This window comes from Martes martes (genome assembly GCF_963455335.1).
Source record: "Martes martes genome assembly, chromosome: 10".
Taxonomy (NCBI): domain Eukaryota; kingdom Metazoa; phylum Chordata; class Mammalia; order Carnivora; family Mustelidae; genus Martes; species Martes martes.
In genome coordinates this window covers 114,004,189-114,292,546 of record NC_137898.1, presented here as the reverse complement: position 1 = coordinate 114,292,546, position 288,358 = coordinate 114,004,189, and the positions used below count along the sequence as shown (strand labels likewise).

The 288,358-nt window shown below is 45.6% G+C and overlaps 2 protein-coding genes across 2 annotated transcripts; one reads left to right on the top strand and one right to left on the bottom strand.

Annotated features, from left to right (window-relative positions):
• Nucleotides 1-58,502: 58,502 nt before the first annotated feature.
• On the bottom strand, nucleotides 58,503-285,495 carry PDGFD (platelet derived growth factor D). Its single transcript, XM_080816075.1, has 7 exons — nucleotides 285,217-285,495; nucleotides 137,606-137,792; nucleotides 127,384-127,564; nucleotides 87,716-87,778; nucleotides 85,041-85,239; nucleotides 70,299-70,513; nucleotides 58,503-61,131 (listed from the first exon to the last, which is right to left on the bottom strand). The coding sequence occupies exons 1-7, from the start codon at nucleotides 285,338-285,340 to the stop codon at nucleotides 61,006-61,008; spliced, it is 1,095 nt and encodes a 364-aa protein (XP_080672201.1). The 5' UTR covers nucleotides 285,341-285,495; the 3' UTR covers nucleotides 58,503-61,005.
• Nucleotides 171,424-172,644, top strand: DDI1 (DNA damage inducible 1 homolog 1; the record flags this gene model as incomplete). Its single annotated transcript, XM_080817856.1, has 1 exon — nucleotides 171,424-172,644. One exon carries the CDS (start codon nucleotides 171,424-171,426, stop codon nucleotides 172,642-172,644), a length of 1,221 nt encoding a protein of 406 aa, XP_080673982.1.
• Nucleotides 285,496-288,358: the final 2,863 nt, after the last annotated feature.

Sequence of the window (288,358 nt, the reverse complement as noted above, 5' to 3'; positions counted from 1 at the left end):
CCCAGGGGAGCCAGAGGCCGGAGCCGGCTGCCAAGCACCAGCTGTGTCCTAGCCTCTGGGGAGGAGGACCGTGGGGTCAAGAGGCTGGGGCGTCCAGCTCTGGCACAGGGGAAGGAGGAGAGAGCAGCCGGGGCGCCACCTGTCTCAGGGAGGCGTTTAGTAAGCAAGGCCAGGGTTGCCGGGAGGAAGGAACAGGAGCACTCTCCCAAGAATGCAGATGTGACTCTGTCCCCTGCAGCCCAGGGACAGCAGCTGTGCAGAGCAGAGGCAAGGGGCTCCCAGCCGGCTGGTGCCCAGGGGCCCCGGAGGCAGGGAGGAAAGAGCACGTGGGGCTTGGCGCTAAGTTCAAGTTCGCACATGTCAGCCCTAGAAGGAGACCACCTATGGCACAAGAAGATTCTGCCCGTGCGTGTTTTGTGGTCCTGGACTGGAAGGACTGTGAAGAAATCTGGATGCTACGTTGAGGAAAATACGAGGAAAAACGAATAAAGAAACAGTCATAGCTTGGCAGCCAAGTTCGGGTGACGTTACTGTTTGAGGAGGACTAGCTCACCCTTCAACATCTAACCTGAATTCCCTCCCTCCCTCCCTCCCTTCCTTCCTCCTTGCTTCTTGCCTTTTCTTTCTCTCTCCAGGGTTCTTGAAGGACTCTGTCAAATGGAATTGTCCTAAATGTCGCTTCAGGTGTCAGAAGCCCAGCGAGGACGACACCGGCATTGGAAACTAGGCCCCTGTGATTTCCAAGCCCACGTTTTCTCCGTGCCCCTCACAGCTCTCTCCGCACCTGAGATCTCGATACTCAGGTCAGCACTTTCCTGACTTGACCATAAACAAATAAATGAGCCCGTCAACCTCCCTTTCGGCACTCCCCCACTCCACCCCTACTTTGCAGTCCTCTCTCCTCGGAGCTTCTTCCCTTTCCACGCTCTGTCCCCTGTTCTCCTCCATCATAAAATCAGCTGCGAGGCCGCTCCTTGCTGTAGAACCCGCAGCCATCTGGAGGGGGCTGCCTCGGAGCTCTCAGGACACTGCTCTACTGTTGCCCATTACTGTTTCGACACTATTCTGATGCACACAGTCTCTGCAGACCCCGCGTTGGCACGGCCGTGAACTCCAGCATCCTAGAGAGGAGAGCTTGAATGACCTAAGAGGCCGAGCCAAGAGTCTGCTTATTGCTGGAGGCTGTGTCCCCAGTCCTACAAGTTTAGGTCCACAAGATCCCATGAACACTACACAGAAGTCAGCACACACAAGCCATTACTTTGTCATAGATGTACGCTCACTTGCTGCCAGTAGCCAAGGGCAGGAATGGGAAAGATCAGCTCTTGGCAGGGCTCACCTGACCCTGTGGCAGAATTCGGTGTTCCTTTGCTGGGTTTCCCCGGCGAGATAATCTTTTGAAGGACTAGGGCTGTGAGAACAATAACCTCATCTATCCCCTGAATTTTTCACAGTTTATTTCTGCAAATGACAGATTCATAGGGGAGAAAAAAAGTCTTTTATTTGCGTTTAAGATGCCAGAACAGTCTAATATTAAAGATGATTTTTAGTCACGTCAGGAGCTCTTAACCTGGGGTCCACAGGTGGAGTTTAATTTTGGTGGAGCCCACCAAAATTAAAAGAAAGCTATTGTAGTTAGTACAGATGTACACTTTTGGTTTGGGGAGAAAAAACACATAAAAATTATATGAACTAAAAGAAGGAAGAAGGCTTAAAAATGCAAGGCTGTGGTAAATGGAAACACGTGTGGACTGTGAAAACAGTGATAATGTGTACTTTGCAGAGAAAAACTAACTTAAGTCTTGGGCAGCAATGGAGTCTAAGCGGGGAGCAGGTTGGAGAAGCTTAGACAATCTCAGGTCCTCTTAGTGTTGTGGAGGAGGATTAAAATGATGATTAATTTTAGACCTTGTAGAGTTAAAAGGGCACCTAAATACTTTAAGATAAACACGAAAAGAAGAGAGAGAGGATGTTTAATATTCAAGCTCGAAGTAATCAAGGGGGAAAGCAAACAACTCCGTCAATCCAAAGGAAGCAAGAAAGGATAAAGCTAAAAACAGAAAAGGCAGTTTAATGAGCACCAGTAAGATGACATCTCCAAATTCAAACAATTCAATAATCACAATCAGTAAGAGGGAATGACTCTCCAGTTTCAAAGACACAAAGTCTCACTATGCACACTTTTTCAAAAGCACATCTAAGTCAGAACACAGAACTGTTGAAAAAATGGTAAGAGATACATCAGAAAAATACTAAACAAACACTTGCTGGTCACGACTTAAGGCCAAAATAATTACTGGCAAACAAAAGATGAGCACATGTTGATACAAAGTGCAATTTGCCAGGAAGATAAAATGATTCTAATGTTAGAGTACCCTCCAAAGTATATAAAGTAAAATCTGATAGGCTACCATAAAAATTTGGTAAATCCACTCTCATAGATGGGAAATGTCTACATGTCTTTCTCAGTTATCAATACGTGAGGCAGACCGAGATGCAACAATGTTGCAGATAGCATAAAAAACACAAGTAACACAACTGATCTAATGAACATATAAGGGTCATCTTATCTGGTTTTTAGCTCATTCTTTCAGATGCACAAGGAATATTTGCCTCAACTTATCACATACTTAGCCAAAATAATCTTCAAATATTTCAATCAGTATCAACTACTACATTTTCTCACTTCAAGACATTAATTTAGTTATCAATGATAAAAGGAGAACTAAGAAAATCCCATACCGTTTAAAGTCTACAAGAGCTCCCTTTTCTACATAACTACACCAACATTTGTTATCGCTTATCCTTTTGGTGATGACCATTCTAACAGGTGTGACTGAGGTGACATCTCATGGTGGTCTTGATGTCTGTTTCCCTAATGACTGGTGTTGTGGAGGATCTTTTCATGTACCTTTTGGCCTTTTGTATATCTTCTTTGGAGAAATGTCTATTCATATCTCTGACCAGTTTTTAATTGGGTTATGATTTTGCTATTGAGTTGTATAGGTTCTCTATATATTTTGAATACTAACCTCTTAGCAGACATATGGCTTGCAAATATTTTTCTCATTCACTTCACTGATGGTCTTTTGCTGTGCAAAAGCTTTTTAGTTTGATAGTCCCACTTGTTTGTTTTTTATTTTGTTGCTCGTACTTTAGGTGTCATATCCAAAATTTCATTACCAAGACCCATTTCAAGGGGCTTTATTCCTCTATTCTTTTCTAGTATTTTCATAGTTTCAGGTCTTACATTTAAATTAATCTGTTTTGAGTTAGTTTTGTGAGTGGTGTGAGGTAGGGGTCTGGTTTCATTCCTTTACATACAGATATCCAGTTAATCTCGCACCATTTATTGAAGAGACTTTTCTCTACTAAGTATTTATTCTTGGCTCTCTTATCAAACATTAGTTGACTGTATATGCTTGGGTTAATTTCTGGGCTCCCAAACCTGTTCCCTGGTCTGTTTGTCTGTTTCATGCCCAAAACATTCTGGTTTGATGACTATAGCTTTATAGCTTAGCTTGAAATCAGAAATTATGATACCTTCTGCTTTGTTCTTCTTTCTCAGGATTGCTTTGGCTATTTGGGACCTTATGTGTTCCATGTATATTTTAGGTGGTTCTTTTTTTTTCCTTTCTTCCATAAAAAATGCTCTTGGAATCTTGTTAGGGACAGCATTTATCTGTAGATGTGGTAGTATCAACATTTTAACAGCATTAATTCTCCCAATTCAAGCTGAAAAGCAAACTTCTAAATATCCCCTAAAGCCAAGAATAAATTATAATGAAACATAGAAAATACTTGGAACTAAATGATAATGAGAATTAAGTATAAGATGTGTGGGTGACATTTAGAGTCACAGAAAACTTCAGTTGTCCCGTGAATCGTGAATATTAAAGATCTCTTTAATATTTAAAAGAGCATAATTTAAAAGCCAACTGTACATAGAAAACCAGATGCAGTTGCACAGAAAATTCTATCGAATGTGTGTCAAAAGGTTGACACCAACTGTGCAGAAACAATGTCAGTAAAGAGAAAAAAGAAGGAACTTCTAGGGAGGCTATTTTTAAACTTGATAGCTCTTGCAGATAAGAAGATAATCAAAAAATGAAAAATTTCAGAATAATGCCATCCACAAACATATATGTGAAAATCTGAAACGAAACATTTGGAGACTTATTTCAGGCTTTTATAAGAAAATAAACATTAGGACTGAAGTATATCAATTTGAGAAAGACAATACATCTTTTATGATCTTTAGGTTTCATGACTTCCATCATTCGTGTGTGTGTGTGTGTGTGTGTGTGTGTGTGTTTAGAATTCAGCTCTCAGTATTTCATTGTTATTTGAGATTAATGTATTTTTTTCTGGATTCTTTAAAGATTTTGTCCTTGTCTTTGGAGTTTAGCATATTTACTATGAGAAGTCAGAGTGGAATTAGTTGTTATCTATCTTGTGTAGGGTCTTCAGAGCATCTCCATTTGGCATGCTGGTTTTGCAAGTGTTTTGGGAAATCTTTGGCTATTATCTCTTCAAATATTACTTCTTCCCTATTCTCTTCCTCTCCTCCTTCTGGGTCTCCAATTCACACATATTACATGTTTCACTATGTTATACATGCCTTGTATGCTTTTTTTTTTTGGAATTGGGTTTGGTATGTGTGTGCCTCAGTGTGAATACTTTCTACTGGAAGGGAATGCTTGGAAGCATATTCCTGGCTGCACCTGGTTTTTGCCCCATGTGTCTTTCCTGTTTGTTAATTTTTGTTGTTGTTGTTTTTTGCTATAATATACCATATCATGAACACAACAGCCTCTAAGGTTTGTAAGAACTGCTAGTGAATCACCAAACATGAGGGAGGTCTTGGGGACCCCCAACACACACAGCTTTATAAAAGCAATAAAATTAGCAAATCAAAGAATAAAACAAAGATGTGTGATTTCTCTAGGCAGAAAATCATAAAACTTTAAAGAAAAACATTGAACAATATGTAATAAGCCTAAAGATACTTTACCTTCATGGATAAGAAGATTCAGTCTTAAAAATGTCAAATTTTGAAGAGTTATCAATAAGATGACTCAAAATTTTACAGGAAAGAGCAGAGAGTTGGGGGAAATCGGAGGGGGAGACACACCATGAGAGACTGTGGACTCTGAGAAAAAAACTGAGAGTTTTGGAGGGAAGGGGAAGGAGTTTGGTAGGGGAATGGGTGAGCCTGGTGGTGGGTATTAAGGAGGGCATGGATTGCATGGAGCACTGGGTGTGGTGCATAAACAATGAATTTTGGAACACTGAAAATAAAACAAAATAAAATTAAATTAAATTTTAAAAAAGAAAGAGGAAAGAGCTGAGAATATCCAAACAGATGAACACTTTGGGAGAATACGGCACCTCAAATATCAGAAGTTATAAACTTATGTCAATTCAAACAGCAAAGTATTGGATACAAGGTACCCAAATTGATCAATGAAGTGAGAAGAGAAAACTCATGTATCTGGAAGTTGTTCATTCTCACCTGATTAATAACTTAAATATCAAAGTCAAAACTTCAAAACTTTTAAAGGAAACATTGGAGAATATTTTTCTGGGCTACGTGGAGAAGGGTTTCCACTTAAGAGCCTGAAACCATAATTCATTAAGGAAAGTACTCATAGATCAACTTCACAAAAATAAAGTCCTTGTGTTCATCAGAAGATATCACAGAAGTGAGAATGGGAGCCACAGTGCCACACAACTCATCAATAAAGGACTCATACTTATAATGTACAACTAACTACTAGAGCCACCAGAAATTAGTAAGAGGATCACACCAAAACGGTGACACAGAAGGCTCCCGGCATTCCCTCTTCCCATGGATACACAGAATGTGTGGTTACGCACGGGTCAATTTCTTCTGACAGAAATCCAGAAATTACTTGAATGACCCCTACATATCAGACAACTGGGAAAGTACCCACACTGAAGTGGACAGGAAAGACCAGAACGCACACCCACCCTGAACCCCACCACAGAACTGTGTTAAAATTGAAAGGGGACTCCCAAGACCTGAAATCATAAAAATTCTAGAAGAAAACGTAAGGGATAAGCTCACTGACATTGATCCTGGCAATGACAGAACAGATCAAGGTAACAAATGATGTTTTCTTCCTATTGGTGCCTGGTGAGTAGGTACGTGTTTGCTTCAATGTTACTCTTTAAACTGGACATATGTTTATATATACTTTTTTTAGTAGGACATATTTCAAAATAAGTGAAGGAAAGTATTCTCATAACAACTTAGAAGATTAAATGTGGCTGATTTCTACAATAACAACCAAGTCTCCAAAGAACTATATTATGAATTAAGGAAATTTCTATATCTCTTTGTCTTATTTATTTCATACCATTAAGATATTCTGACTTATTTCTTGAGGTTTTGTTTTCAATTTCTCTTTCTCAAATTCACCAGTCTTTTCATTGTCTGTTACTTGAAATTATGATCTAAGATGGATTCAGCTTAAAAATTACTATTCTTCCAAATAGAAACAGATGTGCAGATTGTCTTCCAAATTACTGTCAGGATGTTTTCAGTAATCTTTTCATTAATTCTGAAGCTAAAATTATTTAAATGCCTTAAGCCAAAGGCATTTACTTGGCAAAATCTTTCAGAGCCAAAGATAGCTTCATCAATGAGAATCACAAGGGTCCCAAGGCTCAACGACATAGCTAATGAAGTCTGTTGGATATCACCGTGCTTCATGATGAGATAATGGGTGGTCCCTAAGCCCTGGTTCCAAACTTCCTCTTACAGGACAGGATTTGCTCCCTTGGAAAAGAAGATTTGTGGTATAATGGTAAAGTTATGTGGATACAATTATTTTTTATTTTAAGACTACTGAGTAGAACACATACGTAGCAGACTCAGAGGCTTTCCCTCATCACTGAATAAGGTGAGAAAAGTTTCCTTCATGGGATATCGGCAACGAGATCTCATTACGATGTTTCTCAAAAAATCAGGGGAAGGAAGGTACTGGAAGAGGTTTCTTTATTGTCGTTATAATTCTGTTTATTTAGTTGACAGAGAGAGAGAGAGAGAGCGAGAGCGCAAGCAGGGGGAGCAGCAGGTATAGGGAGAGACAGAGGGAGAAGCAGGCTCCCCGCTGATCAGGGAGCCTGATGCAGGAATCGATTCCAGGACCCTGGGATCATGACCTGAGCTGAAGACAGACGTTAACTGGCTGAGCCACCCAGGTGCCCCATGTCTCCAGAGTGGTCACAGGGAGGGTCAGCTGCTCACCAGGAACACCTGCTTTCATGACACGGATTCCAATTCTGGCTCATTTGGATGCTCGTTGGAAATCGATGCCTAGATTACAGGGCCACAGAGCAGCTATAATCACTACCACTCTTTAAGTGTTTTGTAAGGCGAGTGTTTAGATGCTTGTGTTTTCCTGAATGACTGTCCTGTTCCCTGTAATAGTTACTCAGCAAAATCCTCAGGGGACCATACTATCTGAGCAGCGGGCTGTCCAGGGGGCCACGTGGCAACATACCGGAGATACCAAGTGCCACAAAATAAACACGACACGTCCGCCAGGAGATTTCACTTCACCCAGAACCTTGGAGGTAAACATTTAGGTGATTTAATCTAGTATGAAATTCAAAGCGTGTTTACAGTAAAACAAAGAAACATTATGTGAGAGTAGTCACACTTTGCATGCTTTTTTAAAGATTAAAGTCCAGGCCTAAAGTGATTTTCTCATTTGTTTCCAGTCCTTTTGGAGATGCAGGCTCCCAGACCCCTTCTCTCTCTCCTGTGCAGATGCACTACCTTCTGCCACCTTGATGGGGAAACTTGGAGACATATCCCCCTAGGTTATTCCAGGATTAGAAGGCCCCAGATCTTCGAGGATGAACCTGCCTTTGCAGGTAAAGGGACAAGAGTGTTGATCCTCCTGGGGGACTAACTTGCTGCTTAAAAGAAACTTCCCTTTTCCTACATTAGGGATCATTTCAGTTCCAAAGTTCTGTATACCTGGGCTGATGAATTTTTAGCAGGAGGTGAGAGAAGCTTCTTACCTGAGTGGTGGGCATGGAGAGAAGGAAGACATCCAGACCTTCCAGCTCTCCTTAGCCAGGGAGTCATTCTCCCAAGAGGAAGCTGATCTTTATGGTAGAACAAATAACCCACGAAATATTCTGTGGGGAGAGAGGTGGTCTGCCTCAGTACAGTGGAGGTAAGCAAAGACTATATTCAAAAGAACCCACAAGGCAGGGAGTGGCGAGATGTGGCCAGTCATTGGTCAGGGGACAGATGACAAAAACGAGTGAAGATGGTGGCTGGAGGTCAACTGAGGGAGAAGACGGTTGTCCCTCAGGATGGGCACCGGCAAGAACCATCACCTACTCATTCAAACAAATTAGGACAAACCCAATGGTTCGGGGCAAAATTTGAAATAGTAGTGCCTATGTCTCAAGTTCCTCATTTCTAAAATGAGAAAATGCCTCCTGCGGGGGTCAGGTGGGTTAAAGAGATACTCCAAGTCATCGGGGCAGCGTCTGGTATAAAGCAGACGCCCCGTAGTGGAAACCACTGCTCTTACTGAGACTTGCTCATTGGAGACCCAAGCTGACTTGTATGTTGCAAAATCGACCCAAGAGCTTAAGGATCTGGCTAGAAAAAATGTGAAAATGGTCAACAAGACAGCAGCTATGAGCCACCCGGAGGACTCCGTGACACCAAACCAGTAGGGACTGCCACCTGCCCAGTCTTGCATGGCCCAGTCCCTAGACACCAAAGGATGGTTTCCACCTTTCTCCTTCCCAACTACTCAGTCCTCAGCGTCTCCCAGCCTTGACCTCCACTGAACCTCACTGATGTGGATGTCCTTCACTAAAATTCCCAGAGATCTGAGAATGGCTGATCTACAACGAAGTCTCCCTTTTATTGAGGATCCGTGTCTATGGAACCGCCCACCCTGGCACGCTCCTTCTTGCTGAGAAGGGCTGTCACATTTGTAAGGGCTCCCGTCTGAGAATCCACATTTAAGTTGCAGTCTGCGTCTATGAATCCACATTTAAGCCCAGGGGCTGGTCCTCAGGCTGCTCTTGTGATATTTCCCCCCGCCCACAAGGATGGTCTTGAAAGCCCAGGCTGGTGGACACCGTGTTCTTACACCAGCGCTTCTCAAACTTGCCTGGGGAGAATTCCCTGGATCTAGTCCCAGCGAGGACGGGGACTCAGCAGGTCTGAGAACGTACGGTCTGAGGAGCTCGCGGGGGCTATTAACGCCACCGGTCCGCAGAGCCCACGTCCACGGTCATGGCCCAGGCCAGGAGAAGGCAGGATGGGCCGTGTTCCAGGCTCACTGGATGCTTCCTGAGGTCTTGAACTGATGTCGTCTGTGAGCAGCTCAGAAACGCTCCCACACCTCCTACACTGGCCCCCAAGAAGGTCTGACCTAGCTATAGCTTTTAGTGCATTTTCAAAGACCAAAAAGGCCCAGCTCCCTCATGCTGCAGGGGTCCGCAGATGCACACAGGGTCAGCGAAACTGGTGAGCGTGTGGGTTCTGCTAACTGGTAAGCTCTGTCTTTCCACCTGTTTGCAGGGAAATGCCATGCGTAGTTCATGGGAGCACCTGGAACCGTGTGTCTGTGATTACACAAGAAGAAAGTCAACTCCGAAGAGAATTCTGGTTGTTAGCTACGGAAGAGTTTAGCTGATTCACTTCATTCTTCATCTCTTTTATCTTTAAGCAAAGCCGGCCCAGCCAACCACTAAAGGGCTCTGGGAGACTCGGCTCCCAGCAGGGCAAGAAGACAAGTCTTTTCCTCTTCACGAAAATGCCCTTTCTTTCAAAGGTATTTATTGGAGATCTCTCTTCACTATTTTCCCATCCGCCCTCAAGTTATTTTCCAACAGAGTGTACATATATTTTAATCAGCAGCATCTCAAGAGGAAAACCATCTTCTAATTAATGGTTCAAGCCATCGTGCAAAGTACAACAACAGCCTCATAGTCACAGCTTCGTGCTGACTGTGTGACTGCTGCCTGCGCCGTGTTTATGTGAAAGCCGCCTTCTGATCACGCCTGGATCATCAGCCTCCCCTTCCAACACGGAGAGCACCTGCCAGGAGGGGCCGGGCAGACCCCTGAGCTTGCAGAACGCCCCGCTGCCTGGGCAACAAGGAGGTTGTGCCAACGGGGGGCTCTTCTACAAGCTGCAGTTTAAGACCATGACAGGCTGCATTTTATAACGCTTCGGGGAGATGTAACCAATTAAAGCCAAATTGTGTTGCGTCCAAGAGATCCTACGAGACGCAGTGCTCGCACCGTCTCTGTTCTTCGCCCCTCTTTGAGCCTGATGCCTGAGAAACCACCTCTGGCTTGTATAGGACACGAAATGCAGAAAGAATATCGCCGCATAAAACATCAGAGGGGAACACCACTTCCTTGAAGCCTAAAGCAAAAGGAGAAGTCACTCGTCCTGATAACTGCCTGCATTTCGAGTTCTGAGGTTTCGTACAGGATGGAAGTTGGGGCATTTTGATTTCTGAAAACATCGCATGAAAATATTATTTATTTTGGTTGCCAGTTTCTGAATGCCCCACCCCCTAAATTTTGTGCCCACGCTGGGTACCTCCCCTTCATCTTGGCTGTGTCATTAGAGGGGAGATCATCTATTTAACTTGCAAGAAAGCTTATAAAGGCTGAGCTAATGACTCTTCCTATGGAACAAAAAGAAAAAACGGTGAGGGGTTTTCATGAGTTGGGAATCAAAGCTAATAGGTGCGGATGCTTTGCTGATTCTTGGAGCTGCGGTGAGCAGAGGAAGTGCTTTGAACTCATTCTCAAAAGGCTCTTCTGTGTCGAGCCTTAAAACCGTCTTATAAACGGAAAGCCTTTGTTGTGACCTGAGTGTATGAGATCTTAGTTTATTTGGTTTTCCCTCATCTTCGCACATCTTCTCTACAGTGATTTGTCACTTTTTTCAAAGTTGAACTTTGAAGGCGCCTGACGGAAAGGCTGAGCACCATGTGTGGTAGTTAGGCGTCCCTCCCATGGGGGAGCCCAGAGCATCGCTGTGGACTCACTTTCCCACCAAAGTCCCCAGTCGCTGGGACACGGGACAGGCTCACCTGTGCATTCACGTGTCCGTCCCCTCTCCCGTCCAGTGGCAGGAGGAGTATGGGACGGACACCCTTATCTTACTGGGCTGTTTCCCACACGTGAAATCGCTTTGTAACCCAGCCAGTGTCGTGTTCGGTGTCATGGGTTGAGCAGGAGCTTGCCCGAGTGTACACAGAAGCCACTCCCCCAGACTGACCCCTCAGGGGACACGGCCACGAAGGAGGCACAGTGTGACTGTGCGGACCGTCGTGGACCTCGCCCCCTCCACGCTGAGTCAGGGGAGCGCAGGGTGGAGCAGAGCCAGCCTGTGCCTGGCATCCGTCAGGCCACCACGCCTCCCCCAGGCCCTCCCCGCGGGGTGACCGCGAGGCCTCCTCTTGGCACCTCGCCCCCGGCCCCCAGCCCTGCTCGTCGCTGCTTCTCACCCTCGCAGCCAGAAGGACGACATTTAAATGTGGGTCCAACTGCATCGTCGCTCCGTTCAGAGCCACCGGGCTTTACCCTCTCGCTCAGCATGAAAGCCGCCGCCGTTCTCACCGTGGCCCCCGCGCCCCTCAGAACCCTGTCTCGCTGCTCCTCCACGTGCCTTTTCCCTCGTCATCCGTTTGTTTCCTGCACTCCTGCCACCCCGGTCTCCTCACCACCCCGTCCCCGCCCTCCCCTTCCGCAAATGACTTCAGTTCTCAGGGCCTCGACATTCCGGTCTCTAAAATGGGCACAACAATAGCCAGCGCGTGGGAAGATTTCTGCTAGGATTAAATCCGTTCCAGAGCCTGTCGAACGTTCAATATTACATTATCGTGGTCATACTTTTCATGGCCTCCATCTGACTTTCCCAAATCGCTGATGATTTCACTCCTGCCGCAACAATCATCTTACACAGGGGCCCCGACGTTGCAGCTTCTTCCTACAAGGCATCTGCCAGACCCTCGCTGCAGAGACTTAAAACTCAGAATGTCAAATCCTCCCGGGTTCCCTGAGCCCCTGCTGCTAGGTCTTAGGCGCTTGTGGTCTGCCCTGAATTTTCTTCCTTATTCATTGTTTGGGGGAAAGTGGTTTTCTATTTCTCAATTTTGTCTGAGCTTTTCCCTTCACTTCGGTGTAATGTCATTTTCCATCTTGCCTTCATACCCCAGCTCGTGCCCACAACGGGACCCCGCCCTCCACTCTGTCTTCCAATTCTGTTTGCAATTTCCACTCTGCCTTCTCTGTTCTCCCGTGTGGGAGCAAGGGCACATTTACTTAACCTCTCTAGCAATCTTGTGTTTGGATGGGGAAAGATTGGGTTTCTGGCAGTTCTAAATATAGAGCAATTCCTTGAAGGAATGCATGATGGGACCAGATCGTAATTCAATACAAGGAACTTGGCTACAAGGTGAAGATGTTGTCACAAGGAAAACACTCACCCACTCACCTGGTCTAAGGTGCTGGGTCGGAAGGAGTCCAGCAGCGCGCCGACTCGATTTTAAGCTTCAAGCCGCAGATCCAGCAGTGTTTTGTATTCTTGGCCTGGGAGGGAGATTGGAGATTAGGTACGAACTTAGTAATAAAGCCAATAAAGCAAGTCAATAAAGCCTCTCCAGGGGTGGGGGAGGGGTTCGGGGAAGGTAGTGTGAGGGCAGGCAGGACGCGGTGGGAGCTCCAAGCCGGTGCCCTCATGCACACTCTTCATCTTTTAAAAAGGAAGGACAGAGAGAGATGAATTCCACTTGCATTTTGTGAAAGACTTTAGCTTAATAATTTTAATACTCAAGGCTGAGTTTGATTCTTCAAAAGCACAATTGAATGGCAGATCGCATCCACAGAGCCTCGTACCTATAAGAAACCAAATGGTTCAGCATGAAATACTTCCACAGGGCATCAGCATCGAAACTGTAAGGACAGACACAGCAATGCCGAGGGAAGAACGTGGCTTGGGGGTATCTCACAGACTCAAATACAGCGAGGGGGACATTTGTAGTGTTTGAGGAAGCAATCTTTCTGCTTTGGTCCATTGAGTCAAGCTTCTGTTTTCTGGTTCTAACAGTGGATGTATTGATGCTGTCGAGGGTTGCTATGGGAATTAAATGAGATAAAAAGGGGACGTCTTTACTACAATGTTCGGCATGTGGATGAGTGCCTGTATTTACTTTCTCCAACGTCTAACAAGTTACCGTAAGTTTCGTGGTTTTAAATAACAGACATTTATAATCTCACAGTCCTGTCTGTCCCAAGTCCAAGCACCATGGGCTGATTCCTCGCCTGCCTTCCCTCCAGAGGCTTGACTAGGGAAGGATTCCTTTCCGGCTCACTCAGATTCTCCACAAGGTTCGATTCCCCGCTAGCTTCAGCTGGGGCTCACTCCCACCCACGAGGAGTCCCCTTCAGAGTCAAAGTCCACGACAGAGAACCCCCTCACACTCAATGTCGCTTACACTTTTGATACCTGTGATTTCAGAAAGGGCTTGCCCGATGAGGTCAGGACCACCGGAATAATCTTCATTTTGGTTCGCTCAGAGGCCGCGGATGAGTAAGTGGGCACGGGAGTGTCAGCCCCTCCCATTCACAGGCCTGCCCACTCTCAAGGGAAAGGGATCATCCAGGCACGTATGGGGCCAGGAATCAGGGCGCCTTCTTAGAATTCTGCCAATTAAACAATTGCTGTTGTATTTTGCTAAGAGGCATAAATAAAGTAGATTGTGTTGGTTGGGAAAATACTAGTTGGTAAGGATTCCATGTTGTATGGTGAGGCATTCCACACGCTTCATGGGTTAGAGCTCCTGGAAACATTAAGGGACGAGGGCTTCTTAACCGTCCAGAGGGTGACTTAACCAATGACCCGGCAACCCTATGTGAAATCATGTCTGGCTTCAAATCCATGGAGGGCAGGAGAGGAGAGAGCATTCAGTCTACAGCAGAGTTATGGGATGACCCGGAGGGAAGGACAGAGTGTGTCCCCCAACGGGGAGACCAAGTGTTCCATCACTCCTTCCCACCCTGCGACTCCACACCTCACGGGGCCACATACCTGCTGGGTCAGTTTTCTCCTCAGGACCCATGAAGACACCCAGCCGTGACCATGAGAAAAAGAGCCGGAGTCAGGAGTCTTCCATTAAGACCCGTTATGTAAGGGTGGGGGGGCCCCCATAGTTTCTGGGGGCAGTTACAGAAAGAAGGGCCACAATGCAAATCCCTCACGGTCCTCTCCCCTCCCACCCCCTCAAGTCCCACTTGGTGGCGCAAGGACCAGGACTGAGCAGGACTTGGCTAATTTGCTCTCACATGTCCTTGTTGTCCTAAGCCCTCCCAGGCTTGGATGGAACTCACCGCTCAGGAGATTAAGTTTCCAAACTGAAATGCTTGACCCACTTGAAATCTATTTGTGGAACTTAGTGTTATTTTCATCATTGGACCATGAAAAATAAATTCCACAAATAGAGTCCCAAAACCCTCACCCATGATGAAATAGCTTAAATTTCTCAAAAGGTCCAAGAGTCCAAAGCAGCTGGGAGATGTGGCATTACCTTAGTCTACTTCTATATATTTTTTTCTTCCTCTTCTTTGTATCTGGGATTTATGACTTGAGCAAGAGGGATTGTTGCTCTGATTACTGTCCGTTTCCCTGGCTAAGGTGGTTTTCTCCCCAGAAATCTTGAACACATTTTTTTTTAAGTTGAAAGCAAAGAGAAATCATGATAGCTTCATCTACTATCACGTCGACAATGAAACAATAATAGTCTACCAGCTAGTAGAATAAGAAGACACTGGGCACAACGAGTAAATCCTTATGTTCTTGACTCTCATAAAGCACATGGTTTGTCTCCTACCATTGAAAATTCAAATATGTGGTCCTGAACTTCAAGAAGGATTTACAACTTGTTGATCTACTTATGGAGCTAAAAGAGTATTCTACCAAAGACTGTCCCTGCTGTTAAGCAACTCATTGAGGAGTTAAGGGAGACAGAAAATTAACATGAACATGACTATCACTAAGAACTTGTGAGCAATGAAGAGGAGGTTCTGAATAAAGGACCCCAATGAAGAAAATCTCCGAGTGTGCCTCAGACTCATGACTGACTGGAAGTTCTCTGGGAATCCACAGCCACTGGGTTAAGGGGCCAAAAGAAAAAATAATATTAGCAAAATAGCTATAGCCTCTAGATTTTTTTTTAAAACCAAGATCCTATCACTGAATAGAAGGATGGCAGAGAGAAGAATTGAGGAGTCACTGATGCACAGACACGCTGTGAGGCACTTCCAGATACCGTGTCATTAATGTCTCACAGCAATCCTGGGTTATAGATAATCTCCCAGAGCCTCACATTTTTTAATAGATGTACTTATTTTTTAGAGGTGGGAAGGGCAGAGGGAAAGAGAGAGAGAGAGAGAGAGAGAGAAAGAATCCCAAGCAGATTCCCTGTTGAGCACAGAGCCCAACACCGCGCTCCTTCCCACAACCCCGAGATCATGACCTGAGTTGAAATTGAGAGTCAGATGCTTAACCAACTGAACCACCCAGGCACCCTGAGCTTCAAAATTTTTAAGTGACTTGTTGCACAATTACTCTTGCGGTGTAAGAATTTGTGCCAAAATGTAGGAGTTTAAAACAACTTTTTTCCCTCTCTTTCTCAAGATATGTTGGTCAGGAATTTGGAATATGCTTGGCCGGGCAGTTCTCACTTAGCCTCTTGGGTGGTGGAAACCGGTTGTCATGGGGCTTCCATCCTTGAAAGGCTAGTCTGGGCTGGGCGCCAGGATGGCTCACTCGCAGGACTGGCAGATGCTGCTAGGTGTCAGCTGGGGACGGAGAGGGGACTGTTGACCAGAACACCCACAGAGAGCCTCTCCAGGAAGTGTGGTGCTCTCAGGATGACCAGACTTCTTACAGGATTTCCGGCCTCCCCCATACCCATGTTCCACAGGAGTGAGTAGGAGCTGCATGACCCTTTGTGGCCAGCTTCAGGAGTCACACGGCACCACTTCTGCCATACTTTATTGGCTGGAACAATCAGAAGCCCACCAGGATACCAAAGAAGAGGACATAAACTTCACCTTTTAATAAAAACAATGTCAGGGTTATGTATTTAAATGATAATACTTGGCTCAAAAACAGCCAGTAAGATGCTACTCAAGTGTATTGTAAACAACAAAACCTGTGATTGCAACTCAGGGTATACATAGTGAGGGGGTCATTTTATTTGCAAATGAGAGAAGCTTGGTTCATATTTGACACATTGCATGGAATGATTCAGAGAACCAGTGTTTGCCACACATGCACGTCTCTTCAATCCATATGACAGATCCTATTTGACAGAATCCTATTTGAGTCACATGGTTAGAACAGCTATAACTACAGAATTCGGAGGGAGATGAGATGGGGCGGGGAAATAGTGGGAAATGTGCACTATTGAGGAATCAAGAGAGTTTGCAAGGATTGGTGAGCTCCCAACTTCTTGCCGAGAACCGAGAACTCCTTGGTGAAACTTCTGTAAACCTCACATAGAAAGAAATCAGCCTTGAGCTCTCAACAAACCTGTGTTGTCCAGAGAGTCCATAGAAAGGTAAATTAAAGGCTTTTTGATTTAGCTGATAAATTAATGAGCCAGAGTGAGAGTCACCATGCCTTCATTAATATGTTGATGATCAAGTATTTTCACTTGGTTCGGTCATTTATTCACACAAGGGCCAAGGCTGATAGGGCAAGTTTTATCTTCACTTTGGAGAAGAGACAGAGACCCAGGAATTTTCAGTGACTCAATCCGAATTACCCAGGGAATAAAAAGTAGAGCTAGGACTCAAACTCAGGCTTCTCTGGATCTAGTACCTTCTCCTCCTCACCACAGATTCTCCTGATAAAAACTTCAGGCTCCTTGATGGTGTGATCAATAGGCAAGGTCTTCTCTACTGGAGGGTCCAACCTCTCCACTACTGAATCTTGGAGTAGCTGCCAATTGGAGCATTTTGGTTTCTACCACCTAAATGAAACAGGCCATCTTCATGTTGACTATAGGAACCTACATGTATCAAATAAATAACATGCATTAGCTTCAACTTCTCTATTTTTGATTTCTTAAGGAATCTCCACACTGTTTTCCAAAGTGGCTGCACCAACTTGCGTTCCCACCAACAGTGTAAGAGGGTTCCCCTTTCTCCACATCCTCTCCAACACTTGTTGTTTACTGTCTTATTAATTTTGGCCATTCGAACTGGTGCAAGATGGTATCTCAATGTGGTTTTGATTTGAATCTCCCTGATGGCTAATGATGATGAACATTTTTTCTTGTGTCTGTTAGCCATTTGTATGTCTCCTTTGGAGAAGTGTCTGTTCCTGTCTTCTGCCCATTTTTTGACATGATTTTCTGTTTTGTGTGTGCTGAGTTTGAAGAGTTCTTTATAGATCTTGGATATCAGCCCTTTGTCTGTAGTGTCCTTTGAGAATATCTTCTCACATTCCGTGGGTTGCCTCTTTGTTTTGTTGACTATTTCCTTTGCTGTGCAGAAGCTTTGATCTTGATGAAGTCCCAAAAGTTCATTTTTGCTTTTGTTTCCTTTGCCTTTGGAGACAAATCTTGAAAGAAGTTGCTGTGGCCAATGTCAAAGAGGTTACTGTCTGTTTTTCTATAGGATTTTGACAGATTCCTGGCTCACATTGAGGGTTTGTTTTTTTTTTTTATCCATTTCGAGTTTATCTTTGTGTATGATATAAGAGAACAGTCAAGTTTCATTCTTCTATACATAGCTGACTACTCTTTGCCCAGTTCCCAGGAACACCAGATTTGGTCAGGCGGGTTTCATGGCAGGTTGAGGAACTGGAGTCAGACAGACCTCAGGAGTTATCTGTAGATCCCCAAGTCAGATGTGGTTGGCTCAGGGTTGTTTCACATGTCCTCGGGTCCTTGGCTCAAACCAAGAGGTCCTCAAAACTTTCTATGCTCAAAATGAAAAACGAGCTCCAAACATTTGCTTGTGAAAACAGAGTGAAAAGAACATACACCCACATTTGCTTCCATTGGTTATATCTCATTTGCCTTTTGAAAGACTTCTTAAGAATCAAATGATTGAAACTTGACTGGTGGCAACTTTGAGAGCAACGTAACAATCCCTGAGAATTTCTTGAACTAAAGGGATATATTTTTTTAATCTTAACCCATGAATCCCTGAGAGTCTTGATTTGATCAGCATAAGCCAGAACCGATCATCTACCAAACTATGAAACTCACAGGATTTCTTCCATGTCCTAGATCTCCTTTTCTACACCCACGTTCCTTCTTCTTTTCTTCTCCTCTTATCGCAGGCCCATCCTCCACCAGGAAGAGACTTTGCACTAGACACATGCCCAGAAATGACGAGGAGGATGACGAGGACTGTGCCTTCCATTTATTCGGTCCCAATCATTTACACGTTATTTACTCAGTGCTGATTAGGAGTCAAGTCCAGCTTTAAGCCATTTTGTGTAATCCTGTCTGCCCTATGAGACTGACACTCAGTCTTCCCATCTTACAGATGATAAAACTGACATTTCCAGAGGCCCCACAGCTCATGTGGGGAAGGAGGAGACTCAGTCTCCTATTCCTGTGACTTCTGAGTCCATTTCCTTTATTATTCCAGTTAACGTCACAATGGGTGGCTAAATCAATCTAGGGTCTGTCCTTGAGGTATTTTCATGTCTCAAGAGGACAGGCAGTAGAAAGTCCTGCTTCAGGGAAATTTAGGAATTACAACTGGTGTGGCTCTTACCATAAGTAATAGGCCAATACCAAAATACTTTCAAGTTTCTGGAAAAGGGCTTCCCAGAATCCCCCAAACCACACCATGTAGAGAAATGGTCTGTGCTTCTGTGACTTCGATGAGCATGAGGAGTCCCAAATGATAGCACCTAGCTCCCGGCTTTCATTCCTCATCTGCAAAATGAGGGAGTGAGTCCAGGTCACCCCTAGGGGCTGTTCCAGCCCTGACACACCATTTGTGAGGGATTGATTACATAGAGTGGGTATGGTGAGCTTACCTGAGGGCTACTTGGTCACCCTGAAGTCCTAGTTTCCTCTCCTCTCAGAGCTCCAGTTTCTTGGGCCTTATGTAAGTCTCCATGAGGTGAAACATGCTGTAAAACACAGTGAAGGCAATTCTTCAGTGAATGTCATTGCAAATTACAGCCCTGAAACCAATTCATCTCTCAACCTCCTTTCCCAGGAATTGGTAGTAAAGACATAATGTTGTTTCCAGCCCCTTTCATCTTTAAAGCTCTCACGAAAACATTGAATTAATCTTCAAAATGTCACGAAGGGAGGCACAATCCTGGTGCTGTCCCTCCTCTTGCATTCTCTCCATTTTTCCTTGTCAGTCACATTGTGAGAGTGGCGTCAGAGAAGACCTGCAAGCAAGGTCGTTTGCTTTAAATCACATCTGGTGGTTGATTCTCACAAACATTCTCGCCAGGCACTCACCCAGTGTGGGGGATAATTTGGGAGTGTCTTCCAAGCCCAAGCCCAAGGACTGTCCATCTGTCTATACGTTTTATCCAACCAGTGAGAACCCCAAGTAGCAAGGGGAGTGCACCCAACTGATGACGCTTCATCCAACTGATGTTGAATGGACCCTGCTTCAACACCTGCAGCTAGCCGGGCAATCAGATGACCCTCCTCCACGGCCAAAGTGGCAATGAAGCTACTACAGTCTCAGCCTGGACTGTTTTCATGGGTGGAGTGGATAATGTTGGAAGTGAGAGTACATCTACCTTCCCAGTGAGCCAACCTGCAAAACTAGAAAGATGAGGCAGATGTGCAGCAGGGAACGGAGTCGGGACATGGAGAGTACGTCCTGGGTCTCCAACACTTTTCGTTCCCTGGCTCCATTCCTTGACTGCCTCTTTGCCTGGTGTCTAGAGACCTACTATCTTCACTAATATCTGCAGCCTGTGCTTGAACAACCCGAGTCACATATGACTCCCTGGACGTTTCTCCAACACCTCTCCTAACTCCCCATTCTTCTGGACATCCTGGGATCCAGAGAAGGACTTGGGAGTCAGAGATGTTTTCCCTTCCCCCACCTGGGGGTGGTGGTGGTAGTGGAAAATGAGATAATGTGGAGAAGATCTAAGTCGTTATCTTCATTTTTATTGACTTCTTTTGAATTCATTTCTTTTTGACAGCACATGGTTTCCTGCCTCCTTTCCAGCAGGACCATCACAGACTTATATCCATTCTCTGAGGGGCTATAATAGAAAACATAACAACAACAAAAGCCCACTGCCTAAATGACTTGCAGGTAGTCATATAAGTAGAAAGAACAGAAATTTTAAAATAACAACAATGCTAATATTTTCTTTTTTATTTTTTTATTTTTTTTAAGATTTTACTTATTTATTTGACACAGAGAGAGAGATCACAAGTAGGCAGAGAGACAGGCAGAGAGAGAGGGGAAGCAGGCTCCCCGCTGAGCAGAGAGCCCGATGCGGGACTCGATCCCAGAACCCTGAGATCATGACCCGAGCCAAAGGCAGAGGCTTAACCCACTGAGCCACCCAGGTGCCCCTAATATTTTCTTTTTTAAAGAAAGATTTCATTGACAGAGAGAGAGAGAGCACGCATGCACGAGTGTGAGGGGGGAGGGGCAGACGGAGAAGAAGAAGCACACTCTCCACTGAGCAAGGAGCCCAACATGAGGCTTGATCCTACAACCCCCAGATCACGACCTGAGCCAAAGGCAGATGAGTAACTGAATGAGCCACCCAGGGGCCCTGCTAATAATTTCCCATGTTTCCTAATTTGTGTTTTGACCCTTCTACTTAATTTAATCGATCCTTTAAGTTGTTAGTTTGTGCCAAGTCATGTCATAAAATCATGGACTGTCAGACTGAATCAAAAGAAGAATATCATTTAAAGTATATGACCCTGCAATTGCACTACTGGGTATTTATCCCCAAAGATACAGATGCAGTGAAAAGAAGGGCCATCTGTACCCCAATGTTCACAGCAGCAATGTCCACAATCGCCAAACCATGGAAAGAGATGAGATGCCCTTCAATGGACAAATGGATAAAGAAGATATGGTCCATATACAGAATGGAATATTACTCAGCCAGCAGAAAGGATGAATACCCAACTTTTGCATCAACATGGACTGGAGGAGATTATGTTAAGTGAAATAAGTAAAACAGAGAAAGACAATTATCATAAGGTTCACTTATTTGTCGAACATAAAGAATAGCATGGAAGACATTAGGAGAAGGAAGGGGAAGATGAAGGGGGGGGTTGGAGGGGAAGACGAACCATGGACTCTGGGAATCAAACTGAGGATTTTAGAGGGGAGAGGGCTAGGGGGATGGTTTAGCCCAGTGGTGCGTATTAAGGAGGGCACGTACTGCATGGAGCACTGGGTATTATATGCAAACAATGAATCTTGGAACCCTACCTCAAAAACTAATGATGTACTATACGGTGACTAACGTGACATAATAAAAAATTATTAAAAATAAATAAAATAAATAAAAATAAATAAAAAAATAAAGTGTACACAACCGTAAATAGCCCCTTCCTGGGTCCCCTTCCTGATGAGACTGGGAGGTGCTATCAATAAAGCCAGCAGAATGGGGTTTCAGTTGGGAACAATGGCAGCTTAATGGAGTCAGGAAATTTAGTTCTCAACCCATAGCTAGCTTTCAAGATGTTCTTTGGCCTGGCCTGACCTAAAGTGGATCATACCCTCCATGTCCAGTCCCACCCATCTTGGAGGGGGGCCGAGGAGGCCGGGTCTGGCTGTATCACTATGGGAAAGCTCCGGATAGCAGTCCAGGGAAGGGTGTCAAGAAAACAGGGGAAGGGTGCAGGGGATCGCTACAGAACAGTGATCCGTGAAGCCAAATTGAAATTCAAGCTCTGTCAGGGTTATACCTGCCCTAGAACATGGGGGTGGGCATCAGAGTCCCACCATCCCCAGTGTCTAAAATAGGTCATCTTGTCCCAGGAAGCAGAGAGCTGAGTGCCCCCCCAACCCCGTGTGAGTTACAACATGCTCCTTAAAAATACAAAGGGTAAGAGATTCATCTTCAATACTCCTTCCCCTCAGAATACACTCATTAGCTGACCTTGGCACTGTGACATCTCAACCACTCACTCAGTGATCAAAGGTATTTCCTTTAAAGGAGCTCCTACTATGGGTCCTGCTGGCTTATTATTTTGTGGCTTATTCTTCATAGTGGTTCTGAATGCGACCCCTACATCAGCAGGAACCCCATTATCTGGAACCAGTTAGAAGCACCTTGTTGGGTGTCCCCCCTCGGATCTGCTGAATCAGAAATTCTGGGCTGGTTTGGGGTTGAGCAATCTGTATTTCCACAAGCCCGACAGGTGATTCCGCTGGCGGGTATGGACGGTGAACCCTTGCGTGCTCCGGAGTCCAGACACTCCAGACAGGAGGTTTAGTTCGCCTCATCCCTGGAAATGAGATTCTTCCCGTTCAGCCGTACAACCATGAGCTCTACTGGAGCTAATGGCAAAAGGTAAGACCAATAAATCAATTCTGTCTTTATTTAAAATTTGGATATTTTGTCCATCGTAAATTTTGGCCATTCCTTTTGAGAATATCTGTCCTTATTCCTGAGGGCTGTGGTGATCCCTTCAATTTTGTGGCTGGAAGGAATGCAGACCCTGGTCCTGCCCTTTGAGAAGCCATTCAGTCAGCGTAAGGCCATTGTGGTCCTGAGAGACAGCAGGACAGAGGTTCTGGAAGTGGGTGTGGAGGGCTCACATGTCCTCCCCTCAGGAACGGAAGTGGGCGCTTGAAAACAGCGGCCAGCCCTCAGCTGTGGGCAGTCGGGATGGGACTATTGTTAAATTGCACGGTCAGAAGATCTTTTTTCAATTTCAGGGATCGAAACAATACTTTCTGGAGTGGTCCTACGATGTCTCTTCTCATGAGCGTGTTTCAACCAGAGGTGACGACTCATTTATTTGTTTCTGAGCAAACCCATGTTAATCAGGATGAACTAGCTTGATTTAACACTACTGCCATATGTACCCAGAGTTACATTCCCTCTTCTCCTCCTGTCACGGCAGATTCATCACTGAACTGTGACAAGAGAGAGGTAATTCTCTCTGCAGGTCTGGAGCTCAGGCCACCTGTGGTTTTGTCTACAAAAGGGCAGAGAGTGGAGGAAAAGGCCTGACGCTGGAGAGCCCTCTACAACAACCACCTGCTTCCCCGTCTCCCTTCTTGTCGTTCCTTTTTCATTTAAACTGCAAGAACAGAAAGGGGAATCCAAAAGCTGTGCATATAAGAATTATGATTTAATTAAATGAAATCGGTAAGTCCCCATAAGTTTTTATTTTGGAAGAGATACAAGTTCCTTGTCGTTCGCAGGCTCTGAGGACGCTCGCTGAACAACGAACGCTAATCCAAACTCTAGCTCCAGAGAGACGCCCTCCTCTATCCACCCAGCTCTCCATCTGTGTAGTGTCTGCGGGGAGGGCCCTGCTGAGGCGGTCACTGGGCTAGGACAAGACACGTGAAGGGTCTGCATGCTCTGGACAAGCGGAGGGCAGGAGCACCACCCGGGTCTTGCCATATATGCTGCTGGAGGCCATGTAGTAGGGGTAGGGAAAGTACAAGACAGTGGCCTCGCAGAACCAAGACGGAAACATCTCCATCCTGCAGTATCCCGTCTCCCTTTATTGACGTGGCACTCGCCGCAGAGCTGAAATGCCCAGAGTCCTGCGCCATCACCACACAGCAGGTAACGCACAACAGATTTGGAGATGAAAAGCAACAGATAGATTGGTATCGCGGTCCCCGCTTTGGTGACTCACCATCCTGCCCACATGCTACACACGTTCCGCACAGCGTTTAAACAACTCTGTTTTTCCACCCTCGTACGATACAGTTACCCTGACAAGGGAAAATTCTCAGCCTTTCCCCAAAAGTCAGCAAGTGCACAGCCCCCAAACTCATTCATATCTAGCTGCATTAATGACTCCCAAATTTCATCACATTCTCACTGAATATTTTGTTAATGAGTACATTTCAAAATTAACACAGAACTACCTGTATATAAAATTCAAAAAATGGGCAAAGGAGAAAGAAAATTATTAATCTATATGAGTGAACACTTATAACAAGCAAATTAAAAAAATATGCAAGGCTCCTATAGACCTTGTTCCTGTAACTGATTACAAGACTCTAGTGGATATTCAATCATCATTTTTATTTCTCACTATGATTTCTGTATTTCTCCCATCCTCAGCCAGAATCTCAGCTGATTTGGATTATTTACCAGATGGAATGTCCCAAACATGAATCCCCAAAGGGCCTAGGTTATCAACTGGCTTATCTCTTTATGATGTTGTCATTTTCATTAACTTTTTCTATTGGGTATCGAAGTACCAAGAGACACTCCAGAGAGTCCACTGGATTGAAAACAAAATCCTCCTTGGCCTCACTGTGCTACAGCGATCCAGTTTCCCCGTGGTATTGAAGATCAGTGATGCCAACAAATACAGGAACTCTTCTACCTGTTTGTTCGAGAGCATAAGGAGCCCGAAATGGTCAGGTAGAAGTCTCATCTTCCAGTTCAGGGGATACACCACTGTTCCTTTGGTGGGAGCATTCCCCTGTGAAGTACTAAGACATCCAAACTCACAGAGCTCCAAGTTTCTCAGTTGGTAAACAGAAATTCTGTGAATGGGTTAGTAGGCATCACGGTGAGAAGAGCCATCCACATTCCTTGATTCCTGAAATTAATACTCTTAGAGCAGAACTGACAGCCCTGATGCAGGACCGTAAAGTTATACTGGTTACCCTGCCAAGTAAAAGCCAAGCTTGTTACGTGTTCCTTCCCTGTTGGTGTGGAAATGAAGGCATTGGTGCGGCCATTGGCTTCATACCAAGCAGCAGAGTTCTGGTTGCTTCGTTCCAGTAGAGGTGACACATATGAGACAGCAGCAGGGACTGGAGTCACCATCTGAGTATGCTTGCTATAGCCTCTGGCCATTCTCCAAGAGCCATCTGACTTCATCATAGGCCTCATGGAGAGTTAAATGGGAATGTGATAGATAGCATCACCCCGTATATTTTCAAATTTTGATGGTGACGTGAGTCTGCAGTTTTTCTAGAGATGGGGTTATAGTATGTCCTAGATCTGTCCTAGATCTGATCCACAGTCTTGATCAGGAGAGGACATTCCAGGGACTTTCACTTAGTCATTGTGGCCATGATGACAGCCCATGGCCAGAGAGTTAGTTTGGGGCAAACTAAGCCCACTGTGAGTCAGATTGGAAGTAAGGCACTATTCTTTCATTGGTTCCAGCCCCCACTTTGACTGTGGAGTCATAGTGGCATCAATTAACATCATTTAGGAATGATGACTTCATACTCCCTTAAAGATCATTGCATTAGACCCTCTCACTTTCATCAATGCCTACAGGATTCTTTTTGCAGTCGGTGTTTGTAACAATGGCACAGTGTCCTTCCTCAACTTACTTGGCCTCTCTGGGTCTGTGAACTGACTAAGGTCTGGAAACCCACGAAGGGGCCACAATTCTTCACTGTGATGACTCAAGGCAAGGTTTTAGCTCCAGATCTAGAATTTAGAAAGATACTAGAGGGTTACCAATCTATTTCATTCCTAGAGCCACTATGATCAATTTGCGTCCTGTAGGCTATCCTTCTAAAGCATTTTGGTTGCTGGTACTTTTACGCTATGCTCTGTGGTAAATATTTCTATTTTATCTGCGTAGCTAAGTGCTGCGCTTGGTCGAACATGCTTAGAATTCGCTCCTGCTCATCTTCCCCAGAGTTTACAATTCTTTTAGTGTACAAGCTATTTTCTCTTGGGTTATAGTACGTGCTAGCCCCTTAGCACATGGTGAGATCTGATCCTGGGTTTAGCAGCAACAGAGTACGTTCGTGGTGTGTCTGGAGAGAAATGAGAATCCAATTCCAAGGCTTGCCCGAGGGGAGTTTTCACAGGGCTTCCAAGCACGGATAGGCTATTCTCCTTGGACAATGGAGAAAAAGCGAACTCTTTTGGTTCAGGGAGGCTCAGAATGACATGGGGATTCAACATCCGCTTTATTGGGGTCCAACCGATTGTTTCCATTTGAAGTTCCATGGTTGTGTTCTTTCCTAACTAATGTCCTAAATGTCACATGAGAAGCTTGATGAGACTGTGAATTGAAGTATCACTGTAATTCAGCAACCCGCGCAAGTAAATGCTGTACTTTATTTCCAGCAATATCAGCCCCACGGCTGTGAGAGAAAGGAGATCCTTTCGAGGCTGTCATGGAAGCTCTCAGCCACTTAAACGGGAAGTTAGAGGGACTGAGTGTGTCATTTTCTTTTTGTAAACGCTCAAGTGCATCGAAAAAAATCAATCCCAAATCACAGTCCTTGCAGTCATCGTCTCGCCTGTAAGAGTCAAGAGCAGCAACCCACTTGGGCTCCCAAAGCACTCACTTCACTTGGTCCTTCATCAAAATCAAACACAGGTTATTGCGTGATTAATTACAAGGCCGCCCTGTGCCAAGGGTTACTCGCATCCTGTGCCCCGCTGTCAAGGAGCTTAGCACTTCAGCCGAAGGACATGACCAAACCGCTTCCCAAACCCCATCTCAGGGGCATGACCGCCTCCCTCAATCCTTTAACAGTCAGGCTCCAGTCTGGAGAGAGAAAACACACCAGGAAAGTTTTTTCTTACATTTTATTTTTTTAAAATTTTATTTACTTATTTATTTGAGAGAGAGAGTGCAAGACAAAGCCTGAGCAGAAGGAGGGACAGAAGGAGAGGGAGAAGCAGAAGGAGGGACGGACGGAGAGGGGGAAGCAGGCTCCCCACTGAGCAGGGAGCCCAACGCGGGGCTCCATCCCAGGACCCCGGGACCATGACCTGAGCCAAAGGCAGACGCTTAACGAACTGAGCCATCCATTCGCCCCACACAAGTAAGTTTAATATCAAACATCATTATAACAGAGGAGTGACCCTAAAGAATTTTCCAGGGCCTGGAAACAATATCTCAAGAAGGAACAAACTTGGAAGAGTGGCCCCTGCACAAAGCTGGGATTTAGACCTTGTTGGAGGCACATTTTCAGTCCTCTGGATGGAAAAGAAATTTCCCTGGGTTGTCCCAGTACCAGGCAAGCGGGAGACATCCCTCCGGGGTATGTCTGGATGATGCTGGCAAGGAGCCCACAGAAAGAGTCAAGGGTGGGGGACCGCTCACCAGCAGGGCAACACGAGGGCTACATGGGGCCATCCTCAGAGAGGGGAGCAGCCGTCCAGGGTTGGGGCTGGGGCTGCAAACACACAGGGGGCTAGAGAGGAGGGCCACCAGATTGTCCTCACTCCTATGGCGGTGACCGTGTGACAGGAGCAAGAAAGAAACCAAAGAGCAGCCTCCAGTACGGGAAGGAGAGGCTCCTCCTCCGGAAACACCTTCCCACCCCGAGGGCTCTCTGCTAGGAAAGGCGAATCCACTCTTCCTGCAGATGGGCAATGCCTGACAACGGTCTCCTGCCATCATCGCCACCGTCCGAGAAGCAGGCGAGGAATGGAGGGTTTAGGGCCGAGAGGCAACCCACTGATCACTGGGGCCCCTTTCTGGCTTGAACTTGACTTTTCGTACGTCCCTTGTTTCCCTGCTGCCCTTCTCCTCTCCTCTGGGGCCTGAGTCCAGCCGCACCTGACACACGATCACAGCTCCAGGTTCTGAGTCCAAGAACCCCACCGCCTGCGAGGGTAAGTTCCAGGGCAGAGGGAGGGAGGGGGCCCAACACACCACTCACATTCTTCTGTATGGACTCTCTTGCCATGATGCTAAGACTCGATCCAGTGGTAAAAATGCAATCTTAAGTCTCTCCCTTCCTCCTGTCCTGTCCCATATCACAGATCACGCAGTTCCAAAAACCTGAAGACACCTTCCCGGTTGCTTCTGATCGGCAGCAGCCACAACCGGACCTCAGTCCAAAAATACTCTTGTATTTCCTGGCTCCCCGAAGGTCTGGGGGAGGGTCATTAGCCGAACCAGAGGGACTCCCCAGTACTGGTTGTCTGTTCACGCGGCTCCCAGAGGCCAGGGGAAAGCAGGGAGAGGCAGGTGGGGGTTGCTGGCTCAGAATCTGCAGGTGAACCTCCCTAACCCAAAACCCTGATTAAACCTTACAGGAAATGCTTGCCAAGGTCATCGCTGAGAAGAGCTCGCAGAAGATTTCGGTGGCAAGTCTTTTCCGTTACACCGTGCTCACTTTCAGCAACAAAGAAACATTTTCCAATTTCAGGGGCCATAAGCGGTAAGGTTTTCTAGAGATGGAAACCATGGTCTTGGCCTGCAGCCGCGAGCCCCTGCTCTCTCTCCAGGAGGGACTCCCAGAGCAGTTTCCGGCCCGTGCTTCTTACAGTGGACAGCGTCCAATGAGCGGCTGTGGCAGGTGCACCAGGGCGACCAGTGAGGGGTAAGGACGGAGCCGTGGAGCTCCTGTTTCAAGGAACTCGTGCCACTTACACCAGTCAGGGTTCTCGGCTGCAGTCTCAGAAGGGGTCTGGTGGTCTGAAGCCAGAAAGGCGGGTGTCGGGAGGGTCGTGGGGACTCCGAGAGCTGAGAGGAGACTAGAAGCTCTGAAAACACAGTGGGGACCCACTGGGGGCGCTGGAGGTTGGCAAGCGGACACCAGGCGAGGATCAGGGGCAGACAGTCACTAGCTGATCTGCTGCTGAGGCGGTGACCTCCAGCCGGCTGGGAAGCCCCGTGTCATGGTCACGGAGAGCGAGTCCGACAGGCTGAACTGAAGACACACAACTGTCACCGCCTCAGGGGAGGCAGAGAGTGAAGGACTCCGGTGCCTTTGGAGAGAAGGGATTGTTCACTCCCGAAGGGCACAAAGGAGGGATCACTAAGAAATTCGGGTGTTGATAGGAACTGGGGGTTGGGTGCTAGGCAAGGACAGACGCAAGTCCCTCAAACCGTTCTTGCCCGTTGTACCCCCTTTCAGGTGCCTGGGGAATAAGTCAGATATGGGATCGAGGCCAAATAGTTTCAAATCCCTCGTACCTTCATTCAGTCCACTATCTACTCAGCGATCCAGCAGTCAGCATGGACAAAGCGTCACATTAGGGCCTGGATTCCGTGAAGGCCCCCAACGCCCATCACACGCCCACCTGTCCTTCTCTCTAGTTCCTCTCCTTCCTGCTCCGAGACTCTCAGACCCCAAACTCCTCAGTTACCTGCTCTCTCGTGGCTGTCATGAACACCTCCTTCTCCCCCAGCACGGTCCCCTGGGCCCCTTCCCTGCCGTCCGGCCTGGTCATCTGGTGTCGGTCCAAACTGCTGTTCCAGGACAGACAGGAAGGGAAAGGAGCAAAACCGGACACAGCGCCAGGACTGCTATAGAGTTCTGGCAGGACATGGCCTGAAATACAGTTTCCGGGTATTTCTGGATTTCAGGGACCTGTGTCTGCCCCGGCCGCGCGCAAGCATCAGGACTAACTGAAAGCGGGCGAGGCGCACGGCTGTGTCTCTTCCCAGCGGCCTCAGCCACTTCCCTGCTTTGTGAAACACAGTGAAGCGTAATGCACACCTGTAAACACTCACATGCACGCACACGCATGTACATGCGTGCTTCCACGGGCGGCACAGCTGTAGTGGGGTACAGGGAGGCACCTGTGGTCGACCCCCAGCTCCCCGCTCGCTTGTCATGCAACCATGTGCAAGATGCTCACCTTCCTTACGTGCATTTCTACAGCTCTCAAGTGAGAATAATAGCAGTTCCTATTTCATGGGGCTGTTGCAAGAATTAGAAGAAAGAACACGTGCGAGGCTCTTAGTTACTGCTCTGCATGTAACAAACAGTAATAAACAGTAGCTCTTGCCATATACATACATATACACCTGTATCCTTGAACTAGTAGCTCTGTAACCTTGAACAATCCCCTTAACCTCTCTGATCTGCCTCCACTATTTGACATTAATAACCACCTCCCAGCTCTGTTGTCAGGATTACAGAAAAAAGAGCAGCTAACATTTACTGAAGCCTTATGACTCGGTCTGAAAGCCCTCCCCGCGATGTAAAGTGCTATGAGGAAGAAGACGGTGCATGCAGCTGCTGGCTAGAGGGTTTTCAACAGAAGAATGAGATTCACATTCATTTCACAATCACCTCTGATTAAAATGCCACTTGGGAAGCACAGACCTTTCATTCTGAAGTGATCCATGTTCCAAACAAAAGGTTAGAAAGCAAGTCACCACTCTGACTTTGCAATCAAAGCTAAGATCAAGCTGTCAGGCTGTGTTTATGAGGAAGAGAGGGAGCGATGACGGTACTCTGAATTGAAGTTCACCTTGTTCCGGGAAACTTCTCTATGTGACGCTGGAAACCAACACTGTGAAGTCTGTAGCACAGCTGAACCACCCCTCTCTGGGGGAGGGGGCACAGAGCCACCCAGGGACAATGCAAGGGCACAGAAGGGGCCATGGAGAATCGTCTAGCAGCCAGGACCCAAACAGTTATGAGGTATGGTGACACTGCAGGTCCCTGAGCTGGGCTCTGGAGTCATGGGGGGGGTGGGGGTCGACAGAAGGAAACATCACACACAGGGACGGTTCACAAAAATCTACAGATGAGAAGGGAGGTTAAGGGAGCTTGACACTAACGGTGAGGGACCAACAGGCTTCACATGAGAGCTCGCAGAAATCCAGGGGGATGGCGTGCATTTGCAGAAAAAGCCACCTTCCCCTTTGAACACACAGGTGTTAGAGAATGGTGTTGGAGAGGAGACACAGGTCTGGCAAGCCGAGGTCTTTTTCCTCTCTATCCTGGGGAACAGGTCAGGAGCTGGGAGCAGCAGTCTTCCCACTGTTCACTCCAGGAATAAGGCCAGTGCCCTGACTAACTTGCGACTCTTCCTCTCCAGTGAGGAAGGTAAATAACTTATCATCTTAACTTGAAGGTAAAGAGAGGTGGTGGCATGGGAGTCAGGCACATTAACCAGGGCTATCCAGGGAAACAGGGCCCATAGGGAGGAGGGGGAGGGAGGGGGGAAGGAGAAAGAAAGGAATTAGCTCATGCCATTATGGGTGCCAGCAAGTATGAAGTCCATTTCCAGCAAGCTGGAACTTCAGATAAGAGTTGCTATCACAGTTTTGTCTGAAATCTGCAGGATGGGCCTATAGCCTGGAGACGCAGGTAGGATTTTTATGTTGAAATGCTGAGTCAAAATTCCTTCTTTGGGGAAGCTCAGTCTTGGACTTGCAAGCCTTCAACTGATTAGATGAGGCCCACCCACACCATGGAAGGCAATCTGCTTTACTTAATGTCAGCTGATTACAAATGTTAGTCACACCTACAGATACCTTCACAGCAACATCTAGACTAGGATTTGACCAAACAATTGGACATCATGGCCTAACCAAGTGGACATGTAAAATTAACCATCATAGCAGGAAACAATAGTGACTAATTTTGTATGGGGTAGTTACAAAAACTCATAGAGTGGTTTATATATAAGATTTAGTCTTTAAGAAGTAGTAGAAATTTGTTCTCTAAGAAAACAAGGAAATCAAAAAATCACTGTCAGAAGGAGACACAGACCCACAGAGGCATGACAAGGAGAGTATGGTCTAGGAAGAAGCAATTTCTCAAGGTGGCGGGACAGTGAGGTCCATACAGGGCAGAGGAAAAGGAGGCTGGAGAGCCGGTCTCCAGGCCCTATTGTGAGTGACCTCCAAGGGACATGTTCATCAGGCCGAATTTGTTTGACAAATAACAGGAAAAAAAAAATTTAAAATGGGTATGAAAACACCAGGGTAAAAATGTAAGTTCTAGAATAATGGTTCTTAAACCTGAGTGAAAACAAGAACCACTTAACAGTTGATGAAAATGCCAATTCTCAGGACGTTCACCTAGATTGTACCAGTCAGTGGGCCCTGTTTGAGGTCTAGCTGTCGAGTGTTTTCAACGAGCATCCAATGATTCCCCTGCAGGTATGTTGAAGACCACACTCGAGAAGCACGGCTCTAGAAAGAGAGCTCCGGCAGCAGGGGTGAAATGGGCAGAGGGGGCAAGACCGCCACTGGGCTCAGCCAGTGGTTATTCCCGGGCATGACATCTGCTCACAAACCTCGGTCCTTCAAGGTTGGGGGAGCAGGGCGGTCTCTGGGGACAAAAAACCTCACGGGCTCACAGGTCATCTCTGTCCTCACTTGGGTATCATTTAATGATATATCCATGCTGTCAAGTCGTGTTTCACCTGCGTTGCTGTCTTATGGGACAGTCAGTAAAACCCACCCTTGAATTTTAGAATTCACCCCCTCAGACCTAAGTCCTTGGAAGAACAAGGATGGACACAAACCCACAGGGCTGGAAGGAGGCTGACACAGAACGGGTTAGGGAATGGGTAGAACCGGATGCCTCGGTTCTCTTGTTACGGAAAGAGTTTGCTCCCAGATTCCTTGGCTCCTGATAAAAGGCAATGTCTGATGCTCTCTTTTCACTTACTCACCCGAAATGACCAGATGTTTCTGAATCCCAGGACAGAATAAGACTTGGTCTCTGGTAGCAACTCCCAGCCCACACAAATACCAGTAATTCATGTAATGAATGGATTTGTCTTCCTGTCTCTACCCTATAAAGGTTCCTGCCTTTCCTTTAAAACTAATCTGGTCTAAGTAAAAATTGAAAGTCTCGGACTCACCATCAAAGTTGGTCTTGCTTACAAAAAAAAAAAGAAAAAAAAAAAAGGTACAAGACATGGGTTCTGGGTTCATGACGTTAATGACTCCAGTAGGAAAAAGACACACACCACAGTAAGTATGAACCCAACATTGTTTTAGAATTGTCATATTGGATGATGATTACACTGCCCAAAGGTAGCAGAACCAGGAAGTAAAAAATAAAATAAATAAAAATAAAATAAAATAACAAAACAGAGTTTGTCTTGATGCCAGTGTCCCTAAGTGGAGCCCCAGGGACAACTTTACCGACCAAGCCTTGCCCTTCTCGCTCATTCCTACCACAGAGCTGTGGTTTGATGATGGACCCTCCTTTGTCCTCCTTGTGCGTGCAGCTGTGCCCGGAGCTATGTCCACTTACTCAGGGCCCTGAGTCACAGCCCAGCTCCCTCCAGCTCCTTACCCTACAGGCTGGACTCTGCTCCAGACCAAGGGTCATCAGGGTCTCCATGCTGTGATGTCTCCCAGTGTGTCCACTGCCCACCTGTAGTCGTGTGTCACTACATCTCTGCATGGTGACTTTGGCCTGGGTGAAGCCATTTGCTCATTTTGTTCCTTAGGCCATTATAATTTGCATTTCTGGTCAGCTCACTCCATAGCCCTGTTCGTCTCAGAATAAGGGCTGCCTTATCCCGGCTTTGTCCCCTTCAAGACAATGGAGGAGGAACTCCCAAGCCTCAGTGAGATGTGGCCTTACGTGAATGATCAAAATGCTATGCTCACTTCAAGGATATTAGGGTTTAAGGTTCCATTTAAGTAGACTCACCATTCAAATCTACATAACGTTTCAGGAAACACCTGGAAGATAATCCAGACGTGTACACTGACTTTCTGGGAAGACCAGTCTGCGCTCGCTCTTTTCCTGCCTTAGAAGGAGGGCGTCGAGGCGGAGGAGCGAGATGGCGGAGAAGCAGGAGACCGAAATACCGTCGGGGCCCAGGACCGAAATACCGTCGGGGCCCAGGACCGAAATACCGTCGGGGCCCAGGACCGAAATACCGTCGGGGCCCAGGACCGAAATACCGTCGGGGCCCAGGAGCTCAGCTAAAAGTTACCAAACCATCGCAAACACCTACCCGCTCAACAGGAGATCGAAGAGGAGGAGAGCAGTAATTCTAGGAACAGAAAAGCGGCCACTTTCCGGAAGGTGGGACGTGCGGAGACGCGAATCCGAAGCCCCGGGAAGAGAGACCGCGGGGGAGGGGCGGCTCCCGGCAAGCGGCCGAGCGGCGGGGCACAAACCGGAATTTTAGAGTCCGCTCCACCGAGGGGCGGCGCCGCAGAGGCTAAGCGGGGTCGGAGCCCTCGCGGGGACAGCCTGGTCTCAGGACCCGCGGGGTCACAGAAAGACCGGGGGTGCCTGAGTGCGGCAGAGCTGCCAGAGGTTGGAGCAGGGAAGCCGCTGCAGATGGAGCCGAGGAGTGAGCTCTCCGCTCCGGGTTACCTTAACCTGTGATCCGGGGCATAGTCAGGGTTGGAGACGCCAAATGGGGCCGCGCGCCAGAGACAGACGCTCCGTCACAGGCCGGGTGAGCTCGGAGCGCAGCCAGAGACCAGGGAGACAGGAGGGACTGACGGCTTTTCCCCGAGGGCGCACTGAGGAGTGGGGCCTGAGCTCTCGGCTCCCCCGGCCGGAGCCTGGCGGCCGCCATCTTCACTCCCGTCCTCCAAAGCGGTACGGAAAGCGCTCAGGGAACAAAAGCTCCGAGCGCGAACCGCGCAGATGACTTAGCCCGGCCCCTGGCAAGGGCGGTGCGATTCCGCCTCGGGCAAGGACATGTGAGAATCACGGCAACAGGCCCCTCCCCCAGATCAGCAACAACATCCCCCAAGACCAAGCTCACCCATGAAGGAGAACGGCGGACTCCAGAGGAGGGAAAGCAACACACAGAATTCACGGCTTTCCCCCGTGATCCTTTAGTCCTGCAAAGTTAAATTACTTTAAATTTTTTTTTCTTATTCTAATTATTTAACTTTTCCTCTTTTAACATTTTTAACTAGTTTATCTTAACAATACCTTTCTAAAAAAATCTTTTTAAACCTTCATTATTATAGTCATATTTTATCCTTCATTGTATTTAACCTTATTTTTTGTATACACATAGGGGTTTTTTTTTTCCCCTTAAAACTGGGATACAATTTCTTCTAATAGATTAAAATATACCCTAAATCTTGGGCATGGCTTTGTTCTAGCTTCCAGCCTGATCACATTCTTTCCTCTTTTTTTTTTCTTTTTTCAACCAACTTCTTATCAATTCCTTTTTTAGAATGTTTTTTTTTCACTATTTTATTTTTTATTTTTTTTAATTAAATTTTTTATTTATTTTCAGCGTAACAGTATTCATTGTTTTTTCACCACACCCAGTGCTCCATGCAATTCGTACCCTCCCTAATACCCACCACCTGGTTCCCCCACCCTCCCACCCCACCCCTTCAAAACCCTCAGGTTGTTTTTCAGAGTCCATAGTCTCTCATGGTTCACCTCCCCTTTCAATTTCCCTCAACTCCCTTCTCCTCTCCATCTACCCTTGTCCTCTATATTATTTGTTATGCTCCACCAATAAGTGAAACCATATGATACTTGACTTTCTCTGTTTGACTTATTTCACTCAGCATCATCTCTTCCAGTCCTGTCCATGTTGCTACAAAAGTTGGGTATTCGTCCTTTCTGATGGAGGCATAATACTCCATAGTGTATATGGACCACATCTTCCTTATCCATTCGTCCGTTGAAGGGCATCTTGGTTCTTTCCACAGTTTGGCGACCGTGGCCATTGCTGCTATAAACATTGGGGTACAGATGGCCCTTCTTTTCACTACATCTGTATCTTTGGGGTAAATACCCAGCAGTGCAATTGCAGGGTCATAGGGAAGATCTATTTTTAATTTCCTGAGGAATCTCCACACTGTTCTCCAAAGTGGCTGCACCAGCTTGCATTCCCACCAACAGTGTAAGAGGGTTCCCCTTTCTCCACATCCTCTCCAACACACGTTGTTTCCTGTCTTGCTAATTTTGGCCATTCTAACTGGTGTAAGGTGGTATCTCAATGTGGTTTTGATTTGAATCTCCCTGATGGCTAGTGATGATGAACATTTTTTCATGTGTCTGGTAGCCATTTGTATGTCTTCATTGGAGAAGTGTCTGTTTAGAATGTTTTTTAATTTTCATCTTTACAGTCACATTCCACCCCTTCATCGTGTTTACCCTTTTTTGGTGTATACATAACTTTTTCTTTCTTTAAATTTTTGGGAGGCGGTTTCTTCTAGCAGACCAAAATACACCCAAAATCTAGCGTCTGGTTGGCAGTTGTTCCTTGAGCATCCGACTCTTTGTGTTTAAGACCCCAGAGATGGGGTTGGCGGGAGGATGTGGGTATCAAAACCCTGCTCTGAACTCTTATGTCACATGCGTGAACACAGTCTGTGAACTCCAGAGAACTCCTCAAATGGTGACGTCACAATCGCTTCACATGTAACCTCAACACATCAAGAATGGCCAACCAGTCCTTGATAACAGACCCTACTCATTACCTCTCTGTGAGAAAACTGTCGCTTTCCAGGAAGTTGTAGACAGGATGTGGAATAAGGAGACATTGTTCATGAGCGCCGGGACCTCTTGAGTAGGAAGCTACTGCAGGAATACTAAGTTTCATTTTTACTTTCCAGTGTGCACAGGGGGGACACCTTCACACTGTCACCCTCAGGCAGGGAAGAAGCCACCATTTTATTAGCACCTATGACACTGACACAGACTCATTCTCCAGAGAAGTTCCTGCATTGTGATGGACCATCAGTGCCAGCTACGGGGCTGTTGGCATCCACCTATGCTGACGTGGAAAGTCCCTCTTGGTTCCCAGAAGGCAGAGCAACTGTCACCAAAGGTCACAAAACCATTGTAGTTGCTTTTCCACTCTGAGCTGCCTTCTGGCTCCTCTCCTGGCCTGTTTAGGAGAAGGAACAATGGAGTCCAAATTCCATAGGGTGACAGGGTCCAACAAAAGGTCGTCATTTTTTAAAGACTATAAAGGAGGTTAATTTGATCTTAGAAAATGGGAAATTATGCTATTTCGAGTATCTCCTGCATCTGCCATGGAATCCACCAAAAGCCCGATGGGGTCCTTTCCGCTCGCCCTGAGTTCTGACAATAGTGACTCTCATCCCAGCGGAGCACTTACCGTCAGCGGGGGCTCATCTGCGTACTTCCTTTACTCAGCCCAGCAGACTGCCCGTTTCTGTCAGCTCGTCTCCTCTCAGAATGTCTCTCCCATGTATCCCAATTTTTCCTTTCCTTCCAGCAAAACGATCATCTAGAATTACGCTAGGTTATTAGAGTAATTTGGCTGAAGACTCAACACCTCCTTTAAGACTCCCGCCCTCCCCTGCACTCTCTGAACTCACCACGGCAGCCCCGCTCTGTGCCAGGCGTCTGTCCCACCCCACCCCCACACGTATGTCTCTATTTAATTGAGAAAAATTCTAAGGCTCAGAAAGGGCAATTGTGTGGAAAAAGCCACACACCCAGTATTTGGCAGGTCTGAATCTGACCCTGGATCTGAGTCTCCTGTTTTCCGTTCCACCAGACTGTGGTCCCTCCACTCGACTTCTCTACCGACCTGCTCCAACTAGGTGCTAGACCTTTCCCAGCAAACTCAAAAATCTCCAGTTGCCGGGATCTGGTCGCCATTTATAGAACCTGCTGCCAAAGCATCCCAGGAAGCTTGTTTCCCTTTCCTCCTCCTTAGAAACCCTTCACGGGGAAAGGCAGACTGCACACTCATGTTGGACAGCTCACCCATTTGGCCAATTCTGGACCCTTTCCTCAGACGAATGCCTTACTTCGAAGTGGTTTTTCCGAGTTCTACGTACTCAATTCATATTCATCCCTGAAGGTCACACTTCCTCCCACATCTTTCCATGACTTCCCTGACCCCTAATGACTTTTTCTTACTCTGAACTCTGGAAACACGATCTGCACAGATGGCTGGATTCAGGAATCAGTTTATAAAAACCTGACCTCACTGCAGATCCCTCTTGGGGGGCATCTTGTCGACCGAGCCTCACTGCCCAGCAGGCATCTCTGTCTGGATGGCTTCAGGTTAGTTGACATAATGTGGACTAATGACTTCCTAAACTCCACTTCCTGCACTTGCTACAATGTTTCTTTTCTCGTGATACATCTGATTTCCATGAGGCTCACTCACACTGAGTCTCTTGGAAGACTCCCCCCTGCCTCAACTTCCAATTCGTCCTTACATCTGATTTTTTTCCATGATGCTTCTGTCTACTTGCTCCTTCTGTCTTTTCCCAAAGCTGCCATCTTAATTTAGTTTCTTTTTATCTAACCTAGATGCAGCCACCAGCCTCTAACACTCTCCTTGTTTTAATCTGTTCAGTGTATCCCAGTCAGACTAGTGTCCCTCTAGGATGCCTTGTTCTATTTGCAGTCCTTTATGCATGGCTGGGCTCTTCATTTGAGATCATCTGGTTCACCAGTTTGAACATGCGTGCAAGTCTTATTTGATACTGCTGGATCGTAAATTACATAAGAACTTTTGCTTCTTTTGTATAAATGGCTCATGCTTCATGGAAACGTGCCTGTTGGGTGAACACCGTTCTCATCATTTCACTCCCCATCGTGAAGTCCTACAGCACACTCATTGCCCATTTTGGCATCGTATTTCTACTTGCTCGGTTTCACTGTTCAAACTGAAGATCAATTCTGTTTTAATGTTCATCAGACGTGCTTTGCCAACCCCTTTGGTATTATTTCCTAGCATAATTTCACAGCTCTAAATAAGTGAGTCTTTATACTCCTACTGACCCTAGCCCTCTATCCCCTGTGGGATCCTGCATTTTCCTCTTACCTGGACGTCTGAATTCCTAATCGCTATGGACTGAGTATTTATATCCTCTTAGTATTCCTTAAGATGCAATCCTCAGTGTGATGGTCTTGGAGGAGGAGGTTTTGGGAGGAGATTAGATCATGAGGGCTGAGCCCTTATGAATGGGAAGACAGTACTTATAAAAGAGACCCCAGAGAGAGCCCCTGCCTTTTTGGCCATGTGAGGACACGGCAGGAAGATGGCCATTTAGGAGGGAGTGAGTGCTCATCAGATGCCCGAATCTGACGGTGCCGTGATCTTGGACTTCTGGCTTCCAGAACTGTGAGACGTCCATTTTTGTTGTTGATGAGCCACCCAATTTTTGGTGTTTCTGTTATGGCTGCCCAAATCGGTTAAGACACTGATGCTCCCACCGGTGGTTCCGGCAGCAGCTGTGTGCACATCGTGCACAATGCGGCAAAGATGATCGCAAACCATCACGGAAAACGACAAAGAGCCCAAAGCGACAGAATGTTCGAGGAATGCTTCCCGATGACTCAGGTAGCCCACACCGATACCGGGCTCATGAATCGAACCCTCACACCAGGCAGAGCAGAGTCACAGTTTACCCAGGGATGAGGTCCTAGAGCGAGCACGTAAGGTGGAAACTACGCAGAGCATTTCTTAGGAAATGCCAGACTCATGCACGATCCCTTGCTAAGCTGGTCATGATCATTTGCCCCATTTTTTTGTTTAAGTGGGAACTAGATGAAGTTGTTGGCTTGAGTTGAGGGCACATGTTATAGGAAAAAAGCTGTAACTTTAGATAGTTCAGCTCAGCCAAATGCACACATTATAAAAGGCTCATGAGAAATGATACTGGCCTTGGGAAGAGCAGATCTGTTTCTTGCAGATGTAAATTCATTGTCCTGACGACGGCAAGCTCTGCCAACGTATTACACTGCACAGACACGTGGTCGCTCTTTTTCCTTCCTCCCACTTTCCCACCTTTGGACCATCAGGCACCTGCCGCAGAGACCCCACGTGGCCACACCTGCAGAGCCCTGACGAGCACCCGGGCCAAGCCAGGTGGGAATATCTCCTGTGTGGTCTCGGGGTGATGGGGACATTTGCACTCACTTTTTTCATTCCAAAGACAGGAAACAGAACGGAACCCTCACCTAGGATGACCCCATGGGGGAGTGCTTGCTAAGGAGAGAGTGGTTTATGGAAGTGCTGCCTGTGACAAAGCTCTTTAATAATACTAGTTTTATGGGTCTTAGGAAAAGCACATCACCCTCATGTGAGTGATAAAAACCCACAGAATCTTTAAATTGCCTAACTCTGAGCAGTATTCATGTAGAGATCATACCCTTAAATTTTCATTTAGCTAGAAAAAATATAGGTTCTTGTCATATCTATATAGTCTGTCCCAAATTTATGAAAGGAAGAGTCCCCAGATTTACTTGTAAGTCACTTCTTTGGAATTCGGAACTATTTCCCCATAGGAATGGTGGAGCTCACGGTACTTCGGGGCCTCGGCCAGCCCATAATGGCCTTTTTAACCCATGATGAAGGTGAAACCAGGCAAATGACGAGCCCTGAGCCTTGAGGAGCTCTCCAGCCGGCCTTCGCTCTCTTGGGCCAGCACTTGGCACCAACCCCTGAGCCCCAAGGACAAGATTAGACGCTGGCAGAAGGGCCCTCTCGTCCGACCTGGAGGCTGCAGCAGAACAGGCTCAGGAGCCCCCGTGGGCTGAAACCACCGCTGGGGAGGACCCGGGGCGAAGAAAGGGGGCTCCTCTTGGACATAACCGGTGCTCACGTTTTCACGACAGACAGGACTCTCCCCTCCCTTCTCCTCTCCTGTCTTCCCAAGTTATTTGCTTCTCTTGAAAGACAAGCGACTTGGAAATCTTGCCTTTCTACTTGAGAGACCTTAGTTACCTGTTTGGTGCTTCTGCATCCTCTTGTGCCTGTAATAAATCACATTCGGCTGCTGCAGACTAGCCTTTTAACACCCAGCAGCTAATGCTGCCACGGCGGTGCGCTACCTGCTGCGTCGTGCGGGAACTGACAAAGCTGGGCATTTCCGCAGGCGGGCAGCCGCGCTGGGGTAGTATTTCTCGATGTTGAGCGCGGTAGGTACGAAACCAATGTACTGGCAGCAAACGGAGTCACTTGCAAAGTAAAAGACGCCTATGGCCTCACTCTCGCTGGGGACCACCCTGCTGACCTCGCTAATGGTGAGCAGCCTCTCCAGAACAGCCTGCCCCGGTCAGAACACAGGCTGTCTGCTGCTCCTCTGCTGCGGGCCTGGGTGGGCCCGAACTCTCCATCTTCCTGAGGTGGCCGATCACGGAGCTCGCTGGTGAGACGCGGGTCCTGACCCCATAACTTTGTCTCATTCCCTGTCAACAGAAGCTCATCTCGGCCGCTGGAGCTGCTTCATCTACGCGCTAAGTGCAGCCGCGGGGAACTTTCAGCCCAGCCTCTTTGTCTCACAGGCCGACCAAAGCTCTTACATAAACAACCCCTCAGTTTCTGTGTGTCCCAGCTCAGCGGGTCCTGGAAGCTAAATCGTTTCCCTTCTTGCCTTACGTCTGTTGCTCAGAATTCTAAGTTTGGCTTTCTTAGTTTAGTTAGTTCTCCGGGATCTCAGAGGTGGGGCCATTTGAGGAACCACAGGAAAAGCCTTAGGAAAGGATGAACCAGTGTAGCTGGTGAACCAGCCTCCTTTACCGTCTTCAACTTTTCCAGTAGATAATTGAGAGTCTCATGTGACACACAGATGACAGGGCAATGACAGGTGGTGCCGTATCACAGCCTTCCCGCTCATGGGAAAGAGCGCTCTGACCCCACCGCTACTTAAGGCGAGACCCCGAGCAAAGACTTGACGTCACTCAACGTCAATTTCATTGTTAGAAACAGAAATGACGAAGCCTGTTTCAACGCTCTTGGTGCTGTTTCCCGGACCAAGTTAAAGAAGAGGTAATAACATATCTTAGGGAACATATGGCATATGAAGCAGCCACGAGGAATCAAAAGTTGTTCATCACCGTCACTACAAACCCGTTCCGGAGCCTTTTAGCTGCTTTGAAGACAAGCGCCATGCTGACCCCCATGGGCACCAGCTACTTTCCCAAAGGAGGCTCTGACCTTTTGGAAACCATTACCTCTGTGTTAATCTGTTGTGTTCCCCATGTACTGGCCTGTGCCCTGCCTTGCCAGCAGTTATCCGCTCTCGGCTTTGTTTGTAAGCTTCTAATTCCACTTATTTTTCTCTTACTGTATGTTGACTTCAATTGGTAAATATTTTTGAGCACCTCCTATGTGTGTCAGACGCCCCCTCACTAGTCCTTCGGAGTTCAAAGATCACCAAGGAGCCTGGGAAAGGGACAAGGCCCCAGAGCCTTTCCAGAGGAGCTGAATGGAGGAAGGAGACCTCACAGGGGATGCGGTGGGGTCGTTTCTGAGCTGTGGAGATGCATATGCTCCTGGGGAGAACAGAGATTTCTTAAATGGAATGGTGCAGCTTTATAGAATGTGGCAACATATAGAACTGGTTGATAGGTTGGAAGTAGACTTCTAAGACTCGTGAATGCCAGATTAGAATTTAAATTCATTTTATCATGCCATGGGAAACCATTCAATATTTTTAATGAGAAACATTGATGTAATTTGAAAAGAAAAGGTCTCCTGATGGCAAAGTACAGGGGAAATTGTAGCATAGGGGACTAATTAAGAGATGAACAAGACCAGTGGTTTTCACACTAGAATTTCCTAAGGAGCTTTAAAAATGCAGATGTAAGGGCCCTCCCCTCTCCAAGCAGAATTTCTGGGAGAAGTCCGGTATTTTTCAGAGCTGCTTAGGGAATGCTCATGGAGAGCCCGGGCTGAGAGTCTGGGGTATAGCAACGAAATTATAGAAGCTTTAAGGGCAGTCTTGTTTGTTAAACATTTTAAAAGTCTGACTTTGGCAAATAATAAGAGGACATGGTAATTGAATTGACTGACGGGTGGATACTTCGGGTCCTGAGTAGAATTTGTCTCATGGGGGCTGACGTAAAGTCTTGGCTGGGCTCCGTTCACAGGAGTAAGTGACCCTGACAGCAGTTTTTCCCAGGCGAAGGGAGACTTCCTGTGTCCAAACCCCGTGCCAGCCACGGTCGCGCACCGTGGACGTCGTCCTTCCATGTTCTTGTTGTGTGCATTTGGTACTCTTGGGCACAGGACTCGTTAGCACTACTTAAACGCCTTTTAAAGTCATGTCTGTTTTGAAATATCTCCTCTAGTAACATAAAATACTCATCAGCCTATCTCCAGATGGTTCTGTGGTTCTGACACTTCCAATCCTTCACACCTTCTCCCTCTAGGAACGAGTGAGGCTGTTGCACTCACGGCCTTGACCTCTGGCCCGGGTTCTGGATCCCCCCCTCCCTGGTCACCATTTTCCCTTCCATGGGGGAATGGATGTCCCCTTCCCTGGGGTGGTCCTGATCGAGAACAGCAGACATCATGCATGTTCCCCTTAAGGACAGGGTTCTCAAAATCTGGGGTGCGCTCTAGAAACTCTTTAGGCACAGGAAATCGAGGTGTTAGTGAAGTGTGCCTTTTCTCTGTGGACGCCCCTTAGTCTTGAACTCTCTGTACAGCTTCTGTGGCCTCGTTCTACGGCTGCTTCCTCACAGGCCCCGAGTTCACGTGGAGTTCCCAACCGTTCCGAACATCCACATTCACCATCTGCCCCTGGAGGGTCCCCCCATGGGAACTGGACACATTTGCAGGGAGACTGTGGTCTTCCTCTACCCAAAGCAGTAACCCCAAGGAGTTCTTGTGGGGAGCTGCTGTGCAACCCAGCTTTGAATAATGAAACGCTCCCGAGCCTCTCCATGTTCACGAAGGAAACCAGCCTGTGTGGTGCCACGCGGTCTCGTGGCCCGGGTGGTACCCCCTGTGCTAGGCTGCTGTGCTCTGGCACGCCTATGAGCACCTGCAGTCCACACAGCAAGCGCCACCTTCCCGTCACCCACTCCCTGCGGCGCACACGCCCCGTGTGTGCACCTGTTGCCCCGACCAACCACAGGTCTCTCCTGGTTCCCCACGGATGCCTCACTCACGCACCTGCCGCCCCAACCACAGGCCTCTCCCGGTTCCCCACAGACGCCCCACGCGCACACAGACTGCCAGGACCACCAGCAGGCCTCTCGATGGTCCCCGCGGACACGCCACGTGTGCACTGGCCAGGTTCCCGGAGGATGCCCCCTGCGCACACAGACTGCCCTGACTGCCCGCAGGTCTCTCCGGGTTCCCCACGGCCAAGGGGAGAAGGAAAATTCGGTGATGCCCCCATCCCAGATGTATTTCTCCATGAACACAGCAGCCTCTGGGACGAGGCTACCATGTGTGTCTGAAACACGACACCGTAGTCACAGACAGCGGAGACTTCGTGAACACACTGCGTAAAACATGGTCCCTCCATTTCTTACCTAAATTCCTGCCACTGATCCCTGGGAAACCGGATGCCCTTTGAGACACGGCCACCTCCCTAGGAAGGGGACCCCAGATGCGACTTGGGCTGCAGAGCTTGTCGCTCTGGGTTTGTGTTGAACAGCCCGTGACGGGGGTGCCCCCTTCTCCTGGGCTCGCCCCACCTCGTGGGAGCGTGGGATGCGGGAGAGACCCGCGGCCACTCCAGCTCCAGAGCTCTGCAGAGGTGGCTCCGGGGGGGCTGCCTGAGCTGGAGGTGGCCCTACAGCACCTGGAGAAGAAGCTGCTGGAAGTTCTGACTGTGGTGACTTAATATGCTACGGGTCTTCAGGTCCCAGGCTTTCGAGAAAACTCGGGTGGAATACAGATCGCTGACACCACACTTAATCTCTTGCGATTTTTCGACACTGCTTTCAAAGCGAAGACTTTCCACTTCCCAGGAGTGCGAAGCTGCTGAGTGTGACGCCGCGTGTTCCCCTTTGCATGTGGTCCCAGCGCGACTCCCGCCGCAGCTCCTCCGTCGGCTCTTTCAGGCAGAAAAGGCGGAGGGGGGCGCCCGTGTGTTTCCAGTTTGGGGCAGATTACATCTCCGATATGCAAACAAGACAAAGAGCACGTTTTCCCTCTGCCCTAAGCGGAGTGTGACTTCAAATGACAAAGTGAGAGCTTGGACGAAGCAGAAAGGCCCATGGGTCTGCTCATCACGGCACTGAAGAGACCTTTGAGTGCTCGGACGCTGGGTCCTTCCAAACAGCCTCTTACGTCATTTCAGCTGCACGTACCATAGACCTGGAGTGTTGGATCCTGGAAGGGACTTCACGGGTCTCATCTAGGCCTTTCCGGGTGACGATCGTCATCGCTGCCCGGTCACTCAGCCGGTGACGGCCTCCGGTGATGGCTGACCTGTGGCTCAGTGACCAGAAGTCCTTTTGACCATTCTACCACCGCCATCTGTTTAAAACCTCATGTAGCTGCGTCTACCCAAATCCGGCCTGTACTTCTCCTGATCTTGATGCTTCCTCTAAGGGGAAGCAGCCGAGGCCGAACGGGTAGGGCTCCCCGAAGGCTGTGTGGAAAGCTGGCGGCACACTGCGGACACAAACCTGGGTTCGGATTGGAAACTCAGAGCTCACTCTGCACCCTGCCCGCTGGCATGAGCACTGCCCGGACAGGGGTGCGACAGGGACCTCGCAAGGGAAAAAAGGAGAGATCTCTGCTTTCAGAGACTTTATGCCCAGCAGCACACTCACACTCACACACTGCTCTGAGGCAATGACAGGGTATTAGCACAGCGGAAATGAGCCGATGTATTTCTGGAATCCTCTAACTTCCCCGTAAGGAAGGGAAATTCTGCATTTGTTTTCTGACACACATCTAGACAAAGCATCCACTTAGCAAAATACAATCCTAGCAGCGCAAGTGCCAAGAAAGACTTCAGGACGTTGAAGCGATTGCTTAACTCATCTGGTTTACTGGACACCTTTTCTGCGCCACACGCGGTCTCAGGTGCCAGGAAGTTCAAGGTAAGAAAGACAGGATATGTCGGGGCTCGAGGGCCCAGGGCAGAGCAGGGGAGGGTCCTGCGGATGGAGAGATACTGCAGTGAAAGGTCACTGTGGGAATCAGAGGTTTGGAGGGTTGGTCTGACTCTGCCCATGACAGCTCGGTTCAGGAGGTGGTAGGGGGACAAGGAAAGCCTTGTGAGGTGGCCTTCAGGGGGCCTTGGAAGGCTGCGGCGGCTCACAGAGAAGGGGAAGGTGCCGGAGCTGGACTTCCGGCAGAGTAAGCGGCACGAGGCGTGCTCACAGCCCGCGATGCGGTCTGAACGCGACTGTTCTAAACCCAGTGGGACACGTTCTGCGGGTAAGGAAGAGAGACCAGAGGAAAAGCCCTTTTCAAAGGTCCGGGAAGCCTACGCTCAGTGCTTAAGAGCACAGGCTCCCGAACCAGACCCCCTCAGTTACGTTCTGGCTTGGAGCCTTTCTAGCTTTGGCTCCTAAAATTTTTTCTCTTACTTTTCTCATCTTTAAAGTGTGCACAGAAGAAGATGACTTTTTAAGAGTTAAGCGAATGAACGAAGTACCTAGCAGAGTCCTAGCATCGTCTCAACGCGTGTTACGGCGGTTCTTGCCTGGATCCCAGGGAGAGTTCCCAGCTTCGGTGCCTCTGTTCAGAAGGGAGGTCTCTTCCCTCGGACCCCTGAAGGGGAAGGCGCTGATGGAGAGATCACGGCTCGGTTGAGCTCCCTGTGGGGGAATGGGAGGAACCTTTCTTGTCCCTGGAGGTGGTGATGTCAAGCCTGGGGTGGGGTTGGAGGGGGTGAAATGTGTTCTTCCCCTCCCCTGCTCCTGTCTTAGCTCACCTCGCTGCTCCTACCAACATCGATTTACATAACATCTCAGATGTGTGGGCAGCCCGGCGCCCCCGGAAGGATTTTTGGTAAATGACAAGTGTCCTCAGCTCGTCTCTGCTGGAGGAGGTGACAAGGACCTCCCCGTGCTCTGGGTCCTTTCCAGCCCCTCACGAGTTTTTGTTCGGTTTGGTCTGTGGTCTTCTTATCCCAGCTCCTGCTGATTTCGGTCCATAAAGAGCCAGATGCTTTCTGTCAGTTTGTCAGAGCCCTGGATTACTCCTTGGCTGGAGAACAAAATTGTAGTCATTGGTGGCCACCTCAAGCCTACCCCGTGTCCCCCCCACCCTGGACCAGCACAGAGCTCCTCACACAGAGCCCCCCCCCCCATTCAGTCCCCCTTCCTCAGGGCTCCTTCTCTCCTTCCTTCCCAGCATCACCATCCAGGGTACCGACCCACACTGTCCCCTGACCAAAAGTACATTCTACAAAAATGATTCTGACCATAACCTCCCTGTATCTCATCATTTACATTAGATGGAGCTATTTATCCTTAATTTTTTTGAAGATTTATTTGTTTTAGAGAGAGAGAGAGAGAGAGCATGAGCAGGAGGGGCAGAGGGAGAGACAGAATCCCAAGCAGACTCCCCACTGAGCGCAGAGCCTGACATGAGGCTCGATCTCATGCCCCTGAGACAGTGACTTGAGCTGAAATGCTGGATGCTGAGACACCCAAGTGCCCCTACTTGTCCTCAATTCTTAAGTTTTCCTTTAGCCCATCTCTAAAGAAAAAAAAAAAAGAGTACAGATTATTTTCTGAAGGAAATAAAATTTACTGTTTATCTATGATAATGTCCTTCTCTGGGCAGGACACCGGACACCTGACCACCCACTTCCCTCGCTGTGTTGCCAGCCCCCCCACACCGTTGGTCCCTGGCCGGTGGCTCTTCTCAGAGGACTTCTCTCGGGACCATTAGCCCCCACAGATCTGATGCTTGGTCTCAGCCATCTGTGGAAACAATTCTAAATCCATATCTGATGTTTGGAGGATTGAATATTTAAGCCATGTTTATAAGAGATTGGTTGACTCCGGAAATAACACAACAGCTTCCACCGGTGACGCAGACGTGCACGGTAATCCCGCGGGGTTTGTCCGGAGAGAGCCTCGCTGGTGCTTACGGCAAGCTGGCTGGCCTGTTTCCTTGCACATGCTAAGTACTATCGCACAGGAAAACTCAACTGTTGGTGCAAAACGGGTTTTGAAGGAACGACTCTGAAACAGGGATGATATCACATAACTGGTAAGAAAAATGATTATTAAAATAATTTTAAAAACCCTTAAGCCTGTCGGTTCTCGAGAGAGAACCATGTTTATGAGACAAATAAAGACAAATAAAGAACCCCAGAGTTCAGTGTTTCTCTTGCTTTCCCTACAGGCGACTGAACATTTCCCTGAATCCCCTCCCCAAGCAGGGGATGAGCCTCACCTCGGCCTGTGAAGTCAGAAATCACACACGCACCCACTTAAAAGAAAACCAAAGAACCACAGCACAAAAGCCCCCCAGATCCCCATGACCTGGCTTTTTAGACTTACCTGCTTGTTATCGGATGTTTCGGAAGGTGGGGTGGTCATTCGTGCGGACGTCGTGAGAGCCTGGACTGGCCCAGTGAGGAAAGGGAAGGTGGGGTAGGAGAAAGATCTGACAGAGCCGTGATTTCTAAAGCATGGTCCCATGACCTGCGACGTCAGCAGCACCTGGGAACCGGTTAAAGGGCTGGCGATCGGCCTTCCGGGCTGATCAGTGGAATCCCAGCTCTGGGGCAGGGCCCATCGTGCTGGTTTAGCAGGGCCTCCGGGTGATTCCGATGCTTGCTGACACGGGAGGCCCAGCCTTCAGCTCGATTTCCAGCATGTGGGCTTGTCTTGATGTTGGGAGAGCAGGGCTGTGAGTGTCTGGTTCAGTGGTTGGCACCTTGGCCCACCGATAGCAGGAGACCTCATCACCCTTGGCCTCCTATGACTGAAGATCTTAAAGAGGACTAGATTCCTTTGTGGATATCGTGTGCCTTTTAAGTTTGCTTATTCATTTTTCGCCAGGACTCTTCTGTCTTCGAATCTGGCTCACCCACATTAGGGCAATTCAGGGAGTCTGTATTTCCAAAGAAACTAATGACCAAGCTAAGAGTAGGGCGTGGGGGAAGGACGGGTGGTGCACAGGAGCTCGGGACCTCGGGAGGGAAGTGCTACCGCCTTTGAGACCCTGAGGGCGGGAGCACAGGAGGATGTTACGGGTGGTCTGATGGCGCTGTGCCAGGACGGGTGGTCGCTGTGTAAGGCAGACCTTGTCCGATCCCCACGTCCTCCACGTGCCCCTAACGGAACGTCGTGTGTTGACTCTGCTTCAATCATGAGTAAGCAAGTAAACAGAGGAACCCGCCCCCGGCGCTTCAGGAGGGCGGAACAAAGGAACGTACTACTTGCTGGCGGCAGTCGCTTACTTTTATGGAATTTTCTTTCCCTTTCTTCTTGTGCTCCTCACTCTAATTCACCAGGGTACACCGAATTATCTTTACTTTGAAGAATATTTGTTAGTAAGATAACGGTTTTGAATCTAATTGGAAACAAGTGAAACCATTTACTACTGTAACCTCCTGCACAGCTAAAAATATTTCAAGTGTAGTGAAAAGAAGGGCCATCTGTATCCCGATGTTCATAGCAGCAATGGCCACGGTCGCCCAACTGTGGAAAGAACCAAGATGCCCTTCAACGGATGAATGGATAAGAAAGATGTGGTCCATATACACTATGGAGTATGATGCCTCCATCAGAAAGGACGAATACCCAACTTTTGTAGCAACATGGACGGGACTGGAAGAGATGATGCCGAGTGAAATAAGTCAAGCAGAGAGAGTCAAGTATCATATGGTTTCACTTATTTGTGGAGCATAACAAACAATATGGAGGACAAGGGTAGATGGAGAGGAGAAGGGAGTTGAGGGAAATTGGAAGGGGAGGTGAACCATGAGAGACTATGGACTCTGAAAAACAACCTGAGGGTTTTGAAGGGGTGGGGGGTGGGAGGTGGGGGGAACCAGGTTGTGGGTATTAGGGAGGGCACGGATTGCATGGAGCACTGGGTGTGGTGCAAAAACAATGAATTCTGTTATGCTGAAAAGAAATTAAAAAAAATAAACTGCATTTATATATTTCAAAAATATATAAAACTGCAAAAAAAAATTTCAAGTGTAAGATATAAAAAAGAATAGCAGAGAATAAAACAGACGAGCCTCCGGGGACAGAGGTCCAGGGGGAGAACTGGAAGAAAGGAGCTAAAGGTACACAGGCGAGATGTCCGGCGTGACCACAGTCTTGTCACATTGCCGTCTTCCTTCCCTGGCTGTTCCTGTCCCCGGACCCCGAGGCCAGGACACCCTCTCTTCTATTTACTGTGGCCAAAATCACAGTCAAGGTGAAGCCAGGACACGTGTGCAGAGAAGGAGTGAAGTACTGGGGCAAATAATCCAGACAACCACACGCCTGACTCTGAGGGAGCAGAGTAACACCCTTCTGTGTGCCTGGAAGGACGATTTGAAATGTTTGTTGAACCTCACTAACGATCCTTAGTAATATTAACTAGTGTGTCCTTAGGATGGCCTACAAGAGTCAATAAAATCTGGCTTCTATTAGCTTCCTAACTTCATCTCCTACCACTTGACCTAGCTCATGCCATTCCAGCCCCATACCAAGCAAGCTTCTACCTCAGGGCCTTTGCACTTACTGTCCATTCTGCAGGAGATACTCTTATCAGGTATTTCCATGGCTTTCTTCCTTACATCCTTTGGGCCTTTACTTCAGATGAATGCCTTATCTAAAATTGAATTCCCCTCCACCACTGACCCTCTTTTCCTGATTTTATATTTCTGTAGCCATAACAATTATTTATCTCACATGGTATGTGCATTTTATTTACTTATCTACCTCTCATCATTCTAGACTCTTCAGGGACAGGGATCTTGGTCAGTTTTGCCCCCTCTCTCCAATCCCTATAACTGTGCCTGGCATATATGAGAGTAGCCATGTCATTATTTTTTGTTGTTCCTGAATAAATGAATGAATATCCTGGAAGTTAGTAGTTTTGTTCTCAGAAACAGTGATTGTTTTTCTAGTTCAAAAGCCAATGGAGGGGTCCTGTGTGTCCTCAGCCCAGGGGTACTGGCTGGCCTCTCCACGTTATCCTCGTCCTCGAACTCCTCTCCCGGCATTTCGTTTGGCAAAGGCAACTTTGCAGAATGAACGGGAGACCCTAGAGAAAGCGAGAATCTCATTGCTAAGATCATGCTCTCGGGTCAGTGTTGCCACATCAGGACGAATGGTTTCCCCCAAGGGCACCTGGCGTTATCGAAAGGCACCTCTGGTTGTCACTAAGTGGGGGAAGCGTGTTCGTGGCATCTCGTGCATGGAGTCTAGGGACGCCGCCACGCAGTCTGCAAGGCACCAGGAAAGAATCGTCCAGCCCCCCGTGTCAACAGATCTGAGCTGGAGAAACGCTGCTCCCGGGGGAATGGAAAGACCCTGGTCACAGGGGCTCCGGAAATTGCTTCGGGCAGTCTCCGCTTTACTACCTGTCTGTGTGACATGGTTAGAACTACTCGGGCAGGAGCCGAGATGGTGTTATTCACGGGTCCTTTGCCCAAACCTCCTCCAGTGCCTGATACGCAGTAGGTTCTCCGAAGTAATTGCGGACTGAATCACTGAGAAAAAGTCTAATAGTAAAACGGTAGGTCTATTCCAGACACATGATATTCTAGACACAAAACATGATTATGGTTAGACTCTGGCTCGTCTCCTTGAGGTCAGGTTGAGACCTCTACCATTCACAGCTCTGGGGCTTTTAGTCTATTTTAATTTGAATGAGAAGAAAAAGGAAAGTCACATTTGCTCCGATCTTGTGCAGAAGTCCATGCTTGCTTGAAAATGTTCGCTGAAGGGGTACGCCTCCTCCTACGGCTAAAACAGCAACTGATTTTGTTCTCATGGGACCAAGGCAGGGTGAGCTGGAGGTCCCAGAATTCAGAGAATTATTTCTGGCTTCTTTCTGAATGCATTTTTGGGTAAACAGTGGACCAAAGTGTTCCCTTGTTTTCCTTTTCCCCCCAGCGAATACACGTGCTCTGTGCTCTGGGCTCTTCTCTCCTTGAGGAGGAGCATAAGGTGTCCTCTCAGCAGAGCTGTCCGTGGCTTCTCATCAGAGCTTCTATCGTGCCCAAGAGTCTTCGCTTCCCGTGAAATGCAGGGACAAGTAACCTGTCACAGAAACTCTGCTTTTCATTTATGTAACAACCAAGATCGAATTTGGTATTGAGATAAGGTTTAACCTGAAAAATATCAGGGTTTTGTTTTTTGTTTTTGTTTGGTTTTGTTTCCTCTTTTTTTCTTTTTGTTTGTTTGTTTGTTTGTTTTTACCAAAATGGGGATTTAAGTGAATCAGCAAAGCTGTTTGACTCCTGTGTACTGACGGCATACTTTCCCAGGAGACCCAGAAATCAACTTTTTCTTTCAAAAAAAAAGAAAAAAGAAAAAACCCAACTCCAGAATCTCGGATTTATTAAAAGGCTGTGCAGGTGTGAAGGAAGCAGAACCCTCCACCCCCAGTCCTCCTGTATTGGGACATTCCCCAGGGGGGTGAAAGGTTCCAGCATCCACCAGGGAGGCAGGGCCACGCTCCTGGAGGCATTCTTGACCCTACTCCCTCCCTCGTGCTCTAAAGCTTTGCTTTTCAGACATCGGAGAACTGCCTGCTCTCACCTCCTTCAAGGAGCCTCTGTCGCTCCCGAGCCTGTGGCCCCCGATGGTCTATCAGCTTCTACTCTGGTTTCCCATGGTCAACTCTCTACCTGGCAATGGACCTTTTAGCCACTTGTCCTAATATTTTGCTCCCCTGGTCAAAACTCCTCGAGGACCTCCCAACACACTAAAAATCTAAAGTCTTTGCTATGACCAAGAAGACCCCTATGAATGAGCCCTCCCTACTTTTTTAACTTCCGTTTTTTTGCTGCTGTTCCTCGTCCACATTACCCTAGCCCTCTAGCTCTCCTCACACCATCCTTCACTTGTTTCTGCCTCAGGACCTTTGCACTTCCTGTTCCCTTTGCCTAGAATGCTCCTCCCCAAGATGCTTCCCCTGTTACTCTTTACTTCCTTTAGAGCTCAGCAAAAATGTCACTTCCTTAGGAGAGACCTTTTACCTAATTAGCTTTTTCTTTTTTAAAAAATAGCACTGATCGTTCTATAAAATTACATACGTGATTTTTTTCTGTTTCTACCTTGCTACCAAGTCCACAAAAGCTAGAACATTGTGTTGTTCCTTATCTTGTTCATTGGCCCTGGTGCCCAAAACTGCCTGTCCTAATTAATTAATTATTTAATTAATTAAATGAGTGAAAGTGAACCAGAAAATCACTGATGACTTCAGGACACTTGCCTGGGATTCTAGGTGAGAAGACTTGATGAAGAAATTTTTTAGTTCCACCCCCATCGAACGACCAGGACAGGTGATGAGACCATGTGATGAAGCATGTGGGTTACAGAACTGCCTGGAGTCGAGCGCCTGCTGACCTTGAAGACGTTACTCGAAGTTTCTATGCTTCACCTTTCATCTTCAGGAAACGTAATAAATACAATGACATTGTAGAATAAACGCTTTATACAGATTCATTTTTCAATTTCAGAAAACTCATTTATCATTGGTTTAGTTTGAAAATCAGGTAAAGAGTCCTGAGCTTCGGAAAATTTGGGGGATCCTGTGAGCACTCAATAAATGGACACAGTCAATATTTATTATTTGGAGCTTCTGTATTTGTAAATTTGCGGGCTCCCTACAATTCATATGTGCCTCCACGATTTGTCCACCTTGTGTGTTTTTACAGATGTGGTCAGTGCGTTGAACCACTGGACGTGTCCAACACACATACTCCCAGCTGGGGTCGAACGAGGTGCCACTCTGCCTTCTTTTCTTAACGCTCAGATGGTAAACAAGGGTCTTTTTCATGGTCTTTTTAGTGCCAGGTTTTTTTACATTTTTGTGCTTTTTTGTTGGTGCCTTTGCCATTTGAAATGGCTCCCAGGCGAGGCGCTAACGTGCTGTGTGGTTCTCCTAAGGGCGAGAAGGCTGTGACGTGCCTTATGGTGAACAAGTGTGCATCAGGTAAGGCAAGGGTTATAGTGCTTCGGCAGTGAGTTCAGTGTTAATCAACAGCGCATATTAAATAAGACCTCCTTAAGCAGAGACACACAGAAGACAAGGTCACGTATCTATCACTTGATGAAAGTATTGTGTCCAGAAGCTTCCAAAACCTAACCACGTGTCTCCTCCCGCTGGAAGGGTGACTCGGGGCTCACTAACTCGGTGTCTGGGGTGACATTAGAGCACCTCACCACCAGGAACAGGAATCGACCGTCTCTCTTTCCGCTCACTGATCAGCTTCTCCAGCAAGGGGTTTTCACTCAAAACCTCGATTTCAGCACAGTTCTCCCGTGCACACCATGTGACCCTCTGATTCACACCTCACCAGCTACATTCCAGGAGAACCAGGAGTGGATTGTGGCCAGACCTCAGGACCCAGGGGCACGGAGTGAGGGGGACTCTCTCCGGACTCCCCACTATTTCCCCACACAGGTGTCATTCCTCCCCTTCCTTTGTGGCTGGGCCTTCCCTGGGCTTTCTGGTCCATGTGGAAGGAGTGTGCTGCCACAGCCATCGGTGTTTACGTCTTACCGTGCCAATAACCAGAGAGACCATCTGAATCTCTTCCCAGCTCCGGATAGCGTGAGAAAGGTAGGTCCTAGACTGGCTCAGGTGCCGCTACCCTGGATATCCAGCTGAGATGCACGCGCGCGTGCGTGCGTGGTTCTGTGAAGTGTGACTGCGGCCGCAAGTCTGCGGGAAACGCCTCACGTCCAGAGCTGCTCTGAGGCAGCGGCCACTACTCCCATGTGGCCTCACACTTGAATGTGAGTGAGTTTAAGGTAGTGCAAGGAAGACGTCTTCAGCCTGCCAGCCGCATTCCAGGGGCTCAACAGGCACACACAGCTCGGGGCTCCAGGAGAGGGCTGGGCATCGTGGCGCCAAGTTCCCGTGCACAGTGCCACCATCGATCAAGCCAATTTTCCCCGAAAAGGTCTGTGAGGGGGTGGGCCGGGAAGGCTGTTTCTGGGCACGTCTGCTCCAAATTCTCCGCCATACTTGGGGAGACACGCCCAGCCCCCATGGGACCGCGGCTTCCTCTGGCGCCCCGGCTAGTTTCATACCCTCGCGATTGTCCTGTCATCCTTTTCCTCCTTGGTCTTCCCCCTCCTCCAAGGGACTCGACCATTCCTGTGACTTTCAGTCGCTACGTGATGATGGCTCCCAAGCTTACATCTCACTCCTAGACCCTTCCTGAGCGCCAGACCTGTCCACCTAGTATCTCCAAGTGGGTGTGTCCAAGACCATTGGGCACAGACGTCTCATACCAAGCTCTTGATTTGCCACAAATCTCCCCTTCTTCCCGGGCCCCCGTCTCAAGAAACGGCATCTGTCTGCCTAGTTTGTTTTGCAGAAACCCTAGAAAAACCCTAGACACCCTCTTCCACTTTCTCCTCGACACCCAATCCATATATCATCTGGGGTCAACTAAAAATTCAAAATACCTCTCTAATTGAGTCACAATTTTATTTTCATTTCTAATACCACAGTCTCCTTCCGCTTTCCTGCTGGCTGACATTTATTCCAGTCTCTGTTCCTGCTCCAGTATCTCCAGGAAATGACCAACGCTTAAGGAATCCCTTTCTGCTGCTGAGGGAAATTCTACTTTTTAATGTCTTCTCACCTCATCCTTTTGCTTTTCGCAAATACAATGAATTATTTATTTCATATGTACCATCCCTTCCCTAGTTTGATAAAGGCAGAAAACATGGTTATTTTATCGTTCTTCAAATCTGTTACATCTGGCAGAGTTCCGGACACGTAACCAGCCACGTATTCACCCCACCTCGGAACCCTTACTTGTGAGCCTGTGAACTCCTTCCCCTCTTCTCTGTGGTCCTTTAGCTTCTGTTATTTACCGTCCTTCTCTTGGGTTCTGCTTCGCGGCTCTAAGCATGACTCCAGACAATGTCACGGGCCTGGCTTCTCAAGACAGTTGTGATCTCCTCTCGCAAAATCAGCCTCTCCTTCCTGCCTGCCTAGTGTTCCGGGGAGAACATTCTCTCCAGTCCAACTCACTGGACTTCTTCCGCTAGGACGTGCCCTGAGCCTGCACTGCTCCCCACACTGAGTCAGTAAGACCTCTGAATCCCCCTGTGAACTTTCCTTGCAGCCTCGGTCCATTCCAGAACTCGCAGTGCAGAGCCCGCACAACCAGAGGGGGCCTACACCCCTCCTGTCTCTGACGCCTCATCTGGAGAACCCTGAGGAGCTTTATAATTCATATTCCTAGCCCCATCCTTCCTGCAGGCTGCCATTTTCCGAAATGCAGAATTGTTCTGCTGGAAAAGCTCTGTCTCACCCTTCTGATTTTGTAAATGAGGAAACAGGTCTAGAAAGTGGCCGGCCGGCTCACTGAACCCAAGACCTTCTAATGCTCTGACACAGCGTGACACTTGCAGCCCCACTGGGCTTAAGAGTCCCCACGGCTTCCTCAGCTCCACATAAAGGACAAAACTTTGCTAGCCATCCACACAAGACTTTGTGTGACCAGCTGCTCTTCTGCCTTATCAAACTTTTACCACCCATCGTGGTTCTTTCCTGCCGCGTTACTTTTCATTCTTTGAAAGGCCCGTGTTTACCTTATGTGTTTTTGCCAGAAGATCTTTGTTCTTCTTGTTTACGCCCCCTAGACTATCTACTCCTACTTTTCTCCTCTGTTGTGGACCTTCTGTGTTGACCACAAAATAATCCTGAAACATAGTGTGTTTTAATCCATTTTGTTGTTCAATGAACTAATGAAACATTTAATTTAGTCCGTTTTCCCCATATTGATGGTGGCTAGGTATCCTTTGATAGAAGTCAGGAAATATCCACCAGCATATTCTGAAGTTTGTACAAAAATGGACAATAACAGCAAACATTCGCTTGTTGTGTTCAACTCTCAAAAGGTAGGGATTTTTTTAACAGTTGGCATTCTAAGCCTGTGACGTACTCACTTGGGAAACCATTTGCTCTCCCGGTCTCCTTGAATGGCCCCCACCTCCTGTGCCTTCCCAAAGCAGACATTGATCCTGATTCTCCCTGACCCAAAGATTGGTGGGCAGAGACTGATGAGAAAGAGAGGGAAGGGAGGAGTCACAGGGAGAAAGGAAAGGCCAGAAGCTATCAGAAGAGAATGAATTTGTAACATGACCTCAACCAGAGACGTGGAGGTAAGAGAACATGACCCAGAATGTGTTCTTAAAAGAGAATCTATATTATAGGAATTATGTAAAATAGAAATTGAATCCAAGAGCAATTTTAACATCTGGTTCCTGGCCACTGAACTCAGCAGCCCATATCCAAGAGTTTAAACTAATAAGAAATTCAAATGGTCTTATTGGAAAATGAAGATTTCTTGGCCCGATTCTGCCCCACTCTCTTCTAATGTGGTCTGCTAAAGAATTTTTATAGATCTCTAGAAATGAGCTTTATATAAAAAAGATACAAGTTAACTCATAATTGAGGACTATAACCTGGACGGCAAGCATGAAGTCTTAAATGAAGGGTTAGTGGCCCCTCCGTTCGCATTGGTAATGCCTCCCCTGACACTGAGGAGACACCCCCCACCCCCACCCAGGGCTGCATGTCTTAACTTGATCTTTAAAAACAACACAATTTAAGTGGATGTCAATAAAAACCAGTGAATTATAAATATTCTCTCTTCCAGCATATTTGATCAGAGCTGTCAATAAACAAAACCGTATTTCCTGGGAGTTCAGGCGTGAACACTAATCTATGAATTTTGATTTACTATTCTACCAGAGGACCCCAGGAGGATATGAACAATTTGGACATCTGTTAAGTTATTCTTAGAGTAAAGCTGGACACATGTATACTTCAGGAAATAACACAAGATGATTCAGGTTTCTGCATTAAGATACTGCGTATATATATGTATAAGCATATTCAGATAACTGTGCATGTGTATATATATTCTGATAACTTGGATTTTTATGTAAGAGTCATGATCTACAGCTAGCATGATTTTTATATAAAAATCCAAATTGTCTGAATTAGCTACTATGCACAGCATTATTGGATTCCTTCCTGTCCCTCCCCACACTTTGTCTCACACATTAGCTGGTATTTCCGATGGGAAAATTGATTCTTGGCACAGAAAACACATCTCCACTGCCTTTCCCCAAGCAACCTGAAGCCACTCAGCTAAATGAAGTGGCCGAGTTTCACCCAGCTCGGAGCAGCGGCTGCCTCCGGTAGGACTAAGCTGCGAGGAGAGGCTCAAGTTCTCCTCTGAGCAGAGCTCGCTTTGCCCTTTGTGCCCGCTCCCCCGCCCCCGATCATAATCAAAGTCCTTAGGCTCACAACCCTTCACTGGTCTCCCTGAGCCGGGAGCACCCCCCCTCCCCCGTCCCCGGCTGGGCTGCCCCTCGAGAGGGGAGAAGCTTCCAGGACAGACAAAAGGGAAATGAGTCCTGATGGTACTGATGTCGGGCCCCAAAGGAAGAGACAGGCTGTGAACCGTCCTCGGGGAGGGATGTCAGACGCGACTCTATTTTATTAAACGGCCGGCGGGGAAACAAACAGTCCAAAAGGCACAAGGGCCCAGCAGAACAGCGACACTCAAGCGTCGCCCGGCTGCCCAGCCTCGGGACAGGGACGGAGCCGAAGCCTGCTGCCGGGGGACGAGGTTCGCGCCCTTCCACGCCCTTCCTGCTTCCCAAAACGAAGCCCACAGACGTCACCCCGTCCCGTCACCCCGAAGACTTGCGTGCGCTGGTGAAAGTAAGGCCGTAACACTGTACTCCTTTCAAAAGTGCCGTTGGGGACTAAGTAACGGAGTAGTTTTGTTCAAAAGCAACATATATTTTTCACGAAGATAAGAGCCATATTACATCTGCTATAGAAGAACGCGGCGAGAGGAAAAAAGTGCGTGTTGCCGATATGACAAAAAACAACCAGTTCCGCTTATGGAAGTGTTCTGCCCCATAAGAACATAGTGAATGAAAGCCATTATTCCAGGTGAGCGAGCCATGCAGAAATGCGGATTTATTAGGGTTTGTTTTGAAATGTAATTTGTACGGCGAGCTTTTCTACTCCTCTGATGGCAATGAAACAGATTTATTGGCTACACGTCGGAAGTGCAACAGATAACAGATAACCAAGGGAGACGTTTTAATAAAACACTCGGGAAAGAAGAAAGGAAAGTGAGCGAATATGCCTGCTTCCATTTCAGCTAATAAATAAAGAGCACAGATAGGGCTTTAACCGAAAACCACCCCGGTTATTGCAGCCTGGAAGGTTTATTGAAAACTGGGGAGAACACTCTAATCTTTCACACTTGCACGACGGCGTGAGCGGCACAGGCCACCGTGAGGGGACACACATTTGATTTGGGCGCCCAAGCCGATGTTTTCACGGTAAACTTGCCCGTGGCTGTGAAGGGGACCAGCGGGTCCCTGACCGCGAGGGTGTCTGCTTGGGACATTCCTGACTGTGCTCTGGGAGTCTGGGCAGCTGAACAAGCCAGGGATTTCCGCGCTCACCCCACCGCGGCGGGAACGCTGGGTGCTTCTAGGGAACTTTCACATCGTCAATAAGCAATGGCCTCCGGCCGTCTCCAGAGCTGAGAGGGGAGGAGACTACGAGTGAGGACGGTGGGGAATGTGGCCCACGCTTTGAAGTCCCGGTGGATTTCGACCCCTCGCCTGAGCACTGGGCTGGTGCAGCCCACGCCGCACACCCCTCACTCGAAGCGGTCCTAGTCACTAGGGCCCTGGACTCACGGGAGACGTCGGCTCTCCTTTTTCTGTTTCCAGGCAGCAAGAAAAGTGGACCTCTCTCTCTGAGTAGCCCTGGGGCTATCTGGATTTCAGTGTTCCTCTCTCTCTTGAGCCTGGAGAATGATGAATCACTTCCTACTCCGGGACTCAGTCTCCTTTCCAATAGACACTGGGGAGCCTGGGAGGGAAGAATGAGGAGACCACCGATGCGGACTCAAGGTTTCTAGCGGTGGAGCAACGCCAACGTGTGTCCCTGTAACTCGCAGGACAGCCTTCTAAGAACGAGCTCCACAGGTGTGCAGGGAACCACAGACTCCAGGCCTGATTTCCCTTAGTTCACAAACAGGAATTCAGAATGGAGAGTGAGGGCACGATGAGGAAGTTACATCAATAAAACTGGGTGGTTTTAATACAGGAAACCTTTTAGGCTATAAATAATTCAGGATGTTTGCCAAATTTAAATGCCATTATAAATCCACGTTTGTGTATCAGAGAGACAGGAGCACGAATGCAAGAGACATAAAATGGACTGGCATAGTTTGGAGAGGTCTGGATCCAATATTAAGTATGGACCCAATCAAACACTCCATCCGATTTCCAGTTCCGTTCCCGTCTCTACGTTCACTGTTCTTACTTTCAACTACCCAAGTCTTTCAACGAACACTAGTTGGAAAGGGTCATATACAGAGTCCCCAAGCCGTTTTCCAAAGGAGTTATTTCTGTGGAGGTGTTTTCCAGAAGGAAACAATTCAAATTTCTGCTACAGTTAATAAACTGTCTCTGGGAGGATTATAATAATAAACCTTCTGAGAAATTTTTTGGAGACAGGTGTTCAATGAATTTGCATACCTCACCAAGATGCAGAAAAAGACTTAATGACTTACTTTCTAAAGCATCTATATTATGGCATGCTTCTGGAGATGGGCAAGTATTGTCTACCTAGGTAAGCACATAGTGTGTCCCATGGGAAACATGGTTAGGTCTGTGCCTTTGTCCCAGAATCCATAGTTTTCCTTTTTTTTCTTTACAGTTAAGATGTATATATAAGAAAAGCTCATTTATTGGTTTTTAATATACAAGGTGCTTTCTTTAAAAGAGCAAGCTCCAAGATTGTTTTGTGATTCAAATTTTAAAATAACCTAAATAATCTTCTGAATCTCCTAAGGTCATGTTTCCTGTATTTAAAATGTCCCTGAATTTGTCAAAAGATTTTTAAGCGTCTAAAATACTCCACCATGCATCAGCTCTGGTGTACCTCATTGTAGACACGGAATAAGCCGTTTGATGTATTGACACAGAGACATGAAGAGTATGTACGTATGTGTACGTACGTGTATGGATTCTCTGACACTATTATTGGCTGCAATCCTATATTCTGGGCTATAGACGTTGACGATATACCTTGCTACTTGCCACGGCTAACCAAGCTGGGTTGGAACTCAGCAACCACTTGTATTCATTGCTTTGCAGGCTAGTAGTTAAGTTCAGCTGCTGGGAGGAAAAGGGTCTCGCGCCACACCCTCCTCAAACTAAAGATCCATTCGTGCTCAGTGTAAGTGTGTGCACACCCCTTTATCGAGGGGGTCTTGAGCTGCAGACACAGTCGCAGCGCTCGTGATGGTCCAGCTGGATGTCGACGAGAGCCATGTGCTTTGCTCTGCCCCTCCTCTTGAAATGGCCCGGCTCAAACTTCAACACCTAGGACCAGAAGCACAGTGCCTGTTAGAAAGCCCGGAGGGTGTAGCACCACGAGATGCCCCTTCTGCTCTTTATGACAACTGGTGCCCGACCCTTTGAGAAGCCAGTAAGAGCTATGGGCTTGCGATGATGATGCCCTCACGTTAATATTTTTACAATCGTCAACTTCCCGACCTGGGCGGCGTGGTCACCTGATCACAGGGTAACACCACTGGCATCACCTGGCGGCGCCAGGATGAGCTCAGGGGTCCTGTCGGGCACTTAAGACAGCTTTCCAAGGGCCCGTTTTGTGCCGAGCGCTGCTCCAAACACTGTCATAAATATTCTTCGAACAGAGCGTATGTTACTGATGAATACAATACCGAGTATTGATTACTTCTGGAGACAGAACAACGGATAGTGTCATGAACGTGAATACGCCGGTGTGGTTAAATGTTTGATGTAATGCCCTGATGTAATGCCTGATGAAGGTGCGTAGTGGCCATAATTACGTGAAAATGCGTGTATGTTCTTATCCATTTGTTAAAATGCAATACCTTTTGCAATTTAAAACAGCCCAGGCTCCACTAGAATTTTTCTACAATACTGTATCGATACAGCTGTTCTTCATAAAGTATATCCTTAATCTTTTAAGTTAGTAAGTTGATTGGAATGACGTGGGGCTGGAGAGCATCATGCCAAGGGAAGTAAGTTAGAGAAAGACAAATACCAAATGATTGCACTCAAATGTGGAATTTAAGAAACAAAGCAAATGAGCAAAGTGGGGGGAAAAGAGAGAAAGAGGCAAACCAAGAAACAGACTGAGCTACAGAGAACACACTGCTGGTCACCAGAGGAGAGGCGGGCGGGGGCAGGGGAAATGGGACAGGTCTGAAGGCGCGCACCTGTCGTGATGAGCACCGGGCGGGGAAGGGAAGTGTTGAATCACTGTATTGTACACCAGAAACTAGTATCACGCGGTGTGTTAACACACTGGAATTTAAATAAAAAATTTAAAATATCTAAGTTGAAACATAATTTTAGTACATTTACATGGAAGCTAACTTCTTCCCTGCAGTGGCCTTTGCTGAAATCAAACGTTACTCATCTCAGACACGATGCCTTGGAAATCATACACGCGCTCCCCCGGACACGATCTTGTCAGTCCGCTTCTCCTCTATATGCTCTCAGACTCCTGTCAGTCGTTAGTTTGGATTTTTTTCCCATTTTCCTTTCAGACTCTGAACTCCAGCAGGCACTACCATACAACGATATTGTATTTTATAGTTTTCCAAGGATGAGCACAGACACATTATTTCTTCTCCCCTCCGACAAACATTGTCACGTAGTAGAGGACGCGTCCTTAACCCCATTTTATAGACGGGGGGACCGAGGTCCTCAAGGAGGCCGTGTGCCTTGTGCGGGGTCTTCCAGCCACTGGTACTTGTGCACTGGGCTCTGTCCGCTAGGGTCCTAGCACCCTGGCACCCACACCCTTTGCTGTGCCTGTGATTTCCTCGTGTCTCCAAGGGCTGTCGGGCTCCACATGGGAGCCAGAGCGGGGGCGCACCTGGCATACTCTGGTCCCAGGTGAAGGCGACGTGTGGCAAAATCTTGCTCTGGACTCTTTGGACTCCAAAGCAAGATTTGGACTCTGCGGGGCGTTTCATGGTGCTCCTCTGCGCCTCGACCAGGAATTCCTTCCCAGCCATTTGCTCGTCCTGACGTCATTACCTGCCTGGAGTCATGAAAGAGACCCAAACCCTCGGCTAGGAAAAGCGGGTGCAGAGTCCTCATCACTTGTCCCCCCGTATGAAGCCAGGCTGGGCCATGGGGGCCCCAGGGAGGAGGAGAACAGATCAGCCTCTTTCTTCCATGTTCAGTCAAGCCATGGAGCCTGCACTTGGCTGGTACTGAGAGGAACACGGATTCCCACTCGCAGCAGAGCTCCCGAAGGATGCTGAGGAGCACATGGGGGGGGGCACACCCCACGAGAGCTCCTGCCGGAGACACAAACACTCCAGACTATCTACTGTTGGTAAACTTAGTCCAAATGGCCGTTCTCCGAACTCGTTCTGTTGTTCTCCTTCCCTCCTGCGACTCGACTACGCTGACAGCCTGTCACCCGGTTCCACCCGATTTATTTTGTGTTCTATTTTGGATCGGAGCGCTTCGAGGGCGGGGACAGCGGAAACTACGACTAATGGTATTGATGCCACATGCTGTCATAAGCGGCTTTTTTGCAAGTATTATTTGGACTTCCCTGCGACATATTAATACTTTCCTAATTTTCATACGTGAAGAAAGAGAGAGGTTAAGCTACTTGCCCACAGTTACAGACCTGGCACTGGGACTCGACCCCACGTGGCTGAGCTCGCCTATGCCATGGGAACTTACTCGGGGACGGCTCGCTAGCGTGCTGCGCGCAGCAGCGGGTGAAGCAGCGCCCTGGGCTGGGGCTGGTGCCATCGGAGCCATGAACGCTCCTGCTCTCTCCTGTTCACCTCCCCCCTGCATCTCCTCTCGTCACCTCCCTCCCTGCACCTCCAGCAAACACAGGGGACAGACACACAAGCCAGGAAATACAGCAGGGGCCCAAAACAGTGCCCCACGCTTTGGGCCACTCGTAATGCTTTCACAGTTTTGGAAAATTTGAAGTACCAAGAGCAGAATCACAGTGGGATCTGCCTTCCGTGTGTGGCCGCCATGTGCTCGCCTGCTGGGAACTCGAGGGGAACCAAAGAAGATGTTGCTTCTTCATGAAAAAAATAAGTAAAAAAACAAAAAACAAAAACAAAACAAAAAGGCTCCCCCCCTCCAAAAATCCCACCCAGCAACAGTGGTTGCAGAATGTCTGACATTTTGGGTACGGAACGGCCCCGCCCGTGATGGCCCAAAAGTGCAGCTGAGCTCTGCCTGGGCGGCGCGCTTGCAAGGCGTTGCAGGCTTGAGTCCCGTAGCTCTGCCGAGAACTGCTCCGATGTGCATTAGTCGCTATTGTCCCAGACTCTATGTTAACCAGACTGGGGGGTCTGCAGACGGAGGGGAGGGAAATGAGTCCCAAGATGATGAGTGTCTGAAGAGCATGACTGTCATGAGAGCCTAATGAGTAGTGATGACCGGCCCCTGGACTCCCGGGGCTCTCTGCGTTCTCATTTGACGGCCCCCAGAAGAGCCTGGCACTGGCGGGAGCACAGAGCCCCGGTGGTTCTTCTAACCCGTCTCCTGATGGTTCAGGGATTTTCCCTGTATTTTATATTAAGCAACGTGAGCATGGTATGTATGTGTTTTGCTGATAAGAAGAGAAAAAACTGAATTGGCAGACACTCTCCCAGACAAGACCGGAAAGCACTGTTTGAACAAAGCGGAAATCGGACGGCTTTCCCGGCTGATCACAGCGCTGATGTTCAAAGCTTTCAGACCATGTAATAGCTTGAGGTTCAGGTACGCAGCACTGAGAGGAGGAAGAAAGCAAAACTGACTTGAGAGAGCATGGAACGTTAAAAGAGAAATGAAAAGCTTTTATCTGGGAAGGCAAACTGGCTGGTTATAGGTTCTCTGGTCACTTTTAAAGGGAAGGAACCACTGAATGAATTTCAGCCGCCGAAGGACACATACTAATAAGACCATCCCAAAACGCTTTCCTATTTTCCGAGCTAGGGCTCACAGCTGCGAGCACACCCCAAAATAAAAACCCACTGACGACCCGCCAGCCATTTCTTACTACCTGTGGGTGGAAACCCTGAGCCCTCTCCACCACCTGGAAAACCACACGCGTCCAGGCAAAGTTGACTTGGACTAATTGGAGAAGGACTAAGCTGGGTGGTGGCTTGTGCAACGCTACACAAAGTCAAAGATGCTCAATCTGCAAATTACCACATCATGAAAGATTTTTCACTTCATTTACTCACCTCGTTGCCAATAAACCACTGAATGAATCATTGCCATAAAGCTATTCCACTAATAAAACAAGACTAGGCAGAAAAGCTATCTGCTGAGTTGGGTTTTTCTTTATTGGGAATATATATAAAAAAAAAGGTTAATGCCTTTAATAGTTCTCAGATTAACGGCTGACAAACACATATTTCAGGACAAATGCATTGTATGAGCTGGAACCATTAAGAGTTTATTTAAGATTCTTCCCAACTTCTAAAGCAGGCTGTACTCCATATACATAGCTTCTGATCTTTAAAAAAAAAAAAAAAAGCTTCCTATTTTTGCTTCCCTTTTGAGCTTTTCCATGCTTCTAGACTTCATGAAAAATGTGCAGAGAGCTTAGATTTTTTAAGGGCTGCTAGACCATTTTTCTGAAACCTAAGTGATTATGAACGAAAACATCTCGAGAAGGGATAACACGTTATTTTCTGCCTGGGTAATTACCAGACTTGCGGGCAGCAGTCCCAGCAGACCCGGAGGCTCCCAGCAGAAGGACTGACTGCATGTGGTAAGATAAGGTACTAGTAAGAAAGACATCGACGACAGAGTTTAGTAACGATTCCCTGGCTGATGAAGTCTGCAGGTGACCAAAGGCTGGGATTGTGGTCAGGGTCCATAAAATGCTCATGAATACTGAAAATCCAATCTTGCTCTCTGTAGACATTATGTTTTCTGGGAGCACATGGGGGCTACTGCGGGGGTGCCCTCAGCTGCAGTCCAGAAGCAGTTCCATAATTTCGACAGCACCTTATAGGGCTCATGTCTACCCACTCCAGAAAACGTAATGGAATGCTAACTGGGCATCACATTCAGAGTGCAGAATTGGCATGGAGGACCATTCATGTCAAAGATGGTCTTGTCTACCTAAGGGGGAGCACGGCCCAAGGCAGGTGTGTGAAGTGATGGCAGGAAGCTAGGTCTACAAGGGAAGGAATGTGCACATTCGGTTGTACTGAAATGCAGGGTCCATTCACTCGGGGAGCCATAGAGGCTGCAGGGAAGCCAGACCTCTCAGAAAACTCCACCCACAACTCTTTTGGCCTTTCCAGTCTTCTGCCCTCGCATCTGTCCAGTAGCCCCATGAGCCCAGTGTCAGTGTCATCACTGATGTGCGAGTGAACTTTTCCATCAACGTTAGCTGCTGATTGTCTGATCCCATCTTTACTCCTTTATGTTGACCTAGCACTGCCACCTCCAATTTGCTTCTCTTCCTTGTGTAAGGTAAGGTAGGATTTGGGGGGTAGGATGGTGTAATGGTTAATGGATGCCGTGTCATTTCAAGTCTGCCTGGGAACCCAAAATTGGGGGTTATTGTGGGGATGAACTGAGGAACTCCTAGGCCCCTAGGCTGCATGCCACGTGGCAAAGCTGGAACCAGGGGCCACATCTTCTTTCCGGTCAGACGGTGTTTTGCTCTATTGGCCCGTCTCATTGCAAACACAGGAAAAGCCCCCGGGAGCGTGGTCTCACACTCTCACCCAAAGAGAGAAAAAGAGGATGAAGCAGGGAGACTCTCCTTACTCTAGAAACGCTATTTCCAGAGAAAGGACCAAATTTTCTTGACTTTCGCTATGGTTGGTTAGAATCATAACCCCAAATCTCACTGCTTTTGCCACAGAGTAGAAACTCTTCACAAACTCATTTTGTTTCCTGTCTCCTTGATCTCAATTTCCAATTTTAGCTAAATTTGTTTCTATACCAGATGCTTAAAACATGTAGAAACCTAAAAGTATAATTCTTTTATCCCAAGTCTGAAGCTCAACAGTTTAAAACCTGTAATTCACCTTTTTTTCATATATAAACATGTGCTTACATGTCCTGACTCTTCAGCTGTTAATAGGAAGCAGATTTTTAATATAAAATTCTAGTGCAAAATAAAAAGAATCTTCTAAAGTCATTATTTTTTTTCCATTCGGTCCAGAAACAGAGATGGGTCTAGGCTGTGTTTTTCAATATGGCAACCACCAGCCATGTGTAGCTATCTACATTTACATAAGTTAAAATCACATAGAATTCAAAGTCCCATCTCCCGTTTGTGTCGGGTCCACGTCAAGTGCCCCCTAGCCACACGTCACCGGCGACTGCCGTACTGGGAGGGGCAGGTAGGGAACGCTCCCTTCACTGTAGAAAGTTCTGCTCGACACGATGGACGGTTACAGCAGCATCGCGACAAAATCACTAGAGGAGGGACAGAGAAATTAACTCTGATCTTTCTCTCTCTGCTGCTCCGTCAGTTTTTGGCTGTTGCCTGAACGTCCATAGACAAGGAACCAGAGGATGACAAACCGCTGAGATTAACTTACAAGGTAACCTTATTTCTAGGGAAGATCCTACTCCTTCATGGCACATTATCGAGGCAAGATGGGACCTGAAATAACAGCATCTACGCGGTATGTTCTCTGGAAACTTCCTTTTGAAAACTTACTACCCCAAAGTAACTTTTGTACCCTATGCATTCCAAGAGGCTGCAAAGAACTATTATTAGCAAACAGGGAAAAAGCCTTAAAGGATACCTACAAGCTTTGGAGAACAGGAAATCATAAAGAAGGTAACACTGTATCACACAGGGAAAAACCACTCAACCCCCTGCTTGGAAAACAGCATGGCCCAAGGAAAGAACAATTACCTAAGCTTCATTAGGAGCTTTATAATTTTTCCCATTTTATGCCTTAAACGCCGAGTGCTGAAATATTTGTGCAGAGTCACACAGGCCTGCTTGTGTGATAAGTTCCAGTTACCCCTTAAGGGTGCTCATGGCCCATGGAAACTCATTTCACATCTCATCAGTTACAAGCAGCGGCTGGGGAAACCGATTTCTTGTGTCTCTGGGTTAGAGCACAGATACAGAATAGAACAAAGAACGAGGATTTTTCGCTAATGAGCCAGGCTCAAGCCACCCCCACTGCTGGAAAGGGGACAAGCTTCTACTGTTTCCCCGGGGCACTCAGCAGAGGGACCACTGTGACATGTGGCAAGGTATTTTAGGAGCCGGGGGTCAAGGAGCCTGACATGTTTGTGTCAGGTATGCGGCGGCTGAGAGAGTGTCGATGTTGTTTTGTCCCTTTGTCCACAGCCTGGCAGAGTGACTTTGTGCAGAGCTCTGCAGTAAAAATACTACGCTCCAATGTTTCAAAGAGCTGCTGCAGAGAGCAGCTTCACAAAGAGGCTGGCGCCTCAGACCTGCTCCTGTGATGAGCAGAGATCAAGGGCTTCCCTTTCTAGGTATTAATTGTGAACAGAAATTTACAGGTAATTGCTAGGTGGGCAGAGAGAGACAAGAAAAGAAGCAAGAAAGGGACCCTTCAGAGTTCTTTAGCATTCACTGTCTGGGATGTGAGGGTTTTTTGTTTGTTTGTTTGTTTTGTTTTGTTTTTTTAAAGGGGTGGTGTGCACGTTCAACTCGGCCATTTCTGCAACAAACAATATAAAAAATGAAGCTGTAACTTCAAACTGAGTGGAGTCCAGAGGAAAATAAAGCACTCTACAGTAGATCAAAGGCCTGTACTTAACTGTTTTTCCTCCGCATTTATGCCTAGGTAGTGATCTTGTCACTTGCTAGGTTATTTTAATTCTAGCCTGATTACTGCATTCGACACTGATCCTCAGGGTCTGACTAAACATTACAAAATTCAGGTTCTTAGATGCAAAGGACAACATCCAATCTAGAGTTCATCGGGTCATACAAAAATAATACACAATGAACGCAGACTATAGCATTCTCTGGACAGGAGAACATTTTTTTTGTTCCCCTTGAAAACTGCAGGGTGGAGTAAGAAATTCTTATGACTAAGAAAATAAGCTCTATGGAAGTCTAAAATAATGTGTTTCTCCCACGTGAGGTAAGCCTGGTCCCTGTGGCATTTAATTTCCTACACTTCTCAAGTTGGAAATACCAGTTATGACGTGTCTGTTCTCATTTAGCTCCCAAGTCACCTCCTTAAACTTGTTTGTATTGTCTTATTGTTTTCAGGACTAAAAAAAGAAAAACAAAAACCTTTTAAAAGCTGGAGGTTTTATTTAGGGGGCACACTTTACTCCTTTGTTTTGGTGGATACAAGAGGAAAAGCAACGCAAACAATCATTTCTAATGATAATGTCTGCTTCATTGTTTAGGTTTTATTCTTAAGCACGTTATGATGTTTCACATCTTACAAAAGGCATTCCATATGCACTATTTTATTCGAGCCCCAGAACCACTCTATAAGTGATTATCTGTTATAATGTCTTAGTCCCATTTCACATATGTGAAAACCGAGTCTCCATATTTGTGACTTGGAAATGCTCCCACGATTGGGAAGTAACAGCTGCTGCCAAGGTCAGGAACAGCTCTGAGCTCCCCTTAAATCTTTTAATGCTCACTAAAGTGCTACGTGTTCAAAAAGGAAAAGCACAGTGTTACTAGTGATAGGAACAGAGAGTCAGGAACACAGGGTTCTGCAGAACTCTGTTCTCCCTAAATTTTAGTTCCTCTTTTATCTTCATATTTACTTTTGTTTAGCTTTGCCTACTTTCACAGCTGATTTCCCAGGTAGCACTCAGCAGTCTTTAGGAAAAAATGGTACTTTTAGAAGAAAAATAATATCCTATTTAGAGAATTAAAAAGTCTCTCTAAACATCTTCTGTCAATTTGCATTTTGCTGTCTTCACTCTCCTAAATTTCTTAAGGACTTGACTGCATTCAAGTTTGGCCCTTAGAATTTTCTTAAAGTGACCTAAATTTTGCCATGACAGCCTTTACAAATGCCACCATGTTACTACAAAGAGGTCACGTGAGCTCTGAATCACCGCATCACGCATTTGATCATATAAATAAACAAGGATGTTGTCCCACAGGTTGCTTTATGATGATTAGAAAACAGAGTCCAAGGGCACCTGGGTGGCTCGGTCGGTAAGGTGTCTGCCTTCGGCTCATTCATGATCTCGGGGTCCTGGGATCAAGCCTGGCATGGGGTACCCCGCTCAGCAGGGAGTCTGCTTCTCCCTCTCCCTTTGATCCTGCCCCCCACCTCTCTGCTGTTGCTCTCTCTGAAATGAATAAATAAGTGAAATCTTTAAAGAAAAAGAATAGAGGAAAGGGCATTTGGCTTGGTAAGTTTAGCTCATGTATATTTTCAGCTCCCAATCATCCTTCCGGCTGGCTGCCTTTGTGCAGTGAACAACTAGAACAACTGTAACCCATGGCCTGATCATCCAGCACCCTACCCTAACATTTCCAGCGGGAAAGAGCTCATGCGTGCTTGAGAAGGACATACCTCATGATACTTTTTCACAGTCTTCCCAGAACTGCACGTGCAGGATTTCCAGTTCGCGGTCCCACAGCCACAGTTGCCCCCACAGCGCCGCACCAGGAGGCAGCGGGGAAAGAAGACCACGTGCGTCAGCTTCAGCTCCTCTCTTAAGTTGACGGAGTAATTCCTGGGAGTGCAGCTGTAGCGCTTGACGTCATCATTGAGCCTGTCCAGGTCGACTGTAAGAAACACACACAGGTGTGAGCCAGCACCCGACCCGGAGCAGAAGCTCCCGGCATGGGTTTTTGGGAAGCGCGTGGGAAGATGCTGGGAGAATGACTTTAATGCAGGCATTGAATCTGTCCTTGGGATCCATCTACCAACCTCACATGCGAGGTGGAAAATCTGATTCTCTTTTGACTCCATCTGCTCCTCCAATAATAATAATAATAAATAATAATAAATCAGATAATTTATTTAACAAATTATATAGAATAAATATGAATACCATGTGTATTAGAAAAAAATGACCATGTTAATAAAAGTATTCATGTGCTTGAAAAGAAAAAAAGAACAACAATAAAGAAAAAACAAGACTCAAAAACGTGGCTACATCTTTATCTTGGTTCATTTCCTTATACTTTTTTCAATATAAAAAAAGAATTCCAAGGAAAGAAAATGAAATGTTCAGCAATTTAAAATAACTGCCTTTATCTAAAAAAAAAAAAACAACAACAAAATACATGGCCTCTCAATTCTCAATAAAACCTGAACTCTAAACCATGATTTAAATATAATTTGAAATCTATCGGGGATGCATTAGGCACAACTACTTTATTATGCTTGGCTGGGGATGCAATTTTACAGGGAAGTAGGAAGAAGAAAAGGTTTTAACTTCATTTTGACTCCAAAGTCAACCAAAATGTCCACGAAGCTGGCATTTTGGGGAGTGGGTATTGAGGCATATTTGTGCCCTGGGTCCTAGATGGCAGCCACGCAGAGAGGGCACGGGCTGGGCTCTGCCCCGGAGCCGTAGCTGCCTCCCTCCCCAGAGCTGGAAAGGCACCCAGCTGCTTCCAACCTCTGTTTCCTCATCTAGGAAATGTCAACAGCGGAACTTTACCTGTTCCACAGCAATATCGGAGGCTGACTCGAGTGTGTCTGGCACGCAGTCAGTGCTGATTAGGATTATTCATCGTGATTCATTTTGATCTTTCCTCCATCTTTCCCCTTCAAGTCAAATGGTTAAAAAAGAACAAAAAAATCCAGGCCTTTCTCTGGTTCTCTCTGTTGGTCGTGACTCTGGGTCAGTGATGGCCAAGGGGGTGTGGTCCCTGGGGCGTCTGTGAATTAAGAGCATCACCCCCAATCTTCCAATTCTAGTCACAGTATGTCCTTGAATTAAATTTATATGACTGTGTTTACACAGGTTCCATTCAGTGTTCTGCAAAAGCCAGCCAATCCTCTCTGCGCTTGGGGAACAGGCCCTCCGACCACGCCCTAGAGGGCTTGGGAGGAACCCCGCAAAGGCGAGGTTAGACAGCGAGCACCAGGCTGCCTCTGCGCTCCAGCCCCTGCAAGCATCTTGGTCTTAAACCCAAACTGGCTGAGGAGCGGCGAGGGCGCTCTTTTGGGGTCAAAGCCAGAGGCTGGGGATGCTGTCGGGAGAACGCAGGTGAGGGAAACCCAAAACAAGGGAGGCTCAGGGGATGAGCGGTCCCCTTCACACCACGAAGTCAGCGGAAGGTCTGGCCACATGGGCAGACGACGCCCTGACTAAGGACTTAATTGATGCCCTGCCCCGAGAGCCTTTCCACAGGAGCGACTAGGCTTTCATTCTCAAGGGCAGGGAATTCCGCCCCCGCCCCCAGCTTCCTTATGCTGAGCCCGTGACACCGACACCGGGGGAGGGCAGGAAGGGGACAGCTGAAGAAATGCTGAGTAACTTCTGTGCATCATGTATTGCTGTTTTTTCCTTCCTTTGTAAAGACGCGTCCTAAGTTTAGCTATAATCAATCCAGATTTGAATCGAGTGAGCTGTGTCCTGGGAAAGGAACCGTTTTATTGCTGCTAAAGCCTTGGAAGTAACGGCCAGCAGAGCAGGAAGGATTACGTAAATGCATTAGGAAGCGCCACCGTCATCCATTCCAAGTGTCACCTTGAGACAAACAGTGACGCTGGCTGGCGCAGGGCCACGCCGAGGACGGGGCCAGCGGCTGCAGCAGCCGTATGGTAACGGGGGTCTATCTGGCCGACCGCCGAGCAGTCAACAGGTGCTGTTAGCGAGGAGAAGGGGTTGGGGTGCAGGAAGGCAGAGGGGGACAGGCAGGAGGGCGTGTGCTGAGGGTCTCCAGGTCAGCCCCCACGAGGCACCTTCTACCCATCACTGCACTTCACTGCCCCCCCCCCCCCCCCGTTAAGGCGAACGGGAAATGGGACACTGGGCTTTGGAGCTCTTCCCCCTTTGGCCCCAGTTTCTGGCACATCTAGGAGGACGGGGGCATCGCTGTCCCTGAAAGCCGAAGGAGGAAGAGCTCCCTGGTGCCGTAGGAGGTCTGGGGTGGGAACAGGTGCAGCCTCCTCCCCGGGATAGCCCAGAGCCCCGAGACAGCATGCCTCTCCCGGGGATTCAGCGAAGCGTCAAGGTGCCCTCAGCAAACCGGGGAGAGGTACGTCCTCCTGCCTCGTCTGGAAGCAGGACTCTTCACATCACGTAAGTGCTTTACCGACCAGCCCTGGTCCCCTCCATTCCCTGCCCACCAGGAAGAGATGGACGACGCTGTCCATTCTAGCATCAGGTCGCCGATGTGACTGCTTCGGCCGTGGCCCGGGCTGAGTCCCTAGCATCCAGCTGCCCTGCGTCTCCGGGGACTGAAACCACCAAGGCACTCGATATAGAACTTGGCATAAAACATGCTTCTGAGCGGATGCAAACAGCTGCGAGGCGTGACTGCCGGCGTTCTGCAGGGGACACTGAGCTCCCCGTCAAAGGGGACGGGCGAGACAGAGCAGGACGCGGGCAGCAGGCGGAGTGGTGAGCAGACTTCAGGGCCTCCCCGGAGGGGGGCTCGTCCTGAGCCTCTGGAGGGGATCCGGGGAGAAGGCTGTGTTTTCCATTCCTGCTTCTGTCTCCAGATAGGAACAGGACAGGGCAGCAAGGAAGGCCCAGATGCAATTCAAGGGCCCCGGAATGTCATCGATTTTCCCTCCTTTCACCCTGTGGACGTAGTGTTATAATCCCTCTTTTGCTGTCCTTTTGATTTTGAGGCTTGTCTTTCCATGGATCTTCGACATCAGTTTTCCGGGCTGGGCACTGACAATCTGTTCACAGAGCCGAGAAGGGGCCCCGTCCTCAGAGGCTTTCCCTGGACATATTAGTCCAATGCGGGGCCCTGCACGGGACAGGAGAGCCCCTCTTCTTGTAGCCCTGGCCTCAAAGCACAGGTCCTTTGCAGGAGATCCTTGTGCTGTGATGAGTTCCGGGGTCTGAGCACTGGGTGGGGACGTGTCAAGCAGGAGATTGCATTCAGTCTCCGACCCACTGAGGCTCAAGTGTGGGAGGACAGGATGGAGAGTCAGCCTGGTCTGGTTGATCCCAGCCACCCAGGCTAGCGTCTGAATCCAGGCTTTCTCCTGCCTCCGCACGCTTCCGGCTGTGGTCTGAGGATCTGAAGGCGGGCGGGGGTTGCGGGGGCAACGAGCAGCTTCCGTGAACCACGCCGGGGTCTCCCCACCGGAGGACCACTCGCTGTCCCAAGAACCAGGTTTCCCAGGTCTGTGACAGACCGTGACCTGCCATTTTCGAGATGTTGCCAATGACGTACCCCCAAGCCCGTGCGCCCCGAGCGCGCACACTCATTTACTGGGTTCTGCTGGAGAAGTACTCCAGGTTCTGGCTGACCGCCTAGAGCCTATTTTCTTCTTTGACATTGAACAACATAATGCGTTTCTCCATCGCCCCCAAGCTGAAGGAGCCCACGTCTACGCACGATCTGCATCTGAAGAAGAAATGAAGACAAGCACCCTCTTGCCCTCGCCGGCCTGCGGTCTTAGTCATGCAAACCGGCCGCAAGCCCACGCAGAGAGCTGAACGGATTGATAACAAAAATCTGTCTTCAGAGGGAACCCGAGCTGGGTCCTGACGACCACTTTTGCAGGACAGATACAGCCGGGAGAGGCGCACCTCCCTCGCGGTGTCGCGTCTCGCTTCACCACGCTTGCAGGTACTTGTAGACGCTGCCCTTTTTCACAAAGTGGAGGTTTGTGGCAACACGAGTTGTGCGAATCTATCAGTGCCATTTTCCCAGCAGCATTTGTCCCCTTTGTTGCATTTTGATAAATCTCACAATACTTCAGACTTTTCCATTATTATGGTATCTGTTAGGGTGATCTGTGATCAGCGATTGGGGCTCACTCAAAGCTCAGGTGACGGGTAAGCATTTTTAGTACTAAAGCCTTTTTTAACCAAGCTATGGACATTGTTTCTTCCGACATAATGCGATTGCACACCTGGCAGACGACAGCACGGCATAAAAACAACTTTTCTATGCACCGGGAAACCACAGCGTTCCTCTGACCTGCTCCCTTGTGGTATCTGGTTTCTTCCCGTGGACCCCCTGGGCTGGAACCGAGCAGGCAGTGTCTCCGATGTGTGCCTGCGGGAGGACCCACAGGCTTGGCACGCGGCGTGGGTGCCAACGGCTCACGATAACATTCTAACAGTCCTTTTGTAAGTCGATCATTTCAAGTTTTTTTGGTGAATATAAAAATTTGCTGCGAAACAAAATAAGGTCCTCCTTCTGGATGTAGGAAAGCGCTGTTCTTTTGTTTTTGTTTTTGATTTTCTTCTCTCTACGCAGGTTTGATTTGCTGCTTGTTTTGCTTAACAGGGAGATGATCCCCCTGGGTCAGCCCCTGGGTGTCAAGTTGATTGGCGGCTTTCGCCGTGCTGGTTTTCCATCCGTCATTCCTTGGCTGTGTGTGTCACCAGCCTTCGCTTGATCTCCCGGAGTCCCCTGGGTCTCCAATTAGACTTTCCCAAGTTCTTAGAGCCAGGAAGCATTTTCTAACAACCAGACCAAGACTTCACAGTGTTCAAATTCTTTATAAACTCTTTTAGCAGCCACACACCACCAATATATTACCATATGTATACACACACACATATATATACACATATATATATAGCATGTGCTGAAGGCGTGGGAAGTCCGTGTGCTTGAAGTAGGGCTATATATGTGTATATATACATATTACATGTACATAAATTATATATATATTATATAAAAACAAATTTAAAATATAAAAATATATATTTTATGTGTTTTACATATAAAATATATATATATGTGTAACTTTTTAGTACCATGCTTTTGTCACTCTAGCTCACTTTCCCTAGCACTCAAGTCTACTATGTCCTTTTAATCTTCTAGGGCTCAAGTCAAAAGCCGTATTCAGCCTCCATCCCCTCTGATCCCCCGCTACAGGCTCACCACACTTTCTCTGCCTTCTGCCATAGCCCTTACTTCAAAGACCTTGCTTCGCCCCTTTCTTTTATTTAGGTGTTTCTCTTCCATTAAAACACAAGGTTCTGGGAAGCAGAGAGTTAATCACCTTTGGATTCCTCCTCTCCTAGGGCTTAGCCCGAACGGAGGTCATTTAAGTCCCGCTCTCCTAAAACCATTTGGTTTCAACCAAGTCCTGCTGAAAGATGTACGGCATCTCTGAGGACAGAGCACACACGCCATTTCAGGATGTCTGGAATAACTAAGTCCAATAAAAACAACTGAAGTCCCTATGGCACCCCAGACAGGTGTTTCTGATTTTCCTTAAAACTTCTGTGACTCTGAATGGATACCCATAAACTTAAAGTCAAGGTCAGAGAGAGTTTCGGACACTGATAGCCCTACTCCTCAATCCAGATTTCTGTCTGGACTATCTGAAGGAATCAGACTGCTGCTGGTGCAGGACGGAGAAACTAGCCTTCGAGAACCAGCTCTACCGAGGGGGAACAATGACGTGGGGCAATGACTGGCCCTGAGACCCACAGAATCTAGAAGCAGTGCCACCGGGAGAAGATGGCGTCGGGAAGGCTCGCTCCCAGGCTTGACGCACCCAGAAATACACCCTCTGCCCCATGGGGAAAAGGGCCACAATGTGTTATGGAAAACACTAAAAATGAGCCTTTGATTCTACAACCCTAGATTTATGAGACTTTGGGTGAGGGTGGGAGGGAAGGGGGATATATGAATAATTGTAGTATTTTACACCAAGTAACTAGGGTTTCTCAGCCCCTTTCAAGGTTCATAAATTCCCCAGGAGGAGTCTGTTCATTTTTATGGACATTACAACCTCATTGTGATTTTCAGACTCCCTCTTCCATAAATCAGCCCATAATTGTGAAAACTGTTTCCACACCTCAACCCCAATTTGGAAGCACAAATAAATCTGGAGAGAGCAATGACTTTATAACTTTTAATGAGAAAATATCAGGATATCTTCAACTTGAAATCATGAATTTCGCGACTCCGTTTGCTGGTTAAGTTTCTCAAGAATGGACACATCTACCACGTGTACTTACAGTGATTAACCTATGTCACCAGGTTCCCAATCAGACAACAGCAAATTTTCGGGGTTTAAAAACATTGCCAAGTGATGCGTGAACCATACTGTGTGCCTGGTTCTCTGTGAGATGTTGTCATACGTGCGACTCTCAGTGACTTCTGGTAACAGACCCTCATGGTAGACACAGCTGTCCCCATCTGATAGATGTGGGGACCGAGAGGCAGAGGACATAAGTGACCTGCCTAAGGTCGCTGGACACAGAGTAGGTATTTGACAAACACGGATGAGTACACAACAAAGCGGATGAGTGCACGGCTGTCTGCAAGGTGCTGAATGAGGCAAGACAGCCGCTGATACCATCAGAAGGCAATTCTCTGAACCCTAGGAACTGTGATCTGGTAGGACGTGTGAAGTCCATCTACGCAACGAAAAACAGGAAAACAAGCTAGGAGGTGAATAAGAATCAAGTGGGTCTTGAAACATCTTTCTCTCACGTACGAGACTGAGTCTCAGAGCTTGAAACACCGCTGAGCTCCCCCCAGCCTGGCCTGTGCAGCAAACAAACCCCAGTTCATGGCACGACTCTCTCCTTTGCAACGATCATCAGACATTTCTGATTTTCTTTTAGTATATAAATTGGCAATAATGGTACTTTCCTTCCAAGAAATTTATAAAGATTGAATGAGTTAAGGGGTGCTCGGGTCATGCAGTCAGTTTTGTCTCAGGCCTTGATCTCAGGGTCATGGGATCAAGTCCCACGTCAGGCTCCACACTCAGTATGGCATCTGCTTGAGATTCTCTCTCTCTTTCTCTCCCTCTTCCCCTTCTTCTCATGTTCTCTCTCTCTCTAAAATAAAAAAATCTTAAAAAACCTAAAAATTGAATGAGTGAAGGGTGTGTGAAGGACAGATCCAAATCCTAGCTCTCGGTAGGTATCCCCCAAAACACTGTCACAATGAATAAAACAGATAAATGAATAAGGTTAAGCCCAGAATGCCCCAAACAGCAGAGATGCTGCAGTTGGGGTCACTAAGGGAAGGAACATCACATTCACCTCGATCCCCATGTCAGAAGGCATGTGTGTTCAGTTTAATTCCCTGGGGCTTAACATGGTCCTTTGTAAGTCAAGACTCAATGAACTGGTTTTCCCAGCACTGGTGGTTCTGAAAGGAGCGTGTGCTGTAGGAAGGGTGTGCGCTCTCCCTGCATCCACAGGGGCACAGGACAAAAGGTTGCTGTGGGGCAGGGGGGGCATCCCAATGATTCCCAGAAAAAGTGAATAAGGGACCCAGGAGGCAAAAACATCCATCATTAGCCAGAGTGACCATTGGGGGAAAGGCACACGCGTCACCCCAGACACCAAAGTCACCTACTGTTCTCCACCATTAAATGGTGTTTTCTAGTCAATGTGCTTTCATGGGAGGGGGGTAATGGGCAATGAAAGGGGGTCAGGATACCCACAAAGATGGGCAACCTCATCATGTAGGAGAAAAGTGAGGCGCCTGGAGGAAAAGGACCAAAATCCTTGTCCCCGCACGGAGACTCCCTTCAAAGCTTTTACGTGCGCCCGCACAGATACACACAATGTGATCAACAAAACTGCGGCTTTCGTTAACGCTTTCTGGCGAACTGAGCGGGGAATCCAGATACTTACAAGTCCTATGGGTCATGAACAGTGGCTGCACTCTAAAAAAAAAAAAAAAGTGCTTTTCAAAGGAAACATCTAACAAGCCAGAAAAGTTTCTGGGTAAACAGTTTCTGGGGTAAACTAGAAAAGTTTAGTACTTGCCGATTATTTTGTAAACTTGTAAAGAGTGTACTGATTTTACAGATCCTTAAACCTGACAATATTTGGATACTCCGTAGGAGGCTCTCCAGATTAGCGATGGTTATCTGACCGCCCTCCAGGGGAGAAGAAAGAGTTCACAGAAATATCTTGGTTCTGTGCCGTTTTACCTAAGTAACAGTAGTAGCTATAACTTGCCGAGGGCCCGTGTTAGAGAGTCTCTCTTGTTCATCCCAGCACAGCTTTGCAAAGTGGTTGTAACTAGAGCCGTCCTGCAAAGGGCAGAACGCGGCCGCCCAGGGGCCGACAAGTGACTCCCCGAGGCCACTGTTCTTCGGATGTGAGTTAGAATTTTATCGCAAGTGTGCTTGACGACAGAGTCCATGGTTTTCCTGCTGCCGCGTCCATTCTGCTCTCATTCCATCAAATTTGTGGAGGACAATTTTCATACAGATAAAGACGGCTTTTACTTGGGGCATATGACATGGTTCAGCAAGTTCAAGGAAACCGACCCTCTTCCAACCTCAGAAATTAGAAAAATAAATCTGTTTTGATTTAATGTCCCCTGTACCTCGTTTAATTGACACAGAGATAGTTACAGGGGAGGTTATCTCCAGACTGACTTACCGGATTCATCACTAGTGTCAGCCAAAGGCCTCTGGCGAGTTGCTACCAGATAGCAAACAGGCAAAGTGAAGGCATTCATCTTGTGATGGCTTCAGCCCGTTCTAAACTACATTCACGTCTTAATATACTATGAAATTATTTCCCTTACTCGAAATTATGTTTGAAAGAACAAAACCTGATTGTCCTAGTTCGTAGACAAGGGCATGACAAAGAAATAGCAATAAATGACAAACTTAAAAATTAGAAGTATTTTGACTTGGGAGAATTCAGAACCAAGTCAGACATTTTGATCTTTATGTCACTGAATCCTCAGATTCTAGGCTAGCTACTCACCCACAGATCGTTTTCAAATTAAGAAGTCAAGTGGCTTAGATCTTAGAGCAAAATAATGCCATGTGAGAAATCACAGAATGGGTATCAGAGCCTCTCAAATGGGTTACTTACCGTCCCAGGGTTAGAACCCCCAACCATTTAGAGTCTGTAAAAATCACATACTTCAGGGACACTTGGGGGGCTCAGCTGGTTAAGCGTCTGCCTTCGGCTGGGGTCACGATCCTGGAGCCCCAGGATCTAGCCCCATTTTGTGCTCCCTGCTCAGTGGAAGGCCTGCTTTTCCCTCTCCTTCTGCCCCTGCTTGTGTTCCCTCGCTCACTGTCTCTCTCTGTCAAGTAAATAGACAAAATATTTAAAAAAAAAACATATTTCAAACCCTATCACTTAGAATCAATTTAATATCAATACATTTATTCCACTTAATGTAGAAATACTGATTTTTTTTTTAAAGAGGAGTGCACATGAATTCTGACACATGCATTAAAAAAAAAGCAACCCTTTGGGGAAGCATTTACTTGTGGTAAGTAAAACTCTCGTTCAAAACTATTAGGTTGGAATGCTGTAACAATTATATCCATAGTTGAAGGCCAACACTGATGCTGTGAAAACAGGCTTCTCTCTTGTTCTAATTTGTTGGATTTTTTTCCTATGGCACACAGTGTTTGGGGAAAGTCAAGTTCTTCTGGAATAAGTTAAAAAAACAAAAACAAAAACAAAACCCAGCAGATCTCATTTACATGGTTAATGACCATAAATGGCATCTCAATGAGTCCCCGCTCTAGTAGAGTGTAAGGCTGATCATTTTTTAACTTAAAGATATCCAAAGTCAGTTACGAAGTTGAATAAAGTTGTGCTGCCCCTAAATTCAAAGGACTGTGCTGTAAAGAAATCACAGTGTGGTTTCCTTTAGGCCACCATGGTCTTGTGATGATTATAGTTTGCATAAAATCCATGTAACTTTTTACTTAATTATGTGCAAGCGTTTTTTATCATTAGCAGACTCATCAGAAAAAGTAAATGCAACTTGAACTTGATTTTTTTTTTAAATTTTTAGGCAGCTTTCAGTGAAAGTATGAGGTTGAAATTATTGGTAAGAACTGAGTTTTGGAACTGCAGTTATGGACAAATTTTGATAATCCTTGTCGCCCCTTTCTCCATACCCCTTAAGAAACTAAACATGGGATACATGGGCTTGTAGTGTTATCTTTAGTCCAGAAGCTGTGATACATAAGTCTGAGCTTATCTTTTATTTGCGAATTTTTAAAAGTTGACCTTATGTGCTGAAGTTCTGGCTAAAATATGTGGCAATGTTATTGTCCCTTTTCTCTCCTCTTCTCCCCAAATCTCACTGACCTCTTGGTCTCCATGTACAAGTCTCTTCTTAGAAAGACCTTGAATCTCCCTGTCACCAAATATGCTTTCAAACAAAGACTAAAATCGAAGCATACAATTTAATTCTAAATAGGTACTATCCCTACCTCGTTACAAACGTTCTGCACCCTGTGCGTTTGTGTTTTATTTTAGCGTTTATAAAACTCTGTGTTTGTACGTTCACATTGGAGGGTCATCTTAGAATCCTGCTCTTTGATATCACAAAAAATGTCCCTTTGATCCATCTGGACAAATCAGAGGAATGGATATTCAACAGCTATCCATAACCGATACTTGCTTTTTACAACAACATTAAAGAATTATCATACTGACAAGAGGAAATTTTTTCAGGATCCTACAGAGTTCACTCTTTATTAGTCAACCAACAGACTTCCATTATCTGTAACTATGTTTCTGTCCCCACTCTGCATTCACTGCTCCCTTCCTTATACAACAGATCAGAAACCATGAGTTTGTACTTCTTAAGTTCGAAAAGCTGACAGCGACAGCTGAGACATTAAACCGGACTTGTCCTCGTGTGTGAGACAGGCATGCAGGTGGTATGGCAGGCGCGGAATGATAAACAATGAAGTCAGCACGTTTATACAAGCGCAGGGACATTGGACACTGGTCTGGGCTTCCAGAAACAGTACAGACCTGCCTTAGGGCCATTCTAAACAAGAGATTAAGATATTTGCAAATGACAGTACAGACAAAAGGTTGATATCCAGGATCTATAAAGAACTTCTCAAAATCAACACTCACAAAACAGATAGTCATATCAAGAAATGGGCAGAAGACAGGAACAGACACTTCTCCAATGAAGACATACAAATGGCTATCAGACACATGAAAAAATGTTCATCATTACTAGCCATTAGGGAGATTCAAATTAAAACCACATTGAGATACCACCTTACACCAGTTAGAATGGCCATAATTAGCAAGACAGCAAACAACGTGTGTTGGAGAGGATGTGGAGAAAGGGGAACCCTCTTACACTGTTGGTGGGAATGCAAGTTGGTGCAGCCACTTTGGAGAACAGTGTGGAGATTCCTCAAGAAATTAAAAATGGAGCTTCCTTATAACCCTGCAATTGCACTACTGGGTATTTACCCCAAAGATACAGATGTAGTGAAAAGAAGGGCCATCTGTACCCCAATGTTTATAGCAGCCATGGCCACGGTCACCAAACTGTGGAAAGAACCAAGATGCCCTTCAACAGACGAATGGATAAGGAAGATGTGGTCCATATACACTATGGAGTATTATGCCTCCATTGGAAAGGATGAATACCCAACTTTTGTAGCAACATGGATGGGACTAGAAGAGATTATGCTGAGTGAAATAAGTCAAGCAGAGAGAGTCAAGTATCATATGGTTTCACTTATTTGTGGAGCATAACAAATAACATGGAGGACATGGAGAGATGGAGAGGAGAAGGGAGTTGAGGGAAATTGGAAGGGGAGATGAACCATGAGAGACTATGGACTCTGAAAAACAACCTGAGGGTTTTGAAGGGGTGGGGGGTGGGAGGTTGGGGGAGCCAGGTGGTGGGTATTAAGGAGGGCATGTATTGCATGGAGCACTGGGTGTGGTGCAAAAACAATGAATACTGTTACTCTGAAAAGAAATAAAAAAAATAAAATAAACTCATTAGTGGTAAGGAAAAAAAAAGAAATTAAAAACAGAACTACCATATGAAAAAAAAAAAAAAAAAAAAGAAATGGAACCCAAGCCAACCAGGGAAAGAAGTGTTGACTCCGTCAGGACTACGCGGAATTCACCTTGAGTGTTCTTGCGAGGTTCTGTCAGGACCAAAGGCATTCTTAATAAGCTACAGTCCTCAGTCTTATGGGGCGGGTTTCTATAAACTTTGGAAAAATGCCCCTGCTGGATTATTAATATCTTTAATTCCGCACACATTCACGGAGGCCGTGCTGAGAGCCCGCGATACAGATGAACAATGTCTAACACTGTGGCCCTCAGCGTTGGCTGCCACTCAGGACGGAGCGCAGTCTCCCACGGGCTGTAAAACAGCACCGACAGCTCAGCCCCACCCTCAGAGGCTGGGAGTCAGTGTGGCTTGGACCAGGCACCCGCAGCTTCCTACCATTCCCCACCTGACTTACTACTCAGACCCGGAGGTCCTAGGATCTCACACTGCCTTACAGAAGACACCAAGACACAGTTAACTGCAGTAGTAGGACACAGGAAGGCTGTGGCACCCGGAGGACTCCAGACTCTGTCTGAGGTGGAGGGCTTCAGGGGGAGAGGATGAGGGACAAGAAAGGCTTCGCCAGCACAGCAATGCAAACATATTCCGGAATTCTCAGTAGCCAGAGCTAGCTGATGTTTCTTGCACAAGTACTATGTGCCAGGGCTCTCCATGGCCCTGCTAATGACTATCCGAGGTAGATGTAATCACACACGTTGACAGAAGAAACAGAGGCACAGGAAGACCAGTTACTTGCTGGACCTTCACAACACCTGTCAACGGCAGAGTTAGGATTCGAACCCGGACACTCTGCCTACAACTCAACGTAACTTCTGGGGGAAAGAAAGTGATGGATTTAGGTGATTTTTAAATTTTAAAAATCCAAATGATAGGTTCCAAGCAGAATTGCTCCTCAAGTAGCTATCGTATGGAAGATACGACAGAGTCAGAGTTTTTCATTTCTTTGTCCATTACCATTTTTTTCCTGTTTTTTGGGGGGGTTTTCGAAACACTGTGAATCTTTTACTTTCCTTCAAGTTGATGTAAGTAGACACCCAAAGACAGCAATATTACAGAAAAGCAATTTCTTGTCTGAGTTGAATCCAGCCTGAGACCCGGGGAGACTCTGTTTGAGAGCTCCAGTGATCTGCCTATGGCGTATCTCCAGGACATCAAGGACACCAGGGACTCCCTGTCCACCCCTTCACTGTGCATTTTAAGTAGATAAAGTTCCAGGCCTGAGCCATAAGCTGCAGACCCAGACAGGAGCTAACTAATGAGTCATTCCAGGACAAATGCTCTAACATCTCATGCTTACTGACACAAGCATTTTCTACCAGAGGAGGCCAAGTTCACAGTTCTTCAAAGCGCCCCTGACATTATAAAATGTAGGAAACAAGCTCTATGTTAGCAAAATACCTTCACATCTGTGGTGCAAACGAGTCTTATGAAACTTTTAGTGAAAATTTCAATGATAAACTTTAGCAAATAAAGCAAGAATGAAAAGGGCTAGAAACTATAGTTTTATCCAATGAAAGTCATTACAAGATATTTCGCTATTAATTTAAACATGCAAAGAAACACCCTCATCTCAGATCATATTGCTCAGACGTATAAATAAGATATTCATTTTTTGTGACTTTCAGTATTATTGTTTTAACTCAAGATGTTTTCTTGTGAGTGCTCCTCTCTCCTCCCCTCATGATATTTGCCTGAAACTTCCCGTGGAATGAATGCCCACACACCCCCCTCCAAGTCACCCCAGGCCTTCCTTGTGTCTTCTCTCGGACTTGTACGTCCTACGAAGCCTCCAGGGCACCAAGCACACAGTAGACCTTCATAAAACCACTCAAGAATATAGACGCTGAGTGGGAAAACATGAAAGCTTCCAAAGAGTTCTGACTACTTTTTTTCCAGGAGCCTATCCTACCATCATCGAGTCCTGAGCTAAATCAACATTCCCATCTGTTGGAGAGGCCCAGCGGACCACCATATGGGCACTGACCCTAGAGGCGAGAGACCATGACACTCATCTCTCCTCTACTGCCCACAGGCCACACAGCTTGTACCGAAGTGCTTCCTTCCAATGACAGTGAGGCTAATAATACCTTACTCGCCAAGATGCAAGAAGCTGGTCCAGATGATTTTATAAGATTTCTTTTAGCTCTTTCTTAGTCCCATACAAACAACACAATTTATGATAAACCCAGAACCTCATCTGAAGGTGCTGTCGGAGAGATATGGGATAAGACTGGGAGTAATCCTCTGATTTTAGTGAGTTACATATATTGCGAGTTTAGTCCTCACCGAGAGTTACTATCAGTGGTCTTATCTGCTTGGGAAGAACCGCCAAGGGTCTGTCTCTTACCTTTTGACTTCCTGTCATGGTAGGACCTGCCCCGATAATGGGGGGTTTCCAAATAGAGATTCTCAAGGTCTTCCTGCCATGACTCTGGATTGAAGTGCTTGAGCAGGTCTTCCACGGTGTCAAACTCTGCAACTGTCTTGTCCAGGGCGTCCGCCGTGAGGGTGGGGTCCGTTACTGATGGAGAGTGATAGGATACCCCCTAAGGGTGACATACAGCTCAGTGTACTCAGAGAAGGTCCATCGCTACGAAATACAATAGTCATACAACTGTACAGAAGGAACATAAACAGGCTTCTGATCGTGAGACATTCTATGCATAGATATCATGCTCAAGCTACCATAGTTCTGCCATGTTCTTAAATAAGAGCAATTAATTGGTAAAGGATAGTCATTCACATTTTTGCAAATCAAAACCAGGCAGATCACAAAACCTCCAGTACATCTGAAATATAATCATTAAAGAAGGTATCGTCTCAGTGGCAATATCCAAATTATATCATCCCATGCCCTGGTTCGAGCTCCCGAAGCATCCATATCCGCATCCACAAATAATCACTAGAATCTAAATTGTGAACTGCTTCCATAATCGATTCTCTCTCGCCATGTTTAGCCTCCGCGCTTCCTCTTCACGGGTCATCTCACATCGCAGCGGTCACGTGAGCAGGGCTCGAATTTCCTTGGTGAGAATCCGATAAAATCACCAGCTTATTTACTGGGCATCAACAAGGGTAATTCGTCGTGAAACCTGCTCTCGACCAAGACTGGGAGATCCCATGGGAAGCATACATATATATATATGTATTTTTAAAAGGGCTGATGCTTGCTCACGATCCCAGCTGTCCTTAAAATACTCTCAGAAATATTCTTCAAATGGGGCATGCGACACCCTGAAAGTTTGGGAGGGATTCCGTGCACTACATCCCGATACAAGTTCCCAAGCCCTTACTTCACTACCCCTTGGATAATCTAGAGGCCAATGAGCCATGATTCAAACATCTCTGTACAAATTCATGACCCGTTAACAAGGAAATAGAAAGAACAGAGCCACAAGGGTTTCCAAAGGTCTTTCAAGAAACTGTCAAGCAAATAGGATCCCTCACGGGCAAACATCTCCTCCCACTCCGGGGAAGGGGGATTAGCGAGTACTTGCATTCCTGGGACAGCAGGCGGCGTCCTAACAAGAACCACTACGTGCCACGGCGTTTCCGATGGCAAAGCCCACATTTCGCACTCTCACTTTCAGCTTAGGGTTTCTCTCTGGTTAACCAAGTGAGGTCCAAAGGTCCGGAAGCCAGAGAATAGATGCCCGCCTGCTTTCAGGTGGCCCTTCTGTGGCAAAAGCATTAACCCACCCTGGTGTGCCTTAAAAGCAGTTTTCAAATATGCCTGGTAGGGAAAGGGAACGGGGAAGGGCTTTTATTATTATTATTATTAAAAATCATTTTTATTATTATTATAAGTTATTATTTATTGTAATTATTTAAAAACTAATTTTGTGAGAAAGAACTGGGCGTGCCTCTTTTCACAGCCCTGTAGACCTGATCTCATTCAGCTTTCATTATCTATAAAAATCCATTCTAAAGCTAACTGAATGTCTTTAAAATAACAATTTGTAAAAGAAAAAAAATGCTCAGAAAACTAGAAGCCACTTTCCACAAAAACAAAATATGCTTTATGTAGAGGTTTGGGGCTGTCAAGAACGAATAAGACACTCTTCATATCACCATTAGAAACATCACTGACCTCTTGATCAGGCCATGTTGTTCTAGTCCAGCGGACGCACCAGGTGAATTAGTCACAGAATCCATCGCTAAGGAAACCCTGCCCTCTGAAGGAATTTCTTTAAAAATCCCCCAGAGAGCAAAGGATGGAATATTACTTGAAAAAAAAAAAAATCCCCCAGAGAGCAAAGGATGGAATATTACTTGAAAAAAAAAATTCCACTCTAACTCAGCCACATGGACGCAGTCAGACCCATGGGTAAGCTTTCTCCATGCTCTTGACCGTCTAGTGAACACCTACGTTTATTATCTTGTATCTCCTTGCTATCTACGTGCTACCTATAGGACGGGTGAAAACAAGGTCTGATCTTTCTGAACAAAGAGAAGTAGAATACTGAGAAATGACTAAACGTGGAGGAAAAAACGGAGACCACGAACCATTTTATAGTTTTGGGGCGAGTTATGTTTTACTTCGAGGTCCAACAGAACACACGCCTGGTTTGCACTTAAGTTATCTTAAACACTGGGATTTTTCACCTCTGCAAAGATCCTTAAAAACACTAAGATTAACAGCTTCCCCTGGAATATTCAAAACACCATTTCAAAACTCCCCACTGGAACTTGGGTTCATGGACCAGTTTGCTATGTTTGATATGTCTGGACAGTCGTCTAGTTGGAACATTCTACTTTGAAACTGATAAATACTGAAGTCATTGTCTAGCCTGTGTCCCTACAATGGGTACTGGCATTTCCTGAGAACCTTTTTGAAGAGAGGAGGAAAGGGCATGTGACAAAGCCCGCTGTAACCATAAAAGAAATGGAAGGACACATCATGATTGCAGGTCAAGTCCTAGGTCCTTCATAGGTCCTTCACGCAGCTGATGCCGCTCTGGGGTTGGGCTCAGCTTCTCCATCAGCTTTTTTTCTCTGGCAACAGAAAAACAAATTACTTACTGAGATAGAGCTTGTGACTGACTCCCAGTTGGTCTCTGAGGCTGCTGCGGGTTGGAAATCTTCCTAGAAGGCAAGAAACATCCGTGTGAGTCAGTCAGATCTCTGTGCAATTCATTACGTGCACCGTTTCTATATCTCAGCCATCGGAATCTTCCTCCCACTAAGTGACAACAGAAATAAGGCTACATTCTTGCCGGACCGTTCACCGTTTGTCTTCAGCATCTCTCCTCCAGAACCCTTCTCATTCAAGACATGCGCATTTATGGACATAATGGGTACGATCACATTTACTCCTAAGTCCTGGTGAAATGGAAAATGTGCAGACAGGAGTTCACATTTTAAGTCGGCCATCTGCCCACTGGGTGACCTCGGGCACTCTACCCAGCCTCTGCAATCCATCTGTAAAAGGCTGGTATGGAATGCTTAAATTAGAGAGTAGTTTGAGAACTAACTAAATGCACTACTTCTGTAATTATAACAGCGCTTAATTAGGTCCTTAATAAAGAGTAATAATGGCCATTATCCATATTGATATTTTTTGGTTTGAACTAGTTCTGCATCATGTTCAGTCCTGCTTCCTGAGCTGGTCTCTAATATCAGTGATCTTTTCAAAGACAAATTCAGCAGCAAAGAGTTACTCTTGACTCTGTCGGGACACACCAGGAAGAGTGGCAGTGGGAAGACGATGGCCGTGGACTGGCAAAGTACTACCCACTCAAAGAAAGAAGGAAAAAGGGCAGACCCAAGAAAGTTATCTCAGGGAAGCCTTGAAGGATTTGTGGTAGCAATGGATCTCAGAGAAAGAACTTCTCTTAAAAGGTGAATTTGTCTCCAATTTGTGTGAGTTTCTTGTTAATTACTCCAGCACCAGTAGCTTTAAAAACATAATGGGAAGAAAAAGCTGATTTCTACCATTTTCACATGTCACAGATGATTTCTTGACCCTGTTAAAAATCACTCAACTTGGTTAATGCCTTCCAGCCAAGCCAGGGAGTAGGATGTATTTTAAGACGATGCTGAGAAAAATTCAGATTTTCAAATCTGGCAGCTTATTTACCCAAGTATGCTTAACGAATGAAGCTAAGTATCAGGTCTAAATTTCATTAACATTTTGAGGAGCTGCAAGTGCATTTGTTAATTGCTCATGATGAGACTGGTTTATATATAAATGTCTGTGTTAAAAAAATTTCGTTGTTTACTGAGACAGAACTAAGTCAAATGTGGGGTTCAAAGAATGATCTGTTAAAAACTGGCAAGACATCATTATTCTCATCTCTACCTCAGGAAAGATAAAAAAGAAAGAGAAAATTGGTCTCTGCACACGGAACGGTGAATTCCCCCAGCAAAAAGATGGGTGAACACAAATGGAGATTGGCATTGACAGAAGTCTTCATAAGCAGGCGAACAGGTGACACCGGGCCATAGAGCCAACAGCTTCCCCATGTTGTGAAGGGACTGTTGGCAGGACGGCCTATGCCAGGTGGGACCATCCCATGAGCAGTCCTCACATCCTAGAATTTTCGTTTTCACTCATTCAGTTTCATACTGGCTCGTCACCAACTGCGTGATGCATTCTAAGCTGAGACTAGAATCACAAGGAACTGAGAAACTCTACCTCCCCTCGAGGAGTTCAAAATGTCAACATATCCATAGCCAGGTAAAGCTCCTGCAGTGAACTCACGCGTGTGCTGTCATTCTGGTTGGCTGGAGACATCCAGGAAGGCAGTAGAAAATTTACCCTGGAGGAAAGGGGCATGGAAAAATTTCATGCAAGACTGTGACCCTTGAGCTGAGTCTTGTAGACTCAGGTAAGGAGAGGAGTAAGTAGATAGCTGCTTGCAAGAGAGGTGGGGTAGAAGACTCCAAGAGAGACAGATGTCTAGACAAATGTGAGGAACGTGTAAGGAAAGGAAGCCATTGGGGAAAATTAGTGAGTCATGCTGCGTACGGCGCGTCTGAGGTGCCCGTGCACTATCCAGCTACTGACGTTCAGGATGCCGTTTGCTCTAGGAGAGGGCCCCGTGAGGGAGACCAGCACCCGGGATACAGGTCTGAGAATCTCTAGCACAGTGATGGCAAGGAAGCAAGGGATGGATCGTGTTGGTCGTGTGTGAAATCAGGAGAGGGACGATCTCAAAATCTTGGACCGGGAAAGAACTGTAGTACTATCTCATGCAAACTCTTCATTTTAATGATTAGAAAACCAATTCTCAGGGCCACCTGAGCACACTTCTCAGTACGCACTGTGTGCTTCTTTCCCATCCTTGTAGCTGGCTTGGATGAAACAGGGTCCAGAGGGAAGGTAAAAGAAAGAGTTGAGGGAAACTGGAAGGGGAGGCGAACCATGAGAGACTACGGACTCTGAAAAACAACCTGAGGGTTTTGAAGGGGCGGGGGTGGGAGGTTGGGGGAACCAGATGGTGGGTATTAGGGAGGGCACGGATTGCATGGAGCACTGGGTGTGGTGAAAAAAACAATGAATACTGTTACGCTGAAAAGAAATAAAAAATTTAAAAAAAAGTAGGAAAGATGTATAGCAGAGTATTGGTGGAAGGTTCTATGAGGATATCATCTGAAGTACTCTTAATAATTTAGATTTTACATCTACACTTACTAAATTCCGTGACTACGATTTACTTCATTTTCTTTCTTTCATTTTTTTTTTTAAGATTTTATTTATTTTTGGACAGAGACACAGCAAGAGAGGGAACACAAGCAGGGGGAGTGAGAGAGGGAGAAGCAGGCTTCCTGCTGAGCAGGGAACCCGATGTGGGACTCGATCCCAGGACCCTGGGATCACGACCTGAGCTGAAGGCAGATGCTTAATGATTGAGCGACCCAGGCATCCTTACTTTGTTTTCTTGCATAGATAAAGGGTTAAAGTGTTTTGTTAAGCATTTTTAAGCATAAAGGGCCCTGGTGCACATGCACCCAGACAAATGTTACACAAAGAACTTTTTGTTTCTTCACTGTCTGCTTAGAAACTTTAATAGGCACCAATGACAGAGGATTTCATTAAGTTCCAGATAAAAAGTAAATTTATCTTCTCTTGGCAACATGACTATTAGACTTTTCAAATAAACCAACCTTCTTTGAGGTTATTTCAAAATTTGCCATTATTTATAAATGACACATTTAAAATGAGCTTTTAAAAAGGGAAAAATACCCCCTCTAAGACGGAACTGCAGAATTTAGACCTGAAAGGACAAACTTGGCATCAGAAGGAACATAGCCATTTGCTTTCTAAATCTATCCTTCACATGCATTTCTCATCTCCCCTACCATAATCTCGTCAGAGACACTGGCGGGGCTCCCAGACTCCAGCTTCTAAATGCTGCTACCGTCTCCAGAGTCCACACTCCACAAGGCAGCCGCCATGCTCTTGTCTTTTCTGGCTTTACAAAAGACGACCGACATACAACACCGTGTAAATTGAAGGTGTACAACACGATAATCTGATATACGTGTAACTTGCTAAGTGGCTACCAAATAAGGCTGGTTAACACATCGATCACTTCACGTAATTACAACTGTGTGCACGTGTGTGTGGTGAGAATATTTGAGAATGACACTTTCTCAGCAACTCTCAAGTGTATAATACAAGATCGTTAATGATAGTCACTGTGCTGAGCATTAGATGCCCAGAACTTCCTGATCTTATCACCAGAAGTTTGTACCCTTTGACCAACCACTTCCCAGTTTCCTACTTTCTTGCCCCGGCAGGTACCCTACTCGTGTGTTTGACCTTTTCCCCCCTTCTTTTTAAGAGCACACATATAGGTGAGATACAGGTTTTGTCTTTTTCTGTCTGGCTTGTTTTACTTAGTATAATGTCTAATGTCCTCAAGGTCCTCAAGGTCCATCCATGTTGTCACAAGTGCAGGATTTCCTTCTTTCTCAGGCGGAATTACATCTCTCATGTTTTCTTCATCTGTTCATCTGTCCATGAATACTCAGGTTGTTTCCATGTCTGGGCTATGGTGAATGACACTGCAGTGAACGTGGGGGTGCAGAAGTCTCCCCAGTACAGTGACTGAGCTTCTTTCGGTTACATAACCAGAAGAGGGATTACTGGATTGTATTTTAATTTCTTGAGTAACCTCCGTGCTGTTTTCTTGAGTAACCTCCGTGCTGTTTTCTGCAGTGCCTGTTCTCATCTATCTGCATTCCCATCAACAGTACATTAAAGCTCCCTCTTCTCCACTCCCTTGCCAACACTTGTTATCTCTTGTCTTTTCGATGGTGGTCACTGTAATAGGTGTAAGGTGACAGCTCATTCTGCTTATGATTTGGGTTTCCCTGCTGATTAGTAATGTTGAGCATCTTTTCATGCACCCGTTGAGCATTTATATGTCTTCTTTTAAAAAATAATCTACCCAGGTCCTCTGCCAATTTTTAAATCAGATTATTTGGGTTTTTTGCTATTGCGTTGTATGAGTTCCTTATATATTTTAGACGTTAATCTCTTTTCAGCTGTGTGGTTTGCGAATGTTTTCTCCCATTCCCTTGGGTGCCTCTCCATTCTGTTTCTTTTGCTGTGTCGAAGATTTTATACTTTGATGTAGTCCCACTGCTCATGTATTGCCTTTGCTTTTGATGCCGTATCCAAAAAAGTCACTGCCAACACCAATATAGAGGAGCTTTCTGCTTACGTTTTCTTGTAGGAGTTTTACAGTTTCAAGTCTTACATGGAAGCCGACTCTGTATCGAGTCAGTGTTTGTGAGCAGTATGAAGATCCAGGTCCAATTCCATTCTTTCACATGTGAATATCGAATTTTTCCAACACCATTTATTGAACGGAGCATCTTTCCCCATCAAGTATTCTTGGCTCCTTTGTCAAATCTTCATTAACTATATAAGCATGGGTATATTTGGGGGCTACTTTTTTCTACTGGTATCTTTTTAAAGTATAAATCAAATCACTTCGGTCTTCTGCATAAATCCTTCTGGTAGTGTCCATCACGCTCAGGATCTGGTCTTATATGATCTGACCCCATCTTGTTTCCTCCCCAGTGTCTCTCTCTGAGTTGATGTTCTATCTTTCTCAAAAACTGCATTCCCACTACACTGGCCTCCTTACAGTCTTTCAAATAATACTCCCGGCCTCTCCCCTTCCATCTAAGTCTGCTACTGTTCCCTCTGCCCGTGATGCACTTTCCCCAAACGTGACTGGCTCCTCATCATTTAGTTCTATGCTCAAACATCACATCAGTAGGGAACCCCTCCTCGAACACTTTATTTAAAATAACCACACTCTTGTCCACCCTAGCCACTTAATTTGCTTAATTTTCTTTAAACATTTATGATGATCTGAACTGATTTTTCTGTTCTACTGTTCATGATCTCCTTCCCCATTTAGAATGCTTGCTCTAGAATACAGGGTGCTTGTTTATTTCTTATTCTTACTGGAGTTTTGAGTACACACTCTGATCTCACTGGTTCAGGGAGCATTATCAGGGATGATGTTCATCCACTTCCCCCTAGAGCCAGAGCTCATTCTGATCAGTCGGGGCTGGCATCAGACTGCTTGCTTCACAGTTTTAGAATCACCCTGGGTAGACAACTTGCTTTTTCAAAGTCAGACTCTGTTACTGTGGGTGCTTTTCGCAGAGCAGTGAGAACAGTGAAAAATCATTTAAAATAAATGGAAACAGTCCAGCTTTCAAAAACACATTTCTGTGTTTTATTACAACAAACTCCAAGTGCTTTAAGAGCTATGTCCCATTCTTCCGAGGAGAGAGAAGTATGTGTGAGCTCCAAGAAGCAGGTACCAATCGGTGCTTTGTTTCCTTACCTCCTGCGTCTACACAGCAGCCTGTTTCATCCTAAAGGAAAGAGGCTGCTATTCTGGCTACTCGGTTCCTCACTTCCTGCAGGGGCTGCGGTTTGGAGCTGTGGGTGAATTACTAGGACCGTATCTCGGGGTCCAAGCCATCCCTTGAGAGAAGAGCACACTCTGGGGCTGACAGCCCAGCATCTCTGAACTAATTATGACTGGAGTCAGGACTGGAGTCTGAGAAGCTAGTGTTCTCTCTTGGGCGTGTGGTTTTCAGCCCACCGAACCATGGCACACATCACCCTCTAATTACAGGCATCTTTATCGGCACTGCCTTAATCTAGTAAGAATTCATTTACATCATTCAAAATACTTTATTCTTAGTTTATGTCCTCATGTTATAACACTTCATGATCATATTTTGATGGTAAAACTCATTATTTGGCATTTTGAAATAAAACCCACTCCCTTACAACTCTATCTGGAGTAATTTTGAAAACACAAATGTGATTCTGAGATCTGTGCTTTTTAAATAGCTTAGTTCTGGAAGTCTGATCTGTGGGAGAGAAAAGTTATTCACTAGGAGGTTGGGGAGCTGGAAAAAGAGCATCTTAAGAGCATCTGAAAACACACATGGTACCCGTGTAACCGAAGTGCGGGAGAAAGAGTACTGTCGGTGCTCATGCTAGCTACATCACTCACGCTAGCCGCGTCACTCACACTAGCTACGTCACACATGCTAACTACGTCACACATGCTAGCTACGTCACTCATGCTGGCCACATCACTCATGCTAGCCAAGTCAGGGAGCACCAACACGGACACCCCTCATACACGCTAAGTGTTGCATGAATCCAAAACAAATACTAAGACAAAATTAAAAGCATAAAGATAAGTGCACAATTATACTTGTAACAGATATAATAAACAGTTAACAAGCTTAAAATAAAACCTTACACATGAAAAGGTTGTAAGAGTATGTTTCAAGCACCCAATTCTACTAGAAAAACGTACAGGTGTCTGACCGAAGCAAGATTGAAACTGCATTCACCGCACTGCTGCACGGAACGACGCACGCGCTCATTCTCTTCCCTTTGTCTATTCACGGGGCCTTGACTTTTTATAATACATACCAAGTGTTAATAAGAAATTGACAAATTTCTTTTTTTAATTCTGTTTAGTTAGCCAACATATAGTACATCATCAGTTTTTGATGTCGTGTTTAATGATTCATCAGCTGCGTATAATGCCCAGGGCTCATCGCATCACGTGCCCTCCTTCAAGCCCGTCACCCTGTTACCCCATCTCCCAATGCCCCTTCCTCCCGTAGCCCTCAGTTTGCTTCCTGGAGTCCAGAGTCTCTCACGGTTTGTCTCCGTGGCTGAATTCTTCCCAGTTTCCCTCTCCCTATGATCCCCTGCACTATTCCTTCACAGGAGTGAAACCATATGATTTCTAAAACAAAAGTGGAAAAGAGAAATGGATTGGAGTGTGCATGAGCACCTACCCCCAAAGCCTTACATTATATCCTTAGACTGACTTGTGACACCCATGTATTCCCTGGTGGAAAATAAAAGCATTTTTGTAGAAATAATTCTCACCAATTACTAGAGAGAATTGTTCAAAGATGGGACAATAAAGAATTGTTCTAGAATCATCACGTTCGGCTCCACCGAAAACACGGCTAACGCAACACCCACTTCTGATGTCTTAAAAGAAAACACGCAGTTTCCCATCAGCTCGGCGTCCGGTAGGCATGTGCCCGCCTCGTGGGAGGACAGCGGGCGCACAGTCTGAAAGAAAATCGAGCTGCGGATACGATGCCGCTATCGCTCATGAAAATTCTCCATAACAATCTTCACTATGAAAGACAGACTTGACTGGGGATTTCACGTGCACATGCAGACAGGCTGTGGCCGGACAACCCTTCCCGGCCGTCAGTCGCCGTCAGTCGCCTGGGGGCCGCTGCCCAGGGAGGTAGCCCACGACACGCTAACGGGTCAACGAGCCACTCATGGCCCTGCCACGGCACGCTGACCGGAGCCGGCGCTGGATGTCCGCGTGAATCCCTCTCCGAGCCCCGTCGGTGGAGCCGGAGCAACTGTCTCTGGAGTCTTGGAGACGGCGGTCCAGGCCGCTGTTCCCAACATTTAGGATCATTGTTCCCGGATCTCACGGAGGCGGGCTGTTCATCTCCATCCAAGGTGACTGTGCGCTCCGTGAGGAGACGAGCCTTAAAGTCTTCTTGCTCAGGGGGACGTGCTCGTCCGACTCTTCAAACAAAACGTACGCACTTACTTAGAGATTTTTAAAAAGCTTTCGCCCAGCGCCACGTCCAACTGACCAAGGATGACTCAGTGGGGAGACGCTTGGAAGGACTTTCGTCAGAGCGTTTTCCTTCACCTTGAAAACTCTGCTTCTGTTTGAGGTTTTCCGTCCACTCCTCAGAGGCAGATAATAAAATAATGAAGTCCTCTCCTAAGTCGAGCTGGGCCTCTTGATTAAGTGAAGGCTTAGAGGTGTTCCTTTGGAAATGCGAAAGACGCAGAGGGATTTGTCTGGATTCGTAAAACGATAACAAACAAATGCACTGTCAACGTTTTTTCCCCTAAGTGAGGCTCCATGTGTCCTGACACTCCGTTCATGACCCACGGAGGAAAACTCAGATGACGCTGACCTTACAGGCCTGGGCCCTGAGATCACTCTATGGGGGAGATTCCTTTAGAGCAAAGACTTCTGATACTCTAGTACCTGAACTTCTGACACGTAGTCCAATCAATGCACATGCAAATAATGATACATTGATGGCTCGGCGTCTACGGAATAAAGCCAAAATTGAAAACCCTTTGGTCCCATCAAACTCTGTGATCCAACCAAGCCTTTACAAGTATATTTCATTACATGCTCATCATCAAATCGGATCTATAACAAGGAATACGGGACAGGCCGTGGCTGGAGGTCAGCTTCTATTGGCAACAACGTTTAGTACAAAGATATCAAGAGTTCCAAAATCAATAATGAACAAGAATCAAAGAGCATCTTTCTTTTTCTTTTCTTTTCTTTTTTCAAAGAGCATCTTTCAAAGGCAGAGAATTTGCCTGTGAAATTAGTAACATATATTCTGAGAGCTCTAAGAGGCTCTGGACATGAGTCAACTACAATTGGAAATAAAATATTAATAAAATAAATATATCTTTAATAGTAAATAGCCCCCAGAGGTAAGACCTACTTGCAGATTTTTGCTGATTTAAGAGGTCGTTTCACAACTTTTTAAGCCATCGCTGACACTAAAGTACAATGTTTTAATTTAGATCTTCTAGGATTCATCAACTAGTCACCCATGAAATCTTGAAGCTAATGCAAAAATTTTTTTTTGAAAGTTCATTTTCCCCCTTACACTATAAGACAAGGAACTTCTTGTACTTGTTAGTTTCTGATTTCTTTAGACTATACTTAGTCTGGGAAGTTGTTAGAACAGATAAGCAAAGATCAGAGCAAATACCAGTCCAACAGGTAAGGAAGAAAGTTCCTTCAGCAGGCAGAGAAGAGGTCATCGACTCAGAGAGGGCGTCATGAGGGCCACAGCCCAGAGCTAGAGAGGGGTCAAAGTGTGTTTGTAGACAGATAGAGTGAGTCTAGTTAGAAAAAGGATGAACCACCGCCATTATTGTTTGTGGACTACAGCCTGAGGAAACTGCAATGATCCTGGAGAGGAGAGATGGATGCTCATGAAGTCTGATTAAATTAACTCTGTGTCAGCCAAACAAGGACATCTTAGTGAGGGGCTGCAACAGAAAATTACAAATTGCCAAATACAACTATGCTAGTAGCTTCTGCTGTGCTCCATATGGACCAAATGATAAATGAACATTTAATTTTCATCTAGAAAGATACTGCCAGTGGTCTTTATTCATCGTGTTGCTGGAAACCTAGGTGGAGGTTTAAATGTTGTTAAGAGCTCTTCTAAACACAGTAACGTTGTTAAGGATTAAGAAAACTCTATTATTAATTACTTTGTAGCAACAGCTGCCTTTCAGGGAGCATAGAGGACAAGCCAGGCACTGCACGAAAGCCTTCCAGCTCTCATCCATTTCCGCGGCTTGGAGGATGCTAGAGGAACTTGCCCATGGAAGCAAGCTGGTCATCAAGACGTTCTGCAGGTACCTGAACTTGAGGCTGAATTAGCACACACTTTCCTTGCTGCTACAATGGCTCATCCTTTCATTCACCAAGAGTCCTTAGATAAGCCAAACACACACCCTTGATTTGTGCTAAGTACAAGGTTTTCGGACATTTCTTAAGAGCGTTTCAAAAAAGAACATTTGGTTTGGTTCACCAGCAGCCTGAATATTATTAAAGATGGTACTTTAGATACTGCTAAGCTAATCTTCAAGATATTTGCAATCTCCAGACAAAATGGATGGCTGAGGAGATGATTTTGCTACCTTAGAAAATTACAAGTTTGAGATGAAAAGAAGAAGGGTTGATCTGAATTATTCATATTTTCATTTCCTTGCACTTAGCATACTTCCTGGTACAGAGTGATCACTCTCTTTGCTTTCTGTTTGCTTTCTATTGGTGAGGGAGGAAATACCGTCTCACCCTCCAAATTCAAAAAATCACTTCATTTTGATTGGATGACGGAGCTGAAAGGCACACTCCTAGAAACCGCTGAGTTTCTCTGTATTCGGATGGTGGTGTATAAATGGGTTACCTCCATCCTGGCTAAAAGCTAGTTATATTACGACAAATATTAGAAAATCTGGAAATCATGAACACTATGAAGATGAAGGCCACGTCACCAAAATCCCTTTGCTAAAGTCATTCCCTTTATGAGCTCAAATGATTCCACTAATAATTAAAACTTCTAAGTAAGACCTAACCTTAAGGAGAAAACACCATTTGAAGTCTAAGAGACTAAGCCACAGTCCACACAACTTGTCATTCTTCCCGGAGAAAGGACTCATGAAACGTTATCTAGCAAATGACGGGGTTATTAGGTAAAGAGGGACATCTTAGGGGAGAATCAGGGACAAGTCAGTCAAAAGCATCGAGAAAGCTGTTCCTTCTTTGAAAAATGAATGAAAAGAAAAATGAAAAACTGAAAAATGAAAATAACTATGCATATTGCCTAGGGAGGTGGCTTTGTGTTTTGGTGACACATTTTCCCTAGACATCCTCGGCTCTACGCTGGAACAGAGCGGCCGCCCATCGTAATTACCTTTTGTCCCTATGCATATTCAATAGCCACGTGAATATCGTGGGGCTGTGGGCATGAACTAACTGTTAATTCAAAACCCAACCTTTCTCTTGGCCTGAGTGTAAAGGATTTCTGTGTACAATTCTAGGGTTGAACCCGCAGGTTGGCACCCCTTCCCCCGCACATTGCTCTTGACAGAAGGTGAGGTGAGCACATTCTTGACCTCGCAGGGCCTCTTGTCACTCCTCGTGCCTCTGGCAGCTCATCAAAGCAGGTCGCCGGGTTCAGGTCCCCAAAGCAGGCTCGCTGTCCGAGCCCATTAGCGGAGCGTGCTGGCACTGAATCCCAGGTCCCCAGGTCGTGGGATTCATTCTGATCTGCTGGGAAAGCTTCGCACAAAGAAAAACGGTGACCAGGCTCCGTGGTTAAACCAGGGAAAGAGACCCCCAGGGAACCGAGGCTCTCCTCAGTCCACTTAACGTCATCCTGACCCCGGAGTCAACAATCCACACAGTCTTTTCCTCGTGTTCCTCGTGGCTGGGAAAATTGCTTCCGCACAGGGCAAGGGGTGTTTAAATGAGAGACCCCGCAATCTGAGTCCTCGCTGTTCATGTTTACCGGCCCTTACAGTTCCTCGGGGCGTGTGGTTATGGTCCGTCAGCAGCGTCGTCTACTCGTGCCTGTGATTACATTAGCAATACTCACCAGCGGCATTCGTGAGAGCACGAGGCTTTGCAACAACAAAATTTTAATCCTAGATTGGCTCTCCTCAGATTCTTGCTGTCTTTTTTTTTTTTTCTTGGTATTATCCCATGCTGTGTACTGAGAGAATGCAAATTCACGGCTGCAGTCATCTAAGCCAAATATAATTATAAAGGTAACTTTCACGGCCAGAAAAATGAAAAGAACAATGCATTCCACAGTCAAAGGGAAAATACTCACGGGGTTAGGTGACTGGGTGCTCTGCTCCACGGGACTGGGAGACGTCAGAGCTGACCGCCTCGCTGCTCAGGCCCAAGGACTGGCCGAGGCGTTCGCTGCGTCTGGATTTTTTTAGCACGCCTGATATCTCACGCACCTTATACCCCTTTAAATCTCAGCAGCACAGTTGGGAGCCAGAAGAGCGCTAACAGATCGCTAGGTTCAAAGTTCTGTTCACGCTGTGACCGAGACTTTTGAATGACCACAGGGTAGAGCTCACTGTGTTAAGCCCTGGGCAAGGCACAGACGGGCAACGTGTCCAACAGCCCCAAAGGGCTCCCTCGTCCAGATCAGTTCTAATTCCCTCCTCTCTCCACTCCCTTTCACGTCAGCAACTTACATGAACGTGATTTACTTTTTCTTAGGGGCTCACCATTAGGTGAACTGGTCTCATAGACTTGTAGCTTTGACACAGCTCAGCCCCAGTACCTGTGACACCATCTGTTAACGAACAGGCATCGGGTAAGTACTAGTGAAATGAAAGCACGAACAGCCACGGGGTTGTGTGAGCAGCGAGTGACGAGACTGGCAATAAACCCGAGCCTCCTGGCCGGTGCGCGTCTGAGTGTGAATCGACGTCTGTGGGAGAAGTAAATGGGGGTACAAGACCTACAGGAGTGAACGCTCCACCCGCGCCGCACGCAGAGTCCCGCAGGTGTACCCACATCTGGGGGACTGGGGAAAGGTCTCGGAAGAAGCGACCCTGGAGTTGGCCCGCACTGATCATCAGGGCTTTAGGGAGAGCGGACAGGGCGGGGGGAGAACACGCGCAAAGGCAGAGAGTGGCATGGGCTTGGACCTACTAAGCACAGCACCCAAAGCACCAGACAGAAAAGGAGGAGGAAAAGGAAGGAGCAGGACGGATCAGAGAGTTGTGGATGACACACTGAGCATTTGGCGGGGAGGAGAGTGTGATAGTTAATCATTCACTCACCAGGCATTTCAAGAACTCCACTATTTCTAACGGTTCAAAGTGCTGGAGATACAGAAAAGAACACCAAGGTTGCTGCTCTCAGGGAGCTTTCACTCTGACCACGCTTTGTCTGCAGCACAAGGAAACCAAGCTCCCGAAGGGTCAAGCATCAGGATCACTGGCCCATCTGGTGTCTGGGGTCCAGGTCTCTGGACACAGTGTGTGCTACCCCGCAGGGAGCCGCCTCTCTTGCCCTGCCCACACGCCTCCCTTTCTGTGTATGCAAACACAAGGAAAAAGAAAAAGTGTTTAATCCGCGTGCATTCTGTGGTCTTAAGCAGCATCACAGAGTTCCTAGAAAACACACAGTAAACAACGCTTCACTGTTCTGAGAGATGAGAGCAGTTGAAAAAACTGAAACCAAGAAATTCGGTGCTGTTGGTTTGGAAACCCTTTCTGGAATGTCCATAATCTTCTAAGGCAACGTTAGAATTAAGAGTCCTTCCTTAATTCTGGTAATTAAATCCCTAAAATGATTATAGCATCCTCAAATACAATTTAGTTCTATCTCATTTCTCAGCAGGGTACAAAATTACCTTTCTTCTTCGAAGAAAAGTTAGAATGTTTGCCTGAGAAGATTCGACAGATGAGAAACCCTTAAGTACTTTATGATGACCCCTGAGGTCAGTCAGTGGGGGACTGATTTAGTGGGATTACTGAAAGCTATCTCTCCACCCAGCAGGGACCGTAAAGATGCTAGGATACAAATGGCCCTCGAGGGCTCCCATCAGAGGATCTCTAAGAGCAAACAAAATAAAAGCAGACCCCGTGCCTTTAAAGGAAACCCGGGGAGCTGTGAGCTTCCTTTGCTATTCACCTTGCCGAAAAAGGCCGGCAGCATTTTTGGCCGGTTAGAGGAGATTCATACTCAGTGGCTTTGGAGATTCATACTCAGAATCGTATTCCACATGGAACATGGGCTGTGTGACCTTGGCAAGGTAAACTCTCCACACGTGAGAGTCCTGATTTGTAAAATGGGGGAAAAATACCCTTTTTATTCCCCACAGGGGTAGATGAGCATTAAATTAGATAATTCATGTGAAACTAACTAGCCCAAGAGGACATTCACTGCATTCCTTCCAAAACTAGTATGGTCTTTCCAATATGTTATCTTTCTGCTGAAAAAAAAATGGCTACGTTCCTTTAACCCTTCTGCAAAGATGTTCCAAGTTCCGAGTGGGGCTGTCAGGCTCCCTTGTGAACGTCACCATGGACCCGCTGGAGAAAACTGAGGACTTAGGTTCTCTGTGCCTCAATATTCTTACCCAAGCACGGACGTACCATTCTTAAAGGAATGTTCCGGATATTTAAGAGATCATCATAGGGAAAGCTGTTCTAGAAAGGCTTAGACATCATACATTTGCATATTCCTTTTCTTGGAAAAACCTTGAAAAAACGTTGATCCATCCAGACTACAATGGCCTGGCCTTTCTTCACCTAAGGTGGGCACGGGGATTTTGAAATTTTCAAGAAGCCTTAACATTCCTCATCTCATTTCAATCTCTTTCCACCACCCGGTGGGCTGGGTATGGGCATGATACATTCGATAAAGTAACAGTTTGCATCTTCCCAGGGGAGATTTCCTGACCGGACATTTCTGCAACCACTGGGCAGGGGGCTGTGTCTTCTTGGACTTTTTCCTACAGGATGGAATGCACTCCTCCTGGCCCCTTAACTAACTCCAATAGTCTCCCTACACCCTCCAGGAAATTACTGAGTGCTAGACTGTTTAAGGCACTGGAAAAACAGAGCCAACAAACCAAACACGGTCAGTTTGGTCACGTGAGACCAGAGGACCCAGGAACAGATGTATGCATAAGTATTTTCCCCACTCTAAATCACTACACACATTCAGAGGACTGCTATTCATGCATTCTGCACATTAGCAAACAAAACATTTCAAAAGAGCAAGAACTTGTTTTAAAACAGTTGAAGGAATTTAAAGAAAAAACTAGGCATGCACATGCAGACCACTAATTCATACCGTTTCCTATCTTTTGGTAAAACCTCTCTAGGTCCACGGGGTGCCTGGGTGGCTTAGCTGGGTAGGCGTCTGCCTTCAGCTCAGGTCACGATCGATATCAAGGTCCTGGGATTGGGCCCCAAGTCCGGCTCCCTGCTCAGTGGGGAGCCTGCTTCTCCCTTTGCTGCTCCCTCTCTTTCCTTCTCTCAAATAAATAAAATAGTAAAAAAACCCCTCTATGTCCAAACTGATTATTGCTATTTGTAACTTACGAATTAATAACTTGTAACTCATAACTTTGCAAATCACCGCCCAATGCCTTCAACTTCTAGGCACAGAGGTGCCCCTATCTACTGGGTTCATCTCAGGGCTTCTGCCATACCCTCCTTACGGGAGGGGCATATTTCCTGCTCCCTTGAAGGCAGGCTTGACCGTGTGGCTTGCTTTAACCAGCTGAAGGTGAGGAGAAGCTTTGAAACACATTGTGTGGTTCTGCCATCGCTCTTTTCCCTCTGCTGTGCGTCCCTGACGGGGACGTCTCCCAAATGGGGAGGCTACAAGGAGCCTGTGGCTGGGGATTAGGAACTTACATGAAACGTGACTGGGAAGCCAACCTTTGCTTTTGTAAGCCACTGCCATTTCAGGCTTGTTGTTAGTGCGGTATAACTTGGCATATCATGACTATCTCAGGAGTAAGTGTCCAAAGCAATTGTTTTCTCATGGGGACACCCCAAACTCATGAGAAAGTCAGAACGAGAGCCGGCGTCTCCTGATGCCTCATCAAAGCTGTTTTCCATTCTAGCACAAGCTTTAAGAAATGAGACGCCTTCTCTAAATAGCTCTGCAGACATCCGGAGTGATTTCTGGTCACTCATTGTCTTCTTCCCCAAATTCACCAGTGGCCCCCCTCTAGGGTACCCTTCCCAAAGCCGCTGAAGTCTGGCCCAATTCTGTTAGTGTTGGAGAAGCGAAGGAAAATCATCTTGCTTTCAGAGTCAACTGGCCACCCTGGAAGGGTCAGTCGTCGTCGTCCCCTGTGATGCATACAGGGAGTCCGTGGAGCCCACGCGGCAGGCAGCCGGACGCAGCGGTACTCCTGGTCCGGGGTGGGAGTGAGGTGTGTGTTCACCCTGAATCCAGGTGCTACCTCCAAGTTCATCCCAGCCTGTGTTCTGCTCCAAAAGATAGTGCAGTCCAGTGTTCACTTCTCATAACACGTCCCCAGGTATTATCTCAGTAATATTAATATTTATATTTCAAAAAGGTGGAAATAGTCCACGGAGCGGAAGAATGAAAAAAGAAGTAATCCCATACTAGAAACACTATTTCTTGTCCCAATATCAGTCCCCTCCAGGAAAAATCACTGGCATTTAAAATAAATCATCTGTAAAAGAAAACCTATTTTATATGAAATGATACACAAGTCTTGATACACAGACACGGAACTGCATTTACTCTGCTCTCTCTGCAGTTGACGTGTAAGAAGCCGGAAGGAACTTCTTGTCATTTAGGATGACTCTTTAACACCTGTCTATGAAAGCCAGCTTTTGAATACACAGGAGACACATACTATGTAACCATATTAGCTCTCCTTCCATGTAAAGCATCAAGTTAGGAAGGACATTAGGGGTCATCGTTCATAGTCCTGCAAAATGCAACAGCTGTTTTTATCATCAAAAATGACAGCCTTTTGGGGCACCTGGGTGGCTCAGTGGGTTAAGCCACTGCCTTCGCTCAGGTCATGATGTCAGGGTCCTGGGGTCGAGCCCTGCATCAGGCTCTCTGCTCAGCAGGAAGCCTGCTTCCCCCTCTCTCTCTGCCTCTCTGCCTACTTGTGATCTCTCTCTCTGTCAGATAAATAAAATTAAAAAAAAAATGACAGTCTTTATTTCCAGCTATGGAAGCACTACTTTAAAACAAATCCAAAAAAACAAAACAAAACAAAATAAATCCAATACTTGCAAAATCCCCCTCAGATTTTATTTGAATTGGATGCAAAGTTTTGCACAACTGTCGTGTACACCTGCTACATAAATGGAACGCTTATGGGCAGAAATAATGTCACTGAAACCCAAAGCCCCTGTCTATGGGTGGAGAAGAGCCTGGTACCCATGGCGGGAAGGGGGGTGGTGGGAGGGGAGCTGGGTCGAGCTCATGATCCCCCTCACACCATCCACTGTATTCAAATGCTGACCGTAGTAGTCTCAACCCTAATGTGGAATTCACTGCCCTTTCAAGAGGTCTTTGGTGACCTCCTGTCATTCTGACGGACAGGTTTAAAGGAGTCCTCTTCGGCCTAGGGAAGGACACGAGAACCCTGACATGTCACGGCTTCTTGATATTCCGGCTGGAGGAGAGAAAGCATCCCCCTCCCCACCACGGCCCTGACACTCTTCCCACCCCCGCCCCCGCCCCCGGGGGGTCTCCCCCAGGCCCCGGTCGGGCAGGCGGACAAGGCGGACAGTGCTGCCGGCTGTTCTCAGAACAGAAGTGAGGGGAGATGTCGCCTATTTCCTTATGAAGCGGAGAGAGAACTATGTGACAGCAGGTGATACGCAGAAGCCAGAAACGATCTGGGTCCGGCGAAAGGCCTCCGGTGAGAATCGCTGTACTCTCAGCTCTGTGTGGGACGTTCCCTGCTGTGGTCCGGGGGCAGACGGGGGAGGGAGAGAGGAGGGAGGACGGACGGGGCAAGGCACCACGACAGCCTCTTCGAGCGCGCGCCAGACACAGCGGCCGGCGGGGAGCTACACATCGGCTCCGCCGCCTTCCACGGCTCCCGTCGTCGTCACTCCGGCCCCGACGGCTGGTCCGCGCCCCCCTCGCTGCTCCGCCGAGGTGTGTCTCAGATTTCACCAGAACACGCAGCAACGACAACGCCCTTCACCCTCCCGCTAAGTGGAACACACTATTCTTTTGAGAGCGTCGGAGCAACAACCAAAGCGCTGTGAACTGTTACAGGAAACAAGGATACAAGTTAACAAGAGCCTTCGTCCCCGAGAGAGCGCACCTCATCCTCGACCGACTTCCTACCGAGTGTGCGGACGGCACGGGAGGCTGAGGACTTACTGTTCCCAGCACAGAAGACCACTTCCCGGAGCTGTTTTAACTTGGGCTTCACATTCTCTTCCCAAACAAGAAGGAAGCTTTAAATTGGATTTCTAACCCCGGCAGAGTGTTTTCGGTCTAGAAACGACTGAGTAGATTCATTTCAAATTGGCACCCGCCGGCCCGCGACGGCTTCTGAGAGGCGACGGGCAGCCCTTGTGGACCAACACCCAGTACCTGGCCACCTTTACGGATCGGCCTCTTGCTTCCCTCCGAAGACCGCCCTTCCCTCCGGGTGGACAGGAGAGCGGCGGCTCGGAAATGCCCGCCAGGCTGGGAAATGTGGCGGCCTCCTGTCGGCCTCCATTCTGGTATTCCAAATCGTTGATATTTTTCATACAACACATTCCCAAGGCCCCACATCTCCAAGTTAGAGAATGCCCATTGGAGGCCATCCACACTACTGGTTCTACCACATTCTTCGAAAGACACTGAGGGCACGTACAAGGACACGTACACAGTCACCTCCTCTGAGACTCAGAACGCACAGCTATTGTTAATAATATATTAATCTTCGGGGCACCCGGGTGGCTCCGTGGGTTAAGCCTCTGCCTTCGGCTCGGGTCATGATCTCAGGGTCCTGGGATCGAGTCCCACATCGGGCTCTCTGCTCAGCGGGGAGCCTGCTTCCCCCTCTCTCTCTGCCTGCCTCTCTGCCTACTTGTGATCTCTCTCTGTGTCAAATAAATAAATAAAATCTTTTAAAAAAAGAATATATTAATCTTCTTCTTCTCAGCTTTGGCTATGATGTTCCTTCTCCTGAAGTCATGGGCACCTCCCCACATTCACCAAGTATGGCAGCATCTGCATTTCAGTATGCGTCCTCACCTCTTGCTGCCATCACCAGAATGATGCCAGAGTCCATGCGGACGGCTCGGCAAATACCCTTGATCTGCAGTCCTTCGACTCATCTCTTTGGTGCCTCCACTCCAGCAGCCCCTTCTACGTCCAAAATCTTAAAGGCACCGTGCGCTCTGGCCATGAGCTCCGTAATCTCATACACTCTTGAGTTCTTGCTGCTGTCTCTCTGTCTTTAACCTCAGAGAGTCCTCCAGACGCTCAGTACCTCCACATCCACCCAAGTTATCACCCTTCTGTGATCTTAGAGGCCACATGGTCCATCACTTCCCATCCTCTCTTATCAGTACTCCCCCACCACTGAGCTGTCCCAGGGCCCCACGCAGCCAAAGTCCTCCTCTGGAACGATCCCACCATCCCTCAACATCCGGACACTTTCATCTGGCTTTCTGCTGGAGGAAAATGACACACCCAGCACCCTGGGTTGCCTTTCTTTTTTATATCTCCACACCTCTTTCCTCTAGTTATCTGTCTGTCCAACCTATAAAAAATGCTCGAGTCTCTTTACTATCTTAGAAGTATCTTCATGATTCAAACCTCCTCTCTAGCTATCATTTGTTTAAATTCTCATTCGTTCACACTCAAGCTTTTTGAAATAATAGTTTGCACTTGGTGTGCCTGCAATTTTGGTCTGCCCTTCATCCCACGGCAGCCTGGTTCTTATTCCAATGAAAACAGTCTTATTAATAGTTTTAATAGTTTTTGAATTTCCAAAACCAATGAGCCCTTTCTACAGCCTTTTTTTTACCTGAAACCTTTCTAACATTTAACGTTGATGATGATGCCCTCCATAATCATCGCTTCCCTGGCTTTTGTGGTGTTACGTTCTGGTGCTCTCCTTCTCCTTCTCCTTCTCCTTCTCCTTCTCCACGTATTACTTCTCTGGATCCCTGTCTTTTAATGTCTTTTTAAATTTCAGTGTTTTCTAGGATTCTGATACTTGATGCTTGGTACCCGGGTAAACTCACTGAATTTCCTGGCATCAGCACTAATATTTACATGAATTTGCCTAACTCCCTATGCCAGGCCAAGAAATATTTGATGAGAATTAGATCATTCTGCCACATTCCCTCTAGCCACCCCTCCAGCGGATGTCCCATAAGCTCTTCAAACTCATCATGTCCAAAATGGCACTCATTAATATTCCCACAAAACCTGTTCATTGTCCTGTGTCCCCTTTCCTAGAAAACTACAATCACCTTCACCTGTTGTACACCATACTGCGGTGCCCGCTGAAACATGCTCCAGATAGTCTCTAAATTCCTCAGATCATAATATCTTAATCCTTCAAAACCATGTCTTCCACCCTAAATTTTAAGTCAGAATCTCATCACATCTCTTGTGGGTTTCTATGATAGCGCCCTAAATAGCCTCTGCCTATTTGTGTCCGACTATAATCTAACCTCCACTGGTCTGTCATATTGGTCTCCAAAAGCAAAATCAAAACAAAAAGTGCTCCACCACCCATTCAAGGTCCAAGCCCCAAATCCCTCCGAGGTTCTCAGTAGTTCGTCGTCCGTCCGTTGATGAGGACATCAAAACCTCCCGTCTCTGGTTCCCTCTTACTCTCTTGCATGATTTCCAGGCAGTCACTCATATTTCTCTGGGCTCTCAGAATTATCTCATGCTTTATCCGCCCTTTTAAATCTACAGAGGCCACTCTCTTTGCTTGGAAAATTCTCCCAACCCTTTCCCTTTAGTAAACTCTGCCTTATTGATTAGAACACAAATGAAGTCACTTCTTTTGAGAAGCGCTATTGGTTCTGATTCGTAGAGGATGCCTCCTCTGTGTTCCCAGAGTATACAAAGACCTACAGTGTGCTTTTCATTAACTTTCATGCATCCACAGGAGCTAATACAGTTCCTGGGACATATCAGGCTCTCCACAAAGACTTGGCAAATACTTGAGTTCCAAAGACATGATGTGACACTTGTCCTTCTGCAAATCCTTCATGAAGATCCATTATCAATGAGATGAGGATTTGGTTAGTAAGTTTAAAGATCACATTTGCAAGTGGCCAACTCACTTTCAAGATATTTTTATTCATAAAGGTGGCTTAAAGTTAGATGTTGGCTTATGGGTTAATAATTATTTCTGTTCATAAGCATTTCTAAATGTGAGACAAGTAAAGGTTCTCCAAAGTCACATTCCTGGCAGGTAGACAACTGCTGACATTTAGTTTATCTCCAAAAATGTTCTTCTTCTTAGTACACTGTTGAGGTATTGCCCTTAACATGAACACTCTGAAGGCGGGGTAGCAGGTGACTAATTCAATTACTTTAAGGCCATGTGAAAATATTTTCTCACTATTTCTGTCCTTTGATATTAGAGCTACTCCTTCAGGAGCTTTTAGGATTGAAATTCAAGATATTGCAAAGGTTTTCACAGATTTAACTCTGGGGCAAGGTCTTTTAGAAAATGTATTCACTACACATAATTGGTTTCTTTTAGGGCAAAAAAATATATAGATTCAGGTAGCAATAAAATATAGAGGAAAAACAATGACTGGTTTTCAAAACAATGTTAATTCTGGAACTTGAGAACTCTAAAATTGAAATATTGCTAAAGGGCAAGATCATCTCACAAAAGAGGAAACACTGGTGTTAAAAAAGTCTTAAAGTAAAAAAAAGTAAAAAGTAAAAAAGTCTTAAGAATTTAAAAGGAGAGTTTCCCTGCCATAGATGATCATGCTTAATCAATTTGAAAGAAACAGAACAAAAATGTCTGTGCTAATTACAGAATTAAATTGTTTACCTGACAAAAGTCCTCCAGTAACTTCGCTAACTTGTCTAATGTACATGGACGGGTTCCTTGTAGGGGGACGAGTTAACAGTGTCCTTCAGACATTTTTACACAGAAACGTTACTATTACATTCGATGTAGAACATCTAAAACTTGGAAGAACACAGACATTGGTGAGATCCCCTGTAGATATCGATCCTGGATGCCAAGTCGCTATTTACGGAACACGGAATAAATGAGTCTTTATAAAAAGTAGTTAAGACTTTGTTGGTGTCACTGAATTTAGAATTGTAACTACTTTCTCTGAAATTTTAAAGGAGAGACTTCCACTGTGAAAAGCAGCAGCTGAGACAAAGCTATGGAGGGAACCGTCGAGCTATTTCAAAGGCGCCAAGACACAGGAGCGTTGCTGTTTGAAACTAGGCATCAATGGCTGGGTGTGCGCAGTGCATTGATAAGACGGGAATCAGATTACCAAATCATTCTGCGAGTCGTTTAATATAAGATGCTGACAAACGTGGGAATTCAGGGAAGAGCAGATTGATTAACAGACTGAGGAAAATGATTTGTGAGACAAGATTATAAAAACTAAATCTATTGTTCATTGACAAAGGAATTAAGTACTTGATGTACGCTATGTATAAAATTTTTTGGAGAGTTACTTAGGGGGATACGATACAAATTTCCAAGAACTCAAAATGCATCACCGTGAAGGGAAAGGATTGTTTACAGTGTTCCCTGGGGGTGATCACTAGAAGCCGGGGCATGAAATTGAGTAACAGAAAATGTAGGCTCCCTATCTACAAAGTTTTCCCGGTAGTGATATCTATTAAATTGTGGAATGGCCTCACAGTGGAAATAGTAGAAGAGCCATCCTGTAAGTCATTTCACACCAGAGTGGACAAAGTATTCAAAGATACACCTTTGGAAAGAAATCACCCTGACCGCCGTGATGGACGGTACAAGGAATGACCCACTCGGGCTTCCTGCTGTGCTTCTAGAAGTGTTATGTGACTTGCGCCGAGCATCTGTCTTCTCTTGTGAATATATTTCTGTCCCAGCTTTCATGTTATGTTTATGATTTCAATTGCTTTAGGTTTTATTTTTCTAAAAGGCCTCTAGTTTGTAAACCCTTTGGTTTGCTTGGATTGTATTTTATGAAAATCACACTTATACGTTAATATCCTGAGCTCTCTATAAGGAAACCGCTCAGAGGAAAAAGCAATAAACCAGATGGAATTTTAATCCACTTTACAATGTACTTGGAAGTGCATACATCCAGTCATAAACTCATCGCCTCTGAAAGCTGATGAGAGAGCAGAGAGGAATTTTCTTATTTTATTTATTGATGTCAATCTGGTAGTAGAATCTTCTCCTTTAGCCATTTATGAATATGACACTTTTCCATGTTTTATTAAACCCTAATCCTTTTGCTTATGGGCTTTTATTATCTAATCTTCTCTTACATGAAAATTTATGGGGAATGGATAGGCAATGGATTAAAAAGAAGAGGTATCTGGTACCTTTGACACATTGAAAATAGCTACTTCATCATTTACGCTAATCTCAGTTATATTACATACATATTTACCTCTCACAAGATCCTTGGCTAGGTAAAAATTTATTGTAAATTTCAAGTATTTGCCAAAGGAATGAGAACCTAGTACATTATCTTTGTGTCAACATTCCATCTCAAGTGTAAGATCCATTTAACTCTATGAAGGCATTCTCCCACAATACAACTGTTTCTTACTTCACAAATATTAGAGCAGCAAAGAACACAGTTGTAATGCTTACCACACATCTGGGTTCTTAGCTACATCAGTTTCAGATGTACTGTCCACTTTGGGGATACTCATGGTGTGAAAACAGGGCATAAAGCATGCTCACACTCGAGAGGGTCATATAAATGAATAAACGGTGAAAGGAGGTTGTGGTTTGTGAAAATCTCCTTGACTTCCTCTCACATCATCCCCCCACTTCCTGCCTTTTTGTTTAAGTCCTAACAGGTCCCCTTCTGTTCCCTTTTCCCTCACAGTCCTGTCTCTAAAATACTCCAGAAATCACAAGGGTAACTTTGGGCAGGAAAATGTGTAGAAAAGGCTTAAAGTAGAATTCCTTAAACTCAGCACTATTGACACTTTGAGCTGACGCTTTGAGATCATCCTTGGTTGAGAACCACTGTTAGAGCAAGGTGGGCAAGTGTGGGAAGAGCCCCCGGACGATCTCATCTTTTGGTTCTTCTCCTTGACACCTGCAGGGTTCGGTGGAGAAGACCGCTGCCAGAAGCCTGGGCTGGGACTGGTTATCCAAAACACAAGGTGTCCATATCCAGACCACCTGGGCTTAGGGAATGAGACTGTGAGGCTCAGTTTTGTGAAAACTCAACAACAGGTACAGATAGGCTCGTGCACAGCCTCCCCAGGGAGCGGCATCCCACACCCCCTTTCTGAGAACGTCCTCGTGACAGGTTCACATCTGATTCTCCAAACCAGTGACAGCAGGTGAAATGAGATAGAGCAAATGTTCCAACAGGTTAAGACATACACACTTAGAGGGAAAAGTCACGATCTAGCAGTATCAGTGTGGGCCTACCTCATTTATTTCATGGACCACATGTGACACGGGGATGCTGTACGGAGACTTTGAACAATTGCTTCCAGTTTCTGTCTGTGTGGCTTCAACGAACTGGCCAACGTCAAAAGAAACTATCGCGGGGGCGCCTGGGTGGCTCAGTGGGTTAAAGCCTCTGCCTTCGGCTCAGGTCATGATCCCAGGGTCCTGGGATCGAGCCCCACATCCGGCTCTCTGCTCAGCGGGGAGCCTGCTTCCCTTCCTCTCTCTCTCTCTCTCTGCCTACTTGCGATCTCTGTCAAATAAATAAATAAACAAACTTAAAAAAAAACTATCGCGAAAGTCTGGCAATAACAATTCCTTCACTGGAATATACACCGTGAGTGTCAACAATGTGCATGGGGCTTAGCCAAGGGGCTGGCATACAGACATCAATAAAAGGGGACCCTGGCCTTTGTGAAGTCATAGGGTTAGACGAACCCGTCAACAAGTGCTGGGAATGGCTGTCCCAAGAGTATCGTCTTGGGAGAGTCTCTGGAAGAAGACAGAAGGGAAGCCTGGGGTAGGCAGGAGGAAGGGGTCGCAGCCGGCGGGGGAGGTGCAGGAGGCCCAGCCGAAGAGGCAGCTCTCGGAAGGGAGTTTTGAAAGATCCAAAGTCCGTGAGAATCCTGCACACCCCGCCTGTGTCAGCCTCCGCGCCAGCACACGCCAGCTGCAGTGTGGACAAGGGCTCTGGCCCTCACTCGGGCCCTCACTCTGTGCCCTCCATGACAAGTTCAGGCTTGGAGAGCAGGAAGTCTCATGGTCAGCCCTACCCTGGGCATCTGCAGAGTCTGCATTCACATTCCAGAGCCTTCTCGAAGCAGAAACAGCCTCCGTTAACCGGCAGAGGCCATGCGCACACCACAGCGGTTCTTGGGAATACGCGAGTATCAGAGCGGCTGGAGAGCCAGGGAGGGAGCGGCCCGGCTGAAGCTAGGGAACGGCAAATGCTCTGTTGTCTGTTTGGACGTGGTCACAGATCCTGGGAAACCACTGAAAGGTTTGAAGAAGAGGAGAGGCACACTGATTTGGATTTGAGACCCAGAAAGGTCTCTTAGGCGGATGTGGGGAAGAAAGGAGGGGCTCAGCGACAGTCGCACAGGCAGAGAAACAAGGAAGGAAGGAGATGCTTGGGTGTTGCCTGGGGAAGAGATTAGGTAGCCCTATGTAGGCGGAGCGATAGGAAAAGAGAAAAAAAAGGTGGGGGGGAGGGGAGCTTATAGAGGAAGAGATTAAGGAGTGAGGGAGTTAAAAAGCGAGTAGCACTTTTCCAAATACAAAGAGAAAAGACAACGCCTGTTCTCTCGTTCCTGGTGTTTTCTTCTGTGCGCTGACCTCACCAGGATAGAATGGGGACTCCGAACGGCGGGACACGAGAGTTCTGGGAGAGGTGCTCCCCTCCCCTGGGGTGCGGCCGCCCCCAGCGACAGAGGGGGTGCGGACCACACAGCACTTGTCGGCACGTCCCTCACGAGCTGCGTTCCGCCCTCACCGATGACACTCTCACGTGGTTTCAGTTTCTCTGCGGAAGCTGGGCCCGGTCCCCGGCACCCTCCGACGTACCCAGCGCACGGCGGGTCCTCCACGATTATCTGTGGCATCGGCCCCCGCAAACCCCCTTGGCAGCTGCAGTATCTGAGCACACACAGCTGCACCCGGCAGCGCGGGCATCACCTCACTGCATTTTGATACTTTCATGCAATACCCCACGTCCAGGATGAAGCTCGGCGGCAGGCCTCCAACACCTAGAAAATCAGGGCGGGCCCGGGAGGACCCATGATCACTTCCCACGTGTCTGAGGACGATGAGATCTGTTCTGCACAGAGGACTTCCTTTTCCTTAAAACACGTGGGGCCACCGCCTAAATGACACGAGGAAGAAGCCGTTCCCACCTGAAATGTGTCAAGAAGCAGGATTTGCAGAAATTACAAGACGTTATATAACCATGAGAGCAGGGAGAAAGAGGCCAGTACTACATACCCGAACAACAGCAAACTGCCAGTGCTCCCCAGTGGGGGGGGGGGGGCTGCTGCAGGCGCCTTCCCAAAATATTATCCTAAGATGTCTCATTCTCATTGCTAACACCTGAGCAAACAGGCACTGGTAAGTCTGTTTTCTCTGTCATAACAACAACGGTTTTAAACAGCAAAACAGAAGAAACGTTCCCTTAACTGAAGTTCAGAGCAGTGGTGTCTTCAGAAGGAAATCTGGTTTACTGACGGAGGAGAGGGGCAGTGAGTGGGGATGGTGTCTATGAGGCAAGGGAGCTGACTTTGTTCTCTGTCTCATGAACGTGTCCCGACTTGAACACTGTCTTTTAAAGGGGCCCCTCTCCTAAGGCCTCCACACAGAACACTAACTAATGGAAGATACAAACTTGTGGGCTGTTTGATTGGTAGGTAGTGTAGAATTGAGAAAACTAATTAATCAAGAGGTCCCTTTTCGTGGGGCTTAAATATATTGACTTTGATGCAAAGTGTGACTTCAAGGGTAGGAACACCAGAGCCTACTGAGCTACTTAACGGACGGAATTAAGAAGCAGGCTCCGTGGTTGGATACGGTATCGCGACCCTTCCTGGTGCATCACATTTGACACGGCGCCCCGCCACACCTCACCTCAGCTCATCCTGCTATGTGCTGGGTACACAGCAGGTGTCCCTAGGGTGTTCCAGGAACTTCCTGAACATTAATTCATTCAGGAACATTCACGAACGCATGCCGTTCCCATAACAGATGCGGGATAGCAGGCAGGATACCGTGAAGGCTTGTCATTGTCTCTGCAGCGTTTCTGTCTCCGGGAACAAGAACCGTCAGCCCCCGACGTGAGCGCTGTGAAGAGCGGCTCTGGAGAATCAGTGCTACGGAGGGGGTGCGATGAGCAGCCACGTGAGGTTAGGGATGGCAGCGTCCGAGAGCAGCGCGCATCCCGCCGCGGCTGAGACAGTAAGCATTCTTACCAAAGGAAGCAGTTCTTCGTGGGGCAGCACATCCGCGTCCGCTGAGGAGCTTTTATAAACAAGAGCTTTGCCCACCCTTTCCCTGAGACTCTGCTTTGGCAAGTCTAGAGGAAGTTCTGAGCACCTATATTTTAAAAAAAAAAAATTCCTTAGGTGGTTCTAACGCAAACACTTGATTAAGAATCATTTTCTTTGAACTGGGAGGCTTCATGAGGTCTAGATGATGCTCTGTGGCTTTACGTCTAAAATGCCTTTGGTTGACTTTCTTCTTTTTAGCTTTAGGATTTATCTCTTTTAAATGCAAATAACTTGCGAAGGGTAAGGCTTTAAGCTGTTATCAGTCAGTGACTCATTTTGTTCCCTCTGCTGGATTGAAGGATTCCCCACCTCTTCCTTGACTCCCTACAGCTCCCTGTGACTCCTGTCCTGATCCGCTCCTCTCTCCAAAGACACAAGTTACTTTCCCTGTTCTCCCCTCCTACCGCCTCGTGTTCTGCATTTCAGTCACTGCTTATCACATCATGTCTACTCAACTGTACAGTCGTGAGGGCAGGGTTCCCAGCTTATTTGCACCCCCAGGACCTTGCTTGAAACCTGATTCAGAGACGGAGAGCCACAAGAATGCATGTAGCATAAATGAGTGACCGAATTAATCAGAGAACTTAAGCCTGGCCTGCATGAGAGTTCTGCTAGTGGTTTTCGTTTGTGAGGAGAGAACCTTCTGGGCAGAGGTGAGATGAGTGGGAGTCAGGGTCGTGGATGACTCCAAAAGGAAACTGGGGGGCACGGAAAACAACATCTTCGTCATTCTGCCTGCAACGTGGGTTTTGAAATAACCATCTTATTTTCATGTTGATGATAGCGTATGTTTTTGTTACACAGGGAGGCTCTTATAAAAGGCACAGAAGAAAACGGATTATTTACGGTTGTTTTTTGTAACTAATTCAATAAAAAATTAGGTACTGGCCTGAAATTTGAATTTAGGGCTCTGCCTTTATGACCGTGATTTTCCTTCAGAACTGATTTTTTTTGGTTAAGACTTTGCATTTATAAATATTTTGTAACAATTAAAAAAAAACTTTCCTATTGAGGTTATCTTCATGATTAAATGAAGTAAGTTTCTATTACGAATTCATATCTTTCTTGTCTGTTCTAGAGATATTTATTGTAGAGATGAAAATACTAGGAGGCTTACAGACTTCTCTTCATAAAAATAGCCAGTTTGAGCATTTCAGGGGGAAAAAATGCCAGAAGCTCACACTGAGTCCTTGTGGCCTCCAACGGCTATAGCTCCGGAGATACAGCTTATCTTTGAGCCAAAGGAATATTTTAGGGGCAATTTGCAGTGTTTTGTAGAACTACATGAGGAATGAATGTCTTCTTACATCAGGAACTTTTCAAATCCAAACATAGTACTAAAATTAGAATTATTATCCGGAAGATATATTTCAAGGTATTTTCACGGACAGTTCAAAAGGGACCAAGGCGTGGGTCTAAACTGCATAATGAAAAAGAGCCATTAAGGGGTTTTGGGTGACTGTCCCAAATCTGCGTAAGTGTGTGTGCAGGTTTCCAGGGAGGTAGCAGAACCACGTTACAGAACTGCTCCTAGGCTTGACCTTACTATCAGCGCAGTGATCTCCCCGGCGTTCATCTGCTTTAGAAGACGGTACACTCACTCTCGCGCCACCCCCAAATTCGTATCTTGCAAGCTAATCCCTGATGTGATGGTCCTGGGGCCTCTGGGAGGTGATTCGGTCACGAACGGGTTTCGTGCCTTATCAAAGGCTTCCTGAGAGCTCTCTCACCCCTTCCGCCCTGTGAGGTTACAGCAAAAGACAGCAGCCATGGACCAGGAAGCGAGTCCTCATCAGACACCAAATCTGCTGTGAACTTGGGCTTCCTAGCTTCCGAGACTGTGAAAAATCATTTTTTTTAAAAGATTTTATTTATTTATTTGACAGACAGAGATCACAAGTAGGCAGAGAGGCAGGCAGAGAGAGAGGAAGAAGCAGGCTCCCCGCTGAGCAGAGAGCCCGATGTGGGGCTCGATCCCAGGACCCTGAGATCATGACCCGAGCCGAAGGCAGAGGCTTTAACCCACGGAGCCACCCAGGCGCCCCAAAAAATCACTTTTTTAAAAGTCATCCAGGCTATGGTATTCTGTCACAGCAGTGCAGATGGACTAAGACGCAACACCTCTTAACCTTGGACCACTTAATTTCCTCCGAGCCCTCCAAAGACACTGTAATGCTAACAGTCCTCGTAACAGTTCCATCCGCTGTATGCAAACTGGTTCTCAAACCCATACACCCTACAGGTGATCCCCGAGCAGCTGTGGGATACAGGTGGGTCTTTCCCACTTTGCACATGAAGAAAACAGCAGCTTGGGCGGTTTAAATGTGCATCCTAGTCTCACAGATAACACACAGATGTGAACTTGAGTGTTTCTCATGCACAGCTCCTCTGTCCTGTACAGAAAACCTCAGACAATCAAAGGGATGGCTTTGGAGTGTCTTCAAAGCCCGGAAAGCTCTGGAGACCTGGGAAAGATCCTGAGAGTGTTAGAATGTCAGGACCCCAAAGACCTTTTTGCCCTTAGGAGGAAGCCCCGAGGCTTTCCAAGCTGCGAAATTTCCTCACGAGAAATGGAGGACCCAAATCGTGTCACAGTTACGTAGTCCGACGTAAGAACTGTTAAGTTCGGGCTGTTACTGAGGTTGAAAAGACAGACTTCACAATGAGAATGCCGGCTTCCGCTCCACAGTCCCCTGACCTCTGACCTCTGACCCCAACAACGGCCCCCACCATTCGATCCTCATGTCCGCTCCTCCAATGCCCATTCAGTCCTGGACCAATGCAGCTCAGGCCCATTGGTACGACTGCGGCTCTCTCAGGCCTTAAGTCTGGAAACACCCAGGCAATGGGCTGTTAGTATGTCTTATCTTTGTGCATCTCTGGGGATTGCTTTTTACTGTTTTTACTCCAAACTGAGATGCATCATAGGAACTCAGTGAATATGTGTTGGCTCAGCTCCATTAAACCTCTTGAGACCGACCTACTTACAATAATACCTTTGACAGACCTTCAGGAATAAGCCGCTCCCTACCCTCCAGGAGAGACAGTGACATGTGTGCAAAGGTTTTTATCAATTAAAAAAAAAAGACTGGAAAGAAACACATCAAAATATTCGTAGGGGTTATATTTGGGTGATGGGAACGGTGGGTGTTTTTCTTTTTTTTTTTTCTTCATTATTATTCTGCATAGTTCCCGATGTATCTGGGATGTGTGTTCGTTACTTTTTCCTTGAAAATTTCAACTGCAATGTTGATAAAGACTAACTATCTGAGCGCCTAATGGAGGGAAATGAGCTAAGGACAGGTAGTAGCTTCGACATTGAATGTGCTTTGGCAGAGGAGGGCTTGGATTTTTGAGGAGATGTATAGACACAGATACAAAAATAAAACAGGGATGAGAGGCGGAAGATCCTGAGACAGCTGGGTCATCAGGGAATAATGCTGTTTGTCTAGAATGAAGAATGCATACGGAGAAGAGAGAACTGGCTAGAACGTGAGCTTGGGATCAGGATGCGGAAGGCTCTCGGGACCAGAGTGAGCTGTTTGGACATTAGGTTCACAGGAAATTGGAGTCATTCACAAGTTTTCAGCCGGAAAATGATGGGATCACAGCTTTCCTTTAGCAAGCAGTTGTGTTCTGGACAGACGGAAGGGAAGGGAGACAGGAGGCAGAGAGACCAATCGGGAAGCGATCAGCAGGACCCAGCCCAGCAGCAGTGACTACTTGAGTACTTACTCACGCGTTTCTCTCTCCCAGAGGTGGCTCCGTGCCTTCTTAATCGCTCTTTTTGATTTTTTTTTTTTTTTTTTTTTTTTTTTGCCTGCCTGACTCCAATTTTCAATTGCAAAATAAGGAAGGAGTCACTTTGAATCTGTAGCTCAATATTTTCACAGGAGTCAAAGCAATGTTGAACGGAGGTCAGCCTTCATGGGTCACCTTCCCACGGATAAAGGGGACATTAAGGGCAGGTGTTTTCAAAGCTAGATGAGTCCTGTCTATACGATTAGTCTCTAATTCCTGTGTCCAGCTGGGAGGAGACTGGCCCTGCCCTGAAGTCCCAGCGGCTTCCAGCTTCCCCGGGAGGCCGATCCCTACCGCGAGGGAGCAGTCAACCCGCTCTCCTGGGAACCAGAGCAGGGTGGGGTTGGGTTCCCAAGGACTGTGGCCAAGACGACTGATTGAAAAGCACAAGCGTAGTTCACTGTGGGCTCGGACCCTTCGCAGAGCTCTCTGTTGGTGCTTCTGGAGGGGGAAACGCTTCTGTCTGTGTTCCTGCCTCCGTTCACAGATACGGAGACAGCAACAAACATTTCTGGTCTCTTTCATCCCAAACGCCTTCCCTTCATCACGTCTATCCTGCTATGCTTCCTCTACCACATCCCTCTTCTCCGTGTCTCCCTTGGGCCGCCTGCGTTGGACGCACACCACCGGGAAGGGTCTCGGCTCCCCTCCATTTCCTGGCCCATCTGCGGTGCACAGTCTGCCGACCTTACCGGCTGTCCTGCCTGCTTGCGACTATCTGGGCCCAGACCTACAATCTTCCATGCACGGCGGGGGGCATGGACGTGCACCCCGGCCTCTCCTCTGGACCCCAGACTCCTCAAAGAACCCCTGGGCGTGAATTTGCATCTCAGGAGTGGCGCGCTCCCCTCAGGTTGGGCCCCTGACGGTTCCCTAGTTTTACAGAAGGGTCCCGAGCTTTGGCATTTCTTAGAGCACCACGAATGAAGCTGCTATTCTGCGGACTTTTTGGCTTCTTGTCTGTCTCTTCCGCTGGCTAGAATGAAGGAAGTGTGGAAAGTGGTTAGTAACCATCATCTCTGAGGCTTTGAATGAACCGCTCAGGATACTCTGAAATGTGTTGCCTTTTGGGCCTTTACTTCGGCAATCCCCTCTTCCCGGGGCGTTTCCCTCTCCTCAGTCCAGTGGAGGGGAACAGACTATGGGACCCCAGGATACGTCACTTTGGCATAAAGGGTCTTTTGAGCTGAAAGCGACTGAAAAGAAGAGACACGGGGCAAGTTCTCTGCCCTCCCCATCTACCTAGAAGCAGGATATACATTTATAAAGGGGTCCCCACTCCCCTCTCTACCAGGAAGGGCAGAAGTTAATCAGAGAAAATGCTAGACCCTTACCAGCCCGGAGGCACCGGAGGAACCCACAGAACACACCTGACTCACTGGCCCTTGGCTTCCATTAGCTCCCCCACCCCACCTTTACCGTCCCAGAGTCTGCTGCCGGCGAGCTCCAAGTCCCTTTCCTTTGTCTTGTCCCTTCCCTGAAGATACATTGTTCTTTTGCTAAGATGGACTGTGAACTCCAGTTCTAACCGCCCCTCTGGAGTGACTCATCACTGAGTGCTCTCCTGTGCGTGTGAGATGTTTGTGTTCATACACTCGTGTTTCTCTTGTCGTTCTGTCTTTTGTCGGTCTCACCTGCAGGGCCCCAGAGAGAGGGCCTGGAGCACAGCGGGGAAAACAGCCTTCCTTCTCCTACAGCAGCCATCGCCGCCTGCATGAAGCCCAGTGCCGCCCTCCCCGTGTGCCCCCGGAGGTCCCTCACACATTCACACGTTCCGTCCCGGCGATGCCCGGTGGTTGATAATTATGTCCTTTCTCCCACTCAGGACCATCATTTTCTTCTAACGATCCACCGTAAGTTCTCAGAAATATTTGTTGAATTTACAAGCGAACACTAGGTAGTGGTATTTTTTACTGAGGTTCACTCTTGGCTTTTTAAGGAAGAAATAGTGCTCTGTTTGAGGCATATCTTAAATATGCAAGCCTTTTCTAATATAGTTGAATGGTTCTCCTTCATTTTTCTCTTTTTCTCCAGCTACCAAAATATTAACGCATCAAAGAGCACAGTTATAGAGAGAAAGTTATAGGTCTATAAAGAGACGTGGTCACCTAGAGTCACTACAACTTCCCGGGTCTCAAGGACAAAGGTTTACTTGTAGTACGGCTGTGAATTTATGCCCTAGATAAACAGGATGCTGGACTGCCCAAGTGTCATTAAACTTGCTCCCTCTCGAAGCTGGAGATGTGATTACTCAGCACGTGAGGAGTTGTCTGCTCATGTGGTTAGCACACGGGGCTTAGGAGCAAAATTAATTACAGGCGTAGAGTATTATATTATAAAGTATTATATAGTATCATATATTATAAAGTATTATAAAGTATTATTATAAGTATAAGTAAGTATATAAGTATATAAGTATAAGTAAGTATTATAACTTACGAGTCAACGTGGACGAAAACACTCCCAAAGTCAGGTAACACCCGCAGACAATACATGTGGGGCTCTGAGCCGCCTCGATGGACCCGCAGGACTGCGTGGCGGGGACGTGGGGGTTCCCCGAGATTTTACGGACGGTGTTAGATGTATGCCTTTTTCCCTGGAGGGCTCACGGTTTCCCTGTCTTGTGGAGAGCACCTATGGGTGAGCTCTGTGACCACAGGCCAACTCGTAACCTCTCTCTGTTCACTGCCTCGTTTGTAAAATGAGGGTTGTCTTAGGCACTGGATCTCGAAGATTCTGCAACTCTATTCTATATTCTTGCTGAAACCAGTCTTCGTGCAGTGCATGGGTCGGTAGCAGCAGGCTGGTCACTTCCTGAATTAAACATCCCATGCATTTAATCACCATGGTAACCCGAGGGGTTGGGTGCTCTCCTCCTCCTCATCTGTGCCCAATTATTAGTCCCAGGGGCGCAGGAACTCAATCCAGACGTGGCACAGTGCTAGGCACATTGTAAGTGCCCAGCAAAAAGCTTGCTGAGTGACGCACTGAGGCCCAGGCATGACCAGCACAAATGCCCGGAATTCAGCAGGGCCGGACCCTGTTATCATGGGGCTGAATTCCCTTTTTGGTCTCCTCCTGTTTCCTTAATTTTTTTTTTTTTTTAATTTATCTACCTGTTCCTCTTCTGCTCCCCACCCCCACCTCCTGCAAGGGCTCAACTTCCCTTGGACACCCGCAGTTTGCTGGTGAAACGCACCATACCCTTTGAGAAAGTATCCTTTGCTCCAAGATTATACGAAACTTTGCTCTTTGGTCTCTCATGAATTCTACTAAGGTTTTCACTATGGGCTCAGGTTTTAGGAAAGCGATCTGATTAGAATAATGAATTCACTTCAAAATATTCTACGGAATTAGTGGGATTCTAGGACGTTTGCAAAACTTCAGAACATTTGTCTACCCGTGCCTGCAAAAACGGCACCACAACGAGACTCTGTCCCTAAGAGGGTGAGTTTCAACCTGCTTGCGCTGAAGCGGCTGGTGGGCTTCCCAGCCTGGCAGCCCACTGCAGGGACAGCCGCCTGGGGCTTTCAGAGTCCGCACCCACCCCCCCTGCTCTGCTCCCCTCCTGTTTATTTTATTTATCTGGGAGACAGAGAGGGCACGCTCTCTTGCACAGGCTTTACGGCTCCCAAAACCCCAGGAGGATCTATCTGTGAGGATGAAACCGATGGCGACGGTGACCGTGGGATCACCCTCCTGACCTTGACTGTCCTTGGCCTCTACACACGGTCCCGCTGTGTGGCCGGGGCCCCAGGACGTGTTCACAATGTCCCACGATTTTTATCTGACTGTGCAAATGAAGACTTTCTACACATTTTGCGAAGAAACTGAATGGGGTTCTTCACTCTCCAGCTTTGTCTGAGAATTCCACTTCGGGGAATAGGCATGAATTACCCACACCGTTCGTTTGCTCTTGTTCAACCAACTGGTAGGTTTTAGTTGAACAAAAGTAGAATCTGCACGAGCTGTCACTGAGAACCCCATTACTCACTTCCTTCGTTTTACTCCTCCTTGTTTTTCTCCTCCTCCTCTTCTTCTTCCCCTTTTCTTCTTGAAGTAATTATTTATAATAGTATTATTTATAATATAATTACATTATTTATAATAAAAAACCATGACTCATGAAGTTTCAATCTCAATGGAAATCTTAACTACACCACTTGAAATTAATTCAAACTATAGAGATACATAGTTAAGCAACTGGTCTGATAAAATTGTTTTTTAATTGTTTATAAGAGGTACTAGCAAATTTCAAGTTATGAAGTAACCTGCAATTTGTTACTATAAAAGAAAGTTTTTGAATAGCTTTAAAATGACTTAATGTTTTTATGAATTTAAAAAATGCACCTTAGGTTAAACATATGTGCACGCGCGTGCACACACACACACACAAATAAAAGTTTTTATGTTTGTTACGATGTGCAATAAAATGTTTCTAACTTGGATGGAGGGAAAGGACTATGGTTAGAGGTGTCTATACAGGTGCATGGCCCTCACTGACACCTGGGCTGTTTGAAGAGGACTGAGGAGTGCACTTGTCACCTGTTTTATTAATAATAATACCAATGATAATAAGAACAGCAGATACTTAAGTAATTAATAAGTTCTAGGCAGTTTAGAAAATTCCCTAATTTAATGCCCGCAACTACTTAATGTTGGGCAGTATTACCTTCATTTTACAGATGAAACTGTGCAGTGAGCCATAGAGCTGAAATTCACACCCACGGTTGCTGACTTCTCTGAAAACCATCCACTGGGAGCCTTGTATTTGGATAACTTTCCAATAACCTACTTCATGGTCTTCAAAAGCAGATTCCTGACAACCCATCCATCCATTCCCCCACAAACTGGACTTGAGGCAGGACAGCCTCATTTATTTACACAATCCCATCTTGCTAACAAGTATCTGAAAACAATGATGCCCTCTGAAGTCTACCTGTTCTCCTCCGTAGAGTAAAAATTAGGGAGAGAAGACTGAACAGAAAGCAAAAAATAAAATTAGGAAGTTCTGTTGAATCATATTTTATCAGGATAGAGTCAACTCAACAAATTCACTAGCTAGCCATGTAGAAGGCATGTGCAGAACACACACAGATATACAATTGTCCTACCCTTGAATAGTTCATTACCATTGTGGAAATTAAGACAACAGGCTTAAAATGGAGTCTCTCGTGCTAAGGCCACGTTACCAAACTGAGACTTAATTATAGTGTTGGTTTTCCCCAAAACAGAATCTTAAAGCAGTCAGTCAGGAATCTCCTGATCAACACTAGCTATACAATCTGCCTGATAGACTCCCGCTGTCTTCCAAGGAAACGCAACCTTGCAGTAATGAACTCAGTTTTTTTGCCCAGTATAACCTCCTTGTTTGTGCTCCCTTCTGCCTATAAACGTCTTTCTATTTGCACAGCTCCTTGGAGCCACGTCCTGTCTGCTAGATTGGATTTTGCCTGATGAGTGAATCATTAAATAAAGCCAACAAAATCTGTAAAATTTACTCAGTTGAATTATTTTTAACACCATTAATCCAGAAGAGACAGATATACACACAATTAGTGATGGTAAAGGTAGGATCATTGGTGCCATGATTATTGACCCCGAAGTGTGTGTTATCATCTAAAAACCACATGCCAACTCCAATTATTACCCTCCTTTGATAGATGTAAGAGCAAAGGGTAAGAGACTTGTTTAGTATCAGACCATTAGTAAGTAAGGAAACCTTACTCAACACAAAGGGAGCTTTACAGCAAAACTGGCCCCATGAGACTGCACTGCCTTGCTTTAAGAGAGACTGGGACAGGTGCTGTAGAAAAAGGTGGAACGAATTCCAAGCATAGCAAACAAGATTGTAATACATGAACCAATCCTAACCCAAAATAAGTGGCTCTGATGTTAACCATTCACCTCCCACACTTAGCTGGAATGGAAAATCGCCCAAGATGTGTACTGGACTCAGTATTCCGTACACGTTATGAGCCGAGACCATGCAGATCTGATTCCCGAGCACGGGGCTCTGATGGTCCTGGGCACCTGTTACTTCCAGCCCCAGAGAACATCCCTGTACACCTGGAGAGTCACTGAGGTATGAGGAAGAGAGATGTTTCATGGGAAGCAGAGATGTACAAAGGGAGAGACGGGAGGGAGGGGGTCGTATCCTATCAAGATGGCTACTTGCCATCTTCCCCGAGCACTCTGACTCCTCAAAATATTCTCAGGCTCAAACGTCCCTAGAACCTACCACGCCTGAAGGTAGGGTTTCCAGAACAGCTGTCTCCAACCCTTAGAAGTTTTGAAGGACAGTGTAACACTGTAAAAATAATAATTTAGATAACACTTACGGGGGGGGTTGACATTTTTAATCCCCCGTCTCCATATTAGCTCACAGTTGGCCAACTGTAGGCTTTGAGCCTGGTCTCAGTGGAGTCTGACTTTATAAGCACTGCTTTGAAGTCTCTGCAAGTACGACTTAAACACAAATGACATGGTTTTCCCAATACACGGCTCGAGCCATAGCGATCTTCTATCCCCGTTGAGCAAGAATCAAACGGACGTTTTATCCACAGCCACACAGATCTACAGTCTGTACACACCTGGGGAAGCTCCTTCCACCTGTTGGGATTCAGCCACCAAAGCGCTTCATCTCCCGGGGATCACACTTAGCGCCAGAAGTCTTTAGGAGCAGAAAAGGGAGCCTGGAGCTATTCCCAAAGAATGCAGACAAAGAAGCGATAACTGTCGTCATTTCCCAAACCCCAAATGGAGTCCCGGTGCGGGTGAATGAGTAAGGGAGTGGGGGGACGCCAGTCTCCGTGCCCCTCCAGAGGCTGTCCCATATGCCACTTGCCACCAGCTAGTGAGGGAGTGACGAGCCTGAACCAAAACCCCAAAACCCTCCAACGGGAGAAGTCGCTCTTTCCTAAATCCAAACCTGCCCTCTCTGTTCTACAAAAACAAAAAGGCGTTATTTCGCCTTAGAATGTCCCTGTATGAGGGTTAGGGGTATTTCTAACTGACTATGGACCATTCAGTTTAGTCGTGACCGAAGTTCTACAAAAGGTATCTCCATCATCCGGAATAATGCTTGGTATTTTAAGGGAAAAAAGGTCCTTCCCTAAGCCTATCCACCCTCATTCCAACATGCCAGGCCTGCTTGTCCACAAACAGCAGAGAACGGATGCACCAGTGGACGCGTGGAAAGAAAGAAAGGTAGAAACCAAAGGTTCACGCTTCAGTTTTGATGCTGAGCAGCACGGTTGTTTGCAATAATGTAAATCTTGCTTGATGGATTATTTTCAAATCAAAACTGGAACCAGACGCACCTCACGCTCTTTTACCATTTATTCTGATGTAGAATTCACTTAGTGTTTAATAACTCACGATAACACAAAAATAAAAAACAAAACAAAAAACAGCCACTCACATCAGATAGAAAAAGCAAGGTTTTTTTCCCCATTCTCAATTTAACACAAGAGGGGACCAGGACCACAAATTGACTCCATTCACAGTGCCATGTTCTATTTTCGTTTCCGGGCTTTGAAAAGGGACAGAGTCAAGCTGAAAGGGAATAAACGGTGTTTGTGGGAAAACAAAAGGCATCATGCTGTGAACATGAAGGGGTCACGGGGAGTCTAAGAGAGTGAACACGAAGGGGTCACGGGGAGTCTAAGAGAGTGAACACGAAGGGGTCACAGGGAGTCTAAGAGAGTGAACAGGTAAAACCATCCCGGTGTCTCTCTGAGCTTAACCCATAGAGCCCAGTACTTCTGTGTCATTACTCATCGTTCCCCCTCCCCACGGCTTTGTAACTGATTGTCATCCCTACCAGATTACAAACTTCAGGGGTTCAAGAAACCCATCTGTCCTGCCCATCTTTGTGACCACGGCACCTAGCAGAACGTCTGACAATGAGCAGGAACTTTCCAGTGTCCTATGAATGACTGCGTGAGTAAAGCAGACACATGGCGGCGTGTGACCCAAGAACCAGAATTAATGACGATAGAGATTATGACTCAGTAAGAGGCTGAGCAATTTCTACGGGTCAGAACCATGTAGAGGTGGGAATGGCGGCTGGTGTGTGGAAGGAGAGGTGAGGACGCAGAGAAGCGTGACTGTAACAAACCATGTGCAACTCCGGGGTCCAGACTCAGGCTTTATGATCCTCAAGAGGCTTGTTAACCCTGAGGCTCTATGATCATAACATAGTCCTTTCCCCAGTTTGGATCAGAATTTAAACTAAAATCATTCACACTCTTCTCTGTGGTTGGAATGACACAGACAACTTTTTGAACGGAAGACGGTCAACTTTCCAAATGTCTTTTTTTTTGGCTATACATTTATCCTACATCAGCTGGATCAAAGGTAATACTGCTTTCCTCTCAACTATTTTACTTTTTCTAATTACCAGGCTTCCAAGGGTTGACTTGATCGATCCCCAATGGTGTTCCTTACAGAAGAGAGCTTTACCGTGTTGGCCGTGAAGTGGGAACACAGCATACCACCGGGAATTAACAAAGTTCACCCTCATTCCACTGCATTTAATCACAGAAAGTATCTCTATACTTCATGAAACCAGTGTCTGCTTTTAATCACAGAGTGGTTTTGGCTACTTACCACAAAGGAATAATAAATCTTGAATCCGGGTTTAGCCACGAAGTAGTCATCGGACTTGAATGTTATTTTTATTTGGTTGGTTCTTGATGTTATCCTTGGAGGAACTTCCTTGTGTCCACACCACCGTCCTCTAATTATGGTACTGGTTTCAGATATATCTTCGACTTCCACAAAATCATACCTGGTTCCAATTTGACATAAGTAAACATATTTTGGTTAGAGTAGACTACGAAATTCGTACTTCCACTCGGAAATGAAAATTAACATATGTGACTTCTCATGACCTATGAGCTAGAATGAAAATTAAAGCCCATTGAAATTTTGAAGGAAAACCTAGTTTTTTGGATGAAGTTTTCCAAATTCAAACTTCAATAATCCGAAAGAACCCTCATGGACGTTTAGCCATGAGCATGCCCAAATCATCAGTAATGAAAATGGGTCACTGTCTGAGCATGGGGCTCATAAGCGTTTCCTAGGAAAACTAGTAACTATAATCTATTGTCATCTATTGTTCTCTTTTTGAAATATAGCTCTAACTCTACGTCCAAATATTTACTATATAAAGTTTTCAAACAAATTCCCACTTTGAATTAATTCACCACATTCAGGGCTTCCTTAAGAAATGACCTGTACCGGGGGAGACAAGATGGCGGGGAAGTAGGAGGAGGCGCCTTTTCAACCTGCACCCTAAAGTGAGCTGATTACCTACCAAAGAACTCCGATCACCCATGAAATCAGCCTGAGATCAGAATTATACACGTCTGGATCTCTACGGGGGCCAGAAGACGCCAGTGGGCAGGTAAAGTGGAGTGGGAACGTCGGACTGATATCGGAAGATAAACAAAAGGGGGAGGGAGCCACCAGAGGCGACCGACTGGAAAATAATACCCCAATACGAGAGTGCCCGGCATCTGGGGACCAGCATTAACTTGGAGTCTTGTTGAAAGCACTCAAAAGAGCAAAGACTGGAGCGGGGAAATTGTGGGAATTGGGGCGGATAGGGATAGGGGCTTAAGTCCCCAGACCCAGGGCAGCTTCCCCTGGCGCTGAGCCGGAGAGAGTGCGGCGGAGAAACCTGGTCTTTGTCCCGGAGCCGCCAGTGCGCCCGAGAACGGGTGGAGTCCGGCTCCCGTGAGGGGCTGGGAGCCACACCAGACGGCAGAACGCGCACCTTCCTGGAGATGCGCGCGTGCCTCAACCTCCCCTGAGAGAGGTGCACGCCCAGCCTGGTGTTCTGGGACCCACGCGGCGATAGACCCACGCGGCGATAGAGCCGATAGAGCTGGAGGCGCCGCGCCCCAAACCATCCCCTGGGAGAGGTGCGCGCAAGACCTGAGCTCTTAGCCCCAGCCAGCGGGAAAATCTCAGTGTGCGATCGCTGCTTGGAACCTCTCTGGCGGTCTGGAGCTGCCCAGACAGCCACAGCTGCCTTGGTTTTGCGTACAAGCAGGAGATCCTGCGTCCCCAGGGACCGTGACTCAGAACCTGCTCTGCCAGCGGCCCAGCGGCTGCAGCACCTGCAGGGGAGCAGACTGAGGCTTCTCTCTGAGAGGGAGGTTGGGGTGCAGTTTTCTTTCCTCTAAACCTCCAAAAACCATCAAAAGCTGTCAAGGCGAGAGAAAAGAAGTGAACAAACATAAAAACCTCCAGAGAACAAAAACCTGAAAAAAAACGTTTTTCTCAGAGCCCACCCCCTTGAGGGGGTCGGGAGGACTTAACTCAGGGAACATCATTGACTGAAAACCCACGTGGCAGCCCCCTCCCCCAGAAAACAAATCAGGAAAAAAAAAAAAAAAAAGACTACAAGAGAACAACCACCACTACTTCATAGATACAACTTTTATTTTTAATTCTTTCCCACTATTCTGGTTCATTTTTTTTCTTTTTTTATATAGATAATTTTTTAACCTATTTACCATCACAGTGAGATGTCCAGTACATCAAATTCCATGATAAACTTCTAACCTGAATTTTTTTGATACATACACATGTGTTTTTCTTTTGCTTTTCTATTTTCTTAATTTTTAAAAAAATTTTTAATTTAGTTTAGTCCAGTTTATTCCTTTTTTATTTTTATTTTCTAACATTCATATAGAGTTAAACTTCAAGGTAACCCCCTTTCTCCAAGCAATGCTACCCCTATAGGTGAACCAATTTTTAATCCCCCTTTTTCTTAGGAAAGTTGAGTCCTTTAACAAAGATATCAAGATACATCCAGGAAGAATCAAAATAACCTTCCTCGCCCACACCGAGAATCTATAACCATGCTCCCATCTTTTTCTTCTGCCAGTGTCTCTGTGTATTTATGTTGGTCTGGATAGTATATAAATCTTATACTTGGGGTTCTTCTTGACGAGGCTCCTCCTTTTTTTTGCTTATATATATATATTTTTTCTCTCATCATATACTTTTATCAGTCTTTTTGTTTGTCTGTTTTTGTTTGTATATGTCATAAACCTTACCCTGGGGCCCATTTGGGCTGAACCTTCACTTTTATCTTCCCTTTTTTTCCTGTCTCTCTCTCTCCCTCTTTTTTCTTTTTCTTTTCTTTTTTCTCTCATTTGGGTGGGGAATCCTGAGTGCTCAGAAGCGTTCCAGGGTGCACCTTGACTGCACCACGGTCAATACATCCAGCTACATCTGTCCAGTCATCTCTCACCAAAATGACTAGGAGGAGGAATCCCCAACAGAAGAAAAATACAGAGGATGGGCCTTCTGCAACAGAGCTAACGGCTATCAACGTAGACAATATGTCAGAAAGAGAATTCAGGCTAACAATTATCCAGGCAATAGCTAGGCTGGAGAAAGCCATGGATGACCAAACAGAATTGATTAGGGCAGAATTGAAAGCGACCAGAGAGGAGGTCCATAATGTTAGGGCAGAGCTGAAGGCCACCAGGGATGAGGTTCACAACGCTCTCAATGAGTTCCAATCTAATCTAAATTCTCTAAAAGCTAGGGTAACTGAGACAGAAGATAGAATTAGTGATCTGGAGGACAAACAGATAGAGAGAAAGGATCAGGAGGAAGCCTGGAACAAACAGCTTAGAAGCCACGAAAACAGAATCAGGGAAATAAATGATGCCATGAAACGTTCCAACGTCAGAATTATTGGAATCCCTGAAGGGGAGGAGAAAGAAAGAAGTCTAGAAGATATAGTGGAACAAGTTCTTCATGAAAATTTTCCCAATCTTGCGAATGGAACAAGTGTTCATGTACTAGAAGTAGAAAGGTCCCCCCCCAAGATTATAAATTCAAAAAAAACATCCAGGCACCTCATAGTAAAATTGAGGAATCATAATTGTAGATACAATCTCTTGAAAGCCGCTAGGACAAAGAACCTCCTTACATACAGAGGAAAGCCCATCAGAATAACGTCAGACCTGTCCACAGAGACCTGGCAAGCCAGAAAGGGCTGGCAAGATATATTCAGGGCACTAAATGAGAAGAACATGCAGCCAAGAATACTTTATCCAGCAAGACTGACATTCAAAATGGATGGAGAGATAAAGAGTTTCCAAGACCGGCAAGGCTTGAAAGACTATGCAACCACCAAGCCGACACTGCAGGAAATATTAAGGGGGGTTCTATAAAAGAGGAAAAATCCTAAGAATAGCATTGAACAGAAATATAGAGACAATCGACAGAAAGAAAGACTTCAAAGATAACACAATGTCAATAAAAACGTATCTCTCAATAATCACTCTCAATGTGAATGGCCTAAATGCACCCATAAAACGACACAGGGTTGCAGATTGGATAAAACGACAGGACCCATCCATATGTTGTCTACAAGAGACCCATTTTGAAACTAAAGATACACCCAGACTGAAAGTGAAGGGATGGAGAAGCATCTTTCACGCCAATGGGCCTCAAAAGAAGGCCAGGGTAGCGATTCTCATATCAGATAAATTAGATTTTAAACTAAAGACGGTAGTCAGAGATACAGAAGGACACTACATCATTCTTAAAGGGACTATCCACCAAGATGATCTAACAATTGTAAATATCTATGCCCCCAATATGGGAGCAGCCAATTACATAAGAAAACTATTAATCAAGATAAAGAGTCATATTGATATGAATACATTAATAGTAGGAGATCTTAACACGCCTCTCTCAGAAATAGACAGATCATCGAAGCAGAAAATCAATAAAGAAATAAGAGCATTGAATGACACATTGGACCAGATGGACCTCATAGATATATACAGAACATTCCACCCTAAAACAACAGAATACTCATTCTTCTCAAGTGCACATGGAACCTTCTCCAGAATAGACCACATACTGGGTCACAAATCAGGGCTCAACCGATACCAAAAGACTGAGATGATTCCCTGCATATTCTCAGATCACAATGCTTTGAAACTGGAGCTCAATCACAAGGAAAAGTTCAGAAGGAACTCAAATACCTGGAAGCTAAAGACCACCTTGCTTAAGAATGCTTGGATCAACCAGGAGATCAAAGAAGAACTTAAACAATTTATGGAAACCAATGAGAACGAAGACACTTCACTCCAAAACCTATGGGATACAGCAAAGGCGGTCCTAAGGGGGAAATTCATAGCCATCCAAGCCTCCCTCAAAAAAATTGAAAAATCCAGAATACACCAGCTGTCTCTACACCTTAAAGAACTGGAGAATCAACAACAAATCAAACCAACTCCACACGTAAGAAGGGAAATAATCAAGATTAGAGCAGAGATCAACGAGGTAGAAACCAGAGATACAGTAGAACGTATCAACGAAACTAGAAGCTGGTTTTTTGAAAGAATCAATAAGATCGATAAACCATTGGCCACACTAATCCAAAAGAAAAGAGAGAAAGCCCAAATTAATAAAATTATGAATGAAAAGGGAGAGATCACAACTAACACCAAGGAAGTAGAAACAATCATCAGAAGCTATTATCAACAGTTATATGCCAATAAGCTAAGCAACCTAGATGAAATGGATGCATTCCTGGAAAACTATAAACTCCCAAAATTGAACCAGGAAGAAATTGACAACCTGAATAGACCGATATCTAGTAACGAGATTGAAGCAGTGATCAAAAACCTCCCAAAAAACAAGAGCCCAGGACCTGACGGATTCCCTGGGGAATTCTATCAAACTTTCAAAGGAGAAATAATACCTATTCTCCTGAAGCTGTTTCAAAAAATTGAAGCAGAAGGAAAACTTCCAGACTCTTTTTATGAAGCCAGCATTACCCTGATCCCCAAACCAGGCAAAGACCCTACCAAAAAGGAGAATTTCAGACCGATATCACTGATGAATATGGATGCTAAGATTCTCAACAAGATCCTAGCAAACAGGATCCAACAGCACATTAAAAAGATTATCCACCATGACCAGGTAGGATTCATCCCTGGGTTACAAGGATGGTTCAACATTCGCAAATCAATCAACGTGATAGAACAAATCAATAAGAGAAGAGAGAAAAACCACATGATCCTCTCCATTGATGCAGAAAAAGCTTTTGACAAAATTCAGCATCCGTTCCTGATTAAAACGCTTCAAAGTATAGGGATAGAGGGAACATTCCTGAACTTCATCAAATCTATCTATGAAAAACCCACAGCAAATATCATCCTCAATGGGAAAAAGCTTGCAGCCTTCCCATTGAGATCAGGAACACGACAAGGATGCCCACTCTCACCACTCTTGTTCAACATAGTATTAGAAGTCCTAGCAACAGCAATCAGACAACAAAGAGAAATAAAAGGTATCCAAATTGGCAAGGAAGAAGTCAAACTCTCTCTCTTCGCAGATGACATGATTCTTTATATGGAAAACCCGAAAGACTCCACCTCCAAACTACTAGAACTCATACAGCAATTCAGTAATGTAGCAGGATACAAAGTCAATGTCCAGAAATCAGTGGCTTTCTTATACACTAACAATGAAAATACAGAAAGGCAAATTAGAGAATCGATTCCATTTACTATAGCACCAAAAACCATAAGATACCTCGGAATAAACCTAACCAAAGAGGTTAAAGATCTGTACTCGAGGAACTACAGAACACTCCTAAAAGAAATTGAAGAAGACACAAAAAGATGGAAGACCATTCCATGCTCTTGGATGGGAAGAATAAACATCGTTAAAATGTCTATACTGCCCAGAGCAATCTATACTTTTAATGCCATTCCAATCAAAATTCCACCAGTATTTTTCAAAGAGCTGGAGCAAATAATACTAAAATTTGTATGGAATCAGAAGAGACCCCGAATTGCTAAGGAAATGTTGAAAAACAAAAATAAAACTGGTGGCATCACGTTACCTGATTTCAAGCTTTACTACAAAGCTGTGATCACCAAGACAGCATGGTACTGGCATAAAAACAGACACATGGACCAGTGGAACAGAGTAGAGAGCCCAGATATGGACCCTCAACTCTATGGTCAAATAATCTTTGACAAAACAGGAAAAAATATCCAGTGGAAAAAAGACAGTCTCTTCAATAAATGGTGCTGGGAAAACTGGACAGCTATATGTAGAAGAATGAAACTTGACCATTCTCTTACACCGTACACAAAGATAAACTCGAAATGGATAAAAGACCTCAACGTGAGACAGGAATCCATCAGAATCCTCGAGGAGAACATAGGGAGTAACCTCTTTGATATCAGCCATAGCAACTTCTTTCAAGATATGTCTCCAAAGGCGAAGGAAACAAAGGCAAAGATGAACTTCTGGGACTTCATCAAGATAAAAAGCTTCTGCACAGCAAAAGAAACAGTCATCAAAACAAAGAGGCAACCCACGGAATGGGAGAAGATATTTGCAAATGACAGTACAGATAAAAGGTTGATATCCAGGATCTATAAAGAACTCCTCAAACTCAACACACACAAAACAGATAATCATATTAAAAAATGGGCAGAAGATATGAACAGACACTTCTCCAATGAAGACATACAAATGGCTACCAGACACATGAAAAAATGTTCATCATCACTAGCCATCAGGGAGATTCAAATCAAAACCACATTGAGATACCACCTTACACCAGTTAGAATGGCCAAAATTAGCAAGACAGGAAACAACGTGTGTTGGAGAGGATGTGGAGAAAGGGGAACCCTCTTACACTGTTGGTGGGAATGCAAACTGGTGCAGCCACTTTGGAGAACAGTGTGGAGATTCCTCAGGAAATTAAAAATAGATCTTCCCTATGACCCTGCAATTGCACTACTGGGTATTTACCCCAAAGATACAGATGTAGTGAAAAGAAGGGCCATCTGTACCCCAATGTTTATAGCAGCAATGGCCACGGTCGCCAAACTGTGGAAAGAACCAAGATGCCCTTCAACGGATGAATGGATAAGGAAGATGTGGTCCATATACACTATGGAGTATTATGCCTCCATCAGAAAGGACGAATACCCAACTTTTGTAGCAACATGGACAGGACTGGAAGAGATTATGCTGAGTGAAATAAGTCAAACAGAGAAAGTCAAGTATCATATGGTTTCACTTATTGGTAGAGCATAACAAATAATATAGAGGACAAGGGTAGATGGAGAAGAGAAGGGAGTTGAGGGAAATTGGAAGGGGAGGTGAACCATGAGAGACTATGGACTCTGAAAAACAACCTGAGGGTTTTGAAGGGGCGGGGTGGGAGGGTGGGGGAACCAGGTGGTGGGTATTAGGGAGGGCACAGATTGCATGGAGCACTGGGTGTGGTGAAAAAACAATGAATACTGTTACGCTGAAAATAAATAAAAAATTAAAAAAAAAAAAAAAAGAAATGACCTGTACCTATATATAAAGCATATAGAATCAGCATTACATTACATCATCCCATTATAGAAGATACCTGGTGAAATAAAATAAATCCCTATTTTCTCTTTTTGGAAGCTGTCTTTTGGAAGGATCATATCATAAAACAGGACAGTTATCATAGCGAAAAGCATTAAGACTTTGGGGAGGGAGTTGTCCCAGCCATTACTGGGACTAGCTGGGCTGGTTAAACCAGCATGTGAATGAGCAGAAGATCACAGTTTCAGCTCTGACACTGGGCAGAGAGTCACCGAATGCCAAGGTTAAGAACGGAGGGCAGCCCCTCTCTGAATGTTCCATATAACCTTTCCATCACGTGGTAGAATGTCTTCAGGGACAGAGTGTACATCTTCTAGGGATCATCTCCCTGATTTTCAGACACCCCAAATCTTGGGGCAGTCTACTTGGTGAGCTGAACTACCTGACTTTCAGTTCTGGGCATCCGTCTCTACCTCCCCCCAGAAGACATGGGCTGCTAATGTCACAAGGCAGAGAATGAGCACTCAGTGTGAGCAGCGGCCGCCGTCTCAACACACTATGGGTTTTCCATTCCGAATGCCAAAAGGAATCAGCGTGAGAAACACCACAGGTGAATGTGAAGAAAATTCTGGATCAGGCAGGATAATCGCAGGAGTGGGGGAACTTATCACCCACTTACGCAAGTTGTCACCCATCCCACTTATCCAATATTGGCATTGTGACTACCTTTCATTGAAGTGACTTACGAGGTCCTTAAGTCCTTTGCCTCAGTTTTCCTTATGAGCCAAATAAGAGTTTATACAAATTTCCTGCCTGGATATCTCTTGGGTGCTGTGTAAATTAATTACTTAATGTTTATACGGTGCTTGGAAGGTGAAAACCACTCACATAGAATCATTATTCAAGCAATAAAATATTACAATGTAAACATCAAGGAGGCTTTGGAACAGATGGTAGGAAAACAATTGCATTTCATTTTATATACAATATGTGTAAATCATAGTTACTGCACAAAGCATGAGCATATTTGAAACTTTGTTAATAACACCGTAGGTCACTTTCCTTTTTTTTTTTTTTTTTTTTGAAAACAACAGCAGTGTGATTTTTACTGTGGATGAAGTCAAGAGAGCTTCACTTCAATTCTTTGGGAAGGTCTGAGGCTCTGACCTGTCTCCTTCCTGTCTTTCTTTCCCGTTTCCACCCCTACTCCTCTACCTGCCTCCATAAATTTGGAGAAGCAACCTGATTTTGATGAAGAGTCCAGGAAGGAAACCACCCTGGCATCTTCTGTTTTCAAGGCCGTGGTCAAAATCCCAGCTAAGCTGCCGAGACCCGCCTTCCTGTCCTGGTCACCACCACCCTCTACAATCTCCAAAAAAAAAAAAAAAAAAAAAAGTCTCCCACCATCTCTTTTTCCAGCCCAGAAAATGAGTTCTCCCTTTCCAGGACCCGAGATCTGCTGGAGTGCGTTCTCTCTGTAAATAAATATTAACTGGCTCTTCGGCCTGGATTTGTCTCTGCTTTCGGCTTACATTACCCTCTGTGGTCTTAGAAAGGAATCGTCACTGCTGTTATTCTTGAAAAAAACAACAGCCACATGATAAAAGCTGTCAGTCTCATAAACATGCAACAAAGGACAGCCAAATTCGAGGCAGCCTCTTTTTATGCATCGGAGGGAAATAAAGCTGCTGAAGGAAGGATTCCTTCAGCGGCGCATCTGCAACGGAGAAGGAGTGCATGGGGTAAGGTGCGGGAGGGAAACAAAACCCTTCCTGGCCTCATACACGCTAACTAAATGACTGTGATGCTGGGAGCAGACAATTCAAGGAACAGGCAGGGCTTTCTCTGATAAATACGCTTGGAAGGGAGAAGATTATGAGGCATGGTTTTTGTCAGCTACTGGCCCCGGAAGGACAGGAGACAGCCTGTCTGAGTGGCTCCCAGGCCCGGGGGCTCACGGTTCTTTCTCACATGGATCTGAGGCCTGTGATTTCAGGGTAGGGCCCTGACACGGTCCTCGCCACCACCCTCTCCCCGGCAGGGGGGATCAGGCCATGCATCGGTTACAGCAGCCTGGCTGAGGTCCAGGAACCCAGCAGGGCCGCCTCCTCCGTAAGCCCATGGCAGGCGGGTCCCAGAGCCACCCTGGGAAGGGGGTGTCGTGGACACCCGATGCGTCTACCTGCTCACCGAGGCGGCTCGGGGCCCGGCCTTCATGGGCAGCCGTGGGCCCGTGTTTCTCTGCGAGGCCGCAGGGAAGCAGGCCCTTTGCACAGGCGGTCTGCGCTCCCCTCTGTTCCGTCTGCCGGGATGGACCCAAAGGCTCTTTGGAAGGGAAGGGGGACGCCACGCCTCGGGCAGGTCCCCAGGGCCCCCGAGGGAAGTCTGGTGGGACGCCTTGACCCGCCTCGCCTTCTCCCTGGACGTGTGCCCCTGAAAGGGTCTCCTCCCCGCTCACCTGCAGATCTCATTTTCGGCTTCCTCCAGCCCAAACTGCTGGTCGAAGGCGAGCTGTATCCTGGTCTTGTCCCGCGACCGGAGCCGCCACGTCAGCAGCAGGCTCCTGGGGTAGCTGTTGGGGAAGCGAGGGCTCTGCACGTGGCCGTTTCCCGTCACCTGGATGGTCTCGTCTCTCCGGTACAAGTCTGTGAGGTGATTGCTGTCTGTTAGTAGTCACAACTGGTAGAAATTAGTATGTTTGCTCCAATGACAGGGAAGCAGACAAAGACAGTTTAAAAACATCACATGTTAAAGCACGTCTTGGTTTTGCGGACGAGCGGAAGGCCGGACGGCAGCCCTCGGGTTAAACAAGTGACACCCACGCTCCTTCTGGGACCCCCACCTCCCAGGCTCCCGCAGCCCCACACGAAATAGTTTGTCCTTTGAGAGCTCCTTTAGCGTAATTTGGGACAAGAAAAATGAACAATTATCTCAGGACTCGGGTTCGTTTAGATCAATAGGAAAATAAGTAAATGATTTCAAATAGTGCTTCCTTTCCTTCTCCCATGTCATTAAATTTTTTTTTTCTTTTTCCCTATACGCTGGCAGTGCGACAACATAGCTTCAGTGAGGAGAACAGGTTGGACTCAATAAATATCGTCGCATGAATGGACAAGAGAGCGAAACACAGAAAAGAATTTCGCGGGGCTCAGTGACCCCCTATTTGTAATTCAAACAACACTTTCCAGTGGTGTCTCCATCATAAAAATCGTTATTTCTTTACCTTAGTCTTTGGTGACTTAAAGGCCTGATTTTTTTTAAGATTTTATTTATTTATTTGAGACAGAGAATGAGCACGAGCAAAAGGAGGGAGAGAGGGAGAAGCAGGCTCCCCGAGGAGCAGGGAGCCCCATACGGGGCTCGATCCCAGGACCCCGGGATCACGACCTGAGCCGAAGGCAGACGCTTCACCGACGGAGACACCCAGGAGCCCTTAAAGGCCTGCTCCTCATTCTAGTTTCTGTTTTATCATAAAGAACTTGTCTAGTCCTCGTCCAGGGTTCCTGAGAGGGAACTCGTAACCCCTTAGAATTTCCCAGGTGACAGAAGGGTCTTTGTTATTCATGGTGGACCCTGGGGACCACACCAGAGTTTACACAAATGAGGTCATTAGCCAACCGTGGGTCCCTAAACAGTTTCAGGACAGTGGCTGGCTGTGCCATAAGACCAGCCCTGTGGTTAGAGGGGTAGGGCTTGGAGCCCCGACACCGATCGGCCTGACCTCCCACCCTCCCTGGAGGAAACGGGTGCAGGGGACTGGGTCCAGTTACACTGTCAGTGATCCTCTCCATCACACCTGCAGAATGAAAGCCTGACAGGATCTCTGGTCCCAGAGGCTTGGGTGACCCTCCTGGGCGGTGTACACACAGAGGGGCTAGGAGGTGACATGTCCTGGGGACAGGAACGCTTCCTGCTTGGGACCTTCCCAGACCTCATCCCATGTGTCTCTTCATCTGGCCGGTCCCGATTTGTAGTCTGCACCGTGAAACGTAATAGTAAAACTGTGAGTGTAACGACGGCGCTTTCGTGAGTTCTGCTCGTCGTTCTCGCAAATTATCAAACCCGATGGGTTTATGGGGTCCTGAATCTACAGCCGGCTGGTACGAAGTGTGGGCTGACGGGTTCCCCCATCTTCAGCTGGTGTCTGAAGTGTAGTCTCGCGGGCGCCGTGCCCTTCGCCTGTGGACTCTGACCTCCCCTCTCTAGGTCTGTCTTTACTTCTCTCCCAGTATCCAGAGCTCTTTGCATTCTAGACTTCGGCGGCTCAGACCCTGCCATTAGTGGCCTCCTGCCTCCGTCTACGTGCGTTCTCCCGCAGAGCGTTTACCCTGAGGCCCTGTAATTCAGGGCGCCCGGTCAGGGAGGCTTAAACTGCTGGTGGAAACCACCGGAAGGTGGGGCTGCCCAGGGTGGCCGGCGAAGGTTCCCAAGCAGTGGAGGAAGGAAGAGGGAAGAAGCACGTGATGCTCAGAAGCCACTCTCCTTCTCACGGATGTTCTTGCGCACACAGGAATTACCATATATTATGGGGTTTTTAACTTGTTCAGTGTTCAACGTGTTGCACTTGCCCAGTTCGATTCTGCATGGGAGAGAGAGTGCTCGAGGAGCACAGGGGGCTGACGGGAGCTGGTCTCTGGAAACCAGGACAGGAGGGACAGCTCTGGCTCTGCGGCCTCCTCCAGCCTCCCACGTGCCAGCGAACATGTCTCCCGGCTGACCCTTCCCTCCTCCCCTCCTGGACCTTATGCTGAAATGGAGCCATGAGAATTACCTGTCTGCTCGCTTTGTCATAAAGGGCTTACAGGAAACGAGGGAGAGCTGTTTGCCAGGAAGAGAGAAGTGAACTATCAGCCAGTCAATCAACAATCATTTATTAGGTGCAGACTATAAAACATAATGTTTTGCGGTGTTTTTAACCCTTCTATCACCGGAGTTTTTACCTTTACAATTGCTGCCCTATATCTTTACCTTGAGTACTATTATTTGCTAATATTTCTCTAAATTAATTTTTTTTTAGAGAGAGAGCGCATGCACGCACAAGTGGGTGGGAGGGAGGGACAGAGGGAAAGGGAGGGAGAGAGTCCCCAGCAGACCCCCGCTGAGTGGAACCCAATGTGGGGCTCGATCTCATGCCCTGAGATCAAGAAATCAGGAGCCGAAATCAAGAGTCGGACGCTTAACTGACTGAGCCACCCGGGTGCCCCTCTAAGTGAGTATTTTTAATCAAAAGCAAATCTATTGTAAAATAAAACTTTGTATCAATGTAAATAACAACTAGATAACCACTTGCCATGAACAGAAGGTACCTGTAACCCTAAAGATACAGCGACTGCATTTAAAAACACGCATCGGAGGTGTTCACATCGCTTATTTATCGAATAAGGAGTCCGAGCGGCACGTTTCCGTCTGGTCTCTTTTGGGGATCGGCATCGGTGTTTGGGCGCTTTTCACATTCCAGATGCTAGGTGACGTTTGGCTCCAGTTTCAGAATGCTTAGAGGACAGTCCCCGTGTCTTGCACCTGAGAAGCAAAGCCGACGCACACCTTGCACACCTCCATAAGCCATGCGCGGAGAGGGGAAGCGCTGAGGCCAAGGCTGTGGTTGCTCGGACCAGGGAGAGCTACGGGGCTGGGCGGAATACGAGGTGTGTACGGGGTCCTGTGAAGACGTCGCAAACAACCGGATCTGGAGCAGAGTCCAAACGGGCCCCGGTGGGACCCAGGGCAGGTGGGGGCACCTGTGGGCTTTACAGGTAACCGACAGACACTGCTGACAGCCAGGGAGAGGTCCCTGCCCTCCACAGAAGTGGACACAGAACACAGGAAGCTCAGCGAATGTGAGGGTCCTGGGACCTCATGACACAGAGCTGGTGGCGGGATCGCGGTCTGACCCGAGACAGTCCGTCCTCAGAGCTCGCGCCTGTGACCAGACTGCTGTCCTAGTTGCTAAACTACAGAACTATGAAATACGTCATTGTTCATAGAGAATAATTTCTTTTTTTCCTTTTTGAAAATTTAAATTCAATTACTTAGCATAGTGTGTATTATTGGCTTCAGAGGTGGAGGTCAGTGATTCATCAGCTGCACGTGACACCCAGCGCTCATCACATCGCTGCCCTCTGTCATGCCCATCCCCCAGGGACCCCATCCCCCCCCTTTGTTTCCTAGGGTTAAGAGTCTCTTAGGGCTTGTCTCCCTCTCGGATTTCTTCCCTGATTTCTCTGATTTTTTCCCTCCCCTCCCCTGTGATCCTGTTTTGTTTCCTAAATTCCACATAGGAATGAAATCATGTGATAACTGTCTTTCTCTGATGGACCGACTTCACTCAGCAGCATACCCCACGTACGTTTTTATGGCGAGAATGTAAATTCTTATTTCACATTCTAATTCAGAAGAAGTTTACATCCTCATAAACTCTGAGTTATGCATTTGATCTTTTCTTTAAAGCCCATTAAAATGAAAAGAAAAAAACAAAGCCAAATGTTGTATTTGTCTATTCTGTCGCCAACCCTTTAAACAAACTCAGCTCATCCAACCAAGTATCCAAGGAGCTCGAGGAACAGCACCTCAGGCCCCAGCACTCATCTCTGGGATTCACCTAGAACCGCGGCTCTCCAGGTGTGTCTCCCAGATCAGATTCATTAACATCACCGCAGAACTTGTCAGAAATGCAGATGACTGGGCCCACTGAGGCAGGAGAGCTGGGGGTGGAGAAGAAACGCTGCTTGTTTCAAGCGAGCCCTCCCGGGGATTCCTCTGCTGCCGAGGGGAGAACTGCCCACCTGGCTGACCACCTCACAGGTCCCACCATCTTCCTGGCTCTTCCCGACTGACCTGGTTCTTCCACATCCTTGTTGGGACTCTACACCTCAAGCTCAAGGTTTCATCGTACCTCCCTGCTCATGACCTGGCCCGGGCTCACTTTCCTGTCTTTGACCTTGGAACCTCCTCCAAGTCATCCTTTCTGGTACCCAGTGACCCTAAGGCGAGAGGCTACCTGTCTTCCTGACTTTGACACAGAGCACCTGGGTGTCCCCCGCCCCCCATCTAGGTTCCTCTGTGTCATGGAACAGAATAGTTCCTGGTCCCGACAGATACCTGTGGTAATCCTCTGTCACATAACACAATGTTTAAGAGGGAATGGAATCACGGATAATGGCAATACTTTTATTTATTCTCAGATCATGATATTACCTATGACAACATAAAAGGCAAAGCCCAGATGCTGAACGGTTAAATAGGATTGAAATACTTGGCCCACGGGAGCAAACGATGATCCCATTACAGACTGTGCCACTGCACAAATGTAGTGGGACAGGACAGGCATACGCATTTGCCCCACTGTCCCCATAAGACACCTGGGAGCCAGCAGCATGACTGAAAGTCACAGAACCAAAGAATGGTCACTGGAGTCAGAAAATTCCTATATATTTCCTATATATATTACATATATATATTCCTATATATATATATTCCTATATATATATATTCCTATATATAAGACAAAATATCATTTGCAAAATGGCTGCGCCATAATTATACAGTATATCACAGAAACAACGTTTGCCAGGACTACACCTGAATGATATATAAACCAAGGAGCCCCACTTCTGCTGCTAACCCACCACAACAAGACTACGAAATCTGGGGAGGGAGCAATGCAGTTGATAAGAATCCGATTCTGTAAGTCCATCATCAGTGCAAGTTTATGTAACAAGCAAGGAGGTAGTAAATATCATTGCTCTCCTTCTCTTCTTTTCTTTTTTTTTTAAATTTTATTTATTTGACAGAGAGAGAGATCACAAGTAGGCAGAGAGGCAGGCAGAGAGAGAGGGGGAAGCAGACTCCCTGCTGAGCAGAGAGCCTGATGTGGGGCTTGATCCCAGGACCTGAGATCATGACCTGAGCCGAAGGCAGAGGCTTAACCCACTGAGCCACCCAGGCACCCTGTTTTTTTTCTTTTAAATTAAATTGTTTTGTTCCTTGAACAGGTAATGAAACCAGCCCCGAGAAGTTAAAGGGATGTGTTGCAAGCCAGAGGAACGGAGGTTGGTGTGTGTAAGAGTCTTGAGTCCAGCTTTGCCAAGTTCTGGTCCCAGTGGCTTCCCCCCACGACCACACACAACAGCACTGGACCCACCATGACATCCTTTTGGCTTCTGTTTCTTAAACTGATACTTAAGGGGGGAACATCACGTGACACTCAAGATTCCATTCAGGTCCAAGGGACACGACACCTCACCCACTTTTCTTGCAAGGGGACGGGGGTGCCAGTGGGTTGACCAAGACTACGCGGTCAAGGGTGAGGCAAACATGGGACAATGGGATCTGAAATGCCCAATCTTCAATGGGACAGACACTCTTCCGTCTAACAAAGAAGTTATACAGAGTCATACTCTGTCGTCTAAAAGAAGAGTGTGAATGGACAATTGCAACAAGTTGTTCAAACACACGCTTAGGAATATCTTCACTTCTTATAAACTAGGAAAGTATCCCGGGCTCACAGCTCACTGCTTTGCACACAGATTTGTGCTGAACACATAGTAGAAGAATTTAAATAAATCTAATGTGGGAACAATGTATTCTCTGTTTAGCACGTTTTAAAGCTAAGCGGGGCTGGTTAGGGAAATAAGACCTCAAGATACTCAAAGGTGCTTCATTATTTCGTTGAAAGTCTCACAGGAAAGTAAAAAGATAAAGTCACATGCAGAATATTACATCCTTCAGGGAAAGGACTATGCCTTGCAACTCTAGCACCAAAATATTTTTTTAAAGATTTATTTATTTATTTTGAGAGGGAGAGAACGCCGGGGGGTGGGGGGAAATAGCAGAAGCAGAGGGAGAGAGAGAACCTCAAGCAGACTCCCTGCTGAGTGCAGAGCCTGACACGGGACTCGATCCCAGGACCCTGAGATCACGACCTGAGCTGAAACCAAGAGTCAGATGTTCAACCAAATAAGCCACCCAGGCATCCCCCAAACATTTTATTTCTAAGAAATGTGATTTTGCTGTAGCCAGTGGGCTTGACATCGTGGGGGATACATCTGGCATCAACATTAAAGGATTATTTTGGGGAGAATTCCACCGGAATGATCCCACCTTCTATTCTGTGCTATTTCCATCCAACTCTCTTACCACCAAGTTCACGACAGCCACTCTAACACACTTGGAAAACCTGGGACCAAGAAAGAAAAGAAGAGCCCTGGCATAAAAGCAGGCGGGGGGGGGGGTTGCCATTGTAAGTGGGGCCACGCTCAGATCTGTCGAGCACCACACAGAGTCAGGGGACTGAGTGGAGGTTCCCACCAGGTGCAAGGCTCTAATTTAGAAGAGTAGGCTTAGCAAGACTAATCAGGGGTCAGGTCTGTGCCTTGCCTAATGTGTTATCCTCAGTATTGCTACAAAGTGAAGGCAGATTATCTTTGAGCCCTTCCTCCGTGGCTAACAACACAGTGTAGAAAACCTTCCTAGGCTACAGAATAGCACCTTCATTAGTAAGACACAGCCCGGTGCCTTGTTGAAGAGGCAAACAAGAAGCAGGGAGATGTGGAGAATATAAAAGAGGGTAGGGCAGGGAGTCTCTAATTTTAAAATGAATAGGTCAATTTGTAGAACAGATCCTAAAACACACAACTGGGATGAAATTGAATTTAATTAGGAGATAATTTATGGGAAATTATCTAACTTAAAAAGCACAGGGTTGGAGTCTCACCATGTGAACTGCTAAAGGTAAAAATTAGACCTCGTTAAAAACGTTCGTTTAAAAATCAGTGTGAGAGCATTTTCAACATTTTCCCCCCTCCGTGTTTCCCAAGGCACCAAAGCTTTCAATCAATGAACTCAATTCTTCCAGGGACTGTTGGTGGGGCCATCTTCATTAAAGAAATTTTGGTTAACACCTGGCATGTGTTCCTAGTGAACACTGGTTCTTCCCAAATCCCCCGTCAGCTCTCAAACAAGTCACCTGTGCTCATTCCACTTCTAAGCACCTCGAGAGCAAAGCTGATTAAACATCAGACATTTATTTAGAATTCTCCAGCAGAGATTTTTCTAAGGACTCCAGTTGTCATACAAAAACCTTTCCCTTTACGAAGATTCAGGGAAGAGGGAAATGGTTGCCTGCCAGTTATGTATTATTATTATTATTTTAAATTACAGTTCCTTTTGGCACAAACCAAAGTGTTACTGTTTTATAAACAAACTTCCTCAGAGTAACCATTTGGAGTGTGTTTTTGGAGGGTAATCACTTGATCATTCCCTGAGCTCAAAAATTACTCTTCTTTAAGAACTTGAGTCTACCAAAATAGAAAAAGTAAAAAGTACCCTCGATTCTTTTTGGACGTTGGCCAGAAACAGTCACCAGGAATGCCGTGATGCCCAGAGCACTGGACTGATAGTTACTACTCCTCCCCTCAGCGGATCTCTTAATGCACAAGGTTTTGTTGTGTCGTGACACAGCACTGATGAATTATAGGAGCTGCTCCCACCCACGGGACGATCGCTCCAAGACCCCCGTGGACGCCTGCAACCACTGACCGCTGTATACGCTATGTTTTCTGGGAACACCCACACCTCCAAGAGAGCTTATTTTAGGCACAGTGAGGAATCAGCAATAGTAGCTAAGACTGACCCACAGCAACTGTGACAATATATGGTGATGACAGTCCCGTGACTGTGGGCTCTCCCAACTGTACTCGTCCCTCTGGGGATGATGGGAAGTGATGAACCACACGGGCGCGGTGACATGGCGGGAGGCCACTCCTGACCCTATACATCATCAACTATACATCAGAAGGAAGATCACCTGCTTCCAGACCACTGATGACCCAGGGTAAATGAAATTGGGGAAAGTAAAATCACAAACAGGGGGTGGGAGACTAATACATATGCTTTCCTTCAAAATAGTTTCTATTTCATATGTATACTCTAAAATGATTGCAAAATTCTATTAAAATGAAAAGTAGCTTTGGCCTATATTTAGAAAATTAAGAGGGGTGAACATAAAAATAGCCCCAAAACTCTACGCTGAATTTTATCTCATTAGGATAATTCCTATTCATTAACTCTCTGATAAGCCTCTTTTCTTCTACTGTAGTCTTCTGTGTTGTGATGTTGCTTACGTGAGGAAGACAGGAAAAGAGTGAATCAATCATATTCAGAACTGTGGCGGACGGGGAGGGCGGGGCTGAGCGGCATGACGGGAGGTATCCCAGGATCAAAGAGAGAGATCTTTTCAATTATGCTAACTTAACACCTAGAAAACAAGACAATTATAATGACAAAAAGATCTACTTTAATCACCAGAACACAGCTCAGAGATCCAGAAAGATAAGGGGCAAAATAGCAGGGAAAGTCATGCCCAAGAAAAAGGAGATCTCCCCTTTACCCCAGGAAGCACTGATTATACGAAAACTAATATTCTTACAAACAATGTCAAGGAAGACGATAAAGTATGAACTTTGAGCCTTCACAGAGGGCGAGAATTTTCTCAAGTTAGTTTGTGGAGTAAGTTTCAGGAGGAAGTCATCAGCCCAGCAAAACTGCTACGGGATCGGGACAGTGTGGAACAAAGAAGACAATTGTGAAATATCCCCACGATTAAGAACTTGATTTGCGCGATGAAGACAGAGCATTTTCCCAATCACGTTTGACTAAAGATTCATCAAATGCAAGAGAAAACTAACTGGCGGTTCATATAAGCATCACTTGGCTTCTAATTTGTGATCTGTGTATCCCTATTTGCTACGTACATTAATTATCTCTCATGTAATTGACATGAGCACATCACGGATACCTATAATTACACTCACATGTTTATTTATTTATTTTTTAAAAGATTTTATTTATTTATTTGACAGAGATCACAAGTAGGCAGAGAGGCAGGCAGAGAGAGAGAGGGAAGCAGGGTCCCCGCTGAGCAGAGAGCCTGATGCGGGGCTTAATCCCAGGACCCTGAGATCATGACCTGAGCTGAAGGCAGAGGCTTAACCCACTGAGCCACCCAGACACCCCTACACTCACATGTTTATTAAGCTACAATGGCCTCGGTACTCTTTGTAGAGTGAGTCATTTTTCAATACTGAATGTCCCCGAATTCCAGAATTTTTCACATATTCAGATTTCAAAATAGGGAAATATTGTATGATTACTGTTAAAGGTAAGTGTCCAGCTGTTAGGAAATAGAGCAAGTGAGGGCAGAGTTTTGTCTGTCCAAATTTAGTCATGCTTAAGAGATAACTATTCATCTGGCTTCAAACTCGGGTATGTTCACGGGTAGCACTATACATGGATGAATTATAATTTATATTTGGATATCTAACTGTAATTTAAAGTGCCTTTCCAAGTCTGCATTAAAATGGAGCACAAAAATGAAAATGCCTCTAGGCATATAAATGAGAAAAAAAAAAGAAAAACATAAATAGACCAAAAAAAAAACAAAAACCCGCGAAATGATATCCCTTCCATGTTCTCTTGTGAAGAAATTATCCAGGGCTTTACAGGCCTGAAGCTGAGAAGAGACATACAAGCACAGAAAACTGAATTTCGACTTGTCGTTGAGCTTTAAGTAAACAAATTCCCTTCTTACCTCAGACATTGAAATAAAGGCAGAAGAAATTACTACATATCTCAAAACAGGTCAAAGAAATGTCAAAACTAAGAGATATTAATGCAAATAATTCATACAGTGTGGTGTGATAAACATCTATCTGTCAATAGCTGGTAGCTTTCGGGAGAATCCGCCGTCCGATGCACTGATTCTAACTCCCGTAAGCCAAGAATTATACTGCAATTAATTAAACAGAAAATGCAGATGGATTCCCAGTACTCCTCAATCTTTCTTAAAAATATTTTGAGGCCCAAAAGTGCTAAGCTAAGCAAATCAAGAACACACACGCACGCACACACACACAGAGGTCATGGAAAAGGTCATGTTACCTCGGCGCTGTGTCTCCATACTGAAGGACAGAAATAGCTTAAAGGCTTTTGAGGCTCAACTCAAAAAAGGCTTGAACTTGGACTTCCACTGGGATAATGAAATAGAAGAGTTAAATTTTTATGGATGAATTCATGCTATTACCATGTTATTAAAAAAGAGTTGTGTGTGTTCTCAAAACAGATGCGTTTCCCCACAAAAGCTATCCCAAAGCCATGTTGGGGCCATGTTGGGTTTTGTAGTGGACAGTGCTTCAGAACGGAGACAAACGCGTGTTTGCTTGTCGGTCTCATGCCAACAGGTCTCTTCAGCATGGTTGCCTGACCCGGTGAGCCTTCTCCACCTTGTCCTGTTGTGGTCCCACAGTGGTGTTCCTCAGGAGGGGCCGGATGACACTGGCCTAAATCTCACTGCTTTTCACAACAAAGTTTTCGTTCTTGCTCATACTGCGTGTCCATGTACGGGGGGGGGGGGGGCTCTGTTTCCTGCTTTCTCACTCAGGGACCCACTGGTTTTCTAAATGCTTCTGTTTGCATAGCCCTGGCCAAAGCTAATCGTGTGGCCAGATCCAATTTCCAGCAGGGCAGCCTCCTGGAAGTGACGAGCAGCTCTAGTGATGACCACAGTGGTCTGCTTCCGTCCCCCACACTGAAGTGAGGGCTTGACTTGTGTCTTTGTTTTCTGATCAGTAGCAGAAACTATCCACATGCTGGATAACATCCACTGTTCTTTTGCGATAAATCATTGCAGAGGCGGTGGGAGAGATGTTGGGGAGAGAAATCGATAGGGGCAGAGAATTCATAGATGAACCCCTGAGGACCACGGAGGAAGAAAGATGTTGGTGAGTCGCCAGAAAAATACATTTGGGTAAGGGAGCTTGACCGTCTTCAGAACTTGTCTTGTTAGAGATGGCAAATGGGTTTTATTTACCGAGTGGGTGAACTCAAGTGGTGATGACCTCCTGCGATATTAACTTAGGATTCTGAGCCTACATCTGTTTTAAGTGGGGGAAGTGGAAATGAGCAACCAGGTCTGTCGTGGGCCCAGAAACAACCCCTGTTTGCATCACTCACTTTCCCACTGACTCATACTCTAGGTCTCCTCATTATTCCACATTTAGGTTTCCTTTTACCTGTTTGACAAGATTACAAACTGCTAGGTAGGTGTGTTATTCACAGTGGGTACCCAACCGATAACTTGCTCGATGAATATTTGCTTGGAAGTAAGAGAAAGTAAGAGAAAGGAAGTAAGAGAATATTTGCTTGGGTGGTTTTCCTATTTAGGACAAAGAAATCTCTGGGCAAATTAAATTTGTGTAGAACCTTATTTACATGTTCTTCAGGATATCTGTAAATGTTAGATTAAATAGTAATTTTCACAAAAAGCTAATATTTACTAAATGTGTCTCAAGTACTACAAGGTGCTTAGTGCTTATGGTCTGTTTAGAACACGAAGGAACCTAATACACTGGTCTTCATTATTACTACACATTCAGAAGCAGAAAATCCCTTAAACGCACGACAGAGAAAATTTTGTTCTGTTCTTTGTTGACTCATTTTTGTTGCATCAACCATTTCTAAACAGTAGACCTCAGATTTCTGTAACCAGTTCCACAGATGGAGGGGGGAGACCTGGACAGATGAGCTAATACTTTGGGTTTTATTCTGCACCTCGTCTCCATACTTTACATAGCCCATCAGTCTAGTGCCACTCACCACACACCCGCAAGCTCCCCCACGGAGCTCAGCACCAGGCACAGTACCAGGACCTGGCGGATAGTAACTGAGCGTCCGTTACAAGAGTAAATGAATGAACAAATAAGAGAATTTCATGAGTGACGGATGATGGAAGAGACTGTTTTTCATCTCAAATAAGATTATCCTGCTTACTCTCTGTAACTTACATTTTAATGCAAAAATTTAATAGCAAATAACAGTATCTTTGATAGGAAAAACTAAGGGAAATAACTGAGACGCAGTCATGTATTCGGAGACTGTCTATCTATGTCTATCTATCTATCTAGCTATGTATCTACCTGTGATAGAGTCGGACTGTGATAGAGTCAGACTGCCAAACTAGAAACTTGTACATACCCTAACCCATAGTGTCCTTCATGATTACGAAGGCACTTGAAACACAGTGTGGGTATATGAAACGTGCGTCACCGGAAGGCAAAGCTTGCTTTCGTGCTGGACCACTCCTGCGGTCATTTAGAATCACTTTTTCCGATGACATAGAGACAAGGGTGTGGCCTTTCGTAAAGGACAATTCATACCAGCATTTACTGAGTACCGAGAATGCTAATGGTGTGTCCATACACAGTTAAAAGGAATCTACCTGGGAACTCAAAGAGGCGTGCTTCACCCTAGAAAACTGGAAGACGACCTGGAAAAGATGACAAGTGATACATCCCGGCAATCTGTCTGGCTTCCTTGGGAGCTTATATTAATAATAGAGTCTCATACACGACTAGCAGGAAAGAATCTGAAGCTATTTTCTGGGACAAGATCCAAAGTGGGCCATCACTCCTTAAGCGTTTACTCAGCTCTCCGGGAGCGCCTGGTAGGAATCAGGGGTCACCTTCAGACAGCGCACGGGCTTCATGTGCTCACCCCAAGTCCGACACCCCGTGGTAGAAGCTGCCCGTTCCAGGTTCCTCCGTTACAATTGTTTTTGCAAAGGAGAAGAAAAACAGAACTCTCTATTCCCTTCTGCTTAAGGCTTCAAGAATATTGCCATGGATCTGTTGCTCTGAACTCTTATAATGCTATTTTTTATGTCATTCATAAACCATGGATAATTGCTTTTAAACTTTACTAGATTTTCTTCTGAAACATAATAAAATTCTAACTTTTAAATTGAGCTACAGTGACTAATCCTCTGTGAGACTGACCGCTGCAGAGACCAGATGGCAGGAGAAACGGGCCCTGAAACACGGCTCTGTTTGTTTCTTGGATCCACAGGCTACTGCCTGAAAAGGAAACGCGGATTTCGTTTATTCTCAGGGGGTCTCAGGTGTGAACGAAGCTGCATTTTTTTAAGGTTAATCTTAGAAAGATAGCAGTTTCAGAGGGAAGAACTACAACAGGCCATCTCTTTTGGTACTTCAAATAAAAAGAAAAGATGGCACTGCCTTTGCATCTGCAATATTTTTTAAAAAAGCTTTTTGAGGGATAACTGGGTGGCTCAGTGGGTTAAGCCTCTGGCTTTGGCTCAGGTCGTGATCTCAGGGTCCTGGGATCGAGCCCTGCATCAGGCTCTCTGCCCAGCAGGGAGCCTGCTTTCCCCTCTTTCTCTGCCTGCCTCTCTGCCTACTTGTGATCTCTCTCTCTCTCTCTGTGTCAAACAAATAAATGAAATCTTAAAAAAAAAGGCATTTTAAAGCACCTGTGCACAAAGGAAAATGATATATTTAGCATTTTCCTTAAATAAGACAGAACATTCGAAAGCACAGTTTTCTAACTAGTATCATACTGTCTCTACATTAGACCTAGAGATAGATAGATATATACACACACACATGGGGAGAGAGAGAGAGAGATCAAAATAGGGTTTTAGGAAGTGAGACACACAAATAAATGGAAAAAGTACCAGTGCATTGGGGCACCTGGGTGGTTCAGTAGGTTAAGACTCTTGATTTCAGCTCAGTTCATGATCTCAGGGTCGTGAGATCGAGCCCCGCGTCCAGCTCTGCACTCAGCAGGGAGCCTGCTAGACAGTCCCTCTCTCCCTCTCCCTCTTCCCCTCCCACCCATAAACAGAGTCTCTCTAAAATAAATAAATAAAATCCTTTTAAAAAGCACCAGTGTATTAATATGTTAGACTATTCAGAATGTCATGTTTCACCAACTTACGATATCACGTACGTTTTGCGTGTGATCTTCTGTCTCTATTTTCATGTTTGGTTCATCGCGGGGACCCAAAGGCCACGCTTTCATGCGCGCAGAGCGCTCACGTGGAAACTACACTGAATGCCGGCTGGTTCTTTCTATCCATTCCTTGCGTGTCCTACAGAGTCCAGAAATCTCTACAGAAATACATTCTCTCTCAATTCATCAATTTTTGAAGAGCAGAGACTCTCAAGAAATATCTGCTGACAGAACCCTTCTGAAATTCTGCCCACGGGAGAGGCCCTTTGTTTTATTTGCAGGCGTCACGAGTCGTGATCAAGTCAGGGGCCTCAGAAGCCCATGCAGGCTGCACGTAACAGATGAACGAGCAACCGGCGGGACCATAAAGACAATGTGTCATCTTGGATCGGAAGGGCGGGTTCGTTCAAGACACTGAGATGTCATCACGGGCTCCCACCTCTCCCCTCTGCCAGCCCAGGCATGCGGGCTGGTCTCAAAACCTGACAGAGGTTCTCCAAAGCTCCAGCCATTTCCTCCTCACAGGGTCGGATGCGGAGGCCAAGAAACAGCCTTCTTCTACACGAATCTCATCTAAAGAGACAGAAACTGCTCTGGAACCTCACACCCTCCAGCAGGCAGGCTCTCCCTCAGACGCACACCACACACTCCTGGGCCGGGGGAGGCTGGGCCTCTCCCCAACCTCATGTCCACCTGCCAGGGCTCTGTGAGGAAGGAAAGACAAGCAGGGAGGCCAGCGGAGTGGCCACCACGGGCAGTGAGTTCACAAGTGTGTTTGTGTTTTCACCCAGGCTTAAAGGGCTGCATGAAATACATACTCAGCCAACGTCTCCTGAGTACAGGCTACCTCAACACGGATAGGGCCCCACGACCGCTGCTGGACTGAAAGGACAGACACGGCATGGTTCTGCCTCTGGAAAGGGTGCGTGTCACGTGTCTGAGGTGAAGGGAGGTTGGCAGGGAAATCTCCCCCTCCACAGCCGGCATGCAGTGGCACTTAGGAACTGTCGGTCATATTAGAATTTTGTGAGGGGAGGTTCTCTTTTCCAACCCCCCGATGCCTCTGTGTCCTTAGAACTACGTGTTAACGTCTCTTTGGGGTTCCTCCTGTCCAGCATCCAGCAGACACAGACAAATGCCGGAGACTCAGATAGGAAGATCTGACCTCTCCGTGTGGATTGACACTGATTTAATAAACAATAAAGTGTGGAAGTCTTGGTATTTTCTCTCATCCGTGGGGTTCTCTGTGGGTTCCTGACGTGTGTCTCACAAACACTGACTCAGCGGATACGGTCTCCACCTTTACCTTCGTACGTAGACCAGGACGCTAATTTCTGTGAGGAAGAGTTGATGCCTTTTATTGCTATACCTGTGAGCACCTCCCAGAAGAGAAGTGCACCATATTCGGTGTAAGTGTTATTGGTAGGATCCTTGGGGTTTGCTCGGCAGGCCCTTTTGTGTGTCACGGACACTTATACCTCTAGAAAGACTTGAAAACTAGCACAGTGATGACTGCTGTTCTCCCTGCTGAATAACTGTGGTACAGAAGGGATTTTTAATTTAAAAATAATCAAGAGTACCTTATGATGATATATGGTAAGTTGGGGGGGGGATAACATTTCTTGGGTCAGATATTGTGACAGAAAACTTAACACATGCCTTTTTATTGACTTTGCCTGAAACACTCACTCTCTTCCTGTCCTCCATTTTCCAGACCAGAAGATTCTGGAAAATAAAGACTGGGTCTCATTCACCGCTGTTGCAGAACCCAGTGGGAGATACTAAAAGGCTTTCAGTATACATGGGACAAAGGAATGAAATTCAGAATATTCTCAGCACAAGCTAATTCTATGGACAGCCACAGAAGCAGACAGCACAGGAGAGGTTAAGAAATTAGTCCGTTTGTTGACTGAGTTAGTTCACTTGCAGTTTTTTCTGTTCTTTTTTTCTTTTTAAGTAGGTTCCATACCCAGCATGGAACCCAGCATGGGGCTTGAACTCATGACCCTGGATCAAGACCCGAGCTTAGATCGAGAGTTGGACACTGAACCAAGCCACCCAGGCACCCCTCATGGAAGCCAGCATTCACAAACCCTGCAGGCAACCCCTGACATGTGCCCCTGCTGGGCTGTGGGCGGGGGTTTCTGCCCAACTCCCATGACACCCTGTTCTCCCTGAACAGCAATCCAGGGGGTGCCCGGGTGGCTCCCGTTCCTCAGCGGTGATATACAGACAGCAGCGTCTGTACCAGATCCTGGGGGCCCCCAGCCCTCGTGCATCTGTCTGTTCAGCTGTACCCTTCTCTGCCTCCCTTTTCTGCCTGGTGAATGAATTTCAGTTTGGGCCTCCAATGTGTAGCACAAGATGAGACCCAGAAATCCATAAGAAATAAAGGATTCAATGATAATGAAAGAAAACTTTTCCTTGTCACCAACCAAATTCTACCACATTATGACTTATACCTATTTAACCGTAAACCACGAAAATTTATTTAGCATTTATTATTTTGTACAGTGATAGATGCTATGGGGCATAATTACAACAATCAAAACAAAACAAAACATAAATCCTAATAAAGCAAGGTACAGAGATGGAAAATCAAACCCATTTAATCGTGAATGCCAGCTCCAAACACGTATGTGACATTCCCCGGAGCAGTGCCCTGGGACGGTTTCCGAGACTGCACAGGCGCTCTGGGGTGTCATTAATAGCAGCCCTGAGCACGGAGCAGGGATAGACAGCAATATACACATCTGCCACCCCCACTGGGACAGAACTAAGAGGCATGAGCTTTTTTTAAAAAAGGTGCATTTGAATGGAACGGTTGATGTTACTTCCTATGTGTCTTTGAGGAAAACCAGGTAATGTAGGAGGCATTTTCTTCATCTGCAAAACAGTGATAAGACTGACTTCCCTGTGGGACCAGGAGAAGGGCCCCCACCTCAGAAAAAGGGGAAATTCTTTACAAAATCTAAAGCAGAAATAAGAGGAATGTCACTTAATTAGGCAGACATGCAGAAAAATAACACAAAGGAGTAAATTAACAACGAATTCTTGCGGCAAACATTTTAGTTCAGAGAATGCGGGGCAGTTTCTTAGCCCGATTTATTGCTTCAGAGAGTAGAAGTAACCTATGTAATAAAATGTAGAGACGGAGACATACACTTAATATTTTATATTTGGCTTTCCTGGACTAGTTCTAGAAATGTTAGGCCCTGGAGCTATTTCATTAATTTTTTCCTAATAAGTTTGACATGACTGTGACTATCGACATAAAACACTGAAAACATAAACCCCATAATGTGTGACCTGATTTTATCCATTCAATGTGCCAAAGACATTACAGATAATTTATTGATAGCTCCTAAGTGAAAATAAAAAATGGAAAATGTTCCAATCTAACAAAAATGAGATAATATGAAAACCAAAGCAGATAAGTATTAATAACAGAAATAATTATTCTATTCTATCACAGCTGTAATTTGATAGGTACCTTGTACACATCAGGGAACACAATAAATTATTTTGAAAGTATGCTGAAAAGGCAATGGAAAACACATTTTTCTGTTTAAATCTAAGGAAATGACTATATTTTAAGAGTATGGGGCAGGATATGGTCCTATTTCATACTTCATTCTTCCTAGGCCTTTACACAAGTGCCAAGTTTCCTATCTATCCTAACATTACATTATTCCCTGCCTGAACCTGTCCTACTAATGGAACCATTTCAACAGACAAGACTGGTAATGTAATATAAAGGTACTGAATTCATTATATTTTAACTTAGTTCCGAGGATTGATGTATCATCTAGAATTAGGGAAAGGGTTGAAATATAGGATTAAGGGATCCATTTTTCTTGACCAGTTCCAGGGTAATGCTTCTTAAAGTGCCTGTTGGCCATGGAATGAAGAGCTGGGGCCAGTTTGAAAATTAAAATACAGCTTCCTTCACCAAAAATTTCTTGCTACAATAAACAATTTTAGTAAAGAGTGCACTCAGGGTCGTAGTTAATCTACATTTGGTGTAAGTTCCTTATCTTACTCTGGACTAATACCGAAGGATTTCTGGGACTGACAGCAGTCCATGGATTACATGTGAGTGGCGGTGGTCTAAGGAAAACTAGAAATGGACTGATTCTCCTCAGTCTGACCTACTGAATCACAAGACTTACCCATACTAGAATATTCTACAGAATCCTTGCACAGCATCGCTTTGAGAGAGAAAAGGCACTGGGATCAAGTCTTGAGGTCATACTACATTTGGTTTCATTACTGTTCATGTCATCCCACTTACTCATCCTCCCACAATGTCATCATGATTTGCCATATGACTTTCTTGGAGTCCCTCTAGAGTCAATCCCTTCATTTTCCTGCTCTACTGATGCTGGGCTAGGGAATCAGATTTGATGGAGACAACAGAATGCAGGAGGAAGAGCTGATGTACCAATTCTGAGCCTAGACCTTGGAAGTCATCCTATGTTTCTATTCAACCATCCTGTGCTTCTGCAGTTGCCATGAGAAGCACATGGATTGGGTAGCCTGTTAGAACAAAGAGGAGAGACACAGGCATCAGATGTGGACAGATCTGCAAATGCAGAAGGCTACACCATACAAGCCTGGTCTAGGTCTATCAAACTCCATTTGACCTCAGACACATGAATGAGAATAAGTAATTCTTGCTTTAAGACACTTGACATTGGGGATGGTTGTTACACAGCTTTTTCTTCAAATAGCTAACTAACACACATAGCAGGGAACCTTGCAAGAGTCAAGGAGAGGAGGGCTGCTGAGAGGGATGGTGTGGGAGCAGCTATACTCACACGCTGGCTCTGGGCGTGGTGGATCAGGAGTCCGTAACTAGGTCTGTGAGTAGTCTGAGGACAGAGTACAGAGTACAGTACAGTAGTCCGAGGACAGAGTACAGAGTACAGAGTACAGTACTCTGTACAGAGTACAGAGTCTTTGCTGATACGCGGCAAAGACTATCCTTTCTTATTTTCTTCCCCAGTTAGTGAAGCAAAAGACAAAACCAGAATGGATTACACAGAGATCAGAATTTGTTAGTGAAAGAGGAAAGTTTCAAGCTGAGATAGAACAGATTTTCACCATTTACAAAAGAAGAGGAACCTTCTGCCGATCGGAGAGTGCGTGGAGGCCAGCAGGAATACACCACACTGCTGTTTTTCTCCTTAAAAGAGTCAGACCCCCATCAGAGTAGAGTTCTCACTCCACAGTGTGGACCCAACTGATTTTCTGCTCTCCTCTGTATTTCCCGTCAAGTTAGGACTTAACGGATCCCATCAGGAGAGTGTTCAAGACTGGATATTTGGACTCGACACCTCAGAGAGACTGCTGCGGTTTAACTGTTGTTAACAGAATAATGCTTTCATAATTAATATTTAGAGTGTGACTTTACAGTAACACACTTTCTACAGCCCTAACGAAGAACGTCTCTTACCCCTCCAACTTCCTACGTCAACTTCCAAAATGCTTCTCTCCAGTTCCAGTGCCAACCACACAATGAGGAAGGGAAAAAATCTGGCCTTAAAATTTACAACAATAAAAGTGAAACAATATTTTACGCTGGTTTCTGCTTTCACAGGGCCAAAAGGTAAAATGCTGTACGTAGCTGAACCTTAACAAACTGGTAGTTAAATTTAGGTATGTGCGCACACCCTAACTTTACAGGACTGTTGTTCTGTTCAAGTTTCCTGGATACTCGTTGGGTAATAACTATATAAAAATGCAAAAGCTGTTTCTATTTTTTCACTGGTTTGCACTTCCGGTGGGTCAAAAATGAAAACTGTGGAACAACTGTAGCCTGAAGTAACAAGACATACACACAAACCTCTGATTTAACAACCAGAGCCGAGCTCCGTGGTAGCTTCCTTAATAAACCGGCTACAGCCATTCTGGGGGGCTCCCCAGGGTGAAACGTTCCACTTTGGACAGCTTTGTATATAATCAGAAATCTGCCGCAAGTGTGACCTTGAATATCTTCTGGAATGAGGTATAATTAGATAACCAGCATCTCTAGCAAATAACAGCTGCACGACGAGCGACAAATATACGTCTTCTGAGCAGCGTCTTATTTACATCTTTCTGAACTGCAAACTTCTCTGCTCTGGTGTGTGTCGGATAGAACGCCGGCCATTCTGTTTTTTTTTTTCAGGGAGCTCTTGGTCTCAGAAGATTCAAGCTTCCTTCTGCAATTAAGGCAAAGTCCCTTTCATCTCACTCAATCCACCAAAGACAGACTCATATAATCATTCTAGAAATGCTCCTACCTGCTGAGCGACGTTTCAGAAGTGTTGATTTTAAGTACAAGGGGGAAAAAAGATGGTATTGACTATTCTCTTATCAATAGTTCTTGCCTTTTCATGAAAAAAGGACGCCATTGACCCATTCTTAGTAATTTAGAATTTCTTAGAAATTGTTTGTAATTTCTCCTAACGTCTCATCTTAATATCATGTAAAAGCAATCCACTGTTAAGAAATGTCACCTAAGTGTTCCATGAGACAAATTATGTAGCCGCAGAATCAAGGTTAAGTAAATGTGGCCTGAGACTGGCCACACAGACGCTCAGCCTCTCTCTTCCAACACGGAGCTGGTAGGGTAGCCAGTGTGAACTCTCAAGCGGAATTTCACAGGTTGGCAAAACGCCTATTACAACTTTCACGTTTGTCACGGACATTCTTTTACAGACTATTTCCCTGTTACATCTAAAAGTCAAATTCACAGTGAAATTCCCACAACCTGAGTCTCTAACATTAGCCAGATTTTAATATGCAAACATCGCTAACCTAAGGAAAAAAGGTACACAAAGCTGGGTCACTTTGGCTGGTGTTAATATGATCTCAAGGGCGTCTTCAATATCTTTGCTTTCTACCAGCTCTTCAAAACCTACACATACGCCATGTTAACTCAGGCTGTGAGGGAAAACGTTATCACATAGGCGTGACGAGGGGCTTTCCTTTGGGACCCTAGTGAACGAGAAGGTCTCACAAAACACAGAGTTTGGCAGTTCGGGTCAAGAAGTACCTTTCACCTTGGCCTATACATTTGAAGGATAAATAGAGGTGAATTGAAAGGATTAAAATCTCCAACTATGCTCCTAAGAATACATTTCCACATGGCGATATCATGGAAAGAAAAATGGAACACTGACTTTCCATGCTGTTTCTCTATTCATACTTCACATGTAGAACACATTGGCCACAGAATACACATTTTCTTCAAAGAACCACAATAAGCCGACTGAATTGCATACAAATAACTGATCCTAAAGTCAGTGTCTAATGTTTTGGTAATATTGTCAAAACGATGAGAGCTACACAGGAGGCCCCCGTCAAGCAGCGCGCATACAAATTACCTATTTGCACGTATAAGTGTCAAATCCGTATCATCGCTCCTGAAGAATGGATCAAGACGTTGTGGGCAGAATGTGGAACAGATCTTTTCCTGAGGACGGTAATGTGAGGGCTGCTTTAAAGAAAGCCCCAGATCAATGCCAGGGGGATTGCTCGGGGCCGCAGGACACTCACGTCCAGAGCCTCCTTTACAAAGAAAGAAATGGATACACAGCACGAACGGTTTCAGAGCAGAGAACTGAACTCGGAAGTCCCAAGCCTTAAGACGCGGATGCTTGGATGCCGAAGCATCCGTCCGATACATTCTATTACATGTGGTAATTACCAAATACATACAACGGTGAGATTTACGCACAGGGCCCTCGGGGATGGGAGCAACAGGGGAGAATCCTGTTACAGAACGTGTAGGAGTCATACAAGCGCGGCTCACCCCGAACCCCGAGCCAGGTACCGAGATCTTGGCCGGACGGTGTGAAGTCTGGGTTCATCAGCTCTTTGTAACATCAACAGGAATTATTGAGGCTCCGGAAGAAATCATTTGAGGAACAATATTCATAACACAATAACGAACATCCCCCCCCCCCCCATTCATTTATGGTTTCTCTTCAGGCGCTGACAGGAGACCCGGGTGAGGGCTGGGCCGTCCTTATCGGGAGCGCGTCCAGGGAGCACCGGTGAGGAGGAGGGTAAACTGAGGCAGAGCGAGAGGGCGGAGCCCAGGGTCGCTGGGAGCCGCAGACAACAGACTCAGAGCCGCCACAGAGAGACGGAGGCGCCGGGGTGTTCATCCCCGAACCTCCTGCTTCCCCGCCTCGGGGTCGTCCCTGGACGTCCGGGCGGAGGAGCCCTGAGCAAGCTCCCCGGGTGTGGGGAAACCGAGGCACGGAGCACAGGTGTGGGAGGAGCGGTGGGGCGAGCGAGCTGTGGGCTCCCCAAGCCCGAGCACCCAGCATCCCGGCTGCGTTCGTCCGGCTGAGCCGCGAGGCCGGAGCGACGTCCCCAGCCGCTGGGAAGCACAGGGGACCCCGGGGCGTGCGCGCGTCTTGGCCCCTTGGCCCCATCCTCACCACCGCCCGTCAGGTCTCCCACCGAGGCCGGCGACGTCCGTCCGTCCCGGGCTTGCCTGCCCCACAGGCCAGTACCTGGGGTGGGGGGGGGGGCGAGGTGCGCTCCCGCAGGCCCTGCCCTCGCGCCGCGGCTCCCCGCTCCGGGCCCGGAGCTGCCCTGCTCTCTGCTCCCCCCGCCGGACACGGCTGCGTTAGGAAAGGCCTCGGCCGCAAGTGTGGCCTCCCCCTGAGCTGCTCCGCGAGGCTGCTCAAGGCCGGCCGTTCCCTGGACCCCGTCCTCCTACTCGATCCTAACTACGCTGTCCTGGAGGAAGCTGCCCCGGCCACGCAGCCGGAGCCTCCGGCCGGAGCTGTCTCCTAACAGAGTCAGAGGGATGGACGCACACCTCCGCACCCATCAGTGAGGGCGGGAAAGAACAGAAATTCTATTTGTATTTACTGTAACGGATCCATTTAAAAATAGTTTATTTTGTTGAAAGATTTGCTTATTTACTTGGGGGGGTGAGGGGCAGAGGGCAAGAGAGAGAGAGAAAATCTTGAGCAGACTCCCTGCTGAGCACGGAGCCCGACATGGAGCTTGATCTCATGACCCTGACACCACCCCTGAGCCGAAACCAAGAGCCAGACGTTTAACCGACAGAACCACCCAGGTGCCCCATTAAAGAGGTTTGTAAATATAATCATTGAGTGCCTGAGCGAACTTTTTTAAAGTAATGAGATGCATCATTAAAAAGGTTTGAAGGCCCTGCCAGGAAAGAGGTCAGATCTGTTGTCCAGTAGCCCCAGCAGCCCCAGGACCAATGACCAATGACCTCTGTCAACAGACCAGTTCTTGCAGGGAACTTTTAGACGGCTGCTCTCGAAGGTGCCAGGAAGTCCTCCAGGCTTGCAACCTTGGGGCCTCCCGGTTACACTCACCATCCGAATGCCTCTGGGTACCCGCTATGAGGGTCTGCTTTCCTCACTTCTGTGATTGCTTTTTGGTTTTTCTTTCAAAAGGCCTTTAAGGAAAGTGCCGTATGGAATGAGGCCCTCTCACTATCCCATCTAATACATAACGGCCCCAGGGATTCTAAATCATAGTTTATGGGAAGGACGATTCTTATATTCTTGGTATCCACCTCGACAGACAGTCTGGCTGCATACAATACAAGCATTACTAACCTGATTCACTCTGCAACACTTTTCCATGCTTACTTACGGTGAATGGACTGTCTTTACACTGTGTTCTGTCTGCTTAACCACCCTCGAAGCACCTTATGAGCACGGGCCTTGCTGTTTCCTTTCTGGGACCTACAAGAACACCATGCAGATTGTGATGGTTAAAAATGACCTTGAGGGGTGCTGGGTGGCTCAGGTCATGATCCCGGGGTCCGGGGATCGAGCCCCGCATCGGGCTCTCTGCTCGGCAGGGAGCCTTCTTCCTCCCCTCTCTGCCTGCCTCTCTGCCTACTTGTGATCTCTGTCTGTCAAATAAATAAATAAAATCTTTTTTAAAAAAAATGACCTTGAATAAACTGTTGACATAATGTCTTATGAAAGGATCTGCTTAGTCAACCCCTGAAGCCCACTTCTTGGTTTTGAGGCAGATTTGGTGATAGGTCTTGCTCCTGTTTGGGGCGGCCCGGAGTGCGAGGGGGAAGGGGGCAGGGACAGCTCTAAAGACACAGGAACACCCAGTCTAAGTCCAGAGGTGGTTAAAAACCAATCTGCGGATCTCCTTCAGGGTTTGTGGATCCTGTCTTCCTACTTCTCCAGGTTGCTAATTACCATGTCTACTCATACGAGGACACAAGAACGGACTCTGGTAGGGTGTTTTTCTATTTACAAGTCAAATTTAAATTATCCCTTAAGTCTACATGGAAATCCCATGGAAAAGAGATTATTGTCCTCATCCCCATTTTACATAAGAGGATAATGAAGCTCAGAGAAATTAATGCTTTGTCCAAGGGCGTTCAGGTAATAAGTGACAAACTCAGGGAACTTAAACCCTATTTTTATGACTTCAAAGCAACAAGAGGCTTTCTGTCTCACTGGTCTGTATATCTTAACCAGTTTGTATATGTGCATACATATGTATGTGTGCATACACTTTCTCACATGAGAAAGTGAGAGAGCGAGCGTGAGACAGAGAGACGAGGGGACAGAGAGGGAGAGAGATGGAGGAGAGAGAGACTGTTTTTCCAGAACTGCAGTTACAGAACACAGTTGTTTCATGGAAGGATAGAATAACACATCTTGATTCATTTTTTGACTTTAGTTTCTGAAGATGAAACCCGTGTTTTGCTGACATCCCTGCTGGTCACAGAGGCAGCAGGAGTCAACAGTTTTCAAAGGACAGAACCCACAGCTTTCTTTTAAGAAGTGATTCACTTAGAGCCTATGAAAAGCGTAGCATGACTTTTCCCCTCTAATTGAGGTGTCTTGTATCTAGGATGGTCCTCGTTATTTTAGGTGAACAATTCCAGACCATAGAGGAATGGTCTCACCTAGGACTGCGAAGGAGAAGGTTGGAAGACCTGAGGCCATTTGCGGGACGGGTGGGCCTCACATCCAGCCACACACATTTTACCTCAAGCATGAAGTGGCCACTGGTTTTCTTTGTGGCTGTGGCTCTTTGTTTTTAAGCTGTTCTGCTGCAAATTCAAGAACGAGTGATCCTGTTTGCTCTAAACTTTTCTGTAATGGAACAGTCTGAGGAGCCCAACTTGAGTGTCGGAGACGACGGCCGCGGCAGGACTCCACATCGCTATTTTAATGGGATGCCAGTTTATTTCATGTTGCATAAGTGGTAATTTACGAGTTACCCTCAGAACATCTGGTCCCGGGTCTCAGCCACAGGCACGAAGGGTCCAGCACAACTTGCCCTTCGAGACGAAAAACACCACAGTAAGAACATAAGACAAAACCAAGGCTTTGGGCAACATTCATAGTGTCTTAAGTTTTCTTGGAGAAAAATAAGGAAAGGCGGAAAAATGAAAGACTCAAAAGAGTTTTGTTAGGGTTGCCTGAGACCTTGATGTTTCATTTACAGTTTGTAAAGAAAAAAAAAAAAATCAAAGAGCCTATCTTCTTTCTCTTCAACATCAGAAACCGGGTCTCTGATTAGTTCTCGTCCTCTGGAGGTCTCCAGCAAGAGACGACTTCCGTTCTGTGCATAAACGGCGCTGAGATACTTCGCCAATACACGAGGAAACAAGAGCCTATCAGCTGTTAAGCACATTTTATGAGCTGAAGGAAACAGAATATTCGTTAGTTGAATGGGAATGATAATGGCGCAGGGCGGGCGTGGGAGACTCAGGTCTCAGAACAGAGGCAGCCCACAGAGACACTCACACCTCCAGACCTTTCTAATAACAGGCAGGAAAATGCTCTGTGGGGGATGCCATTATGATGGTCTAAGAAAGAATCCTTGTACCTGGGCTGCTAAATTTAATTTTTCTGAGAGAAACAGAAGGTGAGTGGGTTTCTCTTTTCTGGCTTTTTTTTTTTTTTTTTAAACGAAGATTTGTTTATCAGGCTTTGTTTTTCATTTTCACGGCTGGAATACAATGAAATCCTACTGACAGATGGCTTTAGCCGTGCTAATTACCATGGCGATCAATTAAGTCGGCTGCCTGTTTAGAAGAGAGAAAGCTACATACACAACAATCTGGAAATTCTGTCTTTCCCGGGACCATTGTCGAAACATCACCTATCGTGCATATAATTCATGAAATATCCGGGAGACCATGTTACCACGGCACGAGGGGCTTCTGTATTGACTGGAGCCCTTCTCACTCTGTCTTCATCCTGCCAGGAATCTAGCGGAGCTCCACGCTGCAGAGACAGGTGGACCCCAGGTGTCAGCTTAACACAGTGACCTGCCTCGTCACTAGCTCTGGAGGCGGCATGGCTGGGCCTCGAGGTCTCTGATCCTTCACGTCCGAGGGGACCGCACGCTATTGGTCTGTGCTCTGTAGCTGGAGGTCTCACGGGGCAGGGGTGAAGGTGTTCGTGGACGGTGTAAGAACTGGTTAATTTCATGAAGTCTTGCATCATCTCATAGATATGTGTGTTGTCCCGTCAACACTTTTAAAGCACGACAAGCCACTAATAATGCGCAGTTACACTAAAAGCAACCACAAGGACTTGTGGATATTCCTGAGGTAGCCTCCGCCCGTTCCCTGATGAAGTCTCCGCGCAGGCCAGAGAGGAACCCAAGCTAAGACGGGCGACGTGATGCCAACGTCTTCAAGGAATCCTCCCCTCGTAAAGCAGGAGAAGGAGAACCGAGGAAAAGACCGTGCAGGGTTCCGTCCGGGCACCACACGGGGCTCCTCATGGAGCGAAGACTGTCCCTTCATCAGTGAGGCTCTGACCAGAAGGAAACACGGGCGTCTCTTCTGTGCCTGTGGGGGTGCCCGTGTGACTGCCGGGGTCAGGGAGACTGCACCCGTCCTACCCTCCTACAGCCCCCGTTCGGCTCCAGCGTTTACACGGATGGTGAACAGTAAGACGCATGCGTGTGTGAGGAGAAAGGAGTCAAGTGCATGGTGTGATGAAGGAAGGAGCTGCTCCTCAAACCCAGGCAGGGAAGAGTGCGCCGTGGCCAAATCCTTCTGCGCCCAGCGCAACAGGGCCGTGAGCAGGGAGCCTGCCGCGGGGTCCCGATCACGCCCTGAGTGACCCCCACAAGGAACCTTTATCTCTTCTAAGCAAACACAGCGTTTTACTTACACACCTACCATGACTCTTATTAACTTCTCTTACGTACAATAATTCAAAGTATGTGAGTCTTAGCTCTCCTCATAGGTATTTTGTTCTTTGAAAGAGGAAAGCGAGTCCGAGTCGTCCTTCTTCTGTCCTGGAATCTACTAGTCCAGTGACTTGCTTATAGGGTGCCGGCATTAAATCTTCACTGTGAGAAATTATTAACATGTTTCTCAGCTCTTCTCCACATGGGGCAAAGCTTAACTAAGTCTGTAAATAATAGCAAACGAGTCTATGATTTTCCAAATACATATTCTTCTGGACAATTATTGGGGTCAGTTCAAGACACTTCCAAGGAACAAACAGCACTGTCCTCCCCCAATTTCCCACCAAGAACGACTGTGCACGAAGAAGAGGAAGAACAGAGAAATCACAGGTAAATTAGAACTAAATAAAAAACAAACACAAACAGTGGTTTCAGACCTTAGCAGCAGTACGAAAGGACTCATGAAGATCTAGGATGTTAGTGACACTTTGACGGGGACTCCTGTCCTCTATAGGGCTGTGGCTACTTTCCTAGTCATTCCAACACTTTTGCTTATACGTCATGATCAACACCCTTTGTTAGGAACTTTGTAGGGTTCAAGTTTGAATAACATATCTTACATCAGAAAAACCCCCAAAAACCTAAGGTAGGAAACACTTCACACAGTAGTTTTAATGAGATAAAACTGTAATTTTTAAAATAAAAATATAATAAATAGAAAGCTGCTAACTTGCAAAACCCTTTCCATTGTCTTCTAGTTTGATGCTTTACTCAAATATACATCATTGTTCTTGGAAGTAAAGGAATACTTTGCTGATTGAATATTAACACCTCACAAGAGGGAACCAGATAATTCTCTCATTTTCAGGATAACACATAATTACCTAAACATAATGAGGAATTGATGATATTAGTGTTAATATTCTGACAAAGAAAGTTTATGTTGAAGGTATTAAAGTGTATTTGAACTTATGTACGGTCACACTGACATTTCTAAACTATAGTGACAATGTCTTTGAAATGTGTTGATTATAAGTTTCCTACAAAAGAGTAAACATTAAAAAATGGTTTGAATGGCTTTCCTCAATCACAGCTGAATTCAAAACATCTTAAGTCCCCATTATCATTACTTTTACTATTTTGTTACATGGTTATTCTCCAAAGAGCAAAAATTTTTAAAAACGGAAATATTCTTTTGTTAAGGCACATTGGAAGTGAAGAAACAACAGTAAACCCAGGAAATCATATTTTTGGAAAGATTATATTTATTTATTTGAGAGAGAGAGGGAGAGAGCAAGTGGAGGGGACGGGCAGAGGGAGAGGGAGAAGCAGATGCCCCACTGAGCACAGAGCCAGATGTGAGGCTTGATCCCAGGACCCCGAGATCATGACCTGAACCGAAACTAAGTGTCAGATGCTTAACCAACCGAGCCACCCAGATGTCCCCATAAATTGTATTTAGCGTGTCTTTATTACACTAACGTTATCTAATCTAAGTATTTCTTTCACAAATTATAAGTAATCTACAAACCTTCAGTAATAAGGTGTGTGTCCTACACCCGAGTAATTCTTATATGATTAAGACACTGGAAGAGGCCATAAGGCACAAAATCGTAGCAGCAAACTTTCCTAAAAATAAGTAAATACACACACATGTATATCTAGACTTGGAAAGTAAAGCCAAAGCCAAAATTCTATAACGCCAAAAGCTATCCAGAGAAGTTATTTTCAACACACAATATATAACTTAAATGTATCCCTTTTCATGATAAAATGTTAAAACAGTAATCTGTAAAATAAAGCAATAAATACCATGTTTCCTAAAAGTACTCCCTGCTGGAAAATGACATCATCTTTTAATTGCACATTTAAAGTGGTTGAAAACATGCCCAGACTGAGTGTGTATTTGCTGACCTTCTCTCCCCCAACACATGTGTATTGGTGTGTGTATGAGTGTTTGCGTCTTCTGTCCATGTTCTGTCTCCTTATAATAGAGAAAAACTCACTAGCTGGGTTGCCCGCGGGTTGCTACGGACTAAATTGTCAGGTCTCATGAGTTTCTTCAATTACGTGACTGTTTATACATTTATTTAACAGGTTTTATTATGGTGTTGAAGTCTCAAAAGATGGGCAACACTAAACCTCTCCAATGGGAAACCCTCAAACATACGAATAAAAGCTTGAAATTTCATCAGAGTATCATCAATGGGTCTATTAAATAATTATCCAAGGAAATAAATGTTGTTCATTTGCAACAGAGGCAGCAAATGGGAGAACAGGAGGAAGAATTCATAGTTTAACCTCTAGATCAGCTTTGAAAATTCTGCATCTTTCCTAAGTTGCTTTGAGAATTTCAGGTGAAGATTACTCTGTCTGAATGTCTCGATTACGCTTTATTTTTAAAGTAATAGCAGCCACACATTTCAAGGAAGGAATCTTCCCTGAAAGATTCAAGGAATCTTTCAAACACAGCAAGTTAATATATTCACTTAATGTAATCTGATCATTATAGATGCTACATACAGACATTTATGCCGCTACTCCTTTTTCACAGAAAAGACATTTATTTGTTTTGCAAAGCGAGACATGGAACTTTAAGCTGTCAGCTGACTGTGCTAAGTGAAACCATCAATTATCTGGGATTTTTTTGTGGCATTAAGGTTTTATAAAGAGGCAAATTATAAAGGGCATTATTTATTCCAAAAAATAACTTCAGGGATGTTTACTTGGCCGGCATGAAATCAGTGTCATCTTTTCTATTTTCTGGGTATTTAAGCTGAACGATGAGAATTGATTTTCTGAGCGAGAGCCACAAGACCTTGCAGGGGTCTCACTTACCAAAGAAAGGATTGATTATGTTCCCATATTATACTTACCAAGGAAGAAAAAGCAAGAGAACATACTTCACTGCGACCCCTCAGAAGTTATAACAACCTCCAGCTGCCTGGGTCCGCACGTCTAGGTAAGTCAGACAGCCCGTTTCCCAAGAGCTTGTGCAGCGGGAACTTACGGTGTGCGGACATTTCACTTTTAGGAGTATTTATACACGCTTCCAACAATCCCTGAGTTTATTACATAATCAGAGCAAGTTTTTAATTACAATTTTGAGGTAAGATAATTATACATCTGGTATCTGAATCACCCACAGTGCTGAGGAGAATGAAGGAATCCTACAATATAGAGAGCCCCAGAAGGCTTGTGGTTAGCGTTTCGGATTCCGGAACGCTACAGAGATGTAAGGCCTGCGTGGGGGTAGACTAGAGGACACTCAGCTCCCCACTAATCCTGATGGCCTGTGTGATCCTTCTAGGGAGGGAGGGCACCTACTGGCCAGACCGTGAGGCTTCTTGCTTTCCACTGTGTGTTCTCAGAAAATGGTGAAAATAGTAAAAGGCACATAAATGCAAAATGCCAACAACAGAATTACAGCAAGATAATAAAACAGACTGCATAAAGCTTAATTACATTGAGTATTAAAGCCATGGTAATATGAAAAAAAAAAGATGTTAGCTTTTTTGATGTGAACCCAGATTCTTGCTTTGTCCCCCCAAAAAGAGGAAAATCTTATTCTACAAAAATAATTGCATCCACTGTTTAAGAAAACAACACCCCTACATTATCTCTCTAACTTATTAAGATTTTAAAACTGAACTGTGCAAAGCTGGATGGCAGGAAGGGAAAAGGGACGGGGACTGGGAGCCTTGCTGGCTTCTAGCAGAGTCGTCTGGACACGACAGGTCTCAGCACACAGCTGGTCTCGAGCTCAGCACCACCACGGCTGATCTCGGAGGATCTTATCGGGACGCCAAGAATTACAGAGGAAATTTATTAACTTAATATTTTGAGTCAAAGCACCATCCATCTCTGCAAATAGCGAAAACCTGCTCTAAATAATTCATAATTTTCTACAGGAAAATTATAATGCTAGATTACCCTCCCTTAAATGTTAAGAAGTCCTCCTTCTCCTGCAGTGCTGCTGCCTTACTGGTTGTGGGTGTGAAGCTGGGATGGCGCTTCTCGGCCATGTCTACCTGCCCTGGCTGACTTCTCACCCTCTCTCCAAGCCCAGCACTTTCAGGAAGCCTTCCCTGCCTGACCCCCTCTCCACAGTCTGCGTCGGTTTTCCAGATATTATCCATTTCTCCTGTGGTATACTGATTTTTCTGGTACTTTTTAAATCCCCAACGTGTGTGTGTATGTGTGTCCATATGCATGTACATGTGCATGTGTGTATATGTGTGCACGTGTGTATGTGTATGCATGTGTACATATTTGTGTCACTGTGCATGTGCATGTACATATGTGTGTGGGTATGTGTGCACATGTGTGTCTCTGTGTATGCATGTACGTGTATATGTGGGCATATGCATTTGTGTATGTGATGCATGTATGTGTACATGTGTATGCATGTGTGCGTATGTGCATATGCAGGTATATGCCTTTGTGTCTGCATGTGTGCATACATGTGTGCACATGTGTGCCTGTGTGTGCAGGTATATGTATTTGTGTGTGTGTGTCTCTGTGTGTGTGCATATGTGCACACGTGCACGTGTCCTATTTCAGACTGCGGCTTCTCTATGAGCACAGCCTGCACTTAACACAATTTGTGTGTGCATCCCTGGAACTTAGCACACGCTCCACACACACTGGGCATTTAGCCAACGTTTCCAATGTGAATGAACACGAGTATGGAAATATAATGATAATTAGAGCACGGAGTGAGATGCTATCCTTTCTCTGAGACAAACACACGAGAATGAGAAGCTAAGACAGTCCTCAAAGCTGATGCAACCTCTCACAGTGCAGGTCTTCTGACAAAACTCGAAATAAAGAGGGGGTGGGGCAGAGCCGAGGATGTTGATTGACACCCGTGGGAAGGCCAAGCCAGGGAAGAGGAGGTCCTCGTGAACACTTAGAGAAATACAGAGAAAGACAAGTGGTGCTCAAGGGCTTCTACCCGCCGCCACCCGGCTGGAAGGACCTCTCCACTGGGGCCCTGCGAGCCTCCAGTCAGTGTGGGGCGGGGGGCAGTGAGCCCTGCGTCGAAGCCGGAGCCACAGACGGCCCCCGGAGAGGCATCCGTGACCCATCTTACTCCAGAACCCAGGTCAGACTGGTCTCCTCACAAGTTCATCTCACACGCCCGCTGAAGGCAACGGCCTGCTAGGAAGGGGGCTTGCATTTCGGAGACCCGCTATGTTATCCACACGATGTGTTCCTTTACGCTCCCCACATCCAGTGGCTGACCGGGGCCCGTCTGTTCTACTCAAGGACCACACTCATGGTCATTGGCTTTGGTCCTCGTATTTTCAGCTCCTAGCAACAGCGTCCTCTCTGAGCCAACAAGGAAGCGTCTTTCTGGCGCTCCTGCCACCAAGTGTCCTTCACGGGTCGTGAGAAACCACTTCCTTAAATTAAATGAAAATGCGCGCACACACACACACACAAAGAAAGAAACAAAAAACCATCACAAACACCTGCTTTGAATCCTTCCCATTCCCCTTCTCGTTTTTCTCTTTTCCCTCCCTCCCGTTTTATATTTTGGGGGGAGGATTTTTGCTTATGGATACTGCTTACAGCCCTCGGATTCACGTAAGACTCTATAAACCCCTGCTGATCATTTTCTTTTCAGCTTCACACCCTGCCCGTCAAAATCACGGACACAAACCCTTTTCTCTGGAAGACAGCAGGCCTGGTCATGAATTCCGGCTCCTGTCATCCTTGCCCGGAGTGCCACTCTCTCAGTCTGGGTATTCTGAGTCACCACCGACCACCAGTTCCCCCAGAGGGTGAGGTCCCCGCGATCAGGGGCCAGGGATGACCCCTCTTTCTTGCCCAGCGCCCGTAGGCTGCCCGCCGCCGGGAAACCCGCACTCCCTCCTGTCCGGGGCCCACGGAAGAGCCCAGCGAGCACAGCTCTCCAGTGACCGCGCTGGAATGGGCCCCGCTGTTCAGGAAGAGCTGAATCGTCGCTTTGCGGTCCCGGGCGCAGCAGGGTTGGCGGGGGGTGGGGGGCCGGGGCCGCGGCCGGGCGTCGGGCGCCTCCGAGGGAACGGGGTTCCGAGTTCCACGCGGCTGCACACAAATGAGCGTGGAACGCACGCGGCCTCCTCCGCGTTCCGAGCGGCCGAGCGGCCGGCAGGGAGGCTGGGGAGCGGCTGGGCCTCGCGCAGAAGTGGGTGCCCCCGAGCCCGGGCCGCGCGGGTGGGGAGCAGCCGCACCACCGGCGGGACCGCGCCAGCCAGCCGGAGGACACCCCGATGCCCGGTGCCCGCCGGGCCCGCCCGGGCCCACGCCATGCTGGTCACCGCGTACTGCGTGCGGAGGGACCTGTCCGAGGCGACCTTCTCCCTGCAGGTCAGCCCTGACTTCGAGCTCTACAACTTCCGCCTGCTCTGCGAGCTCGAGTCCGGCATCCCCGCCGCCGAGACCCAGATCTTCTTCCTGGAGCGGCTCCTGGCCGACGACCGGCGCTCCCTGGGCTCCTACGGCCTCCGGGACGGCGACGTGGTGGTGCTGCTGCAGAAGGAGGGCGCGGGCCCGCGGGCGCCCGGACGCGCGTGCAGCCTGCCGCGGCCCGACCCCGCCGGCGTGGCGGTGCCCAGCACGTCCAGCTGCCGCCCGCCGCCCGCGCCGCCCCCGCCGCCCCGCGCCCCGCAGCCGCCCCGCGCCGCGCAGCCGTCCCACGGCCTGGGCTCCGGGGAGAAGATGACGCGCGCGCAGGGTCTGGACAGCCCCGCCCTGATCCGGAGCCTGCTGCTGTCCAACCCGCATGACCTGTCGCTGCTCAAGGAGCGCAACCCCGCCCTGGCCGAAGCCCTGCTCGGCGGGAACCTGGACGCCTTCTCCCGCGTCCTCCTGGAGCAGCAGAGGGAGCGGGCCCTGCGGGAGCAGGAGCGGCTGCGCCTGTTCACGGCGGACCCGTTCGACCCGGAGGCTCAGGCCAAAATCGAGGAAGAAATCCGGCAGCGCAACATCGAGGAGAACATGAGCATTGCGATGGAGGAGGCTCCGGAGAGCTTCGGGCAAGTGACCATGCTCTACATCAACTGCAAGGTGAACGGACACCCTCTGCAGGCCTTCGTGGACTCCGGGGCCCAGATGACCATCATGAGCCAGGCGTGCGCCGAGAGGTGCAACATCATCCGGCTGGTGGACCGCCGCTGGGCCGGCATCGCCAAGGGCGTGGGCACGCAGAGAATCATCGGCCGGGTGCACCTCGCCCAGATCCAGATCGAAGGCGACTTCCTCCAGTGCTCGTTCTCCATCCTCGAGGACCAGCCCATGGACATGCTGCTAGGCCTAGACATGCTCAGGAGACACCAGTGTTCCCTCGACCTGAAGAAAAACGTGCTGGTGATCGGCACGACGGGCACCCAGACGCACTTCCTTCCCGAGGGGGAGCTGCCGCCGTGCGCCAAGCTGGTGTGCGGAGCTGGGCAAGAAGCGCCTCGGGACAGGGAAGCTGCGGGTGCTGTTAAGCATTCAGTCAAGGACTTAGGACGGAAAAAGCGTTGAAATGGGTTATGAATATGCCACCGTCTTGAGGGAGCCTCAGGTCCCAGGAGATTCTAAGACACCGCTCCCTGGCAGTGTAGTCATTAAACAGATCAGTAACAGCCGAATCCGGCTCGGGGGCTACCTTGTGGGATCCGCCCCTACGCGACTCCTGATTGCTGATCTCGGCCTCTCCTCGTTTCCCTTATCCAGAGATCGTGGGGCCTCATCCCGGGAAGGCTCTGGAGGCTCCGCGTGCTTTCCGGAGAACCCACGGAAGGACACAGGCCTCTGTCCCACCGGGTTACAGGGTGGGGGTGGGGGGACTGTCTAAGCCAGATACTATTCTGCAGATTCCCTAGAAAGAGCCATCACTGCAGACCCTACCAGACATCTGCACAAAACGACTTCAAATCAGCATCAACAATTCTTTATATTTAGAGAAATATGCCTGTTTTCCCAAATTTTGTTTTCTTTGGGAAAGCGCTTAGATACAGTGTGTCAGTTACACATGAGCTGATTAGTCCTCACAACGCCTGTTTTGGACAGTACAGAGGTCAATTTCCTCATATTTCATGTCTTCCCTTCCACTGGACTCCCCTAGAGTCACGCTCCCTTGAAATCTGCCCCTGCAGGCTCTTTTTGCCATATTTAAGAAAACGGATTTTCCTCCAGGAAGTCTGAAATAATGTCCTCTTTCCCCTGCATTCAAAGAAAGCCTGGTCATAAAACAAAGGCCAGCAAGTACACTTTTTTTTTTTTTTTTAATTATGATACATCTTGGAAGCCTCGTGGTTGTCATGGTGGGCCAGTGGGAAGTAGGAGCAGGCAGTGGTCCAGATCGCTAATACTCACTTGAACTAAATCATCTTTGTTTAAAAACAAAACAAAACAAAAAACAAAGCTCTGCTTACATATTAAGCTGCTACAGAAATATAATGTGAACAGTGGGTTTTCCTGTTAAAGTAACATTTGAAAACCTCTGAATGAGAAGACGTGTGAGCCCTCACTCAGCTGCGTGATCCATTCAAACAACCCATCCTGAGTTACTTCTGGAGGATCCCGGACCCGTTACACCCATAGCTAAAACCCCTGACACGCAGGTCCAGCTGCCTGAGGCCCACAGACTCGGAGGACATTTCAGGGCAGGAACCCATCAAGACTGATATCAGAAAGAACAGTGCGAAGTCAAGAAACACATGTTCTGATTCTAGCTCTGGAGTACCCGGGCAAGTCAGGTCCCTTTTTACACAGCTCCCGATTTCTCCAATGTAAATTACTTTGGAGGAGAGAGTCATTGTCAGGTACAAAGACTGCGTTATGATCAAGGGCATCTTTTAAGTTATTCTCTTTCCCCAACAAAATCAAAAGCCACTCAAAGCACTCCCTAAAGGCTACAAGGAAAAAAAAGTCCTTCCCTACCATCATCTTTCCCGACCATCACCTTTCCCTATCATGCCTTTCTTGGTCTGCTTCTTGGTGAAACGAACCATCGTATTTCTCTAGCGTCCCCTCTCCCCCTCCAGCTGACATTAGTTTACCTCTTGTGTTCTTCTTCGCTACAGATGCTACCATGCCCACGAGCCCCAACCTTGTCTGCATTCAGACCAAGGCTTATTATGCCCACTAAACTGCTAAAACGAGCAATGGACACACTTCTTTTCTACTTTTGCTTCTAAGTACTCAGCAAATGTAACTAACCAAATGAAGGGAGAAATCCAGAGTAAAGCCAGGGATAAGCACTTAACGCCTATCACTACATGAAAACAGACCTGATAAACAGAAGGATTCCTTTACAGATGAAAGCATGCATGTTCCCCAGCAGTTTCCACCAGTCTGTGTTTCCAGGCCCATTTATGGAAAAATGCACGTCTCACATGCATATGCCCTATGGGACTGCTCAACATGAAAGTTTGATATGGGGCGCCTGGGTGGCTCAGTCAGTTAAGCAGCTACCTTCAGCTCAGGTCATGATCCCGGGGTCCGGGGATCAAGCCCCGCGTGGGACTCCCTGTTCAGTGGGGAGCCTGCTTCCCTCTCCCTCTGCCTGGTGCACCCCCTGTTGTGCTCTGTCAAATAAAATCTTTAAAAAAACAAAGTTTGATATAGAGCCCATCAGGATATCTAACCCATAAAAGCCGATCTAAACAATCATCGGGTCTTTAGCTAAAAGATGATTTGCACCCCATCAAATCCAAACATACCCCTCCTCCCTTCTCAGAGGACCACCCCCCCCCCCGCCCCGGGGTAGCTCTGGTGGCTCAAGACCAGTCTCAAGAGTAATTCTCTGGATCTGGTTTTGAGCTAAATTCTATTTTTCCATAAGTTCCAATAAATTTGTCTTCACTCTTCTGCTTCCAAGGCTTATTTAATTAATATAATTTCTCTGGCATGAAATAATCCTTTTAGTATATGAAATCAATGCCATTTGAGTATTCTCTTTTGTAAGCTGTCACCAGATTATTTAACTATCTCTCATAGCATAAGTTTGGAGTCACATAAGAATTTCTGTCATGTTCCTTTGGACATATTCCAGCTTCTGGAAATACTACTCGAGTAAATGGGTTGATAAATTAAAAATATTTTATTGAACTGAAAAGCAATGATCTCAAAGAAAAAAAATCAATAAACAGTGAATTAATTAAGCAATGTCCTTCCTGATTAATTTTTAACATCATTGTCTTTCGAATCAGAAAGTATTTTAAAAATTAGTTTTATGGATTTAAATCTTGACTCAATCCTGTGTACACTCGAATAGATTCTAATCAATTAAATTTTAAATGGATTAGTTTTAGTAAAAGGTAACATTTTCTGTATGTCTATCATGTAAATTAGGTGCAATGCGAGGTACCTTGCATGTATTACTGCCATCAATCCTCAGAATAAACCCTCAAAATAGTTGTCATTAATCTCACTTAACAGATGAGAAATTGAGGCCTCAGAATGATGAAACATTGAAATACCCAAAGCTCTGTTGATGACAATATAGATTTTAGATTGTGACCCAGTTTCATGTCTCTCTCTCTCACACACACACACGTACAAACGGGCACAGATGCACATATGCATATATGCATACAGAATGCACACACATGCAGACAAGTAGAAATGCACATGTGGGCACATACACACATGCATGCATACCTGCAAATCTGCACACACATGCACACATGTGCACATGAACACGCGCGTACACATGTGAACACATGGGCATATGTGCACATGCAAAGGAGCATGCACACATGCACACGAGCACACATGTACACATGATCACACATGTACACACGTGTGCACACGAGCGCAATGCATACGTGGACATAACACACAAGTGCACAGGAGCACGTGCACATGCACACACATGCACACATGGGCATATGTGCACATGCACAGGAGCACGTGCACACACACATGAGCACATGTGCACAGATGCACACATGGATATATATGCATATGCCAGGAGCAGTGCACATGCACACACGTGTGCATATGAACACACATGCACACACATGGACCCATGCACAAACAAGCACATGCATACATATGGGTGTGCACATGGACACATGTACATACAAACATGCGCGTGCATACATGTGGGTGTGCACGTGTGTACACATGAACACATATACAAATGCACACACGCATACATAAACCAGTCTGTATCTCTGAAACAAAAGATTCTTGAAATAAGATGAAATGTTTTATCCTTCCCCAGTCTATTACTTTGAACAACTATATTTCTATTAAGAAAACATTAGACACGTCCCACTCACTGTATTCCACCAATGTATCCTGACCCACAATTTGGAAAACCTGGACTCACCGCATCACTGAGTTTGGGGCTTTCTGGTTTGAGAAACGTCACGTTCTCTCCACTACTCAATCTTCTTTATCTGTCACATTTGAGTCTTAGCTACCAGCAAAAAATGTTAGAAAACGTCACTAACGCGGATTCTCGCAACCGTATGCGATGAGACCGTGTACAGAAGTTTTCATGAAAGGGGTGAGACTCCAGTGTTCAGGGGCTCTCCTCCGCTGAGACGGATGCCAGCCAGTACACACCCGCTCCTCTCTAAGTGAAACAACAAAAACCTGTGGAAATTGACCAAACACCACCAGCGAAGATGACCCCAGAGAAGCAGCCCACAGGGCACATGTGACAATTATTTGTTGAACTCCTGTGAAGGAAGCAGAACGACCGTCGCTAATGCTGGACAACAAGACAAACATGCTCTCCTCCTAAAGTTCAGGTTGCTAATATCCAGCTTGCAACATCTACTGTTGGGGACTATCTACTCCTGGGAGTTCACTACCTGGACAATGATGAACAAATCTTCGTTTTCCCTCTTCCGTGAGAAATCAGGATAAAACGCACCACACGATGAAACCAACCTAACCCTGTTAAAGACAAAAACCCCTTTAAAAAAACACCCATTAATCTCTTGGTTTCTCCTGATGTCCATTTAAATGCCCATCTTACCTAAAAGGAAATCAGACTGTAGATAAGCATGCATTTCAAGACTGCAGTAACCCATTCCGCCACTGTTAAACCAGGAGACGGATGTTCGAGATTTGTAGAACATATAGCCTCAACTTCTTACAGTAATAGCAGTCTCTCCTGTTCCTAGGGGAAAACCCATTCCCCCCGCAAAGAGAAAGAAATGGATGTCTCCATATATGAATTCACCTTCACTGCAGACACTAAATGTTGCCTTTAAAAAAATTTTTTTGAGAGAGAGAATCAAGAGAGAGAGAGCACTAGTGGGGTGGGGGTGGGGCAGGGGGCAGAGGGAAAAGGAGACTCCCTGCTGAGCGGAACTCCATCCCAGGACCCTGAGATCAATGACCTGAGCCGAAGGCAGACCCTTAACCAACTGAGACACCCAGGCACTCCTAAACACTGCCTTTTTGAAGAGAACACTGCCTTTATTTCAGAGCCTATTGTTGACATCCAACATTCCATAAAGAAAAATGTGAGTGAATGGTAGGAGAGTAATCTGGGATTCACACCAGGGGGAGACGGCTGGGGAAGGTATTAATCAATGCTAACGTTCACAGCGGTTCTCTGAGGTTAACAAGAGCCTCAAGAACCAGAGAGGAACAATGGTAAAGTAACAGTAGAGAAGGAAGAGGGGATTTTAAAAAAAAACCCAAAATCCATGCTGCTCTTCAAACGAATTCTCTCTTGGTTTAACTGCAGTCTCATAAGGGGGGTGGGGACTGAGCTGAGATTAAGGGTTAGCTCTTAGGGCCATAAGACCTCATCCGTCCTTGGCCAGTTACCCAAAATGAACATGGTTTCACATTCCAGCCTGAGTCCAACATGTTTTGAACCCTGGCTTGTTTGCATGTCTGGATCCACTGGTTTGAAACTCAGAATTTCTAGGAGTCTGGGATCAGATAAATGGGGTCTGTGGTCCTGCTGTGGGTTTCTTCAAGGATCCGTTTAACAGGCTGTGGAGATGAGCGCACCTGTGTGACTTTGTCTCTTAAGACAAAGAATGAATGTTTTCTGATGGTTTCTTTCTTCTTTCTTTTTTTTTCCCCCAAGGAAAGATTTTTATGGTGAATCCAGCTTTTCTATTTCTAATCAGTAAGGCTTATTTTAAGGACATCATCAGAAAAATCACAAGATAATTTGCTCCTGTGTTAAAGTCTGGGCGAAACATGGGCTGTCCTCCAGGTGGGAGACAAGTGTCTATTTTCCTACTGTTAATGTACATATTGATGCTGTGTCCCAATAGAATAGACACTGATTACCAACACAAGTATATCCCAGGTAAAATAATCACTTAACACCATCAAATCCTCACCCTACAACATCAATCACTATTCTAAAATCTTCCTCTACTAGCACTTCAATACAAGGAAGTTGACATGAAGAGGAAAATTAATTTAAAATTACATTAATTCACATAGTCTCCCTTCAAACCCATGTCGTGTCTAGGGATTTAATTAGCCTATCTTTCAGAAAGTATCAAAGTTTTGCATTCATCGACACTACTAAAAATTCAATATACCTTTCAAGAGTCCAGTCACTGTCCTATGTCATGCAGAGAGACAAGGAAAAATAAGTTACAGTCTTCGCTTTTAAAAGTTAGAAATTAGAGGAACTAGAAAAAAATGCCAAGTAAAGGGTTGCAAAAGAATATTGCATTCAGTGCTGAATCATGAAATACAGGATGTGAGTTCAGCAGATGATCTCCTGTATCCTGGGGTACTAACTGCATTATGGCAGGATCTTTTGGGTGAGATCTTATTGAGCACCTACTGTATACCAGGCACTATTCAGGTGCTGGGCTTGCAGCAACAATTTTCAGGTGTCCACCTGGTGCTTTTAAGCTATAGCGAGGCGAATGAGAGAATCTGCCCTTCCTCAAAGATGGGTCATTCAGGGTTGCTTTGAGGTGACCCAGCCAACCAAGCCAGCTCTCCTGTGGCAGAGTCTCAGGGCAAGTTAAAGGTGAAGTCTGTGGTCTGTTCCTAACCTCCTTCCTGTTACGGGCTTTGTCTTGGAGCAAGGTTTGACAATTGTAAACAAATACTTTTCTCCCAAGCTAATGAAAAGGCTTAGGGCTCACACAACGCCTGAACAACCAGCAACACAGGCAGGAGAAATTAACTACCGAGATGAGTCAATTTAATGGAACATTCGTCACACACTCGAACTCCAGGGAATCAGAACTGGGGTTCTCACGGCCGATGAGGAACCAACCAGATGGCACCTTATCTAAATGTGTGGGGATTTTGAAAACCTGGGATGAGGCCCAAATTACCAACAAAAATCTAGTAAGCGTTGGAACTTCCTAAAGTGATAATAACCTTGTTCATAACTATGTCTCTCGTCCTTGGCATTTTGTATGAGGCCAACAGTACTCGCTTAAAGATTCAAAGAATGAATACATGGAAACACCCCACATTTATTAACAAGTTGATGTAGAGAAAGTGTGACTTTTTATTTAATTTTTTAACGCAAAAGTATGGAAGGTATAACTAAATCATATATAGAGACAGATTATCTTTGTATCATTAGAATAAATATGTGTTGGGTTAATAACATGGTTGGTATTTACATGTACAGATTTCAATGTAAGTGATCCGAGAAATCAATCCTCAAGTGCTTTTTATCTGGTAAAGTCGCCAACTGCTCTACTCTAAGGACAATTTAGCTAGTATTTGCTGGGGCCAAATCACTCTGGTTAGAAAACCAACCGTCTAGCCTCCTGGAAATTCTGCCAGTCCCGGGCAGACCAGAGCAGTCCATCGCCCTACAAATGCAGGAAGGGGGTCTTTAGTTTGAGGCACACAAACATGCCATGGGAACCTCCAAACGAGCTGCAGGCTTCACAGGACAGAACGATCGATGACCCGTGTTGCCAGCACACATCCTAACACTTGCTGGATGAAGAACGTCCTTGCCTATTAGCACGGGAGATATAACCTCATCCACATACATTCCTACCACATGTGTGCACTGGAGAGTTGATCGCTTTAAAATTTGTAACAAAGCCACATCCTGAAAGAAGTACTAGAAGAATTTAGATGAAGAGCCCTATACATTTTTTTCAAGAAAATCCACAATATCACTGAAATTGACAAAGTTGCTTTAATTGTCAAGACTTCTTGGAAGTGGGTATATATTGAGACTATACAATATGAAAATGAAAAGAGTGGAAACTGATGTCTGAAAATGGGAGCACGGGGTCCTCAAAATAAACAGGTCACAAACACCAATGAACTCGGATCATCCTGAAGGAGGAGCAACAAAACAAAATCACGCCAGTGTTTACACTCGGGATGGACTGGATTGAAGTCTCAAAGTGAATTCCAGGTTTTGCACTTGAAGGGGCTCTCTGGACAGCGGAGCAGAAACGTCAGAAAGGAAGACAGAGAAGAATGGCGTCACCCTTGCATTTATTGGGCGTTGCTGTGGGGCCATGAGAAAGGGCAAAGTGCAAGGACGAGAGCGGAAGGCAGGTCTGCCCACCGGGAAGCAGGAGACAAGCGGGTTTCTGAGAAGAAGAGGAGCTCACGGACGGCAGGTGATGCCTCCAAGCAGCGGCTCGACTGAGTATGCGGTTGAGGAGGGGAAGAGGCACGGGGCACCCCCGATGCGGCAGAAAGCCGTCCAGGATTGGGGGCTGCGAGGCGAGGAGAGGGCGTAAGGCTCGACAATAACGTTGCCATGGAAGCTGAGGTCTGAGAAGGTTCTAAGGAAAACAGGTCAGCCACTAACATCCAGAGTCCCAAATGGCCAAATGAGAATTTCCCCTTCGCCCCCAGGAGGACAAGAAAGCCTGAGACCAGAGTGGCTTTCAGAGGATTGAGGGAGGGACGTGGAGGACGTCGGTGGAACCAGAAACACGTACACAAGACAACGTTTCCTACTCATCCAGCCAGTCCTTCAGTCCGCTGGTTCGTAACTTCCCTTCGAGCTTATCTCCTCAAAAATGTAGAAGGAACCGCTATTAAGAAAAATTGTATATAAATATACTGGAGCCAGTGCTCCCAGCATTATCCCATCAGAAACAACGGCCTGACGTTAAAGCAACAGATGGGCCGTCGGAGTAGAACAGAAACAAAGACATTCTCTGTTCAGACACCGCCAACTGCCATCGCTTGTATCCAGAGCTGTCATCGACAGAGAGCCGTCTCACTGCTATTCCAGAAGCTCTCGGAGTTTCTGTCCCATATGGCAAGGTCTCCACAGTCAGAGCCTCGCTATATAATGACTCTTAAGTGTCTGGCCTCAGAGTCCCTTCATTAATTCAAAGAAACCAAAACAGTTCCTGCTCTTTTCCTCTAAGTGTTCAGTAGCAAAGCTTTATGAAAAATGCAAAAATAGTTCCAGGCACCCAATGCTTCGCAGTGATTCAAGTTAAACTGCTTTTCAAAAGCCATTTTGCAAAAACTCTGAAAGAACAGTGAGACTGTACTGTTAGATGCTTTCGTTTTCTAAAAACATTCTAAGCATCTTTCAGGTTATCACTGATACTAGAAAGGCACGTGGAAAAATTCCAAATTCCCATTTGCACGGTCACTTTTGATGCCTTTGTGAAGGTCTAAAAACTCAGGCAACCACCTAAGCAGTCCGGTAGGAAGTTCAGAGAAGAGGTGAACGGTTCAACATCCTTTTGTGGAAACGCCACGAAGACTAAGTGAGGGTGACCGGTCCGATGAAATCTGTTATGTTCGTGAACCGGTGACCAACATGACTTGCTAGTCCGTAGCTACAGGAAATCCGCTATTATGTTTTTTTAAAAATTTTATTTATTTGACAGAGATCACAAGCAGGCAGAGAGGCAGGCAGAGAGAGAGGAGGAAGCAGGCTCCGCGCTGAGCAGAGAACCCAATGCGGGGCTCGATCCCAGGACCCTGGGATCATGACCTGAGCAGAAAGCAGAGACTTTAACCCACTGAGCCACCCAGGCGCCCCCGCTATAATCTTTGATAGCGATTAAGAAGCAGTGACTTATTTCAGGCTCCCGTGATACAAACGAATCACACCGTACACATCTGTGAGTGACTATCCCTTCCTGGACTCGTGCGTAGGGGACCTTTGGATGAAAACCGATGGGTATTGTAGGGAGACCAACACAGAAACTGTGTTTACTCTTAGAAGCCCATGGAATCGGGTGTTCCTGAAGCACAGCGGGGTCCACACTGCGGAGAGGGTCGGAAGAGGGTTGAGACTTCGTGGCTCGATTTGGCAAGACGGCGGCGGTCCGTGGCCGGAACAACGGTGCGGGTGGGGAGAGACAGTAAGGTTGGTCTGAGGAGGCCCAGGGGTCTGCGGGAGGGAACACGGGGGATCAAGGACTCACGGCTCTCGCGGGACAGAATGCTGCCCGGGAGGGGAACACCCCCTCGTCGATGGGGGGGCCGCGAGCGCATCTGCCTTACCGGGAGTCAGCAGGTATCCGCGCGTGTGGATGGGCATCGTCGCGCGGGAGGAGGAGAGCGAAGAGACGAGAGAGAAGGTAACCCCGGAAACACAGTCCTTGTGCGCGCGGGATCACGGGTCCCGGCAGCAAGACCTCAGGGCCCGGGGCTGGAAGTCGGGCCGCACACGGGGCAAACGCGGGCCGCCGTCCCCCCGCGGTCCCCCCGGGAGCAGCGCGAGCACCAGCGCGCACGGGCGCAGGGAGGGCTCGAGGCCGGCGACAGGGAGAGCTCGCTCTGGAACCAGCAAGACGGGGCAGAGTCGGGGGGGACGGAGCCTCGGACCGTCCGGCCGGCCTACTGAGGAGTCCAGTTCCAGTGTTTCAGATAAGACCAGCTCCGCTCCGGTGGGAAACACGGGGGCTGAGGGTCGCACCAGGGGGCCCCGACTCCGACACTGTCCCCGTAGCTTCCCGTGTCGCTCTCGGGGGACGCTCTCGCGGATGGACCCCGCGCGTCCACGGGATCCCCCGCCACCCCACCCCACCCCCATGCAGCCTCCGGGCTGAAACCAGGCCGCGAGCCAGGCCAGCGGGCAGGAGGCGTCCTCGCGCTCTCCTCGGGCCTCAGAGCTACGCGCAAGCGGCCGAACCGGGGCAGATGCAAGCCAGGGAAAGGAACAGCCACCCCAGCCGGATCCAGAAGCGAAGGAGCGGCTCTCCGTGACGACGGAAACCACGGTCCTTAACTCCCCTGGTCATTACACAGAAGTGCATGCCCGGTAGTAGCCAAAAAAAAAAAAAAAAAAAAAATTTTTTTTTTTCCGTGTCTAGGCGGCCAGTATGGTACAGAAGAGCCTCTCAGGGCCCTAAAATGAGAAAAATTAATGTTAATTCTATTGACCATAAGGCCTCCAACGTGAACTGAGAATTAGTTGACAAGGACAGGGCAATTATTCAAGGCGATATATCAAATTCGACTCAGGTGATCCGTGGGGGGCCGTGGGTGCTGCTGTGGGTGACCTTTCTAGTTGACACCTTCGTTAACGGTGTCTAAGAGCAGAGCCAGCACGAGAATGGCTTTTCAGAAATGATTCTACCATAGGAGTTCATTCCGAATGCAAGCTTCCAACATCACAGTAATAACCAGAGTAGAAAAGAATACAAAGGTTCTTGGGAAGATGCAAAATTCAAGACAGGCAATTATACAGGGAGATAACCCAGAGAGATGGTAAAGTTCTAGGTGGAACATCTTCCGTAGTAGGATGGGGACCGTAGCGGACTATGGCACCCCCCAAATCTGTCACTTTGACACATTGATTATTACTTACGAAAGACCAAGGGTGAGGAAAACCCTCTGACCCCCCTTCACCCCTTAAAAGCAGAAATGAAATCTCCCCCACCAAAGGCACCCTCCATCTGCAGGCAGGGTAGAAGGCACCCCTACCGCCGGAGACAGGGAACTCAGGGCTGAGAATGAAGTATAAATAAGCCTTGTTACTTCTTTATTAATTTGCTATCCCATGCCCAAACTTCTTTGTCTTGTCAAATCTTCACAAATTTATTATTTTCTTATCAAAAAGGAATAAAAGCTGCCTGCTTTGGTCACTTCTTTGAGTCTCATATTTTTATGGGCTTCCATACACAGCAAATTAAATCAGTTTTTCTCATTAATCTGTCTCATATCTAATTATTAGATCAGTCAAAGAACCTAGAAGGGGAAATGGGAAAAAATTTCCTCCCCTACGATGGTGATTTGTGGGTGGGGGGAACCTCAATGATTACCCAATTCCCAAACAATTCCCAAAATAAAAATACCTGCCAGATATTATGAACACTACTGTTGTGTCTGCAGAATGTATTCAAGTATAGAACAAGTATACAAAGAGCCATATGCTTTTTTTTCTTTCTCAAAAAATTTAAACAACATTTTTTGGTGTACATTTTCAATTGGGGTAAAATTCATGTAACATAAAATTAACCATTTTGAAGTGAACAATTCAGTGGACATTAATAAAGTCCCCAATGTTCATAGCAGCAATGTCCACAATGTCCACGGTGGAAGGAGCTCAGATGCCCTTTGACAGATGATAAAGAAGATGTGGTCCATATACACAATGGAATATTACTCAGCCATCAGAAAGGATGAATACCCAACTTTTGCATCAACATGGACGGGACTGGAGGAGATTATGCTGAGTGAAATAAATCAAGCAAAAAGAGTCAATTATCATACGGTTTCACTTACTTGTGGAGCATAAGGAATAACACGGAGGACATTAGGAGAAGGAAGGGAAAAATGAAGGGGAAGGAATTGGAGCGGGAGACGAGCCATGAGAGACTGTGGACTCAGTAGTCTAGAAACAAACTGAGGGTTTTAGAGGGGAGGGGTGTGGGGGGATGGGTGAGCCTGGTGGTAGGTATTAAGGAGGGCAAGGATTGCACGGAGCACTGGGGGTTACACGCAAACAGTGAATCATGGAACATGACATCAGAAACTAATGAAGACAGGCAGTTCTAAATATGGTGTTGATTATTTACATAGGAAAAATGGAGCAAATTAGAAATTGTTAAAAACCAGTTCTTTGTCTCCTCGTAACCTAATCATATAAATTGTTCCTACTTCATAATATAAACTTTTTATTGGTTTTAAATACTATTTATACATTTTACATAAAGATATAAACATTGGTAAACAAGCATTATACATATAAATGCATGATTTAATTATTACCCTCCATAAATGTTTGGTTGGTATTATATCTGTGCTTTTGTTGATATTCTTGTTACTATGTAATAATGATGTGCCAATCTCTGACATCAAGAAATAAGCACATGATGTTGAAAAAAAAAACTAACGATGTACTGTACGGTGTCTAACATAATAAAAAAATGAAAATAAATAAAGTCATAACGTGGTGCTACCACCACGTGTACGTAGTTCTAAAACGTTGTCACCCCAAAAGAAAACCATGTACACACTAGGCAGGTGCTCTGTGCGCCCACCTCCCATCATCCAGCTGCGGGCGACCCCCATCTGTGTTTTGTCTTTATGGATCTAAGAATTCTGCATAGTTCGCTTAAATAGAATCACACAATATGTGGCCGTTCGTATCCGGCTTTGTTCTCTTAGCATAACGTTCGGAACCACGGATCAGCACCTCATTCCTTTCTGCGGCCGAAGCCAACGTGCTTTTGAACGATGCTGTGAGCTTGCGAGCGCGGCACAGACCTCCCTCCCAGTTCTGAGGGACACCAGCGCGCAGAACCCAGCAGACACCCGGCGGAGCCCGGCCCGTTCGGAGGAACGGCAGCGCTGACAGGGAGAAGAGCAGGAAGGGGCTGTCCTGGTCACCGCACTCTAAGGAATCATTCACGAAACCGCATGCGCCACTGCCGGAGAACCTCTTCTTCACTAAGTGACAGTTCGGTCTCTTCTAAGGAGACACCAGATCTCCACTAACTGCTGCCGAGCCGGAGACTTCGGAACTCCTTCGCCGGACCACCGAGGGCGCTCGGTAAACTCCTGCAGGGTGAACTGCGATAGCAGTAGAGGGAACTTCGGTTTTGTTTATTTTATCTCATTTATTTATCTATTTTTTTCTGTCCGTCTCGAGCTCATGCAATACGGGTAGCGTGGCAGGTGGAGTTGTATCTCTTTCTGGGATCGATCCCGCAGACTGTCAGAATTTTCATGAACCTGCTTCTAAAACTGGTAACTGCCCCACATCAGGGGCGGGGGAGCAGGTGGGCTTTCAACAAACCGTCCTCAGTAGTTGGTAGAAAAAGTCAAGAAAAAGAAGCCACCTTCCTTTCTGCTGTTCTGATCGACATCTCCATTCTGCGGAGGCTGTATTCTAAGTCTGGCACAGAATTTCTATGTTTTTATTCACTGGCAGAAACTCAGTGACGTAATTTATGAAACAGAACACTGCTCTTAACTGTAATTTTCCAGGCTATGATTTTAAGTCCTACTTTCTTCTATTGGTTGTTTTATATGCTTATGATTTAATTGACCAGATACTTCCTTACTATGAAACCGGGAATGGCGAGCTTCTCTTACGGACGTGGTAGTTGAACTGAAGTGGGACAGCAGTCTACCTTGGTTTCCTAATGATACCCTCAAGGAGGAAAAGACGGGCCCTTTGTATACTGCAAGAGTTTTCAGAAAGAATACTAAGAAGCTGAGATCCCATTTACAATGTATACATTTTCCTCCAAGGAGACATTTTTTGGTTCTCTCTTGTATTTTAGATAGTTGGGTAAAAACACTATGCAAAGAGGCACCTGGGTGGCTCAGTGGATTAAGTGGCTGCCTTCGGCTCAGGTCATGATCCCAGGGTCCTAGGATTGAGCCCCGCATCGGGCTCTCTGCTCAGCGGGGAGCCTGCTTCCTCCTCTCTCATCTGCCTGCCACTCTGCCTACTTGTGCTCTCTCTCTGACAAATAAATAAAATCTCTAGAAAAAAAAAAACCACTATGCAAAATAACTGAAATTTAACTTTTTGCTGTGTCTGTTTTTTTCATAAATGTGTATCTTGAAGTTTGGGGTCATTTTATTTACTCACTTAATTTAAATGAGATGGCAATTCATTCCTGCAGAAACTAATTTTTGTCCAAAGAGCTTTTAGAAGGCAATTAGCTTATTCCAAAAATGCTCCCGATTGGGCTACCATTCCTATGAAAATGTGTTAAAGAGCCGTAATAGCCATAAATTGAAGACAAATTATTTATACCTTTCAACAGAATCGTAGTCATCTATAAAATTAAATTGCATCCACATAAACTTTTTCTTTTTGGTGCCAAATCAGTTCTCTAGTTTGCAATAGAAGGTACAGAATGAGAAGCATGTACAGTCAAACAAGGTGGGATTTTATAAACACTTGAATAGTCCAGGGCAATCAAACTAGCTGCGATGCTGAGACACAAAACGACACATGCTCAGTGTAAAATCTCATGAATCTGGAAAACTGGGTGACACAATGGCCCCAATTCTGGAGTTCTCCGAACGGCAGGGCAGTCTTGGTTGTGAAGACACTCTGCCACATGACAGAGATAAAACAGATTGACAGCGCAGCGAGAGGAGGAAGAGACATTTACGCAGGAAGAAGACTCATGAATCCTAGAAGATGCAGAGAGGCCAGCGGAAGAGGACGCAAGATGCTTTTCACGAGCTCTACTCCCTAGAAGCCCACAGGCCCTGCTGGTCCAAAAGAGGGAGCCAGACAGCTGTTCAGGGGGCTTCTCGACAAACACCACCCCCACAGATGGCGTGTTACCTCCCCAGTGGAGTTTTACTGTTGGGCAGTGATGACCAGAAAGGAGGAGGAAAATCTCCCGTTGCTGGGAAATACGGTTCTGGTAAAACAGCAGCTACATTTTTGCACAACATCCTCTGTCTTTTGCTGGTTCAGTACTGTCCTCACATTCACTGTTGACCTTTAGCAATGTGGTGTTTCCAGTTCTTAGTTCTACTGGATGCTGGTCAGAAAGTGAGGAAATAATCTACTTTCCCCACTAAAGCATTTAAAAGAAATGGGTTAACCATAACAAGAAAGTAGGCCCAAGTCTCGAGCAGGCAACACAAAGACAGATGAGAAAGGAGTCAGAAATGTGAACTAATGTTCAGTTGCATTAGAAATGAAATAAACACACGGGCAATGAATTATCTGTGGGAACAGGGGCCTGGCCAAGTCCTTGGATAAAGCACTTGGAGTGGAATTGGAGAGAAAGGGGTTCAGGTGGTGAAGGATACACAGGAGGGGAGAAAGCAAGGACAGGGTGTGTGGAGAATGTCCTCCAAGGAAGATGTTTCAGAGGAAGAGACACATGGTGCTACTGAGGAGGGTGGGGGGGGGGGCGGGCAAAGGGACAGCGGGAGCTCATATGGTTTCACTTGCGAGATACCCGAAGACATTCGAAAGTGAAGGAAGCCACCAGTAGACCTTAGAGACACACAGGAAGAAAGTGGCAGCAGAGGACGAATCCTGGAGAGGAGCAGGTGTTGGCGAAGGCCCAGGAGGTGGCAGGTGGGTCTGGTAAGGGGAGGGCAGGGCCTCAGGTGCAGCAAAGACCTTACCGTTCCCACAGCCCGTTTCTCATCCTTAAACTCAGAGCCACAACAGGAATCTCTTAGAAAATGTTATGCCAATAGCATCTAGACCATAAAAGTTTATTTGTATTTAAAGATTACATTTATCTATTTGGCAGAGAGAGAAACAGCGAGAGAAACAACACAAGCAGGGGGAGTGGGAGAGGGGGAAGCAGGCTTTCCACCGAGCAGGGAGCCTGATGTGGGGCTCGATCCCAGGACCCTGGGATCATGATCTGAGCGGAAGGCAGAGGCTTAACCTACTGAGTCACCCAGGTGCCCCAAAAGTTTATGTAATTTACAATTTTTGATACAAACATTCTCGCCACTACTCTTGACTTTTCACGTTTATGTCATGTCTGCTCAAAAGCAAATGGGCTGACAGGAAGAGGGTGCCCTACTCCATGGTAACACAACCCAGGGATTAATTTCAAAGAATTCACAATAAGGAATTCACATGTCTATCACATACCATTTAACATATAAATAACATTTCCATTCAAGTTTAACACCCACACAGCAAGGGTCGGGCAAGTGGGTTGGTTTCCGCAGCAGGTTTTTATCAGAAAGAATGCAGATTTTAGCATGAACAGACACATGGCTTTGGATCCCAGCCCTTCCCCGTTTCTCTTTCATTCTTTCTGTTTTATTTTCATTCTTTTTAACGAATTTATTTTTGAGAGAGAGAGAGAGAGAGAGAGGGAGCACAAACATGAGTGCTGGGGGGAGAGGCAGAGGGAGAGGGAAAGAGAATCTCCAGCAGGCTCCCCGCTGAGCACAGAGCCTGACATGGGACTCGATCCCAGGACCTGAGACCATGACCTGAGCCGAAACCAAGAGTGGGACCCTTGACGGACTGAGCCCCCCCAGGCGCCCCAGTTTCTAGCTCATTCTTATTCACTGCTGCATGTCTGACATTTGAAATAGTGTCTGGCTTAATAAATATTTGCAGAAAGAATAAGCGAATCAAGTTTATTGAAATGCGGGTCCCTTCTCTGTAGGTGGAACTAATAATCCTCGCAACACAAGAGTGTTCGAAGGAATGGAAAGAACAGACTCGCTTGTCAATACAGTGTCTGGTCCTCAGTGGGAGCCGTGTGGTAAGTACCGACCTTTCGTAGTGAAAGTAAAGCAAAGATAATCATGACTATTAGAGGAATTTAGAGGAAGGCCCAGTAAATCAGAACTGAATGTTTCTTACAATCTGAAATTCACCTTTAGTGTGATCAGTTTCAAACAGTTTTCACTTGGAGAAACGTTTGCAGAGTTTTTCCTGAAGGGACCCGATAGATATCGGTGTGTTATTTGCCCCGTGTGCGTCCTCTGAAGGTGCCAACTACGCCGGTCCGACGTGGTACAGAAATGACTACGGGGACGCCTGGGTGGCTCAGTGGGTTAAAGCCTCTGCCTTCGGCTCAGGTCATGATCCCGGGGTCCTGGGATCGAGTCCCACATCGGGCTCTCTGCCCAGCCGTGAGCCTGCTTCCCTTCCTCTCTCTCTGCCTACCTGTGATCTCTGTCTGTCAAATTAAATAAAATCTTAAAAAAAAAAAAAAAAGAAATGACTACGGAAGCATCATCGTGATGGAACCGTTGCCATAGAAATGGTATTTCTCCAGTTTGCACTCTTCGTTTGGTCGTGTCTCCTTTATAGGAGAGTAAGAAGAAACACTCACACAAATAAAACGCTGAAAGCAATTTCTATTTCTTGCTTAAATTGTTCTTTTTTTATCTTTGAAAATAACATGCCTCATAAAACACAAAATCAACAAGCGAAAGACCGATATTCCTCCTCACCACAAAGCTGAAAGATGAACCTATGACATGGATATAAAACGGGCAAAAACTCTGGTACCCTAAAGCTGACCCTGAGTTTTACCCACATAAAACCTGTTAAACAACAAAGGTTCTAAAAACGTAGAATAGGATACAGCGAGTTATCCATACACGTGTAAGGTTATCTGCAGACGTAAAACCATCAACGTCCCAGTGGGGTCTCTTCTCTATTCTTTACCCGTGTTGTATACGACAGGGTGTTTACTATGAAGCGTGCCCTTACTTGTACAAGTCTTTGTCTGGACATCCGTAGTGGGTTGTGGAGTATCCGGGAAGAGGTCCCTCTGTAACCATGACTGTGACTTTATTTAAGAGAGGGTCTTAGCAGATGTAATTAAGTTAAGGGTCTTGGGATTAGGTCCTCCTGGATTCAGGGTATAAGAGAAAGGAGAGAAAGATCTGGGACACAGAGACGCAGAGAGGAAGGCCAAGGGAAGACAGGCAGACACTGGAGTAGAGCAGCTACAAGCTAGGGAACGCCCGGGATGGTCAGGAGCCACCAGGAGCCGGGGGAGAGTCCTGGAAAGGAATTCTCTCTGAGCTTCTGAGAGGAACCAACCTCGCCGACATTCTGACTTTGAACCCCTGGCCTCGACAAGTGTGTGTGCACACATTTCATGGTGGTTTTAGATCACCAAGTTTGTGGGGACGTGTTCCAGCAGACCCAGGAAGCCAACTCAGCACTGAACAGGAAAGGTGGGTGAAGGACAGGGAGCTTGGCGAAGCACTAATTGCTCTGCATTTAATCACATTAAATCTCACTAACCTTGGGGGGAAGATGGTCCCCTTGATAGGGAAGAATGTCAGGATGGGAGAAGGGATGTTCTCCAACATTATCACGGCTCTCAGATCCCAAGAGAACACCAGAGCTGATTCATTATGGATTAGAGTGAAAAATATTTTTGCTGCGGGGTAAACACTCTTCAGTAGCATGACAGTTGCTTCAAAGTAGCCTCATCAAAAACTGTATTTTAGGACAATGTTTTCTTTCTATATTTATATTTTAGTAAGTTTAAAACAACTATTTCATACCAAAAAAACCCTGCATTTTTAATGTACTAGCATAAACATCTGGAAATTAAATTTTAAAACTTTCCACATCATCAAAAAATACAAAGTTCTTACAAACTGAATCTAACAAAATATGTATAAGACTTGGACACAGAAAAATACACGACACTGATAACAAAAATAAGGTACTCAATATTGTGAAAAGGTCAATTCCTCATAATTGCCTAGGTAGAATCAATGTAATTCCAATCAAAACTCAACAGCATTTTTTTTTAATTAAAACTGACAATATGCAATATGGTGGCACCTAGGTGACTCAGTCCATTAAATGTCTGACTCTTGATTTTGGCTCAGGTCATAATCTCGGGGTGGTGAGTTGGAGCCCCATGCTGGGCTCTGCACTGAGCAGGGAGTCTACCTGAGGATTCTCTCCCTTTGTCCCTCCCCCGGTCTCCCTCTCTCTCAAATAAATAAGTATGTATTTTTTAAGCCCGATGATATGATTCTATATAAGGGGCCTAGAAAATCTAAAATAATTTAGAAAAAAAAGCTGGAAATCCCATAATACCTGATTTCAAGACTAAGCTGCAGTAATCAAGATAATTTGGCATTAGCATATAAACAGCCCTATACACCTATAGACTGCAATACAGAGTCTGGAAATAGACCCGTACATATATGGTCAGTTGATTCTCAACCCATCCCTATATGGTCAAAATAATCCAAGGAAGAGAGACGTGTCTTTTCAACAAGTGGTACTGGAACCAAAAGGCCTCCATACATTGAAAACAAAACAAAACAAAACACAAAAGCAAAACGAACTCAAAATAGATCACAGACCTAAATATAAAGCCCATACAACTTCTGGAAGAAAACATAGGAGAAAATGGTCATGACAGAGATTAAGTAAAGGCTTCTTAGATAGAACACAAAAAGCATGAACCATAAAAGAAAAAAACTGACAGCTTGGACCTCACCAAAATTAAAAACCCTCTGTAAAACGCTTCAAGTAACAGAAAAGATAAACCTCAGACTGAGAGAAATTATTTTCAAAATGTGTATCTGATAAACACACACATATACAGTAATATTATATGTAAACATACATATACATATATAACGTTCATAATTGAATGATAAGGAAACCCAATACAAGATAGGCAAAAGATGTGAAGAGACCATTCCCCAAAGAGGAAGTATGAAAAGATGCTCAACGTTATCAGTCACTAGGGAAATGCAAATAAAACCACAGTGAGATACTAAAACCCATGTACGAGAGTGGCTAAAATTCTACACCAGGAGCGCTGAGCGGAGGCAAAGATGTGGGGCACCTAGAACTCGCACCCCATTGGCAGGTGCGCACAAAGGAGGGGACGTCTTGGAAAATTATGGCTTGGAAGTTTCATATAAACAGATACTTACCACACGTGGAGGTATTCATACCAAAGGGATGACACCACAGAGACGCACACAACTCTTCAAAGTTCAGAGTGGTTTTTCCAATAATAGTCCACAAGCACTTGGATGGAGAAGCAAATTACAAAATTTCCATACAATGGAAGAGCACTCGGCAATAAGAAAGAATAAGCGATAGACACATGCGACGGCACGGAGAGGTCCAGAAAGCACCTGCTAGATGAGAAAGCCCAGACCCACAGACTACCCACTGCATCATCCCATCTATATGATACTCGTTAGAAGGCACAGGTACAAAGACAGAGGCATGGCAAGGGTTTCCAGAACATGCGGGCAGAAGAGGCACCGGCTCCGGAGAAACTCCAGGGAACGTCTTCAGGTGACGAAAACATTGCATATCATGATGGCACTGATGGTTACACAACCGCTGACATTTGTCAAAATTTTACCCCGTGTACGTTATACCTCAACACATCCGCCTAAAAAATATTTTAATGGCAGAATGGAGGGTTTAGAGGTAGAGGGATTCAGAGTCGCATTTGTGCTTCCGAAGTTTTATTAAGCCAGATGTCTCCTTCGAAAGCCTGACATCGCCAAGGAAATATAAATCCTGAACACCCCTAAACAAATATAATTTTGTATGTATCTCTTGCTAAAAATGAAACACTTTTTTAAAGGTTTATTTATTTGAGAGAGAGAAGGAGCACGTGCGCAGAGGGCAGCAGGAGAGAGAATCACAAGCAGACTCCCCGCTGAGTGCAGAGCCTGATGTGGGGCTCGATCCCATAAACCTGGCATCCGACACTTAACCAACCAGGCCACCCAGGTGCCTCCCCCAAAACATTTCTTAAATGTTACTGTCAGCAGTATCATTGTCATTACTACACAATTCTTAAACACCCTTCCTTGTCCATTGTTTTGAACAACGAAGGACGAAAGAACTTTACAAGTGAAACCCCCTCCCCCGGACAGGGGAAAAGATCCCATAAACTTTGTCTTTACATTGTTGCTGTGCGGTTATTATTCTAAGATCAGTTAATTCAAATCTAGTTCTCTAATTGACTGAGATTTTCCAATTTATATCATCCAAGTTCCCACTTCAGCACAGTTTCCTTTATGATATGCATTTTTTCCCCCTCTGAGACCTCATCTGCCTGAGGAAATACAACTTGTTCTTCGGGGCCGCTGGCAGGCTGCTTCCCTGGAAAGTCTGCTGCTGTGTCGTACGGATGCACCCGTTTCTCCCCTGTGCCCCGGAGCGTCTAATTCATTTCTAGGATAGCACCCCTCTGATTCACATTTGTCTCCAACTACAATGGGGACAGGGAATTTAGCTTATGGAGCATTGCTGGCCCAACCCTTGGCAAAGTGCCTCACACCTACATGGCATGAAATATAAGAAGGCTACGGAAACAAATCATTTTCAACATCAGTTCTTATTTCTCTGAATGCAAGACTTCGTCCCTACGGCAGGTGGGTCTGAATGGGGGGGCAGCCCCAGGAGAGACGTTAGAGTGAAGTGGCATTTCCGAAGGACAGCAGACTCAGGCTTGGTTTCGCTTCCTTCCACTTGGGTATTTTCATCCAGGCACTGTGTCATCCCCAATGACAGACTAATGGGGTCACTCCAGAAACGTGCAGAGTTCCAGGGGCAAACACTATACACATCCACTATGTTTTAAAGCTCGGATTTGACTGCGTCTTGGATCAGTCTCCACATCTACAGTGGGGCTGTGCCCAGATCGGCATCCCAGAGAGGCTCCAGGGGTCCGCGTGAGCACGGCTGCCGCTGGGGGTTTCAGATCCTCCCCAGGCAGGGGGACTGAATTCTGACCCACGGGGCTTCTTCCTCCCTGAGCGGGAGCTCGTCACCTCTTGTAGACCAGGTGGGCACGGTTCTCTGAGCCGACGGCTGGCTTGCAAGTGTGGAGAACACGGTCTCCTGTATATGGAGTCTGGACACCATGTGGGTAGTAGGAGCATCAAATCGGTATCACCACTCGCTCCCAGTGCAGGGCTGGGAAGGGCTGAAGAACCGCCTGTGGGTTGCTAATTCCGACCTGCTCACACTGCTCAGGCTTCACGTCTGCAGAGGTCCACAGCCGAGGGGGATTCTGACGGCCGCTCAGCAGAGAATTCTATCCACATTCCTGCAAGTCCTGCTTATTAGCAGAGCAATAAACGCTTCGTATTTATTAGATGAATCAACAAAGCTACTATGCGCCAGGCCTGTTTCAGGACCCACATTTCCCAGATGCAATGCTTGGGTATGTATTTTTGGTACGTTTTACATTAGGTTTCTCTGGTATTTTTCTTGCTTCAAGTAGTTACAACCTGAACGTCAACACGCCAGGGTGCAGGCAGGTCCAGACGTCTCCGATCTCCGCATGGTTTCCGGCTGTGCGCGCCTCTAGGTTCCATTCATATACTTTGTCACGTGTCACAGAAGGACTCCTGACTGAGACACCCTCCCCTTTCATCAACGCTAAGTGAGAGAAGGGGAAATAAACTTCCCCAGGACGTTCTGTTCGGACCTGGGGGATGAGGGCTGGCACCTGCTGGCTCCGTTCTCAACGGGACGGTCTCCGTCACCAGGAAATCCGACACCTTCACCCAGCGTTCCCGTCAGAGCCTCGGCCAGTTCTCCCGGGGATGCGCGTCCCCGCTCTGCTCGGCGTCGGAAAAGGCAAACTCCTCCGTCCCTTCTTGCCTCATCTGTCGTCCGATCTGGCTCTGTGTGTCCCTCCCCCGTGAAAAGACTTTTCCAATTTCAAGGAAAGTATGACAAAATGCACAATCAATGTATCAACTTGCTATGAAAAGGCCCATTTGGGTTTTGAATAATAATAAGAATAGCTATTATTATTATCATTATCATCATCATCATTATTATTTTGGTTACATTGCAAAAATAACCAGGTGGCAGCTCAGCACCTTGGAATATCTTAGAAATAATTACCTAGATTAATCAAAGACGCTTATCCACCCACTTAAATCTTCCATTTACTGCCGCACTAACCAGCTGAGCACTGACATACAAAGAGAATACGTTATTATGTTACTACAAACATCCTCTAAATGGTACGATTAAAAAAAAAAAAAGTAAATACAAACCTACTTCCTGGGCACAAAGGGGCATATTTGAAAATTCATATTAAGGAAAAAACAAAAATGTCTTCAATCAGATTAATTACCATTATCCACAACAGATATGCTAATGAGTTTGCTCATCTGATATGCGTACTTCTCTAGAGATACAAATAGAGTATCTAGATGTGCTATTAAATTGATCTCCCCCCATTCTTACAAAACTTTGTGAACATCCATCCTTGCACAACAACGACAACAAAAAAAGACAAAACCCCTCTAATTTCAAACCTCTGTGTGTCTGGGTTATGTAGATACTGTATGGGGAGCTTCTGCAGAGATCCAGCAAACTAGGGCAGTGGCCCCAGGCTCCACGCTCTGAGAAGGACTCACAGACATCCATTCAGTTAGGCTGCCAAATATCAGAGAACGAAGGTGGACGGTGGGGGGGCCGGGCTGTTTGTCCTACAGCGAAAGATCATGAGGGCTTTCCATAAATGCATGCACTAGGACAGAGACTCCAGATCAACAACATTACGTAAGATAGGACACCTCTCAGCAGGTCTTTTAATGATGTGTCCTTAAGTCGTGCTGTTTTAGATGTGTGTGTGTGCAGGTGTGTTTGTGTGCATATGTGTGTGCACGCATGTGATGGGGGCGATGGGGGAAGAGACAGAGGGAGGAGGGATATAAATACCTATATTGCTAAACGTGGCCCCAGGGCAGAGGAGGAGGACGGGGAGGACCAATGCAGAGAGGGAGAGGGACGGAGAAAGAAGCGGTTCAGAACCAGTGGGACCTGGCCTTGAGGTATCGGTCGCTGCGTTTCAAAGCCTTCACTCCGGACCTGCCCCATGCACGCCATGACTTTGGGATTCCCAACACAACGTCAGTGAACGGAAGCACAAGTGCATTCTTAACATCCAAAATATGCCCTTCCTGGATGACTGTGCCATGTGCTTGGAAGACAGAACAATGCCGACTTTACCACGTGTGCTTTCCCGTGGAGCACCCCTCACAGATATCACCCAGCGCAGTCCGTGCTGATGTGTTGGATTTACTCATTAAATCAGCATGTGATACACATCTTGACTGGGGTTCGAGGCCACCCAGCGGAAGTGCTGTTGAACATACAGCACGAATTACACTTCCAAGCCTTCCAATTACACTTCCAAGACAGACGCCTGATGTCCTTGAGCAGGACATGGGGACCAGGGTGGAACTAGTCGCCATGCAAGGTGGATAGACACATTCTTGATACCTTAACAGACAGGGACACGCCATCAAAATGTCCACACAGTATCCAGACGAAACAGGCATGGAGCCTTCTACAACTGAGGTTTAATTTCTCCAAGGAAGTATTTTGGATTTTGGTGAGCTTAGAATACCGTATTCATAAAATAAAAGATGCCAAGAAAAAAAGAACCAGGTAAAAGAGAAGTGAATGGAGGAAGGGAAGGAAACAAGACAAGGGCCGCCACTTGGGAGCAATGGCCGTGACCCCGTCTCTCACAGTGTCACAGCCACTCCTGTCAATGCTGCCTCTCCGTACATTGCACATTCTGAATTTCACTCCAAACGGAGGCACATTACACAATTTACCGCATATAATTATTCACGCTGCAGATGAACGGAACCTGAAGTTGACATAAAGTATAATCACCGGGGCACTGCCGCTAGATCGCAAACGTGCACTTCCTTACCTTATTCAGCTTCAACAAACTATCCTTCCAGACTCACGCCTTCGTAAAGGCTTAGATTTTTAGAAGGTGTTTTGCATTAAACAATTCTCATCATGGGGAGAGGATTTTAAATTCCTTATAAACATTTCGTTCTTGTAAAGAACTGGTCTAAGAACTGGCAAAAAAATATAAATAAAACAAGAATAGCCTCGTAGAAGATGGTCAAAATAATGGAGCCAGGGGATCGGGTCCTGCTTCTGGCACCCTGCTCAGCAGGGAGTCTGCTTCTCCCTCTCACCCTCCCCACTCTCATGGTTTCTCTCTTGCGCTCTCTCGAATGAATAAATAAAATCTTTTCTTAAAAATAAAAATCTTTTCTTAAAAGATTTTATTTATTCATTTGAGAGAGCGAGAGAGAGCATAAGCAGAGGGAGTGACAGGCAGAGGGAGAGGGAGAAGCAGGCTCACAGGGAGTCTGACGTGGGACTCCATCCCAGGACCCTGGATCATGACCTGAGCCGAAGGCAGACGCTTCACTGGCTGAGCCACCCAGGCACCCTTATATATACATTTTTACAGTTGTAAAGTTGAAAGTGTGTTTGTTATTGAAACATAAAGCAGTAGCAGCAAGCCTATTTTAAGTGGGTGAGGGGAATGACTGATATTTGTACAGGAATGCTATACCCTCCCCATCTTCTATATCCCAAAGAATGTGAAAACATGTTTGTTAAAAATCACCAAAAATCCTTTCTCCAGGGCTCTCTACCACAACAATAAAATGCATTTTAAAACCACTGAAAATAGGGGTGCCTGAGTGGCTTTAGTGGGTAAGCCTCTGCCTTCGGCTCAGGTCATGATCTCAGGGTCCTGGGATTGAGCCCCACATCAGGCTCTCTACTCAGCAAGGAGCCTGCTGCCCCCTCTCTCTGCCTGTCTCTCTGCCTACTTGTGCTCTCTGTCAAATAAATAAATAAAATCTTTAAAAAAATACGCTGAAAATAAAAGAACCCAGTTGAACTGAATTGGATAACATGTTCTGTCATATACAATCTCAAGAGTTTATGAATGATCAGGTACTTGTGTCAATAAAAAGTGTTAACAACTTATTTCTTTCAGGAATCTGTGCTGGGTCAGGTCTTATTCCTGTAAAATCTAAAGAACGATCACTCAGTCCAACCTCTAAGTGAGGTGACAGAAATTTTGGGTCGTAGCTCACAGACAAGGCGAGAGAGCCACACCAGCAGCCGTAGCCAATAAACTCCTTGAACCGACAGAACTAACACGGTATAAAGAGCACATCTGGATACAGTCATACCTGCTAGATGCTTCAGAGTTTAGAGAGGAAAGTGAGGCTACTGGGAGCACAGTTTTAAGCATATCTCAGAAGGAAGTAAGATAAAACGTCTGCTGTCACCCTATAAAACTATAAAATATTTAAAAATATATATCCGCATTGCTGATTGATCCCAGACGGTAGTTACATAACTCCTATGATCAAATCCCACTCGGTCTTGGAGGATTTGCTGCGCTATCCCCCTTTCTTGAAGTCTGGAAGGGGGAGCACCTGGACTGCTGAATTCCAGGAGAGTTTGCTTGCCCATCTCCGAAGGCTTGTTCTCCACCCGAAGCTGCATATTCTAATTCTTTGCATAGTTGCTGAGGACAAAATAACGGCCAGGCACTGTGCTCAGTTCTGGTGGGCAAGTCTATGTGCTGAATATATCTCTAGACTGTGAAAGAAATGTGTGTGTTGGGGTCATGTCGGCTCCCGTGATTATATACGCACGTTCAAACATTCCTCCAGAAACTTAAAAAAAAAAATTCCTTGAGGTTAAGGGAGATATTTCTCTATGTAGACATTCCAGGAAGTGTAATAGTTGTTGTTTTTTCTTTTTTTGAGGCAAGATCAAAAAAGACTTACAGTGCTCTCAATTACACTTTGAAAATTGTTTCTTTTCAAATAGGAAATACCTGCTCAGTGTGTCTTCATGGCTTGAATAATTACTCTCAAAATATTAAAACAGCCAGTTGAAAAGGGGACCAAGAAATTTTTCTTGTTTCACATGTATTAAGGAGCAAAGGTACTTCCAAATTTAAAATCTTTTTTTATTGGAATTCAGCCAGATTACATACACACACATACAGGCGTGTACTTTTCCAATTCTATTCAAAGTATTAACGACGTACCATACGACGTCTCCTGTTTCCCACTGGTAGGATGGGAGACGGAAGGAACAGGGAGGTCAGCCAGGCACACTGTCTCCTTTAGCAAGCCGAGACAATTCTCAAGACTATTAGATTCAAGTAGAAAAACAGAAATTTTAAGATCTGATGAAGGATAAATGGCCTTTGCTCACGTCTGCGGCCTACACAGAACTAAATGAATTTCTAGCTTTGAATTTCCTGCGGTCTCCTTTCTCTGATCAATGAAAAGATTTTGCATACCTAGAGCAGTTCTGCTCATCTGGAATCTGTAGCAATGGCAGATAAGGAAAACATATTAAACCCGAGTTAATTAAAATGCTTTTGCTTTATTTCTGTGGTTGTTCCACGGGAATAATGTTAATAAGATTTCAGGGGAGAGAGAATTACGTGTGCGAAACTGCCAAGAAAATTTCAGTTGACGGAGAATCATGTACAATCACACACATAAACGCTAACACGTAAAAGAATAAGTTTCTTTCCTAAGTAACTGTCTTTAACACGTGAGATCAGAAAGCAACTGGTTTGATTGTATCACTTTGCATCTAGAAAACTGACAGGTGACAATCATGGCCATGCTGTGCGTGGATAGGTGGCCTTGCTGAACCACACCCACGCCCCCTGCGCTAGAGATCAAAGCCTGCGTTTCAGAGCCAAGTACAGGAGGAGGATTTGAACCCAGAGGTTTGTAACCAACACCAACCTGCTTTGTGTCTGACTACTTCATACAGACAGTGGACACAGGCTGAACCCCACAGGAGGGGACTTTCATTAACATATAATCAAAGGCTAAAGATCATTTTCTTCTTTGGCTGTGACGATCTCTCGTCATGCAGCTTTTATAATGCTGGATTAAAAAAAAATGTCTCAGGACTTCATTGTGTATGTAGCTCTGCTCTTGTTTCCAATGTGGGGATGGATCCAGAGTACAATTTTAAATATCCCTCTTAAGTTCCCACTACAACAATAAAATAAATATCTTAGGATATTTACAGATAAGGCATTAACTATACTCAGATTATTCTTCACTAAAGTGCAGGATCTTCAAAATCTTCCAGTGATGACTTAACAAAGGCAGACAGCCGCTAATCCACTGGATGCCTCTGGCCACCCCCCCCCAAAAAAAACCAAAAAAACCCACAAAAACATATGGCTTCAGCAGATACAGGATCTAGGGAAAACATATGGCTTTAGCAGATACAAAGTCTCTTCACTAAAAAAGGCCAAGACCCGGAATGCTACCTAAATTGGGCCCCATCAGAATCCCACTCTTTGGTTTAATATCACTGGCAATTAGTAAATAGGTATCACATCTATTATGCCGTTTTCTCATGTTATTAGGTGTAAACTGGGCTTGAACAACACTGGTTAATTCACTAAACACGTTTATGAGAAATGGAAAATCATCTACTTATATATTTGTGGGTCACTTTTTAAAATATTTGGTTATAACTTGAAAATGGTAACAACAGTACAAAGAATTTATGAATATCCTTCGCAGAGATTTTAACATTTTCATGACAGTCGATTTACTGTTTCTTCTTTCTTTTCACTTTTTACCTTCCATGCATGTGTGTATTTCCCCCCAACCTCTGTCAGAGTATGCTGCCAACACGATGAACTACTCTTTCAATGTGTATTTTCTAAGAGCAAAGAATTTCCTTGCATAACCGTAGAGCGATTGTCAGAATCCGGAAATGGACCCTGACCCAGTGCTGTTATCTGATCCACAGATACGGCCTTATTCAGTTTCTAAATTGCCCCAATAACGTCAGAGCAAATGAAAACCCAAGATAACGCAGGGCGTTGCCGCCTTGCCTCTTCAGCCTCTTCTGCCGGGAGACGTACCCAGTCCTCTCCCGCAGGCGCCCATCTCCGAAGAGGAGGCCCGTCAGCAGGACGCCGCAGCCGGGTTTGCGGTGGTCTCTTCCCGATGACACTCGGTTCGCCTCCTTCTGGCAGGAATCCACGAAGGTTCTGCGGCCCACTTGCCTGCGTACTTTTCCGGAAGCCCGTGCTAAGGGCTTGACTATGGCTTTTGAGATGTTATGGTCCCTCCAAAGACTGACGCACCCCAACACTGTGCCCAGGACACCAGTCACTGAGGACCCAACTCCCAGATTCCCCCTTTCCTAGGCTGGCTGCTTCTAAGTGGACGGTCTCCCCCACCTCTTCTTTCTCACTCACTCCCTCACCCCACCCCTTTCTCCCACTCTCCCTGACTCAGACTTTCTTTGACCTCCCCCTGTGTCTCGGGGGGGCTCCCCATATTTGCCTCCTTCCCCAGGTGGTTTTTTCCCTCCTCACTCCCTAGGGTCACATTGTACATGGGGGACAGGTGCACAAAGTAACGTGCCCATTGAGGGAGAGAGCCTGGGAGGTATTGCGAACGTCTAAAATACCCATGTCGTCCCACAACCACTTCATAAGGCGAGCATTTGAATCTTCAACTGACAGATGAAGAAAGGGGGATGCACCAGGGTTATGGAAGTCTCCACTTCTTCAGAGCAGAAATTTCAGAAATTAAACAAAATGCGGTAGATTTCAAAGGTGATTTATTCCTACTGCCTCCCGCAGTGTCTGGGGGGCCAGGGAAGAGGGGCATGATTCGCTGGGCTGCTGGAGCTCCACACGTGACTGCGCGCGGAGGGGGACATGGCAGTTCCCACAGGGCTGGATCACGGCACGCGGCCTTCCTTCGTCCAGGCTCCTCTGTTGCTCACATGTGGGCGAGATGCTCCGTGCCTTCCTGGTCCTGGCATTTTAGTGAGCACCGGCTCTCTCTCTGGACCACTACTGTCTATTTTGGAAGTATCTTTCTTATTTCTCTTTTGCTGGGTTGATTAATGACACATTCCACTTAGCTCCTCAACCTGAAAGTCTGAGAAAATCTCAACCAAAATGCTTTTCAGTGTGTTAATGTGGACTGGTCAGTATAATTCATGTTGACTTTGGAAGTGGTCCACCAAAATATTATTTCATTTTAGTAAGCTGATTGTATTTTGACCCCCCAAAAGACCTTTAAAATAATTATGCCCATGATATATTCAATATTTAGGCAATCAGCTCTTTACCAACAAGAGCAGAAATATTACAAAAAGTCGTTTCATTTATTCACTCTATATACTTTGTTTCCTAAATAAACATGAGATTTAACATTGTCTGGGCTTGCTTGCCCTTTAAGAAAGCTTTCACTTAGCAATCGGCATCCTAAGCAATGTTTTTGTGTGCGTGTGTGATGCTTCTTAAGGTTTACGTTGCATCTCTTTAAAAATAATTGGTTGAATTGCTATTTTTACTTTAGTAGATAGCATTATTTCATTTTTCTCAGTTCTGACAATATCAAGCACAGATCAAAAATCTGGGAAAAAAAACCCTCATCCACTGAATTAAAGACAATGTAGCTGCATTAGCTGAATAAGTCAGCCTCCACTATCCAAGCAAACAGAATAAACAGTCTTTCCTAGGATCTTCCTATCTTTAATTACCTTGGCACAATGTGTAGGTGATAGCACTTACTCAAGAAAGATCTTTGGCATTGCAGTAACCCTATTTGTCACCTCGCTCTTCTGCTAAAATGATCAGGTTGGTATACTGTGAATTCTTGAACAGATATGCTAATTCTAGACAAAGGGCCACTTTCAAACATTGTTGACGATTCCCTTTATGAGTGCTTTGTCTAGGTTTTCCAACACATGTACAGACTAGCTGTAATCTAAAAAATTCATCTTTACCTAAATACTTATATATTACCATATCCATGAATGAATTATTAATAGCAAGGATATAGAGAAAAAGGCTGAAAATATAATTTAATGGGATACATGCATAGTATAAAAAAGTATATGCACATTTCTGAGCCGAGCAATGAACCTCTAAAAATTTATACATTTTGTACATACTTTGAAGTATATGTCACACTCTTTGGATTAAAAAATAATGGCCCTGACAACACCACTGTTGATGCATACAAAAGTGGGCTGAGAAGCCCAATGATTTACTCTTCGTTTCCCCCACTAATTCTACCGTATGTGGGATTAAATGAAGTGAAAAGAGGATTGGTACAGTGTGTCCTCTACCAAGAGAAAAGCGAGCACTTTTTATGTCTGAATCATTAAAATCCGTCCTTAGCACTACCCTCTCCTGAGATTTCCAAAGACTGAGATTCACCACATCTTTGATCTTTTAACACCGTCACCCTTTGCCGTTACCGACAAGGGAATAAGTTATGACACGTGTGCTTCTCAACAGAAAGTAACTAATGCGCAAGCCAAAAAAAAAGAGAAAAAAAAAAAAAGACCCCTCAAGTAATATCAACCATCACCAGATTGAACTGCAGGTCAGAAATACAAGTACTCGAAATTCACACATGGCAAAGTGATCATAGTAAAATGAAATCACACATGACATTCCGTAATTCAACTACTGTGTACGAGCTATCTCATTCGTTCATTCATCGGACAAATACCTATAAACATTTGCTTTATTCAGACACTGTATGAGAGGTCAGGAGTATATATACTGAACAAAAGTCTAGCGCTTGTCCTGAAGACGCTTACAGACTCGTGTGTTTCCAAAACTACGGAGGGCCAACTGTGACCCCAAATTATTCCCCTGACATAAGGATGGGAGGGAGAGGTTTGGGGGGAAGAGATAGCCGAGAGAGGAACTGATCTGCATGAAGCCATTTAGGCAAAACAGAAACAAGCCTTTAGCAAGGGGAATAAACTATTTCGGAAGTTCAAAACTTGTGCCATCGGATTAATCAGCAACAATGTACTGTATTTGTTGCTTCAGGGAGTCTAAAGAATAACTTTGTCTCATAATGTTTTATTGTTTAATTAGGAAACCAAGAACTATTCAAGGCATATATTCAATGTAACTGTTAGATGGGAGGTTGAAGCATGAAGTTCTAAAACAAATAACAGAGAGTGATCACTGCTGCTCTTTTCTTCTAAGTCCAACAGCATGACTCACACTTCTGTCAATGAAAGCCATAATGCCCAGGATTCCAGGAGGATGAACTGGGTAGCAAACCTGAAATGTATTAAAGCCCATTACACTCTCAAAGAAGATCAATGAAAGACAAACGGTAGAGTTGAAATTTTTAATTCATGAGTTTTCTCTTCCGCAAAGAGAATTAGCAGAAGCACGGACAGGAAATGCCCGACTTTCGTATCAAGATCGCTCACCAGTAAGGTAAAAACCAACCCTACCTTATGGACTGAGCAGAGAATTATGCCTTCCCATTCATTCCACAACCCATCTCTGACCCTCTGGTGCGTGACTCCAACACTGTAACGTGGGTATTAGGAACGCACGTGGAAGGGGTCACAGAAAAGCTATAGGACGGACCTCTGACAAGCTCGCTGTTATTTATAACTAACCATCAACCTCTTTCTCTTTCCCAACCCTATTCAAACCCATGGTCCCCACACCATGCAGGGGGGACAGGAATTGCTAGGCAAGAAGGGGTTATGGAGGCCAGATGGAAAGGCTTTGTGGAAAACAAAGCTTTTAATCATAGTTTTGAAATATGGGGGTAGCTGTGCATGAGTAGACAGGAAGTGAATGCTAAGAAATTGGGCATATAGAAGCGCCAAACCCCAAAACCTCAAGATGCAGAGGGAGCGTATGTAAGACTGAAGCATAACAAGGAAAGGTCTGATGCTGAAGCTTTTTAATTCTGATATTTAGGACGAGGTGGTGGTCAAACTGTCTCCGGAACATTTCCTAAAGGAAGGGACTTCTCAAACTTCCTACCAAGAGCCATAAAAGCGAGAGGAGAGATGTCCAGGAAGCCTGGCCTAAATCTGGTCCTTTTTCAAAGTCTCCTGGAAATCTCATTTAAAATTTAAATTTGACTCCGTACTACATCAGTTCTGCCCTAATATCAAAGTCATGGCTTAAATACCTCCTGGAAAAGAAATAGACATTGTGCCATCATTTTGGTTAACGTGCAAGATACAACGTCGCACTGAGGTGAGAACCGGGCTGAACTAAAGAGACCTGACATTCACGACCTCCTACTTTCAGCACCTCCACCGTTTCTTGTCGCCACAGTGGCATCACAATACTTCAGGAACGTACTGTGACGTGTGTTAGAGTAGCCTCTGATATGGCCACAATCCCTGCTCCCCTCTTGCTAGTACCCTCACACACTGAATGAGGGTGACCTGTAGGACCCACACATGTCGAGGAAGTGATGGTGTGCAACTTCTGAGGAGATGCCATCAAAGACACCCCAGCTCCCGTATGGGCCTCCAGGATTGTTCACTCTGGGGGCGGCAGGGAGGGCAGCTGCCATGTCATGAGGCGTCTGACACAACCCTGTGGAGAACCCCACGTGGGGAAAAACTGAGGTCTCCAGTCACTAACCAGCACCAACTTGCCAGTTACACAAGTCAGTCGATGTGAAGATAGCCTCATGGCCTTCCAAGGATTACAGCCTGGGTGGTGTCTTCACTATGGTTTCACAAAAGAATCAGGGTTAGAAATGCCCAGAGAAACCATTCCAAAAAGAAAATGTTTATGAGACAGAGAGAGAGCACCCATGCGTGTGTGAGGGGAGGGGAGGGGCAGAGGGGGAGAGAGAGAACCCCAAGCAGGCTCCACGCTCAGTGCAGAGCCCAATGCAGGGCTCAGTCTCATGACCGTGAGATCATGACCTGAGCCAACATCAAGAGCCGGATGCGTAACCGACTGAGCCACTCAGGTGTCCCTAAGACATTCCAAATTCTTGACTTACAAAAACTCCAGGAGATAATACATGTTTCTTGTTTTTTTAAGCCACCGAGTTTTGGGATATTTCGTTATATACAACAGAAAAATAATACACAAGTGGATACAGATGGCAAATTATTTCACTTCTTCATGACAGTATGTCAAGGCATTACCTGAAAAGAAGTTCATGCAGCCTAGCAATAAGCTGGTACAGTTCTATTTTCAAGATTCTATTGACAGAAAATTCATTGAGTTAATCTTTTTGGTAAGAGGTAACTTTGCTTCTTTTATGTGACAGATTGAAATATTCTCTGAATCACTATTCACTTTGTTTTTTTAATGCCTTGGAAAAATAAGTCATCAAAAGCTATTTTTCTTTCACCACAAAACCTATAATTTCTGTCAAATCCAAAAGAAGCAAGAGCCACAAAGAACATGTCATCCATATGATCAAATTTCTTCATCCAACTATAAAATTTCACTTTGATTATACTAATGTTGATAGAAACGGTAAAAAAAATAAACCTTCAGTTTTGCAATTGCAGCTGTTGATAGTAATATTCAGCTACAAAAATATGCAAAATAAACCATATTTATGAGAACAAGATCAGTCACTGAATCAGTCCTTTGCCTTTTGTCATGATGCCCCATATTTTCCCTTTGGGGGGAAAAACCACACAATTCAAACCCAAGTTTGAGCACTTTTTTTTTTTCATTTTTTAAATTAACATATAATGTATTATTTGCCCCAGGGGTACAAGTCTGTGAATCATCAGGATTACACACTTTGCAGCACTCACCATAGCACATACCCTCCCCAATGTCCATCACTCAGCCACCTTATCCTTCTCCCCCCACAGCAACCCTCAGTTGGTTTCCTGAGACTAGGAGTCTCTTATGGTTTGTCTCCTTCCCGGTCCCATCTTGTTTCATTTTTTTCCCTCCTTTCCCCCATGACCCCAGCCCTGCCTCTCAAATTCCTCATATCAGGGAGATCATGTGATAATTGTCTTTCTCTGATTGACTTATTTCGCTAAGCATAATACCCTCTAGTTCCATCCATGTCATTGCAAATGGCAAGATTTCATTTCTTTTGATGGCTGCATAGTATTCCATTGTGTATATATACCACATCTTCTTTATCCATTCATCTGTTGATGGACATCTAGGTTCTTTCCATAGTTTGGCTATTGTGGACATTGCTGCTATAAACATTTGGGTGCATGTGCCCCTTCTAATCACCACATTTGTATCTTTGGGGTAAATACCCAGTAGTGCGATTGCTGGGTCGTAGGGTAGCTCTATTTTCAACTTTTTGAGGAACCTCCATACTGTTTTCCAGAGCCAAGTTTGAGCACTTTAACAACCTTGCTCACCTTGAAATATATATTCAGAGAATAAGATTTTGAATTCATCTTGCAATTCACCATAAATTTATTTAAAATGATAGCTATTTGATACTTGATTTTCTAAAATAGTATTTTTTAATAATCCCATTGAAAACACAAAGAGAGCCAAGGGCCAAAGTCAATGAGGTAGTCAATTCTTAATAAATGTAACAATGGCCTGGATAGAGTTTATTGACTTCCCCATGTTTTGCTTTTCATAGAAATGCCAATTATTGCTAAACTTTGTTCCAGTAGCTGGCCGATCAGGCAATATAAAGTTTAATGTGTTTTTGCTGATGACATTACATATATGAACAAAATTTCATTTAAGTGTTAATTTTAATAGTTCTGAAATTGTATCGTTATATGGGCGAGAAGTCAACCTCTCAAGCAGCTGTTTAGGGACACAATCTCTGATGGTGTCAGAGAACGATGCCTTTCTTTCTAAGTGGCTACTTCTTAGTGACCCAGAAAACTGTCAGTCTTATCCATGGCAAACTTTCACAACATTCCTCCATTATGTAAATCTCACTTTCAAAGATCTTTCTAAAATTAGTCTTAAAGGAAATTCCAAGAAAAATATTATTTTCTGGGTTGGGTTGTATTTTTTATCATATAGATTATACTTACAATTTTTTTTTTCATTTTAGTTACCAAAAACACTAGTGATGCTTGTTCAAAATTCATGTGCTTAAATTTTTGTTTCATCTATTTTAAAGATCAGTTCAAATCACTAAGGTTTAAAGCTTATTTGTGCCATCACACCTAATTAAAACACATTAAATTTAAGTTTTAAGAACATCCTATCATTGTCTCTTAATATAAATACACTAGTGGTAACCACCTGCAAACCTCTTTGGGGTCCTCTTCTTGTTGGTCATGACCCTGTATATTTCAGGTTGGTATAAGTTGTCCATATGATGTACCGGTTTCATAATATATTCACTTCATATTTGTATTCTAGTAGAAAATGAAATCCATTAAATTGTTAAGACTTAAATAAAGAATGGTATAAAATTTATAAAAATATCTTGGTATCTTGGTTATTTGTTTACTAACCACAGGGAAAAGTGGAAAAAATAGATGATGGTTTTCATACAAAATATTTCTTTTGGCCAAAGGTGGGGAAAAGCTGAAATGATGTGTGAGAGCAATATTTTTAACAGAAAGTTTGAAGTACCTGGCATATAAGAAACAAACATAATTCAAAGTTGTCTTTGAAGGTTTTTGAGGGCATTTTAAGAAATGGAGCATTCCATAATGAACAGAAGTCCCATTATCTTTTATTTTCCTGAGCTCTGACCACTTTTATTCTATAGCTTGTGTTAAGACCACTAGATTACCTGATAACACAAAAGTATCAAATTCTCCAGTCTCTTAATTACACAGAAAATCTGTCTATTCTCTAGGCTTTCAAACAAAAATAAAAATAAAAATTAAATTAAATATGACATTGTCCCAACAAAGAAAAATTGGATTACACTGATTTAATGCACATGAGCATGCATATGACAAAATCTTGGGAGACTGCTTGTTGGGATGAGCACAGGGCATTTTGTGTTAAGTGATGAACCTAAATGCTACTCCTGAAACTGATATTACACTACATGTTAATGAACTAGAATTTAAGAAAAACTTGAAACAGACAAACAAAAACATATCCTCAACTTCTAATAAAGCACTTGGAGTGCAGGAAGAAGCATCATATGGTTTTGAGTTTCATGCTGCCTGCCACTCACGCACGTTGGTGCATCTCACTTGGAGAAGAGTGAGCATAAGGTAAACTATCCTCTGGGTAGTGTGGTTAGATTAAAAACAGGAGAGTTAAATTTTAACTTCAGAGAAGCAATAAGCACTTAAGTATGTTTAAGTATGTCCTAAATATTGCATGGGACATATTTATACTAAAAATTACTGTTGATGTGAAATTTAAATTAGTCCATGTGATGGTTGATTTTATGTGTCAGCTTGACCCATACTTATTTTAAGTATGTCTGTGAGGGTGTTTTGGGGTGACATTACAGTTGAATCTGTTGCTTGAGCAAAGCAGATTGTCCTTCCTAATATGGGAGGCCCGCATCCAATCAGCAGAAGGCTGTTGTAGAACAAAAAGGCTGACGTTCCAGCTGAGAAGAGGGAGATGCTCCTGTCTGACCATCTTCCAGCTGAAGACACTGGTCTTCACTGGTCATGCAGCCAAAGGCACTGGTTTTCACTTGTCATGTAGCTGAAGGCACTGGTCATCCAGCTGAAGGCACTGGTCTGCACTGGTCATGTAGCTGAAGGCACTGATCATCCAGCTGAAGGCATTGATCTGCACTGGTCATGTAGCTGAAGGCATTGGTCTTTATAGGTCATCCAGCTGAAGGCGCTGGTCTCCACTGGTGTCCCGGGTGAAGGCACTAGTCTTCTGGCAGAAGGCACTGGTCTTTACTTGCCTTCAGACTCAAACTGAAACATAAACTCTTCTTGGATCTCAGGCCTTTGGATTCAGACGGGAATCACACCACTGGCTCTCCTAGGTCTTAAAGCTTCCTGACTGCAGATCTCGGGACTCAGCCTTCATAATCACGTGAGCCAATCCTTATAATAAGTCTCCATATATGTACAGATAATCTGTTGGTTCTATTTCTCTGGAGAACACAGTCTGTATTTTTATTTGCCAAATCTTGCAAACTTACCTCTCAGTTTGCAGGACTCAATTAACAATGACTGCACTGAAACCATTTTAAAAGGTGCTTTGTCTCAAAATTTAATGTTTTCAATGTCGTGGTGTTTATCATAATCAACCCTGAAAGAAACTTGTGTGACACCAGGTATTAGGGTGAGTTGTGACCTGGCTGAGAGTGACAGGTGTGAACCTAGCTGGGTGAATTTATTGTTGCACAGAGACTGCTAAATTATTTCCACTTGGAGTGTCACATAACTTAAATTAAGATCTTTAATTACTGTATAATATATTCAAATAAATTACTCTCTAATCTAGCACAGAAATAAAAGACAAGCCCATTAAAAGCAACAGAACATGTCAAATCTCGCAGAATTAGTCAGTGGAATCTGAAAACTAGAAGGAATAGGTCTGAATAATTTATAAATCAAAGAAAAGATGTATTATTCAATCACCAGACTTCTTTTTTTTTTTTAAGATTTTTATTTATTTATTTGACAGAGATCACAGGTAGGAAGTGAGGCAGGCAGAGAGTGGGGGGAAGCAGGCTCCCTGCTGAGCAGAAAGCCCGATGCGGAGCTCAATCCCAGGACCCTGAGATCATGACCTGACTCGAAGGCAGAGGCTTAACCCACTGAGCCACCTAGGCTCCCCTAGACTTCTTTTTTAATCAAAACTTTACAGATTATTTTCGAAGTAATTGTGTTTTCTTCCAGGCATATTTAACTACAGTTACAATACAGACAACAAAACCCACAAATCTAATCCGGGATCCTAATCTGGACACCTACAGAACCTGACCCACAGATACGTGTTATCTTCCCCTGCACAGTCTTTTCTAAAAATTTAAATTAATCGGCAATATACTTAAATTGATAGATTTCAACAGAATTCTAGATTATTGGGCCCCACGTATGATCTGGCCATTAACGATCACTTCTAATTTCAGTATATGTGCTGCGGAAGGAAGCACTAACAATCACTTCCATATGGGGACTCTAACCCGGCTCCTCTGTGCCCAACCCTGAAGTCCTCTCAATTAACACAAACTGCCTGGGTCCCACAGGCATTTGGGTTTGTAGTTCTCAGTTTTACAAGGGAAGAAATGCTGCTAAGGCTTCAGAATTCTTCGATGTGCTTCCAAAGGACACTGTCAGTTCTGACGGTGCCAAAGAGGTCAAGATCTCATACCCCGGGCTGGGTCACTGCGAGCTGAACTACTGGCCCCTGCAGACATAAAGCTCCATGTGGAGAAAGCCTGACCTTGAATTCTGAGATGCTAGTGAAGAAGAACACACCTGTCTTAGCACATCCACTCACCAAGTGTGGCCTTGGTTCCCATGCTAGTCCAAGTGCACATGGGGAAGAGCAGCAGCGGATGCTCAGAGGAGATGCCCATGCCCACAGGGTCCACACGGAGCTCACAGGCAGCAGACAAATTTGCAAGCAAGACAGATCAGGTGGTGGGAGCTCTTCGGGTGAAGACCAAGGGGTAGAGAACACAGAGTGTGACCAAGAAACTACCTCACGCTGCATGGTCAGGGAAGCTGTGAGAAAATGAGGCTTCAGCTGAGAATGAAGGACAGAAGACTCCAGCCTGGAAGATTTCCAGGAATGAGAAAGGGTGTGATTTCCAGGAAGAAGAAAGGGCTGGTACCCAAGCCCTGAGCTCCGTATAACGAAAGGAAGAGAAGGAAGAGGAGTGCAGGTGAGATGTAACAAGCAGAGGGGGGAAAGGTCTGAAAGGAGGCTGGGGGGCAGATCATCTATGGCAAACCTTCTCAAACATTTTGTTCTAAAGCTCCTCTGTGCATTAAAAAAATAAACTATATATATATGTGAATAATATATTTTATATTATACATTAATTATATAGAAATAAGATATATGCAATTTGTAACAGTAATATAATAATATATAACATTATATATGTACATATCTCCATATATATACACTATTTCATATACATATGGTCCCCTTCCTTCAGCTTCCATCAATGACAATCACTTACATAACCAGAGCACATTTTAAAACAAGGAAGCTGACAGTAGAACACTCCTCGCTCAGATACAGACCTTATTCATATTCCACCTGTTTGCACTTTTGGGGACATATATTTCTGTTGAGCTTTATCACGTGTGTAAATTTGTGTAACTACGAGTACTGCCATTCCACAAAAGTTCCATCACCACAAAGAAAACTGCTCATTTACCTCTTATTTATTATACTTCCTGCAACCTTAGCTCTGGGCAACCACTGATACGTTTTCTATCATTTATCACCCTGGGAATATTATATCAATTTATATAAATTGGGTTTCATCTCACTCAACACAATGTCCCTGAGATCCACTCACAAGGCTCCACGTTCCAACAATGTGTCCCTTCTGAATGCTGAGCAGTGCTCCATGAATGGATATACCACAGTTTCTTTACCCATTTGCTCACTGGAGCCCATCTGTGTCACCTTTACATCCCTAAAAATTACTGAAGACTCCAAACAGCTTTTGTTTATATGTGTTGTATACACGGAAAACATATCACATTGGGAATTCCACTGGAAGCATTTAAAACTATTTATTTATTAAATCACTTAAAACTAGAAATAACAAACCCATTGTATGTTCACAGAAATAACCTGCTTTTATGAAAAAGATAAACTTGAAATGGATAAAAGACCTTAACATGAGGCAGGAATCTATCAGAATCCTTGAGGAGAACATAGGCAGTAACCTCTTTAACATCAGCCACAGCAACTTCTTTCAAGATATGTCTCCAAAGGCAAAGGAAACAAAAGCTAAAATGAACTTTTGGGACTTCATCAAGATCAAAAGCTTCTGCACAGCAAAGGAAACAGTCAACAAAACAAAGAGGCAACCCGTGGAATGGGAGAAGATATTCGCAAGTGACACTATAGACAAAGGGCTGAGATCTATAAAGAACTCCTCAAACTCAACACACACCAAACAGATAATTACAACCAAAAATGGGCAGAAGACATGAACAGACAACTTCTCCAAAGATGACATGCAACATGGCTAACAGACACATGAAAAAATGTTCATCATCATTAGCCATCAGGGAGATTCAAATCAAAACCACATTGAGATACCACCTTGTACCAGTTAGGATGGCCAAAATCAACAAGACAGTAAACAACAAGTGTTGGAGAGGATGTGGAGAAAGGGGAACCTTCTTACACTTGGTGGGAATGCAAGTTGGTGCAGCCACTTTGGAAAACAGTGTGGAGATTCCTTAAGAAATTAAAAATAGAGCTTCCCTATGACCCTGCAATTGCACTACTGGGTATTTACCCCAAAGATACAGATGTAGTGGAAAAAAAGGGCCATCTGTACCCTAGTGTTCATAGCTGCAATGGCCACAGTGGCCCAACTGTGGAAAAAACCAAGATGCCCTTCAATGGACGAATGGGTAAAGAAGATATGGTCCATGTATACAATGGAGTATTATGCCTCCATCAGAAAGGATGAATACCCAACTTTTGTATCAAAATGGATGGGATTAGAGGAGATTATGCTGACTAAAATAATTCAAGCAGAGAAAGATAATTATCATATGGTTTCACTTACTTGTGGAGCATAAGGAATAACACAGAGGACATAGGGAGATGGAGAGGAAAAGTGAGTTGGGGGAAATTAGAGGGGGAGACAAACCATGAGAGGTTGTGGACTCTGAGAAACAAACTGAGGGTTCTGGAGGGAGGTGGCTGAGGGGATGGGTGAGCCTGGTAGTGGGTATCAAGGAGGGCATTTATTGCATGGTGCACTGGGTGTGGTGCCTAAACAATGAATCTTGGAACACTGAAAAAAAATAGATAAAAAAATGTATTTTTCAAAAGAAAAGCACGTCGGAAGAGTGGCATGTTTGCAGACATATTTAATGTCCATCTCAACAGAAGACAACTGGATTCGCCCACTTGTTTCTGCCTTCATTGAGCTGTGACATCACACGTCATTTGACCTCCAAGAACCTCCTCCAAATATTCATGAGGGGGTGAGGGGGAAAAAGTAATGAACATCTTAGCATGATGAGGAAAAACGTTTTTTGACCTTGTGGACCCCCTGAATAGATCTCCAGGGCTCCCACGATTTCCTGAACCCCTGAAGACCCATGGAGTGAGTGTTTTGGACAATAAAGGACTGGATTTTAAGAGAAGAGAGTTCACTATAGAGTCTTAACCAGAGAGAGTGACATAATTTGATTTATATCTTTCTGAAACATCACTCCTCCGGCTTTGATGAGCATAAGGAACATCTAAGGTGGTGGGTGACGGCCAAGATCGGGGCAGGAGGCCTACGTGGCAGTGGAGGGACAGCCCAGAGGCTCCTGGAGCTCCCCCCAGAGGACACCGCGGAGGCTGGAACCAGAGGGCCGGCAGGAAGACACACTGACACGTGCCTGCGGTGAGGGGGTCTGCAGGTCCCGGGGACGAAGCCGATCGGGGAGATGAGGGAAGGAGGCAGGGGTCTCTCACACATTCCACACCTGCACTGCTATACGGATGCTGTCGGGAGGAGTACCACGTTTTAGGATGAATTTGGCAAAAGGGAAAAGTATGCGAGTCATGGGACGTCTCCCTTCCTCCCCTCCTTCCTTCCTCGCTCCCTCCCTCCCTTCCCAGACTTCCTTCCTTCCCTTCCTTTCCCGTTCTTTTTTCTTCTTCTTCCCAAGCTGTTCGTATACAGATACTGCCTCCTATAATCAGCGGCATCTTGTATTTAAAGGGCTACACTTCTCCACTCCACTACTGTCCAAACACAGATCAAACGAAGTATAGATTTTTACAGGCAGTTCTGTAACAACTTTTATAACTAAGAATGCATAAATATTTAATGATTCCATTTGCCTCTCCACGTTGCTGGAACCTTAGTTAGAAATAAACACAGCAGAGTTCAGACCAGAGAATATTAACTTAAGGCAAACATATCACCCAAACACTGTAATAATACTCACTTTTCCCCCCAGATGCACATCTTGCTCAATTCTTTTAGAGGGCACCATAGAAACAAAATTACTGTATTCGAGTGAAGGCCACGGCACATGTTTAGCCCAAATGTAAACAGAGATTCCTCAGGATCGGGAACAGATAATGAGAATGTCCCCTTTGTGCCAAGTAATGTTCTTGTAACAGATTCCAAGTCTTGGGAGAAGCAGTGTCTAAGTTCTGTAAGAATAAATTACAGATACAAGGCTAGAATTAGTGGTCTTTAGTTGATAACGCAGTGCCCGTACTGAGTTGATTCAGACGGCGGGGAGGGAGAGAAGACCCTCTTTTTTTCTCAGCCCTTAGGCCTCCTTTTTCATCTTTATCTTTTCAGTGTCACGGACACCTAATATTAAAAAACAAAATCTTTTCCTGTTACCTTAGAGCTGTAGAGACTCCAATGGCAAGCCACTTGCCCCCAGATGCCTGGTTCCTCATGGCTTCCTTATTTCCTCCTGAACTAAGGCAGGTATTAATGACCCCTTAAGAAAAAAGTCTTTAGGGGCACCTGGGTGGCTGAGTTGGTTAAGCGGCTGCCTTTGGCTCAGGTCATGATTCCAGGGTCTTGGGATTGAGCCCCGCATCAGCCTCCCTGCTTAGCAGAGAGCCTGCTTCTCTCTCTCCCTCTGCCTGCTGCTCCGCTTATTGTGCTCTCTCTCTGTCAAATAAATAAATAAAATCTTTAAAAAAGAAAAAAAAAGAAGAAAAAAGCCTACAATGTTTTCATCTGGAGTAATGGGGGGAGAGGCCTGGACTAGAACAGAGTTCTGTGACGTGGCTTGCATGTTCAGTGGTCCCGTCATACTGAATAACAACCCCTTGCACCTGCTCAATGAAATCGTATTTGTCCATCTAAAGGAAACAGAAGCTTCACATTTTCTGTGAAGACATCTCAGTAGAATTAACCATTTTTTTCCCTGGGCTTTCACGACATCATACTAATAACTGTCCCTTGATTGTATTCAAATGAGTAACGTGAGTAGAGTGACTCCTCTGTGGCAGTCCCCAAAGTCTAGTTTATCTCTGTGGCACCTACAGCTATGACAAGCTCCTCTATGTGGCGGGTGCTCAGAACATTTTCTACTAAAACCCACACACACAGGAAATTTTGCAGAGTGACAGTGACAGTTAAATACATAGTTGCAAGTTCACCTGTTTATTGTGCCTTACTGACTGGTCTTCAGAGGTGAGAATTCTAGAAACCAGGTCTACCACATACCCCATGGGGCTCAATATATCACCTCTTTACTAACTGTTTCATAATTTGCTTCTAAGCCCTGAGAACCGTCATCACCTAGAACAGCACAAAGGGCAGAAGCACACATACACAGAAGCACGACCTAAAAGACTTCTGAAAGGGATACCGCGGTTTCTAAATACAACATTCGAAAATGAAAATTTTTGAGTCTGGACTCCGTGTCTAGGTATTACAGCCTGGGAGAAGCTCTTCATATCAGACATTTTTCTCTGGGTTAAAGAAAGGCAGACAGTGATGGAGAGAGAAGAGACCCTCCTGGACCCACAGCCAGGTCGGACGCGTCCACCTGCAGAGAATAAGTGAGGCTGTTCTGTCCCACGGCGGCCAGAGGGCTCTCAGCTGGGTAAGCGCTCTGAGAACGCACTGATCCCAAATCCTCCCCTCTACACCCAGAAAAGTTTCAGAGATGCTAGTGGCCATCAGCTCCTTTGCATAAGCATGAGCATCAAAGTGGGATAAAAAACCACAGAGAAAAAATCCCTGAGGAAGGGAACAAAAAGAACAACGAGATCCTACCTGCGTCTTTAAGGGACTTCAAAAGCTCGAGTCACAAAGACAAGAACAAATCGGCTAACTTGAGGGCCATAAATGTATGAGCCCATAAATGGCAAACTGGCAAATTACGAATCAAAGACTGTCTTCAACTTGAGGCAGGGCACAGACTGTGGAGCGTCAGAGAATACCTCACGGAGACACTAGGTTCGAAAAATGACCCTGCACTATAAGGACAACTGAACAGATGATCGAAATCAGGGCTCACTTGTGGGTCAGACAAAATTAATTTACACTGGATTTGAAACCACAGGAATTAGGAAAAAGAAGAGTCTACAGAGTGTCTTCTCTCCTCTAAGGGGCACACAGAGCTCGAAGCCCAGCGAGGCAGTCACTGCACGACCAAAGCCAGAATGGTTCAGAGCAACACTGGAAAGCAAAAATTCACAGATGGATCCAGTATTTTTTATTTCCTAGGTACAGAGGTTTATGCCCTTTCTATACGGGTTTGGTATTAGAAACCCCAAGTTCATACAAAGTAGAAGTTCGACTGTAAGAATAAAATAGTATCACAGAGAACTTTAAGGACATCCGCTTAGATGTTCGAGATTACTAAGTCCTCCTGCAAGAATTAAATCAATTGATTTTCACCAACCCTCGTGATAACTTATCATCCCTACTTTCCAGGCGAGGACACGGGTCTTGGCAAGGTTAGAGGTGTGTCTGTGGTTGGCCAGCCCAGGAGAGCTCCTGGACTTGACTGTGTCGTCCTATCCTGTCCTAAGATGCAGACTTCTTGACTTCAAGAAAGACTTCACCCAAGAATGCTTTAAATAAAAGCCTCCCATGGGAAGCGTGACCCATCTGTCATAACAGAGTTAATAACTGACCAGTAACACGCCTGCCAAAGACAGCAAAGGAAGCGCACCCTGTCCAGTTCCCGCTGCAGCTGCCACTCCCCGGGGACGCAGACGTTGAAGACTTGGTCCGCTTGCCTCAGACCCAGACAGCAGAGAGCAGAACATACATCTCCTCACCCTCAAGTTAACTAAGATCAACAACGAAAAACTGAATGTCCCTATCGATCAGGACTCTAAAATGGGTTTTAAAACACTGACTGGAGCGTCATCTCTTCCTTCGAAGACAGCAGTGAAAGACAAAAGGAAAAGAAGAAATTTTAATTATATTTCTTCTCTTTTTTTCCCTCAAAACACTTTCCTTGGAACCATATGATAACATGAGCAAGAATAAAAAGCTATGACTCTTCCAGAAATCGATTTGCCATTTTTAACATTGAGGTTTGCGGCTTCCCCCGTCTGCCCAGAATTTCCCCCTGAAACTCAGCATTTGTGAGATCAATCTTAGCCCTCGGTCCATGCTGAAAACGGAGGTCCTACAGAGCAAGGGGCTGTGGGAAAATTCGCATTCACTGAAAAGAAGAAACAGTCACAGCAATAATTTCACAAAGACTGCGTTTCAAGGAACCTTGGTCTACAATGGAGAACGACAGCAAAATGGAATAACGACTCTGTTTTTCTGTGTGTGTCCTGCTTCTCAAGCAAGCCCAGCAGCTAAGGATGTGCTTCCCCCAACTCTGCCCGGAACCTGCTGCACTACTGATCTCCCCGGTCTCTCTCAGGAGCAGCCACTCTGCCTCTGACGCAGTGGATACTGGAACAGATGTAGGAACGTGGCCTGCAATGCCTCTCACAGAAGCCCCCCAGGCAAGAGACCGGGTCTGACGCTGAAATCCTAATGCATTCCCCGGGGCCTCCAGGCCAACCAGACAAGATGACTGGCAGATTTACAGCTGATGCCTTCAGAGCACTGCAAATTAGAGTCTCTGACCATCTCTAACCAAAACCACGCTTGCTTCTATGCGTATAAGCAGTAGAAACGGTTTCATAAGTAATTTCTAAGTTGAGCATATTTAAACATCAAAATCATCGCGATTATTTATTTTTTCCTTTCTTGATAAGAAGTGCTTAGTACTGTAGAATCAACCATGAAACACCCTTTTATTTTAAGGGAGAGATACCCTAGTGTCTAAGGAGGAGAAGCTCCCTCCGTTCCATACAGTTCCATATTTTAGCCCCTTTCAGCTCCTGCGCGCCCCAGACAGAGCGGGTCCCAGGAAAACACGTCCCCCTGTCTGATGCAGATCACAGCCTCGGGCTCTCGAACACCAAGTCACAGTTTGTTCCCTCCTGCAGCAGCGCTCTGAGGGACCGCACTGTGCGCAGGCGGGGGAAGGGCTGGCCAGCTGCCCCTGATGAGCCAGGACCGCGGTGCGACGACGCGCAGGGCTCCCCGGCGGTGCGCTTCGCGGAGAAGCGAGCTCAGGCCGACTCCTTAGGAGTCAGATGTGATGTGCTCAGAACAGAGCCTACGCCGTTTATGCAACAAACAGTCAAAATGGCCATTATATAACCCACGGTTTCACACTCTTGATTTTGACCGGTTCCAAAATCCGCTCCTCATTGCCGCAAGGATCTAACCCTCGGGGACTTGTAGGAGCAGCAGACCGTGGGAACGCCCCGGCTGCCGGAAACTTCAGTCCTATCTGCCGGGACTGGAAACCAGTCTGGCTGGCAGTGAAGGGCGGGCCGGTGTGGCTAAGTGCCTCCAGCTCTTGTTACCCAGAATCTTCTATGTGAGGCCTTTCCATGTATTTTCTACACATTATCCCAAGTAATTCGTATCAGCCCTATGGGGGAAAGAGGACTATTTCTAGCTCAAAGGCAAAGAAAGTGCAGCCTGGAGAAAACGGGGGCTCTCCAAGCTAGTAAGACAAAGCAAGCCCACAAGACTCAGAGAGCAAGGTGGCCTTGCTAGGATCGCATACCTGGGAAATGCCAGCGCTTGAAACCCTATAAATCTGACTCAGAGTCAATGGGTTTTCAGCTACAACACGTGGCCCCCAGTAGGTCTGTAGCTTCTTTGTAGGCTTACACGAGTGTATGACCCCTGCTAACCAGGCGAAGGTCGTGGTGTTCTTAAGAGTTTTACTCACTAAAACCTTGGAACAACCTCAGGAGGGTGGTATTTCATTGGGCATGTTTTACAGAAGAGGAAAGAGAGGTGCCCACGATCATGCCCAGCAGATCGCCCTACACCAGCCCCTATGCTGTCCTGGACAAAACACCTGTGCATTTGATGCAGGACTCTGACCATTTTCGAGTCAATTAGAATGATATTCCAACAAATAAGATTAGAAAATGTCATTTCCAGGGGCACCTGGGTGACTCAGTCAGGTAAGCTCTTGGTTTTGGCTCGGTCATGATCTCAGAGTCAAGGGATCGAGCCCCACGTCGGGCTCCACGCTCAGTGCAGAATCACCATGTGATGCTCGTTCCCTCTCCCTCCCACCACCCCCCCAACTCGTTCACTCTCTCTCAGATAAATAAACGAATCTTTAAAAAAAGAAAAGAAAATGTCATTGCCAAAGGACCTGTTTTTATAATTAAAACATGTCTCCTCCCTCCAAAAAAAATGTAGCAGTTCTTATCTTCTTGAAGGAAACAATTTCATATTATACAGAGATACATCACCGACACGTGAGCACGTAATGATCAGAATTTTGAGAAACAGAAGCCTCCTCCTAAAAAGTATACCCAATGCTGTTGGCTTTTCTGACATGAGCAAAATGTGCTAAATGACACAAAAAGTAGAAAATCAATAGTGATTATATGGAAAAAACAGAAAATGCTCATCTTGGGGTTTTAAAAATTTGTCCAGCATTTTTCACTCCTCCTCATATTCTAAAGGTTGACCCAGGAGAGAATGAGGCATTCTACAGGTGGGCTGAGAGCGCGCCAGATCCAACATTTTCCTGTGACATTAACCAGCAGCTTAGGACAGCAAGTTCCATCGAGCACAGATCTGTAAAGCGGATGGAGGCTATCGTGGCTCTTCCCTCACCTGCTTTTTTCGAGCACCCCCTGCTCCCCTGCGGGGTTCTCCCAGTTCCAGGTACACACATTCGGCTTGTCTTGGGTCTGCTGAAGCCAAAATGCTTCCAAGTTTCACAAGCTAGTAGCTCTTCAAGGAGAATGTGATTTTTCGCTGGAAATTCAGTATGCCTTCAAGAGGAAAAGATACACTTCAGTGCTGAAGATTTCAGGAAAAGCGAGATGGTACGGGATACCTCACCGGTGCTTCACGGGCCAGACCTGGAAGGGCTTGGCGGCCAGGCGCATGTCTCCACATAGAGTATAGATGCTCCACCTGCTGAAAAGCCAGGGGACACTGGGGACATTCTCCCCAGGGCAGGGGCTCTTAAATGAAGTGCTTTGGGGTCCAAGGTCTCCTGGTCCAGGAGTGTGGAGAAAAGAGACCGGCCACAACTCTGTCCCTCCTCTCTTCTTCCAACAGAACAGCTCTTCTTCTACCAATTTGTATATCAAGGTTCTATGGACGATCTTCTCTCGCTCAAACCCCCCAAACCCTCTCCCCTCCTTGCTTAAGCAGTGACTTTGCTTCCTTCGTGGCCAGAGGATGGAATCCTTGAGGGCTCTCCTCCCTCATCTAATTGCATCAGTAAATCACAGAATGTGATGGGGCTCTATGCACCTCCTCCTGCTCTTTTCTCAGCAAAGACCAGAGGCGCTCCCTCTCTCGAATCCTCCCCACAGGGCCCTCCCGCTTGGGTTCTCTGTGCTTTCAGTGTCAGCATCTCCCACACCAAAGACAGAAATTCCTCTTCATCTCACCATCTCTTCCAGCTATGGCCCAATTTCCAGTTTCTCCCTCTTTGTCAGAGACACTGCCATCCCGGCCCCTCCTTCACCTCGCCCCAGGCCAGCATCAGCCCCCAGCGCCCGGCCAGCACGGCTCACACACCCCAGATTGTCTGTGGTTAGATTTCATCAGGTGTGAGGGCCACCTGGGGGGCTCAAGTCAGTGGAGCGTGTGACTCTTGATTCCAGCTTGGGCTGTGATCTCACGGTCACGAGATCGAGCCCCGCGCCAGGCCCCATGCTGAGCGTGGCACCTGCTTGAGATACTCTCTCTCCCTCTGCCCCTCCCAACACCACCACGTGCATACTTCTTGCATGCTCTCTCTCCAAAAAACAAAACAAAACAAAACAAAACAAAAAACAACAAAACCCCAGGTGTGCTTTGATTCCTAAATGACCAGGCCTCTCAGCAGCATTTGGGCATTTGGGACATCGGTCTCCCTCCCCCTCTGTCTCAATCCCATCCTTCCTTGGTCTCTAGATCAGCCCAGCTTGATTTGGCTCAGGCTTGCTGGACTCTCCCCCACTGTCTTCAGCAGCACCTGCTGGCTCTTCCTCCTCTAACCAAAGGTAAATTCTGGAATTCCTTGGTAATCCACCCTGGCCTCTCTTCTTTTCTCTCTGAGTACAGTCACCTTAGGCCGTCTCATCTGTACGCTCTCATTTCTGTGCCAAGAACGCCAGCATTTACATCTGAAGACCAGAATCATACACCCAAAACCTCCTTGAGAAACAAGCATCGCAGACTTGACTTTCCCTAAATTAAACTCTTCCCCTTCCCCACTCAATGCTTCCCCTTCTGTTCACGTTACCACATTACCATCTGCCCAGTTGCTCAGTTCAGCCTTGAGATCGTCCTCTCTCTCCACCCTCAACCAATCGTCGGCCAAGCCCTGTCCATTCTATTATCCAAACTATGTGCACACATTTCTTTCAGATTTTCTTCTCCAACTCTACTGCCAAAATTCTAGCTAGGACATCAACCCTTATATGGGCAAACTCAATAACCTCCTAGCTGGCTTCTCCCACACACGTCCTCCCTATCATGCCCAGAGATATTCCTAAATATACATCAGGTCACGGCAGTCTCCTTTTCAAAGCTCTCCGATGGTTTTCCATTAAAGTGAACATAAAATTAAAACTCCTAAGCATGTCCACAAAACTTTGCGTGATCTGACTTTTGCCTCAGTTTCCAACCCGCCTCTCCGCCCCCTACTTCCCTTTACGCAGGTTCCTCTGCCTGGAAACGTCTTTCCTCCGCCCTTGGCCTCACAGACCTCTACTAATTCTTCAGGTACCCGTTCAAGTAGTGCCTCCTCAGATGCCTTTTCTGACCACCCACAGGACCTAAAGGAACACAGTGTGCTCTTGTCACGATATATCGATCTATCTTGATTTGTTTTATGTCACCTAATCTAACTAAATCATAATTCCCATGATGGCAGGAATGAGACCTTTATTTCTCCTAACAGTGCACATAGGAGGTACTCAAGAATGATGTGTCCATTAATAAGCAGCAAAGATTTTGACTATTAAAAACCACTCTTCCCATGGAACAGAGCGGCCCTCTCAGCTCTGATCTGGCCCCTGCAAACAGGAGGTTGGCGGCCGGGGGTGGGGCTTGTTACCAGCTCCCATTTCCATCCACGGTAACACTCTGCCGTCTGTGCCTAAAATCCCCATTATAACATCTACTTTCCTAACTGTATAAGACAGAAAAATGAGAGGAGCTGGAGAAAGAGCTGGGGAAAGGAGAAAAAGATTTACTATTTGTAGTTGAAGCACACGGGGTATGTAAGAAATACTCTCACCGTTCTCCTTTCAGATCTGGCCTATAAAACATGCTCCATAGAAAAGCCTATCATCGCTGTAATGAACACTTGCACATGCGGTCCCCATTACTGTTCACGTTTGCAAAGGCCAAATACACAGCTTCCATCTTTAGAAGGGGGCATCCTACAAACTCTAGCACCGTATTTATCGCTTCGTATCTTTCACACCAGAAATGAAATCGCTCTTACTGATACACGAGGAAATAAAAACGTGGGTTAGCTCTATTAGTTCTGGAGCTGAGTATTCATTCCACAGCCCGTACTTTGAAACAATAACTCATTCAACCCCCTCCCCCCGTGGCACGAAGGAATTAATGCAACCTGCAGATCTGCCTAGACGCATTCCCGAGAGAATCACCGAGGCACGTGGAGAACGGGACACCACGGTCTGTTTCCTGTTATTACAGCTGGATTTTCTGTAATGTGTTCCCTGAAAAGATAATAATTGCAATCTAAAAATACGAATTGAAGCTTATGAAAAAAGCCACAATTTGAGATTCCTCTAAGCACTTGTTCAGGAAGTCAAATGTCCAATAACTGTCTCATCTTTCCTGAAAGATAAAAAAAGAGCTACATGGTTGCAAAAAACAAGTCTCTTCTTTATACTTATTGTAATGTGGAATGTGGGTCTTGGTCAAAATATCGGGAATTGTGGAAAAACAGCCATGAAGAGCACTGCGTGTACTGTGCAATTTAAAGCCAAATGTTAGTGAAGATCAACAGATGTGAATAGTGTGTTTGTTCACCCCCCGATTTCATCCTAGAATGAGGGGAAAAAGAAGTAATGGACAAATTACAGTCATCCATGGTCCCCAAGCTCTGTTTTTTCATTCAGCAAACATTTTTGTAGACTCGACTCTGCTTGGAGTAAGAGGAATAGAAGATCCACGGATCCCTTCATTTGATGTCCGTCACTGAATGCGTACAAAGAAGCAAGGTGTCCTTCAGAAATTGGTAAAGACCACAGGTGGGGACAGCCGGGTTCCTGTGTGCTCACTGGCTGAGCACTTGTTCAGAGAGCACCTCCGGGAGGTCCAGGCTTCCAGGGATGGGGTGGGTGCGTCACAGGGAGGAAAGCTACAGCATAGGGCATGCGGTCAGTGGGGCTGCGACAGCAGCGTATGGGGACAGGCGGGAGGACACCTGCAGTGAGCACAGCACTGGGGGCACAGGCGTGAATCACTGTTCTGCACACCTGACTCTCAGAACCCTGCGTGCCAACTCTACTGCAATTAAAAAGAGAGACGGGGGAGAAAGCGCGGGTCCTACAAGTGTCATTCCGTAGCGTTTCTGGGCTCACTGAGTGGTCTCATCTCTGTGCGGCCAAAATTTAACATCTTGCACAACAGTTCGAACCAGCGTGGGCATCCCGTGTGTACGTGGCACCAGCACAGGATGTAAAGATGAGAGGAGATGCCCAGGGTACAATGAGGTCCGGCGGTCTGAAGCTCCTTCTCCAAAGCACATACAATTCCAGCTGCGCTAAGGGGTGGCTGTGATCGGGCCGCTCGGAAGGAGATGAATGAGGCGGTTAGTTCTTGGATAACCACTAGCCGACGTCAGTGAAGGCACGATTTATGTCCCCTTATCTTAACGCCGCTTTTCATACCGATCGTTTTGTTCTTCATTATGTCAGGCCTTACAGCGCTTCTGGAAGTCATCACTCCTCTGCTCTTCAAGGAGAGGGCCCGGGAGGTCAAGAGGTTTGCCCCAGACCTCAGCGAGAGCGGCGCTCGGCGGAGCTGCCGGTTCTTTGCGCAAGGCTGACGTGACGAGCTCTTGTGGTTCCCCGCGTTGAGCACACCCGGCCAGTACCCCTACCAAACACGCCGGGTGTATCAAGGGCTTTGTCGCGGTGTTGGCACATCGAGCTGTTTATGTCCCGGCAGTTACAAAGAAAACTGTATCATGTTCTTGCAAGAATCATCATCTGCCGCGTACACAGGCATTTCCAAACCTCTAAACTTCAGTCGTCAGATGGGAACACTTTCACACGAACCAGAAACGGAGAGGCTGCCTCCCTGCTCGTGCAGCTCACCTGTGACGAGGAGACAACAGCAGCTACCAGGCAGGGTCCTCGGGGGAAGAACACGAAGCACCTGGAACGATGCCTGGGACGCAGGAGGGAGTCAGCAAACGGCTGGGATCCCGTATGAGCTGATGTTACACGATACAGAAACTGCTTGGACGCTTTTGTAACAACATGAACAAGGATAACCGTGTGGAGAGCAATGACGGTGTCCTTCCGCTGTGCTAAGTGCTGTAGGCAGATTTTTCTAGGAATGCTGACACCAACTCTATCATTATCCTGACTTTACATAAGAGGAGACTGGGGCTTGGGACACCCAGCGATCTCCCAACAGGTAAGCAACGGGGCTTGCACCTACACCAGGTCTGAACCTCCCGTTCTTACTTTAAACCTAACCACCGTGCCTCCTCCAAGCACAAGCCACTTCTAAGTGGGGCCTCTGGCAAGTGTACAGCAAGTTTCAGATGATTAACATGGTGGGTCCCTCGCCTTAGGAGAACTCCAGCCTTGCACTCCAAAAGCCCTCCTTCCTACATCAAGATCAAGGTCGACCGTAAGAAAAGAGAATCTGCCCCCTAAACCGACACCCCAAAAATACTTTGCATGAAAGTATTTTTCTCCTCGTTGAGATGGGTCACCAACTTCAACTTGAAAACACATCATTTGTTTGAACTTGTCAGTATACAAATACCCACCTGGTCCTGCTACACAGTTGGCTTTGGGCAAAGGTTTTGCCAGGCAAGAGAAAAGCCGAGCAGACGTGGTGGCTGTTCCTGTTCGTTCTCTGCCTCTCTGCTGGGCTGGAGCTCTGAGATGCGGAGGAATCTGGACCTTCCAGAGAGGGGGGCGGTGTAGAGAGACCACAGTGTGGTGTGGTAGAGGAGGCTGCTCCCTTTAATCTACACTTTGACCTTCCCCTAGAGAAGCATTTGCCAATTCCAAGCAGTCTAAAATGCTGCAAAGCGTATATCTACAGGGGAAAGACTTTTCTTCTATTTTTCTTCATTCTAGTCACCAAATATGCAAAAGAAGGATAAAGGAGTATGGGAGCCAGATAAGGGTGAGCCCCGTGAAAAATTATAAAACCTGTTGGAGATCTTTGTTTTATTTTTGAAAAAGCAGATGAAATCCCTCATATAAATTATCGAGTAGATTCTTTAAATGATCTTAATAAAAACAGCTGAAGACACTGAAAATCAGGTAAAATAATAACACCTAACTTCCACAGGGGCCTTCTCAGAGCCATTTCTCACAATAACTTGGAGGTGGATGCGTGAGGACAGGTATCGCGCCAACAAACACAGATGCTCGGCCAGTGAGCACATGAGAACCCGGGCTGCCCCGACCTGTGGTCTCCACCAACTTCTGAGGGACACCTTGCTTCTTTAAATACATAATCTTGAAAAACACGAATAAATAAACATGCAGACTAAAATCATAAGTCTTGATACCATCTGGGGTAAAGAAAGTGAAATATGGGTTTTATAAGGTGTCAAATGTTCCTTCTGAATGTTCTTTCCATTCCAAGTTCTATCATAAAGAAACAAATTACCAAAAAAAAAAAAAAAAAAAAGGAAAAAATAGGAAAATCATGCCATGGCTCAAGCTCCACATCTGTCAAATATTTAGAAATTTGAACCAGCCCCACCCTTTGTTCACAGCAGGACTATAACTGGGGGCTGACACACAGTATGTCTAAATATTTAATTCTAAATTGAGCAATCACATTGTTTAATGAGACATATTTCATCTTTCTACCTTGAAAACAGAGCTTAAATTGTTCTATGGATATTGGAAATCTTACTTAAGTCTTTAAATCTTCAAAATTATTATAAAAATTGGACTATTTGTACATCTGGTACCTCACGTCTGTCTAGCTGTCCATGTAGGTGTCTTGTCTGCTGCACTCACCTGCACATTTTTAAGAGTAATGTGAATTACTTTACAAACCAGTAATGAGCATGTTTTGAATATTACTCTAGATGGCTAATACCTTTCAAGCCACAAGATGGGAGCGTGAAGAGAATCAGGAAAACGGATGTCCACAACCGACAGAGAACAAAGCTTTTACCAATGCAAAAATCTGCCGCACGCCGGCCATTCGAGCAAATTCGAGCAAACGGGCTTGAAAGGGGAATTAGTCTTCTCCCATCCTTGAGCATTTCTGGCACTTAAACCTCAGAGGCCAAGTCCCTCCGCCACAGGCAGCCCATGCACTTGGGGACATTCTGACGCTGGACACTCAGCGTCCTTGCTGGAGACTCAGGACAAGAAATGCCCCGGAGGGGTCCTGGGGCTGAGGAGGCTGCAGGCCACACTTGGACAGCACCCAGGACAGCACCCCGAGGGACCACGTGCTCTTGGGTGGGTTCCCCTGGTTTTCTCCTTGCATCTGTGTGTGCGATTAGCAGGGCCAACCAAATATGGGTCCTAGGTCCTAGGGTGGGGGCCTCTCTGGCTTCGATCTAAGGTAGTACTTTTTTGAAATCTATGAAATGAACTTTTATTTTGAAATAGCCTGTTGGCTAAAAGCAAAGGTTCCAGAGCCACACGGCAGGGTTTCAAATCCCAGCTCCCCACGTATCAGTCATGTGACCACACACAAGTCACTTTGTTCTGCGCCTTAGTTTCCCTGTTTGCAGAATGGTGATATTAATAGCATCCGCCTCCTGGAGATTTTTGATGAAGAGGAAGTTGACAAGTACATGGGAGGTGTTGGCATGAGCGCTAGCATAGTTTCATGGCTGTAAGATTATTACCCCTTTTTCTTTATAAATACAACCATCTATTTTTCTTTTTTCTGTGTGTTTGGTTTTTTGTTTTTAGTTTTTTTTTTTTTTTTTTTTTTAGTCTGCTCTGTAAATCTGATGATCAAGTTCCATTCGTAAGCATCCACTGGTATTTAAACCTTTCATCTGAACCAATTTCTCTCCCTTTCTCAATAACCAAAATATCCAAATAAAAATAGAAAACTGTGTGTTTGCCTATGGAGGACTCTATCTAACATCATGAAAACATCTCACTAACGACTTACCACACATCTACACAGCACTTCCCCAAAGAAGGGCGCTGAGTCTCTAAGTGTTGTGCGTCACTAGGAACAGGTGGTCTTACTCATAAGGGCCGCGTGAAGCAGCTGTTTGTCCCTCACTTACACCATCTACAGCTCTACACAGATCGACAGCAACACTATACAGGGAAACTGTTATTTTTCACGAATAAGGACCTCCTTTTTGCTGCTCGCCATAAGTATCGGTAGCATACAAGATAAAATGTCATCACCAGAAGAGTGAAGACGTCAGTGAAATGTATTATGTGTCTGTCATGTGAGAAGTACTTCACATGCATTACTCATCTGTGCCATACAGCAAACCCACAAAGGGACCCCATGGTGATTATTTTACAAGACAGGGAAGCAGAGACGAAGACCATCTACGCGATGATTCGTCAGCCATTACACAGTTCGGCTGGGCTGCTGTTGGAGCCCAGGTCTCTGAGCCCCCATAAGCACCCACAGCAAGAAGGAAAAGCAGACATCACGCTTACAAACCTTAGTTCTCGTTATGATCCACTATCCAGCATCTTCTGTTGGTGAGCAACTAGTTTCCTCGAGTTACCTGAGCTAACTATCAAATCACAGCACACATCAAACACCTGCTGGATGAAATCAACCCACATAGACTGAGAGTTCAGAGCTGAGAACCCACCACAGGAAGAAGAAAGCATCCACCCTGGTTACAGGGGTAAACCAAAGTCTTTGGTCAGTTACCCAGCTAACCCACAGAAGACTGTTCTCGTAAAAGAAAAGTGGTGTTTGTAGCTCCAACTGTTTAAGCCGTCGTGTTGTAAATGTCCTCATATTTTCCAAGCGCTCATTCAGCTTCGCGTGCCATTTTCTCCATGTGGAGTCGGTGATGGTCTGTACAGAGGTGACAGTTCATGGAATCCAGCCACACAAACACTACTTCTAAATGACAGCGGGAAAATAACGTCACAGGAAAATAAAGGACAGGGATAGGGAGAGTGGATGACGGACAAAGTTATCACGTGAAAGTATTCCTGGAAACTCTTGCTTAACTTTGATGGAGAATTTTCATTCTTCTTCAAAGGAAAAGTGAGGTTCTAAGTTCGTTACCTGTTTGTAGCATTAGGAATTAGGGAAAAAAACTTAAATTTGAGATGGGACTACAAGGAAGTCCAGAATGGGATATATCGTTGAAATTCCCGACAGTGATTGTGCACGGGAAAAAGTATAATATTTATAACAGAGGAACTTTGGAAGTATTATTAAATCTCCACTTAAAAAACTAAGGCAGCACCATAGGGTATGGTAAATCACACATGTATTAGAAATCTACATTTTTGCACTGAGGAGCAGAAAAAAAAAAACTAGCTGATTTGAGAGCATTCCGACAGAATGCCTTAGTAAACTGTGTAATCTCAAATTTCCAAGCAGACCGGTTGTAAACAAGATGAAGTAATTCCAATTTTTCAACACTTTGGCACTGCTTGTTCGCAAAGTTCCTCATGAATCCACTAATTGATAGCATATGCTTTCATTTTTCATCCCTGAAGAATGTTATCATACACCAGGGAGCACAGCCAGACTCTAGCACAGCACACACTGTTTCTCTTTTTGTTTGTTTCAAGGACGAGATCACTACCTCCGCATTAGCATACGGTCCAAACTGGGATAGCAGAGACCACTGTTTTTGTTTCTAAAAATAAGCATGATTTATATTAATATAGATCACATGCTAGTGGGGAGTCTGGGTGAGATGCCAGGATTGACCCATAGAAGATAAGAATCCCACACAGTCAGCCATTCAGCTAATACTGATCGCCTACTCCGTGCAAGGCAAACTCTTGCATGCTGCAGGGTAAAACAAGGTTAGCCGGGGCGCCTGGCTGCCTCAGTTGGTAGAGCATGCAACTCTTGATCTCGGAGTCATGAGTTCGAGCCCCACGCAGGGCATATAGATTACCAAAACTTTAAAAGAAACAACAGCAAAGACTGTCAGTTCTAGGCCTTCCTCAGGCTGAAGGTAGCGTGGTAGAAATGAAACAATTCCTCATTATTGTAATTTGTGGTAGCCACAATTCCAAGGACCCGGCCTCTGTATGACCCCCTCCCATGAGTGGGGGCAGGGCCAGTGAGGATGAGGGGATAAGACGATAAAGCTAGAACAATTCTGCAGGTGTATGAAGGTCAGTTTACTTCAGATTAGCCCTTAAAAGACCACATCAGGTGAGCCCTTTGTAAAAGGTCTGAAGTTAAGACGTGAGAAGCAGCAGGGGTGTTCTCTGGTTGGCCTTGAAGAAGCCAGCTGCCATTTTAGGGAGAAGGTCATGTGGCTGGGAGTGGCAGGCGGCCTGGCTGCTGGAGACCTCAACCTGACAACCGGAAAGAGCCAAATGGCGCTGACTACCCGTGAGCCTGGATGAGAACCCCGGCCCTCAGATGAGACCGCAGCCCTCACTGGCACCTTAACCTGCGCTGGAGCAGAGGACCCAGCCAGACCACATTCAGACTCCTGAGCTGCCGATACTTTTGGACAACAAACAGGCGTTCTTTGATCAGCTAAACTGGAGGTTATTTTGCAGAAATACGAAATGAATACGTAAGTCAGTGTGCATTAAATACGCCCTGGAAAGCGAATTTCAGAATGAATCAAATCTTGTTTTTCTTTTCCTGCACTTACAGTAGGGCAGTCTGGAGCTACTTAATAGCTATGCGATCTTCGACAAGTGATTCCACCTCAGTTTCCTCACCTACAAAATGGGGAATAATACATAGAGTTTGTGCGGGTTCAGTGAGAAAACAACATGTCTAATGCTGAAGCTGGCTCCTGCCAAAGAGGAAGCTCTCCATAAAATCCTGTGATCGCTACGGCTACTGCTGTAACTGTTATTACCAGCATTGCTAACGAGATTACAGCAAACATGTCTCGGTCATGCACTGCACACCTGATGCCCAGCCCAGGCTGAAAGGTATGAACAGATGAAGAAATGAGTGAGTGAATTGGGAAGGGCTTCATGGAAATTGTAGATGACTGTGAATCTGACCATCAGCAATATGTTTTAATCATTTATCCACAGAAACACAATTATTGAGCCCTTCAGAATGATCTTCCTCACCGTGCCCAGGGCAGGGACTCCTCAGTGGGAACCGTCTGAGTTGGAGAAGAAACACACACAGTGCTGAAACCGGAGACTGGCATGAGTCAAGGAGCTTAGGAAAGCTTGTGATGGTTTGGAAGGACTCTGCAACCGATGCGTCACGTTTTAGTGGGCACAGGACGGCATGACCCACAGGCCCCATGCTGTGTCTTTTCCCCAAGCCCTGACCCGCTGCTCTCTAACATTCACACCCTTACTTGAGGAGCTGATGTCTGAGGGTCAGGCTTCTCCACTAGCATGAATCTAGGGGTGACTGTGATCCTCGCCAGAGACCAGAGAGGTTGGCCAATACCTCCCCGGTCCTCACTCTAGCCCTCTCCAAGTCACCGGGATCTCCTTGGGAGGACGCCTGCCTGGGGCCCCAGCTTTTGTGGTGCCAGCTGTGGGAGGATCCCCCGAGGCTGGCATTCAGGAGCCCCAGAGGACCACAGAAAACAAAGAAGATCTCAACAGTCTAGAGAGCACCCTTGCACTGATATGCACCTGGGCCCAGGGAAGAAGGAGCAGGCAAAAATGACCATCTCCCTGGAAGGGTCCTAACTGCAAACTTCCCTGCTGCTGCCTGCGGGTCCAGGCTTCAGCCCGGCTGCATCCAGGTACTAACTGCAAGCCCCCTCTTTGGAACACCGGTGGGTCTTGGCACACCCCCAGCTACTGGGAGCCATGAAGAACAGAGAAGTACATTTGGACAGTTGGACAACATACAATGAAGCATAATGGATGATCGGGAGCACAGGCTGGGTTGAGTGACAAGGACCACCCCCCCCCCCAACAAGCCCACTCTGTCAAGGCTGGGAAAGGCGGCTGCGCAGTTTGATCTAATACACAGAAACCGACGCCGAGAGTCAAGGAAAATGAAGAAACAGAAATCGGTTTCAAACATGAGAAAGAGTTAAAAGTCCAGACAAAGAACATAGTGAACAGAGGTGAATGATGGACCTGACGGAGAGTTCAAGGGATATTCTTCAAGATATTCACTGAGGTCAGGAGAAAACGCAGGAACCAAGTGAGAATTTCAACAAAAAGTATTTCCGAAGTACCAAATCAGGGGCTGAAGAATATAATAATGAAACTGAAAAAAAAAATCTGCATAAGGGTTTCATAGCAGACTAGATCAAGCAGAAAAAAAAGATGAGTGAGGTTAAAGATGAGGCAGTGGAATTCATATGAGGGGAAAAAAGAGTGGAGAGTACGTATGGGACACAATTAAGTGCATCAATATACACATTATAAGGTCCCAGAAGGAAAAGAGACAGAGAAAGGGGCAGAAATATTATTCAAAGAAATAATGTTTAAAAACTTACCTAAACCGGGGAAAGAAATATATATTCAGACCCAGGAAATTCAGTTTTAAGATGAATCAAAAGAGACCCATATGAGGCACATTGTAATTAAATCAGTGAAAGTTAAAGACAAGGAGAGAATGTCAAAAGCAGCAAGAGAAAACCAACTTGTTACATACAAGGAACCCCCACCCCATAAGATAATCTGCAGATCTTTCTTTGTCAAAAAAGGGAAGAGATAATGAGGACTGTTCAGCATGGGGAGCTAAGGGAATCCTTGTGCACTGTTGTTGGGGATGCAAACTGGTACAGTCACAATGGAAAACAGTATGGAGGTGCCTCTAAAAATTAAAAATAGAACTACCCTATGATCCAGCAATCCACTTCTGGATATGTAACCAAAGGGAATGAAAACAGGATAGCAAAAAGATACCTAACTTTTCATATCCACCGCAGCATTATTTGTAATAGCCAAGATATGGAAACAACCAAAGTGCTCATCAACAGATGAATGGATAAATGAATGGATAAAGAAAATACATAATACACATATACAATATACACATATACATATAGTATACATGCATATAAATAACATAATATATAGGTATGCATATCTATGTATGTATATGTGGTTTTATATATGTGCATGTATGTATATGTGTGTGCAAAAAATAAGTAAGTATACATATGTATAACATTTTCTTTATCCATTTATCTGTTTATGGACACTTACGTATATAGAGTGAAATATTCAGCCGTGAGAAAGAAGAAAAGCCTGGCATTTGTAATAATGTGATCCTTGAGGGCATTAATCCTTAGTGCAGTAAGTCAGAGAAAGACCGCACTGCGTGTCATCTGTATTTAGTATCTGAAACAGTGAACGCAGAACGCAGAATGGGGCGGAGGGGGCATAAGGAGATGCTGGTCCAAGAGTACAAAATTCTAGAGATCAGATGAGTAAGTTCTGAGGATCCATGTACATCTGGTGATTGTAGTTAGTACTACTGTATTATATACTTGAACAGTCTGTATCATATACTCACGTAAGACTTGCTCAGATGGTAAATCTTAAATGTTCTCACAAAAGAGAAACAGTAAATGTGTGATGTGCGAACGCTGTGGTGGCAGTCATTTTACAATAGATCAGTTTCTTAAATCGACACACTGTATACCTTAAACTTACACGATGATTTATGTCAAATATATCTCAAAAAAGCGGAAAAAAATAGAATTTGCTGCAGTGATGTTACAAAACTCTGATCATGGCAATATCTCTGATATTAGTGCGGGCAATATCTCTGAGCTTATGTATTGCATTAAGATATTGCATGGCAGTATAGTATTGCGTTAAGTATTGCAATAAGTATTGTATTAAGATATTGCATGGCAATATCTCTGATACAGTGTGGGCACTATCTCTGAGCTTAAGTATTGCGTTTGTATTTTTGTCTCCCTTCTCAATGGTAAGATTAGGAGAGTTTTAGGGAAGATTCTGAGAATAACAAAAATCTTAAGATAAAATATTTTGAGAGCCACTGGAAGGGAAGAAGGTATAAAAGTAAAAAAAGAAATTCTCCTAAACCTAAAAGAAACCTCCTAAACCAAAAGAAACCTCTTAAACCTAAAAGAAACCTCCTAAGCCATTTTGCATCCCCCAAAATGCTTTTTTATCCTACTGCAAACAGTTTTCACTCAAGGAAAATAAAGCTTCTGTTTATTGAGTGAAACTCTACAGGAGGAAAATGTTCCCAGGGTGTTTATTATTAAAAGTACAAGAATTCGAGGTATTTATTAATATAACAAAAACAATGACTATAACCACATAAACAAGAAGATTCCTAATAGACTGAATGTTTATTTCCTACTTTTCTCCAGTTCTTAAAATTCCCATTCAGGAAAACTAAAATCATACACACAAACAGCATTTGTTAACAAACCCATACTTTAATAAGATCTGTTTATTGATTATGTCTTTTTTAACAATTCACTCCCATTCTGCACCATTCTTGGTTTTGGGTATCTTTGAGCAATATTCTCTTGAAAGAAACTCAGGCTGGGAAAACCTAAGAAACGCTGATGATGGCGAGCACAGGGAGAATTTTAGACATCTGCTCACTCTACAGTGTAGACGAATTACCCTTTTTAGGAGACACAGAGAAGAGTAAAGAATGGGTGACTTCTAAAAAAATACAGATCCAATACAGACCTGGAACTAGAAGATCCATAACTAACTGGGAATTATAAAAGTAAGTATGGTTATAAGTCATGGTAAAACACTCAGAGGTTTAAACATCTATTACTACCACATCTAAACCTATTCCAAGGGATAGTCTGTAACCTGTATAACCTGCTACAGAAATATGCTTCCATAAATTTCAGATCTTCAGGCTAAGGATTTCATTCATATCCTAATTACATATCAGTCTCAAATAAGAATGTAAGACTGATGTAGATTTTTAAAATTTTTTGTTATCTCCATGATGCCATCATTTCAAAAATTAGAAATGTAAAGTGGTTTATTACATATTCTAATTAATTAAAGGATGAAAGAAACTATAAAGCAGAATTAGTAAGATGAAACCCAATGGCGTGTTTTTACAAATTAAGAATAGGACCCGTAACTGAAAGAGATCTCTATTCAGTTGGAATGTCTGGGTGGCCTTGACATCATTGTTTGTAAGAACAACTTTAAAAACGAATTTCATGGTTGTGGGTGGGGGGACTGTTTAACACCCAAAGTTGTAAGTACCTCAGAAATCAAGAAGGTATTACTAACTCATTTTCTTTTTTCTCTTTAATTTTTTATTTTTTTAATGAACATACAATGTATTATTTGCTTCAGAAGTCCAGGTCTGTGACTCGTCAGACTTACAGAACACCCAGTGCTCCTTTGCAATCGTCAAAAACACTGACTGAACATCTCTTTTTCGCTTGATACCGTAGCAGGCCCTGGGAATGCAGCCGTGTCCAAGCCAACACAGAGCCTACACCTTACTGGGAGAGCTGATAAGAGATTAAGATAAAGTGATACGTATAACATGGAAAAATCACACAGGATACAAGTTTGAGGAGCACAGGGTGACTGGGAAGGAGCTGGGTCGGAAAACAGTGGTTGGGCAAGACCCATCCGCAGAGACACTAAACCCCATAAGTAACTAAATTACACGCACTCCTACAGACTAGCCAACAAAACCATTAAGTGATTTAACTTTGGGTGTAATTTAAAATGATTCTGCAAAAATCTTAGCCAAACTGATTAATACGAACCTCGCAGCACTCTACCTACTAATGTTAGTTGGCAGGAATCACGTGAGGAGTTGTCAGACTAGAGAATAACGCTGATTTTTAAATTGATTTTTTATAAGTCAAGAAGCACACCAGAGATTTAAGAATAAAATAGGAGTGGGGCACCTGGGTACTGTCCTCGGTGGAACATGTGACACTTGGAATCGGCTCAGGTCTGATATCAGGGTCGTGAAGTCGAACCCAGCATCAGGCTCCACGTTCAGCACACATTCTGTTTAAGTTTCTCTCCCTCTGCCCCTCCCCATTTCCCCCTCTAAAAAAAAAATATATACATATATATATAAAATAAAATATATATTTTTTAAAGAAAAAAATAGAAGTACAATTCAACACGATTAGTGTATGTTTTATTAGGGCAGAAAGTTCTGTCTGTTTGGTTCACTAGGTCCCCTGTGCTTAGAACAGTGCCTGGAAAACAGGCTCAGTATTTGCTGAATGAATGCAACACAAAAACCCTGAGTATCTTGTATCTTGTATCTTATCCTATGCCAAGCACCAAGGATAAGGCAAAATAATAATAATATTAATAATAATAATAATAATAATAATAAAAAGTACAGTAAGTCATTCTTTCCATCCTTGTGTAATTTACAGGCCAGTCCGGAGAAACCGAGCCGTTTATAAAACACGGCAGACAGAGAGCAGCAAGGAGAGTTCTCTGCAGGCACAACGGGAGAGGAAGAGAAAGGGAGGAAGGCAGAGCTGGGTGGATTCCAGTGGGGAAGCAGGAATGACTTTAAGAAGGAAGTGACATTCACGCAGACGGTGCAACTGGCCAAGTTTGGAGGAATGACAAAGGCTAAGTCAAAGACACGGGTTGACCAAACAATTTTGTCTTTAACCGGAATCATGCACAAAACAACAGTCGTTTCAAAGCCCAGAGAAAACCAAGAGCAAGTCCCACGCAGGGAGGAGCCGGGAGTGAGCTCGGAGTGAAGTGATCGTCGTCTGTGAGCTCGGGGACAGGGGCCGCGCAAGCCTTCAAGGCTGCCTGGGTCAGCCGATGTTGGCGCAGGGGAGAATCCCAACCCCGAGCTGCTCCCGGTCCTCTCATGGCTTTACCAAAGCGGAGGAAACTCTCAGCTCAAACGGGCACCACGTACACACTTAAGACCGGTTTCTCACTAAGCATATTTCCAAACACGAGCCGCTTTGCCCTACTGAAGGAGGCCAGGGGCCTTCGTGACATGACAAGAACCGATTCGTTTCTGCACTGAAGCTGCAACAGAGTCTAGAGAAATTATGTGTAAGTGATAACTGCACATTTGCTCTCATCTAGAGGCTCCCAACATTCTGTACCCTGAAGACCGCCAAACGTTCCTGCGGTTTGCCCGTGCTCCCCATCACCCATCCACCAGTAAAAAAAAACTTTCCAAAGTTTGTCACCAAATTTGAGAAATCCTATCCGCAGGAATTAAAAATCCAATTAGTTGACGGCTTGTACGTGCTACAAACACACAGAGAACATTTTCAGATACTGAATAAAGCTCCGTAAACCCACAGGAAGGATACCTCTTCGGAAATGATGGGGCGCTTTCTTCTCTGGGCCTCGTCCCCCGTCGCAGGGAAAGGCGGGAACCAGTCCTGAAGTTCCTGAAGGCAGCGCCCGGCCAAGCGAGGCACCAGGGCTGTGAGTCGTTCCAGCGTGGCTCGACGAAGGCTCTGAGCCGTTCCTGGTGCTCTCATGAGCGGTACAGCTGCATGGTTTTGCTTTTCATTCCAGGTAACAGTGCTCTCCACTCTTCCTCCATATTGGAAGGAAGTACTCAAGCTTCAGTTTAGCTAAATGACAGATGCGTAGGAATGGGCAAACTGACCTTTTTTAAACAATCCATGGCTGTAATAATATGGACCAAAGAAAACCAAACCAAAACAAACAAAAACCAACCAAACAACAACAACAACAACAACAAAAAACCACCCCAAAAGCGAAGAAAGACACCTGTTTTAAAGATGTCTAGCTTGGTTAAATCCAGAGGAAAGCACACAAGAGAGCTTCTTCAGGGAAAACAAAACAAACAAACAAAAAACCAGGTCTGCAAATTTTATCCTTCTATAAAGCTAATAAGGCTTCCAAGGTCAAGGAAGGCGTCCTATGGGAATAAATGTTCTGACCACAGCATATGATCCATGTTTCTTGGTTACTTCCATATTTGGAATTTCAAAATCATGGGTTGGAAAACTTCAAAAACAGAAGAATTACAAAATCCTGCCAGTGTATGAAATAATGTCCTATCAGACATTATGCTTTTATAATATAATAATGTTTTTATTGGAGAAACTGACAAAGCTTTAGGGTCCCTCCCTTGCCCTGAGCTCCCTGCAAGGTACGGGGAGAGACCCCAGCAATGAGGTTACCACATCATAAGTTTAGTAAATTTCGCAAAAGTAAGGTACTTTGAATGCCATCAATAAAGACCATTGTCTCCTTCCATTCTTTATATGCTCCATCAGGCCAGCCTTGCGTCAGATGGTGATGGAGAGCCCTGCTAAAGGACGCTGAGCTTGGTTCACATTTAATGGGCAACATTCTCTGGCCATGGCCATGCCCTTGAATAGCCGAGTCTTCACTACTGTCCTGGGGCAGGAATGCCTTCCAGAAATATGCTACCTACTACCATGCTGATTCCCCAGGACATGGGATTGCAAAGCCAGAGGTTCTGTAGAGACAAGACTGGGTCCTCTGGTGCCTGTTACCCAAAGAACACGATAGTGGAGGAGAAGCAAGGTCTGAAATGTGTGGAGTCAGTACCGGACTGTGGAAAACCTTGCGCATCTTCCCGCTCGTACGTGAAAGACACTCGATGGAGGCTGGCAACAATCTCAAGAAAATACTGGAATCCCTAGTAACGAGCTATGACGCTTAGAGAAACTTTTCCAAACTATTAATAAAAGAAAAGAAAAAAAATTGATTAGCCAAGCTAGCAGAAAGCTTGCACGAGCTTTCTGTTCCCTTCACAGAAAATGAAAGGATGCCGTCATGGTCATATGAAGAAATAATCCAAGAGTACATAGTCAGAAAATATAGAGAAAGCATCATAAAGACATGTGAGCCATAATACACATATTTATAGTTTTCGGATATCTGTGGTACTTATTAACATTTTTGTCTGTCATCTGTTGTTATTCATTCTCTCATCTTAAATCTATATGCACAGTCATACCTAAATTTCTATTTTGCCCTTTCCCCCAAATTGTATAAGCTTACACCCATATAAAACTTGGATTACTCCTTGCCCTCAGGTCAATTTATGGTTCATCTCTCTCCATGACTTCACATGACAAAATCTGACAGGTAATTTATAAAACAATTGTTAATTCATACACAGACACAGAGCAGTGTGAGGCAGGGAGAGATTCGTCCTTTTCCGCTGCTCTCCGTCCAGGACAGATCAGTTAAGGACCACTCTAGGAAGGGAACATTATTCCTGAGTCCGGGGTCGGGGGTCCATCTCCGGGGGGCTCGTGTGGCCGTGCTGGATGCCAGGGAGGGGGAAGCCACGGCGCCGCCGTGTCTGTGCCTGCCTTCATCAGTTTTCCACGACGGCTACATGCATTGCCCTGAACCTTGTAGCTGACGACGAATTCATGATCTCACGGTTCTCAAGGTTTGAAGTCCAAACTGAGCCTCACTGAGCTAAAATCAAGGTGCTGCAGAGTGACATTCTTTGGGTGACCATGGGGGAACCTCTTCCAGCTCCTGGCGGCCCCCCTACGTCCCTCAGGTCCCCTTCCAGCACCTTCGAGGTCTGCCTGGATTCCCTCCACGTGGTCGTGGCTCCGATTCTCACTCCTCTGCCTCCTTTCCCCACTTAGGAAGACCCTGATGATCACACTGGGCCCATCAGATCCTCCAAGAAAAATCTCCCTCTCTCTCAAAGACAGCAGATTAGCAACCTTAATTCCAATTTAAATTCTATGAAGTGGTGTTTGTGAGAAGTGAGTGATTTCCTTTTGAATCTAAGAAAGCAACTGATGACCCAGAGTGACCGTGCACATCTCCGTCTTTGGTACCCCCTGCTGCTTTTCATTAAAAACGGAACTCTGAATCCAAGTAGATTTGATTTCAGAAAACAAACAGGAAGTTTAATTTGACTGTCAACAACGCAGACCAGTCGTTCTTTTCCTCAGGCACTTACAACGCCCGTTTTGACACAGGTGACAAATGAATACATATTACAGGGTACATATTTGGAATTTTAATTTAGTGAAGCAATTCTCACTAAATGAAATGTTTTCAAAACATCTGTATCTGGTGCAAGTACATTTCACAGTTCCCTGAAGAAAACTGTAGAGTTTATCCAGAAATACAGAAATTGAGAGCTAGAAGGAATATCTCAGAGATCATCTGGTCCAGTGCTCAAACCACCTCTGGTGAAGGACAGCTTTTTTTTCTTTCAATGTTCAATCTGTTGTTGACTAGTGATTTTGAAAACCATAATAAAAATGAATTATTTTAACGTGAAATAATAAAAAAATAGAGTAAGTTCTATGGTTTAATTATTAGATTCAGCAGACATAAAAGTATTCTAGCAAATCATGTAAAATGTATCATACACACTTCCAATTTTCTTTTTTAAAAGATTTTTATTTATTTATTGGACAGACAGAGATCACAAGTAGGCAGAGAGGCAGGCAGAGAGAGAGAGGAGGAAGCAGGCTCCCTGCTGAGCAGAGAGCCCGATGTGGGGCTTGATCCCAGGACCCTGGGATCATGACCTGTGCCAAAGGCAGAGGCTTTAACCCACTGAACCACACAGGCGCCCCATTCACACTTCCAATTTTTGTACTTAATTCAGGATACGTGAGTTGATTCATTGGTCATTACTGGTTCCCAAACCACACTGGGAGTGGCAGTGATAAGGTCTCCTTATTTTCTAGAAGAGCAACGTGAGAATCATAGTAATTTCAAATTTTTTTGAGCATTGGGTATACACCCAGAATCACTCTAGGGTCTTCCCATAATTTCCTTAGTCTTCAGAAAATCCTTTTTGATAGACACTATACTTATCCTAACAGCTGGAAAAAGCTGATGTCCATAAATGGACACGTCTGAGAACATAGTTACAGGCCCAGAGACATCCAAGTACCTTTCTTCTGGTCCTACCTGACCCCTGAAACACAACTTTCCATCAACGTGTGTTCCTTTCTTCAGCTCATCAAAAGGCTCATGGAAGGGATCATAAATGTACCTTTCATTTCCGTTTTCAGAGCACCAGTCTCAGAATTTGTACAGCTTGGAACTGTACCTTGATCTTGCTAATTGTGTGTGTATAAGGTGAACATGGAACGTAAGATTAGATGGAGAAAAACCTGATATGAAAACGAAAAACTATGAGGCCAAGCCCGGGCATGTAATGACAACAGTTGTTGATAGAGGACCCGGGGTCTCCTGCACACTGTACACAGCTGTGTTTACATTTTTTCTCTACTAACATTAATCCCAACAAATTAAAACACTGGGGAGTTTGGGGAGTTTTGTTATTTTTCTCTTTTTTCCAAAGAATGTTTTCCTGGGAACTTCCATGGTAGTAAATAACTTATCTATTAAATATGTTATCCCATATGACAAATAATTCACTCTATCTTCCAAAAAACTAGAAACTTAAACATATACAAACACAAAATAAGTAAAATACTAGCTACATTGCATTTTTAAAACTTCTAACCGTAGAAGTAATTGAAAGTAATGCCCAGATCCTAATGACCAGCCCAGGAGCTGATTTTGAAAAAGGAGCTCTTTTTCTTCTATCAAATGGCCTTTAAGAAACAAAACTTTATATTCTACCTCTTTATCTGTATATGAAAAGCAAACAGGGCACCAGGGTAATTATCTAGAAAATTCAAGTAAGAAGTTCTTGAAATGTCTAGTTAATTGCCTCAAACCACAGCTTTATTTGTCTATGAAGATGAAAACTAGAGTTGCTTCGTGACTGTTAAGTAAGGAGTACATGCATCTATTATTAATAAGCTCTCTATCAATTTTTAAACCTAGTAAACTATGAGTCAATAACATCCAGAAGCCATGAATTCAACTAATTAAATATGTCTAAAGTGGCATTCATTTGTCTGTACTTGGAATTCATGAATTCAAAGGCAAAATAAATAACTTGTTAGCAAAGCTTGCAATTTTAATGCAGACTTTGAAAGATTTTTCAAATGCCCTTTGCTTTGTACACACCTGTATTCCTTCGTGTTCTCTTCCTCCTGGGGCTATTGGTATTTCTCTAAGATGACTTTTTCCTTCTCTTTTACCTGTTTTAGTAACTGCTGTAGTCATTGGTGTGGACTGCAGATAATAAAGAAAAGTCGATAAAAATCCACTAAAAATTTGCTTCTAATTAGCAAAGGCCCAATTAGCACAGCCCTTCTACAGCTCATCACTGCATTAGGCTCTGTGGTCTTCTCTACTCTTTGCACAGATAAGACCAAACCAGGGCAGCAAGGCTTAGTCTGGAGGCTGGTCACTTCTGTATTCACAGAGAGTCGCTGACTGTCTGTCTTCTCCATCTCAACCTCCCTGCTGGGGAAACAACGGTGAAAAGGTTGTCCTTAACTCAAAGAACTGACAGTTTGGTTGGCTTGGTTGTTTTTCTAAGAAGCAACTGCCGTTGTGGAACGGGGTTAAGGGTCTCCTAAGCACACACAGGACAGAGGCTTCCTGCCGAAGGACGTGTGCATGAAAACTCCACGTCGGAAATGAACAGGGAGTATCCGCAGAGGAGGAAGACCCCGCCGGCAGCCGGCGTGACGGTCCCGGAGAACGGGGGCGGGGGCTGGAGGCTTCGGGACCCACCGGGCTGCGCGTTACAGGTCACGGGGGCACAGACGGGCTGGCTGCCGTGGGGACGGAGACAGAAAACTGTGGACGCTCTGAAGGAGGTGAAACAGCTTCTAGATAAGATCCAGAGAGGGAAGCCGGCAGCACGGCTCTCCAACGTCGGGCGCAGGGAGCTAAATGGCAGCACTGTTCGTTAAGATACACGGGGGGAAGAATGTATCTGGCAGGGGAAAATGGTTGTTTTTTTGTCACGTTGAATTGGCACAACATGGTGACATTTCTGTAATACCGGCGAAATATGCAAGAAGAGACGCCCAGGAGGCAGTGAGATACAGAAGTCCCGTGGAGGAGGAGCACTTAGGAATCAGCAGCCAACACGGCCAGGTTGCTGCAAGGAGCACGGATGTGATCACTCCCAGTGAAACTAGGCAGAGTGGGGAGACAACAGGACTTGGAATCCTGGACGACAGTGACGTCACATTTATCGACCCTTTTTCTCTGCTCTGATAACAATGCAACAAGTGTATCATACCAATGCGGCTCAAGCCCAGCCCTGTTGTCTGTGGGGTCAAGCCAACGGCAGCCCTTCCCGTGCTCCCCGACCCCCGTCTCAGCACCAGAGAACCTCCATGCCAGTGCGTCTCCTCCAGCATAAACAGAGCAAGTATAAAGGGCAAAATAAATACCAATATATGTTAAGAGTTCTCAGGACGGGGTGCCTGGGTGGCTCAGTCATTAAACGTCTGCCTTCAGCTCAGGTCATGATCCTGGGGTCCTGAGATCGAGCCCCGCATGGGGCTCCCTGCTCAGTGGGAAGCCTGCTTCTTCCTCTCCCACTCCCCCTGCTTGTGTTCCCTCTCTCACTGTCATTTTGTACATTTAGCTGTTAAGTCAGTGCCATGTGGGGATATTTCTAGGAGGCCGACTCCACTTCAAGGCATGAAAGAACTTTCTTACTACTGAGTCCATGGCTACAAAAGGGCTATGCGGTACAGTGGTGAGTCCCCCTTGCTGGAAATCCTGTAACAGCATCACAGAGGAGATGTCTCTGAGTAGAAGACTAGCAGATCATCTTTAAGGCTCTCATCCTCGCTACGGATAATTATTATAAATGCTTATGTTCATTTGTTTCTCATTCATTCAGAACAGACACATAAAATTCATTTTATCAAAGTGGCTAGAAGTTCAGATTGTTTTTTTTACCAGTTTACAGTGGAGGAAAGTTTTGAAAGGCAAATGTAGAGTGTTTTAACAATGCAATGAACCTTTCTCAGTGTTGGTATTGATCCAAACCATCCCCTTTCCTAAAGACCCTACGAAACGAGGTCTCCCTTCCTCTAGAAAAGCTGTACTCTACATTCAGACTTTCCTGTTTACATAAACTGTTTAAGAATTTAAAATAAAGGATCTTAAAGAATCCAGAGGAATCTGTAAAATAACTTTTAACATTGTCAAATAGCAAAGAGTGTATTTAAACAATCATGTAGCTAGCATTTTTTATATAGATGAGTCAGAAATGCTCATTTTTAGACTGAACTGCCTTTTACTATGAAAACGGCTATGACAGAGACGTTCTCCAATCGTGCCCATCTTCATTACCATGCTCTTTATCTTGACTGAGGAATTTCAGCTTCATCTGTGGGCAGTTCTGCTCAGTTTGGGGAAGAACTAGAACTCTGTAAGTAGTAATGGGGCAGAAGGATAGGTATGAACATAGAGGGTCAGTTCGGTCTCAGGGATGGTAAGGAAACATGCCTCCTTCGCAGCATGATGTCAAGAAGCATGTGATCTGGAGTTTGAATTTCCTGCTTAGCAGCTCTTTGACCTTGACCAAGTTAATCAAACTCTAAATGTCCTTATCTGATCAGAGGGACAAAAATATACCTTGCAGGGTTGTTTTCTGGATCAAGGCTTTACATAACAAGAAAACATGAGCACGCTCTTTTTATTATTACTGTTACTTTATACTGAGAGATTTCTACCTTAACATGTTTTCTGAGTGATCTCAGTTTCAGATTTTAAACTCATTCGTGTATAAGTTATCAGGGACATATTTACTTTAAAATGGAAATTATAGATGATAGATATAGATGATAGAAATAGATGATAGATTTTCAGACCCAAGTTGAATAAAACCACATGAGTTCAAAACCACATTAGTCCAAAACACTTTCTGCTTCTAGGTTCTCAAGAATATCTCACTCTTAAGAGCACCTTAAGGATGCAAGTGCATGTTATTACACTATTGCGTATTTATCAATGACTCTTCTCAGGAAAGCATGAAAAATTCCAATAATTTTACCTGCAAAAATATAAAACTCTTTCTATTAGCAAACAGGTGGCATGAGTACTCCTCATGCTCAAGTTAAGCAGTGAGTAAAGTTGTTCATATTATTACGAAGAGTGACAAGGTGCAGGGTGTTCATTTCGGGCCCAGAATAACAATGACACGATCATGGAGAGCAGGCATCCTTAATATCATACATATTATATGATTAAGACCCGAACTCAAACACACAGGGCACAGCTCTACTGAGTGACCGAGTGTGGTCACTGTGGGGGTGGGCGTTCAGGGAAAGAATCCTTTCCCACCACTCCTGATGGTTCCTCCCATGTAGTTAGAGGTCCATGAGCATATCCCCAGCCTCTCACCACTCCCTTGCTTAAACTCCAAGAAGAGCAACTGAGTTGACACTCAGTGAGTTTGGAATGAAAAGTGGGGCATGCGTAACCCTCACTGTCCTGAGTAGCGTTCTGTGCAGCAGAACATGGGAAGGCCCCCGTCCGCGCGGCAGTGCTGGGATCAAAGGCTGGGATTCTGTCAGCAGTAAGAAAATGCACACATAAAATGACATCCTCCCGTCCCACCTGCACTAGGATCATCTGCCTTATCTTTTGGCTTACTTCACAGTGGTTTCAGACACCAGGTGGGGAAAGCGCGTACTACTCATCAAGTCTCTTTAAACTCAGTTTGGTGTTATTTACTTGATTTCTAATGAGAAAAACAACTTTGGCTGAGCACCTACTATGTGCCAGACATCATGCCAAATGCAGAAGAAAGACCTGAAATGCAGTGTGTGCTCTTTAGAAGATTAAGTTCTGGGAAGAGAGGGCCAGAGACACAGCGCAGCAACGCGGCAAGTGCATCACATGTGACGCTCATGCCAATCACATGCACGGTTCCCAGCCAACAGAGGGTGTGAGGGCGGCTCACGTACGGGCACCACAGCTCTAGCCCTCTTCCCCTCACACAGCAACACACCCTGCAGTGCAGTGAAGGAAGCAGGAATAGCTATGAAAGAACTTGAACTCTGAAGAAAACTGTTTGTAAACTACGGTACCCTTGGTGTAACAAATCCTATGAGTTCTCCAGCTGTGCAGGAAGCTGACGGCACGTCAACGTGCCGCAGCGGTAAGCTTCAACTCTGTCCTTGGGGGGTTGTTGGTGGTGTTGGCGGCGGGGGGATTCTTACAGACCATCCGGGACCCAGGTCCCTCTAGCAGCAGGTACCCATGCCCGCCACCTCACTAGCTTGGCTTTTTCCCACTTTCCACACAGTGATTCCACAAATCAGTTGTTCTGAAAATGAAGACAGCTGAAGAAGATAAAAGAACATGAGGTGAGAATTTCGGCGGGAGGAGGGAGGTGGCAAGTGCTAAGGCGGGAACAGGAGGCAGGAGGTGGGGAGACGGAGACCAGGCAAGGAGTCCTACCCTCTGCCCACAACGGTCTCCCAATCCCGCTGCATGCCGGAACTGCCCAGGCACCTCCGGAAAATGTCATGCCTGGATCCCACCCACAGACTTTCTGATTTAATTAGTACAACTACGATCTGGACTGGGAGATTTTTTCCAAGTTTCCAGGAGATTCCAACATGCAGCAAGGGACAGAGCCAATGACACAGATGAAATAGGAGGGAAGAGACAAAACCAGATTCATTTTTCAAAGAGGTCAGATTTTGTTGTGTGGAAGCCTAGATTCTGGTGTGGTTCTAATAAGCATTTAACATGAAATATGTGTTGCATTCCAAACTATCTGGGCACCCGAGGGGCTCAGTCTGTTAAGAATCTGCCTTCAGCTGAGGTCATGATCCCAGGGTCCTGAGATCGAGTCCGTATCGGGCTCCCTGCTCAGCGGGGAGCCTGCTTCTCCCTCTGCCCCTCCTCCAGCATGTGTGCTCTTTTTCTCACTCCCTCTCTCTCTCCCTTGCAAAGGCAATTAAGTAAAATCTTTTATATATATATATATTCTAAACGATGTATCCAGAGGCGACCACACAAAATAGCTTTTAATGTCACATTCCAGCTATGGTACTCTTGTATAGCAACCCAAGTTTTGTTGGTTGGTTTTCCAAGCAATGAAAATAATTAAGGCTCAATTAAAAATGGATCGTGTGTCTATGTAGATTTCATGCATATAGGTGTATGTATATGTGTGTATGTGTGTATTTATATGTACATAGATTTTATCTACATCAGAGACAGCTTTATCAGAGGTGGCTCGGAAACGAAAAAGAATATGAACAACAAACCAGTGCCAAGAACAGGATCCAGAGACGCTCTTACAACCTCAACACAAAAACTCATGGACCTTCTCCTCGTCACTAGCGCTGCCATTTAGTCTGTTTTAGTATTAGTATTAGTATTAGTATTCTGATACATGTATTCTGTATTAGTATTCTGATACATTCTGATACATGCTCCACTCCGGTCGCAAACACTGAGGAGAGGGTTACTCGCCGAGCGTGGGCACAGGAACGCCCATGGATCTCTGGTCACAGCCGGGAGCTGTCCTCAGGGAAGTGCTGATCTGTGTGGGTTCCAGCCTTCCAACACCCCCACCCCCAGTTTGTCCCCCACCACGTGCTTGGCGTGCAGTCTACCCCGCTCACCCAAGAAGGGGAGGAGAGTCTAAGAGACACGGGAATGTCTCACTGAGAAAACACGGTGTTGGGGGATCGCACCTCAGCCATGGCTATGACATCCTAAACACAGAAGTGAGGAGACCGATAAATGATGGTCTACAAAGAAATGGACTAATCTATGAAAAAGTGCTGCAGAATGGAGTTTAAAATGTGCCCCCACCCCAGTATCATGGGATGGTCCTTCTGCACCTGTCCTCCCAATCCTTCTTGGATGAACAAAGCCTGACCCATTTTCAAGGGAATGGTTTTGCTTCTTCCCAGGTTGGCCAGCAGTCTTGGGACAGTGGGGTTTCTGAGTGACTTCCTACAGTGTTGGTTCCTCCCTCCAAGGAGGGAGGCAAGGCCCACCATCCCAGGAATTCTCAAATGCCCAAACACAGCCCTAACCCAGAGAGTAGATGCCCTTCTCCTTGGCACGTCCGCTAAATGCCAGCGGTTCCCTCCACTCACCAGGGCAACCAAAATGCCCCTCCTGTTTCTAAACACCTTTAGGACAGCACTGTCATCCCCCATTGATCCCTGCGAGCTACACAAAAAGGCTGGCACATACACATGACTCTGTGCCCGAGAACCTATTTCTCTTTTCCTTTGTCAGCCTGCCATAAACAATACAGGAGAGACGTTGACTACAAGAAAGTGCTGATTCAGGAGAGGCCATATAGAATTGTTTTGCAATGAGAGAAACGTGTTTTGCAATTTGGGCTTCTCTGGGGAAATCGAATTTATTGAACTATAAAATGAGAGCAAAGATCATATGTGCTTGGAGGATTTCCAGGGAGGATTAAATGAGATAATGCACACAGATAACGTGCACGGAGCCCTTGGCATTGTCCCAGCACGCTGAGATATGCTCCATGAATGATGCCGATTATTTTTACCGTTGCTAGCACTCTTGCTCATAATTCTTAATTACAATCCTGCATTCAGAAATTATCCTCAAGGCAACCTAGAAAGCAACCTAGAAATGCAAAGTCCAAGCATCCCATGATTCAGAGGAGTCTCCAAATAAATGCCGATAAATGCCGTGGCCACTGGTTTCATGGTCCACATCGCCAACGTTCAGCAGGGGCATCTTGAAAGTTGTGGAATATACCGGGAACCTGCGTGAGTCTTAGAAATGCAAGAGACACAGCAGACCGCACGGGACGCAGCGGAGTGCACACAGAGAGCGCCTCCAGTCTGAGTTCTCCGTTTGCCCAGCAACGAAGGTCTCACTCTGCCCCTACCATTTTCCTGTTTTCTTGTTTTTCCCTTCTCCTTTGGCAACATCAAAAAAGATTTTTTTTTTTTTAATCTTTCCAGGTAGCACTGCGTGGCTGCTATTCAGGCACCGTAGGGAGTGGTTCAATGAAGAGGAAAGCCTGACACACTTGCCCCTGTACCCTGAAAGCCACGCAGCCTTCCTTGTCAACTCTCCCCTTCACCTGCCACGTTTCCTCCTGTGATCCTCCCAAGCCACGAGCAGACGCATGGAAAGAAAACAGGCCTTCCCAGTCACATCTCTCAGAACGCACTTTTTCTTTTTTCTCATAATAAAGAGAAGAGGGGGAGAAAAGAGTCGAATAAATCTTGCCGTCATGATTGCTGGGAGCCTTGCACGCCGACCTCAGATGCTTCCCTGAAGCCCTAAGGTGTGGAATTTACCATCTTGGAAGTGGGTACAGGAGTTCCTCTTAAAGAAGAAACTTCAAGTTAACCTCGATCAGTTTCTTGGAGGCAGAAAATGACGCATGGAGGCGAGAGTTGAAAGGAGACCCTAAAAGGAAGAAACTGCTAACCCACTCAGCATAGAATATTAAAGAGGGGCCTGGCAGGTGGTACCCCAGCATGGGAGACAGAGAATGGGGGGTCTGGGAGGGGCTGAAAAACACAACAGGAGGCAGTCTGCAGAAATTCAGGTACACGGAGGCTCGTGAAGGCTATGTGATGAGGCAGAAGGACCCTCGATATTGTAAGTGCTTTCTCAGCTCCCCCTTTCTCCACCGAAACTCTGAGTGAGGTCTAAGGCAACTGTCCATCCTTGCAAGCCGGGGCTGGGAAGGAAGGCCAGGCATCACGGAGGAACAGTAGCAACACTGTAGCTGCTGCTGACGGGTGGCTGTCTGTGTCTCTGGGCGCTGACCTGCTCCAAAGGCCATGGCCGTGCTCAGAGGAGCACCAAGGAGCGGCAGAATGGACTCAAGGTGGGCATGAGATGAACCCACTTTGCTCCAAATGTCCAGAGAGGCGACCTCACCTTCTAGGGGAAGGGCAGCGTCTGAGTTACACCAGTTAACATCAGTGGTCACTGAAACAAGTACCAGAAGATACAAATATCCTTACACCAGCCTTCCTGGCACTCACCTTATACTAGCCTTCTTTGCTGGCTGAACAAGCTGGGTGCGTTCCCCCTCAGGGCCTTGGACCGTGCTGTCCCTCCCCCATTTGGAATGTTCTTCCTGGAGAATGGCTCATTTTTGTTATCAGATCTCAGCTGGGCTCAAACGACTTCAGAGAGACCTTCTCAGGCCACCTCTTTAAAGGATCTCCCCTGCCTTGGATCCAGCCAATGTCAGTCACCTCATCCCATTTTGTTATTTTCATAGACCTTACATAGACCTTACAACCGCCTGATAGTTTTTGGTTTATTAACTGTATGTCCTGTATCCAAGAGGCTACCAAGTACAAGACAATATTATTTACTGTGTTCCTAACAAGGCAACGTACCTCCAATTAAACCACAACATGTTTTTCTTAACGTTTTGAATTCTGATTATATATTAAATGGAAAGATGTTCTTTTAGATTTACCTAGACACTGATTTTTATTCTATATCACTATTTTACAAACATGAGCAGGATGATATAAATAAGATAGGCTGTTCCTTGTTTTGCCGTTAAATATAATGTCGTAGTCATTCTGCCAAAAATGAATGTTCCTTTCATTATCACAAACTACAGTCTCTTTCTGGTCTTCCTGCAGCAACAATAACTTTTTGCTTTAATGTCAAATTATACTGTAATTTCCCCAGAAAGATTTTAATTGGCAACTAAATTCAACCTATGGACACATAATGCAACTCGACTGGCCGCAGTATGGCCATCTTCTGACAAATTTGGGAAGAAGCAGGAAATGACTGCTACACCAGACAGCTGACTGGTCTGCGGCGAGAAACACCTTTAACTGTGAGTTGCATCTGACTTCAAAACTGCTAACAGGTGAAACAGAATGTGTATATTAGAATCAGCACAATAAGCTCATTGATCATATACCATCTTGAAAACATAAGATTTAGGAGAGCAAGAACCTTGCCTATATTCCCCGACAGTCCAGAACACGGGAGGTAACTCCAAACATGTTTAATTCAAAGAATGCGATGCATTCTCTCTCTGAGCTAAACTACCATCCAGAGTGATGCCATGGGGGATAACAGCTATGAATGCCGTTTCTCTGTCAACTTCACAGCAGCTGGCCTTTCTGGTCTGGTTTAGTAACTGTGCCTTAAAGATTTGCTGCCACCAGTGAGAAGAAATGCCAAAATTAGGGACACTGTTCTAGTGTTTTCTTCTAAGTATCCGAGATTGCAATGAACGGTAAAAACATCTCATAAATCTACTCTCTGATGGGATAACCTCTAGGTTGAAATTCTCCGTTGCAGAAGCCAGGAAAAGCAGAGAAGAAATTGACAAGCAGCACCAGGATGAATCTTTCGATGGACATACCACCAGGTCTCCTTTAAAAACCTACTATCACCTTCAGGTTCAAGAAATCTGGAGATCTGAACATCCCCTGCCTACGGCAAGCAGGCCAAAGGACAGGAAAGTATCAGGCATCAAGGCAGGGTTAGATAAAACTCATCCTTTTATCCACCTGCATGATTTAATTCACATCACTCATTCTTACAGCAACTTCTTGTTTTCTTTGATGTTCTCTCTCTGCAGTTTGCTCAAACTGAACAGATCAGGGTTCTAATAAAATTCAGTAAAAACAAACATCCTTTTTTCAAAAATGCTGCACAAGTAACACAATCTCGGCATGCATAAGCAGATGAACCTAAGGTATGACTTTAAGAATGTCTTGTTTCTTTTCTTCTACTTCATATGAAGAGAAAACAATACACTTCGCTACTTTCCTACAGCTAGACGGAAAATGCTCACTGTCTGCAATTTGGGTTCCCCAGAGCCTCTTTTGAAACCTCTTTTCACAGGGGCTGCTCCCTGCTGGTGATCTCTCCCTGGCATCTTCTAGTTGTGTCATCTTTTCTGTTCTCCCGTGCTCTCCTATTATAACATGAGTATGGCCAGCTCATAAACTAGTCAACAAGGAAAGGAGTCTAATGAGCTCCTTACTATGGATCATACACTCCCACACAATATCAATTTAAAGAATTCTTTACATTTAGCATTGATGCTTTTGTTGAGACCATGGTCTTCTCATCTAATCAATGATTACTCCTACATGGAGATTTATTTATAAGAGTACAATGAACTGATGTGTCCAATTCAAAAATACTTCCTTAAATACTAACGCCACCTTTCCGTGATGACCCAAAAATAAACCACGTGAACAAACTGACTGCATCCCCTATCACACAGTGAGGCTACTAGTCAGGGTAAGATCGTTGCCATGGTAACAAAACAACCTTGACCTCTCAGCTGCCCAACTCCAAGTCCGTTTTTCATGCCCATACAATCCAAAGCACTCTGGGTGGCCCTCTGGTAGCTTTGCCATCTGGAACTCCAAGGTTGCTGTAGTAGAAGCAGGTGCAAGAGATACAGACGCTCTCTGCCTCTGCCCAGAGTTGGGAAAGGTCACTTCAATGACCGCCCATGACCCAGAATTAGTTATGAAGACTCCATAAAGAAATAGCTCATAACCCATGTCTCCCTTTAGTAGTAACATTCAAGGAGGTTTAGTTACTATGTTAGTATTATATCTAAATAGTACCATTTCGATCCATTGTTATTACAGTAACAGAATATCTAAATACTAGCATTTGTTATTACCACCATCTCCATCATTATCACTATCATCATAGGTTAATTTTGAATTCTGGTCATTTTGTATTTTCCTAAGTGGTAAAAATGGAGTCAGGTGCCTAAGAATTTTCTTGAAATCGGTAACACATCCTAAGTGAAAAATGAACAAAACATGTAAGTTGCCTGATTTTACCATTTATCAGTGAATTACAACAGGGAAAAGGTAACTGCTTATAAATAACAGCTTTTCTTTATCATTTTCATCATGATGCTCATGCTACCATCAAATAGTGGTAAAACGTGAAAATGGAATTTTACTTTAACTGTCCTTGTAATGTCTGTAGTGCACACACTCGGAGTTGTGCATGACCAAGACTTTCCAAGAACCTCAAAATGATGAGATGTGCTAAAATTTCCAGGGAGGACTATATAGATTGGTACCTTCTGCAGCATTCTAGAAAACATTTCCACAAAATCTCCTTGAAGAGATGTTTATTCTGCCCATCAGTGTTACACAGTCTCATCTCCTTATAACTATAAGCTGAAAATACCTAAAATATGTTAGGAAAATCCCTTAAAAATCACCCTTAGAAGTAAGGTAATTTATTTTAGTTTATTGAGAAATGTAAGAAAAAACTAGTAAAAATTTGTCAGACTGTATTTTTTGTTAAGAAGATGAGCAGAATCAAATATTCTGCCCTTAGTTTTATAATTGTACTTACATGCAGATCAAGATCTCTCTGTTGATAGATTTCACATTCAATCTATTCATGAGTTTTATCAGCTCAATCTCCAAAATATAATGTGAATTTATCAATGTCTCTCCATCTCTCGGCTTCCGTCCGAAACCAAGCTACCATTACTTCCTGCTTGGATGGCTACCATTGACCCATGAGTAGCCTATCTCCACTCTTACCCCATCCTTCTTCCCTCCCCACCATAGTCTATTTCCCTCCCCAACAGCCAAACTGATTTGCTTAAAAGTAGGTCACACAGGACCTTCCCACTGCATTTAGAAAAAAAAAATTTTTTTTTCGCCTCTAAAACCAACCAGATCTGCACTTCTGTTTCTAATCTAGTTCTCACTCACGATGTGCATGGGTTTACCAAGGCTGCTGTAATGCATGACCTCAAACTCTGGCTTACAACAACAGGGATTTCTGTCTCACAGTTTTTTCTGAGACCAGAAAGTCAAAAACAAGGTGTCGGCAGGGCCATGCTCCTTCTAGAAGCTTCTGGGGCTGCCAGCATTCTTTGGCTCATGGTTGCCTCACTCCATCTCTGCCTCCTTCTTCACACTACTTCTCTTCTGTCTGCGTCTCATCTCTGTCTGCCTCTCTCTTCCAAGAACACCTGTGATGGCAGTGAGAGTCCATTCTGATGGTTCAAAATAATCCCCCTTAGCTTAAGACTCTCAACATCTTCAAAAATCTTCCAGAGTAAGACTTGACAGCTCTGGGTGGACACTGGCTTATCTTCCTATTCTCCTGACTCTCGGTATTTGAGCTTCGTTCCCACTGCCTGGGATGCTCCTTCTCCCAACCTTCACAAGGCCGATCCCTTGACATCATGCCAGTCTCACTCCAAATGTCCTGAGAGTTTATTTCTCTACAGTGCCACCTAATACCACCACCTATCCACCTGACTCACTGTTACAGCTCTCAGTTTTATTTTACTTGTAACTTCTGGAGACCGTCCTGATTATTTATTCGTGCCCTTTACCTACCCCCCAACCTCCCCTTCCAAGAAGCTAGTTCCATGATAATAGGGACTTAGCCTTTCCTGGCCATTGCCATATACCCAGGACCTTGAACGCAGCCTAGCCCTGTGATAGGGACTCAGCTGTTTGTTGAACAGATGGAAGATTAGATGGTGGCCAGACTCCAATAAAATGGCACCAAAGTGGACTTTTTTTTCGTTGTTTTGGCTAATATCCTGAGTCTTTATAAATCATGAACAATGAAATAGGAATTCTAAATGATTTCATCAAGATTTTAGCAGGATTTTACAAGCTAAGGCAGTTTTTTTTACATTTAATAAATGTTAATTATTATTTATTTTATTATTAATTATGATAATTTTAAAAATTATTTTTATTAACATATAATGTAGCTTTTGCCCCAGGGGTACAGGTCTGTGAATCATCAGGCTTATACATTTCATAGCACTCACCATAGCACATACCCTCCCCAATGTCCATCACCTAGCCACCCTATCCACACACACATCCCAGCAACCCTCAGTTTGTTTCCTGAGATTAAGAATCTCTAATGGTTTGTCTCCCTCCCTGTCCCATCTTGTTTCATTTTTCCCTTCCCTACCCCCCATGACCTCCGCCCTGCCTCTCAAATTCCTCATATCAGGGAGATCATATGAGAATTGTCTTTCTCTGATGGACTTATTTCTCTCAGCATAATACCTTCTAGTTCCATCCATGTTGTTGCAAATGGCAAGATTTCATTTCCTCTGATGGCTGCATAGTATTCCATTGTATATATATACCACATCTTCTTTATCCATTCATCTGTTGATGGACATCTAGGTTCTTTCCATAGTTTGGCTATTGTGGACATTGCTGCCATAAACATTCGGGTGCACATGCCCCTTCGGATCACTACATTTGTATCCTTAGGGTAAATACCCAGTAGTGCGATTTCTGGGTCATAGGGTAGCTCTATCTTCAACTTTTTGAGGACCCTCCATACTGCTTTCCCGAGTGGCTGCACCAGCTTGCATTCCCACCAACAGTGTAGGAGGGCTCCCCTTTCTAAGCTAAGGCACTTTTTAAAGCTAGAGAAACTTCTGTCGTGGGACTTCTTTGGGGCTATTTCTTCAAAGTCATAATGAGAAGGCCAGTTTCAAAGTTCTCACTACACTTCCAGCTTCCATGCTGAAGAGAATCCAACAAGGACGCCCAAACACATGTACACAGCCGGGGCTGTCTAGCAGACGTGGTGGGGACGCTCTAGCCTATTCAGGCGTGGCGTGTTATCTGGCACAAGTGCTCTAGCTCTCTGCAAATGCCATCTTCATTTAGGACCTTACTGACACGTTTCACCATGGGCATCCTACCTTTAATTCACAGGAACAAATTATTTCTCTTTGAGTTTTAAAGAGCAATAATTATCACTAATATCTACTGGGATCTACTATGTCATATAATGCACTAGATTAAGAGACTATATACACGAGTCCTATAAGGCATGAATGCAAGACCAGGGTTATGCGTTCTTCTCTATTGATTAAAAAATAAACCGAAACCACAACAGGAAAACTGAGGCTCAAAGAGGCTGTGTGACCTCTTGTGCGACAGAGAGCTGAGCCCTGCTACATCTGGCATCCAGTGTCTATGTATATCATCCCCCAGGGACATGATGGGGTCGAACTGAAGGTACCAAGCAGCCACCAGAATGGTGTCTCTTGCTAACATACTAATATACCCCGCGTTAGGGTAGACAGCTGCCCAGATTGCTCCCAAGCTTACTCCTGTTTCTCTAATAAATCTCCGACAACCGCAGGTATCACTGTAACATCCGTCACTCCCATCACCCATGAACGAAATATACAGGAAGCACCAAGGAAGCCACCACACTTCTTCAGAGTTTCATTTTCCTGACCTTTGCAAATACGAACCCAGCTGTGTGTGTATGAATGTGTTTTCAGGGGTTATACACACACAGACTCACACACACTCACACATATGCTCATACGCACACAGTATCATCTTTGTAGTACTAGGTACCAGGCAACCGCTGTCAAATCCACACTGCTTACACACATTAAACACTAGCCTCAGTTTTTTGTTTTCCTTTTTTTTCTTTAATTTTATTTATTTGAGAGAGAGAGAATGAGCATGGGGAGGGGAAGAGGGAGAGAGAGAATCCCAAGCAGACTGAATCAAGCAGGGAGCCCCACACGGGGCTTCCCACGACCCCAGAACCCCAAGATCACGACTCGAGCCAAAGTCAGACACTCAACCGACTGAGACACCCAGGTGCCCCCTTGGTTTTGTTTTCAGATGCTAAGCCTCTCTAAGGAAAGACATTCCATTTATCATAGTTAGAATATCCTAAGTATACTATTAAAAGAGATAATTGCGTTGGATTGGAGAATTTATCACATATCTGAAATGCAATTCTAAACTGGGATAATAAAGCCTCATAAAAAGCCCAATTAATTTAAGGGCTCCAACCCCAGGGATGCTGTGGAGTCGCACCACGGCCTTGGCCGTCTGACGGAGCCCAGTCCCCAGGACAGGCTGATTCCATCCGTTTACGAGGACCCTCCAGTGTACCAGGCCACATGCTGAGTTCCAAGAACCCTCCTCCCGTGTCCTTAAGAAGCTCCAAGTCACTACTTCGGTTAAGGTCGGTATCTTAAATAAGAATACTTTGGTTTTAAGTGGCAAGGTAGCTCCGGTAAAAAGAGGAACTTGCGGCAGACACAGAGAGTCTCCTGAAACCCAAAGCAGCGTGTTTACTCAGAACTCATGAGGGGACGAAACCCGTCACTCACCGTCAGAAGCAGGTCCGCTCGCTGGGTCCGCAGCCCCGACGCGCCGCACAGCTGCAGCCACTGTCCTCTTTCCCGACTGGCCGCCTGCACTTCTTCACTCCTCAGTTGAGAATTCAAGGACCTCCTATCTCAGTAGAGTCTTTGAGCCCGAATTCAAGCTTTCTCCGAGGAGGAGTCTGGTTGGCCAGGCTGAGTCAAGCGTCTGTGCGTGCCCAATGTCCTGAGGCCAGTGGGACAAGGCTGGGGATGCCCGGGCCTCTTGGCAGGGACTGTGGTTAATCTCCCAGGGAAGGGCCGTGAGGGAAGAGGAAAACCAACCACGATGCCTCTTACATTAATAATTAGACAGTCACATTCAGGTGGCATAATATCCCTAAAACACTTAGTATAATCCCTTGAACAAGTAAGTCCTAAATAAATAGCAGTGACACTTTTCATTGTTTTTGTATCCCACGGCGTTAGGTGTTAGGGAACAGTAACCCAGAGACCGCGGGCAGCCCGGTGCAGCAACTCCCACCTCGGCTGTGAGGGCCCCAGAAAGGCCTGTGAGCTGAGCTGGAGAAGAGGGAGGAGGAGGAATAACAAGGTGAGGGGGGAAGTGTGTGTCACAGGCCGGAGGAGAGGCTTTCCAAAATGGTACAGCATATATAAAATCCCAGAGGAGAGACAGAGAACGTGCTTTTCCAGAAACTCCAAGTGGTTTAGTGCACCAGAAACTCAGAGCACACGTGTGTGCAAAGGCGGGAGGAGGGTGAAGGCGGAACGGGAGCCTCCCTCAGAAGGCTACTCTACTTGGCAGCACTGAAGAATGTTAGAAAGGGAGGGACCTGATGGGACGTCCACCTGCTCCTTGCACTGTGACGACCGTGGATTAACTGACAGCCGGATGGGAGTGGGGATCTCAGTCATCAGGCATTCCGGTCACCATTCATCCAGAGTACTGAGAGGGAAAGCTACTTTAGAAAAGGGGGGGATGCGTTTAGGTCTGTGCTCTATGAATTTGAGACACCTGCAAGACAGCTATGAGGTGTCTTTAGGGAAATGAAGGTAAGAGTCTTGCTCAAGAGGGAGGTCTGGGATATGGACGGAGGGAGAGTGAGGAGACATATAAACCACACGTCCCAAGAGTTGTGGGAAATCGGACGTGGAAGCCTCGCTCTAAGGCAGGCTGGGAAGGGTTCTCAGAAGAAGGATTTGAGTTGCAAGGAGCTGAAGGGGGGGTCTCCAAGTAGACCGGTGCCATGGGGTGCAGAAGGGAAGAGAGGCACCCCCATGAAAGGGGGGCACAAATGCAGAGGCAAGTCTGTGAGCCTCGTTTTGGAACCTGAGAAAGGAGGTTATCGGCACCACCGAGCTCTTCGGTACACAGGGGAAGACCTAGAATTGTCTCACGATTCAGTCTTTATAGAGAATGGACAGCCAAGAGAGCCAAGGTTATATGCGACTTAATGACTGAGCTACTATTATGTAGAAACAAAAATAGAACATCTCTAAAATCACGTTTGCAGGCTACCAGTGAAGGATGTCGGATTGAGCAAGCGTGTTTACCTTCCCTTCCTCAGAAAGCCCACAAAACATCATCTCCCAGTGTCAAAATAAAATAATGTCTAAAATTGACAGATCTAGAAGATGCAAAGAAAAAAGAAAACAAATGCCAAGTAAAGCAAAACACCAGATTCCTCTGGGATTTAGGACTGGAAGGACCACTGTTCATTATTATAAACCCAGAGAGACATCTGTTTGGTTTCAACTACAGACACATATCACTCGGGCAAAAATACACATTTTATGAACTACAACATCAGCACCATGAGAAAGAGATTCAGGCTGCATGTAACTATTCACAAATACACCTTTTCCGGTAATAACTAACACGAGAAGTGCACTTGTGCCTTACTAACTCTATGTCAACATGTGCTCTGCCGGGCGCATTCACCCCGCACCAACACTTATCGTTCACCACTTTTATGCTTTATTGCGGATAAAATAGAATTATCGTGCCTTCCTGACCAAGTCCTTTTAAGAAACACTCAGAAACATTTGGGTCAACTCCCTAAAAGACTTCACACTTGCATTTCACTTAGACACATCATACAATGTAGAACAAGAAGGGGCTTTGAGTGGAAACAATCCAACGTCCTCATGTGGGATCAGGAGAGGCCTCGAATGAGAGGACCTGCTAGAGGTCAGACAAGGATGCAGACTCCCGCCTTTCCATTCTTTGTTCCACTGATCCCACATGTCTCAAGCCCTGGTCTACAGAACACTAGGTCCATTATACCAAATGGCTGCTCAGAATAGTGACACCATTGTCAGTACTGAGAGCATTTAAAAATTTGTCTGTTGTTAAGATTTCTGTAACAAAAAGGGATCTTTGAACACTGAACTGATACAGAATCCCATCCTAAATGCACACAATGCTTCAGAACTTTCCTTATGACAGCAGTGAATAAGAAAGCTGAGCTGTCCACGTGCTCTGTAGCAGGAAATGGAGGAAGCAGAGGAAAAGTGTAAGAAAGTGTGGTGATGGACGCTACAACACTTCACGGGAACTGGACGATTCTCCAAAGCCCTCAAATCACAAATAGGCCTCCAGATCCAAAGTTTCCAGCACTCTTTCTAGAGAGCTCAAGTAGAGCTTACTTGGTCAATTTTATCATTAGCCCAAGACAAAGTTAGAACGCTCCCGGAAGTACTGAACCCCTCGGTATGCCATCTTTTATTAAGTTCCAGCAGATTTGGAAGATGTCACTTAGTTGCCGGAGACCACCCACCGTCGCTGGCCAACAGGGTCCCTGACCGCACACGCTGGCTGACTTCCACATCACAAATTCCCTGATGGTAGACCGTGACCTTCCACGTACCTCCAATTAATCTGCGAACGATGCACATCACCCCTTGGTGACTTCTCCCTTACCGGAGGATGTCGGGAAGGCTCTGTCTGCAATTCTGCCCCTCCCAGGAGGCCCACACGCTGGCCTGTGTTAATGGAGATGAACCTTCTCTTATTGAGAACAAAGGGTACAAATCCATACCCGTGATAGTTAAAGTACCGTGATAATCCTATGTGTTAAAGAAAACAGTGAAATGGGGTACATTACCCCTAAAATGGTATTTATGGAATTGAGAAAAAATTGACAACAGATTCCAATTTAAACCTTAACTTTTTTTATTAAAAAAATAAATCTACTTTTAGGAAAACCCAATGAGGAGATCCACATTTACAAAGTAGTTACTATAGATAGAGATTTGTGTGACAAGAGACATCACGATAAAACTCTTGTAAACCGCAAAATCCTAAAAATTGTAAATAAAGAGCAAAATCCCTAATCTAATTTGGTCTTACAGTTTTTAAATGGTTTGAGTCTCTCATTGGGTTAGAAAAGTTTTTAGGTTTCCTCCCAGCCCCATGTGTATTATTGACAATGCATCTGGGTCAAGGCCCCTGGTGGGCTCAGTTGGTTAAGCATCGGCCTTCAGCTCAGGTCATGATCCCGGAGTCCTGGGATCGAGTCTCACGTAAGGCTCCTGCTCAGCGGGGAGCCTGCTTCCTCCTCTGCTCTTCACCCTGCTCATGCTCTCACTCTTTCTCGCTCTCTCTCTCTCAAATAAATAAATAAAATCTTTTTTAAAAAAATGCATCTGGGTCTACAAGAGATACAGACTTACATGTACATACTTGTAAATTCTTCTATGCAATTAGGGATCACCACAGATGCCCTGAATCTGCAGCACCGGCCTTTCAGCATGACCCGCCCGTGCCCGTACCCACAATCCCCTCCAAGAAGCAGGACTTGGGCTCATGTGCCTTTCCTTCTCTGTGGTCTGGGCATGTCACTTGGAAACAAAATAACTAAATAGCGATAGTATGAAACACACAGTAGAGTTGTGTCGTGTCTTTTAACCCGCTTTGAATCTTTTCAGAATACGTTTAAATACCCGTGGTCCCCACCCATTTTTCCATGACCTGCTCTACCACCACTAGAGAATCATACTCTTCCCAGCTTGGCAGATGACCCAGTAGTGAGAGCTGGTGACCAAGTACAGGACAGTACTTCCTGCCGCAGGGATCTGACCTCAGCGCGCATCATACAGTGAGGAGAGAAGAAATGTAACTAGGAACACTCGTAGCTGAGAAGTCCAACGGGACGAAAGCAGGGAGAAGGGGAGCCCCAGATGCCCCAGGAGAAATGACTATCTGTTAAGTGTTGACAGAACAAATGTGTATGGGTCTGAACTGAACCAGAAATAAGCTGCCAGGACAACCACCCAATCACCAACGCTAGACACTAAAGACCACTTTCGCTGGGACAAAGGATAATCGGTGGTTTTCACCTGAAACAACTTCTCATGCAACCACATAATTGGAATCAACTGTGCCTTTCCTTGGTTCATAAAGCAAACTCTCCTCCCTAAAAACCAAGCATTACCACAGCACCCATGGGCAAAGCTTTGGGCCCTCGCCATGTCTTAATACACAACACTCCCCGAACCAAGAAAGCAAAAGAAGTATCAGCATAGACAACTACTCAGGCTGGTGTGAAAATTAAATCCTAATTAATCCATTTGCATATCAGAACAAATATAGCCCCAAATTGTAATGCCAATTAGCATTTTGTTTATCAGTCATTACCATAAAACAAAGAGCAAATATAACCATGTTATTTTTAATAAGGTCATAATTAGGCTAAATTACGTTAGCAAAAAAAAAAAATGCAAAGACACAGCAAGATTCATAAGCCAGTATTTCAGTAGAGATGACTTAAAAAGATTGAGCACACTATAACCCATGAGTGCACCAAAAGTCCTGGAAATTCAATAATCCTCTGGCTCGAAACAGGGAGACACGGGAAGGTTAGTCCTCTTTTTCTTTCCTAACCTCCATGGAAGGAGTCTTCCAAGCCTGTAACACCTTGGACATGTTCTCTTCTTCCCGGTCTCTTTCTTCCCATTGGAGCCTCGCCCTTCGGGGCGGAGAACTCCAACGCCAGTGACTCTCTGGAGACCAAGTCGACACTCTAATTGGCTGCCCCTCTGCATATGGCGACTGAGACAACAAAGCCAAACCCAAGCATTCCCACCCTCTAATCTCCCCAAGGTCGTTAATGTCCCAGCCCTTTCCCGGTTATCCAAGCATTTGGAATTCCTTTTTGTGGAACCGAACCCAGTGTGTTTCAAACTCTATTTATTGATTTTATTGCTGAAATACCTCCTTTCATGGGACACCTGGGTGGCTCAATCGGTGAAGCGTCTGCCTTTGGCTCAGGTCATGATCCCGGGGTCCTGGGATGAGTCCCAGAAGGGGCTCCCTGCTCAGCGGGAGTCTGCTTCTCCCTCTGCCTCTGCTCCTCCCTCTCCCCCTGCTTGTGCTCTCTCTCCCTGACAAATAAATAAATAACTCTGAAAGAAAGAAAGAAAGAAAGACCTCTTTTCCTTTCTGTTCCCATAGCTAAGAACTACTTGTAGGCTTTGGTGATGTCTCACCTGGGCTACGTTAATAGCTTCCTATCTGGTCCTCATTCATTCTCCCATTCATTTGAACATGGCTGCCCACGAGCAAAGGGCCATCCTGGCTTGCCCCACTTGAACCTTGTTTGCGTCTCTCCCTTGTCTCCACTGATGCGGCTGCTCCCTGAGGCTCCTCCATGGTACTCAACCTGCCTTCTTCTTCCTAGAGATGTCCCTATGTCTTTGCTTGGTCTAGTTTCCCAACCTGTAATGCTCTCCCCAAATTCAGCTTTTGAAAAGGTTCTCACCTACAGTGGGTTCAAAAGAAAGTCATCCCCAAGATAGGTCTATGCTTTCATTTCAAACATTTGTGACTATTACCTTACATGGCAAAAGACGTGCAGAAGAAGAACTTTCCTCGATTACGCACAGGAGTCCTACAGTCTCAAGTATCCTTAAGCCAAGGGCCAGCCGACACACCGGAGAGGAGAAGGCAACGTGGCCACAGGAGCAGAGATAGCAGTGACGTGGCCAAAGTTTAGGAGAGCCAAGAGCCAACAGAAGGTGAGGGAGAGGTGTTCCCCTAGTCTCTGCAGGGTATGCAGCCCTGCTAACATCTCGATTTTAGACTTCTGACCTCCAGAATGGCAGAAGAATAAATTTCTGTTGTTTGATGCCCCCAAGCTTGTGTAATTGCCTATACATACGTATGTAAACCGTTACTGCGCACATGGGTGTGTCGGTACGCACCGGTATACACATCATGTAACTATCCCTAGCCGATGCCGTCATTTTGTACAAATCTCCGTCTTATTTACCCAGCATCGCTCTTTAATAACAACAGATGCCCAGTACACATTCACCCAATAAATCAATGAGTTTTCAAGTTGTCTGTGGGTTCCCTAGTAAGAGAAGTCTCCAGGTTTTTGACACAGTTCCGTGAGACCTTGCGATGTGACTGATCATGCTTCAGGAAAATCTATGGTCCCAAGAACTTCTTTGCGACCAGAACAAGAGCGAGGTTTCCAGGAAGAGATGACGGTTGTGCTAAAACCCTCTAGAAGACGCAGACCATTCCTAAGTGACCCTGCCACAGCCAGAGCCTTCTGGGGGATTCAACAGCACGAAGCGTCGAGGAGCCGCAGCGTTGGCCCTGCTACCGCACCTCTGTGACGGCTGCTAAACCGTGTGCTCTCGGCGAGTCCTGGGTGAGGCCCAGAAGTCAGGCCTAGAACTACAGGGAATGTTCCAGGAAAGACAGCTGTTCTCGGGGAGCAAAATATCTCGGGCTTCCTCCGTGGCACAGAGGTCACACTGCTCCACAGTTTCCCGAAAGACGACAGCCTCGTTTTCAGGGAGTTGAGACAATCTTCCTGATCAGGCTCATTTCAAGAATAGGGCTTTATGGGGTTTTATCATGAGTAATATTTTATAAGGAAAATGAATTGTTTTCTCTATTTAACACAGAGTTTCAAAAGGTCTGTTATATTTTGTTTAAGATTTTATTTATTTGAGAGGGGAGAGAGAGAGAGAGCACAAGCAGGAGGAGCGGAAGAGGGAGAGGGAGCAGCAGACTCCCCACTGAGCTAGTAACCCAATTCGGGACTCGATCCCAGTACCCTGGGATCATGACCTGAGCCCAGGACAGACGCTTAACCAACGGAGCCACCCAGGTGCCCCAAAATGTCTGTGATATTTTTACACGTAATTCTTTTTTTTTTAAGATTTTATTTATTTATTTGACAGAGAGACAGGGATCACAAGCAAGCAGAGAGGCAGGCAGAGAGAGAGAGGAGGAAGCAGGCTCCCTGCTGAGCAGAGAGCCAGATGTGGGGCTCGATCCCAGGACCCTCAGATCATGACCTGAGCTGAAGGCAGAAGCTTTAACCCACTGAGCCACCCAGGCGGCCCCCCCCCCCCTTTTTTTTAATAGAAACCTGTAACTTCCTCTTTGGTATGAGGAACTCCTCTAGATCAAGTATTGTTTGCTGGGGCTATTTTAGAAAATTATTCATTTGGTAGTAAGATTAATACTAAAATATCTATGTGTAGCGTCCACATTTCTGAATGTGCTGGAGGGGAGCAAACATGGGTGAGAAGGCTTCTTAAACCAACACTGTTGAATAAAAGCAGAAACTTTCATGTTCTTGGAATTCTTATTTGATTCTGGCTGCCACGAAAAGACAAAATCTGGCAACTGATTAGATGGTAAAGGTTTGGTTGACTCTGCTTTTATCCTTGGAGGCATCATTTACATTTTATGGTCACTCGAAGTTCTCTAGGGAAGAGATCTTGGGGGCCCAGCCCCACTGTGGTTCTAGGATAGAGGTCCCTCCTCGATATGCCCTTGGCATGTTGAGCTCACTCACAGCCTTCACTCTGGGGCAGAAATCTATGGGCCCCAAGGGTCTCCCCACCAAACAAGGCTACTCAGTTGGACAAACACATGTCTCTTACGACCTGTAACAGCCCAAGATCTCGGCACAGAGAGACTCATCCAGTGACTGATGAATCAAACGAGACTCCCACCCAGAGGGCTGGATTTACACGATTTCCCTTGGTTACCTTATAAAACTGATTTGTCTACTTTTCAAATCTAGAGACGATTATTTAAAAGCAGCTTAGGCTTCTGTCCTTTTCCTCAAGACTAGTTTGTATTTGCACATGTATTGCTTCAAGATGTTCAAGAAAACGCACTCAGACATGGATTTCCTGACTTCCGGCCTGATTGAGATTCAGGTCTTTGTATGCACGAAGCGGACTGCTGAGAAGCCTGGCGTCTCCGGAAGAGACTGGCTTGATCGACGGCTTTGGCTCAGACACACTGCAGTAAACGGAACGCTGAAGGTTAAGATTATAAATAAAACCAACAACAAAAAAGAGGGAGCCACAAGTTCTCCATTGTTATGACTACTCTTTAGTTCAAAACGTTCAATACAGCCGTTGTATTTACTATAACGAGGCCCAAGGGGAACACAGCCTGGGAGGGGAGAAAGGCAGGCATATTGGTGATACGACCGGTGAGGTCCTGATGAAGGAGCTCTCTCATCCTGCCATCACCTTCCCTGAGACTGGCACTTGCCAGACCTACCGGCAGGAGTCGTCCGCACTACCACTACGGCAGAAAAAGCAACAGAGGAGTAGTTGGACAACGTGTCCTTGAACCTTGACCCTGGCGTGATCCACTGTGTGACTTTGGGCAGGTTACCGCACCTCTCTGTGTCATGGTTTTATCAACCCTACAGCAAGAAGATGGCCTGGACTACCCCGAAGAAAGCTTCCAGGACTAAAATTCCCCGAGTCTACAAAGTCATCACGGAAACATACCATAGACACAGCCGTTGCTACTACTAGTATGAGCTATGACTTTTATCACAGAAGGTATCCTCTGAAGGAAATGTCCAGCCAGAAAAATAAAAACCTGACAAATAGAGGGCACCTGGGGGCGCTCCGTGGGTGAAGTGTCTGCCTTCAGCTCAGGTCGTGATCTCTGGGTCTTGGAATCCAGTCCCACGTCGGGCTCCCTGCTCAGCAGGGAGCCTGCTTCTCCCTCCCGCTCTGCTGCTCCCTGCTGCTGTCTCTCTTCCTTTCCCTCCCAAATAAATAAAATCTTAAAAAACCCAAAAACCTGACAAACAACTGAATGCAGACACCCAAATGCTCCATGTTTCATCAACTGTTGTCTCCCCAACATCACGTTAAAAGCTGTACATACGGTAATTACTGACTCTTTACATCACCGTCTTATAGAGTGTTTTTCTTTTTTTCTTTTTTTTTGGTGTGTCTTTTGCTTTCAATATCCAAGGTGCCCAGGTGGGAGAGAGTTGAGCACTTTCCCCAGAATACTTGGTTAGCAAGCGGTAGAGGCAGGATTTCAGCTGAGGTCTTGTTACTCTTAATCATTTCCCACACAGCCTCCCATAAGCCAGATTTCCGGATTTCCTTCATTAACATAAATTCATTAACCTCTGTTGGCATAAACCAGATGCTCGGTTACACAGAACATGCATCCCTTTAAGACATTACTCTTTTCCACGCACACATGTTCGAAACCACCATACCCAACACAGTTGAGACAGTCCTAGATTAACCAATGTAAAATGCCTGTTAAAATGGGGAGTTTTACATTTTAACTTAAAACATAAATGTGCATTCCCATGACCCAGTTCTGGTGAAGTACAAAGATCTTTTCTCTGAACACGTCTCATACTGATAAAATTCTTTCTGATCTTTATTATATATGCCACATCCACAACATATCCATAATTTCCAATTTCTCTGTCTTGAAAGTAGAGAAAAACCTAGAGACACATGCGAAGCCATATATACACGGAGCCTTCGGGCGTTTCAGATTCATTTATTCTCACTCTTTGTGAAACAGATGAGTTGTCTCACTGATACCTAACTCAATGACAGTTTTTTAAAGCAACTCACCATTAAAGTTTGGATTTTCAATTAAATATTTACTGTAACAAAAAATAAACCCTCTTGACTACACTCATGTTTTGTTGTGCCACACGATACTTAACTGAACTGTGTAATTGTATCAATGTGTACAACTGGAAGACAGATGTTTGGTCACGAGTATAACAGATTCTTGGGGTGTGTTCATCTCAACGGTGGAGGCGGAAACGCATTCAGGGTAGTACCTCGAGCACTACAATCACGGGTACTGATGTGGGAAACAAAGGCAGAAGAGAAATTACTAAATTCCCTTACTCCTTGCAGCCCACTGACAAGTCCTTGAAACAGTGGAGGGACAAACTTCTAGGAACTCAATTACCTTGGTGTCGACACTTTGCTAAGGGCAAAAGACAACCCTAGCCCAACCCTCCCCACAACCCAGGATCCTATAACCCTACTTTACTGTATAAAAATTCTTTTGGAATCCTCCTTTATCTCTAACCACCCCCGCCCTCCCAAGATACGTGTTGGCAGTCACCCCGCAAGCATAGGACCCACCGAAAGACACCTGATGGGTCTCATGACCAAGGTTTTATTAGATGGTAATAAATGACTGTTCCTAACAATATGTAGTCCCCTCAAGGTTTGAATACCTTGCTTCCAAAATTCCTTAGGACTAAGCTCTCCCTAACCCTCACCCAACTTGAAAGTACAGAAGGGCCACTCCTCCTGACCCCAGTCGCTTTTTCTGCCTACAGGTCCTGTCCCTGCACTTCAATAAAACCACATTTTTGCATCAAAGACTGCTCAGGAATTCTCTCTTGGCCATTGGCTTCGAGCCCTGATGTCGCTGCTCCGTCAGGTACCAGTCAAAGGTTTTCCATTAACACTAGACCATGCGGTCAGTCCGCCTTTTGGGGTAAAAGCACTCCTGCGGCATTAGTCTGTCCAGCTGCTGGAGGACATTTTCGTATTTCTGCAGAGCAAATCTCACATGACCAAGAAACGTGCCTAAATACCCAGGAAGGACCCAAATTTTGTGAGACATGATGCTTCTACAATCTCAGATGCTCGCTTTAAGAGAAAGAAAACCAGATTATAAATATCAACTTAGGTAACAGGGGCTCGTCAGGGACCCAGTGAGGGAGGGAGCCTGCAGCTCAACTTTCCTCGCCTCCCAAGTCAGGCCCCGGCTGCCACCCGCAGAGACCTTCCTCTCGCTGCCAACGTGAGCTTCCCCAGACCTGCACTGCGCAGACATCCACTCAACCATCCAGCATATATTTACTGAGCGCCCCGTCCACACCAGGTGCCACGCCAAGAGCCAAGGGGACAACAGGGAACACAAGAGACCAAGTGTCCAGCCTCACAGCTCAGTCCCTGGAGGGAGATGAGACATACACAAATAACAATAAATGGTATCACTTCAGGTAGAGGGGAGGGGTCATGGGCTCAGCAGGCGTTGTTTTTAAAACCACTTCTCGGGACACGAAAAGTGCCTCGTGAACAAAATGTTTTCGCAGAAGTAGAGTCATGCTGTGTCCTGACATCCATAGGGCTGTGGAAGAAATTCGGGCCTTATGAAGTCGTTCCTTCCTTGGAACCTTCTCCATCCCGGGTGTCGGTCCCGAACACAAAGGCACCGTACTGAGGTGCTTCACGGGCTGAGACCTCCGCCTGAGACCCCAGGCGGCGGGGTGGGAGCCCTCCACCCCCAGAAGAAACACATTCGGTGACAGCATAAGTTGTACAGGGCACTGTTACACATGACAGATGAGCCTCTCGCAGGAACAGCATCCAAGGAGATGGTTCCAAAGTCAGTTACCGAAACCCAAGACGCCCCTACCAGCCACATTCACTTGACAGAATGCATTTGCTTGCCCAGATCATTAACAAATTAAAATGCCATGTCGACACACAGCCAAGCAAACGTTTGGTAGAAATAACTCACTGAACAAAAAGGAAGAATGATTCATAGCTCTGTGATCACTTTCATCGATCACCTTTCCACTGTGGACCAGAGAGTGACTGGTAGATCCGAGACTTTAAAATGCGAAACATCAGCGCTCATAACCTTTCATTTTCCTTTGAAAAGGCAGCCTCCAAACAGATGCTTCCCAAGGCCCCTAAATCCAGGGAGATACGGGTTATTTAATAAAAAGCCGTATCAGATTTCCAATAGGTTAAAACCTCCCTCCGCACGTGGCAAGACTTTGTTTTTCACAAATCTCTCACTGGTCAGCCAGAAAGAGTCATTTTTTAAAATAGTCAAGTGATTTAAAAAAAAGAATATTACCATTACTGAAGTCAAATTAAGTTGTAAATGAAAAAGGATACTGAAGCTGGTTAAACACAGGTTTTTCCATCCGTGACTGAGAAATGAAGTACCAGCTGCTGTTTGCATAAGCAGCTTCTCAAATATCAAAAAATGTTGCACCTGCCACAAAAAATGAGGAGCCTGCCTGACTGCATATCTTTTAGCTGACTGTAAGTTCTTTTTTTTTAAAAAAAGAGAATATAGGAAAGCAACCAGAAATATCAAATGTATCCATGTTGATAGAATAAGAAAGCAAAGTAGAAGCCCTACAAAACGTGCTGATATTAGATGATGAATGCCCCTAACAAGGGAGTCAGTCAACTTCAACACACTGCAGAAAAAGAGCTAGAGAGATAGCTTGCATGAATTATTTTTTATTTTTGGAAAAAGACCAATGATAAGTGGGTTAGCCTAAATTAATGATGTGACTGTCCCAGAACCGTGCTCCTCCAGTTGGTAATGACGAGCCACATCTTAATACTGAGTATCTGTGATGTGTCTAGTCTGAAATAGGGTGTGTGGTAAGCGTAAAGTGCATAACCCATTTTGAGCACTCAACGTCATAAAAGGAAGATGAAGAGATATCTCAATATTTTAAAAGATTTATTGACCCTTGAAATGACAATATTTGGATATAGATTGGGTTAAATAAAATATATTAATAAAATTAGTTTCATGCATTTCTTTTTTTATTTTTTTATCTGGCTGCTACAATTTTTTAAATGGCGTATACTTGCATTATCCTTCTGTTGGACAATGACACTCTAGAGCGGCAAGTGTTGGTTTAATTCCAGCTGATGGAACTGGGCTCAGATATTCAACCAGAATTCTCCCTTGCTGTCCTAAGCTCCAAATGCCCATCAACCCTAATACCTGCAAATATCTCATTGAGCTCAGTCTCTTTAATGTCCCACCACCTAGCATACAATATCACCATGGCCCTAACACATAGTAGTACATCACATCGGCATACTCTCCCTAAGAGTTAAGTACTCTGGATGGTAGCCATTATCACATAGCGAATTAACAAAGTCGTTATCATCGTATCACTTTCAACACCGTTGCCCAGAATCCAGCCTAGAAACTAGCACAGTGACCCCACAACAAAAGTCTGTGGAATGAGCAAACGAATACACGTGAGTCAATGAAGCCGTAAATGACACAGGACGGGTTAAGGGAGAGTTTTTAAGAATCAATGAAACGATAACGGAATAGGAGCCCAGCCGTTTTGATCGTGTCAGGATTTCATCTGAGCTGAAAAACAGTTAAGAGTTGAAGCCAGGATTTTCAAGATGTTCTGAGATGGAACTACGGCAAAAGTAAGGCTCGTCTTACTAGAGAATTCTCAAAGGCAGAGTTCAAAAGGCACCATTAAACTGTCAATACAGATTTCCTGGCCAGTGAAATGTATACATGATTAGAAAACTGAGTTCAACAAACAGTTCAACTCTTCATCCTTCACGTCGAGAGATCTTTCATACCCTGTATCAGTTTCCCACAGGTGCTGTGACAAATCGCCCCAGACTGACTGGCTTAAAACAACACACCTTTATTCTCTTATGATTCTAGAGGGCAGACGTCTGAGATGAGTGCCATGATCCAAACTCAAGGTGCTGGCGGGGTCATGCTCCCTCTGGTTGCTCCAGGGAAGAATCCATTGCCTGCCTCTTCTACCTTCTATCTTCTGCTGATTGCTGGCATTCCAGTCTCTGCTTCTGTGGTCACACCGTCCTCTGCTCTCTGGGTCAGAGCTCCCTCAGTCTCTCTCCTATAAGGACACTTGTGATCGCATCAGGCCCACTGGGAAAACCCAGCTGATCCCCTGCATCCCGAGATCCTCAGCTAAATCACACCTGCAAATTCTTTGCCCCAAAGCATCATTTAGAGATGCCAGAATGAGTGCACGCAATCTTTCGGGGTCACAAGTCCACGGAAGACAGACTCTGACACGTAGCTTCCCAATCTGCCCTACAGTATTCACTAAAAATGGTCATTTTTGTACGCCACTTTGCAAGCAGGATGGATGCAACCAAACTTCTTTATACAGCAGTCACGTGTTATTACACGTCCACGATGCCTACTGTCCCCACCGTGGGAGGGAGCTGCAGGTTTCACACTCCTGGGCTCTCACGTGCTCACCGCGCTGCCCATGTCTCCTCAGGATCTCACGCACGCGAGGATTCTGAGACGATGACTTCTCACTCCGGATATGAACGTCATGCTTTCGCCTCCCTGAATAACTCATTTCTGATCAACGCCTAGCAAGCAACAAGGAGTCTCCAGGGAGTTTCTGCCAGTCTCGAGTGGCGAGTTGGCCGGTTCTGTGCTCGGAGGAACCCGGTCAGCCGAGGACTGTGCACGTGCAGAGTCATCCCAGAATCACGTGCGTCTCATCAATGTCTCCAGATTCTATTTTCACGAATTTTAGGCATGCCTGCAAACTGGGTGTGGGAATGGCGCCAAGAAATAAGAGTCCTGTAACTGATTCAACTTTTTAAAGCATATAAAATTAACTGAGATCCCACAGACGAGAACGGTTGTATATGAACGACAGATTACCATTATTGTTCATTTTTTTCCCAATGTATTTGAAAAGTATGAAATTTCCCTCGTTTAACTCACATTCCCAAGAGAGGGAGTAAAAAAAATAGGAGGCATAAAGCTGTCTTTTCCCTACTGCCATCCAGTGGTCAAATAATCATATTGCATATTACACAGTGGAAGAACCAGCAAATAACCATTAAAAAGTTAATGTGGGTTGCTAAGGGAGCCACGGCTTTTGCGTTTGTGGTTCAGGAATATTTAGGCTAACATCTAAACACACAAAAGAGAAAATCAAGAGAGAACATCTCCCAGTTCCACAATCAAAAGTTTCTTTTCTGCTCGAATTTTAATGAACAGAATAGGGATAGCCCTTGAGGGAGTCGTTTCCCGACCTTTGAAGAATCCTGTGCTCAACAGCATCTTGACCAATACCCTCTTCTCCCGAACTAAGCATGAGGAGAGGTGATGCACGGTTACAATTAGGCCAACAGGATGGACTCTTCAGACATAAAGCCTAGGACACAGAATGGCGGAACCCAGATGGACATGGCCTTGTGCTTATTTACAGAGACGTTCTGTACCTACTTTTTATATTTTTTATATTTATAAGTATAAGTTTTAATAGAGACTGTGCCTCGGGCTTCCCTGTTCCTTCCTCAACGCATCATCCCGAGCTGTGGGAGCAGGCAGTCCTCAATAAACATCTGTTGAGCGAATGAGTAGCGTTCATGTTTACTGGAGTGGGGTTTGGTGAAAAGCATTAATCTACAGAATTGACTCAAAACAATAGAAAGCCACAGCAGTTCTTCTCAAGGTATTTATTTATTTATTTATTTATTTTTAAAGATTTTATTTATTTGACAGACAGAGATCACAAGTAGGCAGAGAGGCAGGCAGAGAGAGAGAGGAGGAAGCAGGCTCCCCACGGAGCAGAGAGCCTGATGTGGGGCTCGATCCCAGGACCCTGGGATCATGACCTGAGCCGAAGGCAGAGGCTTTAATCCACTGAGCCACCCAGGCGCCCCTTCTCAAGGTATTTAAATAATCCTCCCAATGTGCTGTATTTAAACGAGATTCCAAATAGCTCTCACTTCATGCTTTTTTTAAATTAACAACTCTACAAAAATCCTTTAATACCATATTTGTGTCATCAATGAACTTTTTGTTTTTATAGGAAATACGTATATTTTTTATTCCATTCAGTGGCAGCTCTCTTGTTTAACCCTCAGCAAAATAAGAGATGGGTTAAACGTGCGTTCTCTGTAGAACCGAGATGCATTAATCTTTCTTAATGTTTTTTAATCATCCAGATTGAACCTGAAGACTTGTTTCCCGATCCTTAATGTCTTTCTTTTGAACTTTTATTAAGTAGCAGGAGTTTCATGTAGAAGCACTCAAATATTCATACTGGAAAGGAAAGGTATCCCCAAAGGGAGTCATTGTACTCAGTACATGTGTGTTTTTTGGGGGGGGACTCTTCACACACTTCGTTGCTATGAGTCCAAAGTGAACCCCCGAATGTCATGCTTATGCCTACCCAAGGCAGGAGTCTAAAAATATATGTCATCTGGGCATTATCCACAAAGTCTGTTGGAAACATAACTCAACCCTTCACACCAACCACTGTCCACGAGGCTAAGAGAGTGCTTCCCCACGTTGCAAGTTCTCCAGAAATGCCAGGTTTTATTCTCATACACCCACAACCATGCAATCGCTTACTTGAAAAACATAATACACTGTTGATTCTTCGTGTTGACTGTGCACATATTTCATGTACACAATGTTTCTCCTCAAGTCTCCCTGCCGCTAGATTCCATCTGCATGGCTCTGCACATGCGCCCAAAGCCTGACGGGTCCATCTCCGGGAACTTGACCTTGCCTGTGTCCGTGCCCTTCCCTTCCCTGCTCCTCCTCTCCCATCTCCTAGCCTGTTCTAGGATATAAATAGCTCCCCAGACAAGGAACAGGAACCTGTCACCCTCGATTCAAGTTTAAACACCCTTCTCCCGTTCCTTTACTGGTGTCTGCTGGTGGGAGTCCTCATGTGGTTTAAAGGTCAGGCACAAAAAGGAGACACTGGCTGTGGAGGAATTACTGATTCCTGACCTCACGGAGCTTCTGCTGTGAGAGACAATGGAACGGAAGACGAGGGTGCCTGGCTGTACTAAACACAGCAACCATGCTCACATCAGAAACTGTCCGATATGTAAATAAGTTAAGTACCCTTAGAGGCTTTAGGACAGAAATGTGGGCTAAATAAAGGAGCAGCCCATTCTCCCTGGGGAGTGCTGGGGTCCAGAAAGGTGACAGAGTGATGCAGTCCCCCTGCCCATACACCCACACATGGTCCACGCAAATCTAACTGTGCTATGTCCAAAAGAATTAACCACCAGGGTTAATACTGCCAAGGTACTCACCACTGGATGAATAAGCTAACATTTTTAAAAAAACTAATTATTTCACTCTCAGGCCTCTAAACTGGAGAGTTTACTTGAAGCCCCAGTGGGATCGCCCAGAGCAGCCCTTAAGTTAAGAGCTCAGGAAAGAGGCAGAGGCAGTAAATGTATATTTACAGGTCTTTGACACAGAAGCAGCAATTGGCACTTTGGACAAAACTAAGATCTTCCAGAGATGATCAGTGAGAAAACTGAAACGATAAGACTGAGGTCGGAGACTTAAAAAAAAATACCAGGATTTATAGGGCAGACCGACGGAGACCTAGCTGAGGAGACAAAAAATAAAGAAATAAAAGAGTGCTCAATGATATAAGAAAACAAAATCTATGCCTGTGTTCAGTGTCGTTATTTCCATAACCATAAAGACTCTTCTATGTAAAACATTTTGAGTTTTTATACATACACACATACAGACATATATATACAAATACATATATATACATATATACATTCTCTCCCTCAAAATACTGCAATTGTAGTGCTTACTAGGTTTAATATATTTTTTTAATCTTTGAGTGTTCTTTCCATATTAACAAAATCCCTACTACATTCTAAGAGATCTTTGCTACTTCTTTCATTATTCATAAAGGTTTCAGGGATAATAACACAGAAAACACACTTTTTGAGGCTTTCTCCTCTAAGGAACCTAAAACAAGTACTGTGTTCCTTCTGGCTTTACATCTATCACCATTTCAAACCTGGTACTTAGGAGCAGTTAAGGCAAAGGAGAGGCAATGTCAAGCCAAGGGTTGACCATGTTTCAAGACGAGAGCAGCCCATCACAGAGTAGGCTACAGATCATAGTGACGTCACCCAGAGCACTCAGGGGAGCCATGGGAGTGACTGCAGGTCACAGTGGGTGACAAAGAGGAGAGGAGGTGGAGTCAGGGAGTCGTGGTGAAACCGAAGATGCTTATACGGTGATAAAATAGGAAAGTGGTAAAACAGCTTGTGTCCATTGTGGGAGGGGGCAAAGAAAGTTGACCACACATGGTGGCTGAAGAGACAGAGCCAGTAAGAAGGGGATATTTAAAGACAAAAGAGTAGTAAGCTGTGGGTTTAGGTCATGGGACTGAAGGAGTCAGCAGATTCATCCACAGGACAGAGACCCTGACCACAAACCCTCATACGTGATGGACCGGAACAGAGTCTGACTTAAAAGAGAACAGCTGCGTCCCTGATCCTGACATGGTGTTAATGCTGATACCAGGTTTAAACAGTGATTGTGGTTAGCAACTATGCTGTTGGTTGAAGCATAAGCTGTATTCATTTAAACCAGTTAGACAATATAGCCAGATATAGACAAGTATATCTGTCTACCTATCCATCCAACCATCCATCTACCCACCCATCCATCCATCTACCTATCCACCCATCCTTCCATCTAGCCAACCATACATCCATCTACCTATCCATCCATCTACCTGTCCATCCATCCATCCATCCATCCATCCATCCATCCATCCATCTGCCCGTCCATCCATCCAACCACCAATCCATCCATCCTTCCATCTGTCCAACCACCCAGCCAGCCAGCCAGTCGGTCAGTCAGCCATCTACCTATCTATCCATCTATCTATCTATCCATACAATCATCCATCCATCCATCCATCCATCCAGGCATGAACTGATCTTAATCCAAGTTATTCCGATCTGTAATTATGTAGTTGTTCTTGTTTTCTAGCCAAAAAATGAGATTTTCACTTATTCCTGTTGAATTTCATAGGATCAGCCCATCATTTCCACCGAAGGGCACATGGATTTCCTAAGTCAGCAGGCAGCAAACTACAGCCTGTAGGCCCACCGCCTGCTTCTGCAAATAACGCTTGATTGGAATGAACACAACCACACCTGTTCTTTTATGTAATTTCTTGGCTACTTTCATACTACAATGGCAGAGTCAAATCATTGCAACAGAGACCTGATAGCCTGAAAGTCTAAAATATTCAGTATTTGGCCCTTTACAGAAAAAACCTGACTCTCTGCATCTACTCCAACTCACTAACTATTGTTTCCAGCTAAAATACCCAAGTTTAGCAGATGGGTTTTCCATGTCTTTACTCAAGTTATTAAGAATTCTGACCCCAATATGGTCTAATCCAAAGTGCCAATAATATCCCTCTTTATCTCCCTTTTGACAACACAAATCTATTAGTCACTACCAAAAGAACGACAATGCATTTAGTATCATGCAGGTTACAATCATTCTTTTCCACAAAGTTGTCATAGAAATGCCCATTTTCTGGTTGAGGTCCTAAGCTAATACCCCCTTTGGGACCTTGGTAAACCCACGAAACACATCATCGAAACATTCCTTTACGACTCAAGGACATAATTTTATTTCATTTATTTAATTTTTTTAAAGAGAAAAAGAGAGAGAGCTAGAACATTTGAAAGGGGGGCCGGGAGGAGAAGAGTAGAGGGAGAGAGAGAAAATCCCCAGGAGACTACCTGCCAAGCACAGAGCCAGATGCGGGGCTTGATCTCACGATCCTGAGATCATAAAATCTAGAATCAGACACTCAACCGACTGAGCCCCCAAGGCGCCTTAATCAAGGTCATGATTTTAAAAATCAGCAACGTTCCTGGGCTGTGATACAGTAATTCCCTGGAGAGTAATTCCTATGAAGAGAGGCACGTCTTGGCCCATTCAGACTATGCAACAAAATACCAGAGACCAAGTGGGTTTTAAACAATAGAAGTTTATTTCTCACAATTCTGGAGGCCAGGAAGTCCAAGACTGAGACCTGGGCAGATCCTGTATCCTTTTACTGTTCCCTCACATGGCAGAAAGGGTGAGGGACGTCCCTGGAGTCCTTGTATTAGGGCGCTGATGCCATTAATAACCTCCCAAAGGCTCCACCTCCAATGTAATCAAACCGGAGTTAGAATTTCAATGTATGAATTCTGGGGGGGCACAGACGTTCAGTCCCTTGAAGGCTGGAACTTTTTTGGCCTTGTTCAATAGAAGCCAAAGCCAGCTATGCCTGATTAGATCTTATGACTGTTTTCCAAAGCGTGGAAATACAAAGAGGCAGAAAAACTACTAGCTGTCAGTTCTCTGTACCAACAGTGTGCATGACTCAAACCAGACCTGCTCTCTCTGCTGTGGATGTAAGAACCAGCAAAACAAGGGGGCTGGAATTACGCGGAAAGTAGAAGCAAAGTGTCTTTTAGTGTCTACCGCATGAACTTGCGAACTCACTTATAAACTCTGCAGTGCTGATGTTGGTTTTAAATGGATTTGTTCCGTACTTACCCGGCTTAATCGGTTGCATTTTACATAGCAGAGGATGCTGAATAGCTAAGGTCTGTAAAAGTGGGCCATTGCTGGGACGCCAGGGTGGGGCGGGGGGCTCATTTGGTTTAGCATCCAATTCTTGATTTCTGCTCGTGTCATGATCTTGGGGTCAGAAGATTGAGCCCCTTGTTGGGCTCCAAGGTCAGCGGGGAGTCGACTTAAGACTCTCTCTTTCCCTCTCCCCCCTCCCCCCGCTTGTGCACTCCCTCTCTTGAATAAGTAAATAAATAAAATCTTTAAAAGATAAAAGTGGGCTGGTGCTACATTGTTGATTGCCTGTCTCAATGAAAGGCAGAACCTGTTGGGTCTGAAATGACTTGTCCCAAATTCACACAGTGTATCATTCAGCACACCTGGTGGCTCACAGAGTTCCTTCAGTCCCAAGAAGGCATGCTGACCTCCAAATTCCAGAAATCAAGAATCTTAAGATCCAAGATTTCAAATCATGCCTGGCTCACTTTTTGCAGGCAAAGTGCTGCCTGTAAAGCTATCTGTAAACACTCTACCAAAAAAAATGTTCAAGTAAAAAACCTAAAATCAGAAAACATCCCTCCTCCTATTAAAGACAACTCCTATACCTGTACCAGAGTGTTTCCAGAGACACCCCTGGTCTCCCAATTACACAAAATACCCACTAACCTGCACATGGCACCAAAAAAAAAAAGCGCACAGTATTAATCTATCAGTATTAAAGCTAATCTATTGATGTCAGCATACCATGGTACACAGCAGAGAAAAGATATATTATTATCTGCATCATCAACGCTTGTAAAAACAGGGCATACTTCATTCTTATTCTGAAAAAAAAAAAAATCCTTGGAAGAAAATATTTCTTCCTGTATGTGTACTTGTGCACTCTCATGTCTCATGGGCTTAGTCCTTTATTTATGACTTACACTTGGTCCCGAAATACTGTATGGGGAGGGAGAACTTTTTTTTTTCTTTTTTTGCCACAGTATCTGTCTTGGATTCTTTCTTTTTGGCTATTATGTATTATCTCCCTGTACCTTTTTGCCAAAACCATCCTTCACATAAAAGTCAGGGTAAAAATGTTCTCTCTTAAATTGCATTAATTCTGAGATATAGAAGCGTGAAATACCTTAAAATGTAGACACACCAGACAGGCTGCTTTCCCTATCTACATAAGCGGAATGAGACCTTAGGTACAGGGAGCAGAATCTAGAAAATCGGGGCGTCCAGTGTGAGGGTACTTCCGTGATGTCCCAGGACACTGGCGCCTCACCTCTAGAAAGTTTGGGCTAGGAAAACGAGTCCTGTCCACCATGATCATGCTGAAAACTAAGTGGTCCCGTGTTCATGTCCCATGGGCGGTGGAGGAATAGGGAGACTGTTCCCGATCACAGCACTGGCCTGGCTGACTTCTCAGGAACTTGGGCAGACAGTATTCAAACTAGCACAGGCCTTATCTTTCTCCAAACTAACTCCTTTGGTGGCTTCTCACCACCCTACGAATAATGGCCGAACTCCCTAACATTACTTCCCAGACCTCTGCTTAGTGGACACATGATGACTGTGTTCTCACCTCCAAACCTTGGCAAGGGCTCTCTCCCACTAGCAAACTCCCCACTCCTTCCTCACCATCCCCAACTTCTAACTCCTACTCACCCTTCATTCCCCAGTTTAGACACTTCTTCCTCCAGGAAGCCTTCCCCAATGCCTCAAATCTAGATCAGGTGCTCCTTGTGAGTTCCCATACCCCTCTGCATTTCCTCCAAAAAAGCAACTGTCACACTCCACTGTGCCTTCACACTTTTCTCACTGCAAAAGAAATCCTTTTCAACTAAAAATCTTCTGATGGATTCAAATATGTGAAGCAAAAAGACAGAGATGCGTGTGGGATAGTTCTGTGAAGAAGAGGTGGAGAACCCTGGGACTCGCCCAAATGCATCTGAAACACGATGGTAATACACTGGCAAGAAGTATGCATTTGTCTCTATCGTTCAGGAGGCCAAAGGCTGGAAGGAGGCAGGAACCACTCATGTTTTATTCATAATGGCCTAGATAACTATGCATCCAGTATAGCAACTGGCAAAGGTTAGAGATAGAATAAATAATTGCGTAGAGATGAGTAAGTTACAGTGGGGGTCAGCAGCCAGCTTAGGACAAAGAACTATCTGTACATTCATTGTCAACCTCTCATGTTTAGAGGGCAGCCCAGACCAAGTAAGGAATGAACTAAAAAGAGATAACCTTAAGAAAGGACAGAGAACTCAAACATGCTTGGCTTCCACTTTAAGTCATCTGACTCCTTTGTGAGGGACCAAATCATTGTCTAAAGGACGTGGCACAGATGAGCTAAGAGCAGCCATACCTGGTTCACTTAGAAGACATCCTTATTTTAATACAAGGAAGTATTTTATTAAGAGGCTCAGGAAGCACCTTTTTAAGCTAATCTGATCAATTCAGCAAGGAAAGTTGAGGAGTAGTTCCAGAAGGGAGACGATGTGCGTTATGACTCAACTCTCAAGGACAGAGGCATGAATACACACACCCTTCCAGACGCAGAACGAAGGGGTTGAGATCCTGCGTGCTCAAGAGACCCGTGTGACAGCTTGCTTATCGCTAGTCATCAGAGATCAATGACCGTGGGGACATTGTTCCATTGGTTGGCCATACTGTTCCAAAACAATAAAGTTTAGCTCTCATTCCCTGAAAGGGAAAATCCCATAGACAAAAATCAATGTCCTTAGCGTAGCTCACAACCTAGTGGCATTTCCTCCTACAGAGCGTATGTCCGTCCACTTGTTTAAACTCCCACCTTGAGAAGAACCTATATTAAATAACATAAGCCACAGGAGCACGTCAAAGCCATGTTACATTTAAAATATGCCATCCCCAGGATGCTCCATGAGATGATGGAACTTTAATGCCCTTAGAGTTGAACAGAAAATATAAACCCAGAAGAATACAAGATCTGACACTAACCTGATTCTCAGCGTTCAGACACTTTAAAGATAATTTGTTTATTGCAAATAATGCTGCAGTGTACAGAATGCATATCCTATATGCAGGGGAGTCTTGAGAGGATAATGTAGGTCAAGGCTACTTCAAAAAACCAAATAAACCCTCATTATTTGCTTACATTGTCCTCTCTTTTGTTGCCTTCCCTAAAAGATCTAATCTTTATTATCACTGATGACACAAACCCATATTATCTAAGAGACAAGCTTGACTCCTTAAAGATCTAAGACCACAATTAGTAAACCTGCAGGCTTATCACTCGGTAATGATAACGTAACAGACAATTCAAGTATTGGCATAGGAGGCCAAGAAGCAACATTAAATTCAGAATCATTTCCCAATGGCACCTGAAAGCCACACAGAACACAACAAAAGGCCAAGAAAATGGAAACTGTGTCTGTATCCTTAACCCCTGCCCCGCAGCAGGAAGTTCTGTCTAGTTCCATTTTAAGTAAGTAATACTGTCAGTTAATTGCTACCTTTACATTTCTTGATCCACACTCTGAGCAACACCAGCTCCGGCTAGTTATTACAAAATACCAACTTCACGGGCACTAAAAATAGGAAGACGGGGATTCTGCTACTCAAGTAAGACCTTCCCTGTGCTGGGAGGCAGATCAGGAATGGGCATCAAAAGTAAATATGATATAAGGAAGTGTAAATATTCTGGTTTTTTTTTGCAAATATGATGCTTTTATCCTTCTTAGTTTCCTTCTAGTATCCTAGTTTCCTCCTAGAGACAGGGACCAAATTCACCCACCATTGGCTCGCCTTGAGCCCTTCTGCAGGTGCTGGGAAGGGGTCTGTAAATACCCCTTTACAATAGGAATATATTGTGATAGAGAGTTCCGGAAGGCCAGGAGACAGCAGCAGAGTTGCCCCCCCACACTGGGTAGAAGGAGATTATCATCTATCCACTCTAATACTTTCAAGCCATTCCAGCTACTGGGAGCTCTCAGGTAAAGAGAGAATAAAAACAAGTTTTTCGTGTGTCAGGCTGGACAGGATCCAGCCTATCCCATGCCCATGACAGGATGCCTGTCCTGTTAGTCCTTATCTCGACTCAAGCATTAGGTGGCAGCTAACAGGGTCCGCAGGAACAAATTGATGGCACTCAACTGTGAATAAAGATAGTTCCATCATTAGATACTGGTTCCTAAAACCCCATCCACGGGTCATGGCTAATTTTTTATTGTGACTTCGTACCACTTGTAACTGGAGGGCCTGATCTTCTAAGGACCCTAAGTTAATGTTGGGAAACTTTTATCTTCTTAATTTCCCCTTACTACATTCTATGCCTATGTCCTCTCCAGGCTTATACCCTCTCTTAACCTGATAGTCCAAAGAACTAGACTATTGTCTTCCTTAAGAAAGGAACTTTGGGGGAACCAGTTAAAAATGTCTGGAATCAGAACAAGGGTTTTAATTTAATACATTAGTACTTTCTCTCAACAACCCAACTGTTGTGATTAAGGTTTTCCAGATGATGTCTAGACTTTTCCAAAGACCCTTTATTCTTACTCTCTCAGCAAAACCCTATGGCAGTGTTTCTCCATTTTTTTTTTCTTTATCATCGGTCCTCCCTTCAAGAGCCTGTTTAGACTTTTTTTCTAATCATGTCCCCTCCCTATGAGATGTTCACACTACAGATACAGTCTACCTCTTCATATATATTCGCCCTTTGGAGGATCACAAACCACTGTAGTATTTAAGATTTTTTTCACCCTCTGAGATCTGATTTTGCTCCTTTGGGGCAATTTTGTCTCTCTTTAAGAATACATGCTCTGTAACACTTAAGAATAAGATGCCTTTTGAAAATTCCCCAAATGAACAACCTGTTATGAGTATTAATTTTTTTCCATCTGTACATGACAATTTTTTCTTTATCTAACATTTCCCCCCTCCTAGTTTTGTTTGCAAAATTAGAGTGACATTGGGGAAATTGTTGAGTCATCCAAATTAATTAAAATGTGTGTGCATGTGTGTGCATGTGTGTGCTATTAGTAACTGCAAAACAGCTTTAACTAAAATATGAATAATTCAATCCAGGGTGGTTTTCAAAATTCTGATAAAATAAGCTTTTATCATATAGACTAGACAGATGCACAGAGTTTTAACAATGAAAACTAAAAGGAGAGCATTCTTTTAAAAAAAAAACATAAGCTGCATGACTTGGTTTTAGTTGGAATCTTGGGTTACCAGGCAATGGTTACATACTTTTTGCTTTCCGTCCTTGACATCTTGTAACTGATCCTTGGGAGGCTGAGGATTACAAAATTATGGCTATGAAGTCATGCAAGTTATACATGGCATTTTATTCTGCACAGCTAAGAGGGCATACAGAGTGCAACGTTAACAAATCTAAAAACTCGACTAGGAGAAGATCGTCCCTGGTGGAAACATTAACGAGGAAAGCAAAACTATAAAATTTTGGCCTTGAGCCTGAACCTTTTTTTAAGTTTTAGTAAGAAAATTCTATGCTTTAACTAAGATGCAGGGCAAGCCACTGCTGGAATATTTTACATAAAGACACTGTGATAAAGTAATTCTGGAAACATAGGGACCTCTTTTGGCCCGGAAGAGATCCCGTGACGCTCCCCTGTGCCCCCTCCGCACACCTACCCCACCTCCTAGGACCTGAGCACACTGAAATCCATAGCGTACTTGTCATCACAAAATACAGTAGGCTTTTATTGTCGTTTCAAAGTTCAAAAGCCTTGCAGTAAAGTCCAAGTTAAGGTCACACCAAGAGAGAAACTGATAAGGGAATAAGATGGCTACTATGAATATACGGGAGGACGTATTTTGCCAACTCGGACAGTGAAGACATTAAGAACAGTGGGGAGCTCTTTGGGGGATGTGTTAGAATCCTCAGCAGGCAGATGGGAAGAAGATAGTATCAATGAAGGAAAAAAACAAAAACCTATGGGTCACTTCAGGTAGATGATACAAACAGCTTCAAATTACTGGCAACATGAGTTGTAGTTGAGAATAAAAGAATAAATCAAGTTCGGACCTTGGTGGAAGCCCAGACACGAAATAAGCTCAATTCAAGTCTCTGGGACCCACTGACCCAGGTGTCCTCTAGAGCAAAGGAAAACAAACAAGCCCGCCTGGGACCTTGCTGAGGTTAGCGGACTGAACAGCCCTGCTCCTTGCAACAGTTGGAAAGCCTCCGTGCGGGGAAGCTAACGGCAGGAGCCGGGTCCCCCTGTGGTCCTGAAGAGGCCCCGGCTGTCCCAGTCTCCCAGACTCGGAGCTTCTGAGCCCCAGCGGCAGCCCCGTGGGAAACGCACTTTGGGGACATAAAGGGGGAACGGTGCACTCCTCCCTCTCCCCCAGATAAAGAAGATATAGGTTCTCTGTTCCAGATACGGCTGCAGGGCCGAAGGACACCATTCCCTGTCCTCCTGCTGATACAATAAAAATAAAATAGATCATCCAGAAAGAGTCACCCCTGAGTCCCCCCGCCTATCATAAACGCCCCGTCCAGCTGAGTTTCCAGTCCGAGAGGTTAAGAGCCCGGCCGAAGGGCGGCGCAGGCTGCAACTTTCTGCCGCCCCGGGACCCCGGGTCAGTGACTGCGGCGCAGGAAGGAGGGCTCCGGCGAGCAGCAAAGGAGCCACCTGACCCTTGGGGTCCCCCCGCCGCCGGCCCGCGCCCCGCAGCCCCCCAGACCCTCTCCGGAATGCGGGCAGGCACGAGACCCCCCCCCCCGCCCCCGCCCCGCCGCCACGAAGCCTGCAGCAGGCTTCGTAGGAAAAAGTTTCCTAAAAGAAGTAACGGTGACGACGACGACGACGACAACGGGATTTCTTTTCAGAACGACAGAAAATGAAATGTGAATCTCTCACCATCTCGCCTGAGGTTGGCGTTGCGCAGAGCTCTGATGGATGCGCTCTGCGGGGCTGCAGACGCGCCCCGATAGCTGCAAAAGTTGGCGCAGACCAGAGTGTAGACGAGGCCGAGCGGGCGCATTGGGAGCCGCGAGCCGGGGACCGCGTGGCCGCAGGAGAAAGCCGGGGCCGCCGGGCCGGACGCCGCGCTGTCGCCGCCTGCGCTCCCGCGCGAGGGCCGGGCCGCGGAGCTAGTGGCCGCGCGGGGCGCGCACTTCCTGCCCGACTCTCGGAGCGCGTGTGGGCGCCGCACTTCCTTGTGCAGCCGCAGGCCGAGGACGCCGGCCGGACCCACAACAGGTTGACGCTGGTCCGCCCCCTCCGGCGGCCGGCGGCGGCAGCACAGGCGGCGGGGGCGGTGTCCCGGGCCGGCGGGCGGGCGCCGGGGCGCGCAGAGCGGCCGCGTCCTCCGCCGGCCCCGCGGCCCCCGAGCCCAGAGGTGCGCGCTGCGCCCCGCCCCCGGCAGGCCCCGGTGCGGTGCTGGGAGGGGGACCTGGCTCTCCCCACCTGCCTGGGGTCAGCCCGGCTGGGTCCGCCCGGCTAGTCCCTGCCCGGGGGGGGGGGGGGGGGGGAGTTGGGGTTGGGGATGGGGCCTGGAGTTGGGCCAGAATCAGATTCTGCTTACTCAGGGTGTCACTCGGTGAGGAAGTGGGACACCGCAAGGTAAAGGAGCTTGACTGAGCTTCCGGTGAGCTCCGGGCTCCGGGGTGAGCTTAGCTGAGTCAAGGTGATTCGCCCAGAGTGGGAGGGGAACAGAGGTCCTCCGTATCTCATGGGGCTCTAGCTGTGATGGCCCCGTGTGAGGAAGGGTATCAAAAATGGTTAGGGGTGTCGTTGAATGCCCACCCCCACCCCCTGCACAACAGAAGCGGCTAAAGGTCAGGGTGGGGTCGAGCTGGGGCACCCTGGCAAGGTGACATTATGAGAACATTACATTCTTTTTCTTCATGGTCCACAGCAAGAGGCAGGGAACATCAGGCCTTTGGGCCTCCCTCTTCTCAGGATCTGGGAGCTCAGAGGTCCAGAGGAACAGACTCTGGATTCTAGGAGTTGTGGCCTCATGTCCCTATCTCCCCAGCGTAAGGAACTACATTTGGAACAGGAGTGGGTCTAGGCTCGGCATCTTACCAGCCTTGTCACCTTGGGCAAACCACTTGACCTCTTGAGCCCCAGTGTCTCTACTTAGAAGAGAAGGTAGCGATTTTTAGTCTGTATGGTTGTGGCGAGAATTATGTCAAATAATTTTAGTATTTAGCTTTGTAGCTGAATTAAAATCCGAATTTACATAATTTCTCAGTTGCTCACTGATGAAACCTAGAAGAGACATTTACTAGTCTCTTTTATGCCTTCCAGCCCCTGAAGGAATGGTGTAGGAGAAGTCAGTGATACCCAGATAAACAGAGCCAGGAGCAGCTGAGAAGGGAAGGAAGTTCAGGAAAAGAGACACTTGACAATCACTCAGTCCAACACAGACTAGGATTCCGGTGTTCCTTCCATATGTGCAAAGATTCATGTGGTTCATCTCCTGGCTTTTTGTCTAGAACAGTTTTTCACAAACTGCAGGTTTGTGGGCGGCAAGGTCAATTTCAAGAACAGCATGATTACTTTTTTCTATTAAGACTTCATTTTTTCAGAGAACTTTTAGGTTCACAGCAAAACTAAATGGAAACTATGAAGTTGTCCTGTACACACTTTGCCCAGACACAGGGGTAGCCTCTGCCATTATCAACAGGGCCAAATACAGTGGTGTATTGGTTACAACTGGTGATCATACATTGACACATTGTAATCACTCAAAACTTACAGTATGGTACACAGTTGATTACATAGGGCACATATGAAGGCTACATTATGGTTTATTCTTGGTGTTGTACATTCTGTGGCTTTGGACAAATATATGATGACACGTAACTTATCCATAGGGTGTTGCATGGACTGCTTTCACTGCTCTAAAAATCCTCTGTTCCTCAGCATTATTTTTTCCATAAATTGAGTGGACTACAATAGCTTTGAGATTTAATTATCAGAGTTCATGGCAGAAAATAACATTGTTTTATGAATATTTTGGTTCGAATACACACCTGTAAGAATATAAAAGGCATTTCTATGGGGCATGATCAAAAAAGTTTGAAAATCACCAGAAAGAAGGCTGATCACATTGTCTCAAAATATAATCGGTCCCTTTAAGAGGCACCAAGGAGGGACATAAAATTTGGGTTTGCATTCAATCATTTACTCATTCAACAAGTATTAATAAAACAATAGATTTTCCCTTTGCCATGCCCTAGTCTAAAACTCCAGGGAATAAAATACTGATCATGAGAGATAAGGTCTCAATCCATTGAATCTTACTTTCTAATGGAAGAAAGTGATCCTAAACAAGTAGAGATAGATGGATAGATAGATAATATCTATGCAGATAGATAGACATTAATAAGAGAAGAGAGTCAGAGAGAGATCAGATAGGACTGGGACTAATAAAAGTATGTTATACCATTTTTAAAAAGTGGTTGAAAATGCTCATTACATTTCAGACCTAGCCCCTGAAATGAGAATATAGAAACAAGGAAAAAATGTGCAAATGGCTTATGTTGTAAAAATATTAAATGCTAAAGAGGATAATTTATCACAATATATAATACACTGAATTTAAAGTTTTCAAAGTCACGTTGTCTGACATACTAATACTATGAACTGTGTAAAGACCTTGTAATTCATAATGTCAAATATTTTAGCTGAGAGTAGTAACAGATGTCGCATGGAACCTGCATTTTCTTGACCTTTAACGTAGGTAAATACCCCAAACCAATGATAAAACCAAAAAACTAGGGAGCCGTGCCTAATCAACTCTTCTGAATCTGGTTTTCAGTATTACCTAATAATTAATTCTTACAAATGAGGTTGATTACACCAACTAATGTATCATTTTACACAGAATAGGCACTTAAGAAAGATATACTGAGAGACTGAGGAAGGTCTGCTATGAAGATTAAAGATAAGATGATTCAATTTTCTTTTTACCTGTATCTTAAACTAATTTAGCAAAACACTGAATTTGACGCTATGTTTTTAAATGCTGATAGGCCAGCTGGAGGAACAT

Bases quoted from the DNA above. Each gene is read 5' to 3' on its own strand.
- PDGFD (XM_080816075.1), bottom strand. From the start codon at position 285,340: ATGCGCCCGCTCGGCCTCGTCTACACTCTGGTCTGCGCCAACTTTTGC. The intron at 137,793-285,216 runs GTGAGAGATTCA...ATCACCTCACAG, and splicing joins CGCCAACCTCAGGCGAGATG to ACTTGTACCGGAGAGACGAG. The intron at 127,565-137,605 runs GTGAGCGGGGAG...AATTGGAACCAG, and splicing joins GCCGAAAATGAGATCTGCAG to GTATGATTTTGTGGAAGTCG.